The sequence below is a fragment of the Talpa occidentalis genome, unplaced genomic scaffold (assembly GCF_014898055.3).
Source record: "Talpa occidentalis isolate TD23 unplaced genomic scaffold, MPIMG_talOcc4v2.1 talOcc4.7, whole genome shotgun sequence".
In the NCBI taxonomy this organism is placed as follows: Eukaryota; Metazoa; Chordata; class Mammalia; order Eulipotyphla; family Talpidae; genus Talpa; species Talpa occidentalis.
Genome location: NW_023605083.1, coordinates 135,896,388 through 136,149,765, shown reverse-complemented (window position 1 = coordinate 136,149,765; position 253,378 = coordinate 135,896,388). Strand labels below are relative to the sequence as shown.

Below are 253,378 nucleotides of genomic sequence, written 5' to 3'. Positions count from 1 at the left end.
CGGCGGTGGCCGTCACTGACGCTGTCCGGGCGGGGCAGCCGCCCCGGGTGGCCACAGGAGCGCTCTGTCTCCCGTTTGTGAGAGAAACCCCGTGGGTGTTCCCGGAGCCCCAGGCCTCGTGCGGCCGCAGGAGACCCCCAGTGACCTGTCCCCTGCCGGGCCCTGGCCTTTGACTGCTGAGCCACAGGCCCTACCGCGGGGGTGTGCGCTGCTGCAGCCCTTGGTCGGCTTTTGGCTTTGGGGCCGTCTGGCGGCTCTGCTCTCAGGGCCGGGCAGGTGGTGCCCGTTGCTCCTCCTGCCCCGACGCCCCTGTCTCGCCCCTAAGATCTCCAGCCCCAGTCAGCACCCCGGAGTCTCAGGACATGCGACCTTTGGGAGACCACACTCAGGAGGGTCACCCCCATATCTGGGACAAGGTCCAGGGGTGGGGTCCCCATGGTGGAGAAAGGGTCCAGGCTGCCAGGTGACCCCACAGCTCCTGGACGGAGGAGCATGCTGGGGGGAGGGTCCCCAGGAGGTGGCCCCAGGGATCTGTGGTGTCCCCATGACACACTTTGGGGCTCCCCAGAGCAGCAGCCTCAACTCCTCACCCTCTGGGGGCACCGGCTCAGCTCCCTGCACCTGGGGCCGAGCCGCCCACCTGGACCAGCACCCAGGCAGGCAGGAAGGAGGGGAGAGAGCTGGTCTGGGGGGTGCCTGGGGACATGGCCTCCCTCTGTGGGGGCACATGGGGGCTGGGTCACCCTCGGGTGGTGCAGGCCTGGGCGACCCTGGGGTGACTCTCACTGGGACCAGGGCCCGTCCTGAGGCCCCGGCCCCACCGCCCAGCAGGCAGAGGTCACGCCCCTGAGCCCCAAGGCCTTTGCCCTGTGTCCAGCCGGTGCCGCCCCTGTGGACCGAGGCAGCCCCGGGCGGCCCCCACCTGAGCCTGGGGGCTGGGGAGCGCCTCTGTGGGCCAGGGCAAGCTCTGCTGTGTCCAGGCTGGGCCCACCTAGACTCCCCGGATTCTAGGGTTCCCAGAGTCGGCATCTTCCTTCTCCCGACAGCCGGGCTCCACCCTCGCCCGCGCCCCTCACCCTGCCCGAGGACGGCCCTCCGTGGTCTGCAGCTTGGGGTGTCTCCCCCGGTCCAGGAGGCCTCTAGTCCCACCCCTGCCGCCCCAGGAAGCTGCTGGGCTGGGCAGGGACCCCCGCAGGGTCCGGTCCCCACAGCAGGTCCCTCAGCACCTGGAGGGGAGAGGGGGAGGGAGGGATGAGGGGAGGGGGAGCCTCCCAGGCTCTGGACCCCAAGCCCCGCCCTCCACTCTGCCCCTCACCGGCCCCCAGGGGTTCCAGCTCGGGTACCCTGGCTTCAGCCTTCACCCTCCCGATGCCCAGTCCCCGCCTGAGGCCTGAGGGGAGGGGGTGGCACAGGGGCTGGGGAGGCGCAGGGGACGCCAAGCCCCAGGAAGGCCCTGAGGGGGAGCCCCAGAGCCTGGCCTAGGGGCGTGGGTGGCTGCTCCCTGCTGCTCCCTCAGGAGGGTCAGGGTGGGAAGCGCTTCTCCCTGAGCCCAGGCGAAGGCCCGAAGGCCCGGCAGGGAAGACGCGGAGGGAAAGAGCAGGACGAGGACGGACGACAGAAGGAGTGTACCCGGGGCGCTATGGGTCAGGGACCCAGGGTGGGCTCGGGGGAGCCGCGCTGTTGTCAGGGGAGGGCGGGTTTTTAGAGGCTGGGGAGGGGAGCCGGGCTTGCAGGTAACGAGGGACGAGGGACGGTTGTTTTCCGGGGGTATCAGCAGGTCCTCGTCTGGCCCAGGGTGGGCGTCCCCCAGACGCCTTTTCGCCCTAGGGACTCTGGCTCCCGCCAGACCTGTCCCCAGGGATCCCAGGAGAACAGCCCAGCTTCTCCCGCGCTTCCCAGAACCGGCTCCTTCCCGGCCCAGAATGACCCAGGTGCGCGGCTCTCCTGCCCCCGGCCAGTGCCCGCCCCGCGCCGCCCACCCGCAGGCCTCTCTGGGAGCCGAGCAGTGTGCTGGGTACCGGGAGGCGCAATGGAGGAAGCTCAATGGTCCGCAGGGAGCAGCCGAGCGGGAGGAGGCACCTGCGCACAGGGGAGCAGACGCCCGGGCGGGGTGCCGGGGGCGAGGGGGGCCTGAGGCGGGTGGGGGACAGCTGCTCCCGGCCCGAGGGTAGAGCAGGGGCCGTGTGGGGCCTGTGTCCCCACAGGGCGCCTCAAACATGGCTCTTGAGGGCAGAGGGGCCGCGTGGGACTACCTGAGGCCGCTGGCAGACCCGGCGCCCCAGCCTGGGACGCACATCCGAGGCCCGCCCGGCAGGGCCCTGCACGCCCCGCCACACCCGCCTGCGCGCGGCCAGTCTGCACCCCGCAGCGCCCTGCACCCCTAAGGCCAGGCCAGCTCCACTGTGGGGGGCCCCACTCCACCCCCACACCATTCCCAGGCCCACACGCGCACACCGTCCCACACCTCCGGCACGCCCTCACGCGCACACTCATTCGCACACGCACAAGCACACACCCACACTCACCCGCAACGCCTGCCCCGGCGTGAGCACCCTGGGACCTGCAGGGAAACCCGAGCCCTGGACCCACCGCTCTGACAGGGCGGGGGCAGCTGCGTGGGCAGAGGGCGGCTCTGGCGGGGCCCACGGTCGGCGACGGTGGACAGCGGGCTCGGCCAGCAGCCAGGCTGGGGACAGCGCTCCCGTGTGCATGGTGCTGGCAGGCGACGTGCCCAGTTCTAGCCTGCCGGTCAGCGGGCACAGGGCCCTCCCGGCACCAGGGACAGGCCGCCCAGTGCAGCAGCCCACAGGCGCTGAGCCCACCTGGATGGCGCCCGGGGCAGCGGAGGCGCCGGGGCTGGGCCGGGCATCGCGCTCCAGTCAGGGCCTGAATTCAGTTCAGTGAAAACCCTGGTCCCGCCCTGAGGGCCCGGGGGGCAGGAGGACCCAGAGCTGCCAGCCTCCGCCCAGGGCCGACCCCACGGCGAGGCCACGGCCCCGGCCCGGCTCTCGGCACTGAGGGCTGAGGGCACTCGCGCGCTGGGGCCCTCTCGGCCGGGACAGCCTGGCCGGGCCAGCACCCCCTGCCGAGGGGAAACGGTGGGGACTCCCGGGCCTGGCGTGTGTCTCGCTGCTCGGCCCCGGCCCAGGGGAGCTGCCCCGTCCCTCTGCCCTGCCCGCGGTGCCCCAAGTGCAACGTCCCTGCGCTGCAAACAGACCAGAGGCAGGTGCTGGCCGAGAAGGACGGGATTCCCCAGGGGAGCTGGGCCAGGACAGTGGGCACGGAGCCTGGGGGAGGGCGGCTGGCCTGTGAGGCCCAGGACACACTGGCCCCAGGGTCAGGCAGGGATGGCTCAGGTGGGGCTCGGAGCACGCAGGGGTCCGGCCATTCTGGGGCCTTGTCCCTTCTAGCTCTGTCCACAGATAGAGTCCCCCATAGATTCCCTACCCATGAGCAGCGAGTGGAAGGGACACCCCACGCCTTGGACAAAGGGGTGTCGCCTTCCTAGGCCACGGGTCTGCAGGGAATGGACCCATGGACTCTCCGGAGGGGCCAGGGTGAGTGTCCCCACGGCGCCGTGTCCTCCTGCCCCCCACTGGCCGCCCCACAGTCCCAACCTGGGACACGACGTAGCAGATTCCCCCTTCCCAGGAGCCTCCACGCAGTGAGGGACCAGGTGCCCCCAATTGCCCCGCCCGCGGCCCCCATGGCCCCGCCTGCCCCCTGGGTGCTCTGGGCCCTCCTGCTCCTGGCCCCCTTCCTGGGCTCTCAGCAGGGAGGTGAGTGTCCTGCTGCCTCTCCTGGGGGGGGAGGGGAGAGCAGACCGGGGGGCCAAAGGGGCCGGGACCCACCCAGGCGCTGTCCCCCCTTCTCCAGCGTGGGACCACCCATCCTGCACTGAGGTGGTGTCCGTGCCCCGGGGCCAGCCGGCCCTGATGACCTGCAACAGCTCCAACCCCCTAACCCACGTCATCATCCGCCTGAGAGCCCCTGGGAAGGCCGCCCAGCTCATCTTCCGGGAGGACGCCCCCGGGGAGTTCTCCCGCGCTGGGTGGCGGCTCCTGGTGCGAGGACGCGAGGCCCAGCTGGTCATCCAGGACGCCCGGCCCGCCCAGGCGGGAGAGTACTCCTGGCACCTTGCAGGAGGCCAAAGAAGAGTGAAAATCACCAGACTGGAGGTGTCAGGTGAGGGGGGGCAGCAGGGGCATTGGATGCCCCAGGATTTCCTGCTGGGGTGCACCAGGCACCAGGAGATATTCCTGCTACCTGAAGGGCCTGGGGTCGGGGAACAGGGCCCAATGAGGGGTGCTGGGATCCCCACCAGACAAGGGAGCTGCTCCTCCAAGGGCCTAAGCGCTGAAACCCTGGGGCTGGGTACTGGGGGGCATGTCCAGGGAGGAAGGGCCAGCACCTGTCCTCCCACCCACGCCCCAGCTGGTGCCCCACTGTCCCCCAACCACCGAGAGTCCGTGGTCCGGCTTCCTGCTTCCTGCAGCTCCAGAGCCCGGGCCCCGCCCTCTCCAGCGTGTCTCCAGCGTGTCCCCGTCCACTGGACCGACTCTGGCCCCTAAGCCCAGAGGCCCTGATGACCTGCAACAGCTCCAACCCCCTGTCCCACGTCAGGCCCTGGCCCTTGGCCTGCCCCCGGGTCCACCACCGCTCTCTCCCGCACCATCCGCCGCCCACCACCTGCCGACTTGCTCACGCCCCTCCCCCTCCCTGCACCCCGGGCGTCCCCCGCCGTCCCCAGGGCTCGCTCCTCTGACTCACTGGGGAAATGGAGGCACATCGCAGACGAGTCCCCAGACCCCCAAACCCACCCCCGCCCGGGCCCCGAGTCCGGCCGCGCAAGCGGAAGCCTCTTCTGGGAGTACAGGGGCTCCCATCACGATGCCCCCGTCACCGTCCCGAGCGGAGGGCTCCCCCAGTGTCCCCCGAGGCCCCCGGATCACTCACCGCCACCCCTCATTCTGCGCCGGTCCCGCTCAGCTGAGATGGGGCGGGGGCGGGGGTCGGCTTCCCCCCTGCACGGGGAGGGCCCAGCCTGGCGGGGCCTGGGAGGCGGCCAGGGAGCCCCGGGGCCCTGGACCCAGGAGTTGCCCCGCAGGGCTGTGCCCGGGGCCTGGAGGCCGACGGTGCGGCCCTGGGTGGAGAGAGACGGCAAGAGCGCCCACCCCAGGGCGGAGACCCCAAGTCTGCCTCAGGGCGGCACCAGGGGCAGGAACGGGGAAGCAGGGTGCTGGCGGGCCCGGGGTCAGCCCTGGCGGGCACTGGTCACCACTGGAAGACCCAGGGTCAGCCCTGGAGGTTATTGGTCAGCCCTAGTAGGCACTGGTCAGCCCTGGCAGGCCTGGGGTCACTGCTGGCGGGCACTGGTCAGCCCTGGCGGGCACTGGTCACCACTGGAGGACCCAGGGTCAGCCCTGGAGGTCATTGGTCAGCCCTAGTAGGCACTGGTCAGCCCTAGTGGACCTGGGGTCACCTCTGGCGGGCACTGGTCAGCCCTGGTGGGCGCTGGTCAACCCTAGCAGGTCCAGTGTCAGCCCTGGCGGGCACTGGCCACCACCAGCCAGCCCAGGGTCAGCCCTGGCAGGCAAGGGTCAGCCCGAGTTGCCTGGGAACGGGATCTCGGCCCGTCATGGCCCTGCCTGCTCCCGCTGCAGTTTGGCTCTGAGGTGTCCCCTCCTGGCGCTCTGGGCTCGGTCCCACCTGCTTCGCTCCGCCTCCTGGAGCGCTTGAGGATGGGTCGGCTGGGGCATGTGGGGCTCGATCTGCCCTTGATGACCACCGAGCCTTGGGGGGTCGGCAGCTGGATCCTGGCAGTTTGCTGTGTGGTCGAGGGCCTGAGGGCAAGTGACCTCAGTGTCCAGGCCGCGCTGACCCAGGGTGGGGCTTTGGGGGCTGGACCTGGGCAGGCCTCCCGACCTGCGTTGCTGTCTCCTTGGCAGAAGCCCCGGACGAGCTCCCCGCTGTGCCAACACCCCAAGACAGGCTCCTCGTGTCTCCCTCGGGTAGGTGTTAACATGATCCTAAGGTCCAGGGAGGCGCCTGCACCCAGGTGTCCTCTGGGAAGTCCTGGGGTCCCCCTGGGGCTCCCCCCTGTGTGCCTGGTGTCCACACTCATCCCGCACGCCCATCCCCCACCCTGCCCTCTGCCCCCCAGAGGGGGGATGTCCCTGTCCTGGGCACAGGGCGAGGCTCCTGCAGGTGCACACACGGCAGAGCCCCCCACCCCCTGCAGGATCAGAGCCGCCCCAGGCCCAGACACACCCCGTGGTGGTCGGCGGCCTCCTCCTGGCCGTCCTCCTGTGCTTCGCCGCGGTCGGCCTGTACGCCTGGCGCAGGAGCCGAGGACCCTCAAACCTGGAGAAGCTGGTGCAGGTGGGACCCCTGCTCGCCCTCTGGTCCGTGGGAGACTTGCGGGTTCAACCCGGGCCACCTGGACAATGATCCCCGAGGCCTGCACTAGGGATGGGGGGAAAGGGGAGGATGGGGTGCCCAAGGAAGTGGCACCCCTCTTGTGGGGGACCCCAGCGCTTTAGCTCCTTAGGTCAGAGCCCAGGTCCCACCTGCTATCCAGGCCCTGGGCCCCAGAGTCTGCCGAGTCCTCCTCGTCCCAGGACACCCTGGGGGGCTGCGGGGTGGAGGTGGCTTCCGCTCCTCCAGGACTAGCTGTGAGTGTGTGTGTGTGTGTGTGTGTGTGTGTCCCACGGGACTGTGCCGCCCCCTGAGTGTTCCCATCATGACCGGCACATTCTGTCCCCCACCCCGGATGTGGATGTTCTCAGCGCAGCGTGAGGGGCCCGAGCAGAAGAGAGAACAAGACCCCCGGCAACTGGAATTCTGCCCCAGCAGCCCCGTCCTCGGAGGCCACACCCCAACCAAGGCCACTGGCACCCTCGCCTGGACACCAGCACGGCGGGCCTGCCCCAGCCAGGACCCCAGCTTGGCACACTCTGGGGACAGGTGTGGGAGCAGCATAACCAGGAGGACAGGCAGACCAGCTCGTCCCCGTCCACCGCGCCCACCCCTGCACCTCTGGAGGGCCGCCAGTTCTACACAAAAATAGACAAATATTTTAAAAAAGAGAGAGAGGAAATTGAACACCCACCCGGAGCAGGCGCGCTGGGTCCTGGAGCGCCAAGTCTGCAGGGGCCTGGAGGGGCCCCAGGGAGCCCCAGATCGGAGCCCACAGGCCTGCTGGCCGGGTGCAAGCAACCACCCCCGAGGGCCGTGGGCGGGCGCCTCTGTCCCCGGGGCAGTCAGGGCCACAGCACGCAGAGCTGGCTTGGCGCCCTCAGCCGGGGCCCCAGGGGCTCCCAGGAACAGGGGTCCCCAGGCTGCCCCCGGCAGGTCCACACCGGGGGCCTCCCTATCTCCCAGCCCCAGAATCCCCCCGTCCTGCCTGGACAGCCTGAGGTCAGGGCCCCGCAGCCCTGCCGTGGGCCCTGGGCCTCATTCCGCGGCCTCCAGGCGGCCGGGGCTGGTTCTCCCCGGGGCTCTGCTGCTGCCAAGGACAGTCTGTCTGGTCCTCATGGAGCCCTCGGGGTGCTCTGCAATCCCCCCGCCTGTCACCCGCCTCCGACCCACCTCACGGCCCCTCAGTGCCCCCCACCGACCCCCTCATGACCCATGAGCCTCCCTCTCTCCCTCCAGCCCTCTGTGGGCCCCGCCACCATGGGGTGACCGGCCCAACAGGCAGGGCTCTGGACACACAGGCCCCAGCAGAGAGGACGGGGCTGGAGCGACCCCACCTGGGGACCCCTCACCTCCCTCCCGGGCCGCCTCCCCCACTTGCCCCAGCGCAGGCCGGGAGGCTGTAGGGGGCAGCAGGCACGGTGGGGCCTGTGGCTCTGATGACCCTGGCCAGGAGGGTCCGGGCGAGGGCGACCCGCTGCGGTCAGAGGCTGAGGGGCCCCGGGGAGGGCGGGCACCGGAGGGGGCTGCTGGGAGAGGGTCCGCCGGGGCCAGCCTGGACGCCCACCAAGCAGGACACGGCCCGGCCTCCGCCGCTCTGGGTTCCTGGGCCCATGGCAGGCAACACCCCAACTTCCTGGCCACAAGGGCCCCTCCCCTCGCCACCGCACCCCCAGGAAGCCACCTGGGCCCGCCCACCCTCAGGTCTGCAGCCTCCGGGGCACATCCGCTCAGTCCCGCCAGGACCTCAGCCCTGCAGCAGGAAGCCCACCCGCCACCCAGCATGGCCCCGGGACGCCCCCTGCTCCTCCTGCTCCAGGCGCTCGCCCTGCCCGCCCTGGCCACCCCAGGTGAGTGCCTGGCCGCCTCGGGCAGCCCCGCTGCACTATCTGGGTGCCGAGCGGCCCCGGTGGAGCCCCCACCCTCCAGGCCAGGTCCCCCCAGGGGTGTCACCAAACACCCAGCAGCAAAGGCGGGTGACATCTGGGTGCGGCCGCTGTGATCGCCCCCCACCCCCCAGCAGCGGGACTTTCTACAGTCAGCCACGGCATCTGTCAAGGGGCTCGGCCGGCGCAGCCCACGGCCCCCGCGGCCCCCGCAGCCCCACGCAGCCAGCCAAGGGCCGGGGCCTCGTGCAGCAGGCGCCCACCTGTCCGGGCCCAGGGTCCTGCCGGCAGCCAGGGGTCCAGGGACGCCGTGGAGGGCCTGCCCGTGGCCAGGCGTGGTGACAGTGCGGGTCCCCCCACAGGGGTGCAGCAAGAGCCCCCCTTTGCCATCGTGCCAGAGGGCGGCTCCGCCAGCCTCACCTGCTCGGCCAGCGGGGCGCTGCTCGGGGTCCACCTGAAGCGGACGTGGCCAGGCCCCAGGAACAGCAAGGACTACGTGGCCTACTACGAGAACGCCACGTTCACAAACGTGGACAAGAAATTCAGGGGCCGCATCCGCTTCTCGGGGCCGCGGAGCAACCTGACGTTCACCATGGGCCCCCTGCGGCCGGCCGACACGGGCGCCTACATCTGCATGGCCGTCACCGAGGAGAGGGAGGTGGACGGCCCCAGCACCTTGGTGGTGGTGACAGGTAGGATCCCACGCCTGCTGCGGGCCGGCCGGCCCCACCCGCCCTGCCTGGGGACGCTTGCTCCGCCGGTCCTGCCCGCAGCCCCCGCCTCAGGAAGCCCCTGGACTGCCCCAGAGCCCTGCCCGCCCTGACCCCTGACGTCTGCCATGGGCTCCGGCGGACCAGAGCTCCTCTCTGCAGAGACGGCGAGCCCGGCGCCCTGGCACTTCGTGGTCCTGGCTGTGGCCTGCTTCCTGGCCGGGCTGGGCCTGGGGGCCGTGTTTGCGCTGAACAGGACAGAGGTCAGTGTGCGCCCCAGAGTCAGCCGGGCCCCTGGGACGGCTCCTCTCCCCTGGGGGGGTGGGTTGGTCCCATGGGGAAGCAGGGCCAAGCCGGGCCGGAGCCTGGCCAAGCCCTAGAGATGCGGCCGCCGGGGGGATGGGGCTGGACCTGGCCAGGCCTCCGGGGAGGAGGGCGGGTCCAGGGAGCTGGTCAGTCTTGTGTGGCTGGCCGCACGTGCGAGTGTGCATGGGGCCTCGTGACGCGGCATGTGCTTGAGTGTGGGGGGTAGTTGGGGGGGCTGGCAGCGGTCAGCGGTCGGCGGCCAGTGCTGGGTCATCGCCCTGGTCAGCTCCACTGCGCTGTGCAGCCTGCCCGTGAGGGACTGGGGGCCGGGCAAGGATACCCCCTGCCCCACCCTGCGGAGCCCCTGGAGCTGGCGCCCGGGTGCGACTTGGTCTAGAAGCTCCAGGGGCTCGTAGGAGAGGCCCCGGAGCCGCCGCGGGAGGAGACGGCCCGTGTCTTTCAGATCAGCGCGCTCTGCCGGGCCCGGGCCAAGCACTCTGCGTGCGCGATCTACGAGGACATGACCCACAGCCGCCGCAGCACCATGTCCACCCCCAACCCCTACTACTGAGCCCTCCGCCCGGGAGCTCCGAGGACCCGCCGCAGCCCAGTGGCCGGGCTCGCCCAGTGCAGACTCCCGGGCCGCGGGCAGGCTGGCGACGCCTCCTCCGGGAAGTCTTCCGGGCTGCCCCCTCGCCCCGGCACCGGGAGCCACGGCCAGGACGCGCCTCCGTCCTGCTGTGTCCTCTCCTCCCGGGGCAGAGGGCAGCAGGAGGCCCAGCCCCAACCCAGCTTGGCAGAAAAAAGCTCCCCCTTCTGACACCAGCGCCTGTTTCTCAGCCAGCTCAGAGCCAGGGGTGTGCCTGGCGCCCCTCCCCGCCCCCGCCCGAGCCCCACGGAGGCAGCAACAAGCCCAGAGCCCTCAGGCCAGCCCAGGGAGCCCCAGGGAGCAGGCCCCCAGCACAGGAGCGCCCCCGGCCCCCTAGATGGGTTGGGGGCTCTGTCCTGGGGTCCCCAGTCCTTGCACCAACAGCTCCAGACCCAAGCAGCACTCGAGCACCCCTGGGCGGCCGCAGGCTCCTGAGGGGCAGGAGCACGGCAGGGCAGGGAAGGCCCCAGAAGGGGCGGCCCCGAGCGCCAGCCTGAGGACCAGCACGAGGGGACCACTCGGACGGCCAACAGGGAGGAGACGACACCCCCCCACCCCGGTGCTGGGGTCGGCGAGAACGCCAGGGCTCAGGGGAGCCCAGACCTGCGACTCCTCGGAGACAGGCTGCGCCAGGCCGGCGGCGACGCCCCCGAGCTGGAGAAGGCTCCGTCCTGCGGGGACGGCGCAAGGGAGACTCGCGCCCCACCTGGGCGGCCCCGCCGGGAGGGGCTCCAGCAAGGCCCGACCTGAGACCACCAGGAAGCCCGGGCCGCGGAGGACACGGAAGGCAACAAGCAGCGGGAGCCCCAGCTCAGCCAGCCTGGGGGGGCGGGGCGCAGGGAAGGCGGCTGCCGCAGGCCCCTGGCCAGCGGGAAGCGGCAGCTGAGGGTCAGCCGTGGCCGGGCAGGGCCTCCCTGGGGGCGCAGGAGTTAGTCTCAGCGCGGTCAAGCTGGCCCGGCCACTGCAGCCTGAGTCTGACCCCGGCCAGGGAGCGGCCCACGGGCCGCAGCAGACCCCTCCTGCCTCCCGCTGCCCCCCAGCAGTGTGTCCCCGTGGACCCGCCTGTTCTGCTCCCTGCCCTCTCTGGGGAACCCTCTCACCCCGCACCTCTGGCCTGTACCCCAGCTCGTCTATGCACAGATAAATAAATCTTAAAAGAAAGAAAGAAACGGCGGGGCAGGGGCGGGGCTGAGCCGCTTGGAGAGACCCAGGGTCCGCGCAGAGAGGACGGGAGAGGAGCAAAACCACAGGCCGAGGCGGGGGACCTTCCCCCCGCGAGCCCTTCTCAGAGCAGAGCCGAGCGGGGTGGGAGTGAGGGCCACGCCCAGACACGCTCCCCTTCCTCCTGGCGGCCAGCAGCTGGGCAGCAGGCCGGGTCCGCGGCCTCCAGGAGCCCGGCCCCGGGCCTCTCCCAGCGCCTGCCCTCTGCCTGCGGCCACACACCCCGTGCGAGGACCCCTGGGCCGGCCGGGCAGGAGCCCCCGTGGGCCTCTGCACACGCCCGCCTCGGATGTGCGTCCAGCTGGAGGCCCGGGGTGGCGGCACACGGGAGCCCCCTGACCACACAGCCCGTCCCAGAGGCCAGGCCACCCCCCTGCGTGGCCCCGCACCCCAGGATGGCCCCGGGGGCCCCTCTCCCGGCCCGGGCTCTGGCGGCCGGACACCAGCTCCGGGAGGACACGTCGGCCTTGCGGGGGCGGAGCCTGGCCCTGCCCGGCCCGGGGCCGCTGCTTCTGGCGGAGGCAAGAGTGTGCCGCGGGACCGGCCCCTGCGGGCAGCCCAGGTCTCCCCACACCCCGCCTCTGGCCTGTGGGCCTCTGTGGTGGGCCGGGCCACCCCCCCGCCCTCCTGGGGTCACCCGCGGTCTTGGCCGTGGGTTCAGCCCTGGGCCCGACAGAGACAGGACGCCCAACCCGGGCAAGAGCACCTCACGGCCACCGGCCCGTACCGGGGGCAGCCGCTCTGTGGGGCAGGCCCGGGTGCCGGGGTCCCCGAGCCAGCACCCCGGAGGCAGGGCCCCGAGAGGGAAGGCAGGGGGCGGCACCCACCCGTGTCGGGGACCACTCAGGCAGGAGTGGGGGCGATGGGCCTCACCCAGGCTCCAGGGCAGCTGGCGGGCAGGCCAGGGGGACAGGTCCCCTTGGGGCCGAGGCGGGGATGCCCGGACAGCGGGCGCGGGGCAGCCGGAGGCCGGGCTGGGTCTCCACAAGGCTGCGCTGGGAGGGCCGTGTGGGGCGGCAGGCCTGGGCCAAGGCTGTGCAGGCAGGGGCCCGGCTGAGCTCTGCTGAAAGGTCAGCTGCCCGCAGAGCCCCGTGGGCCGGCCTGGGGAGCCGCCGGGGAGGAAGGAGCCGCCAGGCCGGTGCCCCCACAGGTTCTCACACTGGGCCCTGCGCCTGCAGCCCCCCCGCCGCCACCTGCGGCCCGACAGGAGCCCGGGGCCCCGCCCACCGCTGACCCAGGTGACCGGCACACAGCTGTGCCCCCTCACCGGGCAAGGGGTGCCCACAGCGGCCGAGGGCCGGAGCCCCAGTCGGCCACCCCCAGGCGCACTCTCCAGCAAGTCGGGGGACCCTTGTGCCCTTGCAGTGACCTCTCTGCCTTGGGGGAACACGGGGTGCTGTTGAGAAGGGGCTCTGGTGAAACTGTGCCCAGAGTTGACCCAAGGACCTATCCTCTGAACCCCACTTCCCCCCAACCTGGCACGGGGCGCTGGCCGGGACCCCAGGCGGGGGCTGCTGGCTCAGGAGGCAGCCCCCCCCACCCGAGCCCCCGCCCCTCTCGCTCAGGCCCTGGAGTCCACCCGCTGCGCCCAGCCTCGAGGCCGCGCCCCGTGGGAGGGGGCTCCCTGCCCAGACCCGCCCTGGGGGCCGTGGCCCGACGGGACAAGCACGCCAGGCCGTGTCCAGCCCGCTGCCCCCCGAGAGCAGCCTGGGGGCTCCGCTTCTCTGAGACCCGGAGAGGCGCCCGCCCGCCTGACCCAGGCCGCGCCTGAGGACGGTCCCCGCTCGGGCCAGCGCCTGCCCGCGCAGCCGGGGCCTCGGGAGCCGGAGCCAGCCCGACCCCAGCAGCCGCCTGCGGCTCACTCGGAGGAGCCTGGCCAGGCCTCACGCGGCCAGCGGAGCTGGACGCTGCGGACGCGGGGGCGGGGTGGGGGGAGGGGGTTTCTGTTTACGTCTGCTGCGCGCAGGCCACATCCTGCCGTCCCGGTGCCTTCTTGTGGGAACCCCAGTCCCGGGCCGCCGCTGTCACCACCCCCAAACCACCACCGCCCCTCCAGGGTCCCGCCCCTCCCGCTCCCGGCCCCGACCCCCTCCTCCCGGGCTTCCTGGCTCCCCGAGGCTCAGCCTCAGGGTTCCCGCGCAGGCCGGCCGGAACCCATGGGGGACCCAGGAGGGAGGGCTCCCCGCAGGGGGACCCCGACCTCTTGGAAGGGCCTCCCCAAGGGAGGCAAGACTGGCACCAAAGTGGCCCTGGCGTGTGACCGAGAGCGTGGCCTGGGAGGCTGACCTTCAGCTGGCCCTCGACGTGCGGGCGCTCGGGGTCTCTGGAGAGCGAGCTCTCACCGGACGCGGCCCACGGCCAGAGGGGCCAGCGGAGCCGGGCGGGCCTGGCCTCTCTGGGCCTGACTGTCCGCTGGGGCCGCGGCCTTAGCTGCCCACCCGTGGGACCGGGCCGCGGCTGAACGCGCCCCTGCCGGGCTGTGCCTGGCCGCAGAGCAGGGGCGGCCCCAGCGGGCAGGTCGGCTGTACCCGAAGCCCGGGCCCCTCACTTGGCCCCTGAGCAGGGCAGGCGGCGGCTGGGCCCACCATGTCCCCGGCGCGGGGAGGTGGGGTGGTCTCCCCACGCCCGCCCCCCCAGCCGCCCCCCAGTCCACCCGCCCCTTGGGCTCAGGGTCTCCCGAGGCCCCGACCCCAGACTGCAGGCCCTGTGGCCCCCGGAGGGCCAGCTCTGGGCAGGGACCCGCCCGGCGCGCACTGTCCTGCTCCCTGCAGTGCGGCCACGCCCGACGGCCCAACGGCCTCCCCGTGCACCCCCTGGGGGGTCCAGGCCCGGCTCCCGCCCCCGCCTTCCAGCTTCCCGGCCGGGCCCCTGTGGGGTCTGAGGCGTCCCCACCCGAGTGGGGCGGGAGCCCAGGGGCAGCAGCGTCGCCTGCACCAGCCCCTGCTGCGGCTGGACTCTGAGCGCGGCAAGACGGGGTGTCCAGCACCCGGCCGCACGCAGCAGGGCGGCCGAGCACACCTGGCCCCGGGGGTGCCTTGGGCCCCCACCCACCCGGCCGCCGGCGGCGGGAAGGCAGTGGGGGGGCAGCGCCCTCTGGCGGCGGGAGCTGGCGGCGGGCGCCTGGCGGGGGGTGGGGGGGAGGCGGCGGCCCCTGGCGGACAGTCAGGAGGCGGAGGCCGCAGGCGGCGCCCTCCCCGCCCCTCCACGCACTCCCTGGCGCTGGGTGGGCCGGAGCACCCCCTCGCCCCCGGCCTGGGGACTCCAAAGCCAGGGAGGCTGGACTCTGCGGCACTGCAGGGCTCACCCCCAAAGTCAGAGATGTGGGGCGCTGGCGGGGACAGAGGAGCCCGGAGCGGGGGCAGCGAGACCCGGACCGGAGGCGCAGGCATGGGGCCCGACACCGGAGAGCGCCAGCCTGGGAGGGGTGGACACTGGCCGGTGCCTCCCTGGAACCCCGGGGCTGAGGCCGGCTCCCCGGGCCCTGGGCCTGCCCGGTCCTAGCCCGTGCCCCACAGCCCGCAGACAGCCGGGGCCGCCTCCTCCCCGGGGCCCCGAAGGACACCCTGCGCGCACCGGGGCGGCCTCCAGCGTGGCCAGCGGGCGCCGTCCCTCCGTGACACTCGGGCGGCCTCCGCAGACGCCCTGCCGCGGCCAGGGCCAAGCCGCGAGGCCTGCGCTCCCAGAGCCGGCAGGGCTGCGGGACCGGCCCAGGCCCCAGAGCACACGCGGGCCCTGGAGGGAGGAAGGGCTCACGGGGCGGCACCCCCAGCAGCGCACAGCCGGGTGGAGAAGCCTCCTCGCTCTGGACGCCGCTTGGAGGAGACGCCGGGCCAGGGGCCTCCCCGCTCCCTCCCGCCCCCCACACCCCCGCGGGGCCCAGCGAGTCCACCCAGACCCCGCTGTCCACCACAGCGCCCGCCGCAGCAGCTCCGAAGGTCGGGCTTTCTCAGAAAAGGGGAGACGTCCGGCCACTGGCACCGAGGCGGGACAGTGGCTGAGCTGGCCGCGGGGGCTGGGTCTGACTGCGGGGTGGGGTGGGGTGGGGTGGGGTGGGGTGAGGTGGGGTCCCTTGCCCCCCTCCCACATGGGCTCCGCCCCCGCCAGCGGTCACTCTTTCGGGGGCAGTGGGCACAGGGGGACCCTAGAGTCCGTCCAAGGCCGTGTCCGCCACCCCCCACCTGTGTCTGGCCCTGCGACACCCCATCTGCACGCCCTGCCCTATGGCACCCCTGGCCGCCCTGGCCAGGCAAACCCCCCAACAGCACTGCCCTCCACCAGCCCCCGCGCCCCCCCCTCGTTTCAGGGGGGCGCGGCTCCTTTGTGCTCCAGCCTCGACCCCATCCCCCCTCCCGGGCCGAGGCCGTGGCCGCTGGGGGGGCGCGTTGCGGGGCTCCGGCAGGCGTGTGCGCCCAACGCCGGGCCGGGCCGACCTGCGGGGAGCCCGCGCGGCCCCTAAGGGAGGACCGGCAGCGGGGAGAAGGGGCGCAGCGGGGCGCACCGACGACCCCCGAGGCTGTCCGGCTGGGCCCCTCCCGGCCGCCGCAGCCGCAACCCCGCCGCGGGCAGGAGCCACGCCGTCCCGGCTGCCTGCTCGCTCGTCCTCGTCCTCGGAGTGGGCGTCGGGCGCCCGCCCCCCCCCCCCCCCCCCGCGCCCGGCCCCGTCCCCCCCCCACCCCCACCCCCCCGGCGCTGACCGAGGCCGCGCGGAGGAATCGCCCCAGTCGGCCTTGGCGCCCCCGAGGGCTGCGGGCGCACTGCCCAGCAGGCGCTGCCCAGCTCGGGCCAGGCCGCCCCCCCCCCGCCCCCCGCCCCCCGCCCCCCGCCGCGCTCGGCCCGGTGCTCTGGCCTCTCCGGTTCTCCCGGCGTGGGGCCCGGGGACGGCGCCCAGGCGCACCCGACGGCAAACCGGGGTGGCCAGGAGCCCCCACCACCAGGCGCCCAGGTGTGCCCAGGTGTGCTGTGCGCGGGCAGCCCCCCCAGGGACGCCAGGCTGGAGCCCAACACCCGCTGGCAGGGGACGCGCAGCCAAGGGCCCTTCACCGCGCGGGGACACCACGGAGCGCAGATGCCAGTGGGCAGCGGGCTGTGGCCCTGCGCCCGCCCGCCCCCCGCGCCGCGGCCCCCGCGCCGGCGGCCCCCACGCCGCGGCCCCCCGCGCCGCCCGCCCCCACGCCGCCGGCCCCCACGCCGCGGCCCCCCGCGCCGCCCGCCCCCACGCCGCCCGCCCCCCGCGCCACCGGCCCCCAGCCACCCCCCTGCCGTCTCCCAGCCGGCCGCGCCTGTCACCACTGAGGAGCCGCGCGGGCGCGTGGTCACCGCCAGGCCTCCCGCCGGGCATCTCCGCGGGCTGCCACCCCAGGGCGCCTCGGGACTCGCGCCGCGCCGCCGGGCGTCACGGGGCCGTGCACCGGCGGGCGGGGCCTGGGCCACGCGCGTCCCCAGGGTCCACCCGGGGGCCGTGCAGCGGCTGCCCTCCCGGGCACGCCCTCCCGGACCTGGGACCGCCGTCTGGGGGGGGCGGCTGGTCCCTGCGGGGCCTGCTCCCGCGCCCAGCCCTGCTGCTGCCGCCCCTGCGCTGACCGGGGCCGGCCCGGAGGAGCCGTCGGGTCCTTTCCGTCGGGTCGGGGCGAGGAGGGCGGTCCCGGCGAGGGGGACGCTCGGCCGAGGCGGGGGACCCAGCGCGGGCGGCCGGGGCCGGAGAGAAGGGGCGGCCGCTTCCCCCCAAGCCTGCGCCGGACCGCGCCCTCCGCGGGGCACCCCCCCCCCCGCGCCCGGCCTCCCTCGCCCAGGGCGCTGGGCACCCGCGGGCGGACCCCGCGCCCCGAGGCCGTGTCCCCCCAGCCCGCGGCCACCGCTGCGGCCACGGGGTCGGGGCCGGGAAGGGCCGCGGAGCGCGCGGAGTCCGCGGGCGGGAAGGCGCCGGCCCGGGCTGCGCGGGAGACGCGCCCGGAAGGCTGTGGGGTCCCGGGGACCCCAACTCGCGCGCCGGCCCGCGGCCCCGCCCCGCCCGGCCCCGCCCCGCCCGCCCGCGGCCCCGCCCCGCCCGCCCGCGGCCCCGCCCCCCCCGGGCCCCGCCCCGCCCCGCCGCCGGAGCCTCGGCCCCGCCCCTCGGGCGACGCGCCCCGCCCCGCCGCGTTGCTAGGGGAAGTGACGTCACAGCGCGATGGCGGCGGCTCCTTCAGGCCGCTGAGGGGGAATTTAGGCCCGGAAGATCCGAGTCCATCCGCGGCGGGGAGAGGGCGAGCGGGGCCGGCGGGGGCCGGAGCAGGGGCGGCGGCGCTCGGACTGTCCCATCCGCCCCGTATTGAGGCGCTGGGAGCGGCGGGGCGGCCGGAAAGCGATGGTGAAAGCGGGGCCGTGAGGGGGGCGGAGCCGGCAGCCGGACCCGCAGTAGCGGCCGCCGCGGCGCCGCCTCCCCGAGCGCAGACCCAGGAAGCGGCCGGGCGGGCAGGAGCGAGCCGGGCCGCGCCGCCGCCGCCATGGAGCTCAGAGTCGGGAACAGGTACCGGCTGGGCCGGAAGATCGGCAGCGGCTCCTTCGGAGACATCTACCTCGGTGAGGCGCCCCCGCGGGGACCCCGCCCGCCCCGGCCCCCCGCACCCCCGGCCCCCCCCGGCCACCCCCCGGCTCCCCGACCCCCCGGCCTCTCCAGCCCCCCGGCCTGCCCGACCCCCCCGGCCCTCCAGCCCCCCGGCCCCCTCCCCGGCCGCCTGCGCGAGCGGCCCGCCCGCCGGGTCCCGGGGAAGGGCCGGGGGGCGCCCCCGCCGCCCGGTGGGTGCGGTCGAGGCGCGTTGGGGTGTCGGCACGGCGGGGGGCGCCCCGGGGCCGTGCCGGGTGGGGGGCGGGCCGCGGGGCCCCGGGCCCGTCTCGGGCCGGGTCTGACCCCCGTGCCCCCGCGGCGGACCCGAGCCGGGCGCTGCCAGGCCCCGCCGCCGGCCCGGCCGCCTCCCCCGGAGCCGCAGGTGGACGCGCCCCCCGTGCGCCCCCCTGGCGCCCCGGCCCGCGCCCTCCCGCAAGCCTGGCCCCGCGGCCCCCGCCCTCGCCGCGCCGGCCCCGGACTCGGCGCCGCGGACATTCGGCAGGACCCGCCCCGCCCGCCCGGAGCCGCCGCCCCTCGGAGCGACCTCGCCCCCGGCCCGCCTCCGCCGCCCGCCCCGGGGTTTGACCCGGAGCCCCGGCCTCTCCCGAGAGCGGCGGGTGCGGCCCGGGGGCGGGGGCCGGGCTGGGGAGCGCCGCCCTCCGCGGGGGCTGCTCCGTCCCTCCGGCGGGCCTGCGCCCTGTGGCCGGTCCGCCTGCCCCACGGGTGTCGGGTGCCCGCGGTCCTTGGCCGCGTCCCGCGCCGACCGTCAGGCTCTGCTCTGTGGCCGCCGCGGGGCAGGGCGCCAGCCCCCGCCTGGGGGTGCTGGTCCTGTGGCCCAGCCGGGAGGGTGAGTCACGCTCTGGGTGGCACGCGGGCCCAGGGGCCAGGCCGTCGCGGGGCCACGAAGTCGCTTCGCATCGCGGATCCGCCCGCCCGGGCAGAGGGCGCCCGGGGCTGGCAGCCTGGGGGCAGGCGTGGCTCCCGGCCTCACCTCGGCGGCTGGTTCCAGTCCAGGTTGGCAGGAGGCGGCCGTCCCTGCTCCTCCGGGCAGGCTGGGCGGACGGCAGGCAGCGGTCCGCGGCTCTGGCGCTCGCCGGCCTTACCCCTGGGAGCCGCGAGCCGCTGTGCTCGGCAGCGCGTCCATCTGGCGGCTCCGGGGCGGGACTGTCCCTCCCGGCGCCTGCCCGTCCCGCTGGCGGGCGGCTGAGTCAGCGGCTCCGGCCGGGCCCTGCGCCAGGCTACAGCGCCCTGCGGGAGGGACCCCGGCCCTGTCGGGGCCCCCGAGCGCCTTCCCGCTGCTGGGTGCGGGGCTCTGCCTCTGGCCGCGGCCCAGCGCGGGCCTTGCGGGCTGCGCGAGGAGTGGGGTCGCCCCTTGCTGGGGTGACCCGGAGGTGGATGTTTGCAGAAGCGGACTCTGGTTTGTCTCTGAACCACCGCTGGCGACTCAGCGGCAGGTGGGCGGGCGGCAGCTCTGACGGGGCTGGAGAAGCGCCCGGCGTCCTGTCCCAGGAAGGGTGTCGCTCAGCCTGGTCGAGGGGCCTCGCGCTGCCTCCCGCCACCCCCGCGTGTGGTGCTCGGAAGTGCCCCGGCCAGGGCGGCGGGTCGTGTTCTCCACACTGGGCTTGTGAGGCCTGCGATGGCGGCGTGGCAACCCCACGGGGATGACTTGGGAACCCAGGGGTCACCCTGCTGCTCCCCTGCGGCCTGGCCTCGGCGGGTGATGGTCACCTCACCCGCAGGGACGGGATGGTCAGACACGAGAGCTGGGGACTGGCGAGGCTGCGCCAGGGAGACCTCTCCCTGCCCGCCAGATGCTCCTCCTTAAAAAGTGAAAATGAGGGTGATTTCCCCGGGTTTGGAGCCACTGGCGCCCCCTTTGGGCAGAGCACAGGCCCTGCTGGTGCCCAGGAGAGCCACGTTCACTGCTTCTGGCCGCCCCGGCGCTCACCTGCGGTTCCCCTCTCGCCCAGGTACGGACATCGCTGCCGGAGAAGAAGTCGCCATCAAGCTGGAGTGTGTCAAGACCAAACACCCCCAGCTCCACATCGAGAGCAAGATCTACAAGATGATGCAGGGAGGAGGTAGGCTCTTGGCCGCCGGGGCCACGCGTGCGGTGGGTCCCTGGCACTGGAGCGGAACTTCCTGCTTCTGGGATGCTCCCTCGCGTCGTGTCGCTCGCTGCCTGCAGGCTGGAGCTGCCGCTGAGCCCTTCCAGCTCCACCGCTTTTCCTGGGGCTGAGGCCAGCCCTGATGTCGAAGAGCCCGGCTCTAGCCCGGCCTTGGGGTTCTGGGGGACTCAGAGTGGTCTGGCTCACGGAGTAGGAGAGCTTCACTGGAGACCCGCCGTGCCGTGCGGCGTCTGGGGGCCTAGGGTTTCATGCCTGAGGCGCGGCCGTGCTGCCCTCCTGGACGCCCGCCGGGCCACGTCGCTTCCATGGGGTGCGCTTCATGGCAGCAGGAGGCCTGCGCCAGGCTTTCTGGTCTCTGCTCCACAACGGCGATTTAACCCGTGCCCTGCTAGAGGCCGGGCTCCCTCTTCATGGACCGCGGAGCAACAGGTTCTGTGCGGAGCCGCATGTCCGGGGCTGTCCTGTCTGGGTCTCGATGGGCCGAAGGAGCGGACGCTCCCGGCTGGGGACAGGTTGGCAGGGCCTAGCCCTCGGACGCCCTCAGCAGAGCTCCAGCTTCTCGAGGTATGGCCTGGTGTTGTGGTTGAGCCAATGCTCCCGTCTCAAAAACCCTGTTGGATTTTAGGGACCAGCATCTCTATGAGAACTCGCAAGCTGGGCACCCCAGGGCAGCAGGAGGGAAACCCGCTGAAGGTAGCCAGGGTGGGACCTGGTTCCGCAGACAGGGACCCCAAGCTGACGAAGGGCTTTCCAGTACGCAGGGCTGCCCAGCTGGGCCGTGGGCAGTGCCATCCCATCATCGAGGCCAGCACAAGGCCCTTGGGGCAGAGCCACGGCCCGCATGAGGCTGTGCTTAGACATGTGAGGAAGCGCCGGCTCCTTTTGCTTATGGTCGTTCTCCGGGGTTTTTAAGCCCCAGGATTCCAGAAGGGGACCCCCATCTGGCTGCTCCCTGGCCAGGCGCCTCGGGGTTGACCGCCGACTCAGTATGCCCCGGGCAGGTCAGCATCTGCAGCGCTCTCTTTGGAGACCCATGTCTGGTAGAGCAGGAGATGAGGTCCGGTAGCGTCTGCGGACGCGCCCTGACAGGCGGAGCGGGAGGAGACTTCGTGAGGGCGGCGCCGTGCTGGCCAGACGGGGCCCGGGCGGCCCTCTTGCGGGTCCAACACAGCCTCTGCAAGCGCCGTGTCAGGAATCGGGACGCAGATGTGAGTCGGCCGCCCGGGGTCAATGTCCGCCCCAGAAGTTTGCACCTGCCGGGCCCGGCTGGGCTTTTGGGCGAACGTCTGAAATGGTAGAAATCCGGGGAGGCAGCTGCGTTTCTGACAGGTGGGGCCGGGGGCAAGTGACGTCCGGGCAGGATCCGGAAGCGGTGTGAGCGGCTCGTCCCAAGTCAGCCTCCCCGCGGCAGCCTCCGCCCTGGCGAGCCCTCAGAGAGGTGTGTGGCGGCTCGCGTCTGGCCAGGGCTGGTGGGCACCTGCGGAGCAGGGCGAGCGGGACCTGTGATGGCGAGGGTGGACGCCAGCCCTGCCACGGGCCCCGCGTCCCGGACCTGCTGGCCGGCTCCCGCCTTCCTGGTCAGACATGCGGTGTCTTTAGCACAAGGTGGGTTGGTTGTTTTTGCTCTGAGATTTATTTACGCATCCAAGAACTGGGGTGCGGGCCAGAGGTGGGGGGTGCGAGGACTCCCCAGAGACAGTGGGGAGCAGAGCAGGCGGATCCACTGCTGAGGGGGTCAGCAGGGAGACAGGAGAGGTCTGCCGCACCTTGTGGGTCACTGCCCGGCCGGGGTCGAGCTCAGGCGGCAGCGGCTGGTGATAGCTTCACAGTGGGGAGACTGATCCCTGCGCCCCCAGGGAGGCCCCTCTGGATGCGTTTTACAAGCCAGAGGTCACGAAATCTGTGGGGCTCATGTCCATGGTGAGCCCTTGCCGCAGGCCAGGGCGGCCCGGGTGGTTCCCAGGCGCTGCCTGCCTCGCCTGTGCCCTGTCCTCCCCGCCCACGGGAAGCTTGCTGCTAAGAGTCAAGGACCTGGTCGGAGATGCTTGCGTGTGAGATTGGCATGCAGGGTGCCCGTGCCACGAGGGTGGAGCCCTGGAGAAAGGCCCGCGCAGGCGTGTGTGCTGGGCCCCACGTTACCCCGAAACGCCGCGCTGTCAAAATGAAAAGTGCTGATCGGGCCCCAGCCGTGGGTCAGCACCTTTGACCTCCACGAAGGGGGCTCGTCGGGCTCGGCGCTGCGGGGCACGGGCTGGCCTCCGGCTCGACCGGGCAGAGATGGAGCCAGGCTGGGCATGTTCCTGCTGGGTCACCGCGCGGGCCACGCGGGTGGTGGGCACGGGGTTCCCCGCTAAGAGGCCTGCCGAGCCCCAGGTGCCTTTGGCGGGAGACGAGGCAGGAGCTGCCGCAGCGGGTTCGTGTCTCCCGGAGGCTCCGTCTGCCGCATGAAGCTGCCGGCTCTGGGCACAGAACCCGGGGTCGCTCCCTAGGCGCCGGCAGCTTTGGGGCCCCGCGGGCCGGCAGCGCCCTCTCCCCGCGCGGGCCGCGTTGCCCTCTCTCCCTCTCCTGTGACGAGAGGCTCGCCCGCGGGCACGGGCTTCCGGGGACGGGCTCTCGTCCGGGCCCCGACTCCGTTTTCTGCCTTTGCTTTAACCTCCGCTGGCCGGAGGCCGGGCCCGACTCGTGCCTCCTGCTGCCGTCTCCCCGGCGCCCGTTAGGCCCAGTCCGGGTGCCTCCCGCTGCGCGGCCGCGGGGCGCCAGGCTGGGTCGTCCGTCTGCGGCTTTCCCTGTCGGGGGCACGCCTGACCCTCCCGACTCTCAGGGAAGGTCTGGCCGCAGCCCGGCCCTGCTGCTCGGGGGGCGCTGGGTACGGGTGGGCAGGAGGAACCGGCCGCCTCCGGCCGCCTCCGTCCTCGCGCAGCCCCGGAACGCCGGAGGGGCGGGGCGCTTGGCTCTCCCGGCTCCCGGCTTTCATCTCGCCCGGTCTCCGTGCGTCTCTCCTGCAGCCTCACGGGGCCGAGGAGTATCCCCGGGGGTCGTCTCGGGACCGGCCTCCCCACCTGGGCGCTGCTCGTCCTGCCGAGACCGTGGCCCTTCCTCCGGCGGGTCGTTTACCTGCCCGTCTGGCGGCTTCCCTTGCTCGGCCTCTTCCCGTGGGGGCTGGTGCTCCGCCTGGCAGGAGCCCGGCCTGGGCGCGAGACGGGGCTGTCTGTTCTGGAGACCGACTGTGAGCGTGAGCCGGGGAGGCCCGGACTGGGCGTCCAGCGCGGGCGTCTCCGGCGGGCCCTCCTGCGGGGGCTGCGGGATCCGACACCTTCTGCTTCCCGCGCGGGTGCCCGAGTTCGGGCTGGCGCGGCGCGGCGCATGTAGGTGACTGAGCGGCCTCTGGGGGGCAGGGGCTGTGCTGCTGCTGTGCGGCCCGGCGTGACTTGGGGGCGCACCTGGCCGGGGGGGTGGGGCGAGGGGCCAACGGCGGCCGCCGGGGAGAAGCCGCACGCCGGGAGGGGGGCCGCAGGTGATGGCGCGAGCGGGAGCCACGGCGTGTTCGTGGCGTCCGCCTGGGTCCCGTTGTCAGGCGCTCGAGGGCCTGACCGGTGTCCCCCACAGTGGGCATCCCCACCATCCGGTGGTGCGGGGCGGAGGGCGACTACAACGTCATGGTGATGGAGCTGCTGGGCCCCAGCCTGGAGGACCTCTTCAACTTCTGCTCCCGCAAGTTCAGCCTCAAGACCGTCCTGCTGCTGGCCGACCAGATGGTGAGCGGCCGCGCGGCGCCGGGGCCCTTGGGAATCGGCCTCCGGGCCCAGAGGGCCGGCCCGTCAGAGCAGGCTCCGTTGGGTCTGGGCTGCGGCGGGCGCGGGCCTCTTGGCCCCGGCCTCACTCAGGCGCGTCTCCACCGCAGATCAGCCGCATCGAGTACATCCACTCGAAGAACTTCATCCACCGGGACGTGAAGCCCGACAACTTCCTCATGGGGCTGGGCAAGAAGGGCAACCTGGTGTACATCATCGACTTCGGGCTGGCCAAGAAGTACCGGGACGCCCGCACCCACCAGCACATCCCCTACCGGGAGAACAAGAACCTCACGGGCACGGCGCGGTACGCCTCCATCAACACGCACCTCGGCATCGGTGAGCGCGCGCCCGGCCCGGGTCTCAGGCGGGGCGGCCCTGGGGCCTCTCCCGGGAGCAGCCGCCCTGACCCGGCCTCCCTCTCTGCAGAGCAGTCCCGCAGGGACGACCTGGAGTCGCTGGGCTACGTGCTCATGTACTTCAACCTGGGCTCCCTGCCGTGGCAGGGCCTCAAGGCCGCCACCAAGCGCCAGAAGTACGAGCGCATCAGCGAGAAGAAGATGTCGACGCCCATCGAGGTCCTCTGCAAAGGCTACCCCTGTGCGTGTCCCGGTGGGCGGGGCCTCCCTGCGGACGCCAGAGGGGGTGGGGGGCTCCGGGGGCCTCGTGCCCGGCCGACCCTTGGTGGCCACGGGCTCGGCAGGAGCGGCGGGCCGGCCGGGCCGCTGGTGAGTGCGCGCGGCTTGCTCCACAGCCGAGTTCGCCACGTACCTCAATTTCTGCCGGTCCCTGCGCTTCGACGACAAGCCGGACTACTCGTACCTGCGGCAGCTGTTTAGGAACCTCTTCCACCGCCAGGGCTTCTCCTACGACTACGTGTTCGACTGGAACATGCTCAAGTTTGTGAGTCCGCCCCGCCCCGCCCCCCGCGCCCTGCACCCTGGGGTGCTGGCATGCTCGCTGTCTGCTTTGGGGGAAAGGTCGTTTCCCGAGACTCAGTGCTCTGCGCGCGGAGGTCCTAGACACCCTCCGTGTCCCTGCCCTCCAGGCATCGCCCAGAGCTCCTGCTGCCGGGCCCTGTGCCCTCTGCCATGCACACTCGCGCTGCACAGTTACCCTAAGAACAGACACGGTCCTTTCAGGGTGACGGGATCTGGCGGGGACTCAGCTCCTTCTCAGGCACTGCACAGCAGGACCCCCGGGTCCCTCAGGACTGCCCTGGCGGTGGTGCCGGAGACTGAGGCTGCCCCTCGGCCAGAGCAGCACCCAGGCCCGCTGCCCCGCAGCCCTGCTCTGCGCCTTGCCCTGGGAGCTTTGGGCCAGCGGTGGGGGGGTGGGGGGGTGCTGCTCATGCCTGTGGCCCTGGAGGGCTGTGGAGGTGCCCACACCCGATGCCCCGGGTCTGGCGGGCCTCGCTGGAACACAGGCACTGCCGTCCTGGGGTGGCCCCGACTGTCCAGGTCAGACCCACCTCTACCCCCGGAACCGGTCCCTGTGGTGTCCGGGGAGGCACCCCAGCCGGGCAGCATTGGGCTCAGGGCGGCCCCTCTGCCGCAGGGGCCGAGGCCAACCGTCCTGTCCAGCAGCCAAGAGTGGGGACGGGTTCTCCACGCCCCCTGCAGCTGTCCCACCCTCTCCACAGGGAGCCAGCCGGGCAGCCGACGATGCTGAGCGGGAGCGCCGGGACCGGGAGGAGCGGCTGAGACACTCCCGCAACCCCGCCCCCCGCGGGCTGCCTTCCACGGCCTCGGGCCGGCTGAGGGGCACACAGGACGCGGCTCCGCCCACTCCCCTCACCCCTACCTCACACACAGGTGAGTGCCCCGGGGCCCCAGCACACCCCGAGCATATGGTGGGCGGCCCTGGACGCCCCTTTCCTAGGGCTGGGTCCTGTGCGGCGCGTTCCTCCAGAGCCCCCCTTGGTGGCCGCCCCCCGGCCAGCCGCATGTCCTGGGGCTCCCGGGCCAGCCAGCCGAGGCCTCACCAGCGCCCGTCCCGTCCCAGCCAACACCTCCCCGCGGCCCGTGTCCGGCGTGGAGCGCGAGCGGAAGGTGAGCATGCGGCTGCACCGCGGCGCCCCCGTCAACGTGTCCTCGTCTGACCTCACAGGCCGGCAGGACGCCTCCCGCATGTCCACCTCGCAGGTGCGTGGGCCGGGGGGGTCGCCGTGTCCCTCTGTGTCTGCTCTGCCGGGGTCGGGATGGCTGCGGGCGCGGCCGAGGGCAGCGGTGCGTGGGCTGCTCCCTTGTCCGAGCTGACCGGCGCTCGCTCCCTGTCGCGGCCTCGCTGCGGCGTGCTCTGGCAGTCACTGCCCAGTGCCGCCCCTGGGCCCAAGGCCTAGTCTTCCGCGCCCCCGTGGTGCATCTGTGCCTGTGGAAATGGGCTCAGCCCAGCGGCTGCGTTCGCGCGCCCCCCCCCCCCCCCCCCGCCGCCCCCTCGGCAGGACACTCTTCGCACATGCTGACCTCCCCGGACTGCACTCAGGGTGCCTTGGGCACGATCCCCATGGGGGTGCCTGCCCTACCGCGCCGGCGTCCTGACTGTCCCTGGGCATCTGCCAGGCGGCGTTCTGGGAGTAGGCCAGCCTTCCCCGGCTGGACTGCTGCTCACTGCTGCCCGCGGTTCCCGTGCCGGGCCAGGCATGGGAGGAGTGGTTGGTCAGGAAGCCACAGGTCCGTGCAGGCGCCCGGGCTCGGCCCTGGGCATCCAAGGGCTGCTCCCAACTTTTTCTGTGTTTCTGGTGGGGGCAGCTTGCGTTCGGGGGCGACCTGGTGCCAGACCGAAGGTGCACCCCCTACGGCGAGGTCAGTCTCCATGGCACCTGTCCTGGCCTCTCCCCACTGAAGGAAGGGGCCATCTGGTCAGCGGGCCCAGCACTGAGGCCCTGGACGCGTCGGGGGAGACCTCGTGAGCGTGGCCTTGTCTAGCCCGGGCGTCTGCGTGTGGGGACTCGGGCGGGACGGGCTGGGCTGGCTTTCGGGAGAGGAGGCGTCTGCCAGGTGGGGCCATGGGGGAGGGGGGCTGGTCCCGCGGGCTGGGCAGTCGGGTCTCCTGAGGGGCGGGCTCTGGTGTCCCGCAGGGCACCTGCTCCGGTCCCTGGTCCTGCGGGGAATCTCCTAGAACTCCTCGTGCCGCAGCCTTTCCGGCCTGTGGCGAGAGGCTGAGACCCAGGCGAGGGGCTTCTATGGCGCCCCGCACTGCCACGGCAGCCCCAGTTCACACTCGCCGCAAGGGGCCTCTGGCGTAGGGTGTCCGCGGACTTGGAGGCCGGCGCGGCCCTTCCCGGTGGCCGCTGTGTCCTCGAGGGGAGCGAGGTGCGGCCCTGCCCTGGCTGTCGCTGCTCTCGGGGGTCTCGCCCCCAGCCGGTCGCCGCTGCTCCGCGGGCCGGCACCTCCGGCAGACAGCGGGGCTGAGGGTGTCACTGGGTGGACCTGCTCTCCCCATCTCCGTGCTGTGATGCTGCTCGGGTACCCAGCGCTGGCTCTTGTGCCCCCCAAAGGGGCGGCAGCAGCTCCTGCTCTTGTCACAAGGGATGTGTCCCGTCCCCAAGTCGCAGAGGTGGCCATTCCCTCTCCTGCCCAGGCGGCGGGCGAGGCCTCGGTGGAGCCGCGTCGGTGCGGAGAGCCCCTGGGCACAGGGGAGCCACTCGGGGCCTCGCTGCAGACCCTCCGCAGAGCGACTAGGCTGGGTCCCCAGCGGCTCCCAGCCTCCCCTGCGGTGCTGGCGGCCGGCCGGGCAACGAGGAGGCACCTCTGGAGGCAAAAGGGCCGCCGTGCGGCCGACCCGTTAGCCTGACGACAGCTGTCTCTTCCCACCTCAGAATAGCATTCCTTTCGAGCACCACGGCAAGTAGCGGCACGTCTCCCGTCAGAAGGCGGCACCGGTGAGTGTGCTCTGAGGGTCCGGCAGACAGCCGCCCGGCCGGGGAGCTGACCAGCTGCCGCCTGGGTGCGGGCCGTGGGCTTGCATGCCAGCGCCTGCGGCTTCAGCGCAGCTGCGGTCAGTGGCCCGGCCCGGGAGAGCTGTCCACAGGAGCCCCAGACGGGGGTGGCCGGTCACACCACTGCCTCCTGCCGTCTCCCTGCGTGGCCACGCCTGGTGGCCACTCCACGCTCCGCTCCGGGGATGCTGGCGGTGGCCGCCGCCCTGGCTTGGCCGTCTCTCTCGTTGGTTCTGTGTTGCTTCTCTTGCGAGTTGGGTCTCTGCCCGCGTCTCGTCCGCGCAGCTGTCGTCTGTACTAACCGCCGCACCGCACCTGCCTCCGCGGCGCGCTCGGGCCTCGTGGGACGGCTCTTCCCGTCGTGCCCGAGGGCGTCCAGCGCCCGCACGGGCCAGGCCCCGTCTTCAAAGCAGGTCGCCTTCCGGAAGGCCCGGCTCCGGTCTGCGCGTCCTCGAGCTGCCGCGCAGCCCGCCTGCATGCCTCTCCCGCCGCTGTCCCTGTCCTGCTGAGCGCTGTCCGGCCACCGCGGGCCCTGCGGAGCAGCCGGGGGCGCGCGTGTCCGGAGCGGAGCTGGGCGGCCGCCGTGGTGTGTGTCCAAGCCCGCCGGCCTGCTGGCCTCACGCTGACCTTGTCCTGTGCTTTGGCTCCGACAGATTCCCGGTCGGGCGGCGTCCAGCGGTCTCCAGCCCGTGGTGCACCGGTGAGACGCTCGTGTGCTGAAGGGCAGACATGCATGGCTGACTCCTCTGTTACAATGGCTTTGCTAGTGGCTCGCCCCGTAGCGCTCCAGGCACACCCAGCGACGCCCGCGGGCCACACACAAACTAGACGCCAGACTCCGCGCCCGCCCTGGGCTGGAAGAGCCGGGGGCGCGAGACACAGAGCCCGAGGCCAGCCACGCCTCTCGCCCCGGGTTGGCCGCCGCCCGCGAGGCCCCGCGACCACCGCCTTCGACTCGTTAAGACAGTTTTGTATCATTTTGCTAAAAATTACTGGCTTAAATCTGTGTAAAGAAATCTTTTTATTGTTTCTCTCTCGTCTGTCACGGTCTGAGAAGAGGCGTTGACCCGAGCGGCCAGGCCGGGCCTGCGCGGTGGCCGAGGCTCTGCTGGGCCCCTCCGTCCCCGGCCGGCTGGGCAGCGAGTGGCCGCAGCGGTGCTTCAGGAGCTGCTGTGTCGGGGCGGAGGCCCCGGGCACGTGAGGTGCTGGTCTTGCGTCGCCCTGATGCCTTTGAGCCGGGAGAGTTGTGGACAGGCTGAGTCTCCTCACCCGCGCACGTCAGCTCTTCGTCTGCGTCGAAACCCGGGACGCGCCTCGCTCGGCACCGGCGGCCTGGGAGCCTCTGGAGTGGCCCGGGCACCTGTGGCCCCACGGAGGCCGAGAAGTGGGGCGGGGCCCAGCATGGCCAGAAAGACCCTCTGGGGCCGTGTGCCGGGAGCCCCCTGCGGCCTGGCCTGGGGCCGGCGCCCCCGCCACCCTGCTTGCGGACGCAGTCCTGGGGTGTCCTGCCTGGCCACCAAGCTGGCCGTGAGCCCGGTGGGGGCCCGGCCCACGGTGGCTCCAGGCCCCTCTGCCTCGGGCCCGGGGACGGCGTGGCCCCATCACACTGCAGGTCGCGTAGCTAGAGTGTCTGTGTCAGCCGTGTCGGCGTGTCGGCACGCGTGTAACCACTGTGTCTGTGTACTTGACGGCGTGTAAATAATAAACTCCCAAGGACTCCGCCCTGCCCGCCTCCGGTCTTCATTTTCCCTGTGGGCAGCGCCCGCGGGCTTTCCTGGCCAGTGGGTGGCTCCCGTGGCAGGCAGGGCTGAGGGACCTGGCCGCGGCCACCTGCCCTGGCGTCTGCATCGTGCCTCGGCCTCGGGTTCCCCTCCCCGGAGATCCGGGGGCCTGGGTGGGGAGGAAGGACCCGGGCCACACCAAGGAGCCTCCCCCGGTGGGCAGGACTGGCCTTCCGGGGGCAGGGCCCGCGGCCGCGCCCTGAGCTGACCTCTGGCCTCGGCCCCCCCCCCCCTGCTGGGGACGTGCTCATGGTGACCCTCGCCCACGTGTGCCATCTGCCTGTGTGGGTCGGGCCTCCCGCTCGCAGGCAGTGCAGGGCGGTCCTGGGTCGGCGCCCAACGTCTTCCAGGGCCCGTTCCTTCTCCCCTTGCCGCGGGACCCCGGGGGCACCTTCCAGAGTCCCTCACAGCCGCAGAGGGGACGGTAGTCGGCTGCCTCCTGCGCCCGGTACGAGCCAGAGCTGCCCGGGCCCTGCCGGCCCTCGCGCCGGAGCCCCCTCCAGTGCCCAGCTGGGCCTCCCCTTGCCGCCCCGCTCCCCCTGGGCAGGCCCCTGCCGCCCCCCTCGGCATCGTGTCCCGGAGCCTGGGGTGGCGTGCACAGGAGGGCGTGCTCCGGCCGGCAGGGGCCAGGGGGCTGACCCTGACCTGCCTCACAGCCAGTCCAGAGCGAGGCGGCCTCTCGGCCCTCCCAGCCCAGGGCAGCTGGTCGGCGGCAGCCGTCAGGCTCCATAAGAGAAGGGAACTGGAGCGCGTGGGCCCGGGAGCTGCCCGGTCCCCGCAGCGAGCCGGCCACAGGCCCCGGGTGGGGCACGCCCAGCCCGAGAGCAGGGCCCGCCGCCTCCCGCGGGCAGCCAGCAGGGGCGGGGAGGGGCTGGGGCTGCGCAGGCGCAGGCGCCGGCCCCGGGTGAGTCTCGCTTGCTTTTCCTTGCAGAGGAGCAGGGACGTGGCGTCTCTCCGGCTGCACACGGCCCGCCAGGGCACCCGCTGCCGCCCCCAGCGCCCACGACGCACCACCTACTGAGGCGCCGGCGGCCCCCGACGGGCGCTGGCCACGCGGGCCGCGCTGGCCACAAGGGCAGGTGGGTGTGAGGGCTGGGCGAGGAGGTCGGGGCAGACACCCGCGGGCGCTGGCCCCGGCCCCAGGGCGGCAGCTCCCGCACGGCCCTGCCCGCACCCCAGCCCCGCGGCGCGCAGGGCAGCCCGAGGACGCTCACGCTCCTCCCACACGCAGGTTTATTCCAGGCCGCGTTGGAGGGGGAGCCGCCAGGACTCGCGGCGGGCTGGGCCCAGGGCGGGACGCAGCGCAGGCCGGCGGGCCGGCCCCCGCTGATTAAAGTCGCGTTGTCTGCCAAGCCTGGTCTCTGGTCCTTGAGCCTCGGGCGCCTCCCGGCCGCTCCTCCTGCCGGCCCGGCACGGCGCCCCTGCCGGGTCGCCCCGGCCCTGCCGCCTCCGTGGGCTGCGGCGCCGCGGCGGCCTCACACACTGGTCTCGGGGGCCCGGGCCTCGGCCCCCCGTTTTTCTCAGGCTCTGCCTTCAGGAAGCGCTCCACTTCCCGCGAGTCCCGCTCCGGCTCCGGGGGCTGGCGGTGCGCCTGCTGCCCCGCCTCCGCCTCCGCCACGGGCCCCGCGCCCACGCAGAAGTGGCTGCCCAGCACCAGCACCAGCGAGGCCGCCACCACCTCGGCGCCCGCCAGGATGAACACGTACTGGTAGACGTGGGTGGCGTCCAGGAGCTTGCCTGCAAGGGGGGCTCGTCAGGGCCCGCAGGAGCCTCCCGGGACAGTGAGGACTGGGGCGCCCGCGCCCCCACCCTCGAGGGGGCAGGGAGAGAGCTGAGGCACAGCCTGCGGGTTTGGGGATTCGGGGCCCCAGGCCCAGCCCGAGACCCAGACCCGACTCTCAGAGAAGCTGGGCCAGGCCAGGGCAGCGGCCAGATCCACCCTGGGTCCCATCAGCCTTCAAACAGGCCGCCCGGCTGCCCGCTGGGCAGAGGCTGCCAACCTGGCGATGGGCAGGGGCGTCCCCGCCAGCTGGGCCCGCCCCAGGGAGGACAGGCGCCCGCCCCGCACTCACCTCCGGATGGGGGGCCGATGAGCACGGCCACGGCCTCCAGCAGCAGCACCAGCCCGATGGCGCTGGGGAACTTGTGGGTGCCCACGATGGCCATGAGCACCTCAAACTGCAGGGCACCCACCATGCCGTAGGAGATGCCGAAGAAGACGCAGAAGACCACCAGGCCGCCGTAGTCGCGGGCCGTGGAGCCCGTGAGGTCGGTGAAGCCGTTGAAGAACATGGCGAAGGCGAAGAGGTAGACGGAGTAGGGCCGCACCCGCTCGAGCCCCGCCAGCGCGCCCGCCGCCGGCCGGGCGAAGATGTCGATGAGGCCCAGCACGGTGAGCAGGAAGGCCGCCTGCGTGTCGGGCACGCCCATGTCCTTGGCGTAGCTCACCACGAACACGGGCGGCACGAAGAGCCCCAGCACCATGACGGAGGCGGCCAGCGCGTAGACCACGAAGCCGCGGTCCCGCAGGACGCTCAGGTCCAGCAGCCGCCGGGGCGGGCGACGAGACCCGGGTGCCGAGCCGGGGGGTGCCGAGCCGGGGGGCGCCTCCAGGGGCCGCATGAGGGCCGCGCACACGCAGCAGTTGAGCAGCAGCCCGCCCAGGACCAGGAAGCCGCCACGCCAGCCGTAGTGGTCCTGCAGCAGCTGGCCCAGGGGGGACAGGGCACACAGGAACACCGGGCTGCCCGCCGCCGCCAGCCCGTTGGCCAGGGGCCGCCGGCGGCTGAAGTAGCGGTTGAGCATGATGAGCGAGGGCTGGAAGTTGAGCGCCAGCCCCAGGCCTGCGGTGGGAGGGTGGCGGTGAGGCCGGCGGGCCCAGGCGCCTCCGACCCGCAGGGAGCCCGCCCTGCCCGGGGCCCCGCTCACCGGTCAGCACCCCGGCGGTGAGGTAGAGCTGGACGACGCTCCCGCAGAAGGAGGCGGCCACCATGCCCAGGGACGCCAGCAGGCCGCCCACCAGCATGACGGGCCGGCAGCCGAAGCGGTTCACGCACACGCTGCAGAGCGGGCCTGCGGGGAGCGGAGGATGATGCCGCCCGCGCCGCCCGGGCCAGCCCCGCCGCGCCCGGCCCCCGCCCGCCCTGCCCCGCGCCGCGCTCCCCGGACAGGGAGGGACGGCTTCCAGGCTGCGGCCCGGCGGGGCTGCCCCCGCGACGGCGCTCAGCTCACCCGTGCCGTACAGCATGGCCAGCAGGATGGAGGACACCCAGGCCGTGTCGCTGTAGCCGATGCCGAACTCGCGCATGAGCTCCTTGAAGAAGACGCTGACCGCCTTGGGGAAGGCGTAGGAGAAGCCGGTGACGACGAAGCAGCCCAGGAGCACGGCCCAGCCCCAGCCTCCGTCGGGGGCCCTGACCCCGGGCGGGCCCTCGTCCACCACGGCGCCGCCCATGGCAGCAGGGCCGGTCCTGTGTCCCTGGAAGACGGCGGGGGCGGGTGTCGGCTGCGTGCGGACAGGGACGCCCCTCCCTGCGCCCTCGCCCGCGGCTGCTGGCCGGGCCCCCTGCCCCCCCCAGGCCTCACCCTCACGGTCTAAAGGGCAGTGGCTTTTTTGGGCTCAGCTGGTACTCGGGTTACCGCCCCAGGAGGGCAGCCCTGGAGGACCAGCGGCACCCCCGCGCCTCCCCCCAACCCCACCCCCGCCCGGCCAGGTGGGGAAGCAGCCCCCATCCTGCGCCGCTTGAGCCTGGGGGGCAGCAGAGCAGCCCCCTGGAGGCAGGTGCCACCTTCCCGGGAGGGGCCGGGCTCCACCATCCCGGCTGGTCTGTGGCCGGAGCGGCCAGGGGCCAGCGACCCCCGCGGGTGCTGACCACACCCCCCAGCCAGAGGTCAGTGGGGGCTGGGCACGCCTCACGGGACAGAAGCCTCGTGCCAGGTGCAGGCAGGTGCCCACTGGAGCCCCGTCCCCCACCGCCGGCATCAGAGGCCTGGCCTGTGAGTCTGCTGGAGTCCCCTGCCGCCCGCCGCCCCTCCTCCCGGGCCCCCTGTAGAGGCCCGCACCCCCCTGGAGAGTGGAGATGGCCCCGGCCCCTCCCCTCCAGCTGGGGACTGGGGGCTCTGCTGGCGCCATGACAGGGCCGCCGGCTGCGGTGGCGCGTCCTCCAGCCGCGCCCTGGCTCCTGCCCCCGCACCCCAGCCCTACCTCTGACCGCGCGGCCCGGAGGAGCAGGCTCTAGGGTCCCCGAGGAACTGGAGGCTTGAAAACAAAAGGGGCTGCAGGAACCCTGTGGGCCACGGCCACAGCCTGGGCCTGGGTGGGGGCGCTTCGGGACTCCATCCTGGCAGGGCCCGGAGGGCGTGCCCGAATGCCCAGCAGCGGGAGCCCAACCCCGGGCCTGGGGAGTGGCCGCCCTGGACGCACCAGCCACGCTGCCCTCGGGGGCCCTCCCAGGAGGCTTCTGGGATCCTCCGGAGGCAGGCACTGGCCACCGGTGGGGCATGGGGCTCCCCGAGCTGCTTCCCCCCGGGGGCCCAGCACAGTCCCCACTCCCACCCCCAGGACCCAGAGGTGCTGCTAACCCCAGCCGGGTGCCAGCCAGAGAAGTGGCCCCGGCATGCCCGGCCCCACCGGGCGTCGCGAGAAAGGGGTCTCTAGTTTGGGGCAAAGGAGCGTCCCCCGTCGGGCCGCGCACGGGGGACGGGGGCAGGCACACCCCCACCTTGGAGAGGCTGCGGTGCGCGGCTCCCTCCGCTGGCTGAGGTTCGGGGAGCCCCGCGGCTGGCGGCGAGGGCGTGCTGGCACCTCTGGGCACCGCCCGGCACTGGCCTCTGGTGACACCTGCCTGGCCGGGCCGCGAGCCAGGCGCCCCGCCCGGACAGGCGCCCCGGGGCAGGGAAAGCCGATCTCCCGGGAGGCTCCCACGCCGGCCTGCCGGCTGCCCCTCGGGTCCCGCGGCCCCCAAGGGCTGCGGCCTGCCTGGGCCAGGGCGCTTGTCCGGACAGCCCGCCCCCTTCCTGCCGGCCGCGGGGCGCCCCAGGGGCTCCCCAGGCCGCCCTCCAGCGTGGCCGCCGGACTCGGGCCTGCAGCCTCCGGAGGCCGCGCCCAGCTCCGGGAGCCCCGCCCGGCCGGGGGCGCCCCCGCCCCCCACCGGCCGCAGGTGCCATGGGCCCTGCGGGAGACGGGCCTGGGGGCGCAGGTGGGCAGGGCGCGGCCCTGGGGGAGGGGCGGCCGCGGGGGAAGGGGGAGCGGGAGGGGGAGGCAGGACGCGGCCCGCCCGCCGCCCGCCAGCCCCGCCCGCCAGCCCGGCCGGGACGTGGGGGACGTGACCGCGGGGAGGCGCCGCCGACTGGCCCGGAGCGCGCGCCCCGCGGGCCGGTGGGCAGCGCAGCCCCGGACCTGCCCCGCGGACCCGCCCCCGCCGGGGCCCAGTCGGCCGGGCCCCGGGGCACCCCCGGACCCCGCGGCGCGCCCGGGCGGCCTCTCCGCGCGCCTCGGCGCCCCCCGCCCGCCGGGTCGCTGGGCCCCGCCACGGGACCCCTCGCCGCCCGCCGCCCCCGCGCGCAGCCCGGGACCCGGAGCCTCGGCGCCCGCGCCCCGGACCCGGCGGGCACGACCCCACGCGGGGCTGCCCGGGCCCCGCCGCCCCGCGCCCCCCGGCTCCCGCGCGCTCCGGCCGGTCAGCCGAGGCCCGAGCCCGCCGGGCCGGGGGCGGGCGAGGCCGAGCCCAGCGGACTCTCGAGGTCCGGGCGGCGCGGGGCGCCCCGCAGGCTCGGCGCTCGGGGAGGAGCGAGGGGACCCGGGCACCGCCCCGCGCCGGCCGGCGGCACGTGCGCCCCGCGCCCCAGGACGGCCCGGCCCGCGGGGGCCTCGGGGCGGGGGGCCGGACCTCCCGGGCACCGGCCGCGCCTACCTGCCGCGCCGGCCGCCGCGCGCCTCTGAGCCCCGCGCGGCGCTGGCCCGGCCCCCGGCGCCCGCCCCGCCCCGCCCCGCCCCGCCCCGGCCCCCCGCGCCCGCCCCGCCCCGCCCCGCCCCGGCCCCGCCCCGCCCCGCCGCGCCCCCCAGCCCCCGACCCCGGGCCGACCCGCCCGGGCCGGGCCCCCGACCTGCGCCCCTCGCCGCCCCGCGCCCGCCTCGGCCGGGACCCGCGGACCCCCTCCCGGCGCCGGGAACCTGCGCCCCGTCCAACCTCAGCTGCTCCGGGCGGCGAGGCGGCCTCTGGGGCGGGCGCGCCCCGGCTCCCGGGCGAGGCCCCCCCACTTCCGTTTCCCCGCCGGCCGCAGGCAGAGGGCGAGCGGCCCCGCCGCCCCAGGGCGCCCCGCAACCGCAGCCGCCGGCCGGCCCGCCAGGCGCTGGCCCCTCCGCCCCACAACGCGGAAACGCTGGGCCCGGCGCACCCCTGGGTGGCGGCCGTCCTCGGGGACCACAGGAGCCCCCCCACCCCGGGGACCTGGACCAGACGCCCGAGGTCGGGGGAGGCGGAGGCCTGGGAGCCCAGGATGGGGAGGGGGCAGAGGGCACGGCGGGGAGCCCAGCAAAGGGGGTGGGCCCGAGCCCAGGCCCCCCAGGCCCCAGGCCTCCCCTCTTCTCTGGCCAGAGGCGGCCCCCACCAGCCGGCGGCGGGGTCCACCCTCCCCCACACGCTGAGGACGCCCTCGGGTGCCCTGAGCGCCGGCCGGAGCCCCACAGGGCGGCCGGGCCACCGAGGACAGACCCCCACGGCTGCCCCCCCTCTCGCTCCGGGACAGGAGGTCCTGCCGCCCGGCCCACCCTCTGGCGGCGCCCGCCTGTGTGTGGCTGTGGGGGCACGGGCTGAGCCAGGCACCGGGATGGGGGGCAGAGAGGCAGAGGGACCCCCACCTGGCGGGGCTTCCTGTGGGGTGTGGGCGCCACAGGCGCCCGCCTGCCTGCCCAGAGTCCCTCTGCCACTGCCGGAGCCGCACCCCTCCGGGGCCTGGAGCCGCCCCACACCCCCAGGGAGAAGCTCCCAGCGGCCATGGGGGAGCCACGGTCACGGGCTGCGGCTGCTGCGCTCTCCCAGCCCCCCCAGGAGGCCCCCACCCCACCCTGGGGCCTCAGGGGCACCTGGGGTTCGGCCCTCACCCCCTCCGACGGAAAGGGACCCCGTGACCTCAGCTGTGCTCCAGGAGCCCAGTGGGGGACAGACCCCTGACCAGGACCCGCAGGCCTCCCTGGGAGCGAGTGCCCAGCCCTCCTGGCTGCCCGCCGCGGCCGCGGGGCTCCCCGCCCCCCCCACCCGCCAGGGGCCGGGGTGGCAAGGCCCAGCCCAGCAGGCCCTGCAGGGCCCAGACCCTGGTCTGCGAGGACCCGGGGCCCCCCAAGGCGCTGCCCAGTGCTTGGGCCTGCAGAGGGCATCCTCCCGAGGGGCTGGGCGCCTTCCAGCAGGCTCTGGACGCAGTGGGTGCCCTTCCAGGGCGGGGCTGGGGTGCAGGCCTCCCCGCCCTGCCTCCCCACCCGTGGCCCTTCTCTGAAAGGGAAAGGGGTGAGGCTGCCCAGCAGGCAGGGACCCCTGAGCTCGCCAGGCCCCGTCTGGGCCTCCTGGCCATCGCAGCTGCCATGCCCGGTCCCCGCAGAGAGCGGGCCGGGCCGGGCCGGGCCTCAGGACGGACATATCCCTGTCCACGCGGGGTGGGCACCAGGTCCCTCCACGTCCGAGGACGGCCGGGAAGCTGGAGGCTGAGGGTCGCCGTGCGGCGCCCGGGAGGGCGGCCCCGCAGGCTGCGCTGCCCGGCCCCGCCCTGCCCCGGCCCGCGCCTGGGCCTGCGTGAGAGGACGCGGGAGGGCGGCCCGCGGGGCGAGGGGGCCGCATGCAAAGTCCATGCAAAGCGGCCGCTGGGCCTGGCCAGCTCCTGAGGGCTCGTCCCCGCCCGAGCCGGCGGTGTCCGGGCCTGTCTGCCCGCGCAGCCCCCCGCTGCCGCCCCCCGCTGCCGCCCGGGCGCCCCTCTCTTTCCACTTTCTTATCTTTTCTGACGTGTGCGCTTTGGGGCAGCGCTGGAGCCCCGGTGCCCCCATCACTCGCCCAGCGGCCCCGCGCCCCGCTGGTGCCAGGCGCCCTCTGGGCTTCCTCAGACCTTTGTCCCTTCCACCTCGAGTGTTCACGCCGCGGGCCGCAGGGGCCTGGACGGGCCTCGGCGGCTGCGACATGCTGCAGGGCTGAGCCCGCCACGTCCCCACCGGCCACGGGCTTCCTGTTTCGCCACGGCCTCGCCGCCACCCGCGCCTGCCATTTCTGAAAACTGGAAGTCACCTCGCGGCGGGGGGCGGGGGGGTGCGGCGGGGAGGGGCAGGGGCAGCGCCAGCTCCGGGGGTTCGGCATGCGCCCCACGACCAGGGATGAGGCCCCTCCGGGGTGCTCTTGGGCTTCCCGGGCCGGGCCCGTCTCTAACTGGCCGCGGCCCCTCCGCCCACCCGCTGCGCCCCGCGGTGCTGGGTCCAGGAGCCGCCGCTGGGGCTGGGTGGGGTCGGGCCTGGAGGAGCCCGGACCGCGCTGAGGCTGCCGGCTCCGAGGGGCCCGTCCATCCTGGGGGCCGCCAGCCTCCCGGCCCCGCTCAGTCTTTGGCCTGGAGGGCGGACGGCGAGGGGCCCTGAGGGCTGGGCTCCCGTCCCCCCTGCTGCCCCCGGGCCCCTGCCTGGCCGCCCTCCGCCTGGGCTCCGCCGCCTGCCTGGCCCCTAGCCGCGGCGGGGGGAGGTGTCAGGGCCCCCCGGGGAGTCCATCTGGGAATGGGGTGGGGCAGGGATGGGGGCGCGGGGCGCTTCGCCCTGTCCACTGCCGGAGCCCTCAGCTGCCCCCGCTCCTTGGCCTAGTCCTGGCCGCCCCCTCCACTGGCCTCGGCGCCAGCATCCGCGCTGCCCGTCACCGTCCCAGAGGCCCCGCCCCGGCACGGGCAGACATCTCTGGCGCGCGCCTCGCCCACCTCGCTCTGCAGGCCCCGCGACCTCAGTGCCACGTCGCGACGGGCCTCTGGCAGGGACGCAAGGAGGACCCCCTTGACGGGCCACCTGGCACCGGGGCGCCGGCCTGGGGAGTCCTCCTGAGGCCTGGGGAGGGCGCCCACCTCACAGGGCAGCGTGGCGGCGAGGGTGGCAGCCGGGCCTTGGCCAGTCTCCAGGCCTTGGCCACCCGGCTTCCGGGCAGCAAGGCCACGGTGTGCCAAGCTCCCAGGACGGGGTCCGCCCCAACCCCCCACGCTTCCCACCCCTTCCTGGCCAGCACAGAGGGGCGGCCGGAGGGCAGTGGGTCCCTGCCGGGGCCCAGCACCTCGCAGGAACACCGGCTGGAGGTCAGGGGCCACCCCAACTCTGGGGCCGCCCTGGCTGCCGGCCCTTTACTTTCCCTGGCGGGGCGGGCCTCGCGCCTCTGCGGTCACAGTGTGGACACGCCCGGCCCCATCGGCTCCACCCGCACGGCTGGGTGGCGGCAAGGCAGGCGGGTGCTGTGCCCTGGAGGGGAGCCCGGCCCTTGACCCCAGGCCCCCCCTCCGGCCAACCCACGGCCCCTTCCTGACGGGGGTGCGAGTTCGCTGCCAGCCCGGCCTGCTGCTCTGTTCTTGGGGGTCAGGGGCCACCCAGGGCCAGGCACCCCGAGGGCAGGTGAAGGGCAGTGCCCACTAGCCCCCCATACACCCCTTCCCCAGGAGCCCACCGGCCGGACGCTGACAGCCACAGCGCCAGTGCCCCGGGTTCCCAGCCGGGCGGGGCTCACCCAACGCGCTCGGCGGGCCGGAGCCTTGCAGCAGGCCGGACGCTGTCCCCAGCGGCCCCCCAGTGGCACCTTGTGCCCAGGCCGCCGCCTCTGGGGAGACAGGAGCAGGGATCGGAGCTGAGGACCGGGCTGCGCAGGGCGGCCCAGAATCGGAAGACAGAGCTGGGGGCTTCAGCGTCCCAAGACGGGTATTTTCTTTTTTTTTTTTTTAAGATTTATTTATTTATTTACACAAGCGCTGGGCACAGTCAGAAGCGCGGGAGGGTGAGAGGATCCACCAGAGCCAGAGCGGGGAGCAGAGCAGGCAGAAGGACCGAAGGACACTGCTGAGGGGAGCAGCGGGCAAGGCAGGAGAGGTCTGCGCGCCCTGTGGGACCCGCGCCCGGTGGCCGGGGAGCAGCCGGGGATCGAACCGGCGCTGCAGAGGCCGCGGGCAGCTTCGCACCCCAGCTCTCAGCCGCTGCGCCACCGGGGAGGCCCGGGACAGGTATTTTCTAAGGGGGGCTCCTACGGGGTCCCACTAAAGGAGTCTTTTTAGCAGGCTTGCCCGGGGGCTGGCCCTCAGCACCGCCGGGCAGTCTGTCAGCCACGTCCACTCGCAAACGGCGGCACTGTGGGCTTGGGGCTTGTGGGGCTCATTTTCAGTCCAGTTTGGTCTGTGATTTTTTTTTACATACAAGAGCTGGGGTGCAGGCCAGAGGTGCAGGGGGGAGAGGACTCCCCAGAGACAGAGTGGGGAGCAGAACAGGCGGATCCACTGAGCCACAGGGCTGAGGGGGCAGCGGGGAGATAAGGGAGGTCTGCCCCGGGGGCCACTCCCTGGCCGGGATGGCTCAGGCCGTGGGTGCCAGCCCGAGACTGACAGGGAGGCCCCGTCTCTGTGATTTTGAACCCCGAAGGCCTTGGCTCCGTGACAACTGCTGTTTGGGGCGGCTGGGGGCTGGGGGGCAAGGGAAGTGGTCCGGGGCTTGGGGGACAGGGGGCGACCTTCAGCACCGCTACCCCTTGGGAAGGGCCAGCAGCTGGACGCTCTGGGGGCACCAAGCCCAGGGAGCGCCCAGCAGCCTGCCCAGGGGCACCCCTCGCAGACAAGGCTCTAGCTCAGGCTCCGCCTTGTCTGGATTTGGTGTTTTCTGGCACCTGATGAAAACGGGGAACACGCCGCAGATTTCTGAAGGGACACCCAGCTCGGTTGTTGGGCGCAAGGGGGTTACCAGCCCGGGGCTCTCCCCGCGCCCCGCTCTCCCCGCGCCCCGCTCTCCCGGCTCCCGGCTCTCCCCGCGCCCCGCTCTCCCCGCGCCCCGGCTCTCCCCGCGCCCCGGTTCTCGGGGCCCCGTTGGGGGCGTGGCGCCCCCGGTCTCGACCGCGGCCCGCGCTCCCCGCGGAATCGGGCAGACGCCGGGGCGAGGCCGCGCGGGCGGGCGGACCCCAGGACCTGACCCCAGGGGGGTCCCGAGAAAGCTGCCCCGCGGGGCGCGCCCGCCCCCCGCGGGCCCCCCCGCGCCCCCCGCGCCCCCCGTCCCCGGCGCGCCTGTCCCGACGACTGGGCGAAGCCGGGCTGAGGGGGGCCTGCGCTCACGGGCCCGGGGCCCCCTCCCCGGCGGCGCACCCCGCTGTCGGCGAGCCCGACACCCCACGGCCCCGGCGCCCCCGGGGCCCGGAACCCGGCGCCGGACTCGCGTTTCCGGCCGGCGGAACCCGAGCGCTGCACCGGACGCGGGTCGCCATGGCAACGGGCGCCCGGCGTTCCCGGGAGCGCGCGCCTCGGGTGAGCGGCCGGCGGGGCGCGGCGGGGCGCGGCGGGGCGCGGGGGGGGCGGGTGGCGGGGCGCGGGGGGCGCGGGCGGGGCGACCCGAGGCCGGTTCCTGCGCGAGGCCGCGGGCCTGGCGCGTCCCCCGAGCGCGCGCGAGCGCGGGGGCACCTGCTGCGGCTCGGGCCGCGGGGCTCCCGCACCCCGCCGCCGTGGGTGGGCGGCCGCGTGTCCCGCGCGTGTCCCCAGCTCGGCCGCGCCCCCCGCCGGCTCCAGCGCAGGCCTGCGGGCAGCGTGCCGCGGGGGCGCGGGGGGCGGGGGGCCCGCCATGGGTCCCTGAGCCGTCGCCAGCCGGGCCTGCGGGCCCCGCCCCCTCGGGACCCTGCGGGGTGCCCCGCCCCGGCCTCCGCGCCCCGCCAGGCGCCGCCTGCTTGTCCCCCGCGCGCGCGCTCGGCCCAGGGGCCCAGTGCGCGGCGGGCACGTGGCGGGGCGCCCCTCCCGCTTGGGGTGCAGCGCAGCGTTGGGGGAGCCTGGGCAGTCCCAGCTGAGAGAAACCCTCAGCAGCTCAAGAAGTGGGCGTGGGCGCTGGCTCCACGGGGTGACGCGCTGGGTGAAGGCCCTGGTCCTCCCGGGCGCGCCCCCACACTGTCCCCCGCGGCCCCTGCGCCCACACTGTCCCCCGCGGCCCCTGCGCCCACACTGTCCCCCGCGGCCCCTGCGCCCACACTGTCCCCCACGGCCCTGCCCCCACACTGTCCCCCGCCGCCCCTGCGCCCACACTGTCCCCCGCGGCCCTGCCCCCACACTGTCCCCCGCCGCCCCTGCCCCCACACTGTCCCCCGCGGCCCTGCCCCCACACTGTCCCCCGCGGCCCCTGCCCCCACACTGTCCCCCGCGGCCCTGCCCCCACACTGTCCCCCGCGGCCCTGCCCCCACACTGTCCCCCGCGGCCCCTGCCCCCACACTGTCCCCCGCCGCCCCTGCCCCCACACTGTCCCCCGCGGCCCTGCCCCCACACTGTCCCCCGCGGCCCCTGCCCCCACACTGTCCCCCGCGGCCCTGCCCCACACTGTCCCCCACGGCCCTGCCCCCACACTGTCCCCCACGGCCCCTGCCCCCACACTGTCCCCCGCGGCCCTGCCCCCACACTGTCCCCCACGGCCCTGCCCCCACACTGTCCCCCGCGGCCCTGCCCCCACACTGTCCCCCGCGGCCCTGCCCCCACACTGTCCCCCGCGGCCCTGCCCCCACACTGTCCCCGCGGCGTGGCCGTGGCCTGTCCAGCTGTCCTCACGCAGTCCTGACACCCGCCCTGACACGACCTGCTGGCGCCCCGGCCCAGCGCGGCCCCTGGCCGTCTCTCTGCGGGGCCATCCGCTCACCGGCCGCCTCGTCAGCTGCTGCTTTTGTTAGCGACTTCGGGAGTGACGTGGCTGTGCCGCTGGCGGGCGGCGGGGGGGCGCTGAGGACACCTTCGGTCCCTTGGGGTGTCCGGCAGCCTTCTGGGTCTCACTCTTCAGAGGCCCCCCGGAGGGGCGCGTCCTGATGGTGGGTACCTGCGGGCCAGACGTGCTCCGCTGAGCCTCCAGCCACCCTGCAGGGCCGGCGTCCCTTGGGACGGCAGGAGGCCATGCGGGGCCGTCTCCGTGGCGTTTCCCACACCCTCGTGGGCCAAGACGGGGCTGGTCCTGGGGGGAGGGCAGCCAGGCCTCAGACTGGGCCCTGCGGGGAGGGGCAGACTGGCCGCGGGGCCCAGACACACGCCGCCCTGCAGGCCGGCTTTCTTTCCACTGTCAGGGGCCATGCGGGGGGCAGTGAGCCGTGGTGACCTGAGCCTGTGTGATTTGTTCTTCTAAAGAAAAAGGCCTGGGGCCTCCCTGGGGGCGCCAGGGTCAGTCTCCCCACTGTGAGGCTGTCGCCAGCCACCGCGGCCTGAGTCTCATTTGGCCAGGGAGTGACCCCCAGAGCCCAGCAGACGTCTCCTGTCTCCCCGCTGCTCCCCTCAGCAGTGGGTTTCAGTGGATCCGCCTGTTCTGCTCCCCACTCTGTCTCTGGGGCGTCCTCTCACCCCCGGCACCTCTGGCCTGCACCCCAGCTCTTGAATCATAAATAAATAAATCTTTTTTAAAAAGTAGAGAAAAACCCACGTTGTAGGATTCTGACATTTGGGTGCTTTGGGGTGACACACACCCCACGTGCTGTGTCTCTGTGGGACCCCAGACCTACTGCTCCTAGGAGTACCCGCCGGGGCAGGCCCCCACCTGCTTGGTGGGGAGGTGGTGGCTGCACTGCCCAGTCCAGCCGCTGCCCCACCCTCTGCCAGGCAGGGTGCCCGACGGGGGGGCCAGCCCCTGTGCACACGGGTGTTTCGGACGCTCAGTTGACAGAGCAGCCTCACGCTGTTGAGTCTAATAACTTAAAGGCCGGGCTTGTGTCCCCCCCACGCTGCTCTCCCCTGGCAGTTTGTTTCCCGAAAGCGTAAGTCACGACGGGCTGGAGATGAACAACAAAGGAAGCCCCCAGGCGGGCCTGTCCCCCGGCTGTGGGCAGCTCGGGTCGAGGCTGGGCCTCCCCGCTCTCCAGAACGCAGGGCGTGGGCGCTGCCGCCTGCGCCCTCTCCTGCCCCCGAGGCCATCCCTGCTGTTCTGGGACAGCCCCTGACAGCTGCTGCCGGGTGGAGGGAGGGCCTGCCGGGCCGGGGGGCGGCGTGGGCATACCCGAGGGCCGAGGGGCTGGACGTGTCACCGTCCCTGCCGCGGGTCACGTCATCTCGAGCTAAAACCGGGGGACACGCTCTGCAGGGGGCGGCGCAGGGACGGGTGCAGGTGCCCAAGGCGTCTGGCTCCCCGGGCACCGGCGTGGAGCCAGGTTAACCTGCCGGTGGCGGCACAGGTGTGCGGGCGGTCGGGGGCGTCCCAGGACCTGCTGGCCAGGACGGCGTCGACCAGGGGTGAGCCCAGCTCCTGCCCTCTTCTGCCGCAGCTGCCGCCATGCCGCCGCCCTCGCAGCCCCCGCTGAGCGAGCTGCTGGCGCGCAAGGAGGAGGAGTGGCGGGCGCTGCGGGACTCGCAGGCCCAGCTGCAGGAGGCCGCCCTGCGGGACGCGCAGGCCCAGCTGCAGGAGGCGCGGGGCCAGCTGCGGGCCCTGCAGGAGGACTTCATCTACAACCTGCGGCTCCTGGAGGAGCGGGACCGCGAGCTGGAGCTCCGTGACGCCGCCGTCGCCCGCGCGCGTGCCCTGGAGGAGGCGCGGCAGGCGGAGCTGAGCGAGCTCAGGGTCCAGGTGGCCAAGCTGCAGCAGGCGCTGGCCCGCGAGGCTCAGCGCACGGAGGCCCTGCAGCGGCAGCAGCGGCTGACCTGGCAGAAGCACCAGCTGGACCTGGACAGGCTGCACAGGTGAGGCCGCCGGGCGGGCACGTCAGCGCCCCCAGCGCAAGGGGTGAGCGCCGCGAGACGCAGCCTTTCTCTGGGTTCCGATACGTCGGAGATGGGCCTGAATAGCTGCGCTTTTTCTGTGAGTGGTGGGTGTCAGCAAGTCGCGCCTGAGCCCGCCAGCACGCTAATGTCGTGGCGTGTGTGTTAAGGGAGCCGGCCTGAGGCCGACCCTCTGAGCACCTGCTCTGCTGTGAGGGTGTGTGCTGGGCCTTGGGACGCAGGACCCCTCCGCGGGGTGACTTTGGTAAGCGTGAGAATGAGACGCCCCAGCTCCCACGGCCGCCCGACACCAGCGCGTCTTCCTGGGCCTGCGCATCTGGCTGCGTCTCCAGGGTGCGGGGTGTGTGTGCGGGGTGAGACGCGGCGTGTACATGCAGGGGTGGGGTGTGGGTGTGCAGGGGTGTGGCATGCGTGCAGGGGTGGGGTGCGGGGTATCCAGGGGTGGGGCGGGTGTGTGCAGGGGTGGGGTGTGCAGGGGTGAGGCAGGGCGTGTGCAGGGGTGGGGCGGGCGCGTGCAGGGGCCGGGTGAGGCACACCGCCAGGGTCCTGGCACAGGCCTGGTGCCCACCGTCCTCGCAGGGTCCTCTCTGCAGGGGTGTGGCAGGCCGGGAGCTCCCGAGCCGCCATGGGCTGAAGCCCCTAGTGGGAAGGGCCCGGGCCGGCCGCCTGGCGTGCGGGGTCTTCCCCGTCCTCCCCCCAGACCCGCCTCCGCTGGGTCCCTGAGCGCCGCGCTCGGCCGTCCCTCGGGGCTGGCGGGGGACGCGGGGTGTCCTGGTCCGCGGTGCCAGGTCCCCACCACCGGGCGGGTCGTTCCCGCCCCCTCGCGGCCCCCCCTTGCCGGCCCCCGGCGCGCAGCCGTGGCGGGCCCCCTGGCCGGGCGGGGCGGCTTCTCACGCGCGTGCCGGGCAGCGCCGGGGCCGGGGAGCTGGCGCAGCAGCGGGCGCGGTGCGAGGACCTGCGGCGGCGGCTGGAGAGGCGGCTGGAGGCGCTGGACGGCGACCTGGCGCTGCAGAGGCAGGTGCGAGGACAGCGGTTCCCGGGGATTGTCTCTGGAGGACGGTGGGGCAGGCGGGCGCAGGGGCTGGGTCGGGCCGCGGGCAGGAGCCTCCGGGGCTGCCCGTAGCCGACCGCGGGAAGCACGGACCGCGGCCGGTGGACACGCGGGGCGGGGGCGCGGGCCGACCCTGCGGAGTTGGGTTGGAAGGGCACCTGAGGCGAGAGTGGGGACCGCCCGGCCCAGCCCTCCCCCGGGCCTCTCTGTCCAGGAGCTGCTGCAGGAGTTCGAGGCCGAGCTGCGGAGGCGGGAGCTCGAGGCCGGCCAGCAGGCGCGCAGCATGAGCGGCGAGGTCCTGGCCCGCGAGCTCGAGGTCGGCGGGGCCGCTGGCGGGACGTGGGGCGGGGCGCGGGGCAGGGTGGGGGGCAGCCCCGCCCCCGGGGGAGGAGAGCCCAGGGCACCCCCCTAAGAGGCTCCCAGAGCTCCTTGCGGGCCGCGCCGGTCTGGGATGGTGCTCCTGGCTGAGGCTGTGGCCTCTCCTCTGGGCACCCGACCTGGAGCACCTCGACCAGGACCCGCTGGGGGCGGGTGACAGAGCTGGACAGGGCGGGGGTGCTGGCCTGGGCTGATGGTCCCCAGGCGGGGTGCAGCCTGCTGCTGGTGTGCAGGGAGCCCTGCAGCCTCAACCCAGAGGCCCTGAGGCCCCAGGTGCCCTCGCGGCCACTCTTCCCACCAGACGCTGTGCTTCCCAGAGCACCAGCCCTGTGGCCGGCCCCTGACAGCCCCCAGCCCCAGCCCTGCGGGGAGCGGCCCACAGGGACCTAGGACGAGGACAGGGGACGGGCAGGGAGGGGCGGCAGGGCCAGGCCCTCCATCTTCATGTGCCCCTCCTGCACCCTCCTTGGCGCTGGGGCACGGCAGGCGGGCGGGTGGCGGGGGTCTCGGCCCTCTGGGGTCTCCGCGCCCTGGCGCGGCCTCCGGCACGCACAGCACCGCCGGGCTCTGCCCCCGCAGGTGAAGGCCCTGAGCCGGGAGCTGGCCGCACTGGAGGAGGCGCGCGCGCGGGCTGCGGAGACAGCACGGGGCTCCGAGGGGGCGCGCGCCGAGCTGGAGCAGGAGCTGCGGCGCCGGGAGCAGGCCCTGCAGGACCTGGCAGCCGCCAAGGACACCCGGTGCGCACCCTGGTGCGGGGCCCTTGGGCTGGGCCGGCTCTGTCGGCCACTCACGCTGGCTCTCTCCAGGATAAGAGACTTGGAGGCGCGGCTCCAGGCCCTGCTGCTGGCCACGAGAGGGGAGCAGGAGACCCTCCGGAGCAGGTGCGTGTCAGCGCGGGCCCGGCCCCGCCAGCTCCATCCTCAGCCCCATGGGGAGACCCGTGCTCCCGCCAAGGCGCTGGCGGTGCCCCCCACGGCAGCCCCTCGCCATCGCTGCGGCCCCTGCGGCCCCAGCCTGCGTGGGCCGGTGACCACGGGGTGGGCCCCTCCGCTGCCCTTGCGCTGGGCGTGGGCCCGAGGTGGGTGGCCTCGGTGTCGAGGGTTTCGCGCGGTCACAGGAGCCAGAAACAGACACGGGTCGCGCTCTGGCCCGTTGTCGCGGTGAGCGCGGGTGCGCGCGCCGCCCAGATGGACATCTGCGGGTGGCAGAACGCCCGCTTGGTGTCGCCAGGCGCCCTCCCGCTGCCAGGCTGCCTGCGGCCGCCCCTCCCCAGCAAGGCCGCGCCAGCACCTGTCTGTGGCCCCTGCCTGGGGCGGCCCCGTGCCCGGCCGCTGCGGCCGCTGGCCGGCGTCCGGGGGTGTGGACCTTCGCGCGGGCGCCCAGGAGCAGCGGCCGGGCCGCCTGCAGGGGCTGCGGTCAGGGCCCGGGGCAGCGCAGGACCCCGCTGTGTTTCAGGCATGAGGAGCTGGACCGTCTGGCCAGGGAGAGGGACGTGGCGCTGGCGGCGGCGAGGGGCGCCCAGGCTGAGCAGCTGCAGACCCTGGAGGCCGGGGCCCGGGAGCTGCAGGCCCGGTGCGAGGCCCTGGAGGCACAGCTCCGCGGGGCGGCGGGGAGGCAGGCGGACGCGGCCAGGGAGAAGGACGCCCTCATCAAGCGGTGAGTGGCCGGGCCCGGCCCCTGCACCCGCCCCCCTGGTCCCGGCCATAGGGGCCTGGCCGCCGCGGGGCCCCCGTCGCTCCAGTGGTTTCCCTCAGCCCTCGTGTCTTCCTTTCCCTGGAAGGGGCGGGGGCGGGGGCGGGGGGTGGGGGTAGACACCCCGTGCTCCTCTCCTTTTTCGGGGATGAGCAGTGTCCCCGGGTCTAGGTGGAGACTGCGGACAGTGCAGGCGGGGGGTGGTGTTCCAGCGAGTCCCGGGGGGCCGGCCAGCCGCGGGTCGGGCAGCAGTGTGGGCATGGCGGGGCTCGGGGCGCGGCGTCCGGGGTGCAGCCGAGTGGGTGTCAGCAGCGGGCACGCGTGGGGGGCCGTGCATGCAGCAGCCAGGAGAGCCGCGTCACGTCTGTCCAGGCTCCGTGAGGACGCGTCAGCACTGAAGTCCGGCTGGGACGCCCAGGTTGCCCAGCTGTCCCAGGAGATGGTCTCCAAGGACCTGCAGGCGCAGGCACTGCGGGAAGAGGCCGCCTCGCTCCGGGCGCAGCTGGCCCAGAGCCAGCAGGACGTGGCCAGGTGGGCAGTGCGGGCCCCGCCCAGCATCCTGTGAGGAGCAGGCCCGGCTGCCCAGCCGCCTCGCCTGGTTGGCACCATGTGTTTTCCAAACCATGGTGGGCACAGAACGGACATGCGGGGACAGTGCCCGCCCCGGCCCTCCCCGAGCCCTGCCGCCGCCACACTCCCAGCGGTGGGTGTGGGTCTGTCGGTGGTTTGTCCCTCTCACCTGAGCCTGGACGTCGCTGGCATGAACTGGGGTCTACCCTTTCCCTGGTGGGGTCGTGCTACCCGCATGCTGGCCAGCGGCCCCTGCCCTCTCCTCCCACCGCGGCCGCGCGCCGGGTCAGTACGGCCCTTCCGGAGACGCAGCTTCGGGGCTTTGCTCTTGGGCGCGGCCCGGCCCGTCCGCCTGCTCGGTTCTTGTGCACGTCCTTTGCTTCGACTGGTCGCTCTCCAGCGGCTGCCGAGGGTGGGCTTCCGGCGGCGACTTGGGCCGGTCTCTCTCCGGGAAACGGCAGCGTCCCCTCAGTGCTGTGCCCCAACTGGACACCCTCAGCCCACGCGTCTCCCCAGGGCTGCCAGGACAGCGCTGCTGCCGCCGTCCGCAGGGGCCGGGCGGGGCGGCTCTCTGGGCCGCTGGCTTCGGGCTGCGGGACGCGTCTTGTGGCGCTGTCCTCCGAGGACTGGGCGGGGTGGCCCTGCCGGTGCCCTCACAGGTGCCCAGCGTGCGCCTGCCCCCCGCCGGCCGCCCCTGGCCGGAGGGTCCTGAGGAGATGGGCTGGGTGGAGGAGGCTGCTGAGTCCCTCCTGCTGCTGAGTCCACCCCGCCCCCCGTGTCCACGCCGCCCCGCGGGGCCAGGAAACCAGGCCCAGCCTTAGAGGGCGAGCCGGGCCTGACCCTCCCGCTGCTGTGAGATTCGTGTCGACCATTTGTCTTTCCTTCCCGCCCTGTCGGCGGCTGTTTTTCCAGCTTCCGCGCCTGGCGGGGCCCTACGAAGGCCGCGCGTCCTTCAGTGCCTGTCCCTTACGAGGTCCGCGGTGAGCGAGTCCCCCCCGCAAGCGCCGCGCCGGGTCCCGCCGTCCCAGAGCCGCGAGCGGCCGGGACTCCCGGTGGGCGCGCCGCCCCCAGAGAGCCGGGCTGGGCCGCGGGGCAGCCGCTCGCTGTCCCTCAGGCGGCTTCTGCAGCCCTTGGGGGCGCCGACCGCGGCCCTGCTTCCCGCCCAGACCCCTCGCCTGCCCGGGCCGCGTCCCCGGGCCTCGTGGCTGCCCCGGGCGCCTGGGCGACGGCCGCGACGCGGTGCTGGTCCTTCCGCCGCTGCACCCCCGCTGCCGCCCTTGCGCTGGCCCCGCGGCCCCTTGCTGCCCGGCGGCCTGCTGAGGCCCGGACCCCCTCGGGCGCCACGCTTCTGTCCCCCGGGCGGGCGGCCCTGGAGCTGCCGCAGCCTCTGCTCCCCGCGGCTGGCCTGAGCCTGGCTGTGGGCCCGCAGCTGGCCCTCGGGCGGTCTCTCCGCCGGCTCCTCACAGGCCTGAAACGCAGCGGCGCCCGCCTGGCCCCTCGGCCACCGCCGCCGGCTCCAGCGTCTTCCGGCTTGTGGCGGCTCCAGGTGTCCGTGGGGTGCGGGGCGGCGCCGTCTGACACGGGCCTTGCTGGGGCGGGTCGAGGGGGCCGAGCCGGCGCCCACCCCTCGGGCCCCCTGAGCTCTTCAACGGCCGCAGGTACGGGCAGCAGCTGGCCCTGGCGGCCGGCCGGGAGCAGAGCCTGCAGCGGGACAAGGCGCAGCTGGAGCTGGACTGGCAGCGGCGCTGCGACGGCGTCGAGCGGGACCTGCACCGGCGCGCGGAGGGCCTCGTGCAGGCGCTGAGCGCGGCCAGGGACCAGGTGCGCGGCCGCGGCGGGGTGTCCTGCGGGGCTCGCTCCCGGCGGGCGGCCCTGCAGCTGCGAGCACAAGGTCGCGGGCTTTGCGGCCTCGGATAGAAGCCCACCCGGCCCCACCCCGCCCCACCCCGCCCCACCCCGCCCCACCCCGCCCCGCCTGCCCGCCAGCAGCCGCCTGGCCCGGCCCCGCGGAAGCTGAGTCCCGGTGTCCGCAGGTGGCTGCCAAGCTGGAGGAGACGGAGCGACGGCTGCGTGACCAGGAGGTGGTGCTGAAGGACTTGGCCCGGGAGCGGGACCAGGCCCTGCAGGCGCTGCGGACGCCCAGGCCGCTGCCTGAGGCTGGGGAGGCCCAGGTCAGGCCGCAGGCCCTCAGCCCCCGCCAGCTCTGCCCGCCGCGCCGCCCCACGGCTGCTGAAAGCCCAGGAGGCTGTGGGGCAGCGCCAGGCAGACCCACGGGAGTGGCGCTGGGCCGGGAGGAGCCACGTCTGCCACATGCTGGGCCTCAGGCCGGCCGCGGAGGTCAGGGCGCTGCGGCCCCTGCCCAGCCTGTGCCCCTGCTCACCCACGGCGCCCAGAAGGGCCCCCCCATGCCCTGTGAGCCTGGGGTTCCGCAGCAGCCCCACCCGTAGGTGTCCCCAGAGTCACGTTCACCCAACAAGGCGTCCCTCAGACTCCGCAGGAAGCCCGGGCTTTGGGAGGCGGGGCTGGGTGTCCCTCGCTGGGCCGTGCCCCTGGACTCCTGAGGCCACTCACCTTCCCAGCTTCGAGGCGCCCGCCAGCTGTGTGGGGGGTGGGGCCAGGCCAGTGGGGATGGGGTCAGGCCTAGTGAGGTGGGGTCGGGCGTGCTGGCCCCCCCCACTCCCCACTCCCGACTCGGGCTGGGGGATGCTGGGGGGCGGGGGCTCGGGGCCTGGAGGGCTGTTTGGCAGCTTCTAGCCAGCGCGGGGGAGTGGAGCCTTAGAGGGCGCCCTGCGGGTCAGGCAGAGCCCCTGTGAGGCCTGGCATGAGGCCTGGGCAGGACGGGCGCCTGGTGGGCATGTCCCCTGCACGTGAGGGGCCTTCGTGCCCAATTCAAGACAGCAGCTGTGGGTAGCTGAGGCCTGCAGTCTGGAATGGCCCCAGGGAGAAAGCCCCGGGCCCTCCGGAGGTCGGTGGTCAAGCAGGCTGGGGGCTGCGGCTGGCCCTGTGCGTGGGAAAGCCAGGGCGCTGGTGCACCCGGGGTCGTGCCTGCCTCGGTTGCAGAGTGAGTCCCAAGCCGCATCTGGCAGCCGGAGCAAGCCCCAGCCGCAGGGACCGGGGAGCACGGGGCCCACGGCCTTGCGGGGGCCTCCTCCGCTCCGGGCCTCAGCCCCGCGCCTGCCCGGCCCCCGGCTGCCTGGGCCGGGCAGCTGGCCGGCTCCTTGCCGAGGCCTCCTCTGCGCCTCCTGCTGGCCATGGCAGGCCGGCGCCTGGGGCCTGGGGACGGGTATCTGGCGGCCGGTGGGACCGAGGGCCGTGTGCAGGCCGATCCTCTGCTCGTGCCGGGCAGGCCCGAAACGCCTGCGCCTCAGAGTCTGGAGCGTGGTCTGCTCCGGTGTCTCAGCCCCCAGCCCGGGAGCAAGGCCTGCTGCAGAGACGGCCGTCCCGCGGTCCTGGCCCCGCAGGGCCCCCGGGCCGAGGCCGCCAGGCAGGGTGCAGAAGGGACAGCCCTGTGCCCTGGGCGTCCCCCGCAAACTAAGGGCCAAGTAGACCGGACTCGGAGCAGGACAGCTGCCGGCCCGGACGTCCCCCTCACGGCTGCCCCGTCGGCTGCGTGGACAGCTGGGCCGGCGCACGGCCAGGTGCGGAGCGGAGGCTGGGGCGGGGTCGCTGCGTGGAGCAAGTAGGGAGAGGTGAAGGGGAGAGCGGAGGCCCCCCGCCCGGCTGAGGCGCGCTGCCCAGCTCCGGGCCGTCCAGGACCTCGGGCGCGCGAGCCGGGCCCCTCAGCTGCCGTCCGCCAGCAGCAGCCACCGGGGCGCCGAGGGAGGAAAGGCAGTTCTGCGCCGATCGGGCCGTGGCATCTTTGAGGGCGCCTGGAGCCTCTCAGCAATGTTGGGGTGCACCTCCACTGTTCCGGGGGGCCTCGCAGTCACCTGGTGAGAGGGAAGGGATAAGGGGGGCTCCGTGCCCTGCGACCCATACTCTGTCCCCGTGCGGGCCATCAAATGTGGGGAGGAGCTGGGGTGCGGGCCAGAGGTGCAGGGGTGAGAGGACTCCCCAGAGACAGAGTGGGGAGCCCATCGGGCACATCCGCTGGAATCCACTGCCGAGGGGAGCAGCGGGGAGACCGGAGGGGTCTGCTGCGCGGAGAGTGGGGTCCCGCGGCTGCCACGCACGGGCCCCGTCAGTTTCAGGGCGACTGTCCGTCCACCCGAGCCTCCGGGGGTGCGGCTCCGTTTTAGGGTTAGGAACGACTCGCTGCGGCCCCCGCGCCGTCTGGTGGGGGGACTGCTCTGCCTCCCCACAAAGAAGCCCCCAGCCCTTAGCACGCGCTCCCTGCCCCGCGCGCCTGGCACCGCGGCCTCTGGACCTGCTGGTGCTGGGCTTTGAGTGAGTGTCCAGCTCGCCCGCAGCGCGGGTCTCGGCCGTGAAGCGCCCGCCCCCCGTGGTGGCAGCCGCCGCTGTGCTCCGCCCCCGGCCGCGGCTTGGCGGGCTTGCGTGTGGCCACCTTCTGGCTCCCGGGAGTCGTGCCCTGTGAGACGCGGCTCTGTGGGCCGCTGTTTCCAGAGCCTGGGGTCCCCCGTGAGCGGCCGCAATGACCTTTGAGGAGTGGAAGGTTCCAGCCTCCCTCCCGCGCCCACACCTGCCCGGCCTGTCTCTGTCCCGGCCCCCACTGCGGCGGCCGACGGCCTTTGCCTGGACAGGAGGTCCCGGAGCCGCAGCCGTCCTGCCTCCTGAGACCTGCGGGGAAGGGGCCAGCGCTGGCGCAGCTCAGGCCCGCACAGCCTCGGCCAGGCCCGTCCTCCTCCCGCCCCACAGGCGCTCCCCGGGCGCCAGGACGGAGACCCCGGGGCGGCCGCTCTGCCCAGCAGCGAGGTCCAGCGGCTGCAGGAGCAGAACGCGAGTCTGCGGGGCGCCGTGGCCCAGATGCGACGGGAGATGGAGGCGCTGAGCGGCCAGGCCCTGCCCCCGCAGAGGCCCCCGGCACCCCCGCCGGTGAGGGGGGAGGCGGGGCCGGCCTCTACTCCGGCCCTGGGGGTCGTCTCGGCCCCATCCATAAGGCGTTTGGAAGTGGGGCGGGCGACCCCTGCGGGGGGAGGGGCTGAGCGCCGGGTCAGCACCCCGCAGCGCAGCGGGGTTGTCACGGGAGGTGGGGGGAAGCGGGAGACGCGCGGGTGACGCTCAGGAGCCGGCGGTGGGCGCCCGGGCTCCCCGGCCGAGCTCTGCGGTGCCGGCGCCGGGCCCTCCCGCGCTGCAGCCCCGGGCTTTGGGCAGGTCACGCGCAGGCCCTTGCGGCAGAAATACGAAGCCTGAAGCATCGACTTAAGAGCCTGGAAGAGCAGCTGGGGCGCGTGCTGGGCCCCGCGGAGACGTCCCCGCCCGCAGCTGGCCCTGCCCCCGCGCCCGCCCCGCCGGCCGCCGCGGGTAAGACTCGTCCCGTGGGCCCGGCCCTGGCCGGGAGGCGGCACACAGACCAGCCTCGCTGCCGCTCGGAGCGGGCGCCGGGCGGGCCAGGGCGGCCGGGCGGGGGCTGCCTGCAGCGGGCGGCGGTCCTGCTCGCATCCCCCGTGAAGCGTGGAGGCCGGACTGTCTTTCTCCGCTCCTGGTGTCTCGCTGCCCAGAACCCCCGTCTGGGGCCGGCCCGGCCGCGGCTCTGGAGGCCGGCGTGGGGCCAGGGGGCGGCGGGACGGCCTCCGAAGGGCCGGTGCTGAGGGGATCGCTCGCCTTTCCCTCCTGGGCGTCTGGCGTTTTGCTCTGGACACGAGCCTGTGTCCGGAGCCCCCGGGCAGCAGGGCCCTGGCGGCGGCCGGCGGGGGCTTGGCCTGGCGCTCCCTATGTGTCTGGCGGGGGGAGGGGACGCCTGCCCGGGGGCCCCAACTCAGGCCTGTCCTGGCGTCTGCGGCCCTGGCTGCATGTGGTGGGCAGGAGGCAGCGCGTGGCCCGACCCCGCCTGCCCGGGGCCCCTGGGGGGCGTGGACGAGCTCCTGCGCGGCGGGGCAGAGACCCTCCCGGCAATGGCCTGTGCCTCCCGGCCCGGCGCGCGGTGCCCCCTTCTCTGCTCCCCGCGGGAGCGGCTGCCAGCCGCTGCTCCGTGTCCTCGGCTGGTGGCCAGAGCTCAGCTTAGACCCCGCCACGCTGGGGTTTGAACTGGGGGTTCTGTTTCCCAGACGTGCGGCCCCTTCCCCCTGGGGCTCCCGGGACCTGCCCGGGGCCCCGCCCCCAGCTGCAGTTGTGTGGCCTGTGAGCTCGGGCTTTGGGGGGCAACTGTGGCCACCCGGGGATGAGGTGAGGTGTCCTCCTGGTGTCCACGTGGCGCCCGGGGCTTGCGGGCCTCCCCCCAGGATGCAGCGGGCATGAAGTCCCCCCCCAGAGAGGGCAGCTCTTGACCCGTGCCCTTCAGCCCAGCCTCGCCCTCCGCAGGCGCAGCCGAGCCGGCCAGTGCCGCACCCCTGGGCCGGGCGCTCAGGCGGCTGGATGCCCGAGCGGGACTCCTGAGCCGGCTGCTAGTCCAGCTGCAGCAGCAGGTATGGCCGCCCCCACGGGTCTCCGCCGGAGGGCACTCCCGGGCGGGCCGGCGGTGGCAGGGCCCAGGCATGCCCGGCACTCGGCGTGGCCCTGGCTGGCCTGAGTCCAGACGCAGGCCCTTGCCCCCGGCCCTTGGCTCCCTTCCGGGATGACCGCCGCCCACTGGCTGCAGCCGTGCCCTCGGACCCGGGCAGTGCACCCACCAGCTCATGGGCTCCCCGTGACCGCCCAGCGTGCTCCGGCCCCTCCCGCCAGCCCCTGCCCCCGGCCTTCCTGCCCTCTGAGCCCGCGCCCCCTCCCTGACACCGCTGACCATCCGCAGGTGCGGCGGGAGCCCCTGGACCTGGGCGCCGTGCGCCGGGAGCTGCCCCGTGAGGTGGACCAGGTACAGCTGGAGGTCATGGAGCTGCGGGAGCAGGTGGCGGAGCTGCAGCGGCACCTGGGCACGGCCGGCGGGGCCCCTGGGACAGAGGTGGGTGCCACGCTCACCTGCCCCGTCTCGCCGCTGACGCTGCCTGGACTGGGTGGGCAGCAGGGAGGGGCAGCCCCCCCCCGCTCCTCGTAAGACCCTCCAGCTGGCCGCTCAGGGCCTGTGCCCCGTGGACGTGTCTGCGTCCCTGACCGTGCACTGGGCAGGCTCTGCCAAGTCCACGGCATGTGTCGATGGACACTGGCTCCCGTCGGGGCCTCCGTTTGGTGAGGTCCTCGGTGGCTTGAGAGCAGCTGGCACTGTGGCCAGGGGCTGCCAAGGCCTGACTCCACTGGCCAGTCGCGGCACCCATGCCCACCAAGCTGGAGGCCAGGCCAGACCTGAGGGAGCGGGGTGGCCTCTGTCCCACACACCGGCATGACCTTGCTTCTAAGGGCAGCTGCAGAGCGGACTGTCCGTGACGTGTGGCAGCAGCAACTGAGGGCGGCCTGACCCTCAGCAAAGGGACACTCTGGGGACGTGAAGGGCCGCGGGCCCTGGCAGAGCCAGCAGGCACAGCAGAGCACGCACAAGGGGGCGGCAGGCGCGTGGGGGCCTCTGCGGCCTCGAGGGGGCATTCGGCGTCAGAGTGTGGTCCGGGGCCTCATGCCCCAGCTCACCGGTGCAGGCTGGGCACACCCGCGCCCCGTGTCTGCGGCCCAGCCCAGGCCCACTCAGGCCCTTCGCAGGTGGTGGACAGATGGGTGGACTGACCAGCAGCGTCCCCTGCCCTCCTACAGCTGCCCAACCCTGTGTCCACACCAGCCTTCGGCCCCGCGGCCCGCGCCACCAGGCAGAGCCGTCCAGGCCCACCAGGGGGCAGTGTTGGCTGCCAGAGCAGGGACCAGAGTCCGCAGGCCTGGAGCCCTTGTGGGCGTGGGTGCCCCCGCCCCCCCATCCCACCCCCCCACCCCCCCAACCTCCCCGCTCCGCAGCCGCCTGGGAGCAGGTGCCCAGGTCTCGCGGACTGGCCCCTCCGGGCCCTCCAGCAGTGGGACTCGGGGCTGCCAGGCAGCCGGCCGGGGCAGGGCTGGTCCCGAGAACACCCGGTGCAGGCTGCTAGCCCACCCGCTGGGCCATCCAGGGGGCCAGAGTGCGGCCTGGCCGCAGCCCTGCTCACCGGGCCCCGGGCCCGACAGGGGCCAGGAGGGCAGGCAGTGCCCCCTCCCCCCCCCACAGCCCAGGCAGGCGGTTTCCTCGAGGTGAGCTCCCGCCCCCGCGGGCTCTGAGGCTCCTGACTTGGGAGCCCCCGTCCGTGCTCCTGGGGGCCCCAGGTGGAGCAGCAGGGGCCATGACCGGGCTGCGGGGGGTCAGCCCCGGGAGCCCCCCCAGGCCCCTGTGGGAGCCTGCCCCGCTGCTGGCTGGCGGCCCGCCCGCCCCCTCCCCCCGCCTGGCCCGCGTAGGGACCGTGCTGCCCCGGCTCCCGGGCCACCTAGAACAGCAGGCCCCGGAGGGCAGGGGCGCCTGCCAGCCCGGACGCCTGGGAGCCGGGACAGGCTGTGCCGAGACCGGCCGCTTCCTCGTTCTGGCGCCAGCTCCCGCGGCCAGGAGCCCGAGCGGCGCTCCACGGGTCAGCCGGTCACGCCCCAGCGGCCGCCGGCCGGACTCGAGGAGCCCCTGCCCCCTCCCAGCCCCCTCCTGCACCCGCCTTCCGGGGGCCCTGGTGCCTGCCGCGGGTGGCCGCGGGCCGCCTCCTCACTGGCGCGTGGGGCCTCTGCTCGGCCTGGACACAGCCCTGCGCCCTCGGCCGCCTCCCGGCCTCCTCCGCTGCCCCTGCAGTCGGGCGGGGGGCCTCCGTGGCCCGCGGGTGGAGGGTGTCCAGAGGCAGCGGGAGAGACAGTCGGGGGCACCGGGCGGGGGAGGGCCCAGCATGCCGGGTCCAGGCGGAGGCAGGCGCCGGCCCCCCCACCCGTCCCCCCGCGGTCCTGGGGCGCCAGAGGCCAGAATGGGAAGGGCCTTCTCGGGCGCAGCTGGGCTGCCCAGCTGCCTTCACGGGCACAGTGCAGGTGGCGCGGCTGGGGCGGCGGGGAGTCGAGGCCCACGTGGCCGCCTGCGCTGCCCCCCACCCCCGGCTCACCGGCCCCCGCCGTGCTCTCTTCACAGGCCCTGCTGGGGCCCCCCGCGCCCACACGGCCTGCCCGGCCCATCCCGCAGCTGCAGCGGAAGCTGAAGGAGGCGTCCAGGGAGATCCTGCGGCTGCGCCAGGAGAGGGAGCAGCTCCTGGAGTTGGGCAACCGGCTGCGTGCGGAGCGGGGCCGCCCGGCGGGTGAGGACCTGCACCCGGGGCCCTGCCTGGCCGCCGTGGGGAGCCCGCAGGTGCCCCGGCCTCTGGGGCTGGGCCTGGCGGGGGCGGCGGCGTTCCCGGGCCGTGCCGTGGCGGGATCAAGGCGGCAGCGTGTCCCAGGCGGCCACCCAGATGGCCGGAGGCCGCGGACCCCAGCCTGGGCGCTGGCTCCTGGACAGGGTGGCTGTCCTGCCGGAGCCCGGCCCCAGGGCCCCGCCCGATAGGGTCACGCGACAAGCTCCGAGGCCTCAGCAGCTTGGCCTGAGGCGGGTCACTTCCTGCCGGACCCTCCCTTCCCACGCAGCGTGAGGTGGCCCTGGCGGCCTGTCCTGGTCTGGCTGGAGCTCTGAGCCGCCCGTGGGCCCCGCCCCACCCCCACGGCCCTCCCCCCTCCAGAGGCAGGGCTTTCTTAAAGATTGGGTTTTATTTACTTAATTATTTATTTATTTTCCTTTGTAAAACTGGGGTGTAGGCCACAGGCGGGGAGGGTGAGGACTCCCCAGAGACAGAGTGGGGAACAGAACAGGCCGATCCGGGCCTCCCCGGCGGCGCAGCGGGTTGAGCGCAGCGCTGTGGAGCCGTCCGCAGCCGGGTTCTGCAGGGCGGGTTCGATTCCCGGCCAGCCAGGGGGATTCCCCCATGGCGCGCAGACCCCTCCTGCCGTGCCCGCGGCTCCCCTCAGCAGCGTCTTCAGTCGTCTGCCTGTTCTGCTCCCCGCTCTGGCGAGTCCTCTCCCTCCCACACCTCTGACTGTGCCCCGGTTCTTGTATAAATAAATAAATCTTTAAAAAAAAAAAGAACAGGCGGATCCACTGAAACCCACCCACTGCTGAGGGGGCCGGGGAGCCCGGAGAGGGCTGCTGCGCCCGGGGGTCACTCCCTGGCCGGGGTGGACTCGTGCTGCGGAGGCTGCGGACAGCTTCACGGCGCTGCGCCCCGGCCCTGGCCCCCGGGGGGACAAAGGCAGTTTCTAAGGGTTTGAGTGACTAACAATTTTAAAGACCTTGTGGGGCCAGTTTTAGGTTTATGGCAAAATCAAGGGGGAGGCGCAGCCCCCATGGCCCCAGGCGCGCGGTCTGCAGGGGCACGCCGCGGCCGGTGTGGGCCAGCAGGACCCCTGGGCCCCCGGGCGCCGCCGCAGCGAGCCTCGGACAGAGGATGCGGGCACCGCCCCGCCGCCCTCCCCACCCCCTCCTGTGCGCGGGCGGCAGCGTGTCTGGGTGTCCGTGTTCTGTCTCTTGTCATTTTCCTGCTGAGCCTCCGATTCGGCTAGAGACGGCCCGGTGAGAGCGGCACCGGTCGGCGTCCGGCTCGGTCTGTCCCGGCACGCGCGGGGTGCGGGGTTAGGTGGGTCGGCTCGGCCATGCTCCTGCCCGCAGTTCCACACGCCCTGGCCCCGGCGGGCAGCGGCTCCGCCTCGCAGTGACCTTGGCCCCTGCTGCTCACGCCGGAGACGCTCTGAGGTCTGCAGGTCTGGCCCGGGACGAGGCCTCTCCCCGCAGGTCCCGGCGTCCTGCCCTGCCCTGCCCTGCATGGCCGTCGCCTCGGGGCCCGTGGCCGCCTGACGCGCGCGAGCATCCTCAGCGGCCCTTTGGCACGAGTCTTCCCTCCCGGCCGCCCTCCCCGAGGCTGCGGGTCTTTCCCTGGGCCCAGGCTGCACCCACCCCTCCAACGTGAGGCCTCCACCCACCCCGAGGCGCCTGCCAGCTCAGAGCGGCCCCTCCCCCGCCGCGGGCTGTCGGGAATGGCCCCGGGGCGCAGCCGCTGCCCTGAGCTCAGAGACCATCTCCTCGGCCAACCACACACCATAAAGTGGACACGAGGCAACGACCCCGGAGGGGCCACGTGGGGGACCTTGGGTCGGCCGACTCTGCTCAGACCTTGGCACGGTTCAGCTCTAAAAGCAAACCAGGGGCCTCTCCCTGGCACCTCCATTCCCACCGCACCTCAGTCCAGGCTCGCACACCCGCGCCGGGCCCCGCGGCACCGGCTTCCGGCCGCCCTGGGTCAGGCCCCTCCCCCTGCAGGCCCCTGCCGGGCTCTGTCCTGACGACGGAAGCTTGGGTCCTGACTTTGGTTTGAACCCCCAACTTCAGGTCTTTGGGGTGTGTCCTGGGCAGAGGGTCACAGGCTGCCCCCGCGGGCACCCCTGGACCCCGCGTGAGGTCCCGTCTGCGTAGTGACCCCGGCCCCCACTCGCGGACCCCGGTGCAGCTTCGGAGCCGGCTTTGGAGCCAGGCGCCGCGCAGACCCAGGAGGCCTCACGTCCAGGCTGGGTCCTCGGCCTGCCTGCCCGAGGCTGGGCACGGGGGCTGCGGGGGAGGGTCGGGCTGCCCACGGGGGCCGCCCACGGAAGCCGCCCTCGTCTTCTTGCAGGGCCGCCGCCTCGCCCCTCGCCCCCCACAGCGGCTCCCGATGGCGCCCCCCCCCAGGGACGGCCCCCGCCCGCCTCTCAGGTAACATGTCCCTGGACGCTGTGTCCCCCCAGGCCTCAGTGCAGCCAGCACAGGGCATCCCGGCATCCCTGCCGACCGCCCCCCCGGCACCGTCCCCGCGCTTGCCCTTTCCCCGGGGGCTGGAGGGCGCCGGCCCCTCGGCCTGCTCAGGGGCCCCTGCGGGGCGGCCACAGAGCTGGCGCGTCCTTGCCGGGGCCGGGTCCTCTGCATGTCTGGAAGGACGTGGACGGTGGCGCCTCGGGGTGAAGACCATGAGCCCAGCAGCAGGAGGCCCCGCAGCGGGCGGAGAGGGGGCATCCGGGGCCACGTGTCTGGGCTGCGCATCCGTGTCACTTAGACGCGCAGCTGGAGCGGGGCGGGGGGGTCCCCACGGCTGCAGGACCAGAGGGCCCAAGGGCGGCCCCAGCCCCCCGCGCCGGCTGCTGGCAGGAGCCGCCGAGTCCCTGGCGTCCCAAACCCCAGAAGCGTGGAATTGTCTCCTCCCCGCCCCGGAGCTCGGCCTCCTGCCGCGGCAGAGCGGCCGTTTCCTTCTGCCTGAGCCTCTGGCTGGACGCGCGCGACGGCGGGGCCAGGGCTGGGCGGCAGCGCCCACGGCGCAGCTGGGGGGGACGAGGGGCGGTGCTCATGCCGCTGCCTGGGGGGGCCTGCGGGGGGTGGGGGTGCCACGGGCGGGACAGGCTGGCAGAGACCCCGGGGCGCACTTGGGAGCTCCTTCCCACCCTCCCAGGGGCGTGGGCCCTTGTTCTCTGCTGGGCTTGTCCACGCTCAGAGGGCAGCGGCCTCTGAGCCACCCGCCTCGCCCGCCCGCCCCTCGCTGCCTGCCGGCCCTTCACTGCCCGCTGCGGCCGGTGCCTCCCGCAACCTCCCAACCCAGCAGGGGCGCCCCGAGGACCATGATCACCACACCCGGAGGCCCCCCTCCCTGGCCGGCAGTGCCCTCCAGGACACGTGGAAGTTACTGGACCTGGGCTCCAGCCCCCCCGGCCTCTCCTCCCAGGAGGACGCGGCTGCAGGTAGGGCGGGTGGGCGCGGCTTGGTCCCGTGGGCTGGAGAGCTTAGCCCGCGGGGTGCGCCGGGCCCGTGTCCCTGTGACCTGCAGGTGACCCGGCCGTGGCCGCTGCGCTCAGTGGACGTGTGTGTGGGCCAGGAGCTGCCCGCCTCCGGGGGTCAGCCCTTCTCATCTCTAAGCCTCCCCGATCTGCTCCCGCCTGGCGTCACGGCGGGTGGGGGGTGGGCGGGAAGAGGAGGATTTGGGGGGCAGCCTGGCCCTGCAGCTCCGGCCCTGCCCCCGGGAACACACGGCTGACTGGACGCCGCAGGCTTTATCTGGAAACAGGGCCGGAGAGAGCAGGGCCTTCCGTGGGGCGCAGCGGCCAGCGCGGGCCTGACGGGGAGGACGCAGCTCCGGCGGCCGGCTGAGGGTGCGGGGCCGGGGCGGGCGGGGGCGCCGCCGACGGAGCGTTTCTGAGATGCGCCTGGGCAGGGGCTTGTGCAACCCGGCGGGGCCGTCGGCCGCCCCGGCCCAGTGGGGGAAGCGGCACTGAGGGTGGCGGCCGGCCGGACCCCGCACCAGTGTCCCCAGCGCCTGGCGTCTGTGCTCGTTGGGGTGCGGCCTGGGGCAGGCAGGTGGCGGGACGCACAGGTGCGCGGTGCCCAGTGGGGCAGGGGCGCCGTGCGGCTGGAGGTGAGCCTGGCTGGAGCCGGGCTTCGCTGAGAGCCGCCTCCCGCTGCACGGCCCAGCCCCGCACCGGCCCCTCCCCTCTGCCGCCCCCAGGAGGGCCTCTCGGGCGCCCCAAGCCCGGGAGCCTCACGCTCGTGCCCCCCGGCCAGAGAGCGCGTCCCTCTCGCGTGCAGCCGGGGCAGGGGCCTCCCAGATGCGGGCGCGCACCCAGGCTCTGCGGGCTGTGCTGTGTGGGGCGCCTGCCAGGGCAGCTAGCGGCCGGTCCTCTGAATGGGGACCCCGCTCTCGGTGGGGAGCCCCTGGGAGGCCAGCAGGAGTGGAGGGCAAGGGAGGAGGGAAGGGTGTCAGGCCGGGCCAAGCTCCGGCTGGAAAGCCCCAGGGAGGGTATGGCGGCCGGGCTCTGAGACAGCCGAGGCACCTCTGCCAGGAGGCCGGTGCCACCCAGGCTGAGCCCAGGGCAACGGGTGGACACGCTGGTCATCCCGAAGGAGCCCTCCCTTTAGAGGCATCCTGGACAGCCAACGACACTGCGTGGAAGCCCCGTGCTCTGTCCGTGTGCCCCTGCCCGGCCTGCCTGGCCTCGTGTCCTCTGCCCAGCCCTGCCCCTGCCCAGCCCTGCCCCCCAGCGTGCCCCTCCACAGGCCAGCCAGGCCCGTGTGGCCCGCGGGCTGTGGCCTTGATCCTTTGGCTGCCCGGGGCCGTCCCTGGCTGAGCACCGGCTCCAGGCCGTCGCCTGACCACTGCCTGCACCACCCTGAGGCCTGGGCCACCTCCTGCCCTGCTCATCTGGCCACTTTCCAAGGAGGACTAGAAATCTTGGCCTTTATTTAGAATTTTTTTCCCCCAACGATTTATTTATTTATTTATACAAGAGCTGGGGTGCAGACCAGAGATGAGGGGGTGAGAGGAGTCACAAGAGACAGAGTGGGGAGCAGAACAGGCAGCTCCACTGAGACCCACTGCTGAGGGGAGCAGCGGGGAGACAGGAGGGGTCTGCGGCGCCGTGTGGGTAGCTCCCTGGCTGGGATCAAACTCGTGCTGCAGAGGCTGGACAGCCTCATAGGCTGCATCTTAACCCCCTGCGCCCCCAGGGCGGCCCTTTAATTAGGGTATTTCGCAACCAATTCAAAACTTGGAAAAAGTGTGGGCCAGAGGGGCGCCGGGTGGCCGGGGCAGCGTCCTCATAGCCAGGGCCAGTTCGTCGCCAGGACCACTGGCTGGGAGCTCATTCTTGGTCACAGACACAAAAATGGGTACCTGGTGAAACCCCGGGGTACCCGGGGGCCCCTCACTCTCACGGGTGCCCAGTGCTTGTTTTTCTTTTTTAAAGATTTATTTATTTATTTATTTATATAAGAACTGGGGTGCAGGCCAGAAGCGCGGGAGGGTGAGAGGATCCACCAGAGCCAGAGCGGGGAGCAGAGCAGGCAGAAGGACCGAAGTACACTGCTGAGGGGAGCAGCGGGCGGCAGGAGAGGTCTGCGCGCCATGCGGGACCCTCCTCCGGTGGCCGGGGAGCAGCCGGGGATCGAACCGGCGCCGCAGAGGCCGCGGGCAGCTTCACAGCCCAGCGCTCACCCGCTGCGCCCCCGGGGAGGCCCGCCCAGTGCCTGTTCTGGGTGGCGGCGGGGAAGGCGGCCTCCCGGCAGCCTCCAACGTGAGACGGCGAGACGCAGCCAGCACAGGCTTCCACCGTCAGACCCCGTCAGCTCCGCAGCGGCCCCCCGGGCCAGTAGGCGGGGACCCCAAGGCCCAGGGGGTGGCCACTGTCTCCAGACGGCCCTGCCCCCGCGTCCCCTTCCTCCCGGCCCCCCAGCACCCCCACAGCCCCACTCCAGCTCTCGGGCCTTGGCAGCAAAGACGTGGGGGGGGGGAGGTGGCAACTGTCCCCTGGAGGGGCTCGTCCCGTCCGAGCTCCCGGTCACTGCCCCCTCCGGCCCTCCCGCAGCCACCGCTGCCCCTGCTCCACAGAAGCCCTGGGCGCTCGCGGCAGCAAGGGGAGGGGATGCGGGGAGACTCCGGGGGCGGCCTGGGGGGCCCTCGAGACCCGCTGCGTCGGACAACAGCCGTGTCTTGCGGTGGCTGCCGGCCGGAGCACAGCCCTGTCTGGCGTCCGCGAGGCGGGTTGGGTCGCCCTGTCCTCCTGGAGGCGGTTGTGACGCTCAGGGCGAGGCTGTGTCCAGACGACCCCGTCCGTCTGCGTGGCCGCGCTGCGCCCGCCCTCGCGTGCCCGGGGTCCCGGGCTGGCTGCGCCTCTGCTCCGGCTGCTGTTGGAGGACCCGGTGCCGCCTCCCTGCAGGCGCAGTGGGCAGTCACGGGGGCAAGACCGGTCCTGGAGGAAAGGCCAGGAGGCCACCGCCGGCCGGGCGTCCCACAGGCCCGGGGCCCAGGGTCACCCTGGAGAAGTCCCCGTCCCAGCGGCGCTGTCTCCAGGCCAAGCCCTTCTGCACGCTGAGGCCTCACGAGGGTCTCCGGGGCAGGCGCCAGGCCCTGCGGAAGCCGGCTGACCCCCGGCACCCCAGCCGAGAGGACCAGGCCAGAGGGGCGGAGACGAGGGGCCAGCGAGACACCAGGGGTCGCAGCGGCCTGTGTCTAAGGAAGACATGGGGGGGCGGGGAGGGGCGCCCGCGGAGGGAGGGGGAGCTCGCTGCCAAGAGCAGCGCCGAGGCGGAGGCGCGGGCGGAGACATGGCCGGCGGAGGGTGGTGGGGGGCAGGTCAAGAGCTAATGGTCCTTTTTCCCTAAATTTGATGAAGACTCAACTCAGACTCACATTCCCTTCCCCGAGCAGAAGGGCCGCGGGGCCAGCTCCCTGCTGCCCAGGGGAGGGCACAGGCCACCAGCGGGGCAGCCCTTGTGGCTGGACACCCGTGCCCCCTCGTGTGGGGACCCCAGAAGGGGCTGCGTGGGGTTCGTCAGCTATAAGGAGACTGTCCAGAAGTAGAGCTGGACAAGGCCGTCCGCCAGGCCGCACCTGCCAGAATGAAGCACCCCAGCAGCCCTGCCGGTCAGCGGCCACAGGCCAGGTGTCCAGCTGGCGGCAGGAGAACGGCCTGAGGGTGGGGCGGGGCTGCTCTGGGGCCTGCTGCGGGCCACGGGCGCTGTTCCGGAAGGCTGGCGGAGCTAGGCGCGCCTGCGGCTAACCACGGCCCCGCTCTCCAAGGCCAAGCCTGGCCAACAGTGCGGGGACATGGACTCGGAGCGCCGGCTGGACACCGCGGGGCAGGGGGGCGGGCGCAGGGCTGGTGGGCACGGACAGGCGGCCGGAGGCCCAGCAAGGCCAGCCTGGGCAGCAGCAACACCAACAGGATGGGTCAGACCATCCCTTAGAGGCCAGACACGAGGATATGGCCAGGCCTGGGTGTCTTCAGGATCCCTCCTGTGGGGAGGCCCAGCGGGTCAGCAGGAGGGTTGGCAAGCCCCGGAGGGATGCTGGCAGCCGCTGGGCCACAGCCTTGCCGGTGCCCAGCGTGTCCCACAGGATGGACGGCTTGGGCCGCAGGACAGGCCACAGCAAACGACGTGGCTGTTTCCTGACCACAGAGGAGCTGCACGGGAAACCAGAGTCCCTAGAAAAACACCCCAGGGTTTCAAAAATCAGAGCCGTGAGGGTCCGGGGACAGCACTGGGGGAGGCCGGCCCCGCCCCGCCCCGCCCCGCAGTCCCCAGGCTGCAGGAGGGAGACCCACGGCCATGGCCCGGGCCTGCGCGGCGGATGCTTGGGGCCTCCTGAGCCCTCGGGCCTCCTAATCATTCTCCCCTGCGCCCTCGGGCCTCCTGGGGCTCATTACCGTGCACGCGGCCGTCTGGAGTGCCGCAGCCGCCTGCCGCCGCACCCTGGGCCTTGCCGGCCGGCCGGAAGAGCTTGGACACCCGCTGCTGTCTCGCGCCAGGAGGGCTGCGGCCCCCGGAGGGCACGTGGGCCGTGCCGGCTCGCACCCCCAGCACAGAAGGCCGGGGGCTGGGCCGTGGGGTCCTCGCCCGGTGGCTGCGTCCCAGGGTGGCAGGGCCGGCCCGCCAGGCCATCGGTCACCACGCACCGTGTGTGGTCTCGACATGCAGCCTTTACCACACCAGAGAAAGGGGCCCCCGCTTCAGCCAGAGTGCCGGTCGGCGCTGGAGCCGCCTCTGCGCGCCGGACTCCTGCCAGGTCACGTCACTGGAGCTGGGCACGCGTGCCTCGCTCCTGCCCGCAGGCGGGCGGCCGTCACGTCCCTGTGTCCACTGGGGCACGTGCTTGCCACCCCCAGAGTGAGCCAGCAGCCTGCGCTCTGCTGGAAGGTGGGTCACGGCCTGTTTTTGGGAGCTGGGAATCCGGCAGGGCCCTGGACGCGCCTTGGTCCTCACTGGGCCTTCCAGTGGGCTGTGGGCATCCGCCCCACCCGGCCCCCGCTGACCAGCCCCTTCCCACACTGCCCTGGGACTCACCAGACTTGCACGGTGGCTCATTCTGGAGCCTGGGCCTGGGCCCCATTGGGGTGGGGGCGCCTGGGGCCTCTGGTCCCCGATCCTGGGTCTCCTGCTGCCTCCCCGCAGCTACTGAGCTCCTCCGTGAGCGCAGGGCCCCCGGGGTGGGGAGGCCAGAGCCGTGCGGAGGCAGCGAGGGCAGGGCCTGCCCTGGTCCTAGAGTGGCCTGTGGCCTGAGCGCGGTGGTGGCTGCCCCCCGGCCGGCTCCATGGAAAGGGGAGCATGGCTCCCACTTGCCCTTTGGTGCTCCCAACCCTCTGGCCGGCACCCTGGGCAGCCCCGCCCCCAGGAACCCCAAGATGTTTGGGTCCCCGCAGGGCTGGGTGTTGTCCGGGCTGTAGGCCTAGATCCCCGTGGACGGGACAGGTCAGCTCCACCCGCACCAACTCTGCCTTCCAACCTGCCTGCCCTTCTGGGCCTCTACCCTCAATGCAAAGTGGGGGCAGGGCCTGGCCCCCCTCAACCACTCCTGTGCCCAGCTGTTGCCCTCCAGCCTCCGTCCGGCACTGTCTCCTCGTCCTCCCCAGCCACCCCGGCGTCCACATGCCTGCTGCCCAACACCCTCCCTCGGCTTCTCCAGCCGCGCCTGCAGAGCTGAGCCCTGTGGGGCCAGGCCTGTGCATCCACCTGCGTGGCCTCTGCTCGGTCTCCCCCCAGAGCCCCCGGTCACTCCCTTGCCGGCAGGGACTGCACTGGGCAGCCCGGGGGGCACTTGGGTGAGCTCGGAGTCAGCGGAGGCCCCAAAAGTGCCGTCGGAAGAGCAGGTGGGGTGGGGGGGCTAGCTGCCTGGGGTGGGTGGGGCCACCTCTGTGCCCCAGGACCAAATGGACAGTAAGCCAGGCCTGGGCTTTACTGCCTGTCCGCCCCCAGCCAAGTGGAGTCTAGCTCGACCGTCCACTCCCTGGACACAAGGGGCAGCAGGGCTCCCTGCAGGGGCCCTCGGGCTGGCTGCCGGGGCAGCTGGGGGGTGCCCTGGGATGGCCACCGATCAGGAGGGCTCCGAGGCGGGATCTAGGGCACGCGGGGTCGCTGCCGGGGTCGGGGTGGTGCCAGAGGAAGCCGATGGGAGCCCCCCCAGCCTGGCCCGGCCTGGGCCCTGAGCCATACCTGCCCTGGCCGGGGCCCCTTTCCGGGAGCGCAGGGCCAGGGAGGCCGGGCCCAACAGGTCTGGTGAGAGGAGGCCGAGAGCGGGCAGCTGCTCCTGGCCACGGCTGTGCGGCCAGCCCCAGGCAGCGCGGCTGGGAGGGCCCTTTGAGGTCACGCACCCAGCAGGGCCGCCTCCGCCCTAGGGCCCTGCCTGAGGAAGCTTCTGGAAGGAAATGGCCCATTGCGCAGAGGCCCGGCCAGGAGGCGGCGGGGCGGGCGGCCCACCTGGGCAGAGATGCGGTGCGAGGCCGTGGGGTCGGGCTGGAGTGGACGGCAATTGCTGCCCTGAGAGAGCGGCTGGGCCCAGGGACCCTGCGCTCAGAGGTGAGCATCAGGGTGACCACGGGAGGCCAGAGGCCCCGAGGACACTGGAGTAGAGGGGGGTGTTTGGCCTCTAGTTGCAGCCTTGGGGACGCCGCCAAGGAGGATGGGGCTGGCCCCGCACCTCACCTGTGTGCCCTTCGAGCACAGGCCAGGCTCCTGGCCAGCCCTGCCCGCTGGCCAGGCCGGGGCCCCAGTGGAGCCGTGGAGCCGGGCTGCCCGTGTCCACGAGGCCTGGCCTGCCAGCAGCACCGTCCGCTGCAGCTCCCGAGTCTGCGTCTTGTAGTAGCTTGGCAGTAAGTTCTTTTTTTTTTTTAACAAAAAAAAAAAATACATTTTTAGTTTTACTTTTTTTTCTTAAGATTTAATTATCTTTGCATATAGCTGGGGTGCAGGGCAGAGGCGCAGGGCGGTGAGAGGACCCCCCAGAGACAGAGTGGGGAGCAGAGCAGGCGGATCCACCCAAACCCACGGCTGAGGGGAGCAGCGGGAGACAAGAGAGGTCTGCTGCGCTACGGGGGTCACTCCCCGGCCAGGACCCGACTCAGGCGGCGGCAGCGACAGCCTGAGACTGACCCGGGCCCACAGGGAGCCCCTGGTCTTAGTTTTAAAAGTGTGCGAAACAGTAAAGTCCGAAGGATAAAGAAACCGCCGGCTGAGCCCTCGCGCAGAGACCTGGGCGGCTCCCGCTCCAGCCTGGGCCTGGCCACGCGCGTCGGGGCTGCTGGGCCAGAGGAGGTGCCTGGCGAGCGCTGACCATTCACCCCAATGCCCTCCGGGAGCCATGATGAAATGTCCACGAGGGCAGCTAGTGCCTTCCGGGCCAGCTGCCCTGAGTGCCCAGCGCAGGGAGGCCAGGCCAGCGGGCCTCTTGGGAGACGTGCCCACACAACTTCCTGTGCCCACACCCAGCCAGCGCCCGGCACAGCCACGGCCATCCCGAGGCCACACTCGGGGGACCCTCGGGCCGGCAGGGCTCCCAGAGGCGAGCAGGCATGCGTGTCCGGGTCCCGCTGGCAGGAAGCCACCCCGGGCAGCCGGGCAGCCTCTCGCCCAGACAGACCCTGTTCTCATCTCTTACTTGGCAGAGTGCGAGGTGCCTCCGGCGGCCGACCCCCCACAGCCCCCCGCTGGGAGCGCCGCCTGCCCTGGAGGGGCCTTCACCATCAGAGGGACGAAGGTGGAGGCCCAGGCCCGGGCCAGGCCCGCCAGAACCTCCGGGGCACGTCCAGCAAGAACTCAGCACTGCCAGCGGCCCCCCAGGATCCGGAACTACAACTTGAAGGACTGACCTGGCCGGCCCAACCCGCTCCCTGCCCCCGCTCCTGGGCAGCCAGTGCCTCCTCCTCGCTGACCATTAAAGCTGGCGTCCTGCAGGCTGCTGTCTCGCTCGGCGGGCCGGCCGCGGGGTCACAGCTGTGAGGGTGGAGCTGGGGGGCGGGCGGGAGCAGCAGGGGTGGCCTGTTGATGCCCCCAGACCAGAGCCGCCTCCCACGGGCCTCACAGTCAAAACACCCCCTGCCACGTGGACAGCCTTGGGGTCCCCGGCACCTGGACGGGCACCCGGGGGTGACGCCTGACCCACGTTGGGTGAACGCTCGCTCCCAACCTGCGCCGGCACCGCAGCCTCACGGGCCCTGCTGCGGCCGGCCGGGCTTCAGGCCCCGGGCGTCCTCCCCGGCGGGACCGTCCCTGGGCAGTGGGCTGGGCCGCGCGGCTCTGGACCCGGCCTGGGTGCTGGGGGCCCGCGGCTGCCCTGCAGACAGGCTGCCCCGCCAGCGCCCGCGGGCGGGTTCCCTGCTGCTCCCGGCACCCGGCTCTGGGAGCTGCGCAGCCCAGGAGGCCCCCGGCCGCCCCGGCCCGGCTGTCCGCGCGGCTGTCCGCGGGGCTGCGGGCGCCCCGCTCCTGCCCACCGGCCGCAGAGGGCCGTGGCCGCCGGGCGGGTGCCCGGGCAGAGCCCCGCCGCGGGGCGGGCGCGGTCTGGGGTGCGCGGAGCCCGGCGGCCGGGGACGAGGGGAGGCGGGACGCGTCGGGGGTCCGGAGGCCCCGCGCGAGGCTCCCCCGTGGGTCGGGTCGGCGCCGCCCCCCAGAGCAGGGCGGCTGCGATCCCCGGGCCCGGGCTCCTCGCGGGGCTCGGCCGGCCGGCTGGGGCGCGGGGGGCGCCGGGGGCCGCGGGGGCGCGGGGGGGCGCGGGGGCCGCGGGGGCGCGGGGGGCCGCGGGGGCGCCGGGGGTGGGGCGCGGGGGACGCGGGGGCGCGGGGGGCGCGGGGGCGCCGGGGGGTGGGGCGCGGGGTGTGCGCGGGCCCGGGCCGGGGAGGGCGGGCCGGGCGCGCCGGCCGGGACCGGGACCGGGACCGGGCTCGGCTCCGCCGCGCGTGCGCGCTGGGGGCGCGGCCACGTGCGCGCCTCGGCCGGGCCGGCGCGGCTCCTTTGTTCGCGGGCGCCCACGCGGGGCCCCCCGCGGCCGCGCCCCCGCGGCGCCCCCCGCCCCCGCCGGCCGGGCCCGCGGCGCGGTGACCGGGAGTAACCCGGCCCGGGCCCGCTCGCCGGGTCAACGACCGCGCGCGGCCCGCGCGGCGCCCGGGGCCGCCCCCCGCCGGCCCATCACCCTATCCCGGCGCCGCCCCCTCGCGCGCCCCCGCGCCGCCCGCGCCCCCCGCCCGCCATTGGCCGCCCCGGCCCGCCCCGGCCCCCTCCCCCCGCGCACGTGGCCCGGGCCGGGGCGGGGCGCCGGGCGCGGGCGGGGGCCGGGGGCGCGGGGGGCGCGGGGGGCGCGGGGGCGCGGGGGCCCCCGCCCGGCCCGGCCCGGCCCGCCCGCCCCCGCCCCGCCGCCCCCGCCCGCGGCGCGCCCCCGCTCGGCCGGCGCGCTCGGCACCCCAGGCGCGCGCGGGCCGGGGCGCACCCCGCCGCTCATTGGCCGGGCGGCGCGGCCGGCTGTCAGCCCATGTGGCGTGTCCGCGCGGGGCCGGCCCGGTTAAATAGCGCCGCGCGGCCCAGGGGGAGCCAGAGCGACGCCGCCACTCGCGCAGCCCGCGCGGCCAGGTGAGCGGCCGGCGGGGCGGCCGGGCGGCCGGGCGGCCGGGCCGGCGCGCGGGGCTGGCGGGGCTCGGCCGGCGCGGGGGCCCGCGCGCCGGGGCCGGGCCGGGCCGGGCCGGGCCGGGCCGGGCCGGGGCGCGCCCGGGAGGCGGCGGCCGCGAACAGCCATCTTGAGCGCGGCGGGGGAGCCCCCGGCCCGGCCGCCCGGCAGGCGGGGGGGCGCGGGAGGCGGCGGCCGCGGGGGCCGTCACGGGGGCGGGGGCCGCCCGGCTCCGCGGGGCGCGGGGGGCGGGGGGCCCGCGGCGGGAGCACGAGGCCCGCGGCGGGCCCGGCGCGGCCCCCGGCCCCCTCCCCGCGCGCGGCCGCGCGCCCCGGGCCTGGGCTGGTCCGCGCCGCGAGGCCCCGCGCGCCCGGCGCCCCGTGTCCCGAGCGTCCCGCGGCCGCGCGCGCGTGTGGCCGGCCCGGCCCGCGCCTCCCCTGCCGCCGGCCTCCCGAGTCCCCCGCCAGGCTGCGGCCGGGGCCGGCCGGGGGAGACCTGGCCCCCGATCAGCCCCGCCCGCGGCCGCCGAGCTCCCCTCCCCGAGCAGGGGCTGGGGCTGCAGGGCCCGGCGGGCCGCGGGGCCCGCCCGGAGGTTCCGGTCGCCCCAGTGAGCCGCGGGGGCGCCGGCGCCGGGAGGGGCCCCCCATCCCCCGAGGTCTCACTGCGGGGCTTTCCGAGGCGGCCCGCGGGCTCCCGGGGCGGCGGGGGCGGGCGCCCCGGGCGGGGCTGAGTGTGGCTGCGCCCGCAGACAGCAGCATGGAGGAGGTGGTCATCGCCGGCCTCTCGGGGAAGCTGCCCGAGTCGGACAACATGCAGGAGTTCTGGGCCAACCTCGTGGGCGGCGTGGACATGGTGACGGACGACGACAGGCGCTGGAAGGCCGGTGAGGGCCCGGGCGCCGCCTGGGCTGGGGGGGGGGGCGGGACGCTGCGGCCGGGCCCACTGGGGCAGGGCGAGGCCGGGGCGACCCGCCAGCAGATAGCGCTGGGCTCCGGGAAGCCTGCTTGACGCCCTCACGCCCAGGGGCTCCCGGAGCGGCTCTACCTGATCTACGGGTGTGAGTCAGCGCGGGCCCGGCCTCCGCAGCCAGCCCGGGAGCGGGGTCTCCGCCGGCCCGGGCCCCCTCACCACGGCGCCCCGTCCGCAGGGCTCTACGGCCTGCCCCGGCGGTCCGGCAAGCTGAAGGACCTGTCCAAGTTTGACGCCGCCTTCTTCGGGGTGCACCCCAAGCAGGCCCACACGATGGACCCCCAGCTGCGCCTGCTCCTGGAGGTGGCCTACGAGGCCATCGTGGACGGAGGTGGGCCCCGCTCCCCGCCCCGGGGCCTCGCGGCACCCACAGGCACCCTCATCCGGCCGCTTTCCTGCCCGTGTTTCTCAGACTGTTTCTCGCTCCCCGAGTGCTGGTGGCCTGTCCCGCCGCACCCCCAGGGCCTGCCGTGGGGGCAGGGTGCTCGCAGGTGGGGCCGGCCCCTCCCCGCCTGGCCCTGCGGCCTCTGGTTGGCCAGCCCCAGGGCAGACCCCGAGCCCCTGGAGAGGCAGGCCCTGGGCCTCTGGCGGGCGGGCTGGCAGAGGGCGGGTGGGCAAGGCCCTCCCACTGCCCAGCCGCACCCAGGGCCTTGGACAGCGCTCCCTCCTCCGCCTCCCTCTCCCGACTCTCTGCCGTTGTCTCCTTATCTGGCCTGTCCCCTGGCCGGCAGCCCTCGGGCTCGCTACCGCCTGCCAGTGACTCCAGGGCCCAGCGGAGCAGCCGGGACAATGCCGCCCTCTGTCCTGCTCTCTGGCCATCGCCGGCGCCCCGCCTGCCCTCCTGCCCCCGGTCCTCGTGACCCAGTTCTCTGTCCCGGCGGCGGTGGCCGGGGTGCTCCTGGGGCCCTGCGGCCACCACGCTGACCTCTGCCGTCCGCAGGCATCAACCCCGCCGAGCTGCGAGGGACGCACACCGGCGTATGGGTGGGCGTGAGCGGCTCCGAGGCCTCGGAGGCGCTGAGCCGGGACCCCGAGCTGCTGCTGGGCTATAGCATGGTGGGCTGCCAGCGGGCCATGATGGCCAACCGCCTCTCCTTCTTCTTCGACTTCAAAGGTGGGCGCTCCCCTGCCCGGTGGGGGGCTGGCGGCGAGGGCCCTGTATCCACCCGCGCGGCCGCCATGGCCCACTGAGCCCGCCTGCCCACAGGCCCCAGCATCGCCCTGGACACGGCCTGCTCGTCCAGCCTGCAGGCCCTGCAGAACGCCTACCACGCCATCCGCAGCGGCGAGTGCCCGGCGGCCATCGTGGGTGGCATTAACGTCCTGCTGAAGCCCAACACCTCGGTGCAGTTCATGAAGCTGGGCATGCTCAGCCCTGGGGGCACCTGCAAGTCCTTCGACGCCTCGGGTGAGCGGGCGCTCCTCCCCCCCCCCCCCCGGGCCCAGGGCCATGGGCAGCCGGGCTGAGGCTGCTGCTCTGCCCTTAGGGGACGGTTACTGCCGTGCCGAGGCCGTGGTGGCCGTCCTGCTGACCAAGAAGTCCTTGGCACGGCGGGTCTACGCCACCATCCTGAACGCCGGCACCAACACAGACGGTTGCAAAGAGCAAGGTAGGGGGTCAGCCGGGGCAGGGCGGGTGGGGTAGGCGGCGGGGGCCACAGTGCTCAGGCCAGACCCTCCGCAGGCGTGACCTTCCCCTCTGGGGAGGCGCAGCAGCAGCTCATCCGCTCCCTGTACCAGCCGGCCGGGCTGTCCCCAGAGTCCTTGGAGTACATCGAAGCCCATGGCACGGGCACCAAGGTGAGGCAGGCCCCAGCCCGCGGCTGCCCCTGGGAGGCCCGGCGCCATTATTAACCCCCACCCCCACAGGTGGGCGACCCCCAGGAGCTAAACAGCATCGCCGAGGCTCTGTGCGCCACCCGCCAGGATCCCCTGCTGATCGGGTCCACCAAGTCTAACATGGGGCACCCTGAGCCCGCCTCGGGGCTCGCGGCACTGGCCAAGGTAGGGGGCCACTGCCTCCGCTTCCTGCTGCCAGGTAGGGGTTGCCGGCCCTCCAGGAAGGGGCTTCCTGCCTTCACCCCAGGCAGCTGGGCCGGACATCCCCTCTAGGCTTGCCACAGCCTGCTGCCCTCTCGTCGCGTGGCCTGAGGTGGGGCAGCCCGGGGTGTGCTCCCCAGGCCTGCTCCGGCCTGACTGACAGGTGCCCGCCGCAGGTGCTGCTGAGCCTGGAGAACGGGCTCTGGGCCCCCAATCTGCACTTCCATACCCCCAACCCTGAGATCCCGGCGCTGCGGGACGGCCGGCTGCAGGTGGTGGAGCGGCCCCTGCCCGTCCGCGGGGGCAACGTGGGCATCAACTCCTTCGGCTTTGGCGGCTCCAACGTGCACGTCATCCTGAGGCCCAACCTGCAGCCGCCCCCCGCGCCCAGCCCGCACGCGGCCCTACCCCGGCTGCTAGTGGCCAGTGGGCGCACACCCGCCGCTGTGCAGGTCCTGCTGGAGCAGGGCCGCGCCCACCCACAGGACCTGGCCTTCCTAAGCATGCTCAACAGCATTGCCGCCTGCCCGCCCACCGCCATGCCCTTCCGGGGCTACACCGTGCTGGGCGGCGAGACCAGCAGCCTGGAGGTGCAGCCGGTGCCTGCTGGCCGGCGCCCGCTCTGGTTCATCTGCTCTGGTGAGCCCCGGGCAGGCCAGGGGCCAAGGCGGGCTGGGGGCTGGGCAGGCCAGGGGCCGGGTGGGCGCTGACTGACCGCTCTCTGGACAGGGATGGGCGCACAGTGGAGCAAGATGGGGCAACGCCTGATGCGCCTGGGCAGCTTCCGGGACTCCATCTTGCGCGCCGACCAGGCTGTGCGGCCCCTGGGGCTGGAGGTATCGGCCCTGCTGCTGAGCACGGACGAGGCCATCTTCGACGACATCGTGCACGCCTTCATGGGCCTCACCGCCATCCAGGTGCGGGCTGTGCTGGCCGGGCCGCCACGGGGGTGCTGGCCAGCCAGGCTGGGCCTGCACTGATGTGCCCTGTCCCCGCAGATCGCCCTCATAGACTTGCTGACTGCCATGGGACTGAAGCCAGACGGCATCATTGGCCACTCGCTGGGGGAGGTGGCCTGCGGCTATGCTGACGGCTGCCTCTCTCAGGAGGAGGCCATGCTGGCCGCCTACTGGAGGGGCCAGTGCATCAAAGACTCCCACATCCCACCAGGGGCCATGGCCGCCGTGGGTAGGCAGCCCCTGCACCCCTCCCGCCCACCTGGGGCTTGAGGGTCACCCTGGGCGCATCCTCCAGGCCCTCCCTCTGCCTGGGGCTGCAGGGAGGCCGGGCGGGCCTGGCTGGGATCGAGGGCGGGCGGGGAGGCGCAGCGGCTGTGGCATCGCACCCTCTGGGCCGGCTCTCCGCAGGCTTGTCCTGGGAGGAGTGCAAGCGGCGCTGCCCCCCAGGCGTTGTACCCGCCTGCCACAACTCCGAGGACACGGTGACCATCTCGGGACCTCAGGTGGGCACAGGCACTGTCCCCGCGGCCCCACCCCGGGGCGCCCTCGTGGGGAGTGGCGGGCGCGCGGTCGCTTCAGCCCTGCTGTCCGCAGGCCGCCGTGGTCGAGTTCGTGGAGCAGCTCAAGCAGGAGGGCGTGTTTGCCAAGGAGGTGCGGACGGGCGGCAAGGCCTTCCACTCGTACGTCATGGAGTCCATCGCGCCCACGCTGCTGCAGGAGCTCAAGAAGGTGGGGGCCTCGGGGGCGGGCCGGGGGCGGGGGCCGTGTCGAGGCCTGGGCAGGTCCCGAGCCTGCTGTCGCCCTGCAGGTGATCCGTGAGCCGCGGCCGCGCTCCGCGCGCTGGCTGAGCACCTCCATCCCCGAGGTCCAGTGGCAGGGCAGCCTGGCCCGCACGTTCTCGGCCGAGTACAACGTCAACAACCTGGTGAGCCCGGTGCTGTTCCAGGAGGCGCTGCGGCACGTGCCCGAGCAGGCCGTGGTGCTGGAGATCGCCCCCCACGCCCTGCTGCAGGTGAGGGCCGGGCTGGGCCGGGCCGGGCGGGGGCGTCCCCACAGAGCCTGCCTGCGAGCCCCAGCCGTGTCCTCCCAGGCTGTGTTGAAGCGGGGTCTCAAGTCCAGCTGTACCATCATCCCCCTCATGAAGAAGGACCACCCCGACAACCTGGAATTCTTCCTCAGCAACGTGGGCAAGCTGCACCTGGCCGGGTGGGTGCAGGGGGCGTGGAGCTGCACCTGGCGGGGGGCTGCACGTGGTCAGGGGGTGCACCTGGCTGAGGGGGGTGCACGCAGGGGTGGGGGCTGCACCTGGCCGGAGGAGGTACACCCAGGCGTGGGGGGGCTGCAGCTGGCTGGGGGTGTGCAGGCCGCACGCCGCTGCAGGGCTGGGGGCAGCAGGCCCTGGCCACTGCCACCTGCTCCTTCCGGGCAGTCTCCCGGACACTGGCAAGGGAGGCCGGGCCAGGCATGCCCCTCACACCTCCCCCACCCCCCAGCATCGACGTCAACCCCAACGGCCTGCTCCCGCCTGTGGAGTTCCCGGCTCCCCGGGGGACTCCCCTCATCTCCCCCCACATCCAGTGGGACCACAGCCAGAGCTGGGACGTGCCGGCCGCGGAGCACTTCCCCAGCGGCTCCACCTCCTCCTCCGCCACCATCTACAACATCGGTGAGCGGGGCGCGGGGCTGGGCCTCGGGGGAGACCAGGGGCCGGGGGGGCTGCCGACCCTCACTGAGCCCGCGCCCTCGCAGACGCCAGCGCCGAGTCCCCTGACCACTACCTGGTGGACCACCGCATCGACGGCCGCGTCATCTTCCCCGCCACCGGCTACCTGTGCCTGGCCTGGAGGATGCTGGCCCGCACCCTGGGCCAGGACATGGGCCAGGTGCCCGTGGTGTTCGAGGACGTCACGCTGCACCAGGCCACCATCCTGCCCAAGACGGGTGAGGTGGCAGCCGGCAGGGCGGGCTGGGGTGGGGCGGCAGGGGCACCCCGACCCCTGCTGACCGGCCCCTACTGCAGGGACCGTGCCCCTGGAGGTGCGGCTGCTGGAGGCCTCCCGGGCCTTCGAGGTGTGCGAGAACGGCAACCTGATCGTGAGCGGTGAGTGCCGGCCGCGGGGTTGCCCGGTGGGCCCCGGGTGGCCCCGTCCCCATCCTAAGGCCTTCTCCTCCCCCAGGAAAAATGTGGCTGTGGGAGGACCCCGACCCCAAGCTCTTCGACAGCCTGGCCGCCCAGGACCCCGTCGAGCCCACCGAGCCTGCGGCCGCACCCCACCTGACGCAGGGGGATGTGTACAAGGACCTGCGCCTGCGCGGCTACGACTACGGGCCCTGGTTCCAGGGCATCCTGGAGGCCGACCTGGAAGGTGGGCAGCGGCCTGGGGTCGGGGCTGGAGGCCGCGGGACCCCGCTCACGGCCCCTCCGCGCAGGCAACTCCGGCCAGCTGCTTTGGAAGGACAACTGGGTGACTTTCCTGGACACCATGCTGCAGATGACCATCCTGAGGACCAGCCAGTGTAAACTGCAGCTGCCCACGCGCATCGGTGCCATCCACATTGACCCCGCTGCCCACCGGCAGAGGGTGTACACACTGCGGGGCGAGACCCAAGGTGGGCCGGCGCCCGCCCCCCCGCCCCCACGACCCCCGCCCCTCATTCCCCAGCCCCGCCCTCATGCTCCCCCTCTCCCACAGTGGCCAACGTGCGGGCAAGCTCCTATCTGGACTGCATGGTGGCCGGAGGAGTCTTCATCTCACGGCTGCATGCCACGGTGGTCCCGCGGCGGCAGCAGGAGCAGCAGGCCCCCATCCTGGAGAAGTTCGCCTTCACGCCCCACATGGAGACCGGCTGTCTGGCCGGGGACGCGGCGCTGCAGGAGGAGCTGCAGCTGTGCAAGGGTGAGGCTGCGCCAGCTCCCCCGCTGTCCATCCCCCTGCGTGGGGCAGGGCTTGGGGGCCGTCCAGCCCAGGGTACTGGGTCCCTGGTCTCCAGGGCACACCCCTTCTCCAGGGGACGCTGCCATCGCTGCCACTCTGTTCACCAGTGGCCAGCCGGACTGTGGCCTCGGTCCAGGCAGAGCCCTGGGGCCCAGCTAGGGCCCCTCCCAGCGCCTGTCTCCCCCCCGCAGGGCTGGCGCAGGTGCTGCAGACCAAGATGGCACAGCAGGGCCTGAAAGTGGTGATCCCCGGGCTGGGCGGGGCCCAGGCGCCCAGGGAGCCCCCGCAGCACGGGCTGCCCCGGCTCCTGGCGGTCGCCTGCCGCCTTCAGCTCAATGGCAACCTGCAGCTGGAGCTGGGCCAGGCTCTGGCCCGGGAGGGGCCTCTGCTGCGGGACGACCCCCTGCTCTGCGGCCTGCTGGACTCGCCCATGCTCAAGGCGTGCGTGGACACGGCCTTAGAGAACATGGCCAGCGCGCGGATGAAAGTGGTGGAGGTGGGCACGAGCAGGGCAGGGGCGGGGCCTCAGGCCGTGCGGGTGGGGGCAGGGGCAGGCATCTCCACATCCTCCTGGGCTGGGATGCCAACCTCCGGCCGCCCCCAACGAGAGCTGTGTCCCCAGGCGCTGGCTGCAGATGGCCGCCTGTACACACGTATCCCGGCGCTGCTCGGCACCCAGCCCCTGCTGCAGCTGGACTACACGGCCACCGACCCCCACCCCCAAGCCCTGGAGGCCGCCCAGGCTGAACTGCAGCAGCACGACGCAGCGCAGGACCAGTGGGACCCTGCGGGGCCCGCCCCCAGCCGCCTGGGCGCGGCCGATCTCCTGGTGTGCAACTGCGCTGTGGCCGCCCTGGGTGACCCGGCCACCGCCCTGGGCCACATGGCCGCTGCCCTCAAGGAAGGCGGCTTCCTGCTGCTGCACACCCTGCTCAAGGGCCACACGCTCGGGGAGACCGTGGCCTTCCTCACCCACCCCGAGCCGCGGCAGGGGCTTCTGAGCCAGGTGGGGGCGCAGGGCAGGTGGGCTCCAGAGCTGGCGGGGGGCGGGGGGGGCAACGGGCGTGTGCGCTGACCAGCCCCCCTGCAGGAGGAGTGGGAGAGCCTGTGTGCCCAGGCGGGCCTGCACCTGGTGGCCCTGAAGAGCTCCTTCTACGGCTCTGCGCTCTTCCTGTGCCGCCGGCTGGCCCCACAGGACAGCCCGGTCTTCCTGCCCGTGGAAGACACCAGCTTCCGATGGGTGGACACCCTGAAGGTCAGTGCCCTACCCAGCCCACGCCCGCGCTCCCAGGCTTGGGCCTGCCTCAGCTCCAACCCTGCCTGTCCCACAGAGCATCCTGGCGGCCTCCTCTTCCCGGCCCCTATGGCTGATCGCCGTGGGCTGCACCACCTCGGGCGTCGTAGGCCTGGTGAACTGTCTCCGCAAAGAACCTGGCGGCCACCGCATCCGGTGGGCATCCCTCCTGGCCACACCCCCACTCCCACCCCGCCCCCGCCACACCCCCCTGCCCGCCCCACTCACCTGTCCGGTGCCCACAGGTGCGTGCTGGTGTCCAATCTCGGCAGCACGTTGCCCGTCCCCAAGATGGACCCAGGTTCCTCAGAGCTGCAGAAGGTGCTGTTGGGGGACCTGGTGATGAACGTCTACCGGGACGGGACCTGGGGTGCCTTCCGCCACTTCCCGCTGGAGCAGGGTGAGCCTCCGCCCCACCTCGCAGCAGGTGGACAATGAGGGTGGGAGAACACGGCAGGCGGGCGGCCCTCCAGCCTGGCCCGTGGCCCTCGGCAGCCTGGACTCCTGTACCCCCAGCGCCCCCAGAGGAGCAGACGGAACACGCCTTTGTCAATGTGCTCACCCGGGGGGATCTCTCCTCCATCTGCTGGGTCTGCTCCCCGCTACGCCACACCCCACCCACCAGCCCCGGCGCCCAGCTGTGCAGCGTCTACTACGCCTCTCTCAACTTCCGGGACATCATGCTGGCCACGGGCAAGCTGCCCCCAGACGCCATCCCAGGTACCGGCCCGGAGGTGGGGGCAGGGCAGGCAGGGCCTCCACCCTGCCCTGGACCACCCAGTTCACCCCCTCTGCCCGCAGGGAAGTGGGCAGCCCGGGACTGCATGCTGGGCATGGAGTTCTCAGGCCGGGACCCCAGCGGCAAGCGCGTGATGGGCCTGGTGCCCGCCGAAGGCCTGGCCACCTCTGTCCTGCTGCCCCAGGACTTCCTGTGGGACGTTCCCTCCGGCTGGTACGTGGATCTGATGGTGACCCTGGGACCTGATGGGCGTGGCCACGGGTCAGGCCCACGTGACCGCGCGCTGTGCCCGCAGGACGCTGGAGGAGGCCGCCTCGGTGCCCGTGGTCTACACCACCGCCTACTACTCGCTGGTGGTGCGCGGGCGCGCCCGGCCCGGGGAGACCGTGCTCATCCACTCCGGCTCGGGCGGCGTGGGCCAGGCCGCCATCACCATCGCCCTCAGCCTGGGCTGCCGCGTCTTCACCACCGTGGGTAAGCAGCCGCCCCCGCCCGGCCCGGCCCAGCCCGCCCGGCCCCAGGCTTAGCAGCAGCGCCTCTCCACAGGGTCAGCTGAGAAGCGGGCCTACCTCCAGGCGCGGTTTCCCCAGCTGGATGGCACCAGCTTTGCCAACTCCAGGGACACGTCCTTCGAGCAGCACGTGCTGCGGCACACCGGCGGGAAGGGTGAGCCGACGACCGCCCCCCCCACAGCTGACCTCAGCCGGGCTCCGGCACAGCGCGCTGACCGCCGCCCTACTTTCCCCCAGGCGTGGACTTGGTCCTGAACTCTCTGGCCGAGGAGAAGCTGCAGGCCAGCGTGCGCTGCCTGGCCCAGCACGGCCGCTTCCTGGAGATTGGCAAATTCGACCTTTCCAACAACCACCCGCTGGGTGAGGCGGGCGGCCGGGCGGGCGGGCCAGTGTGGGGCAGGGCCCGCTGTGGGCAGAGGCTGAGTGACCCCACTGCCCAGGCATGGCCATCTTCCTCAAGAATGTGACCTTCCACGGCATCCTGCTGGACGCGCTCTTCGAGGAGGCCAGCGCCGACTGGCGGGAGGTGGCCGACCTGCTGCGGACGGGCATCCGGACCGGCGTGGTGCAGCCCCTCAAGTGCACCGTGTTCCCCAAGGCCCAGGTGGAGGACGCCTTTCGCTACATGGCCCAGGGGAAGCACATTGGCAAAGTGGTGGTGCAGGTAAAGGTCTGCCCCTCGCCCTGCTCGTCTCTTCCCGCCCCTACTCGCCTCCCCTGCCTACCCGCCTCCCCAGCCACGGGCCGCACACCGTCCAGCAAATCTGCTTCTGGGGCCGCAGGTACGCGAGGAGGAGCCGCAGGAGATCCTGAAGGGCGCCAGGCCGGTCCTGATGAGTGCTGTGTCCAAGACCTTCTGCCCCCCACACAAGAGCTACGTGATCACTGGGGGACTGGGGGGCTTCGGGCTGGAGCTGGCGCAGTGGCTGGTGCTGCGAGGGGCCCAGAAGCTCGTGTTGACCTCCCGCTCAGGGATCCGAACAGGTGAGGGGCCCAGGGGCGCTGTGGGGGGCAGGGTGCCCGCCCTGTTCCGGCAGCTCCACACCCACCACCCCGTGCCCGCTCGCAGGCTACCAGGCCAAGCAGATCCGCGAATGGAGGCGCCAGGGCGTGCAGGTGCTTGTGTCCACCAGCAACGCCAGCTCGCTGGACGGGGCCCGGGGCCTCATCGCCGAGGCCACACAGCTGGGGCCCGTGGGGGGCGTCTTCAACCTGGCCATGGTGAGTGGGCGATGAGGGGATGCTGGCTGCCCGGGGAAGACCCCGGCCGGCCACTGAGCACCTTCCCGCAGGTCCTGCGAGACGCCATGCTGGAGAACCAGACCCCCGAGTTCTTCCAGGACGTCAACAAGCCCAAGTACAGCGGCACCCTCAACCTGGACAGGTGCGTGCGCCCGCGGGTGCCAGCCCGGCCCCTGCTGCCCAGCGCGGTCAGGGCCGTGGGTGCAGCCCTGCTGACTTGGTATCCACAGGGTGACCCGGGAGGCCTGCCCGCAGCTGGACTACTTTGTGGCCTTCTCCTCCGTGAGCTGTGGGCGCGGCAATGCAGGCCAGACCAACTACGGCTTCGCCAACTCTGCCATGGAGCGTGTGTGCGAGAAGCGCCGGCATGACGGCCTCCCAGGTGCGCCCTGCCCCACGCTCACCACAGCCCCCCACGCCACGCCCTGCCCCACTCACCGCCACCCTCCCACACAGGCCTTGCGGTGCAGTGGGGGGCCGTCGGTGATGTGGGCATCGTCCTGGAGACCATGGGCACCAACGACACGGTCATCGGCGGCACGCTGCCCCAGCGCATCGCCTCCTGCCTGGAGGTGCTGGACCTCTTCCTGAACCAGCCCCACCCAGTCCTGAGCAGCTTCGTGCTGGCCGAGAAGAAGGCCAGCGCCCGCAAGGACGGCGAGGGCAAGCGGGACCTGGTGAAGGCCGTGGCCCACATCCTGGGTACGAGACCCCGCAGGCCTGCCCCCTGGTGCCCCCCAGCGCCCGGCCTGTCCCCCCCCAAGCCAACCAGATGCTTCTCCCCAGGCATCCGCGACTTGGCCAGTGTCAACCTGGACACCTCGCTGGCGGACCTGGGCCTGGACTCGCTCATGGGCGTGGAGGTGCGGCAGACATTGGAGCGTGAGCACGACCTGGCGCTGTCCATGCGGGAGGTGCGGCAGCTCACGCTGCGGAAGCTGCAGGAGCTCTCCTCGCAGGCCGGGGCGCTGGAAGGTGTGTGAGAGGCACGGGGTGGGTGGTCCTGGGGACCCTGCCTGGTCAGGGCTGCTCCATCGCCCTGCCCAAGAGCCCTTCCTGGTGCTCGGAGCCCCGGTCAGGGGGCCCCCAACGTCCCCTGGCATGCCCTGGCATTGCTTTTCTCGCAGATGTGGTGGCCCCCACGTCCAAGGACAGCTCCCCGCAGCGGCAGGCCCAGCTGAACCTGAGCATCCTGCTGGTGAACCCCGAGGGCCCCACCCTGACGCGGCTGAACTCGGTGCAGAGCGCAGAGCGGCCCCTCTTCCTGGTGCACCCGATCGAGGGCTCCACCGCGGTGTTCCGCAGCCTGGCCGCCCGGCTCAGCGTCCCCACCTACGGCCTGCAGTGCACGCGAGGTGCGTCCGGGCCGCGGCGCCCCTCCCCCGCGGTGGGCGCGCCGGCCCAGCTGACCTCCGTGCCCCCACAGCTGCGCCCCTGGACAGCATCCAGAGCCTGGCCGCCTACTACATCGAGTGCATCAGGCAGGTGCAGCCCGAGGGGCCCTACCGCATCGCCGGCTACTCCTACGGGGCCTGCGTGGCCTTCGAGATGTGCTCGCAGCTGCAGGCGCAGCAGGGCCCGGCGCCCGCGCACAACAGCCTCTTCCTGTTCGACGGCTCGCACACGTACGTGATGGCCTACACGCAGGTGAGCGGCGGGCGCGGGGGCGCGGGGGCGGGCGGGGTGGCCGCGGCGCGGGCGGGCGCTCAGGCCTCCACCCCCCCACCCCGCGCAGAGCTACCGCGCCAAGCTGACCCCCGGCTGCGAGGCGGAGGCGGAGACCGAGGCGCTGTGCTTCTTCCTGCAGCAGTTCAACAGCTCGGAGCCCGGCGGGGTGGGTGCCGGCCCGGCGCGGGGCGGGGCGGGGCGGGGCGGGGCGGGGCGGGGCGGGGCGGGGCGGGGGCCGGCCCGGGGCGGGGCGGGGCAGGGGGGGCCGGCCCGGGGCGGGGCGGGGGGCTGGGGGAGGGCGCACCCCCGCTCACCCCCCCCCCCCCGCCCGCGCCCCCAGGTGCGGGAGGCGCTGCTGCAGCTGCGCAGCCTGGAGGAGCGCGTGGCGGCCGCCGTGGACATCATCGCGCAGAGCCACGGCGGGCTGGACCGGCGCGAGCTGAGCTTCGCCGCGCTGTCCTTCTACCGCAAGCTGCGCGCGGCCGACGCCTACGCGCCGCGCGCCACGTACCACGGCAACGTGACGCTGCTGCGCGCCAAGACGGGCGGCGCGCGCGGCGAGGGCCTGGGCGCCGACTACAACCTGTCGCAGGTGTGCGACGGCCACGTGTCGGTGCACGTCATCGAGGGCGACCACCGCACGCTGCTGGAGGGCAGCGGCCTCGAGTCCATCCTCAGCATCATCCACAGCTCCCTGGCCGAGCCGCGCGTCAGCGTCCGCGAGGGCTAGCGCGCCCCGCGCCCCCCGCGCCCCCGCGCGCCCCCCGCGCCCCGCGCCCCAGGCGAGGACCCGCCGCGCCCCGAGACCGCCCGCCGGTCTGTGAAGGGTCCGCGGGCGGCGAGCCTGCGCGCCCGGCTGCTGCGCGCCCTGCGGTTTCTCCTATTTATTGCGTCGCTGGGGAGCCGCGGGCCGGCCGGGGAGCCCCGCCCGGGGCGCCCCCTCCCCGGGGCCCCTGCCCCGCCGGCGGGAGCCGGACCGCGGCCCGGAGCTGGGCGCGGACTGGGCCCGTCGGTGTAAAGAACTGCGTCCGCCCTGTTTCATTTTTACAAACCCGTGGAAAGCCCTGCTCGGGGCAGCCTCCCACGATTAAACGCCTGTGCGCGCTGACCTGTGCATCTGTCCTTTGTCTCTGGGGGGCGCCCCCGCTGGCCCTCCCTGCGGCTGCCCTGAGGCGGTGCCCTCCAGGCTCCGGCGTGTGTGTGCACAGCCGGGCGGGACACAGCAAGGAGGAGTGAGGCCCCGCTGAGCCCGGGATGGGGAGCTCCGGAGACAGCACTGGGCAGGTCTGCAGCCTGGAGGCAGCCCCTCCAGGGGTGCTCAGGTCAGCCCTAGGGTGCTGAGGGCAGGCGTTCTCTCACTTGCTCAGATGGGACAACCCAGGGGTCCATCACAGAGAGGGCACAAGGACAGGTGTCCCTCGGCAGTGAGGAGCTGGCCCTGTAAACGCCAGCAGAAGCCTAGGGCCTGGGGCAGTGCGGGCCAGAGAAGCAAGTTTCTTTTTTTTTATACCAGAGCTGGGTGGGGTACAGGCCAGAGGTGCAGGAGGGTGAGAGAATGCACCAGAGACAGAAGAACAGGCAGACGGACAGAAAACACTGCTGAGGGGAGCAGTGGGGAGACAGGAGAGGTCTGCCATGCCATGTGGGAATCTCCCCAGCTGGCCCGGATCAAACCCGCGCTACAGAGGCTTCGGACAATTTCACAGCGGGGCACTCAACCTGCTGGGCCACCAGGGAGGCCCACGAGTTTCTTTTTTAAAGATTTATTTATGCACCAAGAGCTGGGGTGCGGCCAGAGGTGTGGGGTGAGACGACTCCCCAGAGACAGTGGGCAGCAGAGCAGGCCATCCACTGAAACCCACTGCTGAGGGGGCAGCGGGGAAACACTCTGGCCGGGACAGACAACACTGCAGTGGCTGTGGATAGCTTCATATGCTGAGACAACCCTGCGCCTCCAGGCAGGCAGGCCCCTGAGAAGCAGATTTTGGAGCAAAAAATAGTCTGTTAAGATAAGGTTCATGTCCTGGGCAGAGCCAAGCAACTAGGGCCCCCGGACCGGCAGCTTGGAAGGGCGGGGAGCAGGAACTGCCAGCCTGGGGGGCCAGGCATCCCGGGCCTGGCTTCATGGGCATGTGGACCGGCAGGCGGGGGCAGCAGAGCAGCAGGCCCTCCCGGGCACGGGCCAGACCGTGTCTGGGTCCCAGGACCTTACTCAACCAGGGAGAATTCTCCCCAGGGCAGACGGGTTCTCCCGTGGCAACCAAATCAAAGCAGAATACCCTTCGCGGCCGAGGCCTCACACTGCAAGGGCAGATGGCGCTTCCGACCCGCGGATGCAGGGGGCAGGGAGTAGGGGGTCGGTGGCCTCTCACTCAGGCCGGGGCCTTGGACCCCAAAGGCCTAGATCAGAAAAGAAGCAATTCCTCAAACGAGCAACTTCGCACTCTACCTGCAGGACATCACCCAAGGGTGAGGGGCAGCCCCCGGGGCTGCTGTCCACTGCCACGGCCTCCCCGTGCTCGGGCTGCCGCCTTGTGCTGTGTCCCGCTGGGGTCAGAGCTTCCCAATGGGCCCTGGTGCCCCACTCTGCTGACGCCCCAGCCCAGCGCCAGCACTTGGGGCCCGGGAGCGGCCAGTCCGCGCACAACGGGAGGCCACGGAGACCCGGACACCAGGCTACACAGGCTTCCCGGGCAGGACCCCCGGGGCCCGAGCTGGGCCTCCGGTGTGAGGACCCCTAAGGCGGCGGGGAGTGCCCGGCCCTGGTCTGGGGGTCCGGTGTGGCCCTGAGGGTGGAGCAGGGGCCCCCAGGCCGCTGCCCTGCTCTGCAGCCTGCCCGGGGGTGGGGAGAGGAGCGCCTCAGAGAGAAGCTGGTGTCAGGGCACAGAGTGGCACTGAGGCCGCCGGGCAGCACCTGAAGCCTGAGGAGGCACCAACAACCACCTTGCGGTGGGTGGTGATGGCAGAGCAAGGGAAGCAGAAAGGGAGGAGACCAGAGTGGTGGCGGGTGGGTCCCAAGAGCGGGCAGAGTTGGCCCAGTGCCGGCCCCGCCCTCCATCTGCCTGCTCTGCGGAGCCTGAGCCCCGGGTTCCCAGCCCCCAGCCCCACAAAGGAGGGGCGAAGGGCTGGTGTGGGCGCTGCTGAGCTCGGGCTGGGGGGTGGGGGGCAGGCTCGCGGGGCAGCGAAGGGGCTCAGCAGACCCCGCAGGGCCTTCTCTGTGGGGGGGTGGCCTCCGCACGCAACAGCTGCCGACCCCGTCCCTGTGCTGAGCTCCCGAGGCGCCTGGCCCGGCCCTGCTCCAGGCAGCAGGCCGCAGGCCATGCTCTCCCTCCTGGCGCGGCTGGCCGCCGGGCCGTGGGCCCAGCCCCGGAGCCAGAGGCTGGGGAAGGAGGCGGCAGTGGCCCCCGCCTCCGGGGCCGTCCCAGAGGGAGGGAAGACACAGGTGGGCGCCGAGCACCTGCCCTCCATGCTCGGGAGTCTGCACAATGGCTGCTCCACACACGAAGTCCCAAACCCACCAGCTGGAGCACGACTCTTCTTATACCCCCCCTGGTGGGGCCCTAGAGCCGGCCCTGGAGGGACAGGGGCGAGGACAGAGGAAGCTCAGGCCAGGTGCCGGGCCACATCCCACGTTCGGAACTAGACACCAGTGGCGGGCAGGAGGGGCACTGGAGGGGGGCTGGCCTCAGCAGCCCGGCCCTGACAGCCCCCTGACCCTACCCCAGGGGCTGAGCGAGCGGGGCCCCGTTAGTTTGTCAGAGGAGATGCAAGTGGGCCAGAGGAGCGCGGTCCTGGGCGCTGGATACGCAGGGACGGACAGGGCCACAGAGAAGGGGCTCCTGGTGACCCCACCTACAGTGGCGGGCGTCTGGTCTCCCTGGCCCAGGTGGCCCTTCTCCCAGCCCCAGCTGGTCACATCTGGTCACATCTGGTCAGGTTGTCACAAGTAACTCGCATCTGTCTCTACCTTTGAAGAATTGCTTGTGCTGTACCACATAAATTTTAATATATTGCTTTAGTGTTCATTCCTTTTTTTTTTTTTTAAGATTTATTTATTTATTTATACAAGCACTGGGCACAGTCAGAAGTGCAGGAGGGTGAGAGGATTCACCAGAGCCAGAGCGGGGAGCAGAGCAGGCAGAAGGACCGAAGGACACTGCTGAGGGGAGCAGCGGGCTGCAGGAGAGGTCAGCGCGCCATGTGGGACCCTCGCCAGGCACCCGGGAATCCAACCAGCGCTGCAGAGGCTGCGGGCAGCTTCGCAGCCCAGTGTTCAACCACTGCGCCACCGGGGAGACCCTATTTCTTTATTTTTTGAAGATTTATTTATTTATGCATACAAGAGCTGGGGTGCAGGCTAGAAGTTCGGGGTGACAGGATTCACCAGAGACAGAGTGGGGAGCAGAACAGGAAGATCCACTGAAACCCACTGCTGAGGGGAGCGGCGGGGAGGCAGGAGAGGTCTGCTGCACCATGTGGGTAGCTCCCTGGCCGGGGATTGAACTCAGGCCACAGTGGCTGGCGATAGCTGCATAGTGCTGAGACTTTAACCCCTGCGCCCCCAGCGAGGCCCCGTTTTATTGGTTTCCCCCCCACTGTTTCCTTATATGTAAGAAGGGTTTCCTAGGTTTGCCCCCGGGTCAGTAAAGTTCAGCGGCCAGTCAATGATTGATTAAAGATTATGTTTAAACACGTTGAAGCAGCCGAGCCTCGCCCTCTGCCTTGAGCTCTGAGCATGGGCTGGAGACACCGTTGTGGGTCAAACCGTTTGAAGTTTGGCCCCGGCCTTTCCCGCTGCTTTCCTTCTCGCTTGTGCAAAGCCTCGTGCTAGGCCAGAGAGGACTGTTGTGTGTGGCGCCTGCTCTAGCCTTTCCCCAGCGAGCACACAGGGGCCCTCACGGCTGTCTTAGTCACTGAATATCCTTGTCACAACTCTGACCCGCCATTGCTTGCTCTAACCAGTCCCGGGCAGCTGAGCCAGGGTTGCAAATGCTCTGAGCTGGGGTTGCAAATGCTCTGACAAAGGTCCTGGGCTCCCTCCCCCGGCAGCCGCCCTCTCAGCTCAGTCAGCTTCCGGTCCTCAAGACCTACTTGGCCCCTGTGGGGTTACCTTGGGGTGCCAGGAAGTGCTGGTCAGCCCACACCGACTCCACACACCCCCACTGTCCCTAGGCTGTTACTGATAACCGCCTTTTAAAATAAGCACTTCTTGTGTGCGTTGGTCGGCGTCCAGAGTCCTGACACAGTCACGTTAAGCACTTCTGTGCAGTTTCCTTATTACTCTTTTTTTTTTTTAAGGTTTATTTTTATACAGGAACTGGGGTACAGGCCAGAGGTGCGGGGGTGAGAGGGTTCACCAGAGACAGAGCGGGGAGCAGAACAGGCAGATCCACTGAAATACTCTTGGGAGGGACTGGCTGCTCCTCAGCTTGCTGTCCCAGAAGTGCACTTGCACGTGGACACATGTTCTAGTGGCCACACAGAGACAGAAAGAAACAAATGAATTCGAATTTTTTTAGTGCAAATGCATGTTATCTTTAGACCAAGGCCTCCCCTTGAAGTGAATCAAGGCCGGACAGAGGAGGCCTGGGGCGCTGACCCTGTCCCAGCCCAGGTGTCGTGGGGAAGAAAAGCCCCACCAGTGCCGATCAGGCGACCCATCCAAGTGTTACCCCCCTTTTTTTTTTGCATTTCTAAGCCACCCTTAGAGAAAATTACTTAGGCGACACGGTTCTCAGGGCAGCCCCCCGCGCCCCCAGCAGCCAGCCCTCTGGGTCAGCTACAGCGACAGGCCCTGGCAGCTTCTGACTGGCCGGGCTGGGGAGCTCTGCGGCTCCCGCCCTGAAAGGTTTTTACTTTCTGGTTCCAGCGCGGCCCTAGCCGGTCCGTCCTCGCGCCTGCTCCGGAGGGATGGCGCCCCTTGGGCCCTGGCGCCTCGCCCTTGGGCCAGGCACCTCCAGTTCTGGAGCGGGCTGGGGTGCAGGCTGGCAGCGCCGGGCGCCGTTGGGGTGAAGGATAAAGTTAATTTAATGGCGGGTTTACTGTGAAGACGGGCACCTCGGCGTGTGATGGACAGTCACAAAAGCACGGGCGACTGGGCCTTCCTTTTCCCCACCCAGGCCCTGCGGCCCCGCGGAGCCAGGGCGGCCGGTGCGCGGGGCCTGCGGACACGCTGGGGCGCCGGGGGCGCGTCCCCCCAGGGGCCGGCGGGCTCGCCTCCGGCCCAACCGCCCTGCCCCGGGCCCAGCGGGCCGCCCTTCCCAGCGTCGGGAGGTACCGGGGCGCGGCCTGGAGAAGTGGGGCGCAGGGCCCGGGCGGGCGGCGGCCGAGTCCGGGTTCGGAGGGGGCCGGGCCGGCCCGAAGCTCGCGCGTGCGGCCCCCGCGGGAAACCGCGGCCTCGGCCCGACTCGGCGGCCGCGCCGGCCCTGCGGGGAGCCGAGGCCTCGAGGGCGGCGGAGCCCCGGCCCCCGACCCGGCCCCGGCCCGACTCGAACCCCGGCCCCGGCCCCGGCCCCCGGTCCCGCCTCGAGCCCCGACCCCGGCCCGGCCCCGCCTCGAGCCCCGGCCCCTCCGCGAGCGGGCGCGGTTTCCCGGGGACGCGTTTCCCGACGCACGCGGGCCGCCCGGACCGCCCAGGCGAAGCACCTTCCGGCGGCGCTGGGCCCGGCGGCCCGGCAGCTGCCCGCCCCGAGCGGCACCGCGCCCGACCGCCCGCGAGCCGGGCCGGCGGGTAGGTGGGGGCCGCGGGGCCGGGCCGGGCCGCTCGCGCGTCCGTAGCCATTTCCGAAAACCCCCACCCCGCGAGCGGGCGCCGCGGCAGGTGCCGGGCGGGGCCTGCGGAGCCGCCCGCGCGCCGCCGAGGGGCGCCCTCGCGCCGGGCAGCCGGCCCCGGGCAGGCAGGGCCCCCGCGGCCCAGCGGGTCGCCTCGCAGCGACACCCCGGAGCAGCGCGGGGGGCAGGCTGGACGGAGGCCCTGCCGGGGGCCCCGCCTGGCGGGCGGCCGGGGCGCCTCTCCTGGGGCCGGGCTCCGGCCACCTGGCGGCCAGGACGAGGCCGCGGGTCGCGTCTCCCGGGGCCAGGGGCGTGAAGGCCGGGCGGGGCCTGCCCAGGGCCCCCTGCCGGGCCCAGCTGGGGCGCTGGGCTCTTGACCCGCACCGCCTGCAGCCAGGGGGCACGCCCCGGAGTGCCCCTGCAGGGGGCTCCCGCTGAGCCCGACCTCTCCCCTAGGGCGCAGACCATGCCCAAGCTGCAGGGCTTCGAGTTCTGGAGCCGCACCCTGGGGGGGGCCCGCCACGTGGTGGCCCCTATGGTGGACCAGAGCGAGCTGGCCTGGAGGCTGCTGAGCCGGCGCCACGGGGCCCAGCTCTGCTACACGCCCATGCTGCACGCCCAGGTCTTCGTCCGCGACGCCAACTACCGGAAGGAGAACCTGTACTGTGCCGTGTGCCCCGAGGACCGGCCCCTCATCGTGCAGGTGGGTGGCCCAGAAGGTCCAGCCACTGCCCACAGCGGCAGGGACCTGAGGGGAGGGCCTGGCGAGCGTGGGGACCTGCCCCGCGCTGCCCAGAAGCGGTCTACCCACCGGCCTAGGAGCTGGGCCCCCCCCTAGGGCCAGGCGTCACCCACAGACCCCGGGCTCTGCTCCCATCAACGGGGACCCCTGGTGCTGTGGGGACACGTCCACCCTCTCCCAGAGAGGACGCCTGTGGCCACCCCCCACCAGGTCACCCGAGGGGCCAGACCGCCTGCCTCGGGCCCCGTGACACCCGTGTCCTTCCAGTTCTGTGCCAACGACCCCGAGGTGTTCGTCCAGGCAGCTCTCCTGGCCCAGGACTACTGTGACGCCATCGACCTGAACCTGGGGTGCCCGCAGATGATTGCCAAGAGAGGTGAGGGCCACGCCGGCACTTGGGCTCAGGTCCCTGCACAGTGCCAAGGCAGGCTGGTCCTGGGGACTGTCCTCAGCTCCTCCCCTCGCGGGCCCTAGCACAGCTTTTGCAGGGGTGGGGCCAGTTTCCGCTCTGCGTCCAGGGTGCAGGGGGGCTGGCGGTGCGTCCCCACCCAGCCCGGTGTCTGCCCTGGCTGGGGACGCTCTCCCGGCTGCTGGCGAGTGGGGGCGGCTGCAGAGGCGGCGCTTGTCCCCACAGGTCACTACGGCGCCTTCCTGCAGGAGGAGTGGGACCTGCTCCAGCGGATGAGTGAGTCGGCCGTGGGAGGTCACGCGTCGCCCACACCCTCAGAGCCAGACCGGGGTTGAGGGGGTGGACTGAGGCTCCGTCCTGCCGCAGGGCCCTGGGTGTGCGCCGTGGGCCCCACAGCCTGGGGTGAGCGCTGGGTTTTCTCCCCCAGTCCTGCTGGCCCACGAGAAACTCTCTGTCCCTGTCACGTGCAAAATCCGCGTCTTCCCAGAGATCGACAAGACGGTGCGCTACGCCCGGATGCTGGAGCAGGCCGGCTGCCAGGTGAGGCCGGCCGCCCTGCCCACCGCGGCGGGCCTGTGCCAATGGGGCGGTCCTGCCCGGGGAGCCCCTCGGGACTTTCCTTCACGGCGAGTGGGGCTCACCAGTGCGCGGGCCGGCCTGACTTGTGCGGGAGGAGACCCCGGGGCGGGCCAGGCTGTGGGTGGGCCGGGGGCGCGGCTGAGCAGCCCCCCTGCCCCAGCTGCTGACCGTGCACGGGCGCACCAAGGAGCAGAAGGGGCCTTTGTCGGGCGCTGCATCCTGGGAGCACATCAAGGCTGTGCGGTGAGTGCTCAGCTGCGGGGCGGGCCCAGGCTGGGGTGGGGTGGGGTGGGGCTCCCCTCTGAGCGCCCACCCCCGCCCGCCCGCCCAGGAAGGCGGTGACCATCCCCGTGTTCGCCAACGGGAACATCCGGAGCCTGCATGACGTGGAGCGCTGCCTCCGGGACACGGGGGTGCAGGGGGTCATGAGCGCAGGTGAGCCCCGCCCCGCCCGCCCCTCGCGTGGCCAGTCACAGGCCAGTGGCCAGCCGGCCCCTGGCGTGTGACATGGCGGGGGTGCACCCCAGGGCCTGGGGCACGCCCGCCGCAGCCTCGAGCCCCATCTCTCCCAGAGGGCAACCTGCACAACCCCGCGCTGTTTGAGGGCCGCAGCCCGGCCGTGTGGGAGCTGGCCGAGGAGTACCTGGACCTCGTGCGGCAGCACCCCTGCCCCCTGTCCTACGTCCGGGCCCACCTCTTCAAGCTGTGGCACCACACGTGAGTTGCCCGCACGGCAACCATGAGGGGAGCCCCGCTTGGGACGTGGGGGGTGTGATGCGGGCCCCCCGGAAACAGCGGCCAGAGCACGCCCGCGAGGTCGCCTGGGAGGGAGGGGCACACAGCGAGGCCGGGGAGCCGGGGGCCCTGTAGCGCAGGCGGGCAGGCGTGATGAGCCCTGGTCTCAGGCTGCAGGTGCACCAGCAGCTCCGGGAGGAGCTGGCCAAGGCCAAGACCCTGGAGGGTGTCGCCACAGTGAGTCAGGAGCTGAAGCTGCGGAGCCAGGCAGGTGCTGGGCTGCGGGCCGGGTGGCCAGCGAGCATGGGCTCGTGACCAAGGGAGCTCTGGGCTGGTTGCAGGAGGACATGTCCAGGCAGAAGGAGGGAGAGGGACCTTCGGGCGGCCTGCCTTTCTTCCACTGGATCTGCCAGCCCTACTTCCGGCCAGGGTGAGCCCAGCACCAGCTCTGGGGGGGGGAGGGCGTGGGGCCCCCCACTGGTCCCTCTGGGCTCTGCTGGTCGGTCAGCACTCAGGGCTACCATTGCTTCCCAGCAAGATGCTTCCTAAGCCCACCCATCCCGGTGGGCTGGGCCCTGGCGTCCTGCAGGTCTTCGGGGGCCAGTGGCTGAGGCCCTAGGGGCGGCACCCCAAGACCCGGGTGTGGGAGGCGTGGCTCATTGCATCCTGTACCCCAGTTTCTGCTCAGCCATCCAGCCCTAACCCGGGAGCACGGCGAGTGGGGGTCTGTCCTGGGCTTTGCCACTGCCTTTCCCACTCAGACCCAAGGAGGGGAGCCAGGAGAGTGGAGGGGCCCGAAGCAAGCGGGCCCTGGAGGAGGAGGAAGGTGGCTCAGAGGGCTTGTCCAGGAACAAGCAGAAGAAGCAGCTGAGGAACCCGCGCAAGACCTTCGACCCCTCGCTGAGACGTGAGGGCCTGGGGGGCGGGGGCAGGGGCAGCCTTGGGCCCTCCCCACCTGCATCCTGCTGCAAGCTCACGGGGCTCCATGGCCGCCGGAGGCAGGGAGCTGGTGTGCCAGCCACGCAGCAGGGGCGCTGTGGTCGTGGCTGGTCCTGGGCCAGCCCCCAGACCCGGCTGCTCTGGCCGTGGGGACACCGGCAGGAGGGCCCTCACCCAGGTGAGGCTGCTCCTGAGGGCCCCTGTGGCCCTGGCTGCGGGGGAGAGCGAGGACACCCAGGGGCGGGCATAGGCGGGCATGTGGGGCTCGCCTTGCCCGCCGGCACCGACTCTGGTTCTTTTCCCAGCGAAATACGCCAAGTGCGACCAGTGTGGGAACCCGAAGGTGAGGCGGAGCCCTGGGTGGGCCGGGGAGGGGCGGGGCGGCCCCGCCCCAGCTCACCTCCGCCACGGCGCCCCGCCATCCCCCCCCTCCCCCAGGGCAGCAGATGCGTGTTTGACCTGTGCCGCGGCTGCTGCAAGAAGCGGGCCTTCCGGGAGACGGCGGACTGCCCAGGTGGGCGCGGAGCTGAGGCCGGCCCATGCCAGCACCCCCCACCTCGCCCCCGCCCCCCATCTAAGCCCCCTTCCTCTCTCGCCCTCCGCCAGGTCACGGGTTGCTTTTTAAGACCAAACTGGAGAAGTCTCTGGCCTGCAAGGGGGCCCAGCCCAGGCTGCAGGAGCCTCAGCAGGCGGCCTCCCCGAGGTCCTGGCCAGCGCCCTGGCCTGAAGGGCCAGCCGGGGCTCCGCTGCCCCCCTCACCGCCCCCAGGAATGCCAGGGAGGCCGGACGCTTGGGGGGCACCATGCCTTCCGCTCAGGGAACCTCCCGCTACTTAACACGGAGGACGAGCCAGCGGCCCCCACCCCGGCCGGACCTGCCGTCCCTGCCGCGCGCCCGCAGCCAACAATAAACCGTTTCCGAGCCACACGTGCAGCGCCGGTGGTGCCAGGGGGCGGGCGTGGGGCCGGCGCGCGGGCCAGGCGGAGGGCCATCCGCCTCGATCTGCATTTTAGCCACGGAACCTCCCAAAGAAGGGCAGGACACCAGCCCCACTCGCTGCCTAAATGTGGGGGGCCGGGGGGAACAGGGTTTGGGCCGAGGGGCTGCCTCAGAACCTGACCCCAGGGGGAGTCCCCAGGACCCTTGCGGGCAAGAACAGTGCAAAGGCGTGTTCTCAGGCTGCCCTTTAATGGACGAGACTCAGCGGCCCCCTCAGCAGGTGGACGGGGCGGGTGGTGGTGCCGCTGGGGCCGGGGCGCTGCAGGCGAGCTCTGTCTGCAACGCCTGGACCCAGGACCCCCGCACGGGAGGCTGCAGGTTGGAGGGGCACGACAAGCGGGGCCCGGGGTCTGCTCTCCAGCGGCCGGGCCTTGGCAAGTGGGCCGCGGACGGCCCCTCCAGGAGAGCCGCGCAGGCGGGCAGAGGCCAGGGTCCGGGGCGGGGCGAGGGGGAGACGTCCTGCAGCCCGGCTGCCGCGGCGGCCTCACATGTTGGTGCTCATCCGGGACTGGCTGTTGGCCGGGGTCAGCTCCCCCTGGCTTCCTTCCCGGGGCGGGGACTGTGCGGAGACACGGCCGCTCAGCCTGGGCGGTGGGGCCGCCCCAGCCCGGCCGCCCAGCCCTCACCTTGACGTGGATCTGGTTCCGCAGCACGGCCGCCCGCAGGATCATGGCTTTGGCACGGCGCTGGAACTCCTTGCCCATCAGCAGGGACTTCTCGAAGGTGGTGCTGCGCTGGTCCACGTCCCGGGCATACAGGATCTGGGGGGACGAGGGCTCAGCACCAGCCCCACCCTGCTCCCCGGCCCTGCCCTGCCCTGCCCGCCCGCCACCTTGCTGTGGGAGTCGATGCGGGCGTTGATGAGCCCCTCCAGGATGAGCTGCGTCAGCTCGTCTTCCAGCGCCGCCACCGTGGTGTTGAAGGCCGTGGCCATCTTGCGCATGTCCGCCGACACGTAGGGGCTGAAATACTGGGGCAGAGGGAGCGTTGGCTGCCCCGCGGCCGACCCAGCCGCAGGCCCTGCGTGCTCCGCCCCCCGCACTTACCTGGATGAGGGCCCGGTTCCGGATCTGCGTGTACAGGGTCCTGACGTGGGGGGCCAGGTACATGTCCAAGAGCAGGTTGTCCTGCGAGCAGAGCTGTCAGGGCCGCCCACACGGGCCCCCCAGGCTCCTCCCCGCCACAGGCCGGGGCCTCACCTTCATCTCGTCCAGCATCTTCAGGCACGAGGCGTACTTGGACTCGTAGAACTTGAAGATGATGTCACGCACCTGCGGCTCCAGCTCCAGGAACAGCTTGAAGGAGCTGCAGACACAGGGGCCTCAGAGCTGCCCGGTGCAGGCCAGGCCCGGGGGCTGTGGCCGCCCTGCACCCACCTGCTGGCGATGACGTTGCGCTGCAGCTCCTGCCGGTCGAAGGTGGCCAAGGCACACAGGCCCCCGTAGATGGCCACGTTGCTGGGGGAGAGCAGCTGGGGGCCGGAGAGGTGGGGCCCGGGGCTGGGGTCAAGAGCTAGAGCTGGGGCGGCCCCAGCCCTCACCCCTCAGAGGAGGCCAGGCCCCGTGGGAGACCGCGGCCCAGAGCCCTCACCTCGGGGAAGTCGCAGTGATCGAAGGAGGCCAGCAGGAAGCACTTGGCAGCCTGCTTGTACTTGCGCGCCGCCAGCTCGGCCAGACCTGGGTGGGGGAAGAGCTCTAGCTCCCGAGGGGGCTGCCGGAGCCCCCAGCACCGCAGACAAGTCCTGGCAGTGGGGAGGCTGCTGCCCAAGCACCGCTGCTTCCCAGGATATGCAGCCTGGCTCCGCAGGGCGGGGGGCAGGGTCCCCGCTGCGACCCGCCCCCCGGGGTGAAGACCCGACAGGACAAGCCCTCAGGGGGGGGGGGGGAGGTGGGGGGGGAGGGGGTCAGGGTCAGCTGTGTCCTGCTCAGGGCCAAGAGCCCTCACCTGCGGCACACTTGAGCTTGGTGAGGATGGCCTGGGTCTGGCTGTCCCGCTCCCCTCGCTGCTGCAGGGGAAGGGGGCACCGTGAGCAGAGCAGACGCCACCCCCCTCACGGGGCGGCCCCGGCCCTGGCCCGAGTGGATGACGAGGCTGGTCGAGGGCCGGGTGGCAGTACCTCGGCGATTTCTGGGGTGGACTCGGCCTTGCTGACGTAGCTGAGCACGTGAGACCAGTTCTGCAAGTAGACGCTGACCTGCGGGGGCGGGCCCACTCAGCGGGGTGCCCCACCGCAGGGTGACAGCCCCCCACCGCTGTGCGCAGCGCCCACCTTGATGACGTTGAGGCACATGTTGATGACGTGCTTGGCGCTGGTGCAGTAGTCCCGGGCCCGGGAGTAACACTTGAGGGCGTTGCTGAGGTCCCCGCAGTCGAGGTAGTGGTCACCGAGGTCGTCGTGGCCGCGCCTGTGGGCCCGGCGGTGAGTGGAGAGTGGAGGGCGGGGGGGAGGGGAGGAGGGGACCACCGAGACCAGCACCTGATGCTCTCCTTGATGGAGTTGCCCTTGTAGTTCTTCAGGTCTGTGTCCAGCTTCTCCAGCTTCAGCAGGGCCTTCTTGCGCGTGGCCTCTACCCAGGCCGTGTCCAGGGGTGGGGGCTCCACACCGCTCTCGGGGATGGCGTCAGGGGCGCTCTGCAGCTCCCTGGGGAGGCCTGGCTGTCAGGGGCTGGTGGGCAAGTCAGGGGGCCTGCCTGCCCCTGCCCTGCCAGGAGGGCACCCCACTGGCTCTGGATGCTGGCCAGTCCCCATCCAGGAGCCCCCAGGATAGACCTGCAGGCGCCCTCCCCAGGCCTCCCAGCCCTCCCTGGCCGAGGCCCCGGCCCCACCTGGTGGCCTCTGAGAGCTTCCGATGGATCTCCTCGTACATGTCCACGTTGAATGTCCTCTGCACGAAGGACAGGGCCATCTTCAGGGCCTCCACCCGCAGCGGGGGGCAGTGGTCAGCAATGAACTGCAGGCGCTCGATGCGCATCAGGCCGCTGTAGCTGGCTGCGTACTGCTCCAGGTCCTGTGGGGACACGGGTGAGGGGCTGCTCCAGGTCCTGGGGGACACGGATGAGGGGCCACCCCAGGCCCTGCCCACCATGGACCTGAGAGCTGGGAAAGGCCGTCCGGTGGGGTCACCAGGGACCCCTGGAGGAGAGCTCTGCGGGTCTCACTGGCCTGCGCGGCGCCCGGGGAGGGGGGTGCTGGGTAACACGCCCGCGGAGGCGGCTGGAACCCCTAAGTCCGAGGTCAGGTGGGCTCCGACCGCACCCGGAGGGCCCCTCGCGGCTCCGTACCAGGGTGGGGTTCTCCACCACGTAGTTGACATCGGGGGCGTTCTGCGGGTCCTCCTGGGGGTCCACGTCGATCTGCATGGGCTCCACGGCCCCCTGCAACACGGCGGGACCTTGGCACCGCGGCGGCCGGCACGGCGCCCCCGCCTGGGCCCCGCTCCGGCCCGGCCCTCCCGGCCGCGGCGGCCGCCCGGGGACGGGCGCCCGCGGGCGCGGGGGCGGGCGGGACGGGCGGGGGGCGGCGGGGCGGGCGGGGCGGCCCCCGGGGCGGGCGGGGGGCGGCGGGGCGGGCGGGGCGGGCGGGACGGGCGGGGGGCGGCGGGGCGGCCCCCGGGGCGGGCGGCGGGGCGGGCGGGGCGGGCGCGCTGGGGGCCGCCCTCCCCCGGGGTCCGCTCCGCGCGCGGCCCGAGGCGCGGCCGGCGGCGGGGGCGGGCCGGCGGCGGGGGCGGGCCGGGCCGGGCCGGGCCGGGCCGGGCGCGGTACCTGCAGGCTGAACACCTGGACCGGCAGCGGCATCTTCGCTCCGCGTCCGCTTCCGGGGCAGGAGGCGCTTCCGGGTCGCGGCGTCTTAAAGGGGCCGCGCGCGCGGGCGGAGCCGCCGGTGCCGCGGCCGCATGAGCCGCGCGCGGGGCGCGCTGTGCCGGGGCTGCCTCGCCGCGGCCGCCGCCCTGGCCGCGCTGCTGCTGCTGCCGCTGCCGCTGCCCCGCGCGCCCGCCCCGGCCCCGGCGCCCGCCCCGGCCCCGGCCCGCCGCCCCGGCCCGCCCGCCGCGCCCCGCCTGCGGCCCGACGACGTCTTCATCGCGGTCAAGACCACGCGGCGGAACCACGGGCCGCGCCTCGCGCTGCTGCTGCGCACCTGGATCTCCCGCGCCCGCCGGCAGGTGCGCCCGGCCCGCCGCGCCCCGCCCCCGCGCCCCCCGCGCCCCCGCGCCCCCCGCGCCCCCAGCCCGGCCTGCGGGACAGCCTGCCCGGGCGGGCGCGCCTCACGCCCTGTCTCCCCAGACGTTCATCTTCACCGACGGGGACGACCCCGAGCTGCGGCTGCAGGGAGGTGAGCGCGCTCCGGCCCCGCCGTCTTTCCTGGCCCCGGGCCGAGGCCTGGGAGGCCCCTGGGATGGGCCGGGTAGGGGCAGACCCGCCTCGCGCCCCTGCGGGCCTCCTCCAGGGCTCCCCTGCCAGCCCGGCCCCTCCTCCCTGTCCCCGCTGGGCCTCGGGCTGGTGCCACGTCCAGGGAAAGCCTGGGGGGGCATCCCCCCACCCAGGCTCATCTCGCAGGCCTGGGCCACCTCAGCCCGTCCCGGGGCCCTGGCAGGTGTCATGGGCCCGGACCTGAGGTCAGCAGCAGCCTGGGGGCTGAGCCGAGCTGGGACGGGGTGGGGTCCAGCCTCGGGGCCTGCAGCAGGTCAGGTGTAGGCACGCTCGCCCAGACCTGGGGGGCTGGCTGGGCCCCCACACGCCTCATCCTGTTCTCCAGGGAGCCACGTGGTCAACACCAACTGCTCGGCTGTGCGCACCCGCCAGGCGCTGTGCTGCAAGATGTCGGTGGAGTACGACAAGTTCATCGAGTCAGGGCGCAAGTGCGTGTTGGCCTGGCCAGGCCTGGACCCTGCCTCCCCCCCCGCCCCCCCCCCCCCGCAGCCCCGCGGGCGGGGCAGGGCGGGGCCTGGCTTGTAAGCTGAGACTCCCGACCCCCAGGTGGTTCTGCCACGTGGACGATGACAACTACGTGAACCCCCGGGGTTTGCTGCAGCTGCTGTCCGCCTTCTCCCCCAGCCAGGACGTGTACTTGGGGCGGCCCAGCCTGGACCACCCCATTGAGGCCACCGAGCGGGTCCAGGGAGGTGGAACCGTGAGTGGCCGCGGGGCAGGCGGCAGGGGAGAGCGGCCGGCGGGGCCTCATCTCCCACGGGTCCTGGGAGGGTGTGGGCACTGGGCAGGGGCAATGGCCGCGGGGAGCGATGAACCCCACAGGCCTAGTGCCTCTTTCCTGAGGGGCAGCTTCAGGAGGGGTGTTTCTGACCAGCATCCCCCCTCCAGGTGACCACCGTCAAGTTTTGGTTCGCGACTGGGGGTGCTGGTTTCTGCCTGAGCCGGGGCCTCGCCCTCAAGATGAGCCCTTGGGCCAGGTAAGGGCAGGGGTGCCCTGGGGTGGGGGCCTGGGGTGGGGCGAGGCCCTGACTGCTCCCGCCTGCAGCATGGGCAGCTTCATGAGCACGGCAGAGCGGGTGCGGCTGCCGGACGACTGCACCGTGGGCTACATCGTGGAGGGGCTGCTGGGCGCCCACCTGCGGCCCAGCGCGCTCTTCCACTCCCATCTGGAGAACCTGCGGCGCCTGCCGCCCGACAGCGTGCCTCAGCAGGTTCGTGCCCCAGCGGGTACACCCCACCATCACCCCGAGGCTGCTCTCACAAGGCCGCGGGGGGTGTAGTTGAGGGCCAGAGCTGCAGAGACGTGGTGGGGGCCCTAGACGTGTCTTGCAGGTCCGGAGAGGGGTCACCGGCTTTGCACGGGGGCTGCCCTGTCCGGGACGGGGCCCAGGTCCTCTGGGCAGCATGCAGACACCTGGTGGAGACCAGCCTGCTGAGGAGGAAAGGCCGTGGGTCTGCACCACTAGACCCCCGTTGGGCATCGGCCGCTCTCCTGGGGTGTCTCCCAGTGTGCAGGGCCCTTGGGCTGCTCCCCAATGAGCAGGGCCACAGGGTGGTAGCCATGGCCCCCAGATGGTGCCTCATCTGTCTTTCCCGCCCAGGTCACACTGAGCTACGGGGGTCCAGAGAACCCCCAGAACGTGGTGAACGTGGCCGGAGGCTTCAGCCTGCAGCAGGACCCCACGCGGTGAGGGGTGGGGGAGCTGCGCGGTGAGCAGGGCGGGCGAGCAGCCGCCGCCCCTCCCACAGCCCTGACCCTTGTCTCTCCCCAGGTTCAAGTCTGTCCACTGCCTGCTCTACCCCGACACGGACTGGTGTCCTGCAAGGCAGCAGGCCCACCGCGCCTCCCAAGGACCCTCAGCCCGCCCAGGGCCGGCTCTGCCATAGGTACAGGTGGGCGATGCCCCACCCACGGGGGCAAGCAGGACTGCCCCTCCGGCCGGGGCTCCCTGAGGCTGGCCCGCAGGCCCCCACGACCCCTGGGCAGGCCAGGTGAACGCGGCTCCGGGAGCGCGAGCCTGGGAGTTTCACATCACACGCAGCCGCCCAGGAGAGAGCAGGTGCCGGTCGGCCTCCCAGGCAGGCCCAGAGCCTTGCTCCCGCAGGAGAGGGCTCTCCAGGGGTGGAGGCCAGGCAGGGTTACAGCCAGGGTCCCGAGAGGGCCCTCAGCCCACCAAGGGTGACAGCTCCAGCCCCCCGCCTGCCCAATGACAAATGGGGTCACCCCCTCACCGCCACACCCAGAGGCAGCCTGGGGGCTGGTCAGTGCCTCAAGCCTGGAGGACAGCAGACCTTTGAGTTGGGGTTCCCTCTGCAGGGAGACACCCAGCCCACGCCGGCCTCCGCCCACCATGCACCACGCTGGAGGAGCAGGTGTGGGGCCTTCCCCACACCCTGCCGTTTGCTGGGAATAAAGGGGGGGCTGGCATGGGGCCTGTCCTCATTCCGCTCAGAGGGCCCACTGAGGGGGTGCCCTGTCCGGCCCTGAACTGGAAGGAGAATGCTGGGGTCCGCAGGCCCGAAGCCCGCCCGAGGAGGACCAGGGAGTAGTCCTGAGGTGGGCAGAAACCCCCACCGCCATGAGGGGTGCTGGGCGGGGCGCCGGTGAAGGGCGGTCCCCCTGTCACAAGAGGCCGCCTCCCAGCCAGGTCATCCACCCTGGAAACGGGGCCTGGGCTCACCGCACCTCTGGGCGTCTAAGCCCCCACCCCGCTCTGCTGGGGAGCCCCACCTATGCCCAGTGCCGTGCCCCCCCTGTCTGCGCCTGCGCAGGTGCGGAGCCTTCAAGGGCAGCGGCCCTGGGGAGGGCGGGCAGACCCAGGGCAGGCACCCGCGGGTCACTGGCAGGGCAGGCTCCCGAAGCCAACTGTGCGGGGCGGTGCCGGTGGGCACAGATATCCTTAGCGGGGAGGTGCTGCGGACCCGTGCCGCTCGCGGACAGCTTGGGGGTGCCTGCCCGCTGGGGCGTCTCCCCCAGAACCGACCCCCGCGGAAGCGCAGACGGGCAGGGGCTGGGCCGGGGCTCTCAACGGCAGGGAAAGAGAACCTTCCAGAATGCTGGTTTAGGCCCCTTGACCTCTCTGCAGGCTGGGGGGAGGGTGGGGGGTGTCTCCCCCCGGGAGTGCCGGCCCGGCCCACTTGCTTAGCGTCCCAGGACCGCGGTCGAGCTGGGCCCGCGCTGGGCGCGCGCCTCTGAGTGCAGCCGAGTTCGGACGGGCGCTTCCAGGCTGGGCTCTGGCTGTGCGAGCAGGTCTCAGCAAGGACTTTTGAAAGTCAACACCGATGAAACTCTGCATTGGAGCAGCCCTATGTTTGTACCGGAGTTTGAATTTATTAAAAACATTCCGGGTCTCCCTGTGGCCTGGGGTCAGTCTCAGGCTCTCTCTGCCGTAGCCTGAGTGCATCCCCGGCCAGGGAGCGACCCACACGGCGCAGCAGACCCTTCCCGTCTCCCCACTGCTCCCCTCGGCGGTGGTTTCCAGTGGATCCGCCTGTTCTGCTCCCCGCTCTGTCTCTGGGGAGTCCTCTGGCCTGCACCCCAGCTCTTGTATGCAGAAGTAAACCTTTCTTAAAAAATAAACTACGCTATTTAAAAAACACCCGGCCTCCCTACTGCACTATGAAGCTGCAGTCTCTGCAGCACGAGTTCGATCCCCGGCTGGCCAGAGAGAACAGGGCGCAGCAGACCTCTCCTGTCTCGCCCACTGCTCCCCTCAGCAGTGGATTTTGTCTGGCTGTTCTGTCTCTGGGGAGTCCTTGCATCCCCCATACCTCTGGCCTGTACCCCAGATCTTGTATGCATAAATAAGTACCTTAAAATCTTAAAAAAAAAAAAAAATAGAAAATTGAAAGAACGGGGTGGAGAACTGGAGACCGAAATCCAGCACGTAGCCCTAGTCAGCACCCCCAAAAAATACAATGCCCAGAGGTGAGCCACACAGCAAGGGCAAAGCCTCCCCGTGGGAGCGAGACAGTCACCTTGGCACCCTGCCCGGCCCCGCTGCCACCTGACCCAGCCCCGGTGCCCTCTGCTGCTGACATGATATGCCCACCCCAGGGCACCCGAAAGCGTGGAGCCGTGCAGATGGGGGACTACCTTCCTCCCAGCTACGTGGGTCATCGGGAAGCAAGAGTCACGCAGCGGCACTCACACACGGGCCCCTGCTGGGCACCCACCCGGCGCAGCCTGGAAGGTCTGGCAGGGCAGGGTGTGGAGTGAAGATGGGGGCAAGAGGAGGAGGAGCAGCAGGGAGGGGTGAAGGGCCGGCTGGGGGGCAGTCTCTGCCCAGGGCATCCCAGGCGGCAGCCTTCCGCCCCCACACAACCTCATCTGGGGACCTGGCCTGGGTCGCAACTATCACTTAGTTCCCAGATCTGTGCTGGGGGCCCGCGAGCCACCCCAGGTCTAGACCCCCAGAGCCACAGGGGGTACCCTCCCCAAAGTGCTCTGCGGGCGCTCTGCACACTGGCCTGGACACCCTTGTTCGGGGCAGGTAAGCGGTGCTCCTGGGCTCATGTAGGGAGCTTCTGCACACAAGGGCCCAGGGTGCTCTGCTCCTCCCCTCGCTTGAAAGAGGAGCAGAAACCTCAAGGTGCTTTGTGGGGTCACCCCAAGAGATGTGTGCACCCCGTCCTCCAGCAGGTGGCCACAGGATGCTGTGGTTCCTCCTTCCCCACCCCTCCCACCCCCCGCCTCCCTGCTCCCCCTGTGCCCTACCTCCGCAGCACCCTGTGGTCAGGTGTCAGGGAGGGGTTCCAGCCTGAGAAACGGCCCTAGGCCAAGTCCTCACGCGCCGCCGCCCGCCCGTCCCACAGCAGCAGCGCCCAGGCCGCTCTCCCAGGCCACGCAGTGGACGCTGGCTGGCATCAGGTTGGGGTGAGCCTCCCGTGCCCTCTCTACGGCCTGTTCCTCTGTTGCCCGCCCTGCCTTTCTGGGTCGTCAGATAGGGTTCGTCCGGTGCTCTGTTTCCTTGGCGGGTTGCACAGCTCGGCGTAGAAACATTATTCCAGTCTGGGGCTCACGCTACTCGTCACTAGTAATTTATCAAAACTCGTTCAGGTCGACAGGGAGCCTCCAGGCCCAGCTCTGGCCCTGGCGCTGCCGCCTCCCCCGCGGGGGACCTGGCAAGGCCCCCGCACCCAGCCTCTCAGCTCTTCTCACGCAGTCTTGCACATACACCAGAAGCTCCCCCTGCTATTTGCTTTAAATGGTCAGCCATTTTAAAGGAGTTTTTTAAGACTTTTTTATTTATGCACACAAGAGCTGGGGTACAGGCCAGAGGTGCGGGGAGTGAGAGGACTCCCCAGAGACAAGATTGGGGAGCAGAACAGGTGGATCCACTGAAACCCACCGCTGAGGGGAGCACGAACCTGGCCAGGAGCCGCCTGGAGACGGGGCGCGGCAGCCTCTGGGGCGGTGACTGCAGTCACGGAGCTGACCTCGTGTGCCCTGCCCCCTAACCTGGCCCAGACCCAAGCCCAGGAGCACCAGCCAGGCACGTGTGTGCCCGCTGCCTCCGCGAGCAGGGCCGCGGCTCCCTGCAGCAACCCGCCACCCACGGGCGCCTGGCACCTCGCCCATGTCCCTCTTGGCGCTGGCTGCGCCAGTAATTCCCATGTCCACTGCCTCCCCGGCCTCCCAGGGCCCGTCCCCTGAGAAACTGCCCAGCCTGGGGGTGGCCTGCAGGCCCCTTCTCGGGACACCCTGCACCTGGGCGGGCCGGAACTCAGCCAGGACCTCAGCCAGGAGCCCACTCGCCCGGCCCTGGCGCCTCCGGCAGGTCGGCCCCGCCCCCTACTCAAGTGTCCCTTTGGGCCCAGCCGGTTCAAGTTCAGGCCAGTTCTCAAGGGTTCTTTCCACACCCTGAGAAACAGGAAAAGCAAACATGAAACCCCCCTCAGGGCCCCAAAGGAAGGAATCTGAGAAGTCTCCCAGGCCAACCTGCCTTTCCTCGGGAGGCTGCTGGGCTGTGGGAGGCCCCACCACGCTCTCGTCCACGCGTACAGCGAAGGCCAGGCACCACCTCTGCCACCAACACTCCAGGGTCTCCTGGAAGCCCCCCACCCTTGTCCTCCTAATACCCAATATTAAAGGCTTCAGGCACGCACACTTTAAACTAAACCATTAGGGGCCTCCCTGGGGGCCCTAGTCTCAGGCTGTCCCCATAGCCGTGGCCTGAGTCCATCCCCGGCCAGAGAGTGACCCCCAGGGCGCAGCAGACCCCCCCTGTCTCCCCGCTGCTCCCCTCGGCAGTGGTTTCTAGAGATTCCACCTGTTCTGCTTCCCCCCACTCTGTCTCTGGGGAGTCCTCTTGAGACACAGGGCAAGCTAGGGTTATTAGGCAGTTTCAGGGACAGTGCAGGAGGGGACCTCTGAAGAATTTAGGGAGGCTTCAGAGATAAGGACAACCAAGGGAATGTAACCCATTCCACTGGGAAAAACAAACATGCCAGGACCAAGGACAACGTTGTTAACGCTGGGCCTGGTTTCCTTCAGGTGGTTAAGGGAGGCGGAGATTGGAGACATGGAGCGTGGTTTCATTTATGGTCCCCTTAGAAGGGCAGCTGTTTAGCTTCAATGCAGGGAGGCCCGTCCAGAGGACTGGGCCATAAAGATAAAGACGCAACAAACGGGGAAAGAGAAAGCTGCTAGAGAAGGAACGTGAAGATCCCCGCTCAGTAGCTAATAAGTGAGACAGCCGAGACCTGACCCATCACAGAGAGACGGGTGGAGCTGTAGGATAATGGGGGGAAAAGGTCTATGTTCCCTGGGACACGACTCCACTTTGGCTTCCTCGCCCCTCCCAGGCCTGCTCCCCTGGCCCGGGAGTCCCGCTTTATTTCTGCTCTTTTTCTCCTCAATAAACTTTTTCTCTCTCTAAACAAACCTGCCTCTTCTCGCTTGCTGGCCTGAGCGTCTGCGAAGTTCCTGCCGCGGCTTCGTGGGGGTCTCGTGGCCGGGGCTCAGCGCTGCCCTGCAGCCTGGGATCCGTTCCTGGCTGGGAGACTAGGCCTGACAATTCCGGTATCACTGTCACCCCCGCACCTATGGCCTGCACCCCAGTCCCTGTGTGCATAAATAAATAAAAAAAATCTTTGGGGCCTCCCCGGTGGCGCAGCGGTTGAGCGCTGGGTTGCGAAGCTGCCCGCAGCCTCTGAGGCGCCGGTTCGATCCCCGGCTGCTCCCCGGCCACCGGATGAGGGTCCCACATGGTGCGCAGACCTCTCCTGCCGCCCGCTGCTCCCCTCAGCAGTGTCCTTCGGTCCTTCTGCCTGCTCTGCTCCCCGCTCTGGCTCTGGTGAATTCTCTCACCCTCCCGCGCTTCTGACTGTACCCAGTGCATGTATAAACAAAAAAAAAAAACAAACGAATAAATAAATAAAAACACATGCCTCTTTAAAAAAAAAAATAAAATAAAAAATAAATAAATAAATAAATAAAATCTTTAAAAAATAAATAAAATAAACTATTAAATTTGTACTAGTTCTTGTTTACTAAAATTTTAGATCATGATCAAAATTTGGGCTCTTCTATAGGTGCCATTTATAGTTAATCCTCTGCAGGTAAAAGACAAGGACTGACACAGAGATCTCTCGATTTTCATTTAAAATTTTGGCTATGTGCTAATTTTAAGAAGTAGTTATTTTGGGGCCTCCCCGGTGGCGCAGCGGCGCCGGTTCCATCCCAGCCGAGGGTCCCGCATGGCGTGCAGACCCCTCCTGCCGCCCGCTGCTCCCCTCAGCAGTGTACCTCGGTCCTTCTGCCTGCTCTGCTCCCCGCTCTGGCTCTGGTGGATTCTCTCACCCTCCCGCGCTTCTGACTGTACCCAGTGCTTGTATGTATAAATCAATCAATCAATAAATCTTTTAAAAAAAAAAAAAGTAGTTATTTTATTTTATTTAAGAATTTATTTATTTACACATACAGGTGAAACCATCCAATATTTTTCTTCCCTCCAATCATGAAACATGTTTCTGTGAGTGGCTCAAAATCTGCTGGGGGCCACAGCCCCGCTTTTAGGCCCAGGCTGCACCCACGGGGTGGGGGTGGGGGGCTGGAGCTGCTGAGTCACGGCCTGGCCTCTGGGCTCAGACACCTCCTCAGTGGCGGCTGAAGAGCTGAATTCCACACATTCCATGAGCGGGGATGGGAGAGGGGCGTTGTCTCTGTCTCTGCAAGGGACTTCCTACTCTGCCCAAGCTTTTCTTTCTTTCTTTATTTTAAAGATTTATTTATTCATGCATCCAAGAACTGGGGTGCAGGCCAGAGGTGCGGGGGTGAGAGGACTCCCCAGAGACAGAGCGGGGAGCAGAACAGGGGGATCCACTGAGACACCCGGCCGAGGGGAGCAGCGGGGAGACAGGAGGGGTCTGCTGCGCCCTGGGGGTAGCTCCCTGGCCGGGAGAGCTGCAGAGGCTGCCACAGCTTCACAGGGCTGTGCTCAACCCCCTGCGCCCCCAGGGAGGCCTGTCCAAGGTTTGACATTTAAGATTCCTTCTTGAGGAGCCGGGACAGCTTGCTTGCTGGTAAGAACTGAGTGAGCTCCCAACGGGACCCCCATGGGACCCCCCCTCCATGGGACCCCTCGCGGAAGAGCTCCAGGTTGCCCTTCCTCACCGCCGGGCGTGACAGGGCTGCCCGTGCTTCTGAGAGAAAGGAGAGGCAGGACCCAGGCCCCTTCTTGCCGCCTCGTCACAGGCGCGGGGCCTGTGACGCCTCCGGCCGGGCTTCAGAGGACTCGGATTCCCGTCTCTGGGCTTGGAAAGTGGGGCGCAGGGTCCCTGCTCGGCCGCCCTTCCTGGGTGACCTGCTTTCTGCCCTGGGTGGGTTTGAAAGGCACCTCGGAGCGCTGGGCTCCTGGGAAGGACTGACCTGGAGGTTCTGACCGGGTCCCGGGACACAGAACCCCGGGGACAAAATGGCAGCCGGGCAGGCCCTCGGGTGAGCAGCCGCAGGTGACCGCCCCGCGCTCACGTCCAGGGGCGCCCTGGAGGGACACGGGAGGGGCCCGGGAGGGGCCGGGAGGGCCCCGGGGCTCGGACTCGGAGGGGGAGGCGTCTGCCGGGTGGTGCCAGGCCCCCCGCCCGAGACGCCCGCGGTTCGGCCTCCGTCCTCCTTGGAAGCCCATGGCTGGGCCGGGGCGCGCACCCCGCAAGGGGCCCCGGCGGCCGAGGAAGGGAAGCCGCCAGGGCTGGGCGCTCACAGGGCCGAGGGCCGAGGTGGGCCTGCGGGAGGGGCGGAGAGCGGGCCGGACGGTGGGGGAATGATGGGGCCCCTGAGGGAGAAATCAAACATCGCACAAAGATGGAAGAAGATCTAGAATTGCTGCACGTCCCCCTGCAGGGACCTGCGGGGCTAATGGCTGTTGCCACGGTCCCTGAGGTCCGGCGTGGGCCAGGAACCCTGCGCGCAGGGGGAGAACAGCAAACTCCCCGAGAGGAGAGAAGCCGGATGCCTGCCAAGAGATGACGACCGCCGGGAGCCGCCGCAGAGATGGTTAAAAGACATGCTGACCACCTGGAACCTCATCTCGCTTTCTCAAGGCCCGCAGACCTTACTCTGCTACCACCGTCTCTCTAAAATCTTTCCTTTTCCCGGTCTAAAAAGGTCATTGATTGCTGATTAAAAAACACATGTAATCTAATAACTAGGCTAATGCAAATGAAACGTTACTAAACTCTGTGAATTGTTGGTTTAATAATCTTTCTATTATGTGCTTGACTTTATTTTTTATTTATTTATTTTTTTAAAGTTAAGTAGATTTCTTTTTTTTTTAAGATTTATTTATTTATTTTTACAGGCACTGGGCACAGTCAGAAGCGCGGGAGGGTGAGAGAATCCACCAGAGCCAGAGCGGGGAGCAGAGCAGGCAGAAGGACCGAAGCACACTGCTGAGGGGAGCAGCGGGCGGCAGGAGAGGTCTGCGCGCCATGCGGGACCCTCCTCCGGTGGCCGGGGAGCAGCCGGGGATCGAACCGGCGTCACAGAGGCTGCGGGCAGCTTCGCAACCCAGCGCTCAACCGCTGCGCCACCGGGGAGGCCCTGTTTGTCATTTCTTTAACCGAATCCCTGACCACCCTGCACAGTCTCTCAACCCCGAGACGGCCTCATTGTCCACTGCTGTGCTGGTCTGCGGCATAGAATAATTAATTAATCAATTTTTTTAAAAAGTAGGTCTCCCCGGGGGCACGAGGCAGCCTCTGTGGACGAGTCCATCGCGGCCAGGGAGTGACCCCCAGGGCAGCAGCCCTCCCGTCTCCCCGCTGCTCCCCTCAGCCGTGGAATTCAGTGGCTCCGCCTGCTGTGCTCCCCACTCTGTCTCTGGGGAGTCCTCTCACTGCCGCGGACCAGCACAGCAGTAGACGATGAGGCCACCTCCGGGTTGAGAGAAGCGTGCAGGGTGGTCAGGGCGTCGGTGAAAGAAATGACACACAGACACACTTCAAGAGTGAAAATCTGAGTGTAATTTTCTTTGAGTTTGTGACCAGTATATGTATGTTTTCCAAAAGCACAGGGACAATGAATATCAATGAAATCAGCTTGTTCATGGGCTCAGCCTATCACCATCAGGGAGGTGATCTACATAACAAGCAATGACTTTTATAGAAGAAAGAAGGAAGTTTAGAAAGACAAATAAGGGATTAAAGTTTGTAGTTATGTTATAGGACAGGGAGAGGGGCAGCCCAAACCCCGCAAACCTGCCTATTCTAAATGGGTTCTGCCATCCGCCGCATCCACACAAAACATAGGAGACTTTAATGGGAAGGAACTTTAATAAAACTAGGAAACAATACAGGTAAGGCAAAGAGTCTAGTTTCTCAATGAAGCATCCAGAGTGACCCGTCCCCTCGTGGGTAAAAGTCCATCCATATGGGATCGGCCCAGAGCAAGGCCCCAAAGCCTGCCCCAAGTCTAAAGCATCTTCCAGTGGGGACCCACAGAAAAGGTTCAAAACCACCAGACAAGCCCGGAAGGAAAAGAGCAAAATCAACACCAAGATAAAAGCTGCCATGGTCCCCTCCCCACGGGTCTCCCCCACATCTGTGTCACCCCGTCCACGACCAAAAGACAAGCGCAGTTTCTTCACGTGTCTCTAGGCTCCATGCGCCTCCTCCAGGTCTCCTGGCTCCATCCTGCTTCCTTCCTCAGTCTCTTCTGCAGCTTCTCCTCTTCCTGCTCAGCTCCACCCTCCCTTGGGTGGGGCAGGGAACCTCCCCCTTTCCTGGGGACCACCCTGTTACAATATAACTAACAGCAATTTTAGCTGGCTTTGTTGAAATACTCCATATAGGATCAGAGCGAACCATTGGCATCCAGTCGACGTAGGCTTTAGGTACAAAGTTGGTCTCATCAGACTCCACCTGGGCTTTCCTCTTCTCGAGGGTACCAGGGCATTTTCTTTGTCCGGGTTGTCCAGTCCTGCCAATGGAGGCAAACTGGCTTGGGCTTTGTGAAGATCTGTGTGTCTGTGTGTAATTTGTTTGTAGTGACTTGCTAAGAGATTTTAATTTGTGGAAATTTTTTCTGTGACAGTTTTACTCAAAAGATTAGGCAGTACATTGGACCATGTGGCCAGATCAAAGATGGCGTCTGAGGCCACTTGGCGGGCTTTTGTAAAATTCAGAGGTTCTTGTTGCTAGGACTTTGGAACTTTTTTCTTTCTTTCTTTTTGTAATCTCTGCTGACTCATTAGCATTTCTAAAGGCAATAATGGTTCTTCAGGGGTATGTTGCTTTGTCTTTGGCTACTTCCTGCTCTTTGCCTGATGCATTTTGCCAGCCAATTGTGGAGTAGTGGTGTTTAAATTAGCAAATGTATGCCTGGGTGTTAAGTGCAGAGTACCCTTAAGCAGTAACTGGTAATCGCTGGTATCCTTGATGGATTCTTGGAGATAACTTGAATTTTTGCAAAGTCTGGATCAGAAAAATTAACAAGATTTTGTCTGAGTCTGAAAGGATTTGCTGCTGTGAGTTTTGTCTACACAATTTGTTTTGGGCATGTTTGCCATTTTGAATCCTGGATTTGTTCAATTGCTGGTGTAAGACAAGATTCTAAGTTTCTGCTTCCTACTGAGGAAGGTCTGTTATGGAAAGCACTCTTTAGGGTGCATCATGTAACTAACTGTGCCGGGTTTTCATACCTGTGTTGTTGTTGTCCCTCCCTAGTGTGTGGGGGGGGTGTAATCTGTGCTTAGATGTTGAATCTGCTCTTTCAGCTTCTGTCCCAGAGTGGCTAACAAAAGTAAGGAGATGACTCCTTTTAATTGAAAGTTAATTACTGATAATTTGATTTTGCTTTTTCAGGTTCTATTCCAGGAAACCCAAGGAGTGCCTGCTTGGTGGCTAACAAGAGATGACTCCTTTTGCTTAAAAGTTAACTGTTACTGTAACAGGGTGGTCCCCAGGAAAGGGGGAGGTTCCCTGCCCCACCCAAGGGAGGGTGGAGCTGAGCAGGAAGGGGAGAAGCTGAAAAAGAGACTGAGGAAGGAGCAGGATGGAGCCAGGAGACCTGGAGGAGGCGCATGGAGCCTAGAGACACGTGAAGAAACTGCGCTTGTCTTTTGGTCGTGGACGGGGTGACACAGATGTGGGGGAGACCCGTGGGGAGGGGACCATGGCAGCTTTTATCTTGATGTTGATTTTGCTCTTTTCCTTCCGGGCTTGTCCGGTTGTTTGTGACCCTTTTCTGTGGGTCCCCACTGGAAGATGCTTTAGACTTGTGGCAGGCCTTGGGGCCTTGCTCTGGGCCAATCCCATTTGGATGGACTTTTACCCACGAGGGGACGGGTCACTTTGGGTGCTTCATTTAGAAACTAGACTCTTTGCCTTTCCTGTATTGTTTCCTAGTTTTTATTAAAGTTCCTTCCCATTAAAGTCTCCTATGTTTTGTGTTGATGCGGCGGATGGCAGAGCCCATTTAGAATAGGCAGGTTTGCGGGGTTTGGGCTGCCCCTCTCCCTGTCCTATAACAGTTCTAGAAAGACGGGATAAGATTTTTAGCATTCTTGTAGTGGTTCCTGGTGGTCGTTATCTTTTGATAAGCTTCTGTCTTTTCAGGGAACTTCCGCTGTGCTTCCCCTGCTTTAGGGTGTTATGCTGTTCTCCCCCTGCGCGCTGGTTGCCCAGCCGGACATAGGGACCGTGGGGAAAGCCATTCCTAAAGGTCACTGCAGGGGGAGGTGCAGCAGGTATGTAGGGTTTTGCTGTTCTCTCCCTGCGCGCTGCCCAGCCAGACCTAGGGACGGTTAACCCTAAAGGTCACTGCAGGGGGAGGTGCAGCAGGTCCCCCTTTGTTTTTAGAACGGAGCTGGAAGGCGTACATATCTCGTTGAAGACGATGAATGGACCTGTGAAGTGAGCGGACACAGAGGGGAAGGAGTAAACAAAGGAGCAGCACGAGTAGGGAAAGAACAATAAAGGAGAGAACGAGGTGATACCTGTGAGTGGGAGTCAAAGACTGGAGAGTGGAAGCCAGAGAATGAGCAAAGGAGGAGAGTGAAGTGTGCAGATGAGACTTGCATGGCAGTATTATCATACCAAGGCATATCATGTAAATCAACAGGTAACATAACATAGGGTCTTTTGAGCAAGACCACCACAGGATATAGACGAACAAGAGAGGGGGTAATACAATTAGTAACAATGCAGCTGGAACAATGAATGGAGTAAGAAGTCCCACGCGATTGAATGCGTGTAGCTGAGGCGTTCCCCAGAAGTATAGCGAAGGGGTATCCAACTTAGGCACGCACTGGGATCTTAGCGGTGTCCTGTCCAGGTTGTTTGAATTGTACATCACTGCAGGGGGAGGTGCAGCATCTCACCCCGCACCTCTGGTCTGCACCCCAGCTCAGTATGCATAAATAAAATAATTTTTTTTTTTTTTTTGGGTGGGACCCTCGCCGGCGGCCGGGAAACGAACCGGCGCGGCAGAGGCTGCGGGCAGCCCCGCAGCCCAGCGCTCAACCGCTGCGCCCCCAGGGGAGGCCCAAATAAAATAAATCTTAAAAAAAAAAAGAACACTGCGGGGGGCCTGGCTGCCCCAGCCAGGCAAGATGCTGGCAAGCAGCTAAGAAAAAGGGCCTCACGCCGTGGGGCTGAAGATGAGTCTGCACCCTTCGAGCATCCCTTTGTTTTTTGTTCTTCGTCATAAAAAGAGGAAAACCCTCTCAGAAAATACCTTGGGCAATAAAATACCGGTATCAGAGCAGTCTAAGCACGTGGCACGGAGAACCACCTGCTTGGCAACGACACGCGGCGCGGCGCATCCGGCCTGCCCGGCAGTGGGAGGAGGTCGCCCCAGCCGGCCCGCCACGGCAGGAAGCCCGGCTGTGGCTTTTTTAGAAGTTTCTTAGGAAAGTTTTTAAGTGAAGTGAACTGTGTTGAGGAGTTTCTTGGTGGCAAACCCTGCTGGCCGACAACCCGGAGGCAGCTGGGCCCCGGCGGAGGCCGCGCCGGAGGACAGAGGCGTCTTCGGGTGCGCGGGCTTGGCCGACGGGTGCGCCCCGGCCGCGGGCTGTGCTGGGCCGGGCCCAGCTGAGGGAACGGCTGTTGGTGCAAGGCTCGGCGTCTTTGTTATTACCCTTGAAGGTCGCCGCCTCGCTGAGAGCGCGGAGCCGCCCCGCCCGGGAGGAGGAACGCGCTGACTGTTGCAGCGGCGCGGCCGCGGGATGACGTGATCGCGCTGCTCGCCCTGGTGTGGAGAGACCCTCGGAGAGAGACACCCACCCAAGACATCGCGTGTCCGCCTCGTGCCTCAGTGGCGCCGACGCCGCCCCATCCTTCAGGACCCCCTGACACCCAGATTGCCCAGGCCGGTCTTCGGCAGAGCACCCCAAGGACGTCCGGGGGGAAAGAGGTGGGTGGGTGGAGGCTGCGCCATGCGTCCTGTCCCCGGCCCAGGGCGGGGTCCCACGGGGTCCTCCAGAGTCCAGGCACCTCTGAGGTGCCTGGAACCCCCTTCCTATAGGAACCCCCTTCCTGAGGCCTGGCCAGGGGACCCGCGGCCCCATGGGGTTGAGGGGCTGCCCCGCTCCTCTCGCCCACACAGGGACACGGCTCTTGAGTCCTGCCGCCAAGACCAAGGGTACTGGGGACACCCCGGGCTCTCTCGCAGTGGACGTGATGTCAGAACCCGCTGCCCACGGCCCCAGGTGCACCCCCAGAGCAGGCACAGGTGTGCGCCCTCCACGCCCGGGCCCGGGGATGGCGGTGCGCCTGCGCGGAGCCACACCTGCGGCAGGTTGCTTTAGTGCAGGTGGGGAAGCCTCGGAGGCCAGAGGGGCCCCGGACTGAGGCCCGGCGAGGCCCAGGGGGCCGGGCAGCCTCTCACTTCCTGGACCAGCACCGGGGGCGCTAGTCCCGAGCCTGCGGGCCGGCTGCAGGCCAGCCTGTGTGCCCGCCGCGGCCCGCAGAGCCCGGCGCAGGGCAGCCCCTGCGTGCAAGGGAGCTGTCGGCCAGAGCGCCACTGCCCGGCCCCTCGGGCGAGCCCCCAAATGAGGCGGAACGTGGTTTCTCCAGGGGAAACCACAGAGGGGACCGCTCTGTCCCCATAAGAAGAAAACCCTGATGTCCCACACCCGCCCGCGCCGCCACAGCAGGGGTGTCCATCTCTCCAAGCCCAGGCCGGCGCTTCCGCGGGCACCTTTGAGTGAGGGCAGTGCCGCCTGGAGCAGGTTTCTGGGAAGGAGGAAGTAGGAGCTGCTCCTGCCACCATGGGGGGGGGCCTCCCCCCTCCGCCACACCCCTGGCCTGCCCTGGCCAGGCCTACAAAACCCCGTGCCCGCCCTGCCTGCCGGAGGAGCCGCACCATGCAGCTGAACTTCAGCGGCCTGCGGGCCCTGGTGACCGGGGCAGGCAAAGGTGGGTGTGTGGGGGGCGGAGGCGGGCTGCAGCTCTGTGGACGGGGCACTAGCCCCTGCCTGGCCGCCACCAGACCACCCTCCCTTAGGCTGCCCCAGACTCAGGCCAGGCTGACGGGCGGGGTCCAGTCAAGGCCGGGAGGAAGGAGTGTGGGGGACCCTGAGCCCGGGCTCAGGCCCCTGGCCAGCCGGCACCCCAGAAGCACCCCAGCCCCGTTGGGCCACACCTGCCCGGTGCCGCCCACAGGGATTGGCCGGGAGACCGTGAAGGCGCTGCAAGCCTCGGGAGCCAGGGTGGTGGCCGCCACCCGCACCAGCGCCGACCTGGTCAGCCTCTCCCAAGAGGTGAGGCTGCCCACCCCACGCATGCGCCCCAGCCCTCAAGGCCTGTGGCGTGTCCATCACCGCCCGGGCCTCCCGCAGTGCCCGGGCGTGGAGCCCATCTGCGTGGACCTGGGCGACTGGGAGGCCACGGAGCGGGCGCTGGGCGGCGTGGGCCCCGTGGACCTGCTGGTGAACAACGCGGCCGTGGCGCTGCTGCAGCCCTTCCTGGAGGTCACCAAGGAGGCCTTCGACAGGTGGGCGGCGGGGGGGGGGCGGGTGCAGCTGGACAGGGGTAAGGACCTGGAGCCGGGGTGACCGGGCCCCCCCACTGTCTGCCCCAGGTCATTCAGTGTGAACCTGCGTTCTGCCTTCCAGGTGTCTCAGGTGAGCCGGGGAGGGGGCTCGGGGTCAGCCTGGGGGTGGTGGGACCACGCACCCCCTTGGCTTCTAGATCGTGGCCCGCAGCATGGTGGACCGCGGGGTGCCGGGCTCCATCGTCAACGTGTCCAGCATGGTGTCCCACGTGCCCTTCCCCAGCCTCAGCGTTTACAGTGAGTCCTTCTGTCTGGCCCTCGCCCGTTCCCCGCGCAGCCGGGCCCCCAGGCTGGGCAGTGCCCAGAGGAGGTCCTCAGTGCTGCCCTCCCCACAGGCTCCACCAAGGGCGCCATGACCATGCTGACCAAAGTCATGGCCCTGGAGCTGGGGCCGCACAAGGTGGGGCGTGTGAGGGGCAGCGGGGGCAGGGGCAGCCCAGAGGCGGACCCAGCGGGCGCGGGAGGTCGGGGCTGAGGCCGCCTCTCGCCTCTTGGCCCAGATTCGGGTGAATTCTGTGCACCCCACGGTGGTGCTGACGGCCATGGGGAAGCGCGTCACGGCGGACGAGGAGATCACCCGGAAGCTGAAGGAGCGCCACCCGCTGCGCAAGTTTGCTGGTCAGCGCGGCTCGGGGAGGGTGGGCGCGGCGGGGCCCGCGGGCCGCTGCCTCTGACGCCCCCTTCGCCGCCGCAGAGGTGGAGGACGTGGTCAACAGCATCCTCTTCCTGCTCAGCGACTGCAGCGCCTCCACGACCGGCTCGGGCATCATGGTGGACAGCGGGTACCTGGCCTCCTAGGCCGTGCCCCAGCGGCCTGGTCTTACCCCCCCATCCAGAGCCCCCCACACTTGAAGCCTGTGGCCCGCGGGGGCCCTGTCTAATAAAAGGAGGTGTTCTCCCGGAACAGTGCCCGCGAGGCTCCAGGGCGCGGCGGGGCGGGGAGGGGGCGCTGGGGGACACGTTTCTCTAGTCTGGGCGCCCCGCCACCTCCCTAGCAGCCGAGGCCCTGAGGCTCCCCCGTCCAGACTCTCCCCAGGACAGCCACGTGGGGGGCACCGCGGCCCTACATCGGGCACGCCTGGGGGTCAGGGGGGGGGGGGTGGGGGTGCAGGGCATGTGGCAGGCCTGGGCCAGGGTGGGTAGGGGCCGCCCTAGCTGAGTCCCGGCTGGGGGCCGGGCTCGCCCTCCCTAGGCATCCAACCCTGGCCCCCACACCTCCTCCACAAGACCACCGGGAGGGGACTGCGCCCTGGGGAAGGGGCCACAGCCCAGCGCTGCCCAGCCCCTGCGGAAGCCCACCTCAGCCCAGGCCGGGCAGCGCGGGCACCCGGGCTCCCCTGGGGCACTGCGATGTGAGGCCGAGGGGGCCAGTCAGCCCTGCTGGTGCGGTGGCCGCCCCGAGCAAGGGGGCTGGGAGCAAGGGCCACTGCAGCCGGGACGGGGGAAACTGGTGGGGTGGGGTGGGGTGGAGGGGTTGGGGCACTCTGGCCCGTCAGCAGGGCCCCCCAGAGCCAGCGCCCACTGCCCTGGTCAGTCCAGCCGGCCCCCCCAGGCTCACGGGTCAGGGAGGACAGGACAACCTCCTGGGGCCAGCGGAGCCACCAAAGCGCTGCGGGAGGACAGGCTGGGGGGTCTGCGCGGAGTGGGGGCAGGGCTGCGGGCGCCAGCGGTGGGCTGAGCCACAGACGGCCCCGGGGCGCAGGGAGGCCGCCCTGCCTCCTCCTGTGGCCCGGGCCGCCCTCCCGGCAGCCTGGCCGCCTCTCTGGGCCCAAAGTCCAGGGACCCGGCGGCAACCCCCCGAACCTGCTGCTGGCCACCCGGTGGTGGGGCTGTGGGTCCCACATTCGCCCACCCGACCCCCTGCAACGCTGGAGCCTGCCCCTCTGGGCGACCCCACAGCCCCCCTCCCCGTCCCTGCTGGTGTTTCAAGGGCGGTGGCCCGAGGGCATCGGGGTCGCTGGGGTCCAACGCGCCCTGGGCTCGCGGGCAAGGCGGGAAAGGGCCGCGGTCCTGGCCGAGGCCCCTCCCGGGCCGGAGCGAGGCGGGTCGGCCGAGCGCTCGGCTGCCCGCGGGCGCCCGCGGCCCCTCCCGGCGGCCGCCCCGCCCCGGCCGCGCCCGCGCCCCGGCCAATCGCCCCGCGCCGGGTCCCGCCCCGGCCGGCCCCGCCCCCGGCCGCCCCGGCGCCCTCCCGGGCCCCGCGCCGCGCGCGCAGTCGGGCCCGCCGCGAGCAGCCGGACGCGCCATGGAGCTGGGGCTCGCGGGCCGCCGCGCGCTGGTCACCGGGGCGGGCAAAGGTGGGGCGGCCGCGGGGCGGGGCGCGCGGGGCCGAGCCCGGGCGGGGGCGCCGCACTGAGCCCCGCGCCCCGCGCCCCGCAGGCATCGGGCGCTGCGCGGTGCGGGCGCTGCACGCGGCGGGGGCGCAGGTGGTGGCCGTGAGCCGGACGCGCGCCGACCTGGACGCGCTGGTCCTCGAGGTAACCCGGGCCCCCCGCACCCCTCCCGGGCGCAGCCCCCGCCGGCGGCCGCGTGGCCGGGCGCCCCGACGCCCTCTGGGCTTGGAAGGAGGGGTGGGCCGGGCGGCCTCGCAGCCCGCGGGCGCTGGCGCCGCAGGAAGTGGACGGGCTTGCCCGACGCCCAGGCGCTGCGGCCCTCCGGGCCCCTGCCCTCCCCGCGCCCCGCCTGCTCCCCCATGGCGGCAGAGGCCGGCGTGCCCTTCGGTGGGCGGGCGCCCCTGCTAGCTGCCCCAACCCTGCAGTGCCCGGGCGTGGAGCCCATCTGCGTGGACCTGGGCGACTGGGAGGCCACGGAGCGGGCGCTGGGCGGCGTGGGCCCCGTGGACCTGCTGGTGAACAACGCGGCCGTGGCGCTGCTGCAGCCCTTCCTGGAGGTCACCAAGGAGGCCTTCGACAGGTGGGCGGCGGGGGGCGGGTGCAGCTGGACAGGGGTAAGGACCTGGAGCCGGGGTGACCGGGCCCCCCCACTGTCTGCCCCAGGTCATTCAGTGTGAACGTGCGTTCTGCCTTCCAGGTGTCTCAGGTGAGCCGGGGAGGGGGCTCGGGGTCAGCCTGGGGGTGGTGGGACCACACACCCCCTTGGCTTCTAGATCGTGGCCCGCAGCATGGTGGACCGCGGGGTGCCGGGCTCCATCGTCAACGTGTCCAGCATGGTGTCCCACGTGCCCTTCCCCAGCCTCAGCGTCTACAGTGAGTCCTTCTGTCTGGCCCTCGCCCGTTCCCCGCGCAGCCGGGCCCCCAGGCTGGGCAGTGCCCAGAGGAGGTCCTCAGTGCTGCCCTCCCCACAGGCTCCACCAAGGGCGCCATGACCATGCTGACCAAAGCCATGGCCCTGGAGCTGGGGCCGCACAAGGTGGGGCGTGTGAGGGGTAGCGGGGGCAGGGGCAGCCCAGAGGCGGACCCAGCGGGCGCGGGAGGTCGGGGCTGAGGCCGCCTCTCGCCTCTTGGCCCAGATTCGGGTGAATTCTGTGCACCCCACGGTGGTGCTGACGGCCATGGGGAAGCGCGTCACGGCGGACGAGGAGATCACCCGGAAGCTGAAGGAGCGCCACCCGCTGCGCAAGTTTGCTGGTCAGCGCGGCTCGGGGAGGGTGGGCGCGGCGGGGCCCGCGGGCCGCTGCCTCTGACGCCCCCTTCGCCGCCGCAGAGGTGGAGGACGTGGTCAACAGCATCCTCTTCCTGCTCAGCGACTGCAGCGCCTCCACGACCGGCTCGGGCATCATGGTGGACAGCGGGTACCTGGCCTCCTAGGCCGTGCCCCAGCGGCCTGGTCTTACCCCCCCATCCAGAGCCCCCCACACTTGAAGCCTGTGGCCCGCGGGGGCCCTGTCTAATAAAAGGAGGTGTTCTCCCGGAACAGTGCCCGCGAGGCTCCAGGGCGCGGCGGGGCGGGGAGGGGGCGCTGGGGGACACGTTTCTCTAGTCTGGGCGCCCCGCCACCTCCCTAGCAGCCGAGGCCCTGAGGCTCCCCCGTCCAGACTCTCCCCAGGACAGCCACGTGGGGGGCACCGCGGCCCTACATCGGGCACGCCTGGGGGTCAGGCCGGGGGGGGGGGGTGGGGGTGCAGGGCATGTGGCAGGCCTGGGCCAGGGTGGGTAGGGGCCGCCCTAGCTGAGTCCCGGCTGGGGGCCGGGCTCGCCCTCCCTAGGCATCCAACCCTGGCCCCCACACCTCCTCCACAAGACCACCGGGAGGGGACTGCGCCCTGGGGAAGGGGCCACAGCCCAGCGCTGCCCAGCCCCTGCGGAAGCCCACCTCAGCCCAGGCCGGGCAGCGCGGGCACCCGGGCTCCCCTGGGGCACTGCGATGTGAGGCCGAGGGGGCCAGTCAGCCCTGCTGGTGCGGTGGCCGCCCCGAGCAAGGGGGCTGGGAGCAAGGGCCACTGCAGCCGGGACGGGGGAAACTGGTGGGGTGGGGTGGGGTGGAGGGGTTGGGGCACTCTGGCCCGTCAGCAGGGCCCCCCAGAGCCAGCGCCCACTGCCCTGGTCAGTCCAGCCGGCCCCCCCAGGCTCACGGGTCAGGGAGGACAGGACAACCTCCTGGGGCCAGCGGAGCCACCAAAGCGCTGCGGGAGGACAGGCTGGGGGGTCTGCGCGGAGTGGGGGCAGGGCTGCGGGCGCCAGCGGTGGGCTGAGCCACAGACGGCCCCGGGGCGCAGGGAGGCCGCCCTGCCTCCTCCTGTGGCCCGGGCCGCCCTCCCGGCAGCCTGGCCGCCTCTCTGGGCCCAAAGTCCAGGGACCCGGCGGCAACCCCCCGAACCTGCTGCTGGCCACCCGGTGGTGGGGCTGTGGGTCCCACATTCGCCCACCCGACCCCCTGCAACGCTGGAGCCTGCCCCTCTGGGCGACCCCACAGCCCCCCTCCCCGTCCCTGCTGGTGTTTCAAGGGCGGTGGCCCGAGGGCATCGGGGTCGCTGGGGTCCAACGCGCCCTGGGCTCGCGGGCAAGGCGGGAAAGGGCCGCGGTCCTGGCCGAGGCCCCTCCCGGGCCGGAGCGAGGCGGGTCGGCCGAGCGCTCGGCTGCCCGCGGGCGCCCGCGGCCCCTCCCGGCGGCCGCCCCGCCCCGGCCGCGCCCGCGCCCCGGCCAATCGCCCCGCGCCGGGTCCCGCCCCGGCCGGCCCCGCCCCCGGCCGCCCCGGCGCCCTCCCGGGCCCCGCGCCGCGCGCGCAGTCGGGCCCGCCGCGAGCAGCCGGACGCGCCATGGAGCTGGGGCTCGCGGGCCGCCGCGCGCTGGTCACCGGGGCGGGCAAAGGTGGGGCGGCCGCGGGGCGGGGCGCGCGGGGCCGAGCCCGGGCGGGGGCGCCGCACTGAGCCCCGCGCCCCGCGCCCCGCAGGCATCGGGCGCTGCGCGGTGCGGGCGCTGCACGCGGCGGGGGCGCAGGTGGTGGCCGTGAGCCGGACGCGCGCCGACCTGGACGCGCTGGTCCTCGAGGTAACCCGGGCCCCCCGCACCCCTCCCGGGCGCAGCCCCCGCCGGCGGCCGCGTGGCCGGGCGCCCCGACGCCCTCTGGGCTTGGAAGGAGGGGGCGGGGCGGGCGGCCTCGCAGTCCGCGGGCGCCGGCGCCGCAGGAAGTGGACGGGGAGGCGGCCCGACTCCGCCCGCCCAGCCCGGCTTGGCCCGACGCCCGGGCGCTGCGGCCCTCCCGGCCCCTGCCCTCCCCGCGCCCCGCCTGCTCCCCCATGGCGGCAGAGGCCGGCGTGCCCTCCGGTGGGCGGGCGCCCCTGCTAGCTGCCCCAACCCTGCAGTGCCCGGGCGTGGAGCCCATCTGCGTGGACCTGGGCGACTGGGAGGCCACGGAGCGGGCGCTGGGCGGCGTGGGCCCCGTGGACCTGCTGGTGAACAACGCGGCCGTGGCGCTGCTGCAGCCCTTCCTGGAGGTCACCAAGGAGGCCTTCGACACGTGAGTGGGGCAGGGAGGGCGGGGAGCCCTGCGCAGCACCCAGGCCCAGCCCAGCACCTGTCCGTCCATCTCAGGTCCTTCGAGGTGAACCTGCGAGCCGTCATCCAGGTGTCCCAGGTGAGCTGGGGTCCCGGGTGAGGCCCTTTGGGTCACAGGCCCCCACCTCATGCTCCCTCTGCCCTGCAGATCGTGGCCCGGGGCCTGATCACCCGGGGTGCCCCCGGCGCCATCGTGAATGTCTCCAGCCAGGCCTCGCAGCGCGCGCTGACCAACCACAGCGTCTACTGTGAGTGGCCCCGGCCGTGCCCGCCCACGCCCCAGCTGCCCCCTCAGGCTCACGCCCCGGTCCCCCTCAGGCTCCTCCAAGGGCGGCCTGGACATGCTCACCAAGGTGATGGCGCTGGAACTCGGGCCGCACAAGGTAAGACGCGGCCATCCCCCCAGCCCCAGCCGGCGCCCGCCACCACGCCCAGCCTGTCCCTGTGCGCAGATCCGCGTGAACGCCGTCAACCCCACCGTGGTCATGACTCCCATGGGCCAGGCCAACTGGAGCCACCCCCAGAAGGCCAAGTGCATGCTGGACCGCATCCCGCTGGGCAGGTTTGCAGGTGAGTGGGGAGCCTGCGGGCGGGGTGGGGCCAGATGGAGACGGGGCAGTAGCGCCTTCATCCGCGCCTGCCCCGCCCGCCAGAGATGGAGAACGTGGTGGACACCATCCTGTTCCTGCTCAGTGACCGGAGCAGCATGACCACGGGCTCCACAGTGCCAGTGGACGGGGGCTTCCTGGCCACCTGAGTCCCTGCCCCCCACGCCAAGCCTGTCCTCGCTCCCCTAATAAACATGGTTCTCTTGTGCATCGATTCCAAAGCTGCCAGGAAGTGGCCGGGGACATGGGGTGCAGGCGCCGTCCAAGGGGGAGGCCTGGTTTGGCTCACGTCCAGCTGGCAGCTCCGGCCAGGGGGCTGCAGGGCCTGGCAGAGGACCAGCTCCCAGGGGGGCTGGTGGCGGGACCCAGCGGCTCTCACTCTGTCCAGCAGCCTCCGTTTTGAAAGGCTCTGTGTGCAGTTCTGGCGTGGGGCTGGTGGGCAGCCCCTGACCTCCACCAGACCCAGGGGGACGCGGGGCGTGCGGAAGGCATGAGGCTGTGGGTGGCCGAGGGGCCGGCTCGCTGCATCAGACCTGTGCTTGTCGGCCGCACAAGCAGTCGCCACCGAGCCCCCAGCCCCTCAGGCTGCAGCCTGGGCAGCACCGTCCAGCGTGGTCAGAGCGGCGGGGGTGCTTGTCCGTGCGGCCCCACCCCACAACGTGACTTCACTGGATGGCCGGGGCGGCTCGGGGAGCACCCGCTGCAGGCCGGGCCGTGGCTCTGGGCCTCCGAGCTGACCCGCTTCCCCCACCAGCTGTGCCAGGTGGCACTGACCTTGCTGGCCCCACCAAGCCTGGCCTCCCAACCCCTCTCCCTGGGCCCAGAAGCCCCCTCTTGCTGATGTCTCCAAAGCTGGGCCACCTAGGCCCTGGCAGGTGGGGGAGGGCAGGGCCAGACCCCGCCTCCAGAGGCCCCGACCGTTGGGCGGGCACCCAGCACGTGTTCCCACAATGCGCTGGGTGGGCTCAGCGCGCTGCTGCAAGCCCCAGTTGCCCAGGATGGGGTCAGGCTGGCCCGCCCTCCTCGGGGCAGGGTTCAGCACCCCCCCTCCCCGTGCGCGTGAGCGTGCATGAGCCAGGAGGAGACCTTGGCGGAGGAAGTTTATTGTACAAAACAAGAGGGGCCCCCTCAGGGAGGCCCAGCTGGGGGCTGCCCTGGGCTGGCCCCCATGGCCTGAGGGAGACCCTGCTCCCGCCTGGCCTCCCACGGGGTGGGACAAGAGGCCACAGACAAGACCTCCAACCCCAGAGCCCCATGCTCCCTCCTCGGGCGCCCCAGGCAGCGGCGGCCTCTCCCCTAGAAGACGGTGCACTTCTTGCCCGGCTTCCTCACGGGCGGTGGGCAGAGCACGGCCCGGATGGCCTCGTCGAACACCGTCTTGAGGCCCCGCTGAGTCAGGGCCGAGCATTCCAGGTACTTGACGGAGCCTGGGGAGGCAGGGGGCGAGGTCAGAGGTGGGGGCTGCGCTGCTAGGGCGGGAGTGCCCCCTGCGCCCCCACGCACCGATCTCTCGGGCCATGGCCAGCCCCTGGGGGTAGGTGATGGGGGCCAGCTTCTTGTCCCGCAGCCGCTCGATGGTGTCCTTGTCGTCGCGGAGGTCCAGCTTGGTGCCCACCAGGAGGATGGGCGTGTGCGGGCAGTGGTGCCGCACCTCTGGGTACCACTGTGGGGACAGGCTGGCTCTTGGGGTGGCCGGTGGGGACTGGGGGCCGCTCCCTGAGCCCGCCTGGCACCGGGGCTCCCCGCACACAGTCCTGAGGCTGCCCCCCACAGGGACAGGCCAGGCACGAAGACACCCACGGGGTCTGCCGAAGGGCTCCAGGGGCCTTGGGTCGGCGCCAACGGGCCGGCCCTCGGCAAGCCCTGGCACCCCAGACAGGACAGGCTGGGGGGGCTCCGGCGCGGCCTCCACCCCCGGCCAGCCCGCGGGGACAGCACCCTCCTACCTTGGCGCGGACGTTCTCAAAGGAGGCGGGGCTCACCAGGGAGAAGCAGATCAGGAAGACGTCCTGGGGAGGGGCGCGCGTCAGGGGCGCGGGGCGGCCCGGCCCCCCGCCCCCCGGCCGCCCGCACCTACGGTTTGGGGGTAAGACAAGGGGCGCAGGCGGTCGTAGTCCTCCTGCCCGGCGGTGTCCCACAGCCCCAGGTTGACCGGCTTCCCGTCCACCATCACGTTGGCGGAGTAGTTGTCGAACCTGCGGGCAGGGCGGGTTGGCGGGGCCGGGCCGGGCCGCCCCCGCGCGCCCCGCCCGCCCCCCGCGCCCCGCCGCCGCGGCGCTCACACGGTGGGGATGTACTCGCCGGGGAAGGCGTTGGTCGTGTAGCTGATGAGCAGGCAGGTCTTGCCCACGGCGCTGCGGGCAGACAGCGCGCCCGTTGCTGCGGCCCGGCCCGGCCCGGCCCGCGCCCCGCGCCCCGCGCCCCGGCCGCCGGCGCAGGACCGAGCCCGGGGCGGGGGGCCGGACCCCGCGGGGCGGCGGCGGCGGCAGGTGGGCCCGGGCCGGAGCCGGGGCCGCGCCCCCGCCCCCGCCCCCGCCCCCGCCCCCGGGGCGCGCACTCACCCGTCGCCGACCACCACGCACTTGATGGCCTGCATGGGCGCGGCCGGGCGGCGCGGCCGCCAGCGAGCTGCGGAGAAATGCCCGCGCCCCGGCCGCGCCGAGCCGCGCCGGAGACAGCCGAGCGCCGCCGAGCCCGCGCGGAGACGGCCGAGCGCCGCGGGGCGGGGGGCGCGCCCGGCCCCCGCGCGCCCGCCCCTCCGGGAGCCGGCGGCGCCCCGCGCGGGGGGGCTGCGGCGGGCGGGGAGGGGGCGCGCCCCGCCCGGCCGCCCCGCCCCCCGCCCGGCCCGGCGGTCCCGCCCCCCGGCCCGCGCCCCCCGCGGCCCGCGCCCCCCGCGGCCCGCGCCCCCCCCGCCCCGCCCCCCGGCGCGCGCCCCCCCGCCCGGCCGCCCCGCCCCCCGGCGCGCGCCCCCCCGCCCGGCGGCCCCGCCCCCCGGCGCGCGCCCCCCCGCCCGGCGGCCCCGCCCCCCGCCCCCCCGCGCGCGCCCCCCCAGCGCCGGCGGAGAGAGGCGCGAGCGCAGCGCGAGGACAAGGTGCAAAGCGTGTATTTGACGCGGCCGCGAGGCGGCTCGGGGCGGGGGGGTCACTTCTGGGGGCCCAGCGCCCGCGGCGGGGCGCCCCGCACGTAGGCCAGCACCGCGCTCTGCAGGGCGCGGGCGCGCAGCGCCTCCTCCTCCCGCGCGCGCGCCGCCGCGGCCTCCCGCAGCCGCAGCTCCTCGCGCAGGGCCGCGATCTCGCCGTCCCGGTCCAGCAGCGCCTCCCGGTGGTCGCTGGCGAGCGCTGCGGGGGGCGCTCAGTGAGGGGCGCGGCCCCCCGGGCCCCCCAGCGCCCCCGGCGCGAGCGGGCGGCACCTTTCAGCCGGCGCTCCAGCGCGCCCGCCTTCTCCCGCTGCGCCTCCCGCGCCGCCAGCTCGGCCTGCAGGCGGCCGACCTGCCCCTGCATCTCCGCGCGCGCGCGCGCCACGGCCGCCAGCCGCTCCTGCTCCTGGCCGCTCAGCTCCTGCCGGGCGGGCGGGGCGGGTGAGGGCGGGGGGCGCCGGGGCGCGCCCCGCCCGCCCGCCCCGGAGCGCCCCTACCTGCTGCAGCTCCTCCACGCGCCGCCTCAGGCCCTCCACCTGCAGGCCCAGCTGGCCGGCCCGCGCCTGGGCGTCGGCCACCGTCTGCTGCTGCTGCAGGCAGGCGCTCTGGGCCTCGTCCCGGGCCCGCCCCAGCAGCCGCAGCTTCTCCTCCAGGTGCGCCTGGCGCTGCTGCTGCGGGGCGGAGCGGCAGGTGAGCGCAGCCGGCTGCGGCTCAGGGGCGCGAGGACGGGGCGAGCCGCCCACGCAGGGCAGCCAGAGGCCCCACTGGAAGGAGGTCCTGCGCCCCTCTGGCCGCAGGGTCCTGGGCTGAGCCGGGGCCGGATGGCCGTGGCTTCAAGGAGACAGGCGTCCACACCCCACACCCAGCAACTCCCACCCCCGCCCCCCGGCTCCGGGCTGACCCCTCGCGCGTGGCGACCTGCGGTTCCCTTGCTGGCGGGCTCGGCTCACCTCCTCCAGGCGGACCTGGTTCTTGGCCTTGATGAGCTCCTCCTCCGCCTGGCCGCGCTCACAGAGAGCCCCGGCCCGGGCCCTGCTCAGCTCCTGTGCCACAGAGAGCCCTGCCGAACCGCCCGCCCACCTGCCCCTACTCTGGCCCCAGGGCGGCCAGGCCCACCCCGCAGGCAGGCAGGGCCTCACCTCCTCCAGGGCCAGCCTCGTGTTCTCCAGCCTCTGCACCCTCTCCTGCGCGGCCCTCTCACTGTCCTCCAGGTGGCGCGTCAGGTGCTCCACCTGTGGGGGGCGGGGGGGGGGGCGAGGCTGGCAGCTGGCCCTCCAGCAGTCCCCTCCCAGGATCCCCCAGCCCAGGAGGCAGGTGAGTCTTGGGGACCCTGTTCCTGCTGAGGAGGGGCTGCCTGAGCGGCATCGCAGGAAGGGAGGCTGGTGCCCCCCGGGAGAAGCAGCACCTGGGACCCCAGAGTGGGGGAGCCCTCCAAGGAGCCCACGGCCCGGGGTGGGGGCAACACACACTCAGGGCACCTCCTTGGCACGCAGGCGCTCTGCGTCCTCCAGGGCCTGCCGGGACCTCTGCTTCTCCATCTCCAGGCGCTCTGCAAATCCAGGGGAGCACTGGCACCAGGGGTCCCTGGCCCGCACCCCCTGCCAACCCCCCAGGCGGCCCGGCATGCCCACCCTCTGCCTGGACAACACGCATCTTCAGCTCGGCCACCGTGTGGGTCAGCTCCTGCCTGGCCAGGAACAGCTGCTCCTGCTGGGCCTTCCCCTTCCGCTCCAGGTCATCCACCTGCAGGCGCCGCGGGCAGGAAGCTGCAGCATCTCCGCTGGCCGCCCGGCCCCGGGCCCCCCAGTCATACCTGACTCCGCAGCAGCAGGTTCTTCTCGCTGGCGGCTGACAAGTCTCTCAGGAGCTTGGACTCCCGTTCTGCGGCCTCCTGGAGAGCACAGGTAAGAGCACCTGTCACCTGCTGCTTGGCAAGGCCCCGCCTACCACCCGGCCCTCGGCCCACCTGCTGCTCCAGCCTGTGCTCCTTCTCCCGCCTCTGCGCCAGGCTCCACTGCTCTTGCTCGGCGGAGGCCAGGCGCTGCCCCAGGTCCTCGGCCTTCTGCTCAGACAGAGCTAGGGCGGCCTCGGCCATCTGCAGCCTGACAGGCAGGAGCCGCTCGCCTCTGCCCCCCGCCCTGCCTCCTGCCCGGTGTTGCCCACCTGCTCTCACCCCTTGCAGGAGGCCTTGCGGGGTGACCGCCGCTGCTTTGGTGCTGACGCCACCCCCCCCCACATCGAAGGTGCCCCCGGCCGCTGCCCCCATACTTGGCCTTCAGGGCGCTGATGACGGAGTGTCTCTCGGCCAGGGCTTCCTGGAGCTGCCCCACCCGCGACGCAGACACCCTACAGGCAGAGGAGGGTCCCAGGAGCCACCCCAGGCCCCGCTGGCTTCTCCAGCTGGCCAGGCTCTGGGCCAGAGGAGCCGGTGCCTCCTGCCCCAGCGCTTCCCCGCCCACCGCGCACGCAGCTGAGGCCGGACCGGGCTGCGCTCACCGGCTGCTCCGGGCCATCTCTTCCCGCTGCTTGTCGATCGTCCCCATCAAGTCCAGGAACTGGGGGCAGAGCCAGCCCGTCAAGAGCCCAGTCTGCCCGCCCAGGGGGCAGGTGCAGGACGTCCCAGAGGCTCCAGGGAGGCCGGCCCGGGAGCCCACCGCCCAGGGCTGCCCAGAAGCACTCAGGCCTCGAGCGAGGACAAGACCGGGCACGGGGCCGGCGTCCACTGCGCCCACCTGCTTGGACTTCTCTTCCCGCAGGTGCCGCACCTCTTCGCTGAGCACGCGCCTGCGGGCCTGGCTCTCCCTCAGGGTGCTCTGCTGCGCCTGGCTGTGGCCCATGGCTTGCTCTGCAGGAGGGGCCTGGTGAGGCTGCGTCTCCCCGCCCCCCCCACCCGACACGCCCCAGGCACGGGGGGGGGGGGGGGGGCCCCAAGGCTTCGGCGGGGGCGGCGGCAAGGGAGAGGTGGGCACGGGGTAGAGGAGCTGCTGGATGTGTTGTGAGGAACGCCGTGCCCGGGCACCTGGCTGCGCCTCAGAGATGCCTCAGCAGGTGAAGGCCGCCAAAGACCCGAGAAGGGAGGCGGGGCAGGTGCACACCGCCGGAGGGGGACCCCAGGAGGGCCCGGGCGGCACAGCCCCCTGCCGCCCGTCCGCAGGCAAAGGGGCTAGGCCCTGGTGCAGCCTTAGGGACTGGCAACACTGGGGGGAGGGGACGGGCGCTGTGGGCCGGGTACCCCACTCACACTGGGCCAGCCCCCTGGGTGACTGACGGCGACTTGCCAGCGGGTCCAGGGGCCGAGTGCCCACCAGGGCTGGGCTTGAGAGCCGCCGTGCCACCCAGGCCACGCCTTCCCAGGCGACTGCTCCACAGCAGCTGGCAGCCTTTGCGCCCGTACCCATGGCTCTGAGGATGTCGCCAGGGATGCTGTTCCCAGCCAACTCCAGCCTCCTCAGGGTCTTGTTTCCCGGGAGACAGTTCACCAGGGCCCGGCCCCCCAGGAGGCCGATGTTGTTCCAGCGCAGGTCTGGAGGAGGAGCGTCGTCACAGTGGGCCTCGAGCGAGGCCCCCAGCACCCTTGGGCGCGGCCTACCCAGCTGCTGCAGGCCCCCCGGCACCCTCGGGCATGGCCTACCCAGCTGCTGCAGGCTGGTGTTCCTGGGCAGGGCCAGGGCCAGCTCCGCAGCGCCCGCGTGGCTGATCTGGTTGTTGCGGAGATCAAGCTGCTGCAGGGTACTGTTGGCTGCCAGAGCCCCGCAGAAGGTGGCAAAGGCATCCTCCCAGGCGCCCAGGCTGTTCCACTCCAGGGTGAGGCTGCAGAGGGGAGATGTGAGGGGCTCCCAGGGGCCCAGGCTTTGGGAGGAGGGGGCAGAGCGGGGCATGCCTCACCTCTGGATGGACTTGTTCTGCCGGAGAAGCGCTGCCAGGGCCTCCGTCCCCACCGCCCGCAGGTTATTGCCCTAGGGCAGCAAGAGCCTGGAGTCACTCCCCATGGCCCCTGGTCGCTGACACCCCAAAGGGCCCGGCCAGGCAGCGGGCTGCAAGCTGGGACAGAAGTGCGCCTCTCAGGCATGGTGACCCCCAGGGCCTGCGGCCCCTGCAGCTGGCCTCAGTGAATGCAGTGGAACCCTGCCCCTCACCCGCGTGAGCGTCAGCGGGCAGCCCGGAGGTCCAGTGCCTCCAAAGCTCACCACCCCCTCTTGTCTGCATCGGAGACCTCAGAAACCTCCAAGCCTTGGCCAGGGAGTGGGGTGCTCCTGGTCCCCCTCCAGTCAGACCAGGGGCAGCCGCGAAGGCCTGGGCAGCGGCGCTCACCTTCAGGTCCAGACACCGCACGACAGAGTTGGCACACAGCCCCTGGAGCAGCAGGGTGGCCCCTGGAAGGGGGAGGGGTCACTGCAGGCTGGCTGGCTGCCCCCCCCCCGGGTTTCATGCTGTCTCCAGCACCTCCTAAACCGGGGGCCCAAGGGCCTCGTGGTTGCAAGGGGAAACTGCCCCCCGCCGCCAGGCCCGAGAAGGAGCCTGCCGGCCTGCGCTGCGGCAGAGGGGCGGACCTCCCCGGGAGCGGGGTGGCGGCCCCGGGGACCGGCTGGCGCGCAGCAGCCGCCCTGCCCGGCGCCCACCTTCCTCGCCCAGCATGCAGTCGCTCAGGACCAGCTCGGTGAGCGGCGCCTCGCTCTGCAGCAGCGTGCCCAGCGCCCGGCAGGTGTCCCCCGTCAGGCTGTGCGCGGCCAGGTCCAGCCGGCCCGCGGGCAGCTCGCGCAGCCGCTGCAGGACGGCCTCCTGGGGCTCGGCCCCGCTCTCCCGGCACAGGCGGCCGTAGGCGCGCCCGAGCGCCTCCATGTCCCGGGGCTGCGGGGCGCCGGCCGCGCGCCCGCCGGCCTCGGCGCGCACCCGGGCAGCTCGGGCTGGGGCGCGGGGGCCCCGCGGAAGAGGGGCCCGCGGGCGGGAGGGGCGAGGGGAGGGCTCCGGCCGGGCGGCCAGGCGCCTCGCGCCCCCCGGGTGCACGGTCCCCGCGCCGGCCCCGCGCCCGCTCGACCGGCCGCCCCGCGCCTCGGTATCCAGGAAGAGCAGGGCGCGCCGGGAAGGCGCCGACGGAGACTACAACTCCCAGGAGGCTTTGCGGAGGGGCGCTGGCGCGGGCCAATGAGCGTGAAGGGGAGGGCGCGGCCGCGGACCCGGGGACCGCTGGACGGAGGCGCGGTGGGCGGGGCGCGGGGCGCGCGCTCCGGACCCATTGGCTAGAGGCGCGGCGGGCGGGGCGCGGGGGCGGGGCTCGCGGGCGGGGGCGGGGCCCGGAAAGCCGCCGGGACCGCGCGATGGAGGTCGCCGGCGCGGGCTTCCGCAAGGTGGAGGGGCCCGCGGGGCGCCGCGGCGGGGGCCCCGGGGGAGGCGCGGAGGCCGGGGCGCCCGGGGCGGGGGCGGCCGTCTGCGGGGGCGGGGCGGCGCCCGGGTGGGGCCCTCGGGAGGGCCTGGCAGGGGCCCGCGGCCTCCCGGGCGCGTCTCCCGGGCTCGCGCGCCCGCCCTGCCCAGAAGGCGCCCGCGGCCCGGGAGGGAGAGGGGGCGGGGGTCCGCCCCGCGGGCGGCGTCCCCCCAGACGTGGCGCCGAGGCGCGGCCCCGAGGCTCCGGCCAGAGCGGGCCTGCCGGGGCCGCAGCGGCTGCCCCGGCGGGGGCACCCCGGGGCGCCGTCCGGGCACCCGACTCTCCCGCCCCTTCGGGCCTCCTGGGCGGCAGCAAGAGGCCCGCCGGGGGCGCCACGCGCGCGGGCGGGGGGGGCCACTGCTGGCCACGGGCAAGATCCCGGCCGGGCTCTCGCCGCCCGCCCCTGGCGACTCCAGCTGCCCTCCCGCCCCCACTTGGCTCTGGGGGCACCTCTCCATGCTCCTCGTGCTTCGTGTCCCGGGCTGGTCTCCTGAGCCCCCAAGCCCCCTGCAGGGCGGCGCCACCCCGCGCCGGCCAGGGCGCCCCGCAGACGCCCGCTGCAGGGAGGGCCTGAGGGGCTGGCCCAGGCCTGCTGGACAGACCTGGGCAGGGGCTCGCCGGAGGCACGAGGGCCTTCTGGCTGCGGCACGGGCGTGCACCTCTGGAGGTTGCCAGTGGGAGGCTTCCCAGAACCCCAAAAAGAATCCCGTCCCCCTCCTGCCGTCCCCACTTGAAGCACTGAAGCCAGCCCCCGCACCTGCAGGACCTGGTCAGCAAGCTGCTGTGCCTGCATTTCAAGGATGACAAGACCCGAGGTGCGTGGGCACCTGTGGGAGGCTGCGGGGTGCCAGGGGTGGGAGGCAGCCCCCCAACCAGCTACCCTTTGCAGTCAGTGGGGATGCACTGCGGCTCTCGGCGGAGCTGCTGAAGATCTTCGTGGTGGGTGAGCCCCCAGGCCCCTGCAGACGCCCACCCACCCCCAGGCCTGATCTCCCCGGGTGGGGTCCCTGCCCGCCCACCCGCCCGCCCCTCCCACCCCCGTGTCCCGCAGAGGCGGCCGTGCGCAGTGTCCGGCAGGCCCAGGCGGAGGACCTGGCCCGAGTGGACGTGGACCACCTGGAGAAGGTGCTGCCGCAGCTGGTAGGTGGTGGGGCTGGGGGGGTGGGGGAGGCCTTCTGGGTGGCCACGCCGGTGCCTGAGTGTCCCTCCCCTCAGCTCCTGGACTTCTAGGTGCCCGGCAGGGAAGGAGCCGCGCTCACGCCGCTGGAGCCCCATGGCCAGTCCCCCCAGACACGCCTCGCAGCAGCCAGAGGGCCTGTGGCGGGCAGCGGGGAGCGGGACGGGCCGGCCCAGGCCGCAGCAATAAACTGGCAACGCCCTCACCAGTCAGTCGTCCGCCCGCCTGGGGCCCGGGGCGGGGTCCTGGGGGGGGGGCCTCGCGCTCCTGGGAAGGGGGACATGGCGCCCCGGGGCTGCTCTGTCGGGGACAACAGCTGCACCAAGCAGCCGTGTCCCCCCCCCCCCCCCCCCCCCCCCCCCCCCCGGCCCCAGCTTCAAAGCGGCACATGTGGAAGCCATTAGGCCCGCGGGAACGGCCAGCGCTGGCCTGGAAAGCCCGCTGGTGGCGGGAGGGTCCGAGCGGGAGGCGGAGCCGGGCGGCCCTGCCCAGGGAGGACGCCAGTGTGCACAGAAGCTCTTTATTCGGGCGGCGGCGGCGCGGCAGGCGCGGGGCGGGTGCTCACCTCCTGCTGGCTGCAAGCACAGGGGATCTCAGGCCTGGGCTGGTGCCCACAGCCCTCCCCCCAACCGACCCCCCATACCTGGCAGCTTCAGCCACTTGGGCACCTTGCCCAGATCCCGCCTCAAAGGCTGGGCCAGCCCAGGGTGGGGCTCCGGGGTGGCCATGCCCCCCTCCTTGGCCGCGGGCTCCGGCTCCAGGGGCGCAGCATCAGGGGCTGCCGGCAGGGGTGAGGTCTGGGCAGCCCTGGACATACACCTGGGGACGAAGATCAGGCGTGGGATGGCAGGCCAGCGCCAGGTGGGCTCCAGCGCCCCCCGACACACTCACCTGGCCACCAGCATGTCGGCCGTTGACGGGGACACGGTGCGCTCCAGCAGCCTGGGCTCCAGATAGAGGCCTGCTCGAGATCAGCTGCCCTCAGTCGAGGAAGCCACTTGGGCTGTCCCACCAGGGCCCAGGGGCCGCAGAGACCACCCTGCTCCCTCCCAGACCCGGCCACCCACCTGCGGGCTTCTCAGCTCCAAGGTGCACCAGGGCGGCAGGAAAGAGGTTTGCCTGCAGGGAGGGTGGAGGGGCTCAGGCCCGGGGTGCAGGGCCTGCGCAGGCCCTTCCCGCTGCCCGCCCCCACCCCATCTCCTCAGCAGGGACCTGGCCAGGCAGCTCTCCGGGCCTGTGCTTGACCTGCCTCTGCCCACCTGGTCCCGCAGGGCAGCCCCCAGGCCTCACGGGGACAGGTGGGTGCGCCTGCTGGAGAGGGCCGAGGGCGCCCACTGGCCCAAGCTCAGGGGGCCAGGTCGGCACCCTGGCAGCTGGATGTGGGGGCGCCCTCAGCTGGCCAGGCCCAGGCCTGGGGGTGTTAAGAGTTGCTGCCCTTGAGAGTCCACCCGCCGGGACCCCCAAGCCCACGCTCTGCTGCCCCGACAGCCCTGAGGCTCGCCTTGGGGCGTCCCGGCCACCGTGTGTGGTGAGGCAGCGCCCGCCTGCACGGGTACTGGGCGAGGACCCTGGCTGCTCCCCACCGTGAGGCTGCGGCCAGCATGAGGCATGGACAAGAGTTGAGCCTCGAGGGGTCTGAGGCTGCTGCCGGGAGGGGTGGGGCACAGGGGTGGCAGGAGCAGGGGGGTATGTGAAGGGCGAGTCCCCGCCTCCCCTCAGCGCCCACCAGGCACCCGCTCCGTGGCTGCCCCCTTTGGGCTGAGGAGGGCCCCAAGCCTGATGCGGGACACTGGGCCTCGGGCCCCACCACCCGCGTCCTCCCCGCCGCCCCACGCCCACCCTCACTGCTGGGGCACAGCTGCCACCCCGACTGCGGCCCTGCAGACATGAAAGCTGGCGGCGTCCCCGCCTGCCCGCTCCCGGCCCTGCCAGCTCTGACTGCGGGCAGAGGCCCCAGGCCAGGCCGACAGATCAAAGGAGACAGCCGCTGGCCGGGTGTCGGGACCGCGGCGGGTCCCTCGCCCCACTCCCGACGCACCCTCCGGTCTCCATGTGCATCCACAGCCTGGCCGCCCCGCGCTCTGGGGCTCCTGGGCTGAGAGGGGGTGGCCTCCAGCCCCCCACCGGGCCATGTCTCTGCTCCCCCGCCCCCAGCCGGCAAGCAGACACCCCCCCGCCCGCCCCAGTAACAAGGGCCCGCTCTGCTACTAATTAGCCTTCTGGAGACTTTGAAGCGGGAACTATTAGGCCGGAGGGACTGGGAGGCCGCTGCTCTCCCGGGGCGAGGGCAGGACGTTTTCCTGCTCTAGACGGCAGGGCAGGGCGCCGGGCCAGCTCTGCTCACCCTCGGGAGCCTGCAGCACCCTGGAGCGGGCAGGGCAGCAGACCAGGCAGCAGCCAGTGCTCAGGGGCTTCCCAGGCAGCTGGGCCCCACAGCCCCACCGGCCGGCCCCTCACCCAGGCCCACCCCAGATGGGTGCTGGTCTCCTTGGGAGCCCCCACCAGGTCAAGCAGCAGAGGAGGCCGGGAGCCCAACCAGAAGCCGCCCCTGCTGCTGCAGCCCGGCCCAGCCCTCCCAGCAGCTCCCCCTCAGCTCGGCCCTGCCCACGAGGCCACACCTGGAAGAGGGTGAGGGTGTGGTCGTCCAGGAGGGTCTTGGGAGGAGCGATGACTGCGGAGAGACAGTGCGGCCGGTCAGGCCCCGCGCCACCTCTGCGGCTGCAGGGGCGGGGCCTCCACAGAGCCCGGGGAGCGCAGGAGGGAAGCGGCAGGGCGGGCAGCACAGGGGCGTGCGGGATGGGCACCCTGGGGGGGGTGGGGGCTCGGGCTGCAGGAGGGGGACAAGCACTCACACAGGTAGAACGGCAGGTCGGGGTTCCCCAGGTGGCTCCGCACGAAGTCCCGCAAATCCCCCACTGCAGGAGGGAAAAGGGGTTGGGAGGGAGGGGGACCAGCAACCAGGTCCCCCTGGCCAGCCCCCACGGCCCTCCGGGCCCCACTGTAGGGGTCATGGTCACCAAGATCCCCACCTGCTCTCAGGCGGGGTTCCCTCCCCGGAGAACAGCAGCCCCAGCCAGAGCATCCAGCTGGGTGGGGGCTGGGTCCACCTTCCTCTGGCCCCTTCTGTCCCGCAGGCCGGCTGGCACCCCAAGGCCCACAGGGGAGTCAGAAGGGGCTGGAGGGCCTCCTGGGGTCCTACCTGTCTCGCTGGGGCTGAAGAAGCCCTGAAGGATGTAGCGGTCAGGGAACAGGACCCTCAGGGCCACCTGGGCCAAGACAAGCCGCCGTCAGGGGGCAGTAGAGCCCGCCCGCCTGGAGACAGCACCCAGGCCAGGCTGCCTCCGGCCCTGCTGCCCACCCACACGGCCCGGCCCGGCCCGGGCCGCACAGCACCACACCTTGGGGTACCGCTCCAGCTTCTCCTTCCGCTGTGCCTCCCTGAAGGCCTTGGTCACCAGGGGGGCCTCCTCCAGGCGCTTCCTGGGGGGAGGGGGACAGTCTGGGCACGGCACTCGGGGAGGTGGGCTCAGCCCCCTCCCTGCCCGCCCCCCCCCCCCCACCGCCGACCCCAGGCCTCGTGGCCAGCCGGGCACACCCACCGCTCACTCTTGAGCTGGGCCAGGCGCCGCCTCACATCATCCACAGTCACCTCAAAGAACTCGTCTGGCAGCTCCGCCGGCCAGGCCTGGAGCAGCTCTTCCAGGTCAGGGTGGCAGACCACAGGCTCGCGCTCCACGGGCTGCAGGCAGGGGGGCCGCTGACGCCCAGGTGCCGGGGGCTCAGGGACCTGCTCCCCAGCAGGGCAGGCGGCCCTGGGCTCGGCCCCGGCACCCTTAGCACTGCGGGGGGAAGGGCTCAGCAAGGTCACCCCCCAAACGTCTGTGGGCCCCAGAGCAGGCCGCACACGGGGGCTCTGGGGGGCGGCACAGCGGCCGGCGGGGCACAGAGGGACGCGTCTCCTGCAGCAGCGCAGGGTACAGGGGCCAAGGCAGGGCTGCAGAGCCGAGCCCCCCCCCCCACAGAGGCTGGAAAGGGGCGGCAGGGCCACATCAGGCCTCCCCACGCTAAAGGGCACTGGAAGCCCCCACCCCTTGGCCCCTACCACCCCAACTCCCCGCAGCCCCTCCCAAAGCACAGCCTGGACACAGCTCACCTGCTCTCCAGGGCAGATACAGCCCTGGGGGCTACCAGGCCCAAGCCTGCCCAGGCCCAGGTACCAACTCTCTCAGCACCTGCAGGACCCCTGGGCACCCCCAGCTGTGCCCAAGACTGCACATCCGAGGCCCCAGCTTGCGGCCACCGGCCTCTGGGGTGCGCCAGGACACACCTCTGACCTGGGGCAGCGGCAGGAGGGCCGGCGGGGCCAGCAGCGGCCCTAGGTGGCTGCCCCTTCAAAGCCACGGCCGCCCTCAGCAGCTATAGGCTGTTTCCACCAGAGCTTTTCATAACAAGGTGCCAGGCGCCACACCGCCCCCACAGCCCCGTCGCCTGCATTCCAGAAGGTCCCGGAGCTGGCCGGGCGGGAGGAGGGCGCGGGCAGACGGCCAGCGCGGTGGACAGGCCGGAGCCACCGCGCCCAGTGCAGGCCTGGCGCAGACGGCCGGCAGCAGCTCCCAGCCTCGCGCGCGTCGGCTGAGGACCGGAGCCCACCCGCCCACCTTCACCCACCCAGGGCCGCGGCCACTGGCTCACAAGTGTCAGCTGACCGGCCCCCTCAGGGCTCTGCACACGGCCCGCCCCCACCCCCTGGAGGCCTGTGCGGTCCTGGGGCTGCCCACGGCCTGGCCCCCAGCGTGGACAAACGTGGCCAGGCTGACAGAAGCTCCCCAGTGAGAAGCCGAGAATTCCGGGGTGTCAGGCAGGCCCCATCGCTGGCGGCCTGTACCTCCCACGGCCGGCCGGGGACTCGCAGGGAGACGCCAGGTCTGGGAGGGGTGACAGCTGGAAGCGGGGACACAGCCCAGCCACCCCCTCCTAGGGAGCCGGGCAGGGGCCCCAAGCCGTCTGCCTGGCGTGCGGGAGGTGCCAGCAGAGCCCCCTCCAGGCGGCTCCACGGGTGTCCTGGGCCTCTGCCCAGACTCGGTGTCTCCAGGCCTGGGCCACCCCGTCACCGTGCGTGGGGCCACACCGGGGAGCCCTGGCTTCCCGTCAGACAGGGTGTAGCAGGCCTGGCGGCTGAGCCCCGAGAGCACACGTCTGAGGGGGGGGCGTGTGCGGGGAGACCCCCGCTCCCGCGGCTGCCGCCGTGCCCTCTGCCCATGCCGGGGGCTCAGGCGGCTGGTGCAGACCAGACCCTCGGGCGCCAGAGGAGGCGCCCGTGGGGAGGCCCCTGCAGGGACAGTCCCAGGCAGCCTGGGACAGCCAAAGTGGGGCCCCGCGCCGTGTGGACACAGAGCTTCCGCACCGGGCCCTGCGAGGCGGCGCTGCCCACACGCCCCACGAGGGCCGAGCCGCCTGGCACAAGGGCCTGTGGCCGCCCCGCCGCGGCTCCCTCTCCCACCCGTCACTGTCGGGGCCGCGGTGACACAGCGCGGAGGAACGTGCAGGCCACCGGCGGTGCCCTCAGCCCGCGCTCCCGCCTTCCTCCCTCGCCCGCCGGCCACGCCGCCAGGCCTGCCGACAGGGCTCTGCGGCTTTGGCGCCACTGGGCCTTCCCTTCCCTTCGGCTCAGATGAATCACCGGGGCCCGCAGGCCAGACCTCCCCACTCCTCAGAACCCGGCCCTCCCGAGGAGCTGCCCAGACCCCAGGCCAGGCCACCCTCTAGGCCAGCGCCTCCCAGGTGGCAAGGCTGCCCCGGCCCTGGACGTGAGGCCGGGCTCCCCGCCAGCCACCCCGGGACCAGCTGCCCTTCCCACGGGGGAAAGCCGTGCACGCGGAAGGGAACAGGGCAGGTGACCGCTGGGCCTCGGCCCGCCCCCACCCCCGGTAGTGCCCCGAGTCGCCCGTTACCCAAAAGGGCGGTGCGTGGGGTCCCTCGCCCACGGGACCCGGGCCGCCCATGGAGGTCAGCAGAGACCAGCACCCGCAGGGACCCCTTGGCCTCCGCCTCTCCCTGGGGGCTGCACTCAGACACAGCAGGTGGGGCAGCGGGCGCCCCCGCCCCCGCAACCAGTTTTGTCAAAGCGGCCGCCCCTGCCCACACCTCCGCGGGTCGTGCAGCCACGCCGGACCCTCAGCACCGCCGGGCCCTCGCCTCCACCAGGGCGGGGTGCCCAGCCTACCCTGGACAGCACGCAGGGGCCATGGGGCAAGCCCAGGGCACCACGCAGCATCCTGGAGGAGGCGGCAGGGGCACCCCCAGTCCACTCTGGCCCTGGCCCTGGCCCAGCTCCTCCCCACCCCACATGCTCTGAACCTGCTCGCAGGCCAGGGACGGGGCAGCCGCACGCCAGATGCCCGCCTGGGAAGGGGTGTGGGGGGGCAGGGCCCCGCTGTCAGCCCCCACCCTGCCCGGGGACGGGCCTGTGACAGGGAAGCCCGGGCCTCCGGCCCCTGTGTGTGGAGCTGCAGGGCAGCCCCCGGGCAGCGGGAGGACTTCAAAGGCCAGGCCAGCGGCAGCAGCCTCCGCCCGCGCTGACGGCCAGTGAAACTGCCTCGGAATGACTGACGTCCGACATCAAAGGCAGAGTCCCGGGTCTGCAAACCACCCGGCCGCGGAGGGCCTGCCTGCACTTCATCCTGTCTTTCTTCTGCCTCTTTATTTAAATCCCAAAACCACACACAGGCAGGGCATTAATGGGAAACTTGGAAACTCCTTTTGATTGCCGAGGCGCACCTTTGAAGTTCCCCAGAAGGTCCTGGCCCGCCCCCTCCCCCAGGACCGCGCGGACGCAGAGCAGGCGCCATGTGGCCGCGCGCTGGCGCTGCCGGGAGCGGGTGAGCGCAGCCAGCTGCCACCAGATCAAAGGCCGGCAGGGCAGGCCCTCCCCCGGGTGCCCTCCTGGGCCCAGGGTCAGGCGGGGGATGCAGCACAGTCCCCCAGGCAACTCGCTGACCACAGGGTGGTCAGCGGGCCCACGGGACACGGTCAGGGCCTTCTCTGCTCAGGACACCAGGGGCTCCCCTCGCGCCCCCCAGCTTTAGGGTACGCACGGGGATGGCCACCCAGGGCCTGCCCCAAGTCCCCACGCAGGCTTGGGCCGGGCGCCAGCGCTGAGCACACAGGGCTGCTCCAGCCCACGCTGGCTAGTGGGGCTCCCGGGACTGAGAGGGGCAGGCCCGCCCCACCCACTCACCCACCCACTCAGCAGGGCACGTGGCGTGGGGCCAGCATCTCCTCTAGACCCCACCCCGGAGCCCGAAACAACCTCAGGGAGCCAGCCCACGGGTGCCCCACTGACGTCAGCGCAGAGCGAGCTCGCGCCACCTGCCTGGGCCCAGGGACCCGCCGCGGCCGGCCCGAGCAGAGGAGGCCCGTGGCCAGGGGAGCCCGGCCTGCAGGTGGCCTCTCGCCCCACTCGGGATCTGACGAGGCTGAGGCCAGCAAGGCCGGGCTAACCCCACAGGGGCCGACCCTGACCCGTTCACCCCTCGGGTGGCCAGAGAGGGGTGCCGGTGGGCATCGCAGGCAGCTGCGCAACAGACTCGGGAGACCTCACGGCCAAGGCGGAACCAGGAGAAGGGCTCCGGGGACACATGCGGGGCCCCACCCTGGCTCCAGGCCAGAGCCTCCGCAGGGCTACGTGTGCCTCCAGCCCCCCAAGGCCAAGACTCCCGTCCTCCTGTTCTGCCCGGCGGCTCACCGCTGGCGGCGCAGCAGAGGGGTCTGGCTCAGAGCCAAGGAGCCTGGACAGGCAGCACCACCTCCAGTCAAAGCCAGGGCCGGGCAGAAAGGGAGGCCTGGGACAGGGCGCCGGCCTGTTCCGGGAGGGGCCCGCTGGACAGCGGCGGGTCGGAGACACAAGTCTGCCAAAACCCATCAAGCTACGTGACGCGTGACGGGCCTGGGGACGCTGACCTTGGGCACACAGAGCCCCAGGGTCCTGCCCAGGAAGAGGCGCCCCCACCCCCACCAGCCCACGGGCCCTTACCGGCTCCCTCTCACGGAGCTCCTGGCCTGGCTTTGGCTTCTTGGGCTTGGAGGGGCCTCCAGGGCTGGAGGCAGGCTTCGGTGACATGGCTGGACAGGACACGGGGGATGTCGGAGGCCTCGCAGGTGCCAGGGGGCCCCCGAGCCGCTGCCCCCCACCTGAGAATGGCACGAAGGTCGCCTGTGTGAAGTAGGGTCCAGTCGCCTGCGCCTCCGCGGGCTCTGGGCCCGGGCCCTGCACGGGGCCGCCCCCCGAGGGGCCCGAAGCCTCCTCACGGCTCCCGTCACCCCGGCTGAGCTGGGCTGTGTCCAGCGGCGGCAGGGGGCTGCCCGCAGCCTGCTCGGCCGACAGGGACGGGGTCGGGCTTCCTGGGGCTCTGCTCCGGGGGACGGCGGGCTCCTGCTTGCCGGCAGAGTCGCCTTGCTTCATGGCAAACCTGAGGACCCAGACAGCAGTGAAGCCATGCGGGCCCCCACCTCGGGCTCTGCTGCCCGGCTGCTCAGCCTAGGCCCGCGGTGAGAAGGGCGGCGCGCCTCCCCCCGCCCCGTCACCCCCACCCCCGCTCTCAGCGACTGGACCCACCTGATGATGGCGCTGCCCCCGGTGAGGCCCAGGGACTGCAGCGTCGTGTCCTGCAAGGCCGCTCTTCCGGCCACCTGCGGGGACAGGACCCCCTGCTGACCCCACTCAGCGACAGAGCGCCCCCACCTGACCTGGCGAGGCCACCCCGGGCCCAGACTACCGCCCCGCCCACCGGCCCACCCACTGTCCCGCACAGGTGCTGATGGCGGCGGGGGGCCCAGGGCACTGGGGACGGCCCTCGCCAGCCCCATCCAAGGCCGCGGGGCCACGGGACACTGGGAGAGGCCCCGGCCGACTCAGGCCGCAAACAGACAACACAGAGCGCGAGGGAGGCCCGCGCCAGGGCCGGGCGGAGCCCTCCTGGGACCCAGTGACCCAAGCTCGCCCTGGAGTCGGGGTCACGAGGCCGAGGAAGGGTCTGCCCAGCACAGACCCCGGAGCATGGCGAGGCGGCGCTCCTCGCAGCCTCGCCGGCCGCCCTAGTGGAAACACAAGGCACCCACGGGGGCTGGGGTGGCCCCAGGGCTCTGGGTGCGCAAGGGACCACCTCAGCCCCCCAGAGCCACGGCCCCGCCCAAGGCCACTGGGCCCTCCTGCTGGCACTGGCCTGCAGATCCTGCAGCTGCGTCCAGGTCACCCCAGATGCTCAGCCTGGGCCGCCTCCGGCTGGCGGGCCTGCCCTCCGCGGCTATACCGACCACAAAGACCTGGCCTGTCTCGTATGGGTGCGGACGTTGACCTGAGTGCCCCTCGGGTCCTGCGCGCCCCCACCCTGACACCCCCACACCACAGCCCTGGGTCTGGGTCGCCAACCTCCAACTGGGGTAAATGGATGGGTGTGCCCCGCCCAGGCCAGGACCTACCCAGGGCCCCTTGGGACACTGGCCCCGAGCCAGCCAGGCCGCTGCCAGGTGGGAACAAAAAGCCCCTGTGAGGCAGGGCCCCGCGCCGCCCGAAGAGAGGAAAACACGGAGCGAGGCAAATAGTTGTTAAAACGAAACCACTTTTGTGACTCTTGGGCTCGGGAGAAGCTGAGAAAACAAACAAGGCGCAGAGGGCGGCGCGGCCGGGGGCCGCCCCGGGGAGGCCGGGACACTCGCGCCCTCAGAGCCGGCTGCCCGCTTTGCAGGTCTGGGGCAGGGCCGGAGGGCCGCGGGGGAGCGGGCGTGGGCCGCGGCCAGGCCCGGGATGGCCGCCCACCTACCTCGTCCCTCATGTACACGCAGACCGGGCTGGCCCCGCTCGGCTGCTCCAGGCGCTCCCTGAGCAGAGGAGAGGAAACACCGCGGTGCCCTCAGCCCCCAGGCTCCTGGCCAGGCCCATCCGGTGCCCATGGCCGGCAGCAGGGGGCCTGCCCGCCCGCCCGCCCGCCTGGCCAGCAGCACCTGCCTGTGGCCTCAAGGCAGGGGACGGGGCCATCACGGAGCCGGGCAAGCCCGCCCACGTCTGCGGGCAGCAGGGGAGCCAGGCCCTGCCCACGGTGCTAGGATGGGCGATGGTGGGCGGGGACTACAGCCCTCTCCCCTCGCTCACCCCACCCCACCCAGCTGGAGAGCGGCCCCCACGCACAGCGGGCCAGGGCCCACGCCTGCACCTCCCAACATACACTGTGGGGTCAGGGGCCCCAAGAAACGCCCCCCCCAGCAGCACCTGGAGGGCCCAGGCCAGCCCAGCCCAGCAGAGGCGGTTAGGGGGGCTCATGGGGGTCCTCCAGGGCAGCTGCATAGGAGCCTCAAGAGCAAAGATGGGGCGGCAGCCCGAGTCCTGAGGGGACACCCGGAGCCCACAAGGGCCTGGGGCCACACACCTGCCCCGCAGGCTCCCCGCCTCCCCCTCACAGCCTGGCCACCCCCGACCCCCGCCTGCCCACAAGCCTCCCGACATGCCTATGCACATGATGAGGGAGCTGCGCTGAGGCGCCCAGGGTCCCATGGGCCCAGCGCCCCCAAGCTGGGGGCCCAGGAGGACAGAGTGGGCGGCTCCTTGGGTGGACGCAGGGCCAGAGGGCAGGCGCCAGCGCCCCAGCTGCCGTGACTCACCTGGTCTGAGCAAAGTGGCTGAGTAGGTCCCAGAGCGTCTGGCCAGAGCGGAAGGTGCCCTGCAAGCGGGGCCCGTCCTCCAACTGCAGCGCCACGCGCACCTGCAGGGGCCACGTCAGGCCAGAGCCCCCACCCCCCGGGGCCCCTCGCGCCCACCCTGACTCAGGACACACATGACACCAGGAGGGGGAGGCTCCCTTGAGGCGCTGAGCCAAGGGACCAGGCAGCCGCCCTGGGGGCAGCAGGGCGCCCACACCTGCAGGACTGCGGGAGCACACCCTGGCAGGGTGGCCAGAGGGCAGCGCTCAGTCTCCCGTCACCCCAGGAGCCCCAGGGCCCAGGGGAGTCGGCCCCTCCACAGGAAGCTGGACAACCACCCTCTGGGGCAGGCGAAGGCCCAAACCCAGAGGGGCCCCCGCCACCCCCTACCTGCCCGGCAGGGGAAGGGCCACCCACCGTGGTCTCGGGCCCCCCGCGGCCACGGGAGGCGGGCACCATCTCCAGCGTGGCGTGGTTGGGCAGCCCGGCGAACCGCCACTGCACCGAGAGGTCCAGCACGCTCCTCTGAAACCTGCAGGACAGACCGGGCGGCTGCAGCTCCACATGCAGCCTGCGGCTGGCGTGGGGCCGCAGGCGGGAAAGCGAAGCCAAGCGTGGAGTGGGGGACGCAGGCTGCAGGCGTGGTCCCCAGCACAGGCAGGGCGCCCCGCGCTGCTCTGGAGCTCGGCGGTAGCGCTCCCTGGAGGGGCCTGTACCCCCGCTCCCTGCCAGCCACGGAAGGGGGCCACGCCAGGAGCCGCAGAGCCCACAGGGACAGAGTCCAGCGCCGCCTGCCCTCTTCCACACAGTCGCCCCCCCCCCCAGCCCTGGCAGCCAGAGCCCCCCGCCCTGCAGTGCCAGGCAGGGGCCCTTCCAGCCAGGCCCTCGGTCCCCACCCACCAGCAGCCTCGCTCAGCCCAGGTCACACTAGGGTGGGGGCAGCGCCCCCAAAAGCAGCCCAGACACTGAGGGGACCTGCCTGGCCTGGGCCCCGCTCCAACTCCGGCTCCGGGGCCACAGCAGAGACCGGCAGGGCCGGAGCACGGCTGGGTGGGGGCCCCGCCCATGGCTGGCGGAAACGCAGCTCGGATGACGCATTTCCAGGAGACACCGCCTCCCAGAAGGCGACCCCAACAACTTAGGCTCTGCCCTCTAGTCCGGCTCTGGCCTGGCTTTCAACAGCAGCTCAACAGGAAGCCCCAGGCCTGGGAGGAGGCGCAGGCTGCCCACTGCCTGGACTCCCCAGAGACAGCCGCGACCCTAGCCGAGTCGCTCACAAAGCCCAGGTGTTGAGGAGCTGAAGAGCAGCCACTCTGCCCCATGCTGCTGCCCGCCAGGAGCGGCGCGGGGCCATGTCGGCACATGCGAGGCTGCTGGTGCGAAGAAGCAGGAAGGGCCAGCAGTCCGCCGCGGGCAGCTCAGCCCAGGCCTTCTGAGCAGATGGCACCATGGACAGAGGGCAAGCGCCAGCCCGGGGGCCACACGCCCGGCTCAGCACCATGGAGACAGGCTATGGCCGACCCAGACTGTGCTGCGGGCAGCTTGAGGGAGGCCAGTGAGGGCCTCAGCAGTAGGGCAGGAGGTGGGGGGCTGGGTAGCCCGGCCCCCTCCTGGAAGCCTCCTCCTTGGAGTTGAGGCCTGCGAGGACAGGCTCCCGCCCCTGGCTCTCACAGGGAGACGCCAACACCCGCCCAGCTGGGACCTTCTGTTGTCTTAGAGGCCTTGGGAACCTGGGGACGCTCTCTCTAGAGAGAAGCGTCCCTTCCCACGTGCACCCCTGCGCACACGCACCCCAGAGCCTGCAGCCTGACATGCCGAGCGCACAGCACAGAGGCGGGTGGTGTCCCCCAGAAGGACACGCACCCCTCCAGAGCCCGCAGGCGGGGCTTCACCTGGAAGCAGGCCTTCGCAGCCTGACCTGGGAGGAGGCCTGCAGCCGGCTGCCCAGGATGGGGCCAACCAGCTAACAAGTGTCCTGGGAGAGCCGGGAAGACCAGGTGAGGGGGGGCAGACGAGCGGAGCCTGGGGTGACTGGGCAGCGGGTGCCGCCTCGACCTTTGGGTTTTCAGCCTCCAGAACTGGGGTGTTAAGCCCCCCAGCAGGGCCCTGGGGACAGGCGGTGGGACTCGGACCCCACAACCAGGCCAGAGCAAACTCACTTCAGGTCGTACTCGCTGGGGTTGAAGTCCTGCCGACGACACGTATCCTCCAGGACCTGGGGCGGGGGACAGGGTGCTGACCGCCCTGCTAAGCAGGCGCATTGAGGCCAGGCAGGCCAGGGCAGTTGGTCTGCGGGTCAGCTGACCAGGCCTGACCCGCTCTGCCTGGGTCTCGCCGCACAACCCTGCCACTCTCCCCTGCTCGCGGGCCTGCCTCGCCGCCCCGGCTCCGCAGGACAGCCCCGGGCCGGGTCCCCACCCCTGGCATCCTCCACGCGCACTCGGGGCCCGCTCCCCACTCAGAGGGTCTTTCCGGCCCCACCGCCCGCGGGGCCCCGCCCGTCGGCGCACGGGCCCCAGAGGCCGGCCGGCCGGCCGGGGCCCCAGCGCCCCCGCGCCCCACCGTGGGGGCGCCATCGGGGGCGCACGGCCCCGCACCAGTCGGGCCTCGAGAGGCGGCGGCGAGTGACTCAGCACAGGCCCGGCCCGCGGCCGGCGGCCCGCGCGGGGCGGCAGGCGCCGGCGCCGAGGGACCCCGCGGCCGGCGCGGAGGCGGCTCCTCGGCCGCGGGGCCCCGCCCGCCGCCCGCCCGGCCCACCTGCAGCAGCACGGTGCTCGGCGTCACCTTCACCGCGTGGCGCCGCCCGTTCGGGGCCAGCACCGACACCGCGGAGCCCCCGCCGCCCGCCGGGGCCGCCATCTTCCGCTCACGTGACCCGCCGCCGCCGGCCCGGCTGCAAACAACTTTATCGGCAACAGCCCGACGCACAGCCACGCGGCGGGGGCGGGGCCGCGCCGCTTCCGGGATCGCCCGCCGGCCCCGCCCCGCCCCGCCGGCCCCGCCCCGCCCCGCCGGCCCCGCCCCGCCGGCCCCGCCCCGCCGGCCCCGCCCCGCCGGCCCCGCCCCGCCGGCCCCGCCCCCGCCGGCCCCGCCCCGCCGGCCCCGCCCCCGCCGGGCCCGGGCGCCGCAGGGGTGCAGCCGGTCGGACGGGGCGTGGAGGCGGGGACACCCCGACCAGAGCGCGGCCTCGCCCGCCCGCGGACACGCCGTCGAGCCGGCCAGCGTCCCTGGGGGCCGCCGTCGCGCCCGGCGCGGTGACCGCGCACACCCCCTGCCGACGAGCCCCCAGCGCCCTGCAGGGAACGTGGGGGGACCCGCCGGGGGCGCCCTCGCGGACCCACCCGCCCCGCTTGGGCGCTTCAGGGCGAGCGGCCCGGCCCTTGTGCCAGCCTGTCCCCGCGCCCGGCGCCTTCCGGGGCTGCGGGCATTTCGGGTGGGGCGAGCCGCCGGGACGGCCGCCCTGCCAGGTCCCAAGCGGCTGGGACAGAGCCCACGGCCGGCCCGGCCGCCCCCGCCTTTCCTCCCCCTAGTCCTGCCCACCCCTTCCTGCCCACCAGGTTCTCACCCCCGCGGTGCAGCTGGGGCTGAGAGCACCTCCCTGGGGCATTTCTGGGGGCCACTGCCTGGCCAAGTTCTCGCCCCCCCATTGAGCCCCAGGGGGCCCTCCACAGGTTGCATGGCAGTGGGGGCCAGGGCCTGCCGGTCTGGCCCCTTGAGTGCTCAGCCCATGAGGCAGCAGGGGCACAGGACAGGAGGGCGGGTCCTCAGAGCCTCCTCTGCATTGGTGCCGGCCTCAGTGCTGCTCTTGCTGCTGCCGCCCAAGCCCTAGACCCATGGCTGGGCCCGCCGCTGGGCTGCATGCAGGACAGAGCAGGCCCAGGCCAGTGGTTCACAAATACCTGTCCCAGGAATGACCACTGATGGGGGGGGGGGGGCAAATGAGCACTGGGTCGCCCGCCACTGCTGCTGGTTCTCCCCTGGTGCCCAGGCTCTTTGGGAGCCTGGTGTGGGCCCTGGCAGTGGGAGGTTCCTGAAGGGCCTGACCTGGTGAAGACCAGGCAGGCAGGACAGAGCAGGGCCCCAGAGCTGACCCCCGCCCTGGGTGCGGGACAGCGGCCTGGGGAGGCTGGACCCACAGGGTCTCTGGGGTCAGGAGGCACCAGGGGTCCACCTGGGGCAAAAGCGTATTTCAGGCTGAACCAGGAATTCCAACGCCGGCTTCAGCGGCCAGGGCCAGCCGGCCACTGAGAGTTGTTTGTTCGCTGGGAAGCTGCCAAACAACCGGTCACTGCACGCGGCTGCTTTGCTCACCATGCCCGCACAGCCTTGTGCAACCCAGGCCGCCGGAGGCCGCCGCAGTGACTGTGTGCCCACAGGCCTCCAGGCTGTCTGCAGGCCACCTGGGTGCTCCTGTTCAGCCACTTTTTGCTGCTTGTTTTTTTTTCTTTCCAAATCTGATGTTTTGAAAATGACAAGTCTGGATGTTAATAGCAGCTTTATTTATAACAAACCCAAACTGGAAAGAACCTAGGGCTTCAGTGGGTTGTGCGCCCTGACAGCCCACATGGGGAGCACAGCTCTGCGGGTGAAAGAAGAGCCGGGGGGCGGGGGGGGGAGCCTCCCTGGGGGCACAGGGGTCAATCTCAGCACTATGAGGCTGTTGGCAGCCACTGCAGCCTGAGTCCATCCCCACCAGGGAGGGACCCCCAGGGTGCAGCAAGCCTCTCCAGTCTCCCCGCTGCCCCCTCAGCCGTGGGTTTCAGTGGATCTGTCTGTTCTGCTCCCCCACTCTGTCTCTGGGGAGTCCTCTCACCCCCCCGCACCTCTGGCCTGCACCCCAGCTCTTGTACGCATAGATGCAAAAGCAATGTATGAATTCAATGCCGTTCTCTTTCCTGTGATATTTTCCAATGAAATAAGCAAAAAAATACTAACATTTATATGAAAATACAAAAGCCCAAGTAGTGAAAGCAATTCTGAGAGTAAAAGAAGAAAGAGGAGGGCGTCGTGTCACCCAGTTTTAAACGACATCATAAAGCAACGGCAATTAAAATAGGATGGTGTTGGGACGAAAGAGACACGGGCGTCAATGCCACGGTGCCGAGGGCCCGCGGCTCCATCCCCTTCGTCAGCACCTCGTGACGCGGCCCAGACTAGACAGTCTCCTCCACCAGCCAGTCTCCGCACACGGTGCTGGAGAGCCCGGCAGTCCCAGGTGGGAGAACGAAGCTGGCTCCCTCTCTTAAGTCCACAGACAAAAATAAACTCAAAAAAGGGCCTCCCCTGGTGGCACAGGCAGTTGAGCGCCGCGCTCTGAAGCTGTCCGCAGCCTCTGCAGCGCTGGTTCAATCCCAGCCGGCCGGCGAGGGTCCCCCATGGCGCGCCCGCTGCTCCCCTCAGCAGTGAACTTCATCAGTCTGCCTGTTCTGTTCCCCGCTCTGTCTCTGGTGAATCCTCTCACCCTCCCGCGCCTCTGGCCTGTACCCCGGTTCTTGTGTAAATAAATCTTAAAAAAAATAAATAAATAAAAAATAAATTCAAAATGGATGAAAGCCTCAGCTGTCAGACCCCAGATCGTAAACGCGGCAGCGCGGTACTGTCCCGGGCCGTCCCGGGAGCTACGTCCTCGGAGACTTGACGCCAGCGGCAATGGAGATGAAAACAAAAATAAAGTATATTAAATTAAAAACCACTTGCACATCAAAGAAAATATCAGCGGGTGAAAAAGACAGCCCGGAGCGCAGGGGCGGCACTGGCACTCCGCGCAGTCAGGGCAGACATCAGGGAGCGGGAGAACTCAACTAACTTAACCACAAAAAAAATCAAACAGGGGCCTCCCCGGGGGCGCAGCGGTTGAGCACTGGGTTGCGAAGTTCGATGCCCGGCTGCCGGGCGAGGGTCCCACGTGGCGCGCAGACCTCTCCTGCCGCCCGCTGCTCCCCTCAGCAGTGTCCTTCGGTCCTTCTGCCTGCTCTGCTCCCCGCTCTGGCTCTGGGGAATCCTCTCACCCTCCCGCGCTTCTGACTCTGCCCAGTGCTTGTGTAAATAAATAAATAAATCTTTTTTTTTTTTTTTTTTTAAATCAAACAGGCCAGTTAAAAACTGGGCAGGAGATCTGATGAACACCGCCCGCAGGGGACACCCCAGACAGACCTTCCCTTCTCAGGCGGCGGGTCATGGCACACCTGCGGGGAGGCCCGAAGGACCCCTCACAACAGGTGCTGGCGAGGCTGTGGGGGAGCCCGCGCGCTGGGGGGTGCCAGCTGAGTCCCCACCTGAGCGAGCCATCCTGACCCACCCCACCAAGCCGGAAGTGAAACCAGGACGGCTCCAGCAACCCCACCCCGGGGTGGCCGCCAGGAGGCCGTGCTGCAAGGCTGGCCGGGCCCCAGGACCGGCGAGGGGGTCCTGCCTCCACGGCAATTCCGAGGGTCGAGACCTGCGGGAAGGGACGCGGGTCAGGAGGCGGGGGACCGAGGGGCTGATTTCGCCTCTGAGTGGAAAACGAGGAGGCGATGCGGGCGAATCGTGGGCAAAAAAACTAAAAAACAAGCTGTGGATGCAGATGGCCACGCTGAGGTGACCCAGCGGGGCACCGGGAGCTGGGGTGTCCGGCAGGTGGGCCTTGGTCATAAACGAAGGAAGAAAAAGAAACTGAATTTACCCAAGGCCACGAGGACGCGGGGCAGCGGCCGGGCGGGCATGCGGGAGAAGCCTTCAAGGGAAAGGGTCAAGGCCAGCGGCCAGGCCCACCTCAGAGGCTGGGGTCCGGTGCGCAGGGGCAAGGTGGGAGGGGACACGGGCCTGGGACATGGACCCGCGATCAGATCGCACACATGAGGCACACGCGCACCCCACAGGCGAGGCCAGCGGTGTCCCCTCCGGCTGCCCACAGTCCCGTTGCATCTTCACATTTGCAAATAACAGGCCCCTCGAAAGGCCGGTGTTCAGGCGCCCAGCAGTGCCCTCCCCAGGGGCCCTCCCCCTTCCCAGGCCGCGCCTGTGCAACCCCCAGAAGCTCTCTTGGTCTCAGGCCCACCGGCCATCCAGCTGCCTCCAGGTTGCCCTGCGGCTTCACTCTCCAGGGCTTGTCTTGAGAAGCCAGGGCCCATGCTGCCCCCTGCTCTGCCGGGCCCTTCCCTGGGGCCAGCAGCCCGCAGGGGACCCTCGTGGGGGTGTGGCCCTCAGCTGTTGCTGGCCTGCTGGCCGCATCCCTACTACCAGGGCCCTCGGGGAGGGAGCAGGCCCCTGCAGGTCCCTCAAAACCGTGTCTTCCCAAACAGCTGTCTCAGCCTCCAGGAGGCCCTGCCCTCCCCCAGGGGGCGGGCCCCACCTTCCACAACCTGCTTTTCTGTTCACCTGAGCTCCAGGCTCCTCGTTTCCTCTGTTCTCTGTGTGCAAGGTGATCCAAATGTGGCCGGTGGCCCCTGCAAATGGGCTTCTGTGCTGCTTTATTTTTGGCGAGTGACTTTATTTTGATATCACTTCACACTTGGAAAAAAGTCCCAGGGCCCGCAGAGGGTCAGCCGAGGGCCCCACCCCCGCGGCCACGCCCCACAGCCACACTGTGCTCTCGATCCCCCAGCTTAGCCACAGAGCAGGGTCTGGAGACACTGAGCGCTCGTTTCAGGGCACTCCCTAGGAACAAGGTCCCTCCCGCTGCACCCCACCCGCCCTCGGCTGTGGACACCCGCTGTGGCAGAACCCCGGGGCCCACCCAGGCCCGGTGTCCGGCTTCCGCCTCGGTGTCTGGCCTCAGCCTCTCCCTGGGCGGGGCTCACTGCCCGCACACGGGGTCCAGGCCCCCAGGGAAAAGGCCTGTTGGCCCTGGGCCTTGGGACCCGGACATAGCGCCATAGCTCCAGCCCAGACCCCCCGCGGTTGGCCCTGTTGTCCCCCACTCCGCCTGCGCTGGCGGGGTCCTGTGAGGCCGCCCGTGTTCAGGTGCTTGGGGCCACCAGCACGGAGGTTCATTTATTTCAGCTTTTGCTGAATTGGGGAGCATTGCTTGTCCTTTTTCATGAGATGTTGTGTTTGGATCGTGCCAAGCTGCGCTTGCTTCAGAAGCTGCAAGTTTGAAACAGGCCTTGCCAGCGAGGAGGCTCCTCCCGCCCCGCCCGGCCGTGCCGCGGGCTCCTCGGCCTCCTGGGCGCTTCTCGCGGACAGAGTGGAGCGAGAGTGTACCCGGATGCTAAGTGGACACAGATGTGGGCTCTCCCCTGTGTCCTTCTTACACAACAGGTGACCGGGACACGTCCTCCTTTGTTCCCGCAGCCCCCAGCGTCAGCGGGTCACATGTGACGCAGCCGGGGACGCCTGGGGCCAGCCCGGGGGCCAGCAGAGCACAGGGGCTGCCTGTCCTGCCGATGGCGTGGCCAGGCGAGGCCCAATTGCCCTGCCTGACACCTGCTGGCCAGCTGGGCCCACGCGGGGGGGGGGGCCTCCCCAGCCCCTTGACTGACCGGCTCAGGGGCCCACGATGGCTGCGGGCCCTGTCCCAGGCTGTGCAGGTGCCCGGGCCAGCAGGGGCCCGCCCGGCGCTGGGGTGGGGGCCAGTTTTCCAAGCTGTGTCCTGAGCACAGCTCTTTGGGGCCTCAGGTCAGGAGTTCCAGGCAGAAGGGCTGCGCCTGGCCCCGCCCCCCACCTCCTCGCCTTCCCTCTTCCCTCCAAGGTCCTGTGCTGGTTCCCCCGGCCCTGGCCCTGGGAAGACAAGCCTGCCGGCCGCTCCCAGTCCAGGCCTGGAGGGACCCAGGGACCCTTCCCGCCTGCGCAGAGTTGTGCGCCTGGGCGTCTCCCTGACCGGGCCAGGCAGTCCCTTCGGAGGGCCAGCGCCCACCCCGGGCCAAGGCAGGCAAGACGGAGCACCCTGCCGAGCCACGCAGGCCGGGGCTTCCAAGCGGCCCCTGCCCTCTGCCGGGCGGGTCAGCCCAGGGCCCCCCGGGAAGAAGGGTGCTGACCCCCCGCGGAGGCGCGAGCCTCCAGAACCCTGGCCCTGGGTGTGCGCTCCTGGACCGCAGCTGCCCTCTAGCTGGCTCTGAGCAGCCCTGCGGGGGCCGGGGGGCAGGGCGGCCCCACCCCCGCCCCCCCAGAGGCTGCGCCGGGTCTGCTTTGAGTTAAATGTGGCGTGGCCCTTTAAGAGCAGCTTCCGCCGCCCCCGCCCGCCGCCCTTTGATGTCGCTGGCCGGGAGGCTCCCAGTGGCGAGATCTGAGGCTGGTTCTCCCTCCCCAGAGGCCACGTGCGGCTCACTGGGTGGGGGGCTGAGGTCACGTGGCCGGCAGGGCCTCCGGGCCAGGCCGCCTGCATGGAGGGGACGGGGCTGCGGGGACTCCCGGGGCTGCCCAGCACGGGCCTCGGTCCCCAGATTGTCCTCACCTGCCCGGGGGGAGCCCCCGCCGGGGACCCCTGACACCCCATAGATGTGTGGGAGCCCCATCCCGCCCCCAGCTTTGGAATGTGTCCCTTCCCGCGGGCCTGACACATCACACTGTAAGCACAGCCCAGCAGCCCAGCGGGGGTCGGGCCAGAGATGCTCAGATCCCGCTGGGGCGCCCAGGGCTGATCACACCCCCGGAACCCCATCCTGGTCCTCTTCCCTGTCGAGGCACAGAGCCTCCGTGCCCCCCCCCCACCTGCCCCTCTGCCCCCTTGGGCGTGACCCCAAGGCCAAGCCCTCCTGGTCTGCAGACACCTGGTCCCTGGAGGGGAGGCTCTGGGGCAGACGTGGGAGCTGTCGTTGGGGGCCTGGCGCCCCCCAGGCCCCCACCCCTGAACCTGGGCTCAGGCAACTTTGCTCATCAAAGCCTGGATCTGAAGGCCGGGGCCAGCTGATGGATGGGCTCCCTGGCGCCCCACCGTGAAGCCCCTCCCACTCAGAGCTGGAGACTGCTCCTGGCGGGGAGTGGAGTGGTCTCCCACTTCCCTGGCCCCTTGGGCTGCGGAGGCCAGCAGCTGGGGCCAGAGCTGCCCGGATGGCGGGCGGAGTCCAGGAGGCTGCAGGCAGCGGCTGAGGCTGAGCAGCCCTCCTGCCCTGAGGCCTGCCTGGGCAGACAGCAAGCAGCCCACATGAGGCCAGGGGAGAGGCCTGGACATCTAGAGCCCCTGCCTTCGGGCCAGGTTACCCCATGTGGGAGCTCGCATGGCCCCAGGTGAGGACCGGTGCCACTCCCTGCCCGGGCCCCTTGGCCAGTCTGAGCCCCACACCTGCCCCAGGGCCCAGTGCTTGTCTTCGGGAAGTGCCTGGACTGTGACACCCGCTGGTCACCTCTCTGCCCTTCGGGACCTTGGCTCCCCCCCTGCACCTTCCTCCTGCCTATCCCCACCCCTTATCCAGCCCCGCCCCTCCTGAAGCAGGCCCCAGCGGCCCCTTCCCAGCCTCCCCTGCAGCTGGCACAGGCAGAGAGCCCTCCGCCAGGCCATGGCCGTGGCGGGGTGGGAGGGTGCAGGTGTGCTGCCGCCGCCCCCGCCCCATGCACCAGGCTCTCTGCTCACCTGCCCGTGTCATGCACCCACCAACCCGCCGGCCCTGTTCTGGGTTTCGGTGATGGCTTTTTTATTTTGTAAAAATCAGGTGTTGATTTGGGGGGTTAATAATTTTTATGGAAGTAACATCACATTTGGTATAAAGCAGCCATTACCAAGTGCAGCAGTCCAGATGTCTCGCTCCTGGCGCTGGGCGAGCGCCACCCCGCCGGGTGGGACGTGCCCCGGCCCCAGGAAACCCGCACTCGCCAGTGGGCACTCCGCTTGGCGCACAGCCCCTCGCTGAGTGTCACCAGCCGGAGCTTGTCCTTGCTCAGGGCTGAGTAGTATTCCTCCGAGGATCCGGGCCCCACCCGTCTCCTGCTCGGTGGCTAGTTCCTCAGCCCCTGTGGCCGTGAACAAAGCGTCCTGAGTGCTCGAGTTTTGGGGTCTTTCAAGCACATGCCTGGGGACGGAATTACTGGGTGACCTGAGGACTGCAGTTTTCTGAGGAACCACCGATCTGCTTTGCGTAGCGGCTGCCCCATGGTGCCCCTTCCCCAGGCGTGCCCCTCACCGCGCTTGTTTCTCCCTGCCGCTGTCCTGGTGGGGGTGAGGGGCACCTGGCCCACTACTGCTCACCCAGAGCCCCAGCGCCCGGTGGGCCAGGGGCAGCCTGGGAGCAGGCCCTGCCCAAGAATCCAGACCCCAGGTTGGGAACTGAAAACTCGAGGGGAGGGGCTGCTGAGCGCAGGGAAAGCTGGTCCTGGGGCAGCACAGTGGGGGGGGGGAGCCCCGTAGGGGGGGTGGGTGGTGCAGGGGCGGGGGTGGGGGTGCGGTGCAGTGCAGAGTGAGGCCAGCAGCAACTCGCTGGGGCACCTGGGGACGTGGGCTGGCCCCCCTTCCCTCCCGCACTGGCGTGGAATAAGCAAGAGTGACCGAATTCTGGGGCCACTGCAGTGGGCGCCAGCTCACCTGACGCAGCCCCTGGCGCCCACTGGCTCCGTCCCCAGCAGCCCCTGCAGGGTCCTCACTGCCCCGGCGTCCCTGGGCCGGGTCAGCCTCGGTATCTGGCTGTCAGGAGCGTGTGCCCGCCAGGGGCCTGGCGCAGCCTCCTCTAGAGGCAGCAGCCCCGGGTGTGGGCCAGACCCTGGGGCCGCGTCACAGGCCCTGCCCCTGGCACCTTCCCCCGCGAGGCCTGTAAGTGGGGCACGGCGGGGGAGGCATGGGGCCCCCACGCAGCGCGCACTTGACTCGCCCACCAGCTTCTCTGTTGCCCTCCTCAGGGAAGCGGCCACGGCGGCCAGGGCATGGGGCTTGTCACCTGGCCTGGCCACTCTGCACCGGGGCCCGTCCAAGCTGGCCTCCAGTGCTGACCCTGCACCCCTGCACGCTCCCTGCGCCTGCACGTTCAGCACCCAGTGCCCCAGGACCCTGTCTGGTGGCCTCTGCCGGCTGGTGTGGACCCACCTGCCGGGCCTGTGCAGGGGCGCGGCTGGGGCAGCCAGACCACGCGGGTTGAGGGCCCTGCACCCCGCGGGGGCGAAGCTAAGGCGGGGTGCGCTCAGTAAGCCCTGCCCCCGGCCTGAGCCTCAGTCCCCAAAGACAAGGCCTGTCTTTAAAGCGGGTGTGGTGTCCTGTCCCGGCGGCAGGGGTGTGCGGGAGGCCCCCCGGGTGTGTGTGGAGGGCGAGTGGATGCTTTTCTCCCTCTTGTCTCCCCACCTCCCTCCGGAGCAGGAACCTCCTAAGCAAACACCTGCCCCTCCCGGGCTGTTCCTGCCAGGGAACCTCACTCTGTGCCTGGGCGGTGTGCAGGGGTGGGGGTGCGGGGGCGATGGCCGGGCTGCGCCACCTTCCGTCCTGGCCCTGCCTCTGAGGCAGGAGAGAGGGTTCTTGGGGGTCCCCCGCTGCGCTCGAGCCCCCTGCCGCGGCGCCCAGCGCGAGAGGACCCCCCCCCGCGGGGGCCCCGCCCCCGCCGCCAGCGCGTCCCCCAGGGGCCGGGCCAGGGGCCGGGCCAGGCGCTCCCCGCGGTGGCCGGGCCGGCGCGGGGCCCTCCCGGGGCTGGGGCGCCGGGCGGCCACACCTGTGCGTCCTCGGGGGCCCTCGCGCGGAGCCCTGTGTCCGCGCCGCTTTGATCCGCGGCCCGGCGGGATAAAAGTCCCGGCGGCCCCGCGCCAGCGCCGGAGGGGCAGCGCCGCCGAGCCGGCGGGCGCGGGCGGACGGCGCCGGGCGGGCCACTCGGAGCAGCCGGGCCGGCGGTGAGCGCGGGGTCCGGGCCCGGGCGGGGGCGGGGCGGGGTCCGGGCCGCCCGCGGGGTCGGGGGAGCCCCGAGGCTCAGGTGAGCGCGAGCGCCCGGCGTGCGCCCCTGGCCGAGCGCCCCCCGCGCGGACCCGCCCGGCGGCGTCCCGCGGCCCCGCGCCCCTGCCCGCCGCCGGGGGCCGGGGGGGGGGGCCGGGCGGGGCCGCCGGGGGCCGGGGGGGGGGCCGGGCGGGGCCGCCGGGGGCCGGGGGGGGCCGGGGGGCCGGGCGGGCGGGGCGGCCTTGGCGGCGCCGCGCTGGCCCGCGGTGAATGGAGCCGCCGGGCCGCCGGGCCGCGCTGCCCCCCACGGAGCCGGGCCGGGAGCGCCTCCGGCGGCCGCGGCGGGGAGTCCAGGCCCCTCCGTCAGGCTTGCGGTTTGGGAAGAAAAGGCGCTGCCTCCGCCAAGAGCGCGGCGGGCGCCCCCTCCCCGGCCGGGCGGCGGCACATCTCACGCCCCGGCCGCGCGGCCCCCGCAAACTACGCCCCGCCCGGCCCCCGCCGCTCATTGGCGCGGCCCGAGCCGGCGCGCCCAGACCCTGCGCTGCCCTCCCGGCCGCGCGAGCCGAGCGCGGAGGCCACGGCGCCCGCCGCGCCTCGACGCCCAGCCGCGCCTCCGCGCAGGCCCCGCCGGGCGCCCGGGCCGGCGCCGCTCTCAGGCCGCGCTCTCCGCAGGTGGCCGGCGGCGCGGCCATGGGCGCGGGGGTGGGCGCGCTGCTGCTGCTGCTGCTGGGCCTGCTGCACGGGGCCGGGGGCGGCGCGGGCAGGAAGGGCTGGCGGCGCCGGGGCCAGCAGCCGCCCCCGCCGCGGGCCGAGCCGGCGCCGGCCGCCGCGCCGCCCGTGGAGAGCTTCCCGCTGGACTTCACGGCCGTGGAGGGCAACATGGACAGCTTCATGGCGCAGGTCAAGAGCCTGGCGCAGTCCCTGTACCCCTGCTCGGCGCAGCAGCTGGACGAGGCCCTGCGCCTGCACCTCCTGGCCAACGCCTCGGTGACCTGCAACGACGGCAGCCCCGCCGGGTAAGGCCCGGCCCCGCCGGAGCGCGCCGGCCGCGGCCGGGAAGGGCGCCCTCGGCTCGGCGAGGCGCCGCCCGCGGAGGCCCCGACGGCGGCTCGGCGCGCGGGGGCCGCTCCGGCCGCGCCCGGCCCGGACTCCGGCCCTCCGGCCCCGGCGGGAGGCGGCTCCGCGGGCGCGGGGCGAGGCCGGCCGCCCCCCCGCCGCCCCCGCCGCCCGGGGCCCGGCCGTCGGGGAGCGCGCGGAGGCCGGCGGGGCGCGGAGGCGCGGCGCGCGCGAGGCCGGGGCCGCGGCCGGCGGGGCGGCTCGGGGGCGCGGCGGCCCCGCCCCCCGCGCCCCCCGCCCCCCGCCCCCCGCGCGCCCTCGGAGCGCCGCGGCGGGTCCCCGGGGCGAGGCCGCCCGAGACGCCCCGGCCGGCGCCGGGGTCGCCGCGGGGCCCGCGCGGGGCGGGCCGCGGGGATTTTCCGCGCCGCCTCCCCCGGCACGGCCCGGCCTCCGCGCGAGCGCCCCCTCCCGGGACCGCCGGCCCGCGTCGGCCCGGCCGCCTGCGCCCCCGTGAGGCCGCGGCGCGCCCCGCGACAGGTGGCCCCCCCCCCCCCCCCCCCGCGCGGCCGGCTCACGGGGCGCCCTTGCAGCTACTACCTGAAGGAGTCCCGGGGCAGCCGGCGCTGGCTGCTCTTCCTGGAAGGTGCGTGTCCGCGGCGGGGCGGGCGGGCCCCGGGCCCCGCGCCGGCCTGACCGCTGTGCCCGCAGGCGGCTGGTACTGCTTCAGCCCGGAGAGCTGCGCCGCGCGCTTCGCCTCCGTGCCGCGCCTCATGAGCTCCCGAGACTGGCCGCGCACCCGCACAGGTCGGCACCCCTCGGCGCCCCCCCGCCCGCGCCTGTGGAAGTCCGCCTCTGCCTCCACTCCTTGGGGGGCACCCCCGGGCGGCTCCCTGCGCTCCCGGGGCGGGGGGTGAGCAGCCTGGCTGGGCATCCTCGCCGCGTGCCTTCCGGGGCGACGGGCCTGTCCTGCCACCTCCCCGGCCACCAGCGGCCCCACACCGCCCTGCAGCCCCGGCCCGCGCCCCCAGCAGAGGGCCCACCGCCCTGTCCCCCCGCAGGCACGGGGATCCTGTCCTCCCAGCCCGAGGAGAACCCGCACTGGTGGAACGCCAACATGGTGTAAGGCGGCGCGGCTGGAGGGCGCGGGGTCCTGGCCGGCACCAGAGGCAACCCACGCGCCTTGTGTTGCAGCTTCATCCCCTACTGCTCCAGCGACGTCTGGAGCGGGGCGTCCCCCAAGCCTGAGAAGAGTGAGTGCCCAGCCCGGCGGGGGAGGGCCGGGGAGGGCCGCCCGGACAGGCCTCCCGCGCCCCTGCTGGCCCCGCAGGGTCCTCGCTCCCGGTGCTCCGGGAAGGGGCGCAGCAGCCTGGGACCTGCCTCCTCGGCCTCCCCCAGCCTGGGGCCGTCCCCAGGCCCCACCGACCCCGCTGTCCCCACGGGGGTGGGGGCCGCATGCAGCTCAGCACCCCTCTCCCCACAGACGAGTACGCCTTCATGGGCGCCCTCATCATCCAGGAGGTGGTCCGGGAGCTGCTGGACAGAGGGCTGGGCGGCGCCAAGGTGCTGCTGCTGGCGGGGAGCAGGTGGGCCGGGCAGGGCTGGGGGAGGCCTGTGTGGGCGTGCGGGACTGGGGCTGAGCCCAGGCGGAGGGTGGCAGAGGGGGTGGAGGGAGAGGAGGGGCCGAGCCTGGGCAGCAGCCGCATCGCGGGCACCCCCGGCGGGGCTCAGCAGGGCTCGGAGGACGCTGGGGCTTGCCGGCCGTGTGCAGGGTCCGGGGAGTTGCCGGGCCTGTGGGCCCGCACAGCCTCTCAGGGCCCAGGGCCGGGCGGGCAGGAACGCCTCGTTGGTCACGAAGCCCAGCAGGTGCTGGGCACCCCGGGGACATCTGTAGACGGCCCAAGGGGACTGGGCCGGTAGCCCATCTTCCTTTTCCGTAGGGAGACTGAGGCAGAGAGCGAAAGAGGGACGGGCAGGGAGCGCGGGAGGCAGCAGGATGGCCTGACCTCGAGCCCGGAGCCTTGCGCCCGGCTGTGGGGAGCGGGCAGTGCCCGGCGTGCCCGGGGCTGGGGGGCAAGCGTCCCTCCGGCCACCCGGTCTCCCCTCCCGCAGCGCCGGGGGCACAGGGGTGCTGCTGAACGTGGACCGCGTGGCCGAGCAGCTGGAGGGGCTGGGCTACCCCGCCATCCAGGTGCGGGGCCTGGCCGACTCGGGCTGGTTCCTGGACAACAAGCAGTACCGCCGCACGGACTGCGTGGACACGGTCACCTGCGCGCCCACCGAGGCCATCCGCCGGGGCATCAGGTGCGCGGCGCCGGGCGGGCGGGCGGGGCGGGGCGCCGGGGCCGCCTAACCTGCGCCGCGGCCCAGGTACTGGAACGGGGTGGTCCCGGAGCGCTGCCGGCGCCGCTTCAAGGAGGGCGACGAGTGGAACTGCTTCTTCGGCTACAAGGTCTTCCCGACCCTGCGCTGTGAGTGGCCCCGGGGCTGCCCCGCGCCCGCTGCGAAGCCCGCCCGAGGGCAGCTGCCCGACCCGCGGCCGGTGGGAGGCCGCGGCCCTCCCTTGCCCGGGGTGCCCCCTCCCGCTGCCGATGGGCGCTCGGTCTCCAGGGGGGCGCCTCGGCTGCACCCTGCTTGGCGCTGGGCCCACGCTGCCAGCCCCGCGCCGGGGTGCGGGGGCCCCGCGGCGGTGGGGGGCAGACACGGGGTGGGGGGGAGCCGGCGGGCCGCGGGCGGGGGCAGGCCCCGCCGCACCCTCAGGGCCCCGCACCCCCAGGCCCGGTGTTCGTGGTGCAGTGGCTGTTTGACGAGGCCCAGCTGACCGTGGACAACGCACACCTGGCGGGGCAGCCGGTGCAGGAGGCCCAGTGGCTGTACATCCAGAGCCTGGGCCGCGAGCTGAGGCACACGCTCAAGGACGTGCCGTGAGTGGACGCGGCCGGGCAGGCGCGGGGCCGGCGGGGGCGGTGGGGCCGGAGCCGGACACCAGCCAGGCCCTGGCAAGGCTGCAGGCCCAGGGCCAAGCTGAGGAGCCAGGCACGCACAGGGGCCCTGACACGGCCCAGCATGGGGGGAGGCAGCCTGGAGAGGGGCCACAGCAGTGCCAGCCCTGTGACCTGGGCAGGGCCAGTGAGACCATGTAGGGGCGAGTGGGGTGGGCAGTGGGACCCTCCCCGGCTCTGTCCTGGGGGCACGTGTGGTCACCACTGGCCCACACCCCCGGGCCCGCCGGTGTGGCCCCTGCAGACATGGGCCTGTCCGGTGCAGTGGGTCCTGGCAGAGGGCCCATGGGGTGCGGCCAGTGGGGTGTAGAAGTCCCCGCGCTTCTGCTCAGATTTGACACGAGCCAAACACTCCCTCTCCCCTGCCGGGCTGCCTGCCGGGAGGAGGCAGCAGGGGACCCAAGGAGCAGGGAACGGGGAGCAGGCAGGCTGGTGGGGCCGGGGGCCGGGGCTGGCGGAGCAGTGGGTGGGGCAGGGGTGTGGGCCCACAGCGTCCACATCCCCCCACAGGGCCAGCTTCGCCCCCGCCTGCCTCTCTCACGAGATCATCATCCGAAGGTCAGTGTCGCCTAGACTGCCCTGCCGGCCGCTCGCCCGCCCCGCCTCCGTAGAGAGGCTCCCGTGGCGGTGAGCCACCTGCTGTGCGGCCAGCGCGGCGGCTCCGGTCGTCCCGGGTCACTCCGCCGGCCCTCACCTGGGTTTCGTCTGCAGCCACTGGACAGACGTCCAGGTGAAGGGGACCTCGCTGCCCCGGGCGCTGCACTGCTGGGACAGAAGTCTGCATGAGGGCCACAGGGCCGGCAAGGCCCCCCTGAAGGGCTGCCCCGTGCACCTGGTGGACAGCTGCCCCTGGCCCCACTGCAACCCCTCCTGCCCCACCATCCGCGACCAGCTCACGGGGCAGGAGATGAACGTGGCCCAGTTCCTCATGCACATGGGCTTCGACGTGCAGACGGTGGCCCAGCAGCAGGGCCTGGAGCCCAGCAAGCTGCTGGGGCTGCTGAGCAGCGGGGGCTAGTCCCCCTGGCAGGGCCGTGTCTGGACGCCCGCCCGCCCGCCCACCCACGCCAGCCTCTCCTGCCCTTTTGTATTATTTTATGAAGTGACTTTTTTATTACTTTAATTTTTTAAATATGAAATAACCAAGAAATATATGATCAATGGTAACATTTTGGAACGTTCTTTTTGTTTTAAACAACAGGCAGTTGCAGTGGGGCTGGGGGGTGGAGGGGGGACCTGGTTGGCTGTGCCTCCAGCCAGCGGGGCGAGGTCTCAGAGGCCGGCACCCTCGCTCCCAGGCCCGGGTCCACCTGGCACCGCCCACGCCTCTGGCAGCCCTGGGTTTGACCGGGAGGCACGGGGCAGCACCCAAGGGTGCGGTGTCATCTGGGCACCACGGCCGCTCAGGGGGGCCCTCGCTTCTCCCAGAGCCTGCTGCAGTTCCACGCGGCCTCGGAAGCCGCGGGGCGTGACCCGGGCGGGCAGCAGTGAGGGCGGGGGGGAGCGTGTGGCCTGGTGGCGCCCTGGTCGGCCGGAGCCGCCTCCTGCGTGCCTGGGCTCGTCCTGTCCCCGGTCCTGCCAAGAGCCAGCCTCCCGGTCACTGTCACCAACGTGGGGAGGGCTGTTCCTTGGGTGAAATCCTGCGGCCCCCACAAGTCGGGTGCCCACGGGACCGCCTGCTTCCAGCCTACCAAGCTAATATCTCCCCCACACACAGCACCACCCGTGACCTGTGGGGCTCAGCATGGGGCGCCCTCCTCCCGGGGAAACCTTTCCAGGCAGTTGGGGGGCCCTTTGGGGCCTCCCGGCCCCCTCTCCTTGGGAGCTCACCATTGCCTGGCAGCTCTGCCCCGACCCTCCTGGGAGGCCTGAAGAAGGAGCAGCCCAAGTCAGCAGTCATCCCTCGGGGCCCCCCAAATGGGACAGCTGGGCCTCTGGGGGCCAGAGATGTAGCAGGGTCTCGGGCTGACCCTGTGCCCGGGCTTGGGGCTGTCGGAAGGTCCCCCTCATGGGGAGACGCAGGCCTGGGCAGGACCCAGTGGCAGCCTTTTGTCTCAGCAGCTGCCCTCAGGGCACTGCAGCCACCGCTTGCCGTCCCTCCGCAGCTCTGGCCACCCCTGGATCTCCTGAGCACCTGCCCTCCTGCCCGTGCCCAGCGCCTCTCTGGGCAGGCTCCGTGTCCTCCGAGGTCACTCCCCCAGCACCCCATTCCGCTCTCATGCCCTTGCTTCCTTTCTGCAGCAGACACCCCCCAAAGCCTGGCAGAGCCCACTGCCACCAGCAGGGCCACCGGCCTGCAGGGCAGTTCTCAGCTCCGGCAGGGCAAGTCTAGGGAATGGAAACATGGGTCAGTAGGGGGCAAAGACTACGCCCTGGACCTCAGGGCCCCCTGGCACAGGACGGCCAGCGCCCTGGGCAGCGGGTCTGGAGCACTCCAGGGGGCGGCACTCGTGTGAGAGCACGGCCATGACAGCGCCATGGCCTCTCAGCTCTCGTCTGAGAGGACAGGCCCAGGAGCACGGGTGGAGCAGGCAGAAGAGCTGACATGGGCGCAGGGAGGTGGGGGGAACACTGACAAGGAGCGAAAACAGACCCTGTTTAGGGCAAGCCCGAGGGTAAAGCTGATGTGCAGGGGCCTCCCTTGGCCTGGGGGTCAGTCTCGGGGGAGGACAGCCCCTGAGGGTCAGTCTCAGGCTGTCGCTGGGGCCCCCGCTCGATCCCTGGCCAGTGGCTGGCCCCGGGTGGGTTTACCGGTCGGCCAAGGTGGCCACTGCGTGGGGTGTCGGACATTTTCTCATTTGCAGAAACCCTCCAATTATTGTGTTTTAACCAAAAAATGAGAGACAAGTTTTTCTAGGTGTCGACAAGTCAAGGAGGGACAGATAAACGTCTGGCCAAGAAACACCCGACCCCCAGGGCAGGGCCGGGGCGGGGTGGGGGCGGGGTGGGGGCTGGTGCTGGGGCAGCTCCCCCACCCTCCCATGGGACAGCCCACTCCAAACCACACTGCCCCCAGGGAGCTCTGGGGGACCCCCATCTCCCTGTGCCCCTCCCCTGCACGGGACCTGGCCTTCTTGAGCCGGGGACCCCACAGCTCAGTGCTCTGGACCCCTCCCCCAGGCCACGAGCCAGTCTGCTGGGTGGGGGCGGGGCGGCCGGCCAGGGGCTCCCTCCTGGCAGGGGCTGGGCCGGGAGGCGGTCAGGTGTCCCCGGCTGGGGACAAGCACGCAGGCCCTGTCCCCAGGCGCAGAGCAGGCGCCTATTTATAGCGCGAGGCGGGGGCCCAGCCCTCCCCGCACAGGCGCCGAGCGGCTGCCTGCTGCAATGTCACCCGCGTCGCTGTCGCCGCTGCTGCGGGCGGCCGCCGGAGGGCCGGACGGGACAGGGACTGGGGGCGCCGCTCTGCGGGGACCGTGAGGCCAGCCGCCGGATGGGCAGCACCATGGAGCCCCCCGGGGGGGGGTACCTGCACCTGGAGGCCGTGGCATCCCCGGTGGGCACGGCCCGGGCGCTGCAGCTGCTCTTCGGCTGTGCCACCTTCAGCCTGGTGGCCCACCGGGGGGGCTTCGAGGGCGCGCAGGGCACCTTCTGCATGGCCGCTTGGGGCTTCTGTTTCGCCCTCTCGGGCCTGGTGGTGGCCTGTGAGTTCACCCGGCTGCACAGCTGTCTGCGCCTGTCCTGGGGCAACTTCACGGCGGCCTTCGCCATGCTGGCCACGCTGCTGTCCGCCACGGCCGCCGTCATCTACCCGCTGTACTTCACGCGGCTGGACTGCCCGCCCGAGCCGGCCGGCTGCACAGCCAGGGACTTCCGCCTGGCCGCCAGCGTCTTCGCCGGGCTGCTCTTCCTGGCCTACGCCGTCGAGGTGGCCCTGACCCGGGCCCGGCCCGGCCAGGTGGCCAGCTACATGGCCACCATGTCGGGGCTCCTCAAGATCGTCCAGGCCTTCGTGGCCTGCATCATCTTCGGGGCGCTGATCCATGACAGCCGCTACGGGCGCTACGTGGCCACCCAGTGGTGCGTGGCCGTCTACAGCCTGTGCTTCCTGGCCACGGTGGCCGTGGTGGCCCTGAGCGTGCTGGGCCACACGGGGGGCCTGGGCTGCCCGTTCGAGCGGCTGGTGGTGGTGTACACCTTCCTGGCCGTGCTCCTCTACCTCAGCGCCGCTGTCACCTGGCCAGTCTTCTGCTTCGACCCCAAGTACGGGGAGCCCCGGCGGCCCCCCAACTGTCGGGCCGGAGACTGCGCCTGGGACAGCCAGCTGGTGGTGGCCATCTTCACCTACGTCAACCTGCTGCTCTACGTGGCTGACCTCGCCTACTCCCAGCGGATCCGCTTCGTGGCCGCCCTTTAGCCTGGCAGGCAGCGGCCGGTCACCTGAGCCGCTTCCGGGGGCTCCGGGACCTCAAGGGTGAGCGGAACCCAGGCCCCAGGGGAGTGGGCGGCAGGGGCAACGGAGGGCCAGCTCAGCGCCCCAGAGCCCTAGGGGGAGGGGACGGAGGACAGGGCACACGCAGGCCGGCGCGGCCCCCACCCTCGAGCCTGCCTCTTCTGTCCCCCTCCGGGCGCCCGCCTCTCCCGCATCTGCCTCCCCCTTGTACCGCTCACCCGCCTCTGTCCCTGCCACTGTCCATCCCAGGCCTCCCCGAGTCTGAGCGGTCAGTGTGACGCATGATAGGCAAGAGTTTTTGTGGAGGGGACACCAAGACTAGGGGTCAGGAGGCGCCTGGGGCTGCTTCTGGGCCAATAACCTACGAACTCAAGAAGGGACAGTTCCGGGGCAGAGGAAGCGACAGGGCCCCCGGAGAAGCCGGGTCCCGCCAGGCCCTGGCCCGGCCCGCTCCTGCAGTGCCTGCGTGGACCTGGGAGGCCAGGGGGCGGCCAGGGCCCACAAGCCAGCCACCCGACAACCAGCCGGCGAGCTTCAGCCGTTCTCCTGCGCAAGAGCCCAGGCTGGGCGGCCCCCGCGCCCTGAGCACAGCTCTGTGGCCCAGGCCCTTGTGCGGGAAATAAATGCCAGTGCTGACCTGTCCCTGGCTCTGGCCAGCCGTCTCTGCCCCGTGGGTGGTCGCCCGCACCTGTGGCTGCCCCTGCAGGCCCTGATGGGAGTGGAGGTGGCTGTGGGGGCGCCAGGGCCCTGGGAGCTGGGGGCAGTCTCTGGAGGAGGGGCAGGCCAGGGTAGGTGCCACGCTTGTGACTCTGGGGCCCTGGGTAGGGCTGCTGTGACACGGCCTCCCCAGAGGGCCCGGGGCTGGCCTGCTGAGCAGAGGGGTGGCCAGGGCCCAGCCTGCCCTCCGGGGAGCCAGCCCACAGGACCGGCTGGTCTGCTCACTGTCCTTTACTTGCAGGGGGTGGTGCTTCTGGTTTGGTGTCCAGAGGCCACGCTATTGGAGAGAGGGCAGGACCGGGGGCCTGCGGTCATGGCCACGTGCCCTCAGCTCCCAGGGACTGGCCTTCCTTCTCCGGCCAAACACTGGCCAGAGTATCTGCCTGCAGCGCCCCTTTTCCCCACTGTCCAGTGGCCATCCACCCCTGGTGGCCGTCCACTCTCCCCGTTAAGGGTCCTGAGCGGGAGAGAGAAGTTATTTGTCCTTCCCTCGAAGCAGCCCAGTGTGACAGCAGGCTCTGCTCTGACCGCAGCGGGGACGCAGGGCAGCACCCAGGTTGTGGGCTGCAGTCTGGGCCGCCCCTGAAGGGCATCCTGGACCCTGGGGGCATTGGGGGGCCTGGGCCTGTGTCCACCCTGCATGTTCCTGCGCTGGCCCAGGGGCCCCTGAGTGCCTGGGCCTCCCAGAGGGATGCAGCTGGGGTCTCTGCCCGCCGCCGCCCTGGCCTCGCTGCCGGCCGCCACCCGCACGCAGGCTGGACCCCCAGACAGCCTAGCGTGGGCCCGGGGGGCAGTGCAGCTTTGCCCCGGAAACCCAGGCTCAGACTCACAGACCCTGCGGAACAACCTGGGGGCCAGAGAGCCGCCAGGACTGTCTTTGCGCCCAAGTGCCCGCCCCAGCCGGGGGTCTCCCAGGAGGGCCCCAGGGGAAGAGGGGCTGCCGGGCCTCCCCACCAGCTCCCCCAGACCTGAGTGTGCCAAAATACAGTGCTGGCCGGCTACTCCGGCCAGTTGTTTCCAAGCCCACCTCCGCTTGGGAACAGGCGACAAGGCACTGGCGAAGGCGCTGTCTGGAGGGGACGTGGGGGACAGAACGCTGTACCCCATTTGTCTGAGAACAGAGGCGGCTGGTGTCCACGTGGCAGCCTCGCCCCCGCAAGCCCCCCTGGGCGCCCTCTGCCCAGGGAACACAGGCCGGCGGTGTCCACAGGCCGGGGCCTGGGGGTGCAGACCCTGGAGGGAGGGGGTCCAGAGTCGGGGGTCTCAGGGATGGCGGTTCTTGATGGTCCCGGAGGTTGGGGTCCCAGGGATCCAGAAGGCGGGGTCTCGCGAGCCCGGGAGGGGTGCTGGGGGCCCCGGCCTGCGGAGGGGACGGCCACGGAGAGCGGATGATGCAACCTCCCGGCGCGGGGTGTGCCCCCCCTTGGCCGGCTGCGGCCGCGCGCATTGGCCGGGGCGCGGGAGGGGCGGGGCCGCGGGGCTCCAAGCGGCGAGCGCAGCAGGACGGGCGTCCAGGGCAGGAGAAAGATCCACCGAGTGGAGCGGCCGGCGGGGCGCCTGGCACTGCCCACCTAGCTTCCTGGCCGGATCCTGCGGGCGCCAGCTGCCAGCCGGGCGCCGGACACCATGAGCGTGGGCTTCATCGGGGCTGGCCAGCTGGCCTTTGCCCTGGCCAGGGGCTTCACAGCTGCAGGTGGGCGCCCTCGGGTTGCGGGGGGGGCACCCTTTGCCCCCTGCATGTGGGGCTGCTGAGGGGGCCGGGACAGGCCCACCTGAGCCCTTGGAGAAAGAGAAAGCCAGAACTTGGGGCCCCACGGCACAGACTGCGGCCTCGTCCTGGCCGGCGGAGGTTCCACTCTTCTGGGGCTGGGGCGGGAGGCCAGGGCTGGTGGTGAGGGAGGAGCTCTGTCCCCACAGGCGTCCTGGCCGCTCACAGGATAACGGCCAGCTGCCCGGACATGGACCTTGCCACGGTTTCTGCCCTCAGGGTAGGTGGGGCCTGCTCAGGGATGGGGGGCAGCCAGAGCCCTGCCCTGGAGAGCCCAGCGCGGGGAGCGGCTCCAGATGGGGCGCCGGTGAGAGGCGGCCCCAGGCCGAGTGTCTCCCGCCCTCCCGGGGTGCTGTCGGCCCGCGCTCAGCTCTCAGACCTGGGAGACAGTGTGGGTGCAGCTGGTGGCGGGGCGTGCTGGCCTGGGTCTCCCCCAGGAGGACCCCCAACGGGAGCGCGGGGGCAGAACGGGGGCAGGGGCGACCGGGCTCTCATTAACACAGCCCCACGGGCGGCAGCCTCTGGGCCGGCCTATGTGGGGGGAGGCGGGGCAGGCTGAGCGGCCTTGGCACTCCCTGCAGAAGATGGGGGTGAACCTGACACCCCACAACAAAGAGACGGTGCAGCACAGCGACGTGCTCTTCCTGGCGGTGAAGCCGCACATCATCCCCTTCATCCTGGACGAGATCGGCGCCGACGTCCAGGCCCGGCACGTCGTGGTGTCCTGCGCGGCCGGCGTCACCATCAGCTCCATCGAGAAGGTGGGTGCCGGCGGGGGTGGCGCGTGCTGGGGGCGCCGGGGCCGCCACCCTCTGGCCACCGGGTGCTCGGCTGCAGGGGCGGCAAGCTCACCCGAGCTGGGGCCCTGCGGGGTGGCGCTGGCGCCGATCTCCCGTCCAGAAGCTGGCGGCGTTCCAGCCAGCCCCCAAAGTCATCCGCTGCATGACCAACACGCCCGTGGCGGTGCGGGAGGGCGCCACGGTCTACGCCACGGGCACCCACGCCCAGGTGGAAGACGGCCGGCTCCTGGAGCAGCTCCTGGGCAGCGTGGGCTTCTGTGCGGAGGTGGAGGAGGACCTGATCAACGTGGTCACCGGGCTCAGTGGCAGCGGCCCTGCCTATGTGAGCCTGGGGCGGCCTCCCTGCCCCCCCCCCGTCTGCCCCCACTGCCCCCCCTCCCCACCCGGCCGCCCGCGCTGCTGGGCCCCACCCTGTGCGGGAGGAAGGCCAGCGCTCATGAGCCCTCTCCCCGCAGGCTTTCATGGCCCTGGACGCCCTGGCCGACGGTGGAGTGAAGATGGGGCTTCCGAGGCGCTTGGCAGTTCGCCTGGGGGCCCAGGCCCTGCTGGTCAGTGTTTTCATGATGCCCTGGGGGCCTCCCCGCCAGGTCGCAGACGGTAGAGACAGCAGGTGGGGCAGAGCCCCGCAGGGCGGTGGGTGCCACCCAAGCCAACGGCCCCCCTCTCTGGCCGCAGGGGGCCGCCAAGATGCTGCTGGACTCAGAACAGCATCCGAGCCAGCTCAAGGACAACGTCTGCTCCCCCGGCGGGGCCACCGTCCACGCCCTGCACGTGCTGGAGCGCGGGGGCTTCCGCTCGCTGCTCATCGACGCCGTGCAGGCCTCCTGCACCCGCACCCGGTGGGCCCCCGTCCCTCCTGGCCCCGCTGGGCCTAGGGCCCTCACGGGGCAGAGTGAGGGCTGCCTCCCACAGCGGGGAGGACCCCCGCGGCACTGGTGTGGGGCCCAGCCGGGGGGCCCAGCGTCCACACTGGCGGATCAGTCAGCTTGGACTGGGGGGGGGCAGCATCCACAGGTGGGGGGTCAGGGCCACCCCCCTCGGCGCTGCTGGTGCGTGGGCTCTAACGGGGAAGACCCCTGCAGCCAACTGTCCTCGCTGCCCCGCAGGGAGCTGCAGGCCATGGCTGACCAGGAGGAGGTCTCTCCAGCGGCCATCAAGAAGACCGTCCTGGACAAGGTGAAGCTGGACTCCCCTCCGGGAGCCTCACTGGCCCCCTCTGGCCATGCCAAGCTGCCCCCCTGAGGCCTGGCCCCAGCAGGCCAGAAGGACTGAGGCATCGAGCCCACCGGCCCTGCTGCTGCTGCTCTCGGGGCCTCGCGCCTCTGACCCTCGACCCCACAGGGTGCCCCACTGCCCGCGGCTGTGCCCACCCCAGGGGTCCGTCACTTCCCACCGGGGTCCTCCCCGCGTCAGCCAGACTGTCCACCCTCCACCCTCTTCCTCCGCCCTCAAAGCTCTGTGGGGCCGCCTCCCTCCGGCTCCGAGCCTGGGTGCCACGGCCCAGACCAGCGGGCTCAGGGCTCAGCCGCTTCCTGAGCGCAGAGATGAACACCTGACACCCGCCGGCCCAGGAGGGGGCCGCGCCCCACCAGCCTCTGCCTGCCCTGCCCGGAGAAGCCACCTCCCCAGGGAAGGACACGAGGGTCCTTGGCACCCAGGGGACCCGGCTCTCACCAGCATCTGACCACCCCGGGGCCCCTTGGCCTTTGAGGAAAGGGCCCGTCAGACACTTGAACTTCCGAAGCCACGACCCAGCACACTCCAGCCGTCTCCCCCGCCCGGCCGCAGGCGCTGCCCCTCTCTCCTGTGCCTCTTGGTAAATACATCAGATTCCAGCCCCAGCACCCCGACTTCTCACTTTGTGGGCACACGTGGAGGGAGCCCCGCCTGCCCCACGGGGCCCCGGCAGCAGAGTGTGCTGGTGGCAAGCAGCACTGCAGGCCGGGGGCGCTGGCCCTGTGGGGGCTCCTGAGGCACCAGCCCAGAGGCCGTGGTCCCCAGGGAGGCTGGGCTGGGCGCGCATTGGGAGGGGCCTGCCCAGGCCCCCAGGCTTTGTGAGTGGGAGCCCTGGTCTCCTAGCGCAGGGGCGGTGCCAGCTGTAGGGAGAGGTCCTCAGGGCTGCCCAGAGAGCCAGTGAGAGGACATGCGTCCTGCATGGTCCCACAGGCACAGTGGGTGTGGATGGGGCTGGACTCGGGTGCGGTGGCTGGCGAGAGTGTGACAACGCTGAAGAGAGCTGCACCAGGAAGAGGTTGGTTTGCAAGTGCTGACTGGCGGGAGGAGCCCAGCGGGTCTGCCTGCGGGTGGCCACCAGCCCCGGCCAGAGGGAGTGGACATGTCAGCTCAAAGGCGCGGCTGGGGGTGGGGCCCGGGACGCCTGAAGGCGGGTTTCTGCACGGGAAGGTGGGCTTCTGCGCTCGCCTGCAGCTGACTGGATGAGGCCCGTCCATGTGGCGCCCACCTGCTCGTCTACCCGATGCCCGAGTGTTGCTTTACTGGTGCCCAGAATGATCTTTGACCAAACACCTGGGCGGCCCAAGCCCCCATCAAGCTGACGTAGAAAATTAACCATCGGGCCTCCCTGAGGGCGCAAGGGGGTTAAGCACTGCACCATGAAGCTGTCTGCAGCCTCTGCAGCACAAGTTCAATCCCTGGCTGGCCAGGGAGAAACCACATGGCGCGGCAGACCTCTCCTGTCTCCCTCGCTGCTCCCATGAGGAGTGTATTTCAGTCAGTCTGCCTGTTCTGCTCCCCGCTCTGTCTCTGGTGAATCCTCTCACCCCCCCACATCTCTGGCCTGTGCCCGCAGCTCTTGTACGCATAAATAAATCTTAAAAAAAAAAAAAGGAAAATTAACCATCACTGGGCCTCCCAGTGATGGGGGTTGTGTCAGGCTGTCACCGCGGTGGCTGAGTCCATCCCCGGCCAGGGAGTGACCCACAGGGCGCAGCAGCCCTCTCCCATCTCCCCACTGCTCCCTCAGCAGTGCATTTCAGTGGATCCCCCTGTTCTGTTCCCTGCTCTGTCTCTGGTGGGTCCTCTCACCCTTGCACCTCTGGCCTGCACCCCAGATCTACACAAAAAGAAAACAAAACAGAACTTACCTTCATAAAATAAATATTAAAAATAAATAAAATTAACCATCATGCGGTCAGAGGAGCTGCGAGGGTCAGGACCCTTCATGGGCCGAGTGCTCACACTTGTTCATCAACAGCCCCTGAGCTAGAGGGCAGACGTGTGCATGTGTGCATGTGCCTGCACACACACGAACACGTGCATGCGGACGTGGGAGGAAGGAGCTGGACTGGGCATCTGTAGGGTGTGGGGAGCACCCAGGTGATGGTGGTGCCCCGGGAGGGGGGTCACGGGGGCCTGGGCCGAGGTCTGCCTTGCTGCAGGGCCTCGTACCCAACGGTCCACCTAGACGCGAAGCCCAGTGGTGTGTGGAGTTGGAGGGGCGCAAAGGGGGTGGGGATAAGGAGGTGGCGTCTGCCAGGGTGGCTTCTGATTCCCGGCCCCTTCCCCACGGCGGGTGGTGAGCCCAGCTCTGTGTGGGGCTGGGGCCAGCTGTGGACTGGCCAGTGGCAGGCCTGGCGTGCTGGGGGGCGGCCAGCATGCTGTGCCCCCACAGGACCCCCTAGGGCGTGAGCTGCCACCTGCATGGGTAAGTGGGGGCACGGGACGGCGGCGGGAGTCAGGGTCAGCCTGGCCGGCAGGACTGAAGTCCCGGCCTCGGGCTCTTAGGTCACGCCCAGGGTACACCGAGGCCCACCCAGACCGACGTGCCCAGGCCAGGGGCCAGCAGCACGGAGTGGACCGCCTGCCGCGCCCCCTGCCCGGCTCCAGGCCCAGCGCCCGCTGCCGGGGACGAGCCCCGAGCGCGCCAGGCCGCCCTGCGGGCTTCACTCCCGGAGCGCGGGACGGACGCTGGCAGGCGAGGCTGGACGCCCGGGCCCGGCCTCCGCGGCGCGCGGAGCTCAGGAGCGGGGTCGCGGCCGGGGCGCCCTCCCCAGGCCCTCCCGCGGGACCCCCACGCCCGTCCCGTCCCGCCGCGGAACGACCCCCGCGGCGCCTCCGCCCGAGCCCTCCGGGGCCCCCGCGGGCGCGCGCCGCCGGACCCGCCCGGGGACGCGGCCGGCGGGCGGGGCGGGGCCGGGAGCGCGCGCCGGTCAATCCCGCGAGACCCGGCGGGCGCGGCGCGCGGCGCGCGTTGCCCGGGCGACGGCGCCCGGCGCGCAGGCGCAGTGCGAGCGCGCCCCGCCCCCGGCCGCCGCCGCGCCTTCCCCTTTAAGTCTCGGCCGGCGGCTCCGCCGCTTCATGAATGGAGCCCACGTGACCAAACATCATGTGACGTCTGTGGCGCGGCGGCGGCGGCGGCGGCGATCCCGAGCCTGGTCCGGCCCGGCCTTCCCCGCGCGCTCCCCGGCCCGCGCAGGCGGCCCCAGCCCGCCCGAGCCCCGGCCCCGCCGGCCCGGGAGCGCGGCCCGCCCGCCGGCCTCGGCCGCAGAGCGCCGGGTGAGTGCGCGGGGCGGGGCGGGGCGGGGCGGGCGGCGGGGGCGCCGGCGGCCGGGCCGCGCCTCGAGCCCCCGCGCGGCGCCCGGGCCGGCCGCCGGGGGTGGCGCGCGGCGCGCGGGCCGGCGGGGGCGCGGCGGGCGGGCGGGCGGGCCGGGGCGCGGGCGGGGCGCGGGCGCGGGGCGGGCGGGCGCGGGCGGGGAGGCCCGAGGCCGGCGCTGCTGATTCATCAGGTGTCCGCGGGGCGCGGAGCGCGGGGCGCGCCGCCCGCGGCCGGGCCGGGCCGAGACCCGCTGAGTCATCCGCGTGAGGTCACCGCGGGCGCCCGGGGAGCCGGGCCGGGCCGGGCCGGCCGGTGGGGAGGGGCCGCGCGGCCGCCCGCCGGGGTCCCGCTGCGCGGAGCGCGAGGCCGGCGCCGGGGAGCGCGGGGCCCTCGGCGGCTCGGCTTCCCGCGGGGCGCGGAGCCCCGGCTGTCCATCCCCCCGCGGGCGCGCTCTTCGCAGCGGCCGGTCCCCGCGGCGTCCGCACGGTTCCCCAAGCTGGGAAGCGGCTCCGAGGCGAGGAGGAGGAGCCGGGCGGGCGGGCGGGCCGGGAGCCGGCGTCCCCGAGGCTGGGCCCGCTGGCCAGCTGGGCGGGGAGCAGCGATACACCCTGGCCAGAGAGGGAGGCGGGGGGGAGGGGGAGCCCAGGGGGTGCCTGTACCCAGCTCTGGGCGAGAGAGCACAGTGTGAGGCCAGGTAGGCCCAGCTGTGCGGGAAATCAAAGCAGCCCGACGGAGGAGCCAGGTAGCTGGCGAGCCCTGCTTGGAATCGGGCCCTGGGGAGAGCTGCAGGGTCCCGCCCTGGCGGGAGAAAGCAGTTTCCAAGCAGCCGGTGCTGGGTCTTGGTGCCGGGCAGCTTGGCTGTGCCACCCCAGTGGGCAGCCAGGGCCACCCTCCTGGGCCTGGCTGCCAGTGTGTTCTTGTGCCCCAGAGCTGACCCTCGCTGCACCCTGCCAGGGGTTCCCGACTAGGCTGGGGCGCCTTGTGCACTGTCCTCAGGGCCCCTCCGGAGCCCATGTGCGCACCCAGCGGGGGTCAGTCCGGCCCTCTGGAAACGCAGGCTGCGGGGCAGGGTGTTGCCAAGCCTCTCACTGCTTGTGCGCCTCAGCGGAAGTCAGGGCACTTTTTCCAGAGTGGCTCCCAGTGCCTGAGGCTTCCAGCTGAGGTGCGGCTGAGGCCCGTGCCAGTCTGGGTGCAGCAGCGCTCACTGCCCCCTCCCCGGGGAGCCGGGCCATTGGGCTGGCGGGGCTGGCTAGTGCCCATGCCCTGGATCTGGCCGGGGAAGGAGATGGAGTCACTTCAGCCACTTCCCTCTGCCCGGGCCCCCCAGGTCCCTCAGTGGCGTGTCCTGCTGTCTCCACCAAGTAGGCGCTGCCTCAGGCTCTGGGGGGGCAAGGTGAGGGGGTATGTGCAAGAAGGCTGACCCTGCAGTTGGGGCCAGTCTGTGGGGTCAGGAGGTGGGCAGGAGCAGCCTCTCCTTGACTTGGCCTGTGGGAGCCTCTCTCTTGGGCTGTTGGAGCCACCCTCCCTGCCCGTCCAGTCTGGAAGCCCATCCTATTTGGCAAGGCTGCCCCTCCCCCATGCCCACCTTTGCCTGGGGCATCCAGCCACCTCCCTGGTGAAATCTGTCAGGAAGCACTTTCCATGCACTGCGGGGTGCTACGGGGTGCAGGGGTCGGCTAACGGGAAACAGTGGGGCCGGCCTGGGCCTTTCCTGTTGGCGGGCAGGGTCCCTGCACCCCGACTCTGAGCTCAGGACTGGGGGAGCTGCTCGGGCTGGCTGAGAGGGTCTGGCGCCAAGGTGTGTGTGAGGCCCTAGGATCTCCCCACCCCCGGCTGTTCGCTCCTCTGCTGGGGCCCTGGTGGCCCTCCCGTGCGGGGCTGATGAGCAATCCCCACTCTGGACAGACCTGCACCCACCGCACCCACCTGCAGTGGGCCGCTGGGGCGACCCCTGTGTGGAACTGTCCTTGGCGGGGCTTCAAGAGCAGGAACAGGGTGGGGTGAGGGAAGGGTGGGGGGCTGGACAGTCCCCTACCCCCCCACCCAGGACTGTTGCGGGCATCTTGGGACATATGGGGCGGGGTGGCTGGGCGGGGGGCAGGATGCTGCAACAGAAAGCCGCGGGCAGTTGCTCCACTGCAGCTGGGTTGGGAGGCTGCATCCTGTGCCTGGAGGTGGGGCTGGTGGCTTTGGAGAAAACCTGGAAAAGTTGGATTCTCTTGCATCCTCCCCTGTACCCCAACCCCAGGGGGTGACCCCTCGGTCTTTCGGGGAGCAGGGCTGGCCCGGGCCCACTGGGGAGGCAGCTGTAGGAGGTAGGAGCAGAAGGCCCAGGGCAGGGTCCCGCCCAGCCCTCACCTGCTGGGGCAGCCTTTGTGGCCCAGGCTCTGGCGGGCTCTGGCTTGCGGGGCTGCGGTCCCCTGGGGCTGTGCTGGCTGGCGGCCTGGGGGAGTGCCCGCCCGCCCCGTGGTGAGGGAGCGGGAGGCGGGGTGCTGAGTCAGCATGACTCGCCAGGAACAGCCGCGCTCTGGGGCGCTCTGGGGTTATTTTTAAAGCTCCCGGCTTCCTTTTGGGCTGGCCCCTCCTGCACCCTTCTCACCGCGCCCCCAGCCCCTCTCCTTGCCGTGGCCTCCCTAACAGCCTCCAGTTCCCCTTCCCCCCAGCCCCTGCTGGCCTTCCAGCTGGCTCTCTAGGGGCAGGGTGGACAGAGAGTTGCCCACTGGGAGAGACGAGGTCGAAGGGCAGTCATTGGGGCCAGGTACCAGGGGCTGGGGTGAGGCTGGGGACCGGGGACGGGCCGCGGGGGCACGGCACTGTGGCGGGGGGCTGGGGGAGGATGCTGGGCTGGTCTCTGGGGTCCTGACCTCTGCCCCTTGTCTCCCAGAGTGCCTGCTTGCTGTGCCCCCGGGTTATGACGACCCCCAATAAAGGAAACAAGGCCTTGAAGGTGAGCAGACTGGGGGGGAACCCGGCACCCTGGGGTTGGGCGGCGTGGGGGGGGGGCGGCCCTGATCCAGCACCGTGTCACCCCAGGTGAAGCGGGAGCCAGGCGAGAATGGCACCAGCCTGACGGACGAGGAGCTGGTGACCATGTCAGTGCGGGAGCTGAACCAGCACCTGCGGGGCCTGTGCAAGGAGGAGATCGTGCAGCTGAAGCAGCGCCGGCGCACGCTCAAGAACCGCGGCTACGCCGCCAGCTGCCGCGTGAAGCGCGTCACGCAGAAGGAGGAGCTGGAGAAGCAGAAGGCGGAGCTGCAGCAGGAGGTGGAGAAGCTGGCCTCGGAGAACGCCAGCATGCGGCTCGAGCTGGACGCGCTGCGCTCCAAGTACGAGGCCCTGCAGAGCTTCGCCAGGACCGTGGCCCGCAGCCCCGTGGCGCCCGCGCGGGGGCCCCTGGCCGCCAGCCTCGGGCCCCTCGTCCCCGGCAAGGTGGCCGCCACCAGCGTCATCACGATAGTAAAGTCCAAGACGGACGCCCGGTCGTAGGGATGTGCTCGCCCGGGCGGGCCTCGGGGGGCGTGGCCGCCCCGTCCCCTCTCCTCTCCGCCCCGCCCTCCTCCCTCCTCCCCTGCAAAGCACAACCTGCACCCCAGGGGCGCTGGGCTGAGCCCCTTTGATCTCGTCGTTGTCATCGTGTATTTTGTACATTGGATCGGTCAGTTCGGCAGTGACGTGGGGGGCGCCCCGGCCCACTTTACACCGAGGCCGCGTGGGCTCGGAGACCAGTGCCGGCCCCGCGGGAGCAGGCAGCGAGGCGCCCCTCGGGCTCGCTCGGGGCTTCCAGGGCGGGAGGGCGGCCGCCCGCTCCCAGGGCCTGTGGGGAGCCGCCCGGCAGGGAGGGCCGAGCAGGCATCGGTGGGTGCTGCCGCGGAGAGCAGGGGCCCGCGAGGGCCGGGGCTGCTCGGCCTGGCGCGGGCGCCATGGGACGGGGCCGGGCCTGGGTGCCCCCCCCACCCCCGTTGCACTGACAAGACCCAATCGCTGGTTGTGAGCGTCCGTGCGGGTGTGTCCGTGTGTCCTGCGCTGGGTCCCGTGTCGCTGTTTACACGCCCCGTCGGTGTGCTCACATAGCCCTTTATTTAAGAGAGAAGTTCCTTTGACGGAGTTATTAAATTATATGTTTAAAAGCTAAAGAAAGAAAAGCTGCAGAGTATTTATGAAACTGTCCTTCGAAAGCAAGCGAGCAGGAACACGCGCTCTCAGGGGCGAGAGGGACAAGGGGTACCGGCGCCCTGTTGGCGTGACAGGCGACCCTTGCCCGTGAGCGCGGACAAGGCTCCGTGGCCGTTGGAGTTTAGTTTTGATATGCACAGAGCTGCCAGACGTTATTTATAAAACTTAGTTTAAAAAAAAAAAAGACAAAAAAAACGCCGCCGCCGCCGGCCGGGCGCCCTGCTCCCCGCGACTGCGCCGCCAGTGACTGAGCCGCCCTCCGCTGCCGCGCGCCGCGCTGTCCTCGTGCCTGGTGCGTCTCGTGCGCGTCCTGTGCTGGTGCTTCTGGTGACCTTTGACCCGTGGGTGTCACTGCTCGTGTCTGTCTTCCTGTGTTGTTCGGATTTGGTTGTGTTCTGGCTTCCGCTGGCTTGCCGGGCCGAGGCCACCGGCCGGCCTCTCTGCTCCGGTGCCTGCCCCGGGCTGTGGGTGGCACGTGCGGGCTGGGCCTTGCCCTCCTTGCCACCAGTGGCTTCGCGAGTGTCTCGGGTTGAGCGTCTGACCCCATGGCCTGGTAGGCGGACCTGGGGGCCCCCCAAGCCGCTTCCATATCCCTGGGGGCGGCTCTGCAGGGGCCAAGGAGCCACTGTGGGCGCCCATAGGCACGCCCGGGCCGTCTTCCTTCTGGACTCAGTTAACAGCTGGGGCCCCAGCCAGCTCCGGCTGTGCTCCTGTTGGCTCCATGTGGCTCTGCGGGGACCCCAGGGGCCGCATCGGGTGCAAGACCCACTGCCCACTTAACCCAGACTGTTCCATGCCTCGGGTGGTGCTTCTGGCAGCGCCGGGTTGGGGGTGGAGGCCCGGCGGCCCCTCCCTGCCTCACTTGGAGGGCCTGGGTGGGGAATCCTCACCAGGGCCAGATGGGGCCGGAGTCTCGAGGGCCCACTCCGTCCCCCATGTCCCCTGGAACGTGCTGGCAGCTCTCAGCCTCGGGCCCCTCCCACCTTCTGGGATCCGTGTCTTCCTGAGACCAGCCGCTCGGCTTCTGGAGGTGCTCTCTGGCGCCCGCCCACCCCATCCAGGCTGCTCCGCAGAGCCGGCCGCTCTCCCAGGTTTGGCGCTCGGACCCCTCCCATGCATGTGAGGGGGGCTGCCCCCAAGAGGCTACTGTCCTGTCTGGCCACATGGGATTACTGAGGGCCCTGCACCTGTGGGAAGCACAGAAGCGTAGTCTGGCAGGAGCCCAGTGCACGCAGCAGGACTTAGCCCCATGCACAGCAGAATCCAGCCGGTCTGCCCGTGCGCTACAGTGGACTCGTGCTGTCCAGTGCTGCCTCTCTCTGCGGGTCTTTCTCGCCCCTGGATGCGCAGTCTGCCCCCCCACCCCACCGCCACCCTGGTTGCCCCCAGTTGGCCTGCTGTGGAGATGGTCGAACGTCCTGAATCACACCCTGCCCTGCAGTCATGTGCCCACCTGGGGCCCAGAGGTGACTGGCAGGCCCTGGCCCAGCTGGAGGTGCCCCTCCAGCTGCCCACCTCCACTGGCTGGGGACCTGGGACACGTAGGAGGGGGCTTGGGTTTAGTGCCCCGTTTGCTTTACAGGAGAAGCTTCTGAAGTCCATCCTCCCCCTTCCAGTCTGTGGGACTCGAGCAACTGTCCTCCAGTGTGGGGAGCGCACCAGTTTCCAGCAGGCCAGCCCTTCAGGCCGCTGCCCCTTCCCCTGCCCTCAGCTTCTTGACAGTAATCTGTGTCCCTGCGTGGCCGGTCGGTGTCTTTCTGGTTCTCGTTGGTTTAGTTTTCTCTGTGGAGTGTCATGTTCTCTCCCTCCTTCTTCTTGACTTTCTGATACAGCCAAGCAAGGGCTTTGGCCGAGGCCGAGTCTCCCAGCTTGTGTGCTAAGTGGTCGTCTGTGCGCCGCGCCTCCCAGCTTGCCCGGTACAGCTCCTCTCTCCCCCAGCACGGACACTCAGATCTCCCAGGACCCTGTGGGAACAGGTCAGCTCCGGCCGAACGTGGCCAGGGAGGCCTGCCCGCGGGCCCTGGCTGTGGCCAGGGAGTGCCACCACTGGGCAGGCAGAAGACAGCTGCGGTTCAGGTGCCGCCTCCCTCTGGCCACCGCCCGGGTCCTGCCAGGGTCTGGGCCTCTGGCATCTCCTCAGGCTGTCAGGGCAGCCTGCCTGGCCCCAGCGCCCGAGCCCACACTCCTGTCTGCCGCGGCCTGTCCCCGCTGCCTCCCTGCTTGGGGCTGCCGTTTGGCCAGAGCTGCTGTCCACGGCTGGGAAGCCCGGGCCACCGCCCGCAGCACCGTTTCCGTTCTGGGATCGCCTAAGTTACTTTTTTAGGCTGCGGTTTGGTGAAAGGAACCAGCCCATTTAACGATTTCTTTCCCCAGAAGCCACTGAGTAATTCTCCGGCATGTGCTGCCTTCCTGTCGCGGTTGGTCGGGGCAGGCGGGGGTGCCGTGCGCAGAGGGGGGCGCCCCGCAGCCTGGGCTCGGTGTCCGGTCCGCGCTGGGGAGCGTCCCCACGACCCGCGGCCGCCTGGAGCCCCAGCCCGCCCGGCCCGGCCCGGCCCGGCGGCCCGGCCCGGCCTCACCTGCGGCCCGGAGCCCCGGCGGGGCGGGGCGGGGCGGGGCGGGGCGCCGGGCCGGGCCGCTCCCGTATTTATTGCTAAATTATTGTCCAGGAGGGCGGCGCTGGGCCTGCCCGGTATTTATTGCTGTACATAGTGTATGTTTGTGATATACAAGGTTTTCTTTATTTTGTATATGACCAATAAACGCCTTTTAAAAGACTGGCAGGTGCCTTCCTGGGCGGGCGGGCGGGCGCATGCGCCGCGCGCGGGCTGCCGGGAGGCGGGGCGGAGGCGGAAGCGGAAGCGCGGCGGGCGCCATGGCCGCCGGGGGCCTGAGCCGCTGCGAGCGCAAGGCGGCCGAGCGCGTCCGGAGGCTGCGGGAGGAGCAGCAGCGGGAGCGTCTCCGCCAGGTGGGCGCCCCCCGGCCCCCCGGGCCCCCCCCGGGCCCGCGCGCGCTGACGCCCCCGCCCCGCAGGTGTCGCGCATCCTGAGGAAGGCGGCGGCCGAGCGCAGCGCCGAGGAGGGCCGGCTGCTGGCCGAGAGCGCGGACCTGGTGGCCGAGCTGCAGGGCCGGAGCCGGCGGCGCGAGGGCCTGAAGCGGCGGCTGGAGGAGGCGAGTCCGGGCGCGCCGGGGCGGGGGGCGGCGGCGGCGGGCGGCGGGCGGCGCTCACGGCCGGCTCCCGCAGGTGTGCGACGCCCCCGACGAGCTGCGGAGGAAGGTGCGCGAGCTGGCGGGCGCCGTGCGCGGCGCCAAGTTCCTGGTGGTCTACACCGGCGCGGGCATCAGCACGGTAGGCGGCCGCGCGCCCCTCGCCGCCCGGGGCGCCCCGCTGGAGGCGCCGGGGGCCGGGCCGGGCCGGGCTCCGGATCTCTGCGCGCCGCGTCGGCCGAGTCCCCGAAAGAGGGCCCGCCACGGGCCCGCGGGGAACGCTCACGTTTGGAGACATTTCTGGAGGAGCTAGCCTGGGCCGCGGAGCGAGTCCAGCTCTGCGGGGGGCGTGCGCGCCCCCGCGCCCGACCGGGCTGGGCACCGAGGATTCCCGTCCTGGGGAGAAGCTGCGCGCCCCCTCCGGTGCGATGTCCGGGCCCCGTGGGCTGGGCCGGCTGGGTGGAGGCGGAGCCGGCAGTCCCCCAGGGGACCTCAGAGGCCCGGGTCAGGGCGCCTTCGCTGCTTCTGCTGAGCCCCCGGCAGGGGCGCCTGCTCATGCAGCGGCTTCAGAACAGCGGCACAGCCCCTGAGAGCCCGGCGGCTGTTCACCCACGCACGGCTGTTCCTTTGCTCTGCGGGGTGCTGTCCCCAAGGCCCCTTCTCTCATGTGAGTCACAGCCACTGGTCAGGATGTTTTGAGCTCGGGAAGTAGGGTGAGACCGGGCTCCCCACAAGGGAGGCCACTGGGCTTGGGAGCAGCAGACATCTCAACCCAGGCACCCGCCTTCTGGGTGGATTTGTGTCATTGGATCAGGGCCTTAGGAAGTTGCATTCAGTGCTCAGTGCGCTGGAGGCAGCCTGCGGGCTGGACCAGTCCTGACGGGCACACTCCCACCTGGAGCGCCTCTGCTGGGAACGTTCCCAGGTGGCCTGATCCTCCAGCCCCTCCCAGCGGAGGACAGCGCTTTGGCAGCCTGGAGGGTGACCCCGGAAGATGGGAGCAGGGGTCCAGGCAGAGGCAGGGGCCGTGGGGTGCAGCCAGCTGGCCCGAGCAGGTTAGACAAGGTGGAGCCTGTACCATGGAGAGGCCACTCTGAGGGCAGCCCAGAGCACATTGGGAGAAGCACTTGGCTCCTACCCTTGGGAGCTCTGCCAGCACCTGCGGTGACGTCTTCTCGCCGGGCTGATCTTCTTTGTGAACATTCAGGCAGCTTCTATCCCAGACTACCGGGGCCCTAATGGAGTGTGGACGCTGCTGCAGAAAGGGAGAAGTGTGAGGTGAGCAGCCAGTGTGGCCCTCCCCCGGGCTGGGCAGGGTCCTCGCCTGGCGCTGCCCTCACCCCACTTCTCTCTGCTGGCAGTGCCACCGACCTGAGCCAGGCCGAGCCCACCCTCACCCACATGAGCATCGCGCGCTTACATGAGCGGAAGCTGGTAAGAGCAGTCGCAGTAGGAAGGGGGCTCCTGCCCTGGGTGCCCAAGCACTAAGCCCACCCAGGCGCATGCACTGGGGACCTGCGATGGTGCTGGCTCAGGGCTCAGACCCCCTCTTGCCCCTGGCTCCCTCCCTGAGAGAAAAGGGCAGGCTCTGGGCCGTCGCGCACAGGCCCAACCTGGGCCAGAGCTCCTGGGCCCTCTGCCCACGCTCCTGGGGACAGGGTGGTTCCCCTGGGCCTCCAGAGACCTGACAGAGAGAGCGAGCCTGAGGGGCCCGCCCCTACCTGTCAGGGTCCCGCAAAGGCGTGGGGTTGCTGGGGCTGCCGGCTCCTTGCACCCCCGCCTGGAGTCCTGCTGGGCGCCACCCTCGAGCTGCCTCCCCGCACCCCACTGCTGACGCCGCCCTGGCTGCCAGGTGCAGCACGTGGTGTCTCAGAATTGCGACGGGCTCCATCTGCGCAGCGGGCTGCCCCGCACCGCCATCTCCGAGCTCCACGGGAACATGTACATCGAGGTGAGTGGCCACGCTGGGCCTGGGCTGGGTGGCGGGGGCCGCGCTCACCATACCCTCTCCTCCCCAGGTCTGCACTGCCTGCACCCCCAACAGGGAGTACGTGCGGGAGTTCGATGTGACTGAGCGGACAGCCCTCCACCGGCACCAGACGGGCCGGGCCTGCCATGCATGTGGGGCCCCGCTGCGGGACACCATCGTGCACTTCGGGGAGAGGGGGACTCTGGGACAGCCCCTGAACTGGGGGGCAGCCACCCAGGCGGCCAACAAGGCTGACGCCATCCTGTGCTTGGGCTCTAGCTTGAAGGTACACGCGGCAGACGGGGCAGGGTGGGCTGCCTCAGACCCAGCGCCTGGGGACCTCGTCTGCTGCACGGGTCTGTCCGCTCGTTCCCGTAGGTGCTGAAGAAGTACCCGCGCCTCTGGTGCATGACCAAGCCCCCCAGCCGGCGGCCCAAGCTCTACATCGTGAACTTGCAGGTAGTGCAGACACTCGGGGCGTGGCCAGCCCTTTCCGGAGACCTGGGCCTTAGGAGAGCCAGAGGATGCCCCCGGGACATCCACCTCCGGAGTCCACAAGGCAGGGGTCAGGGGAGGAGCTCGGCTGCCCTCACTGACCTCCCCTGTCCACAGTGGACCCCAAAGGACGACGGGGCTGCCCTGAAGCTCCACGGGAAGTGTGATGACGTCATGCGGCTCCTCATGGGCGAACTGGGCCTGGAGATCCCCACCTACAGCAGGTGAGGGGCCCGGCGCTCGCCCCGTCCCCCTGCCCGTCTTCTCTTGCCATCTGAGTGTGACGCCGCGCTGAGGCGTGGGAGGCCCCGGGGCAGCGCGGGGCACGCAGGACACAAGGCCCGCCCTCGGCCTCACGGCTGGCCGGGAAGGACGCCCCTCGCGAGTCCTGTCCCGCTGCCCGGCACACTCGGTCTTGGGCGCCGGCGTAGGCTGGGGATGCGCAACAGACTGCCTTGCTAGGGAGCGTGTGGTGCGGGACGTGGCGTGTGTACTGCGTGAAGTTTACACTTTCTCTCTCTGTGAATTTTCAGGGTCTTTTAGGGGAAATCAGTAACTTCTTTTAATCAAAGGGTTCAAGAATTAAGGATCCCTTCGCCTCTGGGCCTGGCAATTCTTGTATGTTATGTTTGTGGTGTCTGTGACGTGGGCCTCTGTGTATCGCACCTTTTTGTTCACATTAACTTAGCTCATGTTCTTTCTCGGTGTGTATCTGCATCTTGCGTTTATAACTGTGGTTCTGCATCTCAGACATACGCCCTCACGGGGTAGCGTGCGGGCCGGGCCGCACCTCCCGGCAGCGGCCTCCCCCCACCCCGGGTCTGGCGGTCTGGGAAGGGGAGAGGGGCTGGCCCGCCAGCCGGCCGGCCGTGGGGCCCGGAGCCGCCGCCGCCGCGCGCTCCCACCCCGCGGCCAGGCGGGCAGCGGCGGGCGGAGGCGCGGGCCTGGGCGCCAGCCCCGGGCCTTCCCCGCGGCTTCCGGCCCGGAGCTCGGGGGCCGCGACTGCGGCCCAGCAGAGCCCAGCGTGGGCCGGCCGGGGAGGGAGGCAGGGCCGCCTGGCCCGCGCCGCACGAGCCTCACCCCGGCCCCGCCTTCCCTTCTCGGTAGGTGGCAGGACCCCATCTTCTCCCTGGCGACCCCCCTGCGTGCCGGCGAGGAGGGCAGCCACAGCCGGAGACCGCTGCGCCGGAGCCCGGAGGAGGCCGCGCCGGGGGAGCGGGGCTCGCCTCTCGGCCCCGGCCCCGGCCCCGGCCCGGGCGGCTGGTTCGGCCGGGGCTGCGCGAAGCGCCCCAAGAGGAGGAGAGTCCCGTAGGCCGCGGCCCGAGACTGGACTCGCGGGACCGGCCGGGCGGCCGCCGCCCGCTGCCGGCCGCGCCCCCAGGCCGCCCTCGGGCGCCCGCCTGCCCCGCGCGGCCCGCGGCCTCCCGGGCCCCGCGCCGGCGTGGGGCGGCCGCCGCGGCTTGTACCGTCAATAAACGTCTCCGACCGGCCCCCGCCTCTCTGACCGCCGCGCCGCCATTGGCCCGCGCCGGGGCGGGGCCTCCGGGCCGCGCGCCGCCATTGGCCGGGGTGGGGCGGGGCGGGGCCTCCGGGCCGCGCGCCGCCATTGGCCGGGGCGGGCCGCGCGGCCGCGGGGGGCGGGGCGGGCGCGGCCATTGGCGGCGCGCGGGGGCGGCCGGCGGCAGGGCGCGTGCGCGGGCGGCGGCCGCCGAGTCCCGGAGCCCGAGCCGCCGCCGCCGCGGGTCATGATCCGGAACGGGCACGGGGCGGCGGGCGGCGCCGAGCCGCCGGGCCCGGGGGGCAGGCGCGCCGTGCGGGTGTGGTGCGACGGCTGGTGAGCGCGGGCGCGCGGGCGGGCGGGCGGGCGCGCGCGCCGACCGGCCTTGCTCCCGGACGCCTTCCGGGCCCCCCGCGGGAGCCGCGGCCGCTCACCCCGGGCCCCGGCGCCTGCACCTCGGGCCGGCAGCAGGGCCGGCCTCGCGGCTCCGGGGCGCCCCGGTGGCCCCCGCCGGGGGCAGCCCCTCTGGCCGGCCCGGGCTGCGGGCCCCGCCGCCGCCGGTGCGGGCGGACTCCGACCTCGGCCCGGCCGCAGCCGCGCCCCGCCCCGCCCCGCCCCGCCCCCCCGGCCGCCGTGGGCGCGCAGGGGCCGCCGCTGCGGCGCGGAGGGAGGAGGGCCGGCGGGGGCCGGCCGAGCCCCGCGGGGGCCGTGGGGCCGAGGAGGCCCAGGCCAGCGACGGCGGCAGCCCAGAGGGCCCTCGGAGGCGCCTCAGCCGGTGCCGCGCTCTCCCGGCAGCTACGACATGGTGCACTACGGCCACTCGAACCAGCTGCGCCAGGCGCGGGCCATGGGCGACTGCCTCGTCGTGGGGGTGCACACCGACGGTAGGCCCCGCCCCGCCGCCGTCCGGGGTGGGCCCGGCCCAGGGCGGCGGAGCCCCCCCAGTGCACCCCTCACCCCTCTTCTCGCGCCTGGGCTCAGGTCTGAGCCCCGGACAGGCAGGGGTGGCCGACCCTGCAATCTGTGGCAGGGCCTTGCACCCCACCCGGGCCCCGCTTTTCCCCATGCCTTTGGGACGGAGCACTCAAAGGGGGCCCCCAAGTCTTCCTGACCCCGGCTGGTGAGGACCGTGTCCGTGACCCAACACGTCCCCACCCCAGGGCTCCCCGCAGGAGGCAGGCACTGGGCAGCAGGTGGCCCAGCCTCAGCCCTGTGGCCGGGCCGCCTCCCGGGCAGGTGCTGGCAGAACAGACCTGGGGCGCCCAGTGCCTGCCCTCACTGCCCGCCTGGTCTTGTCTCTGACCCCAGAGGAGATCGCCAAGCACAAGGGCCCCCCCGTGTTCACCCAGGAGGAGAGGTACAGGATGGTGCAGGCCATCAAGTGGGTGGACGAGGTGGTGCCGGCGGCGCCCTACGTGACCACGCTGGAGACGCTGGACAAGCACAACTGCGACTTCTGCGTCCACGGCAGTGAGTGGCCGGGTGGGCCACTGAGCCGGGGCCACCCTCCTGCGGGCGGGAAGGTTCTGGGTCCTTCCCTGCCTGTGGGTCAGGCACCCCAGGGCCACCTGGGATGGGGGTCACGGGTGCTGGGGGACTTCACGGTTTCCAGGTAAGAGTCCTGCTCTTTCTGACCCCAGATGACATCACGCTGACCGTGGACGGCCGGGACACCTATGAGGAAGTGAAGCGGGCGGGCAGATACAGGCGAGTCTCTCCCCGCGCTGCCTTTCACAGCCGGGCTGAGTCCCTCTGGCTCTTCTTCCTGGGGGACAAGGCGGGGCTGTGCCTGGCGCCCCCGGGGAGACCAGGCTTTTGAGGCTGGAGGCTGCGGCCCAGGCCGTGAGCGGAGGAGCTGGCCCGCGGCTTACTTAGCTTCTGAAAGGAACAGTGGTTAGGGCTTCTCGGGCGGCCACAGGCGCGGCAGGCGGGGCCGGAGGTTCACAGGGAACAGCCGCCACGACAGCCAGGCGTGCCCGCCCCACGTTGCACGCGGGTGAATGTAGGGTTCGACACCTTGTCTCTCTCCCTGCGCTCAGGCTGCGGGGCCCTGGCCTCCCTCTCCTGCCTGGGCTTCTGCCGAGGCCGGAAGCAGCGAGATGCCTGGTGTGCGCTGCCAGGACCGCGGGCTGTGGGCTGTGCAGTAGCAGGGTTGGGGGCGCTGGCATGTCCGGTATGGGTCCTGAGCCTGCCTCTGTCCCCAGGGAGTGTAAGCGCACCCAGGGCGTGTCCACCACAGACCTGGTGGGCCGCATGCTGCTGGTCACCAAAGCCCATCACAGCAGCCAGGTGAGCCGGGGCCGGGCGAGATCCTGGGCTGGCTGGGTGCCGTGGGCAGGCTGTGCCTTGAGCACCAGGCCGCTCAGCGCTGCCCTCTGCACAGGAGATGTCCTCGGAGTGCCGGGCGTACGCGGACAGCTTCGGCAGGGTGAGTGCCCGCAGCCCCACCTGCTCCCCGCCTCCCGGGTTCTGACCGCCAGGCTGGCAGCCACGGTAGCTCCTGCCCGGAGGAGGAACAGGACCCCCGAGAACTGTGGTCTCTAACAGGCGGCCTGGTCCTCTCTCCCTTGTAGCCCCCTCACCCGACACCCGCCGGGGAGACACTTTGCTCAGAAGGCTCTTCCCAGGTGACCAGGTGGTGGCCTCAGGGCGGGCCCCCACTGGGCCGCTAGCCTCCTGGCCTGGGGGTGCTCCGCCCTAGCACCTTGGCTGCAGCACCTGCTGTGGCCAGGGGGTGGCGCACAACTCTGTCGCCGTAGGGGGCCTGCTGGCTCCGGGGTCTGGGTGCTGCCCGCCAGCCGGTGGTCTCCCTGCCCAGACACCTGCCGGTAAACAGCACCCGAGGGACCCCAGTGGGCTGGCAGGGTTCTGCGAGTGGTTCGGAGGCCTGGCCCCCCCCTGCTCCTCCATCCCACACCAGGCAGGCAGCCCCAGGCGCAGGAGACAGAGGGGAGGGCCCCCCAAGGTCTTTGCTGCTGACCAGTCCTTTCTCGTGTTCCAGTGCCCAGGGGGGCGGAACCCCTGGACGGGGGTGTCCCAGTTCCTGCAGACGTCCCAGAAGATCATCCAGTTTGCCTCTGGCAAGGAGCCGCAGCCGGGCGAGACCGTCATCTACGTGGCCGGCGCCTTCGACCTGTTCCGTATCCTCCCGGGCTGCGCGGCCCAGCTCCAGCCTTGCTCTGCACGTCCCCAACTGCCCCCATTCCCTGCCGTTACCTGCTCCTTAACCCGCGCCCAGACATCGGCCACGTGGACTTCCTGGAGCAGGCGCACGGCCTGGCGGAGCGGCCCTACGTCATCGCCGGCCTGCACTTTGACCAGGTCTCGCCCTGACGGCCGAGAGGGGGCCCCGGGGTGCTGTTGACGGCCAAGGAGATGTGCTGTGGCCTGTCCTCCTTGCTGGCGGGCACCCCCGGGGACGACGGGAGGGGTCGGCCCGCCCTGCTGCCCGCTGACCCGCCCGCTCCGGCCTAGGAGGTGAACCGCTACAAGGGGAAGAACTACCCGATCATGAACCTGCACGAGCGCACCCTGAGCGTGCTGGCCTGCCGGGTGAGCCCGCCCGTGCGCCGCCCCCCGCCCCCTCCTACTGGTGCCCCCCAACCGCCCCCGCCCCGCACTCCCCAAGCCCTGCCAACCAGCTCGCCCCCCTTGTAGTACGTGTCCGAGGTGGTGATCGGGGCCCCCTACTCGGTGACGGCCGAGCTCCTGGACCACTTCAAGGTGAGGCTCCAGGAGGCGCGGGGCCGTGGGTGCCCCGGGTGGGCCAGGCAGGCCCCTGACCTGGCTTCTCCCCAGGTGGACCTGGTGTGCCACGGGAAGACGGAGGTCGTGCCGGACAAGGACGGCTCGGACCCCTACCAGGTGGGTGGGCGGGCGGCGGGGTGGGCGGCAGCCTGTCCCCGGGCACCCCTGGCCTGGGGCAGGCCCTCATGCCCTCGCCGCCGCCTGCCTCCAGGAGCCCAAGAGAAGGGGCCTCTTCCGCCAGGTGGACAGCCGCAACGACCTGACCACGGACCTCATCGTGCAGCGCATCATCCAGAACAGGTGAGGGGGGGGCGCGGGGGGGCAGCCTGAGCTCCAGCCCGGGCCCCAGCTCACCCAGCCTGACCCCCCAGGCTTGAGTACGAGGCCCGGAACCAGAAGAAGGAGGCCAAGGAGCTGGCCTTCCTGGAGGCACTGCGGCGGCAAGGGGGACCGCCCCCCGAAGGAGAGTGCCCCTGACTTCTGACCCAGGGAAGAAGGCGCCGGAGGCCTGCAGCCGCCCGCCCGGGTCTGCGCCCCCAACTCCGGCTTGCCGGCTGACTAGCCACAGGTTTCCCTCGGCGCAGCCCGGGGTCAGCACAGGCCAGGGGCTGCCCCCAGGCGCCCTTCCCGCCCCGCGGCCCCACGGGGCCCACAGGACAGGCACTTCCGCCCGGCCGTCCCCTCCGCTGCTGCTCCCGCCCCCCACGCTGGCCTGGCGCCAGGGGCGGTGACAGAGGTGGCCGCCCCCTTTCCTCCCCAGGGTGCTGGTCGTGCCCCCCACAGGCCGGCCCCCAACCTCTGCTGCCCACGCACCGGGCGGGGTGGGGGGGGAGTCTGTGCCACCCAATAAAGCCAGTGGAGGCATCCGTGTGGGCTCCTTCCTGCCCCTGCCCCGCCAGCAGCAGGGGCGACAGGAGGGGCAGGCAAGGTCCCTTGGCCCAGAATCTGACGCCCCCTGGTTCCCGAGGCCACTCCTTCCAGTTGGGGATTGGGCCCGGCTCCCCCACATTGCAGCGTCTCCCACACCCCAGCTGGGGTCACGTGGAGCAGCCTGTCACGCGGGCAGTGGTTTCGGGTTCAGGGAGGGTGTGGTGGTTTCCATCCCCCAGGGCTCCCCGCCATGGTGTCCACGGGTGTGGGGGGCTGGTCCTCTCCTTTCTCTCTAGCTCTGTCCTAGGCCTGACTTGAAGACTGAATGGCAGGACCCTGAGGGTTCGCACCCCCAGCCTGGAGGCATCGCCCTGCTCCCTCAGGCCGGGAAGGGCTAGGCTGGGTGAGGCTTGGGGCCCTCGCTGCACCTGCCCACCTGGGCCGCTGCGTCAGTCCAGCCGGTGAAGCACACTGGGGGGACCCGGCAGCAGCTCCTGCACTGAGTGGGGACCACGACTGCTCTGGGCAGCAGCAGAGGCCAGGCCCCCAGAGTCCCCGCCAAGGTGGAATGCGGGGGCCCCAGGAAGGCAGGCTCCAGATGGACAGTTCCAGCCCCTCCTGTCTCACCCACTGCCAGCTGGCCCAGGCTTCAGGGGCTACCGATCGGCTGGGCGGGGCCCTGGGCTGTACCCCCAGGGAGCCCTGCGTGGGCCCTGACACTGGTGGGCAGGCAGGGCGTGCAGGTCCCGGGCCCTTCCCTCAGGAGGAGCAGCCTCGGGTGGGCTGGAGCAGGAGGGGCAAGGAGGCAGGGCGTGCACAGGAGTTCCCCGCGGCCTCTAAGCTTTGGGGAGCCCGGAGGGTGTGGCCGGAGCTCCGCGGCTGTGCCCGGCGGGCGGGGGCGGCGAGGGCTCCGCGGGCAGGCGCCTAAGGTCCCCCCCCCCCGACACTCGGAGACCCGCTTTTCGGTTATTGACGCGGCCGTTTACTGGGGTCGCCACGTCCGCGGGGCGCGGCTCAGGCGCCGCGGCAGTCGGCGGCGCGCAGCGACAGGAGCACGTCGGCCCGGCACTGGAAGGTGGCGCGGCCGCCCGGGAGGCGCTCGCAGCTCCGCAGGTTCGGGGAGACGTCCCGGACGCACACGGCCTGCGGGGGCGCGGGGGTCAGGGCTGGGTCCGCGCCCCCCGCCCCACCCCGGGGCCGCCGCACTCACCAGGCTGCGCAGACCCTCGCGCAGCTCCCGGGCGGCGCCCCGCGGAGGGTCGGAGCGCCGCGCGTGGGGGGCCCGGCGGAGCCCCGACAGCAGCCCCGCGGCGCGCCCCACCGAGTAGTGGCCGGGCCCGGCCGCCGGCTTGTACCACGCGAGGCCGCGCGGCAGCAGGCACAGCGCCAGGGCGGCGGCCAGCAGCGTCGCGGGGCGGGCCATGGCGAGGACGGGCGGCGGGGCTCCGAGCGCGGCCCTTATACCCGCGGCGGGGCGGGGCCCACACCCCCCACCGCCCACCCGCCGCCGCGCCTGCGGGGCGCGGGCCCAGGGCACCCAGGCCCTGAGGCGCCGCGGAGCAACGGGCAGCACTGGGGGGGCCTGGGGGCCAGCCCAGTCTCGCCTGGCGGACCCCCCCAGGGTCCCAGCTGGCTGGGGTGCCCACGCCACCAGGAAGGAGGCCCACCCCGGGAGGAGAGGGTGGCAGGGTGGCACCGCAGTCCAGGGTGCCCTCAGGATGGGGCAGGGGCTCCTTTCTCCTCCGAGGCCGCGGGCGATGGGAGGACCAGTGCCAGGGAGCAGGACGGGACTGGCAGCCATGGCGTGTCCAGCCTTTGGGGATCAAGGCCAGACCCCAGGAAACAGCCCCAGAAAGCATGGGGCCAGCTGTGAACGGGGGAGAGAATCTACCTGGTTCACAAGGGGGGAAGCACCACACGACTGGGCCCCCACACGCCCCGTCAAGAGTGGGGTGTGGCGGTGGGACCCCTTGGAGAGCCAGCTGGGGAGCCAGAACAAGCTCAGGTCCAGACCTAAGCCGTCAGGGTACCCCAGGACGCTGCCAGCCAGCACCTGCTCTCTCCAGGGCACAGTGACCCCCTCAGCCCCGTCCCCCCCAAGACCTCAGGGAGCAGAGGCCCTGCCGCGCCGCCTGTGCGGCCTGACTGCAGGGCCAGGGAGGCACCCAGAGAGCCACAGCGTGCCCCACAGTTGCTGGGCACCCCAGTCCCCGCCAGGACCATCCCCAGCAGCAGGAAGGGGGGGTTGCCCTGGCAGGACCCATGGCCTGGGCTGAGGGGCAAGTGGGCCTTCTTTTCTCTGGGCACTGTGTGCAGGCGGGAGGCGGGGTGCCCCCACAAAGGACGGGGCGCACTCCCCAAGAGCTGGAAACAGGCGGAGAAAAAGCACCGGGGGCTGGTTGCCCACGGGGACTGGAACAGTAACCACGGGCCCCGGGGCGGGCAGGGGGCCGGGGCCCGGCGCCCCCAGCTGGACCGGCAGTCTGAGGCGTCTCAGCCAGCGCCCGCTGGCAGGGCAGGGCCTGCCGTCAGCCAGAGGCCTCCGCCCACCAGTGTTCCCGCCCGTCTGGGACGCGGGGGTCGCCCCCCAGGCGCCCGCCCACCCAGCTGACTCAGGCCCCGCGGGGCAGCTCAGAGGGGGACCTGACGCCGTCTCGCAGGCCAGGCGGCGCACCAGGGACGAGCAGGCAGGTGCCGCGGGCCAGGCGCGGGCGTTAATGAGTTTTCTTTATTGGGTAAAGTGTCACGGAGCGGCGGCGGGCGGCTGTCCCCGCGCGGCTCCTCGGCGGGCCTCACTCCTTGAACTTCCACTCCTGCCGGCACATGGGGCAGTGCTGCTGCACCTGCTGCGCGTTCAGCCACTTGAGGATGCAGTGCATGTGGAAGCAGTGCGAGCACTGGCCCCACACCAGCGGGCAGTCGTCGCCGGGCACCTTGCCTGCGGGCACGGCCGGGTCACACGCCGCCCCGGACCAAGGGGTGCGGGGCAAAGCGGCCTGAGCGGGCAAGCGCGGGGCCCGCGCGCGCTGCGGGCATCTGGGCCAGCCCGGCCAAGCCCCGACCCCACCCCGCGGCTCCCGCAGGCCGCAGGCAGCGGAGCCCAAACCGGTCTCGCCCCAAACACGCACCGCGCCACGTCCACTCCCCGGGACTCGGAGGACAAAGGACGACGCTGAGGGCGCCGCCCGGCCGACCTCGCGGGCACGCGCGCAGCCGGACAGCAGGGCCGCCCGCACGCCCCCCCCGGGCCGCCCGCACCCCCCCCCCCCGGCCAACGCACCCCCCGGGCCGCCCGCACTCCCCGGGCCGCCCGCACCCCCCGGGCCAACGCACCCCCCGGGCCAACGCACCCCCCGGGCCAACGCACCCCCCGGGCCGCCCGCACCCCCGGCCGCCCGCACCCCCGGGCCGCCCGCACCCCCGGCCGCCCGCACCCCCGGGCCGCCCGCACCCCCGGCCGCCCGCACCCCCGGCCGCCGGGCACTCACAGTCGGGGCAGCAGCCGTTGAAGGCCATCCGGCAGATGCCGCAGTTCTCGTCGTTGGCCACCCAGAGCCAGGTGGCCACGCCGTTCCAGCACTTGATCTTCACCTTCATGGCGGGGCCTGCGGCGGGGGGGCCGGGTCAGGCCGCCGCCGCGTTCGGGGGGCCGCGGCTCGGGGCCGGGGGCCGGGCGCGCCCGCTGCAGGGCGCCCGCCGAGCCCGCCCGCCGCGCCGCGCCCGGCCGCGGCCCCTTGGAAGGCGACGTCGCGCTCCCCGGGGCGACAGATAGAGACGCCCCCGCGCCCCCCCCCGCGGCCCCCGCGGCCCCCGCCCCCCGCGGCCCGCGGGCCCCGCGCCCCCCGCCGCCCCGCGGCCCCCGCCGCCCCGCGGCCCCCGCGCCCCCCGCCGCCCCGCGCCCCCCGCCGCCCCGCGGCCCCCGCCGCCCCGCGGCCCCCGCCGCCCCGCGGCCCCCGCCGCCCCGCGGCCCCCGCGGCGGTGGGCGGGTGAGGGGTTAGGGGGTGAGGAAGGGGTGAGGTGCCCGGCCCCGCCCCCAACGGCCCGCCCCGCCCCCGCGCCCTCGCACCTCGGCCAACCCCGGCACGCGCCGCCCCCCGCCGCCCGCCCGCCTTCCGTTGGCCGCGCCGGCGCCCGCGCGGGAAGGTATAAAAACGACCGCGGCCGCGGCCCGGCTCCTCACAGCCGCGCCCGCCCAGCCCTCCGCCCAGCGCGCACGCGCACGCCCGCCCCCGCCCGCCCGCAGCCAATCGGCGGGCCCGCGCCCCGGAAGGGCCCGCGCGGCGCCGGAAGTGACGCGCCGGCGTGCTGACGCGCGGGCTGGAGCCGAGGCCGATCCGCGCCCGCCATGGCCGACAAGATGGACATGTCTCTGGACGACATCATCAAGCTGAACCGGAGCCAGCGAGGCGGCCGCGGCGGGGGCCGGGGCCGCGGCCGGGCGGGCTCGCAGGGCGGCCGGGGCGGCGGCGCGCAGGCGGCCGCGCGGGTGAGCCGAGGCGGCGGGCCCATGCGGAACCGGCCGGCCCTCGCCCGCGGCGCGGCCGGCGGCGGCGGCAGGAACCGGCCCGCGCCCTACAGCCGGGTGAGTGCGGCGGGGCGGGCGGGGCGGCGCCTTTGTCCGCGCGGCCGCGTGGCGGCGGCGGGGCCGGCGCGCTCACGCCCCCCCCCGCCCGCAGCCCAAGCAGCTCCCCGACAAGTGGCAGCACGACCTCTTCGACAGCGGCTTCGGGGGCGGCGCCGGCGTGGAGACGGGGGGCAAGCTGCTCGTGTCCAACCTGGACTTCGGGGTGTCCGACGCCGACATTCAGGTGAGAGGCCGGGCCCCTCGGCCGGCCGTGCCCCCGCCCGCCCCGTCGTCGGGGTGTGCCCCCGCCCGCCCGCCCGCCCGCCCGCCCGGCCCGGGCGCGGCGCTCGCCGGCCGCCGCAGCTGCACGGCCCGCCGCGGGGCAGGCGGCCCCCTCCGGCCTCCCGCGGGCCCTGCCCCGGCGCCCCTGCCCTGGCGGGCGCCTTTTTCCTTCCTTTTTGAGCGGCGCCGCGCGCCCGAGGGTGTCTAGTTAGGTGCAGGCGTCCTGGGGGTCAGTGTGGGAGCTCAGGGGGCCGGGCCAGGGTGCGGGGCCTCCTGGGTTCAGCCGCCCAGCGCCCAGCCGCCGGACGAGACCGGGGAGGACAGCGGAGGCCGATGAGCACTCACAGTGTCTCAACACTTTTTTCAAGGTGGTTTCTGGCATCCACTGGAAACCGCTTTTGGTGAACTCCACTTCCCGCTGTGTGCCTGCGGCCGGAGTAGCCCCACACTCTGGGTTCCCTCTCCAACTCCCAGCCTACCTGAGGTCAGGGCAGTTTCCATGGCAGCGCTTGACTTCAGCCTTTGCGGCAGGCTTGAGTGGGAGGAGAGGGCCAGGTGAGCCAGACCTGCCCTGGGGGAGGGGCTGGGGCAGGGCTCCCGAGGCAAGGGGCCCTCTGAGCTGGTCCACGCGCTGCCAGCACCCCTCACTCCAGCAGCAGGAGCTCGCTGTGCGCTCGTCTGTGGACGGAGGCAGACCTCGTGTCCTCCACCGGGCCGGCGCCCGCCTGCGTCTCGGTGCCAGGCCGCCAGGAGCCCAGGGCCAAGCCGCTCCTGAGAGTAGCTGCCCGCCGGACCCAGCCCTGCCCCCAGCCCCCCGCCGCGCCCTGCCCGCGCGCAGGCCTCCCGGGGAGACCCCCAGAGCAGCTCGCGCTCCCAGGCCCTGGCCGCGGGGGGAAGGCCGCCTGCCAACAGCTGCTCTTTCCGACTCCCAGGAGCTCTTTGCTGAATTCGGGACCCTGAAGAAGGCGGCGGTGCACTACGACCGCTCGGGCCGCAGCTTAGGGACCGCCGACGTGCACTTCGAGCGGAAGGCGGACGCCCTGAAGGCCATGAAACAGTACAACGGCGTCCCCCTGGATGGTGCGTGGGGTGGACCCTGCCCCGCAGGAGGGGCGCGCCCTCCGGCCGAGGACACCTTACGTTTGCCCCTTTGTCTCGCTCTTCCACTCTGCCACCTCTCACGCTGCCCCACACATCCGGAACAACCTCTTGTGAACCCCCATCCAGCGAGCTACATCCCTCCCCTCCTTCAGCTCCTCCTGGAAGATTCACTTCTGTGGAGCCTTCTCAGACCCTCCTTAGCACTCCTCTGAGTGCGCGGCTGTAGTCTAGAGACAAAGGTACCGGCTCTTCTCCGTCAGGTCGCCTGCGCCTCCCACCAGCGCCCGACGCCCGGCCTGGCCGCCGCCTGAGTGGACTCGGCAATGTGGCGCCGGCGGCTGCTGCGCCGTCTTGCTCTCCCACCGGGTGTCGGGAGCACCTGAGACTCGGCCCCTTCCGGAGCCTGCGCGGAGGCCCGGCCGGGCCCCGGCGCCGGCCCCCTAACCGGCCCGTGCCTTCTGTCTCCCGCACAGGCCGCCCCATGAACATCCAGCTCGTCACGTCACAGATCGACACGCAGCGGAGACCCGCCCAGAGGTGAGCCGGCGGCCGGGGCGGGGGGGCGCGGGGCCCGGCCAGGCACGTGAGCGAGCCCCCTTCCTCGCCAGCGTGAACAGGGGCGGCATGACTCGAAACCGAGGTTCCGGTGCTTTCGGCGGCGGTGCCCGAAGAGGAGCCCGCGGGGGCAGCCGCGGCCGAGGCAGAGGCACCGGCAGGGGCTCCAAGCAGCAGCTCTCGGCGGAGGAGCTGGACGCCCAGCTGGACGCCTACAACGCCAGGGTGAGTTCCGGGCGCCGGGAGGGGGGGCTCCCCCGGGGGAGCAGAGGGCGACCACCCTCTCCTGTGTTGCAGATGGACACCAGCTAAGCGCCCGCGCCCGAAGCAGACCGGCCGCGTCCGCTCCCGGCGGGAGGGTGGCGGGCTGGGCCTGTGCAGCCAACCGTGGATTTGTTTCTTTTATGTTTTAAAATAGGATTTAAAGACTCCTGTAAAGGTTTTTTCTCCTTTTTCCCTTTTTTTTTTCCTTTTTTTTTTTAATTCCGAAGCAGACCTGTTTTGTACCGAGTTATTTTTGGGATAAATTTTACTGGTTGCTGTTGTGGAGAGGGTGACGTCCTCACCTTTGCCATAATAAAATAGAAACGTGTGTAGGCCTGGGGCTGCGTGATTCAGGTGCGGGGGCGGGGGGCAGGCCCAGGTGGCCAGCGGCCGGCGGTCATCTCCGTGGTGCAGGGTTCCGGGGCTCAGGTCTGCAGCCCACGCCGGGCCGCCCGTCGACGTGAGGGCGGGGCCCGGGAACGCTGGCGGGGGGCGGCATCCCCTTGGCCTCCACGTCCAGAGGGCGAGGCGACGGGGCGCCCCGCGATCCGTGCTTGCTGGCGGCCGGGGCGCGTGCCTGCAGTGAGCGGCGGGCTGGGCTGGGCTGGGCAGCGTCTCATGTGTCCTGGCTCTGGAGGGCGGGCCCCAGATGGGTCTGTCCTGCCTCAAGCCCAGGGAGAGCGGACCGCGCAGCTCCTCTGCCTACCGCAGGGCCCCTTGGGGGCGGGACGCCCGCACCACCTGTCCCTGCTTGGGGCAAAAGCAGCCACCCTCCCTCCAGCACTGGGCCCAGGACAGCTGCCGGGAGACCGAGGCCGCCTCCAAGCCCACTGTTGCCACCGGGGCTGGCCCGGAAGGGGGCGCGAGAGGGTGTGTGAGCCGGGGCCTCGCACCGTCAGAATTCTCCGCCGCTGGGGGTGCCTGCTCGGGGCAGGCGCTGGCCGGGAAGATGACCGTGATGACTCAGCTGTGCCCAGCCCGCGGGGTAGTTGAATGCTCTGCAAGCTGCTAAGGACGGGTGGGCGCGGCGGGAGGCAGCGCTGCTCCCAAGGAGCAGGTCCCAGCGAGGCAAGGAGGTGTCCTGAGGAGGGTATGGCCCAGGGGAGCCCTGGCTGAGGGCCTGGCCAGGCCAGAGGCCAAGAGTGCTGGGCAGGAGGACGGTGGTTGATGCTTGGGGTCAGTCGTGGGTGTCCTGAGTGGAGGGAGGCCTGGGAGGAGACTGGGCACTAGCGCAGCCCCGGAGGCCCCCAGGTATGGCACATCTCCCTCCAACCCCAGCCCCCATGTTGCTCGGGTCAAGGAGGGCTGGTGGGGACCAGGCAGAGCATGACGTGACAGGAGCTGGGGGGCAGTCTGATTCCACAGATCCCGAGAGGCAAAGGGGTGTGGGGGCAGGCCAGTGAGCAGAGCAGGGCGGAGCTCCCGGACCCTCCCTTGAAGCATCCGCTACCTTGTCTGTGAACTGGAGCCCCCTTGAGGGCCAGAGCCGGGGCTGGTGTTGCTGGCCTGCCGGGGCCAGTAGTCCCAGCTCTCGCCCTCCCCCCCACCTCCCTGGGGTCCAGGAAGGAGATGCCAGAGGACCAGGCTGTGGCTTTCTGCCTACCCATCCTTTGTAGGGGGCAGTTCCAGGGTTTTGGGGTCGCCTCCAGCCCTCAGTCCACAGGGAAGCTCTGCGCTTGGCCCACAGCCACCACTGGCAGCTCCACCGTTTGCAATAGGCGGCTTCTGGGGCACAGGCCTGACAGGCCCAGGTTGGGGGAGCAGCGCGTGCAACCCCCGATGGAAGCCCTGGCCAACCGGGTGCGGGCGAGCCCGCTCACCTAGTTCTTGCCTGGGGGGACTGCCTGACCCGGGCCAGTCCGCACCTGCTGTGCAGTGGCCACAGGACAGCTGGGGTGGGGCAGTTTCTATCCCTGGCCACACACGCCTGGCAAGTGTCTCGGGTGCTGCCGGCACAGGTTTGGGGGGCTCACCTCTTCCCGGGACCCAGTGACACGATCTCGTTTGGGGTTTTAAGAAACTGAAATTTAGGCCCTCCCTGGCGGCACAGGCGGTTGAGCGCAGCGCTGTGGAGCCGTCCGCAGCCTCTGCAGCGCGGGTTCCATTCTCGGCCGCCCGGGGAAGATCTTTTTTTAAAAAAAAATGTTTATTTCTCTGTAGGTAGGCGCCACACCCAGGGCCGGTGGAGCCTGGTCCTGTCCAGTGTGTCCAGCATGCCTTCTGGTGGCAGGCCCTACCGAGGGCGTGTGAGTGGCCAGGGGCAAGAGGGCCATGCAGTCCAGCGGCAGGGGATGCAGCACAGGGCAGGCCTGGCTGGCGGGAGAGGGTGGACATCTGGAGGCGCCAAAGGCAGAGAAGAGCAGCACAGGACCTGAGGCAGGATGGCCAGGGCCTGGGCAGCAGGACAGAAGGGGACAGGGGGCACGCTGGAAGCTGAGGAAGCTGAGCTGCACGTGCCTCCGTGCCTGGCGCTGCAGGGCCTGGAGGGCTCCTGGGCGCAGTAGTCTGTTCCAGAGGTGGGGGAGGGCGAAGGTGCCAAGGAGGCGCTCGTGCCTTGGGGCCACCCAGGTGTTCACACCATCCGCTGAAGCCCATCCAGTGGTCTTGCTGTGTTCGCACATCCAGCGCGCCCACATTCACCTCCCAGAACAGTCCATCACCCAAGAGTCCCCAGCATGGGCAGTGGTCACCCCCACCGCCCCCCCACATTCTCGAGGGGTATCCTGAGGCCCGTGATCAGGGGTGCGTGTGTTTCCAGGGGACAGGCGTGTGCTGTCCCCCTCCTGGCCTGAGCCGCCCGCGCTGTGCTGAGTGTCAGGGGCTGCCTGGTGGCGGCATCTCCACATGGGACGGCAGAGGCAAGGAACGGCCCCTGGGGTAAGAGGCAGCTCCCTGGGCCCCCTGGAGCGGGGCGCCCTACTCCCGTGCTTGCGACAGACTCCATCTCTCCAGGGCTCTGCCCCCCACCGGCCCCTCCCCACCCTGTCCCGGGCACTCCAGCGCGACTGCAAGACCCAGGCCCGGCAGCCCCGCCCCCTCCCCAGGACGGCGCCCGCACCCCTCGCCCCAAGCGCCTTTGCTGCCTTTGCCGTGGAGGCAGAGGCACACCCAGAGGTCCTGCTGGACGCCCAGCGCCAGTCCTGGCTGGGCTCTGGGGTGGGCCAGAGGCTCGCGAGCTGGAAGTCCACCCGCTGACAACCTGATCCCCAGCTTGGCTGCTCCCTGCAGCTGCCCGTGCCTGGGCCTGGTCCTCCTCCTGGGAGCGCCTGGGGCTGTCCCTGGAGAGCCCTGGGGCCAGCAAGGTGGTGGTGGTGGGGGGGCATTCCTTTCACTCCCATAGTTGCGGGGCTGTCCCTGGAGAGCCCTGGGGCCAGCAAGGTGGTGGTGGGGGGGGGGCATTCCTTTCACTCCCATAGTTGCACCTGGAGAGTAAACAAGAAACAAAAGAATTTAAGAAAATGGGATCTCCCTGGCGGTGCCTGCGGCGGTGCCTGCGGCACCTCCCGGACAGTCAACTGGCAAAGGCTTTTTTAAAGATTAACTGGATCCCACAGGGAGAGAACAGCCGGCACCTTCCAGACAACGCAGGCCAGGCTTGTCACAGCCTCAGAGCTTAGCAAGGTGGCAGGAAGATCCATGTACAAAATACAAGTGCAGTTATTAGCAGAACAAGTCCATTCACATCAGTATAAAAAGAACTAAAATACTTTGTAACAATCGTAACCAAACACAACCCTAGAATGAGGAAATTCTGCTGGAGAAAAAAGACCCACAGGCCACAGAGACATCTCTTTGCATCCAAGGTTCAAATTGCCAGATGCACTTTCTCCAGATTGTTCCTCTCAAATTCCTAACAGGCTCTTCCTAGAAATTGAGAACTGACCTTCAGGGGTACAGAGAATCTCAGAGAACCCAGAACAGCCAAAACAATTCTGAAAAGAACCTAACAGAATTACACTACTTGACCTCAAAAACTAAAGCTACAAAGATCAAGAGATTGTGGTGCTGGGCCTCCCCGGGGGTGCGCGGGTTAAGTCTCAGCAATGCACAGCCACCTCCAGGCCAGGGAGTACCCACAGGGCACAGTGTATTTAGTTAGGTCCGTCTGCCTGTTGTGCTCCCGGCTCTGTCTCTGGTGAATCCTCTCACCCCCGTACCTCTGGCCTGTACTGCGATTCTCGTATAATAATTAAATCTTTAAAAAATAGATTATGGTATTAAGGACAAGTGCACAGATCAAAGGAATTGAGACTCTGGAATGAAACCTTTACCTTTATGGTTAGTGAATTTTTTTATTTTAGTTTTTTAAAGATTTATTTATTTATGCATACAAGAGCTGGGGTACAGGACAGAGGTGTTGGAGGTGAGAGGAGTCACCAGAGACAGGGTGGGGAGCAGAACAGGCAGATTAACTGAAATCCACTGCTGAGGGGAGCAGCGGGGAGGCAGGCGAGGTCTGCGGCGCCCTGTGGGTAGCTCCCTGGCTGGGGATCAAACTCGTGCTGCAGAGGCTGCGGACAGCTTCATAGGTTGTGTCTTAACCCCTTGTGCCACCAAGGAGACCAGGTTAGTGAATTTTTAAAATTTTTTTAATGCTTTTTATTTTTACATAGAAGAACTGGGGTGCAGGCCAGAGGTGGGGGAGTGTGGGGGGGTGAGATGATTCCCCAGAGACAGAGTGGGAAGAAGAACAGGCAAATCTACTGAAATCCACTGCTGAGGGGAGCAGAGGGGAGACAGGAGAGAACTACCTCACCATGTGGGATTGTGCCTGCGCCACCGGGGGGGCCCTGGAGTGTCCATTTTTAGGGTAACTCTCTCAGTGGCCAGCTGGCCAGAGTCCCATCTCCAGCTGAGGCCACGGCACCGAGTCAGGAAGCTGTTGGCCTGCCCCAGTCTGGGGTGTCCAGGGGTGGGATGGAGACCGGGGGGCACTCCCCACCCGCCTGGTCCCAGGGCCCGGGCAGCCAGAACCCGATTCTGACCCAGGGAAGGGCGCTCACGAGCAGAGAAAACGCCGTTGAGTGCGAAACGGCACTTAGGGCTTCTGCTGCGTCCTGGCCCATGTTCTGGGACTGAGCGCCCGGCGGGGAGAGCCCTCAGCGGTGACGCCAGGGGTGGGACAACCACCTTCCGTGGCGCACGTCCTGTGCCGCGGGCGAGGGGGCAGCTTTGTGGGTCTTCAGCCCAGATTTTCCACCTGGTCCTTAAGTCAGCCTGGGGCTGAAGCCGCGCCAGGCGCCTGTTTTGGGGCTCTGGAAGACGGAGCGCGGGCGTCGCCCCAGGTCAGGGCTGCAGCCCCTGCCCCTGCCTGCCCGCACCGGCCTGCAGAGCCACAGGAGCTGAGTCTGCAGCTGCCCAGCGGGCTCCAGGAAGCCGTGACAGGCCCCTGGGCACGCTGTTCTGGGGCACCTGGGGAGGCGAGGGATGACAGCCACTGGGTGATGCCCGAGGCGCCCCGCTCTGCTGCAGCCCTCACCCAGCCCTCACTCGCGTGCAGAGAATCACCTCCTGGCGCGCCAAGCACGCCTGGGCAGGGATGGGGGGGGGCGCCTCCTCCCCCCAAAGGATTCTTTCCTTAGGAAAAAAACAGGCTGGATATTTAAGGTGCAAATAATACCTGTCTCCACGGGGGTGAGGGCAGAGAAAACTAGAGGGCCCCTGAGCTGCTGCTGCAGCTGAACAGGGTGGAGGTCGGCCAGGGGGTGCCCGGAGACCTCCTGGTACTCACTCCTCAGGGTCCCCCCCCACCGCCCCGGGCAGTCCTGAGTCCAGCCATGGGTGCTGCTCCCTGAGTTGCCGGGGTCACGGCTCTCTGCCATCGCCTGTCCCTGAGGCCTGTCTGGGGTGTCGGCGCCGAGCCCTGGGGCTGAAGCCTGTGCGGTGCCCCAGGCAGCGGGTCCTTGGGGCAGACTGGGGGCAGGCCCGCTGAGATCCAGCTGCACAGCATCACGCGGGGCTTCGAGCTGCTGAATCCCAGGTGCACCCCGCGTGCAGCGACGCGTGTGGCAGGCCCAGGAGGGATGGTTCTGGGCACAAACCTCCGACAGCGGGGCCTGGGGCCACGGGGACTGCCAGGCAGGAAGCCGCGCTGAACCCCACTCGGGACGCTCTGCCTGCGGCCAGCCCGGCTTCGGCACACGGCCCGACAGCGAGCGCAGCACAGGAAACCCCCAGGCGCCGAGAGCCCCCCGCGCCAAGCTCAGCTCTCGCCCCAAGCTCCGGCGCCGCGCGGCCCTCCCGGCACGACGGGGCGCGCCCCCGGGCGGCGGGGACTCGGGGCCTCCCCGCCGGCAGAGGGGCGCGCGCTGGGGCTGCGGGCGCGACACGGCGGCCCAGGCTGGCGCGGACACACGCCCGAAGCCGCGCGCCCCGGGGCGCCGCACGCAGGAGCCGCTTTCCGCGGCGACCCGGTCACGCGCGCCGGGCGCCCAGAGGCGCGGGGGCCGGGAAGGGCCCGGCCGCCCCGTTACCGGGAGCGTCGCCCAAGGGCGCGTGCAGAGGCGCCCACCGAGCTGGCGGGCCGTCAGCGGACCGCGGCGCGGGAGCCCTCGGGGGCCCGGGCACCCCATCTGAGCGCCCTCAAGGCCCGGCCCCGCAAGATGGCGGGCGCGCGCTCCCGGCAGCCCGAGCGCCCCGCGCATGCGCGCTGGGCCGCCCCGCCCGGCGCGAGCGGAAGTCGCGTGACCCCGGAAGTGGCCGGCCGGGCGGGCGCGCGGGCGGGGCGGGCGACGACGATCGTCACTTCGTGCGGGAAGGAGCGCGGAGCGGCGCGGTCGAACCTCGGTGAGCGCCCGCGGCGGGCCGGGCCGGGCCGGGCCGGGCCGGGCCGGGCCGAGCGGGGCGGGGCGGGGCCGGGCGGGCCGGGCGGCGGCCGCGGGCGGCGCGGGGCGGGCGGCGGCCGCGCCTTTGTTCGCCCGCCCCGCCCGGCCCCGCCCTGCCTGCCGCGGGGGTCCGCGCGGGCCGGGCGCGGCGACAGGGGGCGCGGGCCGGGCCGGGCCCCGGCGCCGGGGCGCCCCACGTGCGGCCGGGCGGGGGCGGGGGCGGCGCGGTGGCCCCGCCCGCCGCGCCCCCGGCGCCCCCTCCCCGCCCCGGCGCCGCCCCGCGGGGCCCGCCCGACGCCCCCTCCCCGGGGGCCGGCCCGGACAGCGGGTCAGGCGGCCGAGGCCTGCGCGCCCCGCCCTCCGCCCAGATTGCGGGCTCTGCGGAAGTGCGCGCGCCGGGCGGCTGCGGGGCGTCCGCGCCCGGGGGGCCGTAGGGCGGAACCCCCGGGGCCTGGGAGGAAGCCGCGGGGAGCCCGGCCGCACGGGCGGGGCGGCCCCGGTGGCGCGCCTCCTGGGCACTTGCCGGAGCCGGTGCCCGGGCAGATCCCGGCTCCCTCGCTGGCCCCGCGGACAAAGGGCTCGGCCGTCTCCGGAGCCCCCGGGCCCTGGGGGCCGCCCCTGGCCGCCTCCGTGTTCCGGGATCCGCGGCGGGGGCGGCAGCTGCTCCGCGGGAAGGCCCGGAGGCTGCCATGGGAACGCTGAGCGGGGGAAGCCAGGGCCGCCTCAGGCCGGCTTCTCCTCGGGGCTCCCCCCGGGGCCAGAGGGCCGCCTTTGAGAAGGCTGACGGCCCCAGCGGAGCCCCCGTTCGGGGCCACGGCCCCCACCCTCCGGAGATCAGAGCGGAACCCGCAGCGCGGCTCCCCCGCCGCCACCCCCTCGGCACCTGCTGGTGGGGCTGGGCAGTCTTCCCTAGCGCCTGCCGGAAAGCCTCGTGTGGCCGCTCGGAGGACCCAGCGGGAACGGTCTCTCTGGGTCAGGGCCGGGGCCGCTCAAAAGGAGCAGCAGGATTTAGAAGTTGCCCTGGCAGGAGAGGTGTGGCCGGTTTCCGGAAGGAGCAGGTTGGGAGTTCCCTGCAGTCCTGGCTGGGCCCCCCAGGGGGCAGGCAGCGGCCTCCTGCAGCAGGCGCTTGCCTCCTTGGCCCCTGCGACACAGCCTGTGCCCCTGCAGGTGTCCCAGACCCGGCTACAGGTGAGCATGGCTGAGCAGGAGCCCACCGCTGAGCAGCTGGCGCAGATCGCCGCAGAGAACCAGGACGACGAGCACTCCGTCAACTACAAGCCCCCAGCCCAGAAGAGCATCCAGGAGATCCAGGAGCTGGACAAGGACGACGAGAGCCTGCGGAAGTACAAGGAGGCCCTCCTGGGCCGCGTGGCTGTGTCTGCTGGTGAGTGGGGCGCGTGGCTCCTGGCCAGCTGCTGCGCTGCCCCTGGGTGGGGCGGGAGGCGCTGGGAAGGCACGGTGCTAGGCGGCTGTTTCTTTGCAGACCCCAACGTTCCCAACGTCATCGTGACCCGTCTGACCCTGGTGTGCAGCTCTGCCCCGGGCCCCCTAGAGCTGGACCTGACTGGTGAGTGGCCCCTCTGAGGCCCCTGGCTGCTCAGACGTGCCCTGCCCCAACAGCATTTCCTGGTGCACCTGCGCCCTCTCGTGGGGAGCAAGAGAAGTTCCGCCCCGTGGTCCCCAAGGCTCTGGTTGGGGGGGGGGCACTGTGGGGGTGGAAGGGCGCCCACCAGGCCTTGAGGCGGTCACAGATGGGAGCCGCATGGCAAGCAGCCTCCCCAGCTGGGCATCCCAGGGCTGCGTTTCTCTCAACACAGGCGATCTGGAGAGCTTCAAGAAGCAGTCCTTCGTGCTGAAGGAAGGGGTGGAATATCGGATAAAAATCTCTTTCCGGGTGAGTGGAGGCTGGGGGAGCCTGGGGCAGGCTGGGGCGGGACACCCTGCTGAGCTCTGCCACGGCCCCCCTCAGGTGAACCGGGAGATCGTGTCTGGCATGAAGTACATACAGCACACGTACAGGAAAGGCATCAAGAGTGAGTGGCGGTGGCACTCGGGGCTCTGGGCAGGGCCCGGGAGGGGGTGAGGCGAGGTGGTGGGTAGCCGGGGGCCCGCGCCCCTCCCTGACCCGGCCCCTGCCTGCAGTTGACAAGACGGACTACATGGTGGGGAGCTACGGGCCCAGGGCGGAGGAGTACGAGTTCCTGACGCCCATGGAGGAGGCCCCCAAGGGCATGCTGGCTCGCGGCAGCTACAATATCAAGTCCAGCTTCACAGACGACGACAAGACTGACCACTTGTCTTGGGAGTGGAACCTCACCATCAAGAAGGAGTGGAAGGACTGAACCCTGGCCCGGGAGGCGGCGGACGGCCGGAGTGTGCCCCCCCCCCCACCTCCCGACCCCATACCAAAGCGCTGACAGGGCCACCCAGGCCGCCGTCCCTCCTGCCAGGCCTGTCTCCGGCCAGCGGCGAGCCCCTCCAACTCGCCCCTCCCCAGCCCGCAGGCCCCAGTCTCCTCGGTGGTCTCCTGTGTCGTCGCTGCTTCCGCCTGTGCTGGGGGGGAGGGGCCGCCGCCCAGCCTCCCTTCCCTTGTCTCCCTCCGTGAGCCTTGCCCATCCTCACCTACCCCACGCCCTGGTGTCTACGGGGCGTGGACATCGTGCTGGGCTCCTGGGGGCTCAGGCCTTCCTGAGTCTTGGGGTTGCCCTGCTCAGGCGCCTCCCCTGCAGCGGGAGTGGGGCGGGTGATGCGGAGCTGTGTGGGTCGGGCCCCCCCAGCATTCTCCTGTCCGGGCCGGCCATCGTCCTGTCACTGTCTAACCATGATGCCTTAACATGCGGAACTCGTGCTGTGGGGCCTCCCGACCTCTAACCCGTGTCCGCATGAGCACGTGGTCTCCCGTCCCTGCCCGTCTCTGTCTCGGCGTCCCGGGGAGGTGCGGCCAGCGCTGCCACTCCCCTGCCTGCCAGGGCCCGGCCAGCCCGCCTGTGGGGCCAGCTCCAGGGGCTCTGGGAAAGCCAAATTGCCAAAACTCCAGATGCCTCCAGTCCCATCCGAGAGGCAGGTGTCCTCAGGCCTCTGCCCTCTGTCCTGGGGGCAGCGCCAGAGCCCACTGGGCGTGCCCTGGGTAGAGCCCTGGCCCAGCCTTACTGTCCCACCTGGCCTGGTGCCCGGCTCATCAGTATTCATTGCTCCATCTGTGCCGCCCGGGGCCACCTCTGCCACAGGCCCTGCTGCCCGGGCCAGGCCCGCCCAGACCCAGCCGGGACCGCAGTGGGACCAAGCAAGAGTCGGAGCATCGCCCGTGCCTGCCCTCCCCGGTCAGCTGGCCTCGCGCCGAGCCTTCCCTGCTTCTCCTTTTCTGACCGGGAAATAAAGTCCCCCCAACAGAGCTGTGTCCATGGCTTGTGTGGGGAAGGCGGCGACTCCTACGGCAGGGCAGGGCGGGGCGGCTACCCCATGAGCAGCCACCAGGCCCTTCGGAAGGGCAACTCCTAGCTGAAGAGAGGGGCCCTCGGGGCTGGAGAGTTGCCAGTTGGGGGGGAGGAGGGGGGCTGGACTGCAGCTGCGGAGCCGCCTCCACCAAGGAGGAAGTGGGCCACAGGGGCCCCCAGCTCACAAGGGAAGGGCCTTGCTGCCGCCATGCAGGAGGGTGTCTGGATGGGCCATCTCGGGTGCCCACCAAGGGTAGCGACCCCGGTTCGTGCCACTTAGGGGGAAAGGAAGTCCTGAGCTAATTCCAGGCAGGTTTTGTGGACTCCACCCCCACTCCAGGCCAAAGTCCTCAAGACATTGGGGTCCTTTTAAGGGCGCAGGGGAGGACCCACAGTCAGGCAACCCGTTTTGTATCGGGGCTGCCCTATAACAACACAGGCTCCAGAAAGCCCGGCCTCTGGCGGCGCGGGGCGCCCTCCAGCCCCAGGCGCACCTGCAGTTGCAGCTCTTGGAGCTTACAGCTGGGGCGGCCCTGCCCCTGGGAGTCCCGGAGCTGGAGGGCTGCTGCCAGCCTGGGAAGACCCCTCCAGGGGACCCTGCTCCCGGGACTATCCCCACCATGGCGACACTGGGGCTCTGGCAGCGCAGGAGGGATCCCCATGAGCCCCATCACTAGGGAACATGCCCCCCACCCTTGGCCCAAGCTCCAGGGGCAGACGCGGTGGCCCCCACAGCCTGCTGGCCTTGCTCCGGATGTGCCAGCTCTGGGCGTGTGTGTGAACCTGGCCGGGGTGCCAGGTTGTGCAGGCATGCTGCCAACAGCCAGGACTTTGCTCTGGCTCCTCCCTGGGAACAGCACGAGGTGGCACCCGAGGGACCTGCATGACGTGTCTCTCGGGTCCCAAGTCTAACCTGACCCTCTGGTCTCACCCAGCCCCAGCTGCCTAACCTGTTGCTCCAGGCCTGGCTTCCCTGCCCAGCGGGCCCCCACTGGTCCTCCTGCTCCCCTTCTTGTGCCAGAGGCCTAATCCCCAGGCTTCTGCCTCCTCAGTCACCCCCAGACCGGCCCTTCTGCTATGAGGAGGGCGTGAGTGGCCACCTTTGTATGACCGAGGACAGCCTCTGCCCGGCCGCGCTCACCCCACTGCCAGGCCCAGGGGCCCATGGTCAGATGCTGCCATCCCCTGCGGCACCTTACAAAACCACTGACCACCCTGTCCCCCATCCCCTGGACACAGGTCCCAAGTCACCCAGCCAGGTTTCCCTTTAGCTTGCTGAGGACCCATCTTGGAAGCCCGCGCCTGGTCAGTGAAACAAAGGACAGCAGTGCCTGGACCCGGCATGTCAGTGCAGGGAAGGCAGCGTCCCCCCTCCCTCTGGGCCAGGTTCCACGCGGTCTTCTCAGGGGCGGAGGCCCCTGGGCTGCCCCACAGGGCTGTCGCCACCTGTGCGAGGCGAGCTTTGGTGGCCTGGGCTCCTGCCACGAGGCTGAGTCGGCAGAGCGGGGCTCGACCACGGCCTGCGACCCTGGCCTGGCCTGGCCTGTGCCCAGCTCCCAGCACCCGTCTCTCCCGTGGTGGGGGGCCAGGGCACCTGCACCCCCCAGCCGCCCCGCGGCTGCCCGCTAGTGTGGCCGCCCAGCCCCGGCCCGGGACCAGCGCTCCAAGCCCAGGCTGCGGTCACCGCAACCATGAAGACGTTGGCCGACGGGGAGCGCGTGAGGCAACCCCACCCGCCCCCAACGGCCACGTCCGCCCGCCGCCCGAAGAGCGCCCCGTACCCCGACAGGCCGCGGGGCGGGCACAGAGAGCTGCCCGGGGGAGGAGCCCCCAGGACAGGAGCGGCCCCAGCAGGGGCCTGGAGGGCGTCGGGCCGGGTCTCCCCTCCTCCTGCCGAGTCCCCCGACGGCGGCGGGCACCGGCCCGGGCCGGTGCGCACCGGAGGGCAGCGAGCAGCGGGCAGAGGCCGCGCCGTCCAGGCCGCAGCTGGCTCCACGCTCCTCAGGGGCCGCGCTCCAAGAGCCGCCGGCGTCGCCCACGGCGGGCCACGGGGGCGCCACGCGGTCGGGCGGGCGGCCACGCGCAGACCCCGCCCCGGCCGGGCCTCGACGCCGGCCGCCCCCGCTGCCGCCCCCAGCCCCGGCCCTGGGCACGACCCCCCAACCCCCCCCCGCCCTCCCCCCCCCCGCCCTCCCCCCCCCGCCCTCCCCCCCCCCGCCACGCCCCCAGCCCTGGCCCCAGCCTCCGGCCACGACACCCCTCGACCGCCGGCCCCCGGCCCTCTCCGTGCCGCCCCTCGGCCCTGTCCCGGGCTCCCCGACCCTTGGGCTCCCCCCCATCCACCCCCCCATCCACCCCCCCCGCTGTCCCCCGCCACAGTCCCCGAGCTGCTGTGCCCCCACCCCCTGCTGTCGCCCCACTGCCACCCTCGCAACCCCCCCGCACGCCGCCCGCCCCCTCACCCCCTCACCCCCTCACCCCCTCACCCCCGCCGAGCCGCCGTCCAAATCCCGCCTTCCCCGCCCCCCCGCCTGCTGGACGCCGGGCGGGCGCCGCACGGGCCTCACGCGCGCCGGAAATGGCTTCATCGACTTCCGGTCTGCGGTGCCGGGGGCGGTGCCAATTACGGGTACGCGGTCCAGTCAGAATCCAACACGAGGGGTTTCGGCGACGCAGGCGCAGCCCCGCCCCGCAGCTGGGGACTCCGGCCTCTGCCACGTTCTACGGCGGCTCTCGGGGGGAGCGCGCGGATATGGGCCAATGAGGAGCCCCAGCGCCTGGGCTTCGGGAGGCAGCAGCCAATCCGGGCCCGCGGCCGGTGTGGGCGAAAGTCACCAGTCAGAAGTGGAGAAGAGAACGTTCTCTCCAGGAGCCAATGAGAGGCCGCGGAAGAGTGCGAGCGCGAGCTCCTCGGCCAATCCCAGGCGCGGGCGAGGGCGGCCTCCACGGCCATTCCGAATCCGGGGTCGCCCGTGTGGCCCCCCAATCCGAGCGCGGCGGGGGCGGGCCTCGAAGCGCGCCGGCCAATCAGAGGCGGGGGGCGGGCGTGCGCGCGCGGCGGCGGCGGCGCGCGGGCGGGGGCCGGCCGGCTTTATAAGGGCGGGGCGGGCGGCGCGCGCCCTCGTCGCCTCGGCTGTGCTGGCGGCGCCAACCGAAGCCCCGCGCCCGACATGCTGCGCCGCGCTCTGCTCTGCCTGGCCCTGGCCGCGCTGGCCCGCGCCGGCGCCCCCGAGGAGGAGGACCACGTCCTGGTGCTGCGCAAGGGCAGCTTCGAGGAGGCGCTGGCCGCGCACAAGTACCTCCTGGTGGAGTTCTGTGAGCGCCGGCGCGGGCGGGGCGCGGGGGCCGGGCGGGCGCCCGCGGCGGGCGGGGACGGAAGGGCCGCTCGGGCTGGGGCCCGGGCCACGCGGGGCGCGGCGCCTCCCCGGCCCGGCCGCGGCCGCGCCCGGCGGGATCCTCAGGGCCGGGCCGGCGCTCCGGCCTCCGCGGGACGCCCCGCTCCCCCGCGCGCCCGGCCCTGCTGCCGCGTCCCCGCCGCGCGGCCCGCGGGCGTCCCTCCTGCCGGGCGCATCCCGGGTGACCGCGGGCGGAGGGCCGGGCCCGTGACGGCAGCGTCTCGCGGCCCGTGGGGCCGGGCCCGGAGCGGGGTTGACAGGCGTCCGCTCTGGCCAGCTGCTGTCCGCGCGCGGCGGCTGGCCTGCCCCTCGGTTCCCGGTGGCCCCTCCTGGACGGTCTCTGCGGGGAGAGGGTGGGACGCGGCTGACCTGCCCCTGGGTTCAGTTTACGGAACTGGCCGCCCTGAGTCCCGCAGCTCCCCCAGGCCCCTGCTTGGGGGGGCGTGTGCCCCGGGTGGGCAGCTGCCAGCGCCGAGCCAGGGCCCTAAGGCCCTGCAGGGAGTGGGGCGTGACCCCCTGCGCGCCTGCGGGGAGGAGGTGTCAGCTTGGCACGGGTGGCCGCTGTCCCGACCTTGCCCAAGAGCCTGCTCTGGCGCCGGGGTTATCGGGGAGCAGATAAGGCCCTCGGAGGGCAGCAGCGGCCGGGAGGGCAGGAGCAGCAGACCCTGGCCTGGGGTTGCTTTCCAGCATCTTGTGTTCTCTTCAGATGCCCCTTGGTGTGGCCATTGCAAGGCCCTGGCCCCTGAGTATGCCAAAGCCGCGGGGAAGCTGAAGGCTGAAGGGTCTGAGATCAGGTTGGCAAAGGTGGACGCTACCGAGGAGTCCGAGCTGGCCCAGCAGTACGGTGTCCGCGGCTACCCCACCATCAAGTTCTTCAAGAATGGAGACACTGCGTCCCCCAAAGAATATACAGGTGAGGTTGCAGCTCCTTTGTCTGCGAGGGGTCCGTCTGCTGGCGTCGGGGAAGGCGGGTGGGGGGGCCCTGCTCTCTGACCGGCATAGTTCTCCAGCTTCTGCGGGCCCTCATCTTAGAAGAATGCCCGTGTGAGCAGGGGCTGGGGTTGGGGCTGACCAGTGCTGGGGGGCCACCCGCTCCTTTCTCAACGCCACAGCTGCACAAGAGCGAGGCCAGCTCTGTTGGGGGCCAGGCCAGTGCTGCTGCAGGTGTGTGGGGCTTGGGGTGCAGCCCCGGTTACCTCCACAGCTGCTCTTTGGGGAACGGCCCCTCAGCCCCATGGTGCAGCGCCCAGCTCCAGGGCTACTCCTGCAGAACTGGGGGGTACCTGGCCATGGTGGCCACTCCCAATACTGATGCTGGATTTTGGGGGTGCTGGATCCGCTCGGACTGACCGCAGTTCTTTGCTCCCTGTCAGCGTAACCTCTTTAAGTTGAGACCTGGCAGCCCTCCCCGGGCAACCCAGGTCGTCAGGCCCGAGGGGACGAGCAGCGGCTGGTGGGGGCTGGCCACTCAGCCTCGCGTGCCCAGCGCAGGCAGGCCTGGGCTGCAGGCGGGAGGTGGCGGCATACAGGCTTCATGTTTTAACCCCGTCCCCGCTAGTTAAGAGGAAGCTGTGGGCATTTAACTAACTTCAGCGTCCAAGGTGAGGGAGCGGGAGGGAAGAGGCGGGTTGCTGGTTGCCTCGCTTCTGGGGGCTCACCCGGGACCCTTAGCCCAGAGCGGGTGGGCCCATGGCCCCAAGGCTGGCGCCTTCGCCGTGGCTGAGAGTGGGCTGCGGTGCCCGGCTCACGTGGGCCGCCTGTGCTTGGCCGCAGCTGGCAGGGAGGCCGACGACATCGTGAACTGGCTGAAGAAGCGCACAGGCCCTGCCGCCTCCACGTTGCCCGACAGGGCCGCCGCTGAGGCCTTGGTGGAGTCAAGCGAGGTGGCAGTCATCGGCTTCTTCAAGGTATTGCGCTCGGGCCTCCTCGCCGTCCTGGGGCGGGCTGGGGCCTGCGCTGCCCATGGCTGGACAGTGCAGCGTCAGCCCCAGGCCTGTTTTCTCGCAGGACATGGAGTCGGATGCGGCCAAGCAGTTCTTGCTGGCGGCAGAGGCCGTGGATGACGTACCCTTCGGGATCACAGCCAGCAGCGACGTGTTCTCCAAGTACCAGCTGGACAAGGACGGGGTCGTCCTCTTTAAGAAGGTGAGGGCGTCGCTGGGAACCTTGCCCGGGGGCCTGGACTGTGGACCTGGGTTATCAACAGCCGTTTTGCCAAGTCAGGCCCCGGACTGCGGGATCAGCGCCCTTCAGACCCGCGTGGGGCTGCTCCCTCCACGGTGGCCGTGGGCTCCGAGCTGCTTCTGGAGCCGTGACTTCCGAGACGGAGGGCGTTGCCCTTGTTTCATTTCCAGGACTTTTTCCTCATCCCAAGTGGAGCTTCCGGGGTGTCAGCTTTGGGGCGTGTCTCCCCGCCTTGCTGGCAGCTCCGCTTCTTCTGTTCTCCAGCCGGCGCCTCTATTAAAGGTGCAGCTGGACGCGGTGCCAGCTCCTTGCTGTTGGGGTGGAGGTTCCCCGACCTCCAACTACCACATGGGTCCAGTCACTTTGTGGGCAGTGCTCTGGGTCACAGCCTGGGGATCTTGGGGTGCGCTGAGGGGAAGGCGCTCTGCGAATCACTCTGAACTTTATTTATTTATTTTTTGAAGATTTGGGCATACAGGAGTTGGGGTGCAGGCCGGAGAAAGTGGTGAGAGGATTCACCAGAGACAGAGTGGGGAGCAGAACAGGAGGATCCACTGAAATCCACTACTGAGGGGAGCGGCGGGTAGACAGGAGAGGTCTGCTGCGCCGTGTGGGTCACTCCCTGGCCAGCAGGAGATTGAACTTGTGCTGCAGAGGCTGGGGACAGCTTGATAGTCCAAGATGTTAATCTCTGCCCCACGAGGGAGGCCCCTCGCTGCACACTTTTAGTCCTGACTGGGTCCCCTCTTTATCCAGCTCCTCTCCTGGTGCTAAAGGTGAATTGGGCTTGCTGCCCACCCAGGCCAGCATGGCCTCCCGGGGTCTCTCCCTGGCGGGACTCTGCCGTTGGGTTTTGGCTGGGTCTGCAGCTGCCACGCTGTTGGTCTGAGAGCTGACCGTCCACGTGGTTGGGTCTGGGGCTACTGGTTTTACTTTGCGGTCTTTGAGGGTTGGGGATCTGGTCTCTGCTCCGCACACCTGCTATGTCCACGCCGGTCACTGGGCTGACGGGGCCTTCTGCCCAGGGCCTGCCCCGCCTGGCCACGCCCACTACGCAAGGACCATGCGCTGTTCACCATAGGACAGCAACCCCCCGCACACAGCCTGGACGAAGGCCAAGCAGTGCCCCTTGCGTCAGGCCCCGCGTGGCCGATGTATGTGCCAAAAGCCGCTGAGGGGCCTGTAGGTTCAGGCCGGGCCCGCTGCATCCCTCTTTGGTCTCAGGTTTGAGAAGGCGAGACCGGTGTCTGCCTCAGGACACGGTGCATGGCCTGTCGTGCCCAGCAGTGGGGCCAGGCTGGCACGGGAGAGAAGCTGCCCCTGCTGTCTGGAGGTCACTGGGGAGGGCCGGGGCGCGTTCCCCCCCCCCCCCCCGGGTCGGGGCTGACAGCAGCCCCTTGGCTCCAGCTCCGGGGCTGCTCCCCTGCCTGGGGGGCCCCGCTTCTCCCTCGTCCCAGGGGTCTTAGGGGCTTCCCTTCCAACCTCAGGTTCTCATGCTGAGGATCCTTAACGTGTTTTCTCTAAAACAGCAACAAACTGACTTTGCAATGTTGAAAATAACAGTTTGATGAAAACTGGCTTTCCCTGGGAGGGTGTGGGCTGGGCGGCTGGCCTGCCTGCCCGGGTGGACGCGCTGTGTGGCCGTGGGACCTGTGGGCAGCCGTCGTGCCTCCTGCTGCTCGCTGGGAGGGGTCACGGCAGGCCCCCTACCTCTGCAGCCCCGTGGGCCAGGGTCGAGACCGTTGTGGCCGTTTACCCAGGAGGCTGGGGGTGCCCCTGCTGCCCGTGGGGTCTGAGCCCGGGCCAGCAGGGGCCCCTGGCGCTCAGGGCTCTCTGTCCGCAGTTTGACGAAGGCCGGAACAACTTTGAGGGGGACGTCACCAAAGAGAAGCTGCTGGACTTTATCAAGCACAACCAGCTGCCCCTGGTTATTGAGTTCACGGAGCAGGTAGCCCCAGTCTCTGTTCCCCTGGCCCACCCCCATGTCCCCGCGGCTGCCTGGCCTTCCTGGCTCAGACCCTGGCCCTGTGCTCGCCCCACAGACAGCCCCAAAGATTTTTGGCGGTGAGATCAAGACTCACATCCTGCTGTTCCTGCCCAAGAGCGCGTCTGAGTATGACGTCAAGCTGGGCCACTTCCGGAAGGCGGCCGAGGGCTTCAAGGGCAAGGTGGGCACCGGCCAGGGCTTGCGGGGGCGGGGAGCAGCCCCACCCCCCTGGTCTCCTGTGTGACGCGCCTCTGCTCCCCCAGATCCTGTTCATCTTCATCGACAGCGAGCACGCGGACAACCAGCGCATCCTGGAGTTCTTCGGCCTGAAGAAGGAGGAGTGCCCCGCCCTGCGCCTCATCACGCTGGAGGAGGAGATGACCAAGTACAAGCCCGAGTCCAGCGAGCTGACCGCCGAGAAGATCGCGGAGTTCTGCCACCGCTTCCTGGAGGGCAAGATCAAGGTGGGGGCGGGGCGCGGGCGGGCGCGGGCGGGGCGGGCTCCGGACAGGCCCTGACCTGCCGCCCCTGCAGCCCCACCTCATGAGCCAGGAGCTGCCTGACGACTGGGACAAGCAGCCCGTCAAGGTGCTGGTGGGGAAGAACTTCGAGGAGGTAGCCTTCGACGAGAAGAAGAACGTGTTTGTGGAATTCTGTGAGTGGGGCCGCCGCCTCTCCCGCCCGCCGGCTCTGGGCAGCGCGGCCAGGGGGCGCTGACCTGCTCTCTTTCAGATGCCCCGTGGTGCGGCCACTGCAAACAGCTGGCCCCCATCTGGGACAAACTGGGAGAGACGTACAAGGACCACGAGGACATTGTCATCGCCAAGATGGACTCGACGGCTAACGAGGTGGAGGCTGTGAAAGTGCACAGCTTCCCCACGCTCAAGTTCTTCCCTGCGCGCGCCGACCGGACGGTGCGTCCCCGCGGGCCGGGCCAGACTGGGCCAGGGCCACCTGTGCCAGGCCCTGCCTCACTGTGCCCATCCCTCCCGCAGGTCATCGATTACAACGGGGAGCGGACGCTGGACGGTTTTAAAAAGTTCTTGGAGAGTGGCGGCCAGGACGGGGCAGGGGACGACAACGTGAGTCGGGGTCTGGCTGCGGGCCTCGGGACTGGACGGTCTTGCGGAGCCCGGCCTGGGGGTGACGGGGGCGTCTGTGGCAGGCGCTGGGGGTGTTGGCCGGACGCGCCTGGGACAGGGCCGCGGCATTCTGCCCACGTGCCTGCTGCTGGGGGCGGGCGGGGCCTCGCTGTGCCACCCGGCACTGCCCATGGCCAGCGCTTCCTCCCTGGCCAGGACCTGGACCTGGAGGAAGCCGAGGAGCCCGACCTGGAGGAGGACGACGAGCAGAAGGCTGTGAAGGACGAGCTGTAGCCGGCTCTGCCCACCCCGTGGCTGCCCCACCCACGCCCGCAGGAGCCCCCCGCTGGACCCCCGCCGGAGCGAGGCGCTCAGAAGCGCAGAGAGCTCTTGGGAACAACACTTCGCCCTCGCGCTCTGTCTCGGCCCCTCCCTCCGCTGCGGGCCCGGGAAGGACATCTCTGGCCACCAACTCATGGCCCCTTTTCAATCGCGACGCGCCTTTCCGCGCACGGCTCTTCCAGGGCACTCGCTGAGCCGTCTGTGGAGCCCCCGCGGCGCTGTCTCCTCCCTGCCAGCTTCACGCTGTCACTGAAGACCCCCCCATCTCCGAATGTTTGGACGTCAGGGTGTCTGTCCCACCTTCCCGGGCCTCCCTGGACACTCCTGTCCCGGGGGAGGGACAGGCCCTGCCTGGGCACGGGCCTGCTCAGCTGGCGTCTGTGGCCGAGGCTGTGTGAGGCTCTCCCCGACAGGCGGCGGCCAGCCGGGCCAGGGCTGGTGCGCCCCCTCCCTGAATGCCCCTGGCCTCTGATGTGGCCGGATGCCCACACAGGACAAGCCCGGGCACTGCCCCGCGGAGCCGGTCCCGGACACCAGAGCCAAGTTGTGCTCTTCAGGCGTTTCTCTCAGATTGGAGTCGAACACATTGGTCGAATAAAGTCGAAATTTTACTACATGTTGCCTCTGCCGAGCCAGGCCTTGGGGAGTAGGGCTGGAGCTGTGACTTGGGGGGGCCAGGGGGTGAGCATCTTCACCTGCTGCTTGACCCCGGAGGGTGGGAGGGTGTCTGTGTCCCTGGGGGGCCCACTTGGGTGTACCTGTCCAGGGGGTCCTGTTCCCCGGGGACGTGCACCTCCCTGGTGGCATCCTCTGAGGACCGTGCTCCTCCCCAGGGGGGCCCCGGCCCCACCTCCACCCACCCGCCATGGGGCCTCCTGACCCCAGGATGGCTCTGGCCTCCCAGTGCCCCACTTGGCTGCTCTTGCCCAGCCACACTGTTGCCCACCCAGGCTGCCTCCCTCCCCAGTACCCGAGGTCCCTGTGCTGGCCTGGTCCCCGCTGTCAGCCCCAGGCCTGACCAGAACACTGGCCCCCAGGAGAGGGAGCCCGGGAGGTGGGCTGAGCGCCAGGCCGTGGCACTCACCCCTGCGCCCACCCCCTGGCCAGGAGGCTGGTTGGGGCGGCCACAGGGTGGGGCCCAGACCCTGCAGGGCCACCCCATTACAGCACAGGGGTCTCTCGGGGCTGGGGCGGTGTCGGGGGACCTGTCTCTTCTCTGATCAAAACGAACCAAGGCCTGAGCCCCACTGGCCACCTGGACCGACACCGGGCTCTTCCTTAGGGCACTTGGCTCGGGTCCAGGTGGGAGGCCAGACAGGCATCAGAGGTCAGAGGAGCTCCTTGAAATGCAGCCTCACTGGGCCCTCCCCCAGGGGCACAGCGCCTGGACGAGCTCAGGTGTGTGGCGCGAGGCCTGCAGACAGGCCGGCGGGCAGTGGGCACCAAGCCGGCGGGGCTTTCCGGGCAGTGTGGCCCCGGGCTTCCGGCTGGAGGCCTGGGGTCTATTTGACTTAAGTTGTGCAGGGCTGAGAACAGCCCGCCCTCTCCTGCACAGGTGCTGGCCAATCCAGGCCTTCGGTGACCACCCATGGGGGTGAACTTTGTACCCCCCAATCCACAGGACCCCAGTATCTCAAAAGGGGACTTTATTTGGAAATGGAGTTGCTGCAGGTGCGACTGGTTAACAGGAGGTTGCACTGGAGTCGGCGGGGGGGGGGGGGGGGGGCTGTTCCACACCCACGTCCTTATATTTAGGCATCTGAATACAGACCCACGACAGGGAGGAGGGGCAGTGCTGGCACCCAGGCTGCCCGTGGTGGGGAGACTGGCCTGGCCCAGAGCCTCCCGCGGAAGGAGCAGCCCTGGCTGCGCGGGGGATGTGGGCTTCTGGCCTCAGTCCTGAGGTTCAAGGTCCCTAGCATGTACTTTGCTGGGGTGGCGAGGATCAGGGGGTCTCTGGGTGGGCGGGGCCCACATGAGCACTTGTGTCCTTGCGTGCAGGCGTCAGGAGTCTGGCCCTGGGAGAACTGTGGAAACAGGGACACGGGGGCCGCGGTGGAGGGCTCCCAGGGCACCGCGGGCTCCTGGCAGGGTCCTGGCGGGCGGGCCGGCTGAGCAAGGTGGCAGGCTGCCCGGGGGCTTCTGGGGCAGGAGGCTGAGCTCTGGGAGAACGCCTTGAGCACGAGGCAGGCCTCCAGGGAAGGCTGCAGGGCTCAGGGAGGCCGGTGGTGTGGTGTGGCCTGCTTCTCACTGCCCTCAGGACCCTGGCAGCCCCCATGTGGGCAGGGCCACTGGCCTTCCTGGAGAGGCAGCCGTGCCCATGTGCCACCTTCCTCCTGGCTGGCTGGGCCAGTGCAGGACTGGGCCCTCAAGAGGACCTTGGCATCTGGCCTTCCTTGTAGCCTGTCCTATGGCCTTCTCCTGCCCTCTCACAGCACCATCAGTTCCAGCTGCGGGCAGGGAACAGCAGCCAGGAACGACCTGACCCTCCGGCCTGGGCACAGTGTCAGGTGGGCTGAAAGACGAGCCGCGAACATGATCCGGGTCACGGAGGCTGGGGTTGGCTCCAGCTGTGCCCGCTGATCGCCTTTATATAGCCCCGGGGCCTGTGTTAGCGTGGGCGCCATCTGCCAGGAGCCTGGTGCTGGCTAGTCCGCCGGTGGGCACCTTCCTCCTCCCCTGCAGTAAGGTGTCCAAGCGGCCCCCACCCTGGTCCCAGGATGCCCAGAAATGTCCGCTACACCCCCCAGCAGCGGCGCTGGCAGCTGTTGGCGGGTTGCAGTGTCCACTTCCCCAATGATGTTCTGTTCTTGGACCACATCTGCCAGGGCGACCTGCAGCAGGTGGGCTGCTTCCTCCGGGCCCACAAAGCGACCCTGGACACCATCCACCCCTCAGGTGAGCCTGCCGCGGCCCCGCCTCCCGCACCCGGGGGAAGCCTGGCCCTGATCCTGGCCGCCCTGCCCAGGCCTGCCCTGCCTGCCCTCCATGAAGCGGTGCTGTCCGGGAGCCTGGAGTGCGTGCGGCTGCTGGCCAGGCGCGGGGCTGACATCTAGCAGCGTGCGGAGGCGAGCTGGACCGCCCTGCACATCGCCTGCCGCGACGGGCACCCTGACCTAGCCGGGTGAGCCCGGCCTGGCCGTGCCCTGCGGGGTCTGCGCGGCCGGGTGGCTGGGGTGGCGGGGGCGGGCGCGTGGTGCTGGTCAGAACCCGGGCTTGGGCATCTCCCTTCTGCCCTGCGCTCGCCCTGGGCTAGCTGGCACAGGCAGCGTGGTTTGCAAAGGATCAGATTCCTCCTTCCTCACCGACCTCGAGAAAACAACGGGAGGCTGTCAGGACCCGGCGGACCGCGCCTCGAGCCTGTCCAGGGCGACCTTGCGCCCCAGGCACCTCGTCTCCCGGGGGGCAGCCCGCGACGCGGCCACCGAGGACGCGCCCTGCCTCCGGCCTCGTCGACCGGGCGGCCCGGCCCTGGCCGAGCTCCTCAGCGACTCTGGGGGCTGAGCCCGGCGCCCTCCGGGGAGCGGCCCGCCCCGGCCCAGGGCGCCCGGCTCTGGGCAGCGCCGGCGCCGGCCAGCGGGCCGCAGCGCGCCTGGGAGCGCCGCGGGCCCGCGCCTCTGGCCTGGCCTTGGTCGGGGACACTGCGCGCCGCTTCGGTGCTTGGGGATCCGGAGCCCGTGCGCGGCGCCGGCTGGGGACGCGCCGCCCCGCGCCGCCCCGCCCCGCGCCGCCCCGCGCCGCCCCGCGCCGCCCCGCGCCGCCCCGCGCCGCCCCGCGCCGCCCCGCGCCGCCCCGCGCCGCCCCGCGCCGCCCCGCGCCGCCCGCGCCGCCCATGCCCCGCCCCGCGCCGCCCCGCCCATGCCCCGCCCCGCGCCGCCCATGCCCCGCCCCGCGCCGCCCCGCGCCGCCCATGCCCCGCCCCGCCCCGCCCATGCCCCGCCCCGCCCCGCCCCCGAGCCGCCCCGCCCATGCCCCGACCCCGCCCCGCCCCGCGCCGCGCCGCCCATGCCCCGCCCCCGCCCCGCCCCGCCCCGCGCGCCGGGCCCCGCCCCGCCCCTGCCCGTCACGTGGCGCGCGGCGCGGCGTCACTTCCGGCCGGGGCCTCCCAGCTGGAAGAGGCGGCGGCGCCGGGCGCAGGTGAGCGGGCGCGGCCCGGCGGTCCGTCGTGGCCGGGCGCGGCGCGGGGGGCGGCCGGCCGGGCGCGGGGCGGCGGGCGGCGGCGGGAGCGGGGCGCGCGGGGCGGGGCGGCCTGGCGGGGGGCGGCCTGGCGGCGGGGGGCGGCCTGGCGGCGCGGGGGAGGCGCGGCGGCACCCCCGGCCCCGGGGCACCGTGTTCGGGCCTGGCCGGGGCGTCGCGGGGCGCCGGGCCCGAGCTCCCCAGGCCTCCTGTCCGCGCCCGTCCCGCGTCCGCCGCCTCCAGCCCCGGGCGAGATGGGCCGCGGCCGGGGCGGGCAGGGCGCCCCGCAGGAGAGCCGGCGGGGCCCGCGCCGCTTCCAGCACGAAGCGGGCCGAGCGCCAGGTCGCCCGCGGGCCCGGCGGGCGCTCTGCTGCCTTCCAGGCTCAGCTGCCAGTGGTTTCTGGGCCCAGAATGTCAGATCTTTTGGGGCGAGGAGGGGTCTGGGGCTGAGTCTGGAAGGACCAGGCTTGGTTTGGGGTGAGTTGAAGGGTGGTGAGGGGTTCTGGGGGTGTGGGGGCGCACAGCCCCGCGAGGCAGCACAGGCCAGGGATCTTCAAGGGCCCACGGCCCCTGTTGGGTGTCTGGAGTGGGGGTCGCGCTGGCCCCTGGGGAGAATAGATCATTTTCTAGAACTTCCAGGGGCTGCAGCTTGGCTGCTGAGCACCAGGGCACCTACCGAGGGGACGTGGGTCCAAGAGGCGCTGGGTGAGGGACTTCCCAAGGAGCACAGGGCGGCCGCCAGCGGGCACAGGTTCCAACTCCAGAATGCCGGAGCCCCTTTGCCGGCTCCCGGGCAGCTCCCGCTCCAACCTGGGCCACACTGGGAGCAGCGAACATGAGGCTGGGGCTGGCAGCGCCAGACATACACACCCGAAGCCTTGCTCCCACGGAGGGCCAGGGCCGCGTCATGGCCAGGAGGCCCTCCCTGTCTGCAGGGGTCCGGAAACCGCCAGGGGTGCCCAGAGGGGCCTGGGGGCCCAGCCCAGCTGAGCTGTCTGGGCTGCCCCATCTGTCCAGAGGTCAGAGACTCTGTCTAGGCCGCGCTGCGTGCAGGCTGCCCCAGGTGAAGACTAGGAGGCCTGGGCTGCGCCACGGGGCAGTTCTGGACCCGCCACAGGCTTGGGTGTGGCCCCTGGAGGCCAGCGTCCAGCCCCGCAGAAGGCCCCTGAGCTGCTGTGTGGGTCCCTGCTGGGCCCGCCGGACTGGGAACAGCTTGGGCCACAGTCTCCTGCGTATGTGGGGCCTGGCCTGGGGAAGGTGCCGGGAGAGCCCTGTGCTCTAGGGTGGGCGAGGGTGGCCCGCAGGCTGTCCCGGAGCCGGTGGGTGTGGGGTTTGAAGGGGTCCCCGGTGCTATTCTAGCCCACCCCCTCCCACCCCTCAGCACCGCAGCCTCTGTGGCCTGTCCTGGCGGCGGCCCGCGCCTGGCCCTGCTCCGCTGAGCTGGGGAGAGCCATGGTCCTGGGCCAGGGTTCCTCTCTGGCCCTCGGGCTCCGCTGGCCTGCCGCCTCCTCCCTGGCCCCAGCTAGTGGCAGGAAGGCTCCCCGCAGGGTCTCTGTGGCCCGGGCAGACGGTGAGGGAGAGCCCTGGAGCCCTCGGTGGCTTTTTCAGGCCTTCTTTTTAAAGATTATTTATACAAGAACCTGGACACAGGCCAGAGGCGCGGGGCACGGTGAGAGGATTCCCCAGAGACAGAGAGGGGAGCAGAACAGGCGGACAGACCGAAAACACTGCTGAGGGGAGCAGTGGGGAGACAGGAGGTGTCTGCCTGGCCATGTGGGAATCTCCCTGGCCGGCCGGGAATCGAACCGGCACTGCGGAGGCTGCGGACAGCTCCACAGCGCTGGGCTCAACCTGCTGCGCCACCGGGGAGGCCCCTTTTTCAGGCTTTTGTTGAGCTTTTACCAGGTACACGGCAGGCGGGGGTCGGGGGGCTGGCAGGTTCTCAGCCCCGGCAAGTCTTCACTATTCCTGGGCCCTCTGGCATCTCGCGGTGTCCTCTCTTGTCCTGCTGGCATGCCCGTGACGCCGCCCTTATAAGCCAGCCCCAGCCCAGGTGTGCCCGCCTGTGCACGCCCACACCCCAGCCCAGGGCCCGCCATCAGGCAAGCGGGCAGGACCGCGGGGATCCATCAACGCTGACGGCAGGAGGCAGGAAAGCCTGACGCTCTGCGCTTACCCTGCACCCTGGCGCTCGGTCCTCCTGCCTTCGTCCCCGGCCGCGCCTCTCTGCGGCCGCCGCAGACACTGCCCTGGCTCCTTCTTTTGCCCTGTGGGTCTGAGGCGCTGCTCTGCTACCGTGTGGGCCGTGCACACCAGGCTCCTGCCCGAGGGAAGGGCCCCGCGGAGCTGCGCCCTAGGATGGCGCCTCTTTCCCTGGCTGGGGTGCTGACTTGCTCTTCAGTGGAGGTTTCCTTTGGGGTCAAAATTGGGGGCTCAGCTCCTTGGAGGAGCCTCAGCAGCTGACAGACAGCGGGGAGTAGCCGCAAGGGAGCGGCAGAGCCTCCCCGGAGCCTCCCTTGCCGAGCCTGCCCAGTGCGAGGCCCGGGAGGGAGGTCGGCCCCTGGCCCCGAGGCTCGCGGGCTGTGGGAGTCAGTGCCCGGGGAGGAGGCCGGCAGTGGCTTCTTTTTCACGTGTTACTGGCCTTCAGGGCCCGAGGATGCAGGCCACTGTGACCTCTGACCCTGCCGTCTGTGACCCGCCCTGGGCGTGGGCGCCTCCCCTGCGGAGACCAGGCACCCCGTGCAGGCTCAGCCCCTGCCCGCCAGCCGTGCCTGGCAGGCCTTCGCTGGAGACGAGGGGAGGGCCCGAGAGCCCGGGGGCTGAGCCGGCAGGCCTCCGAGCCGGAGCGCAGAAGCCTGCGTCAGGCCTGGGAGGGCCGGCAGGGCAGCAGCGGGCCCAGGCCGAAGGCACTGCACTGCCTGTGTCGGGACGGGCGGCCTCGCCCCAGCTTCTCGGGCTGGTGTCCGGTGCCCAGGCCCGCGGGGAGGGCCGGGCTGGCTGCACCGCCTCCGGAAGCTGCTGCCGTGGGGCGTGTTTACCTGTGCGGAGCCCGTGGTTCTCTCGTTCGGCTTCAGAATAGGGGCGCTGCTGCCTGTGCCCCAGCGCACACCCGGCAGGGTCCAAGGTGGGTCCTGCATGTGGGGGTGGCGGCTGCCCATTCTTGGCGCCCGGGCCCTGGGACCAGGGGGGTGGGGAGTGCCCCCCGGTCTCCATCCCACCCCTGGACACCCCAGACTGGGGCAGGCCAACAGCTTCCTGACTCGGTGCCGTGGCCTCAGCTGGAGATGGGACTCTGGCCAGCTGGCCACTGAGAGAGTTACCCTAAAAATGGACACTCCAGGGCCCCCCCGGTGGCGCAGGCACAATCCCACATGGTGAGGTAGTTCTCTCCTGTCTCCCCGCTGCTCCCCTCAGCAGTGGATTTCTTTTTTTTTCTTTTTTTTTTTAAGATTTATTTATGTATTTATTTATTTACACAAGCACTGGGTACAGTCAGAAGCGCGGGAGGGTGAGAGAATTCACCAGAGCCAGAGCAGGGAGCAGAGCAGGCAGAAGGACCGAAGGACACTGCTGAGGGGAGCAGCGGGCGGCAGGAGAGGTCTGCGCGCCATGCGGGACCCTCCTCCGGTGGCCGGGGAGCAGCCGGGGATCGAACCGGCGCTGCAGAGGCCGCGGGCAGCTTCGCAACCCAGCGCTCAACCGCTGCGCCACTGGGAGGCCCAGCAGTGTACTTCTGTCGTCTGCCTGTTCTGTTTCCTGTTCTGTCTCTGGTGAGTTCTCTCACCCTCCCACACTTCTGGCCTGTAACCCGGTTTTTGTATAAAAATAAATAAATCTTAAAAAAAAGAAAATAGATACTCCACCCCCAGCTGTAAACTCTCTTGGGCCCAGAGAAAGGCAGCACCCCAGGGTCTTGGCCACCGTGGGTCACCGCAGCTCCTCCACGCTCTCCCTGCCACGCCCCACAGGCTTCTGTGGCCACACCCCAGCTGGGGCCGGGAGGCCCGTGGGTGCTGTGCCCAGTTCCTTGTCTGGGCAGGAAATGAAGGCCGGAGCGCGGGCGGTGCTCCGGGCGGCTGCCACCCTCTCTGGCTGCCGCGAGCCGCCCCCCGCTCCACAGACACTGCTGTCAGGCTGAGGGGCCCCACATGCCTGGCTGTGGGGTGCCTCGGCTCCGCCCCGAGGCACTGCGTCTCCCTCCCAGCTGACAGCCACATCCCGAGGCCCGGGAGGGCCCCTGCCTGCTCTTCCTGAAGAAGAGGCTCCCCCAGGCCCCCCTCCGGAGCCCACTCCCGTGTCGGGCTTCCCTTTCAGAGGCCGAGGGCATCGGGCAGCAGAGGGCCAGGACCGGACGCCCCAGCGATGACCAGGTGGGTCTGAGGCCACCAGGGGCGGAGGCAGGGCCGCTCTGCCCACCGTCCTCACGCATTGGGCTCCCCTAGTTCCCCTGTCTCCAGAGTCGTCTACAACGGCAAGAGGAACAGCAGCCCCCGCTCCCCGCCCAGCAGCAGCGAGATCTTCACGCCGGCCCATGAGGAGAATGTGCGCTTCATCTACGAAGGTGCCAGGGGGCTGTGTGCTTGGGGGTTGTGCTGGAGGCGGGGTGGGGGGGGGCTTGCTTGGGAGGCCTCTGTAGCAACAGGACCCCAAGTGTCCCGGGCGCCTGTGCGCTGAAGACGGCGCTGACGAGGGCCAGGGCCAGCCCTGCGTCCTGCGGGGACCAGTGCGGATGGGGCCTCGGGTCCTGCCGGGCCCTGACCGCCCTCCCGCAGCCTGGCAGGGTGTGGAGCGGGACCTGCGGAGCCAGATGTCGGGGAGCGAGCGGGGCCTGGTGGAGGAGTACGTGGAGAAGGTCCCCAACCCCAGCCTGAAGAGTGAGTGCGGCTGCCCGGGGCAGGGCGGGGGCCAGGCCCACGCCCACGCTGACCTGTCCCCCCTGCAGCCTTCAAGCCCATCGACCTGAGCGACCTGAAGCGCCGGAACCCGCAGGACGCCAAGAAGTCCTAGGGCTGCCCCCGCCCCCCACCTGGTGCTGCGCTCCCTCCGCCACCGTGCGCGGGCGCACCCCGGGCCAGGACGCCAGACTGCGCGAGGCCGCCCCTCCCGGGCCTCAGCTGCCCTTCCCTGGGGGGTCTGGGCCCTCTTGGCCCTGCTGCTCTTCGCAGCTGCCGGGCCCTGCCTGCCCCAGGGCCCTGAGCCTGACTGTTCTCCCTCCCGACACCCTGCGCTGCCCTGCCTCCTGCCCATGGCTGCCTCCGGGGTCGCGGAGACGGGCCTCTCCGTCTCCCAGGCCATGGGCCGGACTGGGTTCATCCCTGAGGGGCCAGGAGCCCGGTTAAGGGCAGCCCCATCTGTCCCTAGTGGGTCCCACCCCTGCCAGTCAGGCCTTCCCCTTCCCTGTGCGGCTTCCAGATGGCACAGCCCTGGCGCTCCCACGGTCAGCACCTCTCCTGGGCCCCTGGCCAGGGGAGTGAGGCTGACCCTGAGTGGGAGGGGTTGCTGGGAGGCTCCTGACCTGTGTGGTGTGCTGGGGGGGTCCCCAAGCCCCTCTCCTTCCCGGGCCCTCTGCAGGCGGTGCCCGTGGGAGCCCCGGGGCCGTGAATAAAGGCAGTGGCACCGAGCGCCGCCTGGTCTGTCAGCCCCGCGCCTGCGGCCCCGCGGGGCGTCCGTCCGGGTGGGGGGCCTTGGGGCCAGGCTCAGCCCCGATTCCATCTGCTCCCTGAGTTCCATGACGGTGGTGGGAGGTGAGCCGGGGGCCTCCCGGCGGGGAGCCTGGGGCAGCCGTGTCCACCTCCGCCCGAGGGTGAGCTGGCGCCGCCAGGTGGGTGTGGAGGGGGACCTTCAGACACGGAGATAGCCTGGCAGGCCAGACCCAGACACGCCAAGCTGGAATTTATTTCTGGAACACCCTTTCCCGGAAGAGCATTCCGGGGCTCCACTGGCCTCCCTGGCGGCTCTAGGAGGCCGCGTCTTGGGGGGGCTCCCCCGGGGAGGGGTGCAGGGAGGGCGGTCTGTGTACCAGGTCAGCCGTGTGGCTCGCTGCCAGTGGGTACTGGCTGGGGCCGGGCCCTGGGCCAAGTCCCTGCAGCCACGTGGCTGTGGCCCGGCTACCGGGTGAGCACTGGCCTCCGGCTGGGCCCAACCAGGAAGCCCCCGGATGCTCTCTGCCCGAGGTGGGGCGTGGGGGCCCAGCCTGGCCGGCTGTGGGGTGTGCCGCCCACAGGGTCCCTCCGGGTGAGGCTGCAGGTCTGTCCTTGCGGGGGCTGTGGGCCCGGCGGCTGCCTGGGCGGCGGTGGTGGCGGTGTCCCTGTGTCTGCCGCCCCCCCCCAAGTCTCCACCTGCAGAGTGGGTTGCATGGGCTGGGGGGTGCAGGCCTCTCCTGGAGGTGGGTGGTGCCCCAGGCCGCACCCTGGGGAGACGCTGAAGGACAGGCTTGCATTACACATTGACTTGGTTTAGGCCGGTGTCCCGCTGGGGGATTCCTGGAACCTCGTGGCAGTGGGAAGGGGACCCTGACCCACACTGGGGCGCCACCCATGTCTCCCTGGCCCCGGGGCTCTGGCCTTGCCCAGCTGGTGGCTCAGCCTCCTGGACCTGTGCACGCCGCTCAGGCCTCCTCACCCCCGCGTCCCCACCCTTGTGGTTCCTGCCGGGCAGTTCAGCGAGAAGAGGGGCACCAGAGGCGGAGGCTGGGCAGAGGGATGAGCGGAGGGGTCCCCCAGCCTGTGGCCTGCACCAGGAGATGCTCGCTGCCCTTCTTTTTTTTTTTTTTTTTTTTTTTTTTTATAGAGGCATGCTTTATTTATTTGTTTGCTGGTTTGTTTGTTTGTTTTGTTTATACATGCACTGGGTACAGTCAGAAGTGCGGGAGGGCGAGAGAATTCACCAGAGCCAGAGCGGGAGCAGAGCAGGCAGAAGGACCGAAGGACACTGCTGAGGGGAGCAGCGGGCGGCAGGAGAGGTCTGCGCGCCATGTGGGACCCTCCTCTGGTGGCCGGGGAGCAGCCGGGGATCGAACCGGCGCCGCAGAGGCCGCGCGCAGCTTCGCAACCCAGCGCTCAACCGCTGCGCCACCGGGAGGCCCACGCTGCCCTTCTTGTGCCCAGGACGGCCACCTCAGGGAGGCGGGCGCGGGGCTGGACCCCACTTCAGCCCTGCTCTCCTTGGGCGTGGCCGGCAGAGCCCTGATTCACCTGCCTGTGGGGTGTCTAGGCTCCTGGTTTCTCCCTTGTCTGAATTTAGGGGTTCTTGGTGTGCTCCTGGGGCCCCAGCCCAGAGGCTGTGCCGGGGGGGCCCTGCACACCCTCCAGCCCCACCCCTGCAGCTGCGGGCGCGCACCGGGCCCATCCTCCCTGGGGGCTGCGGGGACGCAGGGCTGGAGGACGCAGGGGTGCGCTCGGGCTGCCTGGACGTGGGAGGAAGGGCCTGCGCCGCGTCTCAGGGGCCGATGGGGAAGCGGAGGCGTCGAGGCATCAGCAGAAGCCGAGCGGGAAACTGGGGCTCCTGTGAGCTTGGAAGGCTCTGGGGCCGGAGGGCAGATGGGCGTCACCGACGTGTTGGTTAAGATGGATAAAGGGGGCCTCCCTGGGGGCGCAGGCGATAGGCACAGCACTGTGAAGCCACCCGCAGCCTCTCCGTCCCCGGCCAGGGGTGACCCGCCCGGCGCAGCAGGCCTCTCCCGTCTCCCGCTGCCCCCTCACCCCTGTGTCTCCGTGGATCCGCCTGTTCTGCTCCCCGCTGTCTCCGGGGAGTCCTCACCCCGCACCTCTGGCCTGCACCCCAGCTCTTGCTGCATAAATTAATAAATCTTAAAAAAAAAAAAAAGGGAGGGAGCAGTGGCCCTCGGCCTGCCTCGCGCTCAGACGCGCCGGGACGCGGGCCCGGGAGGAGCGTGGGCGTGTGCAGGAGACCAAGGGGCCCCCAAGGGGGGAGGCGGCCTAGGCACCCCCTCCCCCAGGGTCAGACATTTTCACTCCAGCCTGCTCTCTGGGCTTTTCTGCGTCTGAAAGACCGTCGCAGCCCGTTTCCCCACTTCGGTCTCCCCCGCCCGCCCGCTGCGCCCAGGCCTCGTCCCGCTGGGCCGCGCCGCACCCCGCCCGCCCGGCTCCGGCTCCAGCAGCCGCGCCTGTCGCCTGCCCGAGCCGAGCCCCCTGTGAACTGTGATCTTTTCCTGGGCAAACTCTTGGTTTTCCCTGGACTTAGGAATCGCCTCCTTTTTTCACTGGTTTTGTCGTCCACGGCCTTCCCGCAGGCGCGCCCCCTCCCGCCTGGGGTGCTCAGCCGCTGGCCCCGGGGGTCCGCCCCGCACCCTCTGTGCTGCCTGAGGCGCTCCCCCGGCCCCACTGGGTATCGCGGCCGGTCTCCCTCCCACCTTGCTCGCAGCAGCGGCAGCATGCGTTGTGAGGTGCTGCCGCAGGGACCCATGTATTCTTGGGGGGAAGGCCCAGGTCGAGGTGCAGAGAGAGGCGGAGACGGGAGGGGCGGAGGCCCCGGCGTCACCGTGCGCTCACTGGGGGCGTGCCCTGGGTGGGTGCTGGTCCCGGTGGGCGCGCTGCTCCCTGCCCGTCCCCCGGCCCATCTGCGAGGCTGCCCGGTCAGAGCCCGGTGGCGGTTGGGTGAGTCCAGCCCTCGCCCGGCCCCCCTCACCGCCTGCTCCGGTTCTCTCGGGGACAGGGACGGGGCTGAAGGAGGACAAGGGCAGAGGGGTCAGCATGGGGAGGGTTGTCGGGAGGCCCTGGGTGAGCAGCACCCCCAAGGCAGTCCCCAGCCCGAGCTCAGCGGGCGTGAAGGAGACGGCGCCCGCCCCGTGCCGGCTCCCGCCCACTCAGGCGCCGGGCGTCGGGGCTCCATGGCCGGGGCCGGGCGCTCGGGACAGGGCGCCTGGAGGCTCAAGGTCGGGCCTAGGGCCGGCCCCGCCACTGCCCCTTGTGGGAGGTGCCCACTAGGATCACACGAACCCCCTGGCCCAGAAGCGCCTGCCTTAGGGAGCCCCCCTCTGCCGGGTGGGCCCGGGCACCAGTGAGGCCCCCTCAGGAGGGCCCCAGTGCCTGGCGGGGGAGTAATTCTATTTACCTTTCCTGAGAGGCCGCCTGTCCTTTCATTTGCTCCAATTAGCCCGGCTCTGCCTGAGCAGCTCCAGCCCACGTGGCCAGGCAGCGGCTGCGGGGGCCCCTCCCTGGCCAGCGCGGGGACACCGCTGGCCCTCTACGCCTCAGCCCCTTTCTCCTGGCGCAGCGCGCCCACCCACAGAGGACCTGGCCCAGCCTGCCCGGCAGTGACCCCTCCTGCCCCCGGCCCCTGCAGGACCCGCAGCTCCTCCCCGGGCGGCCACCCCTGCCGCCCGCCGGCCGCCTGCACCTGGCAGGGGCTGGGGTGGGCCAGGTTCTGGTCACTCGGCCCACTGCAAATGGGCTCCTTTCGCCCACTGCGTCCTGCCACGTGGGCTGGGGCTCGCCAGGCGGCTGGAGCGGGCATGAAGCCAAGGCCCCCGGCCCTGGGTGGGCTGAAAGGCCTGCCCTGGCCGGGGCGCAGGGACACCGGGGCCGTCACGGCAGGGCCAGGGCAGAAGGGCGGAGCCGGTGCAGGACAGAGGCCGTCACCATCCCTCAGGGCCCCCAACTGGCGAACGGTGGGGGGCAAAACTAGAGGACTGCCCCCACTGGCCTGCATGGGGATGAGGCGCACCCCACCTGAACCAGGATCGGGGTGTGCTGCTGGCCGCCCCTCGATCTGGGGTCCCCACTCCATCTGTGACATGGGGCGCCCCGTGGGAATGCCCCCACCCCAGCAGGAGGCCTCTGTCGCGCGCAGCTGGAGACCCCGGCCGCCGGCTCAGCCCGCGCGCTGCTCAGCTCTTTATTGTTGCGGACACACATCTCCCGGAGCCCCCGCGGCGCCGCCCCACGCCGGGCAGGGCCGGACAGGGGAGGCCCCACCCTCGGCCACCGCACTCCATCCGGTCGGTCCGCGCCACTGTGGGCTCTGGGGGCTTCAGAAGGGACACTCGGCCGACCCGGGGAGGTGGCCGGCCGGGGAGGTGTCCGAAGAGGGGTCCCGGCGGGCGCCCTGGCCGCCGCCCCCAGACAGCAGCAGCTTCTTGCCGGGGGGGCTGCCGGGTGGCCGGGCCGAGGCGGGAAGGCTGACGGGGCGCTCCTCCCGCAGAGCCCGGCCCAGGCGCCGCCGGTGCCAGCGCCGCAGCAGCTCCGACTGCACCTGGCGGGCGGGCGGCCGGTTGGGACCCTCCCGACCCCCGCTCTGGCCCGGGGGCGCCAGCTCCACTGGGGACCCAGGGCTGTGCACCCAGGGAGAGCCAGGCTGACCCACACCCTGGAAATGGGGTGCAGGGCTCACGCCCCAGCGTGGGCGGGGCAGGGTCCCGGGCTGGCGGCCCCAGGCCCCACCTACCTCCTTGTTGAGGAAGCAGTAGAGGATGGCCACCAGCAGGCCCTGCGCGGGGCAGAGCGGGGTCAGCGGGGCGGCGGCCGGGGGTCATGGGGGGGGCGGGGGGGGAGCGCCCACCTGGAAGGAGCTGAGGAAGAGGTCGAAGAAGAGCTTGGCTGAGCGCAGGGCGCCCTGCGCGTGCTCGTCGGTCACGAAGGCGAACACCACCTCGTGGACCCCCAGCAGGGGGATGAGGGTCAGCGTGGACTTGGCCAGCCTGTGGGGGTGCAGCCTGAGCCAGCGGCCCTAGGGGCTCCCCCGCCCTGCTCGCCGGCGCCCCGCACGCACCGGAGCTTGTAGTCGGAGTGGCGCATCTGGCGCGCGCGCAGCTTGGCCAGCAGGATGCGCAGGGTGCGCACGAAGACGCCGAAGTTGATCTGCGGGCGAGGCCGGTCAGGGCCCTCCCCAGGCGGCCCCGCGCCCCTCCCTGTCCTCCCAGGCAGGACGCCCCGCCGGGAGGGAGGGCCCAGCGCGGTCCTCACCAGGATGGCCAGAAAGACGGGGGCGCGCAGGATCCACCAGAAGCCCATGTTGTCATTGCGGGTCCAGCACCTGCGGGGTGGGCGGCTCAGTCCCGCCCCGCGCGGACCCGGGCCCAGCCAGCGCCTCGCGAAAGGAGGGCGCCGAATGCTCTTGCCCCCCCCCTCCGCCACCCCCCCCCCCCGCTGGCTCAGTGCACCCTCCGCTGCCTGGCCAGGCCCCGCCCCAGGCTCTACTCACTGGATGTTCTCGAACAGACACTTGACCACCGCCCAGGGGATGACGAATAGCATGGGGGCCCCTGTTGGGGGGGGGCAGCTGTGGTCCTGGGCCCGCCCTCCACCCGCCCTCTGCCCCTGGCCATGGCACCACCCACTCACCCCAGCCGATGCCCAGGTAGAGGGGGAAGCAGCTCCTCCGGGGCACGGGGCGGCCCAGCAGGCCGTGCAGGTACAGGCCCTCCACCAGCAGCCAGCAGTAGTTGGCCACCACGCCGTACTGCATGAACACCGCGGCCACCCGGCAGCCGGCCACCGCCTGGCCGCAGGGGCGGCGTGAGCTGGGGCCCATGGCCCCGGCCCCCCGCGCCCGAGGCCGGGCGGCTCACCCCGTCACTCAGCCAGACGCTCACGCTGAGGTCGTCGCCGATCTGCTGGCCGTAGCGGGTCTGCAGCAGCGCGTCGGTGGCCAGCACGGAGCCGGCCTTGAGCACGAAGGACAGGAACAGGTGGGCGTGGATGTAGTTCCGGGTGCAGCGCAGCTTGCTGCGGGGACGGCAGGTCAGCGGCCGCCCGCAGCGGGCCCCGCGCCCCGGGCGCCGGCCGGCCGCCTACCTGAGGCCCAGCAGGATGGCCAGGGCCAGGAGCAGGGCCGCCAGTGAGAGGGAGTAGCCCACGCTGTACATCGCCCGGAAGCTGGCCAACATCCTGGCCTCCTCCTCCTGCGAACCGCGGGACTGCTCAGGAGGCTGGGCCACCCCGCCCTGCCCGGCCGCGCCCCGATCGCTGACCTGGTCCTCCATCTCAGCCTCGTCCATCTGGCACTGGGAGGCATCCCGCCACGGCTGCCCCCGGGGCCCTCGCGCCCACTGCCCGTCGGGCCCGCACCTCTTGAAGACCAGGCGGTGCTGCACTGGGGAGGGGCAGGCCCAGTCAGCTCCCCTGCGGCCCCGACCAGGCCGCCCTGCGGTGCCGGGGCGGGTGCCAAGGGCAGTACCTTTGTGATGCCAGGGCAGGTACCAGGGGCAGGAGATGTTGGCCGTGCTGTTGGGAGGGGTGTCCGGCCAGCAGGAGTACTTGTCGAAAGTTCTGTTACAGACCAGCTCTGTGGGGGCCGGGGATCCTCAGCGGGGCCCGGCTGTGGGCCCTCCGGCCCTCGGAAGCCCTGTGACCATCTCCCGCTCCTGGGCGGGCAGCCCCTGGCCTCCCGCCTGGTCCTGAGCTCCAGCTCTGCCCAGCCAGCGTCCCTCCGACACCCCACACCTCCAGCGGCGCCGCCCCCCGCCCCAGCCCCTCTCCCAGCACACCTCTCCCTGTGGGCACCCTTGCCAGGCCCGGATCGCCTGATTTACGCCTCCTCCCTCGCCTGGCCAACCCCCCGGGCAGCTGCCTGGTCTGCCCCGCTCCTCAGGCTGCCCCCAAGGCCCACCCCCGGTCCCAGGTCTGGGGGGCCTGGGCCCGGGCTGCCCCGCAGCAGGGAGGGGCGCGACACCCGGTTCCTACCACCCCACCACCCCCGTTACGTGTCCTGGTTGTGTGTCCTCGGGCAGGTCACTGGCCTCTCTGTGACTCAGTTTCCTCACCTGCAAGTGGGGGCTGGGGGTGTGGAGGGCCAGGCGGAGCCTTACCCGTGGGGGGCGGCAGCAGGCTCAGGTTGCGGAGGCACTGGTCCCGGTACAGCCGCCACCGCGCCAGCAGGGAGTCCATCGCCTGCGCCCCGGGGGCCAGGGGCTGGGGAACCGTGGGTGAGGGGGCTGGGGCTGGGGCGCCAAGGCACGGGGGTGGGGGGTGGGGGCTGGGACACCGTGCGCGGGGCGGGGGTGGGGGGGGCGCTGGGGTGCCAGGGTGGGGCCGGGTGGGGTGGGCGCTCACCTGACAGACCAGCAGCAGCAGCAGCAGCAGGTGGGGGTGGTGGGACTGGGTGGGGGGCATGCCTCTGGGCAGCTGCCCCCCACATCTGGCTGGGGCCTCACTGCTGGCGCAAAGGGGCCCTTGTGGGTGGACACACCGCTCCAGGGGCTGCTGGGAGTCAGAGCCACAGGGGCCCCCAGGAGTGAGGAGACCGGGGGTGCCCTGCCCCCGTAAGACCAGCCCCCGCCTCTGTAGCCTGTGCAGGACTCCGGGCTGGAGGGAGGAGGCACCGAGGCAGCCGCTCTCCGCCGAGGCCGGGCCGGGGTCTGGCCAGGCGCCGGGGGTCCTGCAGGTCAGGGGGCTGGCCGCGTCCTGGGTGGAGCTGGGTTTCCCCAGCCTCGGGCGGGTGCCCCCGCTGCTGGGGCCTCCAGAGTCCTGCCTGGCCCTGAAGTTGTCAGTGGGGGCCGGCGCCCCAGCCGCCCATCCCCCCCAGCCCCTCCCCCCGCCGCCCCCCCCCCCGCCCACCTATTCTTAGGCCCTGGGAAAGTCAGCGGCGGGCGGTGCCAGGCCATCCATCACTGCCCCAGTGCCAGCTCCCGGCCGGGCGGGCCCAGGAGTGCCGGCCACAGGCCTAGGGTGTCCCTGGCACCCACCGGCCCCTTTCCTAGGACCCGAGCCCACTCCAGGCTCTGGTGAGGCTGCCGGCCCAGGGAGCACCAGGCGGCCGGTGCCCTTCCCTGGCCATGGCGCTGCTGCCAGGCCCAATGCGCCTGCCCACGTGGAGCCTGTGGGCTACAGCGCCTGTGGGGTTCTGGGCGGGAGCCCTCTAAATCACCCCCTGTTGCTGCCGGGGCCCTTCTTTTGCTCGGGCTTAGTTCCACGGGGAGCAGGGAGAAGCGGGGTGGGGCCCCTTGGGCTGCCTCGGCGAGCTCCAGGATTGGGGACCAGGACTTCCGGGCACCCTGGCGCCAAGCGAGTAATCCTGGAGGGACATGTGGTCAGCTGGGGACACCCGGGGGGAGGGGCCGGGCTGTGGCTGAGGGGGGCACTTTCAGGGCCGTCCTGGACTGCAGCTCCCTTACACCGGAGCCCAGGTGGGCCCGCGTGGGGTCCCGAGACCCCCAGGGTGAGGGGGGCAACTGGGTCACGACCGCCAGGCCTGGTCCTGGGGTACAGGCACGGGTGGGCTGAGGATGCCAGACCCCCCCAAGAGTCACTGCTCCCAGCTCCAGGACTGGGTGAGCCCAGGCCCAGGGTGGACACCGGGCCCAGCGGCCGCGGAGGAGGCAGCCAGCGGCTGAGGTCGGGGACATGCAGGCGTCCCTGCCCCGGGGCCCCCCAGGGCCTGCGGCCTACCGCCCGCTGCTGCCCCTCGCCCGCCTGGCGGCCAGGTGCCGCGGGAACAGCCCTTCTCGTCCTGCCGGCTGCCCCGGGGCCTGGGGAGATGGGGGGGCCAGCTCGGGGTGGCCCGGGCAGCGTGAGGCGCCGGGGGCCAGGGAGAGGCGCCGGCGGAGGCGAGAGGCCAGTGGAGACAAGGCAGGGGGTGCAGGGGAGGGACGCCGCCCGATCAGCTGCTCCTGCTGGGAGGCCCGGGGCGGGGGGGCAGCCCAGCCAGGAGCTCTTGGGCCCTGTGGCCCGGCTCGGCGTGATGGCGCACGGCTCACCGCTGCCTTGGGGTCCCCCAGCCCCCTGAGGCGGAGCCCGGCCGCCCGGCCGCAGGGCTGTCAGGGGCCCGGCCAGCAGGCCGTGGCTCACCGGCTCTTCTGCCGGGCGTCCGTCTGCGCCCGGGGTGGGGTGGGGGGGCTGCTCTGGGCTCCCCGCCTCCCTCCACAGCAGTCTGGGCCGGGGGCCCACGCTGGCACTGGCACCCGTGCCACCAGGCCCCTGGGCTCGGGCCGCAGCACCTCCCAGAGCAGGCCCAGGGTGGCCGGCCAGGCTTCCCCGCGCAGCAGCAGGCGCAGAGGCAGGGGCCCTTCCAGAGCGAGGCCCGGAGATCGCGGGACATCCCTGGACAGGGGCCGGGCAGGGCGGGGTGCGGAGGGACTGGGCTGGGCAGGGCGGGGCTGCCCTGGCGCCCAGGTGGGGGCTGGCCCACGGCGAGGGCCGGTGTGAAGCGGGCCCCGCCTCCTTGCGGCCGGGGGCACCGGAGCTCGATGGAAGGGCTCAGGGTCATGCCCAGGCCCAGCCCTGCCCGGCGGCCGAGGGTCCAGCGGTGGCACAGACAGGTCAGGGTCCGCCGAGCGGACGGGCGCGGGCAGCCGGGGGCGGAGATGGCGGCAGCCTTGGCCGGGCCCCGGACACGCGGGCGGTGCCCGGAGCTGACCCTTCTCCGGCGGAGAACCGGCGACCCGGCTCGTGCGCGTGGCGGGCTGGGCCGGCGTCTCCGAGGACAGCGGCGGGCTCTCGGGCACCGTCCCCGCCGCCGCGCCGGCTCCTCTTTCCCAACCCCTCCCCTCCCCCACCCGTCCACCCAGCTGCCCTCCGGCCCGGCCCTGCGCCTGGCAGAACCCAGGACGTGGGGTGCTGGGCCCACCGTTCCCGCTGGGAATCCCCGGGACCCCCGAACCTGGGCCCGGGAGGCGCCCCAGGCTGCGGGTGGCCCGGCGCGCAGGCAGCGGAGGGGCGGGCGGGGGCTCCCAGCGCGGGGTGGAGGCTTGTGCCTTCGGGTGTTCAGTGGAAGCGGGGCCAGCAGGGGAGGTCACGGCCCCGGGGGCAGGAGCAGGGGCCACGGCTGTTTGTTGACAAAGCGGTTCCGGAGCCCTCCCCCATGCCGGGGGGCAGGGTGCCGGGTGCTGCCTGGCGGGTGCCGCCGGCCACCGGGGAAACGACTCCCCTCCAACCCTCACCCCACGCGGGGGACAGAGGAGTCGCTGCGCCGGCCGGGGCAGGTGGGCTCCGCCGTGGGTCAGCGCCTGGGGTGGCGGCCGCTGGAGAGGCGGGCAGGGCAGTGACCGGCACTGGCCATGGGGCAAAGTCACAGCGTGGGCCTCCCTGGCAGGGCTGCTGCCCCTGGCACGGGGAGCTGGGGGGCCCTGGGGGGCAGGGCGGTGGGGGAGACGCAGGCTGCGAGCCTCGGGTGGACCTGCCGGTTTCGGGGTCATCCTGGGGGCCCGGGGCGGGGGCAGCTGGGGTGCGGAGAGGGCAGGGGTGCGGGGCGGCAGGACGGGTGGGCGAGGCCGGCTAGGGGGGCTCCGCCCGCGACCCCCGGCCGCCCGGGCCCGTCCCTCGGGCCGCCCCGCGTGCTCACCGCGCCGCGCCCCGGGCTCCGCTCGCGCCGCCCGTCCCGCGCCGCCGCCGCTCTCAGTCCGCGCTGCCCGCCGGGCGGGGGACCCTCGCCGCCGCCTCCCGCCGCGCCCCGGCCGCCGCCGCCGCCAACTTCCCGGCCGCCGCGCGGGGCGGGGCGGGGCGCGCGGGGCGGGCGGGAGGAGGCGGCCGAGGGTCCCCCGCCCGCCCGGCCAGCGCCCCCGCCGCGCCCCGCCCTCCCGCCCTCCGCGGGGCCGCCGAGCGCCCCAGCCCGGCCAGGGGCCCGCGCGGCCGGCGAGGCCGGGGCCGCCCGACCCGGCGCGAGGTCCCGCCCGCCCGCCCGCCCGCCCGCCGCCGGCAGGTGGGTGCCGGGCCCGGCCGGCCCTCGCGCCCCACCCCGCGGGGACCGGCCCCGGGTGGGCAGCCCGGCCGGGGGCGCCCCCAGCGCGCCCGGCCCGGCCGCCCGCTGCCCCCGCCGCGCCGACGCGCCCCCGGGACGCAGGGTCGCCGCACCCGGGGCCCGCCCGCCCGCCCGCTCCCGCCGGCGCGCTCGGCCGTGGCGCCAGGAAGGCAGGCCCGGCCCGCCCGCGCTCACGGCTGCCCCTGCCCAGCGCCCGCCAGCGCCCGCCGGCTCCGGGCGCCACTCGGCGCCGTCCACCCGCGCGGCCGGCGGCCCAGGTGTCCGGCCGCGGGCCCCGCCCACCCTCGGGCCCCGCCCCTCCCGGCCCCGCCCCTCCAAGCCCCTCCCGGGGCCCGCCTCCCTCCAAGCCCCGCCTCCATGGCCCCGCTCCTCCGAGCCCCGCCTCCATCCAGGCCCCGCCTCCAGGCCCCGCCTCCCTCCGAGCCCCGCCTCCCTCATCCCGGCCCCGCCTCTCTCCGACCCCGCCCCCGGGACCCACCTCCCACCAGCCCCGCCTCCAGGGCCCCGCCCCCTCCAAGCCCCCTACCCGGGCCCCGCCTCCCAACAGCCCCGCCTCTCTCCGAGCCCCGCCCCCTCCAAGCCCGCCTCCCTCAGGGCCCGCCTCTGTCCGGGCCCCGCCGCTCTCCAGGCCCCGCCTCCCCCCGGAGCCCACCAGAGCCGTCAGGGGCTGACTCTGTGTTTGGGCCGCACTCGGGCTCCACTTCTGCTCTGGGGGGCCTTGGGGCCTGGGGGCCTCCCCGCCCTGCAGCCGAGAGGTGGCCCCTGGTGCCGACAGGCAGCTGGGGCTTAGTGCAGCGCCGAGCTCCACAGTCTGGGGACTCAGGCGGCCACCAGACCCCACTCTTGCCCCCGCCCTGTTTTGATTCAGGCAAAGGCCAGGAGCAGGGCCGGGAGCAGGGCCGGGAGCAGGGCCGGGGAGCAGGGGAGCAGGGCCCGGGAGCAGGGGCCGGGAGCAGGGCCCGGGAGCAGGGGAGCAGGGCCGGGAGCAGGGCCGGGAGCAGGGCCGGGGAGCAGGGGAGCAGGGCCGGGGAGCAGGGGAGCAGGGCCGGGGAGCAGGGCCGGGAAGCAGGGGAGCAGGGCCCGGGAGCAGGGTCGGGAGCAGGGGCGGGGAGCAGGGCCGGGGAGCAGGGGAGCAGGGCCGGGAGCAGGGCCGGGGAGCAGGGCCGGGGAGCAGGGGAGCAGGGCCCGGGAGCAGGGCCCGGGAGCAGGGCCCGGGAGCAGGGACGGGAGCAGGGCCGGGGAGCAGGGGAGCAGGGCCGGGGAGCAGGGGAGCAGGGCCCGGGAGCAGGGTCCGGAGCAGGGCCGGGGAGCAGGGGAGCAGGGCCGGGAGCAGGGCCGGGGAGCAGGGGAGCAGGGCTGGGGAGCAGGGGAGCAGGGCCCGGGAGCAGGGTCGGGAGCAGGGCCGGGGAGCAGGGCCGGGGAGCAGGGGAGCAGGGCCGGGAGCAGGGCCCGGGAGCAGGGGCCGGGAGTAGGGCCTGGGAGCAGGGGTCTGGAGGCAGCAGGTGCTGGGGGGGGGGCCTCCCAAAGACCCAGCGGCCACCGCCACGCGGCCTCCTCCAGGGCTCTGCCTGCCTCGGGGGCCTGGCTGGGCACAGCTTTGAGCTGGTGGCTGGGCCTCCGGGGGCTGTGTGGGTCTGGGAGAAGCTCCTGTTCTTCTGGGGGGTGGGTGGGTCTGAGCCTGGGAAAGGGGCGTTTCCCTCCCCAGCTCCCCTGCACTCCCCAGGGAGTGGCCAGGCAGGCGGGCCCAGTGGGGCTGGCCCGGGTAGGGGCTCAGGAGCAGTGAGGAAGGCGGGGGCGGCAGGGGGAGGCCGCACCTGAGGTGTTGCACAGGGGGCGGGGGGGGGGGCACCGCCTGGCCGCCCCTCCCTGGCTGGCACCGCCCTTTACATAACTCAGTTCGGGAGATGCAAACCTGGGCCTGGGAATGGGGTCCTTTTCCACGCGGATGGCCGGTGTGAGGCTCCTGATGGCGGGGCGCGCCAGGGCAGGTGCAGGAGTCTCCCTAGCCCCAGCCCTGGCTGGCGGGCCTGCTCTGGGGGGCCCAGCAGGCCCAAACCTCGGGGAGAAGCAGACGCCCCCCCACCCCAGGGACTGGACGTGCTGGGCAGGAACCAGGTGGGAGGGTGGGTCAGGGCCCAGAAACATGGGCCCCGAGGAAGAGGTCCCGGAGCGGCTGCATACGTGGGGCTTGGCGCCTGGGCACATGCTGGGGACATGCAGGGTTCAGTAGCGGGAGAACCTGTCACCCTGTTCTTCCTTGCGGGAAATGAGGCCAGGAGGCATCGTTTATTTATTTATTTATTTATTTATTTATTTGTTTGTTTGTTTATTTATTTATGTATTTATTTATGTATGTTTGTAGAAGAGCTGGGGTGCAGGCCAGAGGTGCGGGGGTGAGAGGACTCCCCAGAGACAGAGTGGGGAGCAGGACAGGAGGATCCACTGAAACCCACTGCTGAGGGGAGCAGCGGGCGAGTCAGGAGAGGTCTGCTGCACCCTGGGGGTCCCTCCCCGGCCGGGGATGGGCTCAGCCCGCCGCGGTGACAGCCTGACGCGACCCCCAGCCGCGGGGAGGCCCTGATGGGACATTTCAAATCGTGCCGCTCACGGCTGCGTTTGTCATCGGTTTTCAGATTCCACGGCCCGACGGGAGACCACGCAGGAAAGGGGCCCCGTCCCCCCACCCCGGCCGGAAGGGGAGGACCCGGTGGTGGTCGGGGCCAGGCTGCGGGTGGGAGTGCTCCCCGAGGAGGGGCCGCCGGTGCCGGCCTGGGGGCCCTCGGGTCCCACGTGCTCCCGGGAAACAGGGCGGCGGGGACCGTGGCTGCTGGGGGCGTTTTCTTTCCTCACGTACTGGAAACAGACAGAGTCAGAGTCGGGGCTCCTGATGGCGGGGCGCCCCAGGGCAGGTGCAGGGAGGCGGAGCGTGTGAAAACACCACCCGCCTTCAGCACCGCTGCGCCCTGGGAAGGCTGTGGCCGGGCCAGCTCCCCCGCTCGCCGGTGCCCTGCACAGGGCCGGCCGGGCCCCACAGGCCTGGTGCGGGCGGTGTAGCTCGGCTCAGCGGCCGCAGGGCTCCCGGGGGCAGGGCGAGCCGGACAGCGCGGTCTGTGGCGGCCACTCAGTCCCTCCCTCCTTCCTTTTCGGCTGAGCCAGGCCGGGGCACCTCCCCTTGGGCGGCACCGGGCTCCCGGGCGCCTGGGTCCCGGGGCTTGGCCGAGGCCCTGCCCTGCAGGGGTGGCCGCTGCTTCTGGCCGAGGGCCTGCCTGGGTGGGGGCGGGCCCCCTTCGGCGCTGCCACGATGGCCGAGCGGGCCCGCGAGCGTGGGTCAGCCCGGCCGGTGACCTGCGCCGGCGACGGGCTTGTGCGCGGGCACCAAGGCCCCTCGGGCGTCCCTTCCCGGGGCGCGTCCACTCTCACCAGCGCGGGCCGCGTGCAGCTCTTCCCCCGGGGGCCCCAGCGCCCAGTTTTCCTCTCCCGAACGGCGCTGGAGAAGGAGGCGCTGCCGTCCCGGCCATGCTGTCTCTCCTCCCAGCGCCGTCCAGCTGCTCCGACCGCAGCCCGTGGCCGGCACCGCAGCTCTGCAGGGGATGACGTTCTGGCGAGGCCGCCCCCGGCCCACCCACCCGTCACCTCCCCAGGCGGCCCTGGGCCCAGGCTGCAAGTTCCCAGCCTGCAGCGCCTGCTGCGGGGAGGCTGACCAGGAGCCCCGGGCAGTGTGCGTTGCCCACCCGGCCCCGTGCACGCTGCACCGCGCAGCTTGGCCCCGGCAGCCTATCCCGGCCGGCCCCCCGTGAGGCCTGCGCATCCATGGCCTGGGGGAAGCCGGGCCCCTGGCCTGAGCCCGGAAGACCCCAGGGGACCCATCCCCTGCCCAGCAGCTCCTGTGTGGGCGCTAAGCCCAGGAGACAGAGGCCTTCCCGCAACAGACTTGCTTGTTCTGGGGGAGAACCTGACTGTCGGGGTACCCAGCCCTACCTGTGTGCATGTGTGAGCACGCGTGCCTGTGTGTGCAAGCCCCCAGGGATTGGAGGGAATGGTCGGGAGCATCAGGGCAGCGAGGACCCCAGGGACGCAGGGTTGGTGCCCAGTCTCAGCAGGCCCAAGTCCTGCTGCTGCGGTCCTGCTGGATGCCCGTCCCCACCTCCCTCAGCCCCCACAGCCACAACCCTGCCCGGCCCCACCGCCTCTGGGCCCTCCGGCTCCCCCACCACCTCCGCTGGTCCACGCTGGCCTTCTCTGCCTGCTGGACGCCGAGACCACCCCCTGGGGCCGGGGCCACCCCTAGCTGGTCCCCTAGCCTCCATCTGAGGCCCCAGGATAAATGGAGGCCTTGGGACCCTGCTGGTGCAGGGACCCCACCCTCAGGGCAGGTGCTCACCCCCCCAGGTGTCAGGGAGCCTGGCAGAGGAGAGGCCGGCCCCAGGACCATGGCAGCGTCACCCCCGAGCATCGAGGTCTCCTGGACTAGCCCACTCTCCTTTGGGCCCAGGCTGCCCACGTGTGCCCACCAGAGAGGGTAAACCGAGGCACCGAGCTCGAGGGGTGTGGGCGGGGGTGGAGTGGTGGGAGGGAGGCCAGAGCCCATGACTTGACTCGGGATCCCGGGGTGAGGCCGGCCCTGCGGAGCCGGGGTCCCGACGCCCCGGCCGATGGGGAGCTCGCGGCCCTCAGGGAAGCGGCGGGCCAGGGTCACCTCAGCCCCTGGAGCTGGTCCGGGCCGAGCCGGCTTGTGCCAGGCAGGGCAGGGTGGAGGGACGCAGTGTCCCCCGGCCATCGCTCTCACCCTGAGTGCCCGTCCTCTGGGGGGCTGGGCTGGCAGCTGCCTCTCGCCCGGAGCCACCATCAAGGTCATGTGGCTCCGCGAAGCCACATTAGGTGGCGCGTCTCGGTCACATCAAGCCACTTAGAAGCCGGCGGGGCGGGAAGGGGCCCTGGGCCATGCGCCCCGGCGAGGGCCGCGCTCAGGTCAGCAGCGGGGGCGGCGGGCGCAGGAGGGGCACATGGCCTGCCCCGGCCAGCTGGGCGTCAGGGCCGGTGTGCGCGTGGGGGCCCCGGCTGAGGATGAGCCAGGCCGAGCGGGAGGGGGCGGAGGGCCCTGACCGGAGGGGGGCGGAGGATGGGCAGCGACCGGAGCGGGCGGAGGCCCTGAGGCCCCAGCGGGGCTGAGCACAGGGAGGGTCAGGCTGGGCCTCGTCCCGGCACCGAGAGGGACTGGCCTTGGCGGTTTGGGCGCTGGGCGCAGCAGCCAGAAGCCTGAGCAGCCCGGTAGCCCCGGGAGCCCTGAGGGGCTCAAGTGTGCCCACAAACCTGCGTGCTGCCCCCGACCTAGCGCTCCAGACGCGGCTGCACTGGGGCTGGAGGCACAGCGAGGCCGTGGCCCGGGCCCCGTGCCCACTGCGCCTGTGTCCCGAGGAGAAGGGGGCTGGGGGCCGCCCTACCACGCTGCTACTGGCCCCAGCCCCAAGTGCAGACATTGGGGGTGGTCTGCCCACGGCTCGGGGGGCCCCTCGGGTGTCCCAGGACAGCTGTCACACGGCGCCGACGTCTGGCGTCCTTCAGCCAGAGGGCGGTGGTGCCCGCCCCGCAGGCCAGTCCCAGGCCCTGGCCGGAGGAGCCACCTCCCCTCGCCAGGAGTGGGGTCCCCACATGTCCCCCAGCTCCCGTCACAGGGCAGGTGGTCGAGGGTGTTGCAGGGGAGGCCAGTGGGCAGGACGGAGCAGGACACGCCCAGCTCTTGCCGGGCCTCCTGAAAAGGGCTTCTTGGAGCCGGAGATACGGCGCCCCCTCAGCCACCCCCGGAGGATGGGCCCCGGGCGGGCCAGGACTGAGGATGGGGGGCGGGGCACAGGGCAGGGGACAGGGCTGGCCCCTGGGACCCGCTCACTTGCAGGACGCGCGAGGGCCGGCTGCTGAGAGCCAGGGACGAGAGGCGCGTGCTGGGGGCGTCAGCGAGGAGCAGAAGTCTCCCCAAGCTTCCCTGGCGTGTCTGTGGGGTGCCGGCCCACGTCGGGGGCAGGGGGGGTGAACACGGGACACGTTTTGGGAGGGACACGGGGTGTGCTTCTGGGCCCACTTGGAGTCCTCACTGCAGGAGGGCCTGGCCTGGGAGGCGCCGAGCCTTCCCGGAGGGGACAGTGGGTGCCGGGGCTCTGCCTGCCCCTGACCGGACCCCCGGGCAGGAGCCCTGCAGAGCCCACGGGACCAGGTCTCCAGGGACCCAACCTGGCCGCACCCCGGGAGCCCTGGTGATGTGGAGGCGGGGTGCCTGGGCACCAGGTGCGGTCTGCAGTGGCGGCCCCGGTAGCTGCCCTCCCGTTCCCTCTCGTGGCCGCTCAGCGTCCGGCCCTGGGGAGAGGGCCCCGGCGCTTCCAGGAGACTGGGGTCCAGCGCTGAGACCTAGACGGTAGGGCAGGCCCTGTAGGGTACAGAGGCCCAGGCCCCCGGCAACCCCGCCCACTGCAGGCTTGTCTGGAGCCCCAGACTTTGGTCGCAGCGCCCCCTGCTGGCCCCACTGCCCAGCCTGCCTGTGTCAGCCCCACCTGAGGTCGGGGCTCACCCCAAGTCACTCACCATTGGGGGGGGCTTCTTTCCACACTTCACCCCACAACATGCCCGCGTCTCCCTGCTGCATCCCAGACCACGGCGGCTCCCTCCAGACAGCCGCTGCCCCGTCCTGCCAGGCCAGCCCGCCCTCCCGGGGCGCTGACCATGAGGCCGGGGGGCCTGCGCCCTCTCCCCGCAGCCCGGCTCTCCGGCCAGTGCCGGCCAGTGCCGGGTGCTGCGGTGCCGGCGGCCGCCCAGCGCGTGGACCCCACGCGCCTCTCTCCCCGCGGCCGCCGGCGACGGTGCAGGGCGGAGGGCAGCCGCGGGCAGCCCCGCCTGAGTGGCCGCGCTGGGCACCCATCTCTGCGGCCCTCTGGCGCCCCCTCTGCAGGGCGGTCCCGGACCTGGGCTCCCGGGAGGGCCCGGCTGGCCACGCAGGACCCCGGAGCTGCTGTCCGGCGGGCGCGGCTGTGGTCTGGGGTGCGGCAGGTGTGGGGGCTGCGGTGGGGAGACCCGGCATGTGTGGAAAGAAGGTCCCGGTCGTTGGTGACTTGGGGTGCGCAGGTGCGGCCCACACGGCCACGGGGCAGTGTGGCCAGCGGGGGCCGCCGCGGCCTCGCCTGGGGCTCTGGGCGCCTGCGGTGGGCAGGCCGCGCGGGAGCCCGGTGTCCCGGCTCACGGGGAAACGCCTCCGCTGCCTTTCCTTTTTGAAAAGATTTATTTCCTTGTGCATGCGAGAGCGGGGTGCAGGCCCGAGGTGTGGGGGTGGCAGGGTGCCCCAGAGACAGGGCGGGGAGCAGGACAGGCGGATCCACCGAGATGCAAGGCTGAGGGGGCAGCGGGAGGCAGGAGCGGGCGCTGCGCCCTGGGGTCCCGCGCCGGCCGGGATGGACTCAGGCCTCACGGCCTCTACGCCCGGCAACCCCGCGCCTGGGAGGCCCCGCAGCTGACCGTTCCTCCTCGTTTCCCGGTGAGGGCGCGAGGTGGCCCGGCCTGCGGGCTGGAGGCGCCTGCCCTGGGCCCCCCACGGCCCCTGCGGTGCCCGCTCTGCACCCCCTCTGCACCCGCTCTGCACCCCCTCTGCACCCCCTCTGCACCCGCTCTGCACCCCCTCTGCACCCCCTCTGCACCCGCTCTGCACCCCCTCTGCACCCGCTCTGCACCCCCTCTGCACCCCCTCTGCACCCGCTCTGCACCCGCTCTGCACCCCCTCTGCACCCCCTCTGCACCCCCTCTGCACCCCCTCTGCACCCCCTCTGCACCCGCTCTGCACCCGCTCTGCACCCGCTCTGCACCCGCTCTGCACCCGCTCTGCACCCCCTCTGCACCCGCTCTGCACCCGCTCTGCACTTCTTTGGCCTCCAGGCTTCCAGGATCTGTGGCCGCCACCCAGTGGCCAGGCGGAGGGTCGGGTTTCCTGGGCGCCCCTGCTCGCCCCTCCCCCTCTTCCTCCCCTCCCCCCTCCCCTTAGAAAAGGGCTGTGAGCTAAGCCAGCCGCGGGGGGGGGGGGGGGGGGGGCCCTGGGCTGAGCCCGCGGAGCCTGGGGCGCGGGGGCGGGGCACACAGTGGGCGTGGGCGTGGGCGTGGGCGTGGCGTGTCCTGGCGGGCGTGGCTGTGGGCGTCTCCGGGTCCGTGGGACGTGTCGTGGGGCGCGGCCGGCGGGCGGGCGGGCCGGGGGCGGCCGAGGAGGGACCGGGCCGGCCGGGCGCCCGGGACTGGGGTCTTGGCGGCCGCTGCTGAGCCCCCGGGGCGCCGCGCCTGTGGGGGGAGCAGCCCCGCCCGGGCCCTTCTGGGCTGCGGAACGACGCGTGTCGCGCCCGTGGAGACGAAGGTCACGCGCAGCCCCCACTCGTGCTGAGTCCGCTGGCCGCGCCCCGCGGGCGTGGACACTCCGCCCTGCGTGCTGGCGGGGCCAGGGCGCGCCGCCAGCCCCACACCACCACCTGCCCGCTCCTGCCCTTTGCCCTCGGGCCTGGGAGTCTCCCACGCCTGTCGCTGCCCTGCGGGGCTCAGCCCTGCGGGGCTCGGCCTGCGGCTCTGGGGCACTTGCTTTGCGCTCCTCCCCCTTCCGCTGCCCCTGGCCCAGCCGGCTCCATGTCCGTCTGGGAAGACACTTGTGACTTGGGCTTATGTCCTGGGGCTGCCTCCCCCAGGGGAGCAGAACCCCCTGCGCTTCACACCTCACCGGGCCCGCAGGGCCCAGGGCAGAGCCATGCAGTTGGCAGGGAGAGCCCAGCGCTGCCTGGGGGGTGGAGCAGCATAGTGGGTACCCGGGCTGGGCTGCAGCGCCTGGGGCCCTGGGGCTGCATGTCCCTGGGGTGCAGCGAGCCGGCCTGAGCAGTGACCAGGCCCCTGGGACCATTGTCCTCTGCCGAGCCCGGGGCTCCGTGGCCTCTGCCTTCCGCCTGCTGGAGGCTCCTCTGGGGGGACCCCACCTGCGGAGGGCTCTGCGTGCCGCCTCAGCCTAAGGCTCTGCACTGGTTTTGGGGCTACTCTGCCCGGACCCACATTCAGGGTCACCAAGACCTTGTTTCGGGGGGAGGGTGGACTTCCAGCGGGGAGACTGTAGGAAGCTCGGGCTTCAGAGTCTCCCCAGGGCCAGTCACAGCCAGAACCGCCCCCGCCCCCTACGCCGCACCCCCACCCCCGCTTGTGCCTGGCTGGCTCCCGCAGAGCCGCCTGCTGCTGGACCGGGGGCTGGACGTAGCCTCCGCCTCGGTGCCCAGGGCTCAGAGCGACCAGTTACCCCTTGCCCGCCAAGGCTCCTGGAGTCGCCCCTCTGTGCTGGGTCGGCCGCTCTGGAGGCACCTGCAACTCTGTGCACATGACTTTCCCGTGGGGGGGCACAAGCTGACGGGGCGACGGAGCAGGAGGCCACTGCAGGTTGAGGAGCAGCCGGCTGGGGGAGGCCTTCACCGCTCAAACCGGCCCAGGCCCTGCCTACATCTCTGGCTCCCGCCAGGCCTTGGGCCTGCCCGGCTCATGCCCACCCACCACAGGTCTCCCCGTGGAGCTCACCTGCGTCCTCACCCCTAGCCAGGCTCCCCAGCTCCCGCCCCACGCGCCCTTGGGTGTTTGCTGCGCCAGGCCCGGGGGCTCCAGGAGGGCGGGTACTCTGGGTTTAAGACACCGAGTGGAAGCTTCCAGCCACGTGGAGACACGGCACGGCCCAGCGGCCCAGCCCTTTAGTGTCCGCACAGCTGCTCGGCGGGGCTCTTTCCTCTTGGACATTGTCACTCTGTCCCCACCTTCCTGTGAAGCATCCAGTTGTCCTTGGAGGATTCTCCTCCTGCTCAGGTTTCTGCTTGGAAACCCAAGCTCGGTTGGCTGCCTGTCCGGGGCATGTGAGGCCAACTCGGAAAGGTGGCAGATGACCGTGGGGACAGGAGTCACTGAGCGGTCACCCGCAGGGAGTCCAAGCTGGTGGAACGTGGCCACCCTTTGGGCTGCCTGGGAATCCAGCCACACAGAGCAAAGTAGGATCGAGACAGGAAAGAGGAAGCCCTCGGATCAGACACGCCAGAAACCCAACACGCCTCCTTTTCAGAGATGTGCGCCGAGCGCTTCCTCTTGCGTAAGCTGCTTCCAACAACTTTCTGTAGCGTGTCATCCCAGCTCTCCTGACCCAGGCAGGGTCCGTGGCCCATGAAAGACCCGTGATCTTAGCCCATTGTTCTGTTGTGGTTTTTTTTCCTTCCTTCCTCCCTGCCCCCTCAGTCTGGTTTTTCGTAGTAGAATAATTCGTAGGGGCAATTGGTATAGTAGAAAAATTTTATCATATGCTTTGTCAATGTTTTCTCTGGTCTGTAGTTTGTGTGTATATCTGTGTATTTCTTTACAGTCTTTTTGTTATGCATAATTTAAAGATTGTTATATAATCCAGTGTCCATTTCTCCTACAATTTATGGGATTTAATTTTGCTGTCTCTTTTTAAGGCGATGCCCTTTATCGGATTAAGGGCTTGTTCCTCTATTCTTATTTTGCTGAGAGATTTCTTTAAGATTTCTTTGTTGATGCATACAAGAGCTGGGGTGCAGGCCAGTGGTGTGTGTGGGGGGAGATTATGCACCAGAGACAGAGACGGGAGCAGAACAGGCAGATCTATTGAAATATACTGGGGCCCTCCCTGGGGGGACAGGGGGTAAGTCCCAGCACTATGAAGCTATGGGCAGCCACTGCAGCACGAGTCTGCTCCCCGACCAGGGAGTGACCCCCTGGGTGCAGCAGACCCCTCCTGTCTCCCTGCTGCTCCCCTCACAGTGTGTCTCAGTGGATCCGCCTGTTCTGCTCCCCACTCTGTCTCTGGGGAGTCCTCTCACCCCCTGCACTTCTGGCCTGCACCCCCGCTTTTCTACATAAAAGTAAATAAAACCTTAAAAATAAAAGAAACACGGCTGAGGGGGCAGCAGGAGACGGGAGAGGCCTGCCGCCCCCTGGGGGTCACTCGCTGGCCGGGGATGGACTCAGGCCACAGCGGCTGGCTAGCCCGAGATTTACCCCGAGCCACCAGGGAGGCCCTGGAGCTTTGTTTAATGACTTATTTCCACGGAGGCCATTGTCAAGGGGCTCCGTGTGTCTCTGCCCAAGTGGGGCATTTTCAGGGGAGAACGGGGCGTGGGCTTAGAAGAGTTGGGGTGTGCTGTGTGGAAAATGACAAAAGGAGGGCAGTCCTGGAGCCCCAGGGCGGGGTGCTGCGCCCAAACCCAACTGTTCTCGGACAGTGTTGGGTCTTCTTGGAGCGGACCTTGGGTCCTCCCGACGGTGTGGCCTCGTCGGAAGCCAGGGGCGGCCTGGGGAGTGAGCTTGGAGGCGGCGGCCCGGTCCACCCCCGCGCCAGAGACCCCTGGCCCGCCCAGGCCCCGCCCGTCTCCAGGGACCTGTCCAGCATCGCCTAGAAGGGAACCATGGCCGTGGCCCCAGGCCGGCCACTCGCCCAGGGTCCGTCCGAGCGCGGCGCACTTGGCGTCTCTCCTGAAGGCCGAATGACGCGGCCTTGCGCAGCCCCCTCAGCTGACTGGCCTTTGGGTGGAGTAACGTGCCCGGGCTTCCCTTCCCGAAGCCACCGCCATCTGCCCGCGGTCAGTGACCGCTGCTGCCCTAACCCTGGCCTCCGCTTCCCACTCAGCAACAGGCCGCGCCTGGACACCTGGACGCCCCGCGAGGCGCTCGGCCCCGCCCCAGGAGTCCCGCCCGCGGGCACCCCCGCTCCAATGCACCCCCCCCACCCCGCCGGGGCGGCCACACCAGAGGCCCCTTGCAGCAGCAGCCTCCGCAGAACGCGCGTGGCCGGGGTTAGGGTCGCGTCCGTGGGGAGTGACCCGTGCGTGGCCACCGGGAGCGGCCGCCTTCGCCCTCCCACAGGTGGAAATCCGCCCCCGGCACCATTTGTCCCAAAGTCTGCCCTTCCTCGGCCCCTGGCACGCTGGTGGGAATTCTGGCAACGAATGCTTGTTGTGTAACTTTTGGCAAACGCGAGCGTCTTTCTGAACGAGGAGGCCGCGCCGGACTCGCGGAGTGCTGACACCCGACTCCCTTGGGACTTGGAACCCGCCCGGCCCGCCATGTGCGAAGTGACTGGCCCTCTCTCCGCGGGGGTGATCCGCAAGGGGGGTGGCCTCCTGGACACAGCTCGCTGGTTTGGACCCCGCAGAGGAAGGACTCTGGCCTCTGCAGAGGCTCCCGGGAGGGTCCTGCTCTTGGCGCTGCCCTGGGGCCGTTGCTCGGCCCTGGGCGGACCCAGCCCACCGCCCAGAGCCCGGGGGGTGGGGCGGGAGCCTGGCGGGCCTGCCCCTGCCCTGTAGTGGTCCCTGCCAGGCCTGCCCGCCAAACCAGACAGGGCACTTTCTCCAGCGCGGAGGCCTTGCATGAACCCAGCTGCTGGGAGGGCGGCTGCTGAGCTGCCGGGCTGCGCGGGCACACGGGCTGCGCGGAGCCTGCCAGCACTCCAGGTCCAAGCAGCTTTGCAGGACAGAGAATGTGGCCTCAATGGCCCGTTTCAGTTATGTGCTGACTTGCCGGCTCACCCAGGTTCGGGGAGAAGCAGCAGTCTTCACCCTGACCGGCCCCCGCCCGACCCCCTTCACTGCGTGGGCCTAGGGCCCCTACCCTGTGGGCGGGCATCCGGCCGCCAGGGTGGGGCTGAGATCGCCTGCTGTGCCTGGAAGGACCTGGGGGCAGCGAGGCAGTCGCCGGCACAGCCCCAGACCCCTCCACCCCGAGGGTGCCCGTGGCCCCTGCACCCTGGGGTCTGGCTTCACCCTCAGGGCTTGACCTCCAAACCGGGCCAGACCACGGACACACCTCGCCCTGCAGCACCCAGGCCAACATCAAGTACTGCCCCCGCAAACAGAGATACCCAGGCGGGCTGCGGGCTTCAGGGGTGGGGAGGAGCGCGCATGTGACGGAAGAGGCAACAGCTGGCAGCGGGCGGGCGGGGGTGGCCGCGGGCAGGTGGCCAGGCAGTGGCAGAGGGCAGTCACATCACATTCTTCAAAGTCTACTTTCACAGGGTCTGGCTGAAGACCCTGTGAACGACAAATCTGGGGTGCGCGTCCACAGCGGGTGGGAAGGGCGTGGGGCGAGGGTGGCGCTTGGAGATACCCACAGAGCTACGCGCCGCCCAGGGCCTCACGTCCTGCTCGAACGCTCCCGAAGCAGTCTCCTTGCTCCAGACTGGGGTGTCCAAAAGAGCCTACCCGCCCCTGCCTGCTGGGGCAGCAGGAGGCCCCGGGGCTCCCACGGTCCTATCAGCGCCTCAGTGGGTGCCATGCCAGCGCCCGCCCCGTCGCTCGAGGGTCTACAGTGGGAGAGCCAGCGTCTCCCACCTCCTCCAGGCCTGCTGGACAGCGGCCTGCATCCAGGGCCCTGGCAAGATGGCGTCAGACAGCCCTGAGCTGGAGACCTCAGCTGGACCGCCAGCTGGCAGGAGAGACCCAGGGGCCGCCAGGGCGTCCCACAGCACCCAGGGCCTGAGCTGCGCCTTCCTGCCCTTGACACCTCTGGCCACACCGATGGACCCGCCGGGGCTGTGGCCCCCCCCAGGCCGCCGGCCCTGCTCCCACCTGCCTGCGAGGCCCCCGCGAGCCCTCTGTGGGGCGGGGCTCTTGACCGGACAGCTGGAGCCTGTAGGCCAGTGGAGCGCCTGGTTTATTAGCATCCCCGCGCCCGGGCAGGCCCGGCTCCTCGAAGGTGCTGGACGCGCGGGCCTGTTGGTGGGGGCCGGCTGCTTGTCCGCGGAACCAGGTGGTGGCGTCAGCTGGACAGCTCCTGGGGAGCCGCAGCCCCGCAGAGATGACTCCTAGGACGCAGCACAGCCCCTTCTGCCCGGGGAGCAGGGGAGGGCAGGCAGGGGCAGCGTGAGGGGCAGGACGGCACCCCTAAAGACAGTGGGGCGCCTCTTAAAGCGGTGTGGGGCGGGTCTTGCTTGGCCACGCCCCCAGCTGCTGCAGCAGGTCGGGGGGCTCCCCTGCCCCATCGTGAGGACTCCCTGCCCCATCGTGAGGACCCCCTAAAAGCAGGGGTCCCTCTCCTAAGGCCAAAGTGCAGGTGCACCACATCAGTGGGTGAGCAATGCTGGGGTCCACACCCCTATGCTGCTCGCCAGGCCCTGGATGGAGGCTGCTGGAAGGGGGTGCAGGAAAAGTGGAAAAGTGACAGCGGCTGGGGTGAGGGCACCGGGATGAGCTCTGGGGGTCCTGCGCCCAGAGGACCGGCCGGAGCTGGTTCCGGCCGCGCCAGGTGGGCGCTGGGGCTGGGCAAGGCCTGCCCCTCCCCCGGCCCATCAGGACGGCACTTTGACGCCGAAGTGCTTGCGGAGCTGTTCCAGAAACACGAACGTGAGCATGGTGTGGGGCATGAGGCGGATGCCGGCGGGCAGGAGGCCCTGCGGAGGGAGGAGAGTGGCGTGTGCGGACGCCCCTCCGGCCCCGCCACCCCGGCCCGCGCGGCCTCACCTTGTAGAAGGCCAGCGGCCCCAGCTTGGCGGTCTCCAGCGCGCAGTGCAGGACGCCCTGCGGAGGGGCAGGAGGGGTGAGGAGGGGCTACTCCCCGCCGAGGCGCCGCCTCCCCGAGACCGGGCCAGGTGCGGACACGGGCGCAGGAGGCGCCTCACCTGGTACTCGCCCTTGGAGCTCATCAGGCGGGTCTTCAGCACGTCCAGAGGCTGGCACAGGATGGTGGCGCACCCGCCCTGGGTGGGGGGGGGGTCACCAATGGCGGCCACCTCACCCCCCACCCAGAGGCCTGGCCCAGACACCCAGAAGGTGTCCCGAGGACCCACCTGGTACCACGTGGCCCTTGAGCTCGACCCCAGACCCCCGCCCCACTCATACAGCCCATCGGGGCGTCCCCCTCCCTCGCCCAGAGCCGGCCCCGCGCCGCCCCACGCTCACGGCAATGAAGCTGGCCACGAAGTGGGTGAAGATGCCGTCAGACAGGTAGCCCGTGCTGAGGACCAGCTGCTTGGCCTGGTCGTAGCAGGACAGCTGCGGGGTGGCGGGTGTCAGGGCCGTGGGGCACCCCAGCTCTGGGAGTGGTGGTGGGGGGCCCCTGACCCAGAGCACCCGCGTCCCCAGGACCCCGAGCAGGACGCCTACCTGGCCCACGGTGACCAACATCCCTCGGCTGGAGGCCATGGTTGCGCCCGAGAACAGCCGCTTCACGCCCTCTGGGGGGAGGGGGAGGTCGGCGCTAGGCCCACACCCCCGCCACCCCAGCCCCCAGGCCCTGCTCCCACAGGTGCTGCGGCAGCCCCAGGGCCCAGGCAAAGTGCCGGCTCCCCTCACCTTCCCGGGCCACGCGGAACAGGCCATCCAGGGCGTGGGCGTAGCTGTGGGGGACAGAGGATGACCAGTGAGGTGCGCCCTGTCCCCGGGGCCCAGGGAGGGACCCCCCTCGCAGCAGGGGGCTGTGCCGGGCCAGGGAGGCCGGCCTCTTCCACACCTCAGGGCTTCCTCCTCCAAGGGCGCCTCGGTGGGGGGCGGGGGGGGCCGTGACCCCCAAGTCCACAAGGAAATGCCGGCACCGCCTGCAGGCTGCCCTGCGGGGGGGAGGCCTGGCTCTAGCGGGTGGGCCTTCTGGGGAGTAGGAGTGGACTCTCACGGGGCACCCCACACCCGAAGCCAGCTGAGGCCGATGTGGGGGCGCAGCCACACGGGCGCAGGCCCGACAGAACCCCAGCTTCCATGGAAAGTGGCATTTTTGTCAGGAGCAAAGATCACAACTCTAGGGTCTGTTCAAAGGCCCAGACTCCCTGTCTCGGCATCCTGTGGGGGGGCGCTGCCGCCCGGTCCCCGCAGGCCGCGTCCTTCCCCGCCCCACACGGCCCCGCACCTGGCAGAGTGGCTCAGGCACCGTCTGCCCCTGTGTCCCCCACCGGCCACCCCCAGGGGCAGGAGCGACCAGCCACTCACTTTCGGCGCTGGTTCTGGGGCAGCTTCATGTCATTCTGCATCCTGAAATGACCACCGGGCTCAGCGGGCAGCAGCGGCCCTGCGCCCAGAGCGTGGGCGCGAGTGGCTGTGGCCGAGCCCCTGCCCTGGGCGGGGCCGCACTGACCTGACGTTGACCATGTCTGCAGGAGTCCCCATGAAGCCTCCGATGCAGCCTGGGGACAGACCCGGACCAGCGGGTGAGACGGGCAGTGCCCGCTCCCCGCCCCACCTGGCCCCCACCCGGCACTCACCACTGACAGCGCCCAGCAGCACCTTCTTGTAGAAGGGTGGGGGCCCCTGGGCGCCCCGGCTCATGTGGTCCCTTGCCGTCTCGTAGATGGCGAAGCGGGTCAGGGAGTAGGTCATCTGGGGAGGGCCGGATCAGGGGGCGCGGGTACAGGCCCTGTGGGGCCCCAGCTGGGGGAGGGCCCAAGGCCCTGCACTCTGGGGGTGACCGCAGCCTCGCCCCCCTTCCCAGGCCTGTCTCTCCATCGGTCACAGCCCAGGGCCTGCGGTTCCTTCCTCCTATGTGGCCTCAGAAAAGGGGGGGTTGCTTGATGTCCCGGAGTGCCCACACAGGTTAGAGGCGCCAACCGGACTTGAGGGCGCGGGGCCAGCCCTTCTGCCTGTCTGTGCTGCTCTGAGCTGGAACTGGGGTCAGGACGGGGGGCGCAGTGGAGGGGGTGGCGGGGTACCTGTCTGCACAGCGAGGCGCTGAGGCCGCTGTAGAGCGCCAGGACGCCGTCGGAGCGCACCACCCGCTGGGCCATGCCCACCATGCGCAGTTTCACCTCCTGCTGTGTCTGCAGGTGCACCTGGTGGGGGCACAGTGCTCAGTGCCCACCCCCCCAACAAGGGCCCCCCCCGCCGTTCACAGGACGCCAGCGACGTGTGCATGTGAGCCGCCGCGATCGAGTCCTTGAGAGCTTGGCGCCTACTGTGCGGTCTGGGTGGTCAGGTCCATTGCACAGGTGGGAAAACTGAGGCAGGAATTGGCCTCCAGCTGGGAGGCACCAGGCACCACTGGTCAGCCACACCCAGCTCCCAAGAGGGATGGAGCCGGGGGCCTCCGAGTCTGCCCCGCACATTGCACTGTCAGGGGAGACATGCTGGCAGGGGCGGCCCTCCTGGGCAGCTTGGCACTGCTCTCCAACCAGCCTCGCCCACCCCTGCCCCCAGGGCTGGGAGGCAGCAGGGGGTGGGGACGGGCCTCTGTCACGTGAGCCGGGTAGGGTGGCAGCACAGGGCACTGGGCCGGCGGGCAGGGTGGCCGTGTGGGCATCAGCTCCAGTCCAGACGAGGGGCAAGTGTGCAGACCAAGCCAGGCTGCGGGGCAAAGGGAGAGGCGCTCCGACACACCCCCAAAGCCCACGCAGTGAAGGACCAATGGGGCCACGCCACCGGCCCCCCAGGGCCACGGGCACCCAGCCACCGGCTCCCTGGGCCAGAGGGCGGCCGCCACCCCCGCTCGCTCCTGGCAGCACCCGGCAGCCAAACAGCACCTGGGGGTGGGGCGAGGGGCAGTGACGCCCTGCAGGGCCTTGGACAATGGACAAGTGCGTCCAGGTCACAGTTCTGTGGACACCCAGGCCAGCGGAGCGGGGCCCCCAAGGCTGCGCCCACCCGGGACCAGACAGCCTGAGAGCGGCCAGTGCTCCTGGGGGCGGGGCCCTGGGCCCTGCGTGGGCCTCCGGGAGAGAACACAGGCTGGGGGGGCTCTTTCCTGACACCCCAAAGTACCCCCTCGTGTCACAGCCACCCCTCTCTCCCGCGGACGGCCACGTGGGGCTCCCGCAGGCCAAGCCAGTCTCGGGGTGCCGTGGCCACAACTTCAGCCCGACTCCCGCCCGCGAGGCTGGGGTTTTGGCTCCGGAGCGGGCGGGGTGCCCGCAGGCGGAGGGGGCGGGCCGGCTCCAGGGCAGCCGGCTCGGTCAGCCCAGGTCCAGGCGCCACTCCCTCCCGGGCCTGGGCGGTGCGGAGGTGCGCCCAGGTTCACCGGGAGGACTCCTGGGCAGGCGCCCTGCCCTCTGCGCCTTCCTGCCTGCCCGAGAAAGGTCGGGCGGCGGGGCGCCGCGGGGGGCGCGGGGAGCGGCCGCCTCGTGTCCGCGGGCGTCTGAAAACAACGCACAACCTGCGCGGGGCCCCCGGGCGCCACCCCAGACCCGGCCGCGCCTGGGATCCCGGGCACCCCGCGGGGGAGCACGTCCCCCCGCCCCGCGGGCGCTGCAGCCGGCGCCGGCCAGGGCGGCCTCCACCTGCCGCGGGCGGGGGCCAGAGCGGGGCGGGGCGGCCGCGGGCGCCGAGCCCAGGGCCGCCCGCTCGGGCTGGGGGTGTCCCCGGGCAGCGGGGCCCAGCCGCCCCCGCAGGGCCCGGGTCCCCAGGCGGCGGAGCCCGCGAACGCGCCGCGCCCCTCGGGCAGGGCCCCCGGCGGGCGCCCGCAGGCGTCGGGGGCGGGTCGGGTCCGGGCCCGGGGCCGCCGGGGCCGCCGGGGCCGCGCCGCCTCACCTTGAGCAGGTCCAGCGGGTGGGTGCAGCAGGCCGCCCCGCACGAGGCCAGCCCCCCGAAGTACCAGCGCGACGCGCGCGCCTCCGCCGCCATGGCCCGCCGCGGCCGCGCTGCAGCGCCCGGGGCCGCGGCGGGAACCCCGGCCGGCCCCGCCCCGCCCCGCCCCGCCCCGCCCCCGGCCCCGCGGCCAATGCGCCCGCGCGCCCGGCGGGCCGGGGCGGGGCCAGCGGCGCCCCGCCCCCGAGCGCCGGGGCGGGGCCCCGCCTTAAAGCGGCCGCTCCGCCGACCCGTGGGCCCCGCCCCGCCCCGCCCCGCCCCGCCCCCGCCCGCAGGGTCGCGGCGGCGTCGGGCGCTCCGGAAGCTGCGCGCTCCGCCCGCGCCCCGGGGCCGCCCTGCCACCCGTCCCGCGCGGACGCGACCCGGCCGCAGAGCCCCCTCGCCTCGGCCGCGCCCCCAGCCGGCCGGCTCGGCCCGCCGCCTCCTGGACGCCGGGCGCGGGTCCGGGGAGGGGCTCCCGCCCCGCCGGCCGAGTGCCGGGCAGCGCCTCGCCGGAGCGGCCTCCCGGGCGCAGCCCCGGGTCCCCAGGGCGCCACAGGCCGGGGTCTCCCGAGAGGAGGCAGAGCCAGGGACCCCTCCCCAGGCACGACCTGGGGCCGCCATCCCCGTCCCGCTGGGCCCCTGGCGCCGGGAGCAGCAGGGGGGCTCCTCGCCCAGCTCTGCCCCCGGGTAGCGGCAGCCCCAGGGTGTGTAGGATGTGCGAACCCTGCGGCCGGTCAGCCAGAGGCGCCCGTGACCCAGGGAACCCCGCGGGACCTCCGACCTCTGAGGTCACGGTGGGGTAGTGAAACTGGGGGGTTCCAAGGGGAGCCCAGGGGTGTGGACTGGGGGTGTCAGTGCCTGGCTAGCCTGCTGTCCTAAGCGGGCAGTGGGTGGGGGATGCCCCAACGTGAGACGTGTTCCCCAACAGGAGGCCTCACAGCTTGACTCTGGAGTGGAGGTAAGGGGTTCCCCCAGAGGCGCAGGCCAGGGAGCAGGCCTTGTCCTCGGGGCCTGCACACCGGCCGCAGGCCTCACTGGCCTGAAACATCCTCCCAAGGGCTGGGCGCGGCCAGCTGTGAGGGCGCCACATAGGGCTGCCTGCGTACCCGCCATGCCCCACAGCAGGCCGGGAAAAGCCCCCGTGGGCTCCG

General features: G+C 71.6%; 29 protein-coding genes across 45 annotated transcripts; 20 read left to right on the top strand and 9 right to left on the bottom strand.

The window, feature by feature from the left end:
* Positions 1-17,343: 17,343 nt before the first annotated feature.
* CSNK1D (casein kinase 1 delta) lies at positions 17,344-30,457 on the top strand. Of its 3 annotated transcripts, XM_037493460.2 has the most exons (10): positions 17,350-17,744; positions 19,740-19,850; positions 23,505-23,653; positions 23,800-24,028; positions 24,119-24,289; positions 24,444-24,592; positions 25,332-25,503; positions 25,694-25,833; positions 27,510-27,572; positions 28,283-28,322. In XM_037493460.2, exons 1-9 carry the CDS (start codon positions 17,669-17,671, stop codon positions 27,540-27,542), a joined length of 1,230 nt encoding a protein of 409 aa, XP_037349357.1. In that variant the 5' UTR covers positions 17,350-17,668; the 3' UTR covers positions 27,543-27,572; positions 28,283-28,322. The 3 variants fall into 3 exon arrangements, with proteins under 3 accessions (XP_037349356.1, XP_037349357.1, XP_037349355.1); XM_037493459.2 differs by lacking the exon at positions 27,510-27,572 and having other exon boundaries at positions 17,344-17,744; positions 28,283-29,376; XM_037493458.1 differs by lacking the exons at positions 27,510-27,572; positions 28,283-28,322 and adding an exon at positions 30,342-30,457 and having other exon boundaries at positions 17,608-17,744.
* Positions 30,458-30,740: 283 nt separating this feature from the next.
* On the bottom strand, positions 30,741-32,864 carry SLC16A3 (solute carrier family 16 member 3). Its single transcript, XM_037493369.1, has 4 exons — positions 32,642-32,864; positions 32,339-32,482; positions 31,483-32,253; positions 30,741-31,147 (listed from the first exon to the last, which is right to left on the bottom strand). Exons 1-4 carry the CDS (start codon positions 32,862-32,864, stop codon positions 30,741-30,743), a joined length of 1,545 nt encoding a protein of 514 aa, XP_037349266.1.
* Positions 32,865-43,872: 11,008 nt separating this feature from the next.
* Positions 43,873-68,766, top strand: CCDC57 (coiled-coil domain containing 57). The gene is made up of 17 exons (XM_054688627.1): positions 43,873-44,276; positions 45,225-45,333; positions 45,581-45,682; positions 46,324-46,481; positions 46,551-46,625; positions 47,200-47,400; positions 47,809-47,967; positions 49,665-49,827; positions 50,040-50,177; positions 52,822-52,998; positions 53,289-53,427; positions 54,424-54,527; positions 54,851-55,000; positions 57,101-57,461; positions 59,658-59,737; positions 60,615-60,750; positions 68,440-68,766. The coding sequence occupies exons 1-17, from the start codon at positions 43,873-43,875 to the stop codon at positions 68,640-68,642; spliced, it is 2,859 nt and encodes a 952-aa protein (XP_054544602.1). The 3' UTR covers positions 68,643-68,766.
* A 1,568-nt stretch (positions 68,767-70,334) lies between these two features.
* On the top strand, positions 70,335-83,521 carry FASN (fatty acid synthase). The gene is made up of 42 exons (XM_037492719.2): positions 70,335-70,393; positions 71,176-71,310; positions 71,575-71,727; positions 72,337-72,510; positions 72,604-72,804; positions 72,884-73,006; positions 73,081-73,196; positions 73,266-73,400; positions 73,613-74,075; positions 74,166-74,353; positions 74,435-74,624; positions 74,804-74,898; positions 74,990-75,124; positions 75,204-75,407; positions 75,486-75,601; positions 75,889-76,061; positions 76,145-76,336; positions 76,416-76,496; positions 76,573-76,761; positions 76,826-77,005; positions 77,089-77,292; positions 77,523-77,827; positions 77,954-78,337; positions 78,422-78,586; positions 78,663-78,781; positions 78,871-79,025; positions 79,142-79,345; positions 79,427-79,577; positions 79,660-79,838; positions 79,911-80,030; positions 80,114-80,236; positions 80,317-80,540; positions 80,659-80,860; positions 80,946-81,097; positions 81,169-81,260; positions 81,349-81,500; positions 81,575-81,820; positions 81,905-82,093; positions 82,246-82,473; positions 82,545-82,765; positions 82,854-82,952; positions 83,127-83,521. The coding sequence occupies exons 2-42, from the start codon at positions 71,184-71,186 to the stop codon at positions 83,514-83,516; spliced, it is 7,539 nt and encodes a 2,512-aa protein (XP_037348616.1). The 5' UTR covers positions 70,335-70,393; positions 71,176-71,183; the 3' UTR covers positions 83,517-83,521.
* Positions 83,522-89,499: 5,978 nt separating this feature from the next.
* On the top strand, positions 89,500-93,891 carry DUS1L (dihydrouridine synthase 1 like). The gene is made up of 14 exons (XM_037492679.2): positions 89,500-89,516; positions 90,014-90,260; positions 90,567-90,675; positions 90,934-90,984; positions 91,136-91,248; positions 91,448-91,530; positions 91,619-91,722; positions 91,860-92,004; positions 92,193-92,289; positions 92,364-92,452; positions 92,784-92,929; positions 93,267-93,304; positions 93,400-93,475; positions 93,568-93,891. Exons 2-14 carry the CDS (start codon positions 90,024-90,026, stop codon positions 93,795-93,797), a joined length of 1,518 nt encoding a protein of 505 aa, XP_037348576.1. The 5' UTR covers positions 89,500-89,516; positions 90,014-90,023; the 3' UTR covers positions 93,798-93,891.
* A 211-nt stretch (positions 93,892-94,102) lies between these two features.
* GPS1 (G protein pathway suppressor 1) lies at positions 94,103-97,787 on the bottom strand. Of its 2 annotated transcripts, none has more exons than XM_037492680.2 (14): positions 97,722-97,787; positions 97,242-97,334; positions 96,786-96,967; positions 96,437-96,601; positions 96,230-96,365; positions 96,077-96,154; positions 95,905-95,965; positions 95,551-95,636; positions 95,337-95,431; positions 95,160-95,265; positions 95,007-95,087; positions 94,793-94,930; positions 94,587-94,721; positions 94,103-94,519 (listed from the first exon to the last, which is right to left on the bottom strand). In XM_037492680.2, exons 1-14 carry the CDS (start codon positions 97,752-97,754, stop codon positions 94,445-94,447), a joined length of 1,464 nt encoding a protein of 487 aa, XP_037348577.1. In that variant the 5' UTR covers positions 97,755-97,787; the 3' UTR covers positions 94,103-94,444. The 2 variants fall into 2 exon arrangements, with proteins under 2 accessions (XP_037348577.1, XP_037348578.1); XM_037492681.2 differs by having other exon boundaries at positions 95,905-95,962.
* Positions 97,788-97,852: 65 nt separating this feature from the next.
* On the top strand, positions 97,853-102,557 carry RFNG (RFNG O-fucosylpeptide 3-beta-N-acetylglucosaminyltransferase). The gene is made up of 9 exons (XM_037492682.2): positions 97,853-98,119; positions 98,241-98,289; positions 98,713-98,815; positions 98,934-99,087; positions 99,276-99,364; positions 99,433-99,598; positions 99,989-100,074; positions 100,160-100,274; positions 100,705-102,557. Exons 1-8 carry the CDS (start codon positions 97,853-97,855, stop codon positions 100,272-100,274), a joined length of 1,029 nt encoding a protein of 342 aa, XP_037348579.1. The 3' UTR covers positions 100,705-102,557.
* Positions 102,558-114,193: 11,636 nt separating this feature from the next.
* Positions 114,194-115,793, top strand: LOC119231671 (carbonyl reductase [NADPH] 2). The gene is made up of 8 exons (XM_037493367.2): positions 114,194-114,245; positions 114,492-114,589; positions 114,668-114,822; positions 114,910-114,952; positions 115,020-115,119; positions 115,218-115,282; positions 115,383-115,500; positions 115,577-115,793. The coding sequence occupies exons 1-8, from the start codon at positions 114,194-114,196 to the stop codon at positions 115,678-115,680; spliced, it is 735 nt and encodes a 244-aa protein (XP_037349264.1). The 3' UTR covers positions 115,681-115,793.
* Positions 115,794-117,124: 1,331 nt separating this feature from the next.
* LOC119231670 (carbonyl reductase [NADPH] 2-like) lies at positions 117,125-118,759 on the top strand. The gene is made up of 8 exons (XM_037493365.2): positions 117,125-117,176; positions 117,259-117,356; positions 117,638-117,792; positions 117,876-117,918; positions 117,986-118,085; positions 118,184-118,248; positions 118,349-118,466; positions 118,543-118,759. The coding sequence occupies exons 1-8, from the start codon at positions 117,125-117,127 to the stop codon at positions 118,644-118,646; spliced, it is 735 nt and encodes a 244-aa protein (XP_037349262.1). The 3' UTR covers positions 118,647-118,759.
* Positions 118,760-120,094: 1,335 nt separating this feature from the next.
* Positions 120,095-121,688, top strand: DCXR (dicarbonyl and L-xylulose reductase). The gene is made up of 8 exons (XM_037493364.2): positions 120,095-120,146; positions 120,229-120,326; positions 120,641-120,795; positions 120,870-120,912; positions 120,982-121,081; positions 121,152-121,216; positions 121,286-121,403; positions 121,487-121,688. Exons 1-8 carry the CDS (start codon positions 120,095-120,097, stop codon positions 121,588-121,590), a joined length of 735 nt encoding a protein of 244 aa, XP_037349261.1. The 3' UTR covers positions 121,591-121,688.
* Positions 121,689-122,506: 818 nt separating this feature from the next.
* RAC3 (Rac family small GTPase 3) lies at positions 122,507-124,074 on the bottom strand. The gene is made up of 6 exons (XM_037492373.2): positions 124,003-124,074; positions 123,724-123,795; positions 123,519-123,636; positions 123,388-123,450; positions 122,945-123,104; positions 122,507-122,868 (listed from the first exon to the last, which is right to left on the bottom strand). The coding sequence occupies exons 1-6, from the start codon at positions 124,035-124,037 to the stop codon at positions 122,738-122,740; spliced, it is 579 nt and encodes a 192-aa protein (XP_037348270.1). The 5' UTR covers positions 124,038-124,074; the 3' UTR covers positions 122,507-122,737.
* Positions 124,075-124,582: 508 nt separating this feature from the next.
* LRRC45 (leucine rich repeat containing 45) lies at positions 124,583-129,416 on the bottom strand. Its single transcript, XM_037493363.1, has 17 exons — positions 129,197-129,416; positions 128,889-128,950; positions 128,463-128,533; positions 128,209-128,387; positions 127,972-128,100; positions 127,310-127,422; positions 127,074-127,132; positions 126,846-126,923; positions 126,544-126,679; positions 126,391-126,468; positions 126,209-126,320; positions 126,056-126,126; positions 125,717-125,809; positions 125,528-125,620; positions 125,075-125,248; positions 124,851-124,998; positions 124,583-124,779 (listed from the first exon to the last, which is right to left on the bottom strand). The coding sequence occupies exons 1-17, from the start codon at positions 129,414-129,416 to the stop codon at positions 124,583-124,585; spliced, it is 2,013 nt and encodes a 670-aa protein (XP_037349260.1).
* A 452-nt stretch (positions 129,417-129,868) lies between these two features.
* On the top strand, positions 129,869-131,373 carry CENPX (centromere protein X). 2 transcript variants are annotated; one of them, XM_037492885.2, is made up of 5 exons: positions 129,869-129,922; positions 130,760-130,811; positions 130,886-130,935; positions 131,048-131,136; positions 131,212-131,373. In XM_037492885.2, exons 1-5 carry the CDS (start codon positions 129,893-129,895, stop codon positions 131,360-131,362), a joined length of 372 nt encoding a protein of 123 aa, XP_037348782.1. In that variant the 5' UTR covers positions 129,869-129,892; the 3' UTR covers positions 131,363-131,373. The 2 variants fall into 2 exon arrangements, with proteins under 2 accessions (XP_037348782.1, XP_037348783.1); XM_037492886.2 differs by having other exon boundaries at positions 130,886-130,939; positions 131,212-131,276.
* A 318-nt stretch (positions 131,374-131,691) lies between these two features.
* ASPSCR1 (ASPSCR1 tether for SLC2A4, UBX domain containing) lies at positions 131,692-144,762 on the bottom strand. The gene is made up of 16 exons (XM_037493713.2): positions 144,623-144,762; positions 144,025-144,080; positions 142,283-142,397; positions 141,827-141,927; positions 140,992-141,049; positions 139,788-139,861; positions 139,206-139,641; positions 134,773-134,912; positions 134,572-134,653; positions 134,373-134,439; positions 134,026-134,088; positions 133,792-133,844; positions 132,241-132,292; positions 132,065-132,134; positions 131,817-131,992; positions 131,692-131,748 (listed from the first exon to the last, which is right to left on the bottom strand). Exons 1-16 carry the CDS (start codon positions 144,722-144,724, stop codon positions 131,735-131,737), a joined length of 1,659 nt encoding a protein of 552 aa, XP_037349610.1. The 5' UTR covers positions 144,725-144,762; the 3' UTR covers positions 131,692-131,734.
* A 10,667-nt stretch (positions 144,763-155,429) lies between these two features.
* NOTUM (notum, palmitoleoyl-protein carboxylesterase) lies at positions 155,430-159,833 on the top strand. Its single transcript, XM_037492402.2, has 11 exons — positions 155,430-155,638; positions 156,269-156,321; positions 156,387-156,482; positions 156,737-156,797; positions 156,870-156,928; positions 157,159-157,261; positions 157,788-157,979; positions 158,046-158,146; positions 158,452-158,599; positions 159,188-159,235; positions 159,389-159,833. Exons 1-11 carry the CDS (start codon positions 155,502-155,504, stop codon positions 159,693-159,695), a joined length of 1,305 nt encoding a protein of 434 aa, XP_037348299.1. The 5' UTR covers positions 155,430-155,501; the 3' UTR covers positions 159,696-159,833.
* Positions 159,834-162,102: 2,269 nt separating this feature from the next.
* MYADML2 (myeloid associated differentiation marker like 2) lies at positions 162,103-163,039 on the top strand. Its single transcript, XM_037494287.2, has one exon. The coding sequence runs from the start codon at positions 162,108-162,110 to the stop codon at positions 163,029-163,031; it is 924 nt and encodes a 307-aa protein (XP_037350184.1). The 5' UTR covers positions 162,103-162,107; the 3' UTR covers positions 163,032-163,039.
* A 2,273-nt stretch (positions 163,040-165,312) lies between these two features.
* On the top strand, positions 165,313-168,309 carry PYCR1 (pyrroline-5-carboxylate reductase 1). Of its 3 annotated transcripts, none has more exons than XM_054689337.1 (7): positions 165,313-165,477; positions 165,702-165,772; positions 166,134-166,313; positions 166,561-166,674; positions 166,808-166,900; positions 167,028-167,191; positions 167,459-168,309. In XM_054689337.1, the coding sequence occupies exons 1-7, from the start codon at positions 165,411-165,413 to the stop codon at positions 167,592-167,594; spliced, it is 825 nt and encodes a 274-aa protein (XP_054545312.1). In that variant the 5' UTR covers positions 165,313-165,410; the 3' UTR covers positions 167,595-168,309. The 3 variants fall into 3 exon arrangements, with proteins under 3 accessions (XP_054545312.1, XP_037350182.1, XP_037350183.1); XM_037494285.2 differs by having other exon boundaries at positions 166,453-166,674; XM_037494286.2 differs by lacking the exon at positions 166,561-166,674.
* Positions 168,310-170,842: 2,533 nt separating this feature from the next.
* MAFG (MAF bZIP transcription factor G) lies at positions 170,843-174,684 on the top strand. Of its 5 annotated transcripts, none has more exons than XM_037492509.2 (3): positions 170,843-170,867; positions 173,792-173,854; positions 173,941-174,684. In XM_037492509.2, the coding sequence occupies exons 2-3, from the start codon at positions 173,819-173,821 to the stop codon at positions 174,391-174,393; spliced, it is 489 nt and encodes a 162-aa protein (XP_037348406.1). In that variant the 5' UTR covers positions 170,843-170,867; positions 173,792-173,818; the 3' UTR covers positions 174,394-174,684. The 5 variants fall into 5 exon arrangements, with proteins under 5 accessions (XP_037348406.1, XP_054544922.1, XP_037348409.1 ...); XM_054688947.1 differs by lacking the exon at positions 170,843-170,867 and adding an exon at positions 171,080-171,097; XM_037492512.2 differs by lacking the exon at positions 170,843-170,867 and adding an exon at positions 171,154-171,175.
* Positions 174,685-177,923: 3,239 nt separating this feature from the next.
* On the top strand, positions 177,924-182,060 carry SIRT7 (sirtuin 7). Its single transcript, XM_037493362.2, has 10 exons — positions 177,924-178,045; positions 178,111-178,248; positions 178,322-178,426; positions 179,492-179,562; positions 179,646-179,718; positions 180,137-180,235; positions 180,303-180,539; positions 180,632-180,712; positions 180,866-180,972; positions 181,856-182,060. Exons 1-10 carry the CDS (start codon positions 177,953-177,955, stop codon positions 182,058-182,060), a joined length of 1,209 nt encoding a protein of 402 aa, XP_037349259.1. The 5' UTR covers positions 177,924-177,952.
* A 416-nt stretch (positions 182,061-182,476) lies between these two features.
* On the top strand, positions 182,477-187,290 carry PCYT2 (phosphate cytidylyltransferase 2, ethanolamine). Of its 6 annotated transcripts, none has more exons than XM_037493085.2 (14): positions 182,477-182,582; positions 183,042-183,130; positions 183,555-183,716; positions 183,887-183,953; positions 184,451-184,535; positions 184,630-184,674; positions 184,820-184,873; positions 185,248-185,386; positions 185,485-185,567; positions 185,721-185,798; positions 185,904-185,969; positions 186,045-186,110; positions 186,205-186,293; positions 186,365-187,286. In XM_037493085.2, the coding sequence occupies exons 1-14, from the start codon at positions 182,494-182,496 to the stop codon at positions 186,468-186,470; spliced, it is 1,218 nt and encodes a 405-aa protein (XP_037348982.1). In that variant the 5' UTR covers positions 182,477-182,493; the 3' UTR covers positions 186,471-187,286. The 6 variants fall into 6 exon arrangements, with proteins under 6 accessions (XP_037348982.1, XP_037348981.1, XP_037348983.1 ...); XM_037493084.2 differs by having other exon boundaries at positions 182,494-182,582; positions 183,555-183,728; positions 186,365-187,290; XM_037493086.2 differs by lacking the exon at positions 184,820-184,873 and having other exon boundaries at positions 182,494-182,582; positions 183,555-183,728.
* A 587-nt stretch (positions 187,291-187,877) lies between these two features.
* Positions 187,878-188,286, bottom strand: NPB (neuropeptide B). The gene is made up of 2 exons (XM_037493598.1): positions 188,074-188,286; positions 187,878-188,006 (listed from the first exon to the last, which is right to left on the bottom strand). Exons 1-2 carry the CDS (start codon positions 188,284-188,286, stop codon positions 187,878-187,880), a joined length of 342 nt encoding a protein of 113 aa, XP_037349495.1.
* Positions 188,287-189,623: 1,337 nt separating this feature from the next.
* Positions 189,624-191,025, bottom strand: ANAPC11 (anaphase promoting complex subunit 11). Its single transcript, XM_037492057.2, has 3 exons — positions 190,930-191,025; positions 190,352-190,468; positions 189,624-189,801 (listed from the first exon to the last, which is right to left on the bottom strand). Exons 2-3 carry the CDS (start codon positions 190,458-190,460, stop codon positions 189,656-189,658), a joined length of 255 nt encoding a protein of 84 aa, XP_037347954.1. The 5' UTR covers positions 190,461-190,468; positions 190,930-191,025; the 3' UTR covers positions 189,624-189,655.
* Positions 191,026-191,168: 143 nt separating this feature from the next.
* On the top strand, positions 191,169-193,992 carry ALYREF (Aly/REF export factor). Its single transcript, XM_037492055.2, has 6 exons — positions 191,169-191,445; positions 191,540-191,671; positions 192,642-192,789; positions 193,284-193,347; positions 193,419-193,590; positions 193,663-193,992. The coding sequence occupies exons 1-6, from the start codon at positions 191,209-191,211 to the stop codon at positions 193,675-193,677; spliced, it is 768 nt and encodes a 255-aa protein (XP_037347952.1). The 5' UTR covers positions 191,169-191,208; the 3' UTR covers positions 193,678-193,992.
* A 6,350-nt stretch (positions 193,993-200,342) lies between these two features.
* On the top strand, positions 200,343-202,835 carry ARHGDIA (Rho GDP dissociation inhibitor alpha). 2 transcript variants are annotated; one of them, XM_037493670.2, is made up of 6 exons: positions 200,343-200,415; positions 201,621-201,837; positions 201,937-202,020; positions 202,271-202,347; positions 202,423-202,486; positions 202,596-202,835. In XM_037493670.2, the coding sequence occupies exons 2-6, from the start codon at positions 201,648-201,650 to the stop codon at positions 202,793-202,795; spliced, it is 615 nt and encodes a 204-aa protein (XP_037349567.1). In that variant the 5' UTR covers positions 200,343-200,415; positions 201,621-201,647; the 3' UTR covers positions 202,796-202,835. The 2 variants fall into 2 exon arrangements, with proteins under 2 accessions (XP_037349567.1, XP_037349566.1); XM_037493669.2 differs by lacking the exon at positions 200,343-200,415 and adding an exon at positions 201,317-201,511.
* A 4,064-nt stretch (positions 202,836-206,899) lies between these two features.
* P4HB (prolyl 4-hydroxylase subunit beta) lies at positions 206,900-213,524 on the top strand. Its single transcript, XM_037493798.2, has 11 exons — positions 206,900-207,202; positions 207,989-208,195; positions 209,056-209,189; positions 209,290-209,427; positions 211,310-211,414; positions 211,509-211,634; positions 211,717-211,917; positions 211,988-212,108; positions 212,186-212,367; positions 212,449-212,535; positions 212,752-213,524. Exons 1-11 carry the CDS (start codon positions 207,058-207,060, stop codon positions 212,827-212,829), a joined length of 1,524 nt encoding a protein of 507 aa, XP_037349695.1. The 5' UTR covers positions 206,900-207,057; the 3' UTR covers positions 212,830-213,524.
* Positions 213,525-215,597: 2,073 nt separating this feature from the next.
* Positions 215,598-216,381, top strand: PPP1R27 (protein phosphatase 1 regulatory subunit 27). Its single transcript, XM_037493361.1, is given in 3 exon segments — positions 215,598-215,779; positions 215,846-216,001; positions 216,264-216,381. Coding segments are annotated over 3 exon segments (456 nt in total).
* A 549-nt stretch (positions 216,382-216,930) lies between these two features.
* MCRIP1 (MAPK regulated corepressor interacting protein 1) lies at positions 216,931-222,684 on the top strand (the record flags this gene model as incomplete). The annotated part of the gene is made up of 5 exons (XM_037493360.2): positions 216,931-217,014; positions 221,368-221,423; positions 221,496-221,614; positions 221,826-221,927; positions 221,996-222,684. Coding segments are annotated over 5 exons (426 nt in total), but the record flags the coding sequence as incomplete, so codon positions are not given.
* Positions 222,685-226,895: 4,211 nt separating this feature from the next.
* GCGR (glucagon receptor) lies at positions 226,896-230,487 on the bottom strand. The gene is made up of 13 exons (XM_037492301.1): positions 230,064-230,487; positions 229,820-229,922; positions 229,189-229,296; positions 228,983-229,104; positions 228,807-228,913; positions 228,581-228,737; positions 228,354-228,510; positions 228,214-228,274; positions 227,976-228,045; positions 227,782-227,870; positions 227,572-227,710; positions 227,458-227,499; positions 226,896-227,265 (listed from the first exon to the last, which is right to left on the bottom strand). Exons 1-13 carry the CDS (start codon positions 230,121-230,123, stop codon positions 227,044-227,046), a joined length of 1,437 nt encoding a protein of 478 aa, XP_037348198.1. The 5' UTR covers positions 230,124-230,487; the 3' UTR covers positions 226,896-227,043.
* Positions 230,488-247,984: 17,497 nt separating this feature from the next.
* Positions 247,985-252,281, bottom strand: SLC25A10 (solute carrier family 25 member 10). Its single transcript, XM_037491979.2, has 11 exons — positions 252,189-252,281; positions 250,379-250,498; positions 249,935-250,049; positions 249,808-249,856; positions 249,663-249,704; positions 249,036-249,079; positions 248,847-248,917; positions 248,643-248,735; positions 248,363-248,440; positions 248,205-248,261; positions 247,985-248,134 (listed from the first exon to the last, which is right to left on the bottom strand). The coding sequence occupies exons 1-11, from the start codon at positions 252,279-252,281 to the stop codon at positions 248,033-248,035; spliced, it is 864 nt and encodes a 287-aa protein (XP_037347876.1). The 3' UTR covers positions 247,985-248,032.
* Between the last annotated feature and the right edge of the window lie 1,097 nt (positions 252,282-253,378).

Coding starts and splice junctions, on each gene's coding strand:
- NPB (XM_037493598.1), bottom strand. CDS start 188,286: ATGGCCCGCCCCGCGACGCTGCTGGCCGCCGCCCTGGCGCTGTGCCTG. Junction 188,007..188,073: donor GCGAGGGTCTGCGCAGCCTG/GTGAGTGCGGCG, acceptor GCGCCCCCGCAG/GCCGTGTGCGTCCGGGACGT.
- FASN (XM_037492719.2), top strand. CDS start 71,184: ATGGAGGAGGTGGTCATCGCCGGCCTCTCGGGGAAGCTGCCCGAGTCG. Junction 73,401..73,612: donor GGCTCGCGGCACTGGCCAAG/GTAGGGGGCCAC, acceptor TGCCCGCCGCAG/GTGCTGCTGAGCCTGGAGAA. Junction 76,337..76,415: donor CACCATCCTGCCCAAGACGG/GTGAGGTGGCAG, acceptor CCCCTACTGCAG/GGACCGTGCCCCTGGAGGTG.
- SLC16A3 (XM_037493369.1), bottom strand. CDS start 32,864: ATGGGCGGCGCCGTGGTGGACGAGGGCCCGCCCGGGGTCAGGGCCCCC. Junction 32,483..32,641: donor GGCCATGCTGTACGGCACGG/GTGAGCTGAGCG, acceptor CGCTCCCCGCAG/GCCCGCTCTGCAGCGTGTGC. Junction 32,254..32,338: donor CACCGCCGGGGTGCTGACCG/GTGAGCGGGGCC, acceptor CTCCCACCGCAG/GCCTGGGGCTGGCGCTCAAC.
- P4HB (XM_037493798.2), top strand. CDS start 207,058: ATGCTGCGCCGCGCTCTGCTCTGCCTGGCCCTGGCCGCGCTGGCCCGC. Junction 208,196..209,055: donor GTCCCCCAAAGAATATACAG/GTGAGGTTGCAG, acceptor GCTTGGCCGCAG/CTGGCAGGGAGGCCGACGAC. Junction 209,428..211,309: donor GGGTCGTCCTCTTTAAGAAG/GTGAGGGCGTCG, acceptor CTCTGTCCGCAG/TTTGACGAAGGCCGGAACAA.
- SIRT7 (XM_037493362.2), top strand. CDS start 177,953: ATGGCCGCCGGGGGCCTGAGCCGCTGCGAGCGCAAGGCGGCCGAGCGC. Junction 178,046..178,110: donor AGCGGGAGCGTCTCCGCCAG/GTGGGCGCCCCC, acceptor CCCGCCCCGCAG/GTGTCGCGCATCCTGAGGAA. Junction 179,719..180,136: donor GCTTACATGAGCGGAAGCTG/GTAAGAGCAGTC, acceptor CCTGGCTGCCAG/GTGCAGCACGTGGTGTCTCA.
- SLC25A10 (XM_037491979.2), bottom strand. CDS start 252,281: ATGGCGGCGGAGGCGCGCGCGTCGCGCTGGTACTTCGGGGGGCTGGCC. Junction 249,857..249,934: donor GCTGCTGGGCGCTGTCAGTG/GTGAGTGCCGGG, acceptor GTCTGTCCCCAG/GCTGCATCGGAGGCTTCATG. Junction 248,441..248,642: donor TCGTGGCCAGCTTCATTGCC/GTGAGCGTGGGG, acceptor CCCCCCACCCAG/GGCGGGTGCGCCACCATCCT.
- DCXR (XM_037493364.2), top strand. CDS start 120,095: ATGGAGCTGGGGCTCGCGGGCCGCCGCGCGCTGGTCACCGGGGCGGGC. Junction 120,913..120,981: donor CCGTCATCCAGGTGTCCCAG/GTGAGCTGGGGT, acceptor TCTGCCCTGCAG/ATCGTGGCCCGGGGCCTGAT. Junction 121,217..121,285: donor TGGAACTCGGGCCGCACAAG/GTAAGACGCGGC, acceptor CCCTGTGCGCAG/ATCCGCGTGAACGCCGTCAA.
- RAC3 (XM_037492373.2), bottom strand. CDS start 124,037: ATGCAGGCCATCAAGTGCGTGGTGGTCGGCGACGG. Junction 123,796..124,002: donor TGCGTGGTGGTCGGCGACGG/GTGAGTGCGCGC, acceptor GTCTGCCCGCAG/CGCCGTGGGCAAGACCTGCC. Junction 122,869..122,944: donor GGCCATGGCCCGAGAGATCG/GTGCGTGGGGGC, acceptor CTGCCTCCCCAG/GCTCCGTCAAGTACCTGGAA.
- NOTUM (XM_037492402.2), top strand. CDS start 155,502: ATGGACAGCTTCATGGCGCAGGTCAAGAGCCTGGCGCAGTCCCTGTAC. Junction 156,929..157,158: donor GTCCCCCAAGCCTGAGAAGA/GTGAGTGCCCAG, acceptor CTCTCCCCACAG/ACGAGTACGCCTTCATGGGC. Junction 159,236..159,388: donor CACGAGATCATCATCCGAAG/GTCAGTGTCGCC, acceptor TTTCGTCTGCAG/CCACTGGACAGACGTCCAGG.
- ANAPC11 (XM_037492057.2), bottom strand. CDS start 190,460: ATGAAGGTGAAGATCAAGTGCTGGAACGGCGTGGCCACCTGGCTCTGG. Junction 189,802..190,351: donor CAACGGCTGCTGCCCCGACT/GTGAGTGCCCGG, acceptor CCGTGCCCGCAG/GCAAGGTGCCCGGCGACGAC.
- CSNK1D (XM_037493458.1), top strand. CDS start 17,669: ATGGAGCTCAGAGTCGGGAACAGGTACCGGCTGGGCCGGAAGATCGGC. Junction 23,654..23,799: donor TGCTGCTGGCCGACCAGATG/GTGAGCGGCCGC, acceptor TCTCCACCGCAG/ATCAGCCGCATCGAGTACAT. Junction 24,290..24,443: donor CCTCTGCAAAGGCTACCCCT/GTGCGTGTCCCG, acceptor CTTGCTCCACAG/CCGAGTTCGCCACGTACCTC.
- ALYREF (XM_037492055.2), top strand. CDS start 191,209: ATGGCCGACAAGATGGACATGTCTCTGGACGACATCATCAAGCTGAAC. Junction 192,790..193,283: donor CAACGGCGTCCCCCTGGATG/GTGCGTGGGGTG, acceptor TCTCCCGCACAG/GCCGCCCCATGAACATCCAG. Junction 193,348..193,418: donor CAGCGGAGACCCGCCCAGAG/GTGAGCCGGCGG, acceptor CTTCCTCGCCAG/CGTGAACAGGGGCGGCATGA.
- LRRC45 (XM_037493363.1), bottom strand. CDS start 129,416: ATGGAGGCGCTCGGGCGCGCCTACGGCCGCCTGTGCCGGGAGAGCGGG. Junction 125,810..126,055: donor AGCGCCTGCGTGCCAAGGAG/GTGCCCTGAGTG, acceptor CGCCCCCCACAG/GTGGAGCACCTGACGCGCCA. Junction 124,999..125,074: donor GCGTGGAGGAGCTGCAGCAG/GTAGGGGCGCTC, acceptor CCCGCCCGGCAG/GAGCTGAGCGGCCAGGAGCA.
- RFNG (XM_037492682.2), top strand. CDS start 97,853: ATGAGCCGCGCGCGGGGCGCGCTGTGCCGGGGCTGCCTCGCCGCGGCC. Junction 99,088..99,275: donor GGGTCCAGGGAGGTGGAACC/GTGAGTGGCCGC, acceptor TCCCCCCTCCAG/GTGACCACCGTCAAGTTTTG. Junction 100,075..100,159: donor CTGCAGCAGGACCCCACGCG/GTGAGGGGTGGG, acceptor GTCTCTCCCCAG/GTTCAAGTCTGTCCACTGCC.
- LOC119231670 (XM_037493365.2), top strand. CDS start 117,125: ATGGAGCTGGGGCTCGCGGGCCGCCGCGCGCTGGTCACCGGGGCGGGC. Junction 117,357..117,637: donor TGGACGCGCTGGTCCTCGAG/GTAACCCGGGCC, acceptor CCAACCCTGCAG/TGCCCGGGCGTGGAGCCCAT. Junction 118,467..118,542: donor CCCGCTGCGCAAGTTTGCTG/GTCAGCGCGGCT, acceptor TCGCCGCCGCAG/AGGTGGAGGACGTGGTCAAC.
- CENPX (XM_037492885.2), top strand. CDS start 129,893: ATGGAGGTCGCCGGCGCGGGCTTCCGCAAG. Junction 130,812..130,885: donor CAAGGATGACAAGACCCGAG/GTGCGTGGGCAC, acceptor TACCCTTTGCAG/TCAGTGGGGATGCACTGCGG. Junction 131,137..131,211: donor AGAAGGTGCTGCCGCAGCTG/GTAGGTGGTGGG, acceptor CCCTCCCCTCAG/CTCCTGGACTTCTAGGTGCC.
- DUS1L (XM_037492679.2), top strand. CDS start 90,024: ATGCCCAAGCTGCAGGGCTTCGAGTTCTGGAGCCGCACCCTGGGGGGG. Junction 91,723..91,859: donor GCAGGGGGTCATGAGCGCAG/GTGAGCCCCGCC, acceptor CATCTCTCCCAG/AGGGCAACCTGCACAACCCC. Junction 92,453..92,783: donor CAGCCCTACTTCCGGCCAGG/GTGAGCCCAGCA, acceptor TTTCCCACTCAG/ACCCAAGGAGGGGAGCCAGG.
- ASPSCR1 (XM_037493713.2), bottom strand. CDS start 144,724: ATGGCGGCCCCGGCGGGCGGCGGGGGCTCCGCGGTGTCGGTGCTGGCC. Junction 139,862..140,991: donor GCGTGTACATGAGGGACGAG/GTAGGTGGGCGG, acceptor CTGTCCCCGCAG/GTGGCCGGAAGAGCGGCCTT. Junction 133,845..134,025: donor CGACCTGCCGTTCTACCTGT/GTGAGTGCTTGT, acceptor GTCTCTCCGCAG/TCATCGCTCCTCCCAAGACC.
- MAFG (XM_037492509.2), top strand. CDS start 173,819: ATGACGACCCCCAATAAAGGAAACAAGGCCTTGAAG. Junction 173,855..173,940: donor AAGGAAACAAGGCCTTGAAG/GTGAGCAGACTG, acceptor GTGTCACCCCAG/GTGAAGCGGGAGCCAGGCGA.
- PYCR1 (XM_037494285.2), top strand. CDS start 165,411: ATGAGCGTGGGCTTCATCGGGGCTGGCCAGCTGGCCTTTGCCCTGGCC. Junction 166,901..167,027: donor TGGGGGCCCAGGCCCTGCTG/GTCAGTGTTTTC, acceptor CTCTGGCCGCAG/GGGGCCGCCAAGATGCTGCT. Junction 167,192..167,458: donor GCCTCCTGCACCCGCACCCG/GTGGGCCCCCGT, acceptor GCTGCCCCGCAG/GGAGCTGCAGGCCATGGCTG.
- PCYT2 (XM_037493084.2), top strand. CDS start 182,494: ATGATCCGGAACGGGCACGGGGCGGCGGGCGGCGCCGAGCCGCCGGGC. Junction 185,387..185,484: donor CGGCGCCTTCGACCTGTTCC/GTATCCTCCCGG, acceptor ACCCGCGCCCAG/ACATCGGCCACGTGGACTTC. Junction 186,294..186,364: donor CAGCGCATCATCCAGAACAG/GTGAGGGGGGGG, acceptor CTGACCCCCCAG/GCTTGAGTACGAGGCCCGGA.
- GPS1 (XM_037492680.2), bottom strand. CDS start 97,754: ATGCCGCTGCCGGTCCAGGTGTTCAGCCTGCAG. Junction 96,602..96,785: donor AAGCTCTCAGAGGCCACCAG/GTGGGGCCGGGG, acceptor AGGCCTCCCCAG/GGAGCTGCAGAGCGCCCCTG. Junction 95,088..95,159: donor AGATGCTGGACGAGATGAAG/GTGAGGCCCCGG, acceptor CTCTGCTCGCAG/GACAACCTGCTCTTGGACAT.
- ARHGDIA (XM_037493670.2), top strand. CDS start 201,648: ATGGCTGAGCAGGAGCCCACCGCTGAGCAGCTGGCGCAGATCGCCGCA. Junction 202,021..202,270: donor CCTAGAGCTGGACCTGACTG/GTGAGTGGCCCC, acceptor CTCTCAACACAG/GCGATCTGGAGAGCTTCAAG. Junction 202,348..202,422: donor GGATAAAAATCTCTTTCCGG/GTGAGTGGAGGC, acceptor GGCCCCCCTCAG/GTGAACCGGGAGATCGTGTC.
- LOC119231671 (XM_037493367.2), top strand. CDS start 114,194: ATGCAGCTGAACTTCAGCGGCCTGCGGGCCCTGGTGACCGGGGCAGGC. Junction 114,590..114,667: donor TGGTCAGCCTCTCCCAAGAG/GTGAGGCTGCCC, acceptor GGCCTCCCGCAG/TGCCCGGGCGTGGAGCCCAT. Junction 115,501..115,576: donor CCCGCTGCGCAAGTTTGCTG/GTCAGCGCGGCT, acceptor TCGCCGCCGCAG/AGGTGGAGGACGTGGTCAAC.
- MYADML2 (XM_037494287.2), top strand. CDS start 162,108: ATGGGCAGCACCATGGAGCCCCCCGGGGGGGGGTACCTGCACCTGGAG.
- CCDC57 (XM_054688627.1), top strand. CDS start 43,873: ATGCCGCCGCCCTCGCAGCCCCCGCTGAGCGAGCTGCTGGCGCGCAAG. Junction 45,334..45,580: donor ACCTGGCGCTGCAGAGGCAG/GTGCGAGGACAG, acceptor CTCTCTGTCCAG/GAGCTGCTGCAGGAGTTCGA. Junction 46,626..47,199: donor CAGGAGACCCTCCGGAGCAG/GTGCGTGTCAGC, acceptor GCTGTGTTTCAG/GCATGAGGAGCTGGACCGTC.
- GCGR (XM_037492301.1), bottom strand. CDS start 230,123: ATGCCCCCCACCCAGTCCCACCACCCCCACCTGCTGCTGCTGCTGCTG. Junction 229,923..230,063: donor TGCTGCTGCTGGTCTGTCAG/GTGAGCGCCCAC, acceptor ACGGTTCCCCAG/CCCCTGGCCCCCGGGGCGCA. Junction 228,275..228,353: donor CTACCTGGGCATCGGCTGGG/GTGAGTGGGTGG, acceptor CCCCCCCAACAG/GGGCCCCCATGCTATTCGTC.